We start from the raw sequence: 282,327 nt of genomic DNA, 5'->3' as shown, positions 1-282,327 counted from the left end.
GTTTGCCTCTATCTATATTAGGTATAATTACTTTTTCAAATCTATGAATCTAACTAGCGAATACTTTACTTCTTTGAATCTATCATTGGTTTCTTGTTATCAAACTTTAAATAATCAAACAATAAGCGTAGCATCCACCTTTGATGCCCAGCTATATGTAGACGAATTGTTGATAACTCTAAGCGGATCATGACAATATGCCAACTGCTGAAAGTAACCCACACAATGCCAATTCACCCACGTTCAACCACCTGACCCACCCTAGCGAGACTTCAGTCTAACCTCTGATCCCCGCTGACCCCCTACCAACAACAATCTGATATCTCTCTCACACACTGTCGTTGAGTATAATAGAGAATTTCAGCTTAACGTTTTATGCTCTCGAGAATGCTTGGCCAGCTGAAGGTTACATGTTGGACCAACTGTTTGTTCTTCATTCATATTACATCAAATGTAAATGCAAAGAGAATTCAGCTCCCACTTGACAGTTGTTGTTTCTTTAGCTATTCCACTGAAATATGTGCGAGTTTTATTCAGAATTTTTTATATATAGATTCTATCGAAGTACAACTGAACAAAAAGAAGTGAGCATACTTTAGTCGAGTGGGTCTGACTAGAAGATACCCTGAACTGTCCATTCAAATGAGTGTTCAAGGCAGATATTGAAGATATAATACGAAACAACTAAAGTTTCATATCTGATTTAATTAGTTTTATAGAAATTCACAGAGCTCTCAATGAGTGAAACCGCGAAGCGCCATCTATGTGCTATAGGCGGAACTAAGAGATCAAAGCTCTAGCTCTTGTAGGTTCAGGATTGCAGACAGACGGCAGGTCGGGTTGAGGGATTAGACAGACGACTGAGCTCGTTGCCTTAAACAGCCACGCCTCCTGCCATAGCCAACATTTAGCCGACAGCCAACTCCATTTAGAGCTGCCAAAGTGAAGCAGAAGTAAGGCTGCAGTGGCTCATATCACGATGGTATTCAATCAGAGTAGTTAGTCTCAACGACAACAATCTTAGTCGACTTTGTGGGCTCTACAGCAGCTCCACAGGCCGCCAAGCTGAAGGCATAGAAAAGGCAGCAAAAAACATTAACTTCATATAGTCAAAAATTTTCTGAGTCCCAAAGAAGCGTTTAATCGGCATTAAATCAATTCAGAAAGTGTCAAATTTAAAAACTAAAAATGTACAATTTGTGGACAGAGAAATGTTGCCACATGCCACATTTTTTTTCCAGGCCTAAGCCTTAGTCAAATCAATACAAAGTGTTACACATTAATGTATATAGTCTATATATATACATATACATATATATATATATATATATATATATATATATATATATATATATATATATATATATATATATATATATATGTGTATATATATGTATTCACTATACTTTTTTTAAATCTCTAAAATTTTAAAAGCTGTTAAAATCAAATTTTACAAACTTAAAAGAACAAAAGGAAAATTCGTCTCTCAACCAACCGATGGATTACACAAATGTGAGCAAAAGCAAATCTCGTTTTAGAGAGTTTTCGTTAGCATTTTCAGTTTTTTCTGCTGTTGCACAACAAGCGACAACAACAATAGAACTGGAAACAAACATGGTACCAAAATGTAAGGAACAAAAACAGAAACCACAAACAATTAAAAACTTTAATAAATGTATATTTTTTTTGGCTTTGTGAATTACTAAAGAATAACTAAGAATAGAGTGCAAACAAAAATATACATACATGTCATAGCATTAGATTAAGTACGATTAATTGTATTCAATATTTCAGTGTGACTTAAAAAAAGAAAAATTCCAAAAAAAAAAAGAGCGGAAAAACTCATTAGTTTAAATATATAAATATTTATAATATGCGGAAGTGCGTGGCTCTCTGTTAAAGTATGAAATATGATATATCAAAAAACTAATTGTTATCAAACCCAAAGGAACGAGAAAACACACACAGACAGACAGACACACATACACACACAGACACAGACACAAGATATTGCAAAACGATGTAGTCTTTTATCAAAACGATTCAAATTGATATTATCGAGAACGGAAATTAATAAAAATAGAAGCAAATAAGAAAAACGTAAAGAAGTATTATGAACGTATATCAAATGTAACTTTCTTCTTCAAGGCAAACAGGAAACGATCTGAAAACCAAGAACTACAAACGAGTTCAACTGCAAATCGATAATTACGAATATACTCTAGTTGTAATTGCATAGCTGATCTTTTTGGTGTATTTTGAAACGAACAACTTTCCAAGAAACGAAAACTCCTTTCAAACTAAAAACCCAATTGTTCAAATCCAACAACAAACGCAAATAAAATGTCACAAAACAAGTGGAAAGTAAACAAATATTTAATTAAAGCATAATAAAAACCAAAAAAAAAAAAAACACACACACACAAACACAGAAAAGAACACGAAAAACACATTTTTTTTTTGTAAAGTTAAAAATATGCATATATAAAAAGAGTGTATGAAAAATAAATGCGTAATAAAATTATGAATTTAATGTGAGTTTTTTTGTTTGAAATATAGAAGCTTAAATGTAATATATATATATATATATATATATATATATATATATATATATATATATATATATATATATATATATATATATATATATATATATATATATATATATATATAAATGTTTCATAAATTAAAATGGAATGCTTAAAAAATATTTTATATATACATATATATATATGAAATATTTTAAGAACTATATGTGTCGCGAGCTATATAGTTAACACGAAACAGTAGCAAAAATAGTTAAGCAACATAAATATATTCTTAATTAGGAACAAGAGCCGAGTTGAGTTAGCCCTGTCTGGCTTTGTGTCTCCCTCAAAAGTATCAACCTTTAGTTTGCTTTTGCCGAAGACACGAAATCGACTCGAAACTATATTGACCTTTAGTGCTTAACTAACATCTCTTAACAAATTTAGTATATAGACTAATGTCAAGTATTTATAGTTCACATTTTGGATTTTCACAGCTTGATATTCAGCAGCTCGGCAGTGTATCTCCCGGCCGGACACGCCTGACTGGCGCACATTTATTTGCTTTTCTATAAAGAAGAAAAAAAAATAAAAACAAAAACAATGTTCAGGCAAACAATATCATTTTTCTGGTCAAATAGTCAGCGGAAACCCGACAGTGTCTGTAATCCGTGCTCGCATCGTATTGAAAATTGCAACACGCAGACAGCTCTGATTGCTGGAATTGTTGTGGAAAAGCTGATTGCATTTTCCAAAGCGTTTGCCGACTACAATAATTTCAACGTAATGCGCTTAAATGTGCCTATTAGTGGGGCAGGGAGAGCGGGCGCCACGAGACAGACCCACAGCTGCTGGCCCACGGCCCAGGGGGCTTCAATGCGAATGCGAATGCGAATGCAAATGCTGTTTGCCAGCTAACGTCACATTGTGCACTTTCAAATGGCTGAAAGCGACACAAAGTTGGCCCCAAACTTAAACTGCATGTAAACTAGCCGAATGCAAACGGCGCAGCAAATGAGCCAGAAGCTCGAGGGCGAAACGCAGCCCCAACCGAATGAGCTGCAGTTTCAATGCTCTGCAATATATAAATTCATATAGAAATATATATATAAATATATTTATATATATATATTTTTTTTTATATATTTATATATAAATATATATGGTCAGGAATTGAAGAAAGCATTAAGAATTGTTACAGCTTCTATAGTTGGCCTTGAGCTCTTGGCCTACTCGTCCTAAGCTAAGCCCTTACCTTGGCCAAAGCAATCTAAGGATTAAGCAGAGCTCACTGTGGGTAGACTAAGTTGCCAAATTGCTCATTTCAAGCTTAGCAACACACGATATTTTTGCACTTTTAACAGGCATTAATGGCAAAATGGTATCACACCTGCTCTGCCAGCATATTCCTATATGGCAGCACCTTTATGCCATGCTAGGTCTCTATAGTTAAGAAATTGAATTCAAAAACTATGTTATATGTCACATATGAGGCATAAATGGAAATGGACATTTGGAATAAGGGAGGATATACTAAATATTTTTGAATATAATTTAATTGGCTTTTAATTTTGTTTTACAGATTTTTTATAAATACTTTTATATAAAAAGAGGACATATTAACTATTGTTTTTATTTTTTTATTTTATTTTCTTATTTTTTTTATATTGCCTTTAAATCTTGTTTTTATATATATTTAAAGTACTTGTAAAATCTAAACCTATATAGAGTCCAGATATTATTCTTGAGCATAGCTGATTAGTTTTTATATATAACAAAATTATTTCATGCATTCTTGAAACCCGTGAAAGAAATCAAGCCTCTTTAAGTGAGGCTCACTGTAAGCAGATGCAAGCACCCTTTGTCAAATTTATTTGACATGTATATAGATTAATGAAACATAATATATATTAATGAATTTCTCTATTTCAATATAGCAATTAGGATCGCAGTGGCAAACGTGTCACACTTGCCGCAATTCGCTCTGATGTATTTTGATTATGTTCACATTTGTGGCACAACTGGCCACAGAGTTGCCGCCACAATGGGTGCGTGTCAGCTGATGATCTGCTGTGGCATTCGCCCGACCGGAGAGTGGCCCAGTGACCAAACACGTTTCACATGCATCCAATTTAATGCGGTTAAATACATGCCGAGCTAGAGATTTCCATTTCCATTTCCGTTTCTATTTAGCTGGCTGGCACGCAAAGCACACACACGTGGCGACACGTACCAGAGCGAGATGGAGACAGACACAGAGAGAGAGAGAGAGAGAGAGAGAGAGAGAGGGTGGGAGGGGGCTAGGGTGTAAAAGAAAAAGTTTTGTAAGAATTGGCAATTCGATAAGCAGTTGCCTGTTAGACCAAGAGCGCCAGGGCAACTCACTTAATTGGCTCGTGAGTTGCCCCAAAAGCTGGACGAGCAGAACGGCCTGCTTAACTCTGCTTACGCTAATCGTTAATTAAATCACGTTGTGGTAAAAATTAAGTTATTGACAGTATAAGTGCCGCCTGCTCCTAGCATCAGCCCAGCCCATCGACACTTTTAATGCGAAACGTGGCTAATTGTGAGATTGTAAGTGTGTGTGTCTGTGTGTGCCTGTGTGTGTGTGTATGAGTGTGCACGTTGCTTGGCACATCGGCGTCACACTACAGCAGACAGTGCCACATGTATCTACACATGAAGAACAAGCAGAGCAGCAGCCAGAGCCCAGCCGCATGGCGACAACAACGCCAGCGATGCGAAAAACCGCAGAGCAGCCTCCGCCTGAGGCGTGGTGGGGCGATACGGACAAAGGTTGCCAAAGGATTTAACCAGAAACAGAAACGTGACAGTGGCCAATGCGGTCACAGTTGAGCAAGGCTGTTGCAATCGGCTAGCATAGACTGCCCAATACTCGCTCACAGCCCGAATGTAAGTATATTTCAGATATATATATCCAAGTTACAGATGTAGATAGGCTATAAATCCATTAGCAATCGCAAACTTGAATAAACTAAAATTGTCAAGTTATTGTCTAACGACTAATATGCCCCTTTTTGCGTAGCGGTCGCGCATATATTTGCTTGCTCTCTATTCTAAGCCGAATTTTCTTTACACTTACAAGGGCTTCGACAAGAAAACAAGTAAGAGAGCTATAGACGGGTATGCCAGACTAGCAAGTACTGTAAATGTCTAACAGACAGAAGCACACACATACGCGAATAATGATATAACTGAGCTGCTTCTTCTTTCAAAACTCTATGTATATGGGAATGAAATGAGGAAGAACATTACAAAATTTGGGTTTTTTTTTAAGTATATTTAGCAAAAATTTATATACCAAACAAGCGCTAAGATATGCTAAAATCAGTCATGCTTGATATCGATTATAATCGATTTAATGCAAAAAGTTATCGATATCAGTCAAGTTTGATATTATAATCGATTTAATGCAAAAAGTTATCGATATCAGTCAAATTTGATATCGATTATTATCGATTTTATGAAAAGTTATCGATATCAGTCAAGTTTGATATCGATTGTTATCGATTTTATGAAAAAATTATCGATATCAGTCAAGTTTGATATCGATTTTTATCGATTTTATGAAAAAGTTATCGCTCTGCGACTCAATCTTTCAGTCTCGAGACACGAACTAAAGTATAGGCACACGTACGGACAAGACAGAGACTATATCGACTCGACTGCTTGGTTATTTCGATGGGCTAAAGATATGTTTTCAATAGTCAATAGGTTTTTCGTATTAAAGATTGACTCCGTTGCAGACATATAACATAAAGAGTGCTTGACCTCTAAGAGACTTAGCAAGGAATATCTCTTAAATATAATTGAATACGACTTTGCATGCTTTCGTCTTTATTGCACGCTGGCCAAGATACAAGCTGCAAGGAATCGAACAAACAGCGTGCATACATACATTTATTTTCCTTTCGTTCGGATTGCAATCAGGGAAAATGTAAAAAAAAATGAAGGAGGAAAGTTGATCCGCTTGGACTTTGCGGCGCACAGTTCATTTCATCTGCATGCCAATGGAGCGGACTTAATCTGTTTGCAGCCTTTAATAGTGCTGAACATCCTTTGGGGTGGCATTCGGATTGTCATCGGCTGCATTTGCTAGCATCCGCCCACGGCCAATGCCCCCAGTGCTTTTGGTCAAATGTGCATAAATATTTATGGGGCTTAACTAACTGTTGGCGCAAATATTTAGGCGATTAAAGTAGATTGTTTTGCTTTGCGCACTTAAATCAATTTGTTATCCACAGAAAGCCATAATATATCTAAGCTATTAAAGGCTGCAGCATGGTCACAGATGCAGCTCGCTTGCAACTTGTTTTGCGAGGAGAGAAGTACATGAAACTTATAGAAAGATGTTTTCTGACTTCAATGCTTTTAGTTAAAACTCTAGAGAGAGAGCCTGGCAGACCTGCAGCTGTCTTACACACAATAGATAACAATAAAGTCTTGGCTAAAATGTGATGCAATGCAGTTTGGAGCAGGTTAACAGTGTTTCGGACACCTGAGGCCATGTCAGCATAATTGCATTTTGTGTCTCTGAGTTGCTTCACTTGGCCTGGCCGATAAAAAGTGTTCGATTACAGCAAAACGAATTGAATTTTGGTTGCTGCTGCAAGTCGAACGGACTCAAAGTGCGTGGCGAGATACGCTCGTATCGGCTTACAGCTGACAAAAATTCGATTCGGTGAAATCAATAAGTCTATGTGACACTTGTGTCACATTTGTGTCGAAATTTGTGGCGTTAATGCCTTCAGTTTATGGCTTATGTCGGGGCTGTTGTTGCTGGCATAAAGTGTGTATTTATTACGTATACGTAACATTGCTTATGTCTAAAAGGGCATTTGTGTTAAATAGATACAGACATTTGCGCCGTTCACTTTGATTTGCGACGACTGCCAGAAATGAAGACATAAAAACTTATGAAATCTTCGCCCCAAGCAGCAACAAGCGACTGTCATCAGTTTGGCTCGGTTTTTCTATTGGCAGTCGCCAAGCCAGACCCAGAAGAAGTAAGGAAAAGCCAAACAGATTGGCATCGAAGCAAATGGAAGTGGACAAAACTATGCGAGAACTCGAATATTTGTTATATATTTTAGCTGAAGTGAAATTCTGGCCAGCCATTGCTAGCCAACATTGCCCAATAGTTTTTCAGTTACTTTCGCTTCGCTGACAACTTGCAAATAGCTTGGCTGAGAGCCTGAACATACTCTCGATATAAATCAATTTTTTTGCAGTTCTTTGTTTTCAAATTATTGTCAAAATTTCTGCAAGCAATGAAAATAATAATGGGAGATTATTTAACCGTTGATGCATAAGCCCCTTTAAAGTTGAGCAACTTTTGGCCCTAATCAGCAAGGCTTGGCCATGGCGATGCCATAATGCCAGCCAGCTCCTGTCCGCTGTTCGCAGTAAGCGCATTAAAGACAGCAAATAAGCCAAGTTGGTCTGTGATCTGTGCTGTGTTTGCTCAAATCTGCATAATGTTGGGTGGCAGAGCATTATGCGCCATGGGCGGTATACGCCCACATCCTGCCATTTAGCGGTGTGGCCACCCTTGAAGCGCGGTTGCTGCTGCTGCTGCGGCTGCTGCTGTTGCAGCTGAGCAACTTTTGCTATTCTTTTTAATCACTTAATAAAACGCGGCAACATCATCAACAGCAAATTCATTTGGGTTTTTCAGCTAGCTGAGGCTTTTGTTTATGCCAGCGACAACATCAACAACAACAACAACAATAACAACAATTGCACTGAGAGGACAAGCAACGCGTAGCAACAATTAAGTCGCATTTGTGCAAAACTTTTGGATTACGAAAATATGTTAAGACTTTTGTTCAACTTGTCCGGCTGCAAAAGTTCTACACCCAAATCCCGCCTTGCCACTCCCACTCCCTCAGCGCGCTGCTGTCGCAAAATGGCTTTATCATGCCGCACAGCACAGACACTGGCATAGCAGTGGCAGCATCAGGGTTAGTGCTGGGAGGTAATTTGTGGCTGCGCGCTGCAGTTGCATTTCATTTGCCACACAGCAGCCGCCCCCAATGGTTGCCCTCAATAAAGTTGTCCATATGAATTTAGCGAATTTCGCCCAACATGCGCCCAGAGCACTGAGTCAACATTTATGACATTTCTTATGAATCCACACACCCTACGCACACACACACACACACACATGTATAGTATAGCTGCTTTTGTGAAACTTTTCAATTGCATTTAAACTTTGTCTAGCGTAATTTGGCCACGCCCACGCCCTCAGCCACCCCGGCACAACACGCCCATGCCTCTGGGCTATGTCCTGTTTATGCATTATCCTTGCGTTCGCCTTTCACTTGGTTGCGTGGCTACGCTTCATACACGCTGCGCTTTTGCCTTTGTTTCGGGCTTGTCTGCTTCTGCTTTTTATGATTATTAAATTTGTCAGTTCTTATGTGTGTGTGTGTGTGTGTGTGCTCTTGCAGTGGTTATTATAGAGTAGCAATGAAGCCCTATATTCCTGATCTATATCAGCAGACAAGAGCTGCAATAGCTATTTCTTAAGTGCAATAGAAATACCTAAGTTTCAGCTGAAGAGAGCTGTTCTAGATATCCACACTGTCTTATCAGATTATATTCTAAAGAAGGTTAACTGAGCAATAGTCGAGCTAGACTTGCCCAAGAGAGCATTGAGTCTTCGCTTCAATCAGAACTGAGCAGCTCAACAAAGTTGAATGTGGGAAATAGAATGTAACTACTTTGTAAGCTAGCATATTGCTTATGATTTAAGATTTTGCAGCTGCAGCTGCAAATTGAAATAGCAAAATGTCAAATTGCAGCCAATAATTATGTTTAATAACGCGACGATGATGATAATGAGTTGGACGTGACCAGTCGCAGGCAAAGAGGGGCAGCAGCGAATCACAGCCTTGGGCGACAACAAAGAATGTGGCCGACTGAGGCTGAGGATTGCAGCTACAATTCCAATTGCATTGTCTGTCCGCTTGTGGACGTGGCAGAGTGTCGTTAGCGCTGTTGGCTTCGGCTTTGCGGCTTGGGTAGGCAGGCAATGACTAACGACCCTGCGACTCTTCACCTGGCAGCGACACCGGCGCCCGACGACCGGCCCGGCGCACAGGAAACACAGCGCCATAATAGCTACAACTACGGCAGCCGCGCACAATGGAACGGAAGTTAGGCTCGGCGAGCAGTCAGCGGATTCATAGCCGTTGTCATAATCAGGAGTCACGCCTCGACTCGACTATCGGTGCCAAAGCACATTCGAACACAGCAACGGGGCGACACAAGGACACAGAAATGTTGCAACTGATTTAACTGAACAATTTGGTATTAAATGCGCCGTGCCACATTCAATGCAGATTGATCTCGTTAGCTACGCTTTTGTATCATTAAATACACTGTGCAGCAAAAGCAGCGAACGGGGCGCTTGATTATGAGTGAATGAACACTTGAATGCATGAAGTTGCAGACATTTATATATATATATATATATATATATTCAATCAGAAATTGTTATTTATAAAGTTGACAGCATTGGTGTCAGGGTACTTGCTAGTCAGGCATTCCTCTTCATTCTGTCTTCTTCATTTATTCTGTAGAAATTTTCTAACTTGGGCAGATGCAAAGATGTTGGGCTAAAAATAGCCGGAAAGCTTGAAAGTTAAAAGAAGCTTTTTCAGTGAGCTTTCAAGCGCACTCAAAGCACCTAGCTAAACTTTTCTATAAATCTAATTTTGGTCATATCATAAGAGCTTATATGAATTTTTCTGAAAAACTCTTGAATTATATTTGAAATTTATTGACTGTATTAGTAGTTTGGTAATACATAAGATGCCTTTAAATTTAATGCTTAGTGTTATCAGCGTGTGCTTAATAGACGTTAAGAGCCATTCATTTAGCAGCTAAACGTATAATTATGCCACATTATCCAGGCGACTAGTGGACACATGAGAGCTAAATAATTTGTGTGACAAAAGCACGCTGGACATACTATCTATCCCTCTTCCACTCTCCCACTCTCCCACTCTACCTCTCTGTTTGTCTTTCTTACGCTCAGCCAGAGTCCGTGTATCCAGTTGAAATTTATGCGCATATGTTAAGCATAACTCACAACTCATAACTTACAAAAATATGCAATCAAAATACATTAAAGCAGCTTAATAGACGTGCCACATGGGCTCGGGCCGGGCACAGCCCGGACAGGTTGATTCATGGGCCTGGCCTAGCTGGCCCAAAGGATAACTGTACTTTTAATACAAACGCAATTTCCGTATTGCCTGACGAAAATTATCTCGTTGCAGAGCTCGCCTATCGCCATGTTCCAGTTAAGTTTTTCATTTATTAGCCAGCAAACAAATGCTGTCCACAAATGTGAATAACACACATTATAAAGCAGCAGCGAGTGTGTGTGTGCGTGTGCGTGGGGAGTGTCCGACTAGCAGATACACCCAGCCACCGAGCAGAGCTGTGGTTTTAATTATTCTACATTTGTTTATAGAAATATCTAAATTGTAACAGATGCTGAACTAGATCGAGTTATATGATCTGGCTAAGAATTCTGAGTTTGTATTAAACTCGTAGTGTGTGTGTGTGTTTGTGTGTGCATATTTATAACATGTTTCAATAACATAACACGTAGGGCTTGGAATGTCATAGAACCCCTAGGCCCATGGGCCCCAAATGCCGCTCAAGAAGACAAAAACTGGGCTGGCTAAACGTGACAAAATACGACACACCTACAAAAAGCGCTCGACCACGCACACACACACACACACACGCACACACATGTGCATATTTGAACACAGATACGCGCACTGAAGGGTACACATAGAAAATGCGAACAACAGCAACAACAACAATGACAAAATAACAATATTATTGTACGGCAGCAAAGCAAAAAATTCACTTAGCCGGGGCTAATAAATGTCAACGATAATGTTAGACATTATATATGTATGTATGCACACACACACACACACCAGCATAGATTTGCTGGTGTGTATGAGGAAACAATATACAATCCACAATAATATACACTAGAATAAAATAACAAGAAGAAGCAAAAGTTTTATTCGAAGTGGATTTTATTATCCATTCACTTGATATTATATATAGGTCCTATCCATAAATAGTTATTTCTATCTCTAAGATATAGCATTTATTTATATATATACTTACAAAATATTACATTATTAGCCGATTATCTTTACAAATAATTTACTTAAAAGTTTTAGAAAAGTTGATATAGATATAGTCACTGAGATAAAAATTCTTGAACTTCTGCTAACACAAATTTACAAATATTTAAAAACATATTTAATAAATAATTTCTATGAACTTAAGAAAAGAAGCTGCTTTAAGCTTAGATACGGCGAAAAAGTAATAAATATTTCATAATTTTATTATAATTTTAGATAAATATGTAGAGATATTCTAAAGATAAAATTTATATTTTATTTTTAATTTTTAATAATATACAATAATAAATTGTTATAATAATACTAATAAAATTGTTTATAATAATGTACAAAAATATATAATAATACTGATAAATATTTAAAAAAAAATGCATCAAAAATAAACTTCGCGCAGTGTACCCATAGCAGGAGCATATATATATATATATATATATATATGTATATATATAGATATAGACATATATATAGATATAGATATAGAGTATAAATATATATAGTGTGACACTCAAAGATATGCTTACATATGAACGACCTTGTCATGGGTTTTTGTTGTTGTTTTACTATAGTTTTTTATTGCTATTATTGCAAATAGAGCGCCTTCCGGCTTAGCCCTTTGGTAAGTTAATTTTACTGGACGATTTTTGGCTCGGCTCGGATCGAGGCGACTCGTCTCGACTCTAATTTAATTAATTACACTTGCCGTAGTGGAAGATAACACATGTAAAACGGGCCAAACGAGCGCGCAATAAACTGATGTTGGCATATAATCAAAAACTGAAGCCGACCAACAGCTGTGTGCATGGACGTGGCCGTAGAGGGGCGGAGGGAAGTGGGGTTGGCGCACGTGCTGTTTGCTATGTGACTGTGACTGTGACTAGTTTATGACAGGGCCAGGGGCTCGGGCTGGGCCAGTTGGTTGGCTTAGCAGCAAACTCATCAATCTAATCCTCAGTTATTTCCGTGACATTTTCTTTGTTAACGCTGACGCAGTCGGAGACAAGCGTAGAGCGTAACATCCGCACCCATTTAACTCTTACGGTCTTAGGAGCCAACGTGAAACACATTGAAACAGTTTCATTTACATTTCAGTTTAACGTCTGGACAGCAGAAGCCTCGGACCGTTGCCCGTTGCCCGCTGCCACAGTTGCCGCAACGTTTCCGGTTTTATGTTACCACCTTGTAACGCCATAAAAAAGGGAGAAAAAAATATGTCCACACTGTGGCCATGGGGCGCAAGCTGAGCCAAAGTCTCCGGGCAACCATCTCAGGACAATGCGAACATGCCGTCGCTTGTCAGCGCCAGCAGGATGTGCAGCCGCAGGCTCCAACACCGACCCGTTAGGTTAGCTTAGGCTCCTCTGCCGGGGGTAGGGAGAAAGGGCAGTGGCCACAAGTGGAATACCTGATTGCCTGACGTTGCTGTTGTTATTATGAGCCCCAAAACGAACGCTCAGAATTGCCTCTTACTGTTTTTTCTTTTTTTTGTTATTTTTTATTTTTTATTTTTTGTTAATCCAATTAAATTATCGCCTTATCACGATACCCAGCAGTTTGCCAAGCCTAGGGTAACTTGATTTCTATATACAACTCTATTATGTCAAGCCAACCCATTGCAACATCTGTAGAGAGTTTTCGAGTTCGCTCAAAGTCAACAGCTCTGTCCTGGACCTCTACGATTTAATAATTTTATAGCTGCATAAAGTGGATTATGTTTTGGAATAACATTATGACAATAGCATTAGCATAACTTATCTCTCCAAGCATTCGGCAAACTACAGGCCTAATAACATCTATTGATTACCTAATTATTTGCCCGCCTCCTATAATTAGGGTAATTAGCAAACGAGCATTAAGTATGTCTATATATATCTATATATATATCTATATTTATAAATATATATATATATATATATATATATATATATATATATATAAACATACTTAATATATTGCTTTTAGTGTGCGGCAAACATGCTGGATTTATGCACACGTCAGCCATAGACCATGGAGCGTATACGCAACGCTGGCCAGGCGCTTCAGCTGCTTCAGCTGGTCAGCCATATCCGGCCTCAACAGCAGCTGATGCCATTTTCTTTTGAAAGCTAATGCTTGACACACACTTTTAACGCTCCAACAATTTTTGCTGTCATGCTTTCTACAATTTCCTGCTATTTTTTTTTCAATACCCTTACAGCGGGTATAACAACTTGATTGATTAGTTTGCCAAGCGAGAGCCATAAAAAATGTAAAGTGAGTAAATCTCTCTAATATAACAATATATAGATACGTAAACAGATTGATCAAATCGTCACACGCTCTCTCTCTCTCTCTCTCATACTATATCATTAATCTCTTAACTCTTAAATTTTATTTTTCTATATAAAATCTATTTTGTTTAGTAAGTTTTTTGGAATGTTAAAAAAAATATATAAAAAATATATAAAAATATTTGATATGCTTTCTATACCAACAAGCTATAACTCTCATATATGCATCTATATCTATATTCAATATCTATATATATATCAATATCCAACAAATAATAGTGCTTTCGTACGCTGCCTCTATGGAGTTTCCTTTTTCTGTTTTTTTTTTTTTTCGTATGCTGTTTTTTCCTTTATTTTTTTTTTATTTTTCTACTAAGCTTGTAGGCCGCAGGGGCTGGGCCAAGTTGGTTGACGCCTGTGTGAGGCTTAAAAGCAAAGTTATGTCAGGCTCAACTCAAATGCATTGCATCAATTAAGTGCGGTGCGCACATGTAGACAGTAAAAAGTCATCGACTGGCAAATGGTCAATGGGACAATATTGGCACACCGCACCCAAGCGCACATAGGCTGGGAGCGAGAGCGAGACGCACAGCTTGGGCCTAAGCTGTAGCTTAAGCTGGACAGGATTATAAGCACACGCCACTCAGCCACTCAGCCACTCAATGCAATTGAATTGAAATCGAAATCTGGTCGTATGGAGGTAAGTTAAGAGGCGCAACTATAGGCTAAGCTGGTTAGGTTTCGGTTTCGGTCTCGGTCGCGGTCTCCGTTTCGGTTACAGTTACAGTTACGGTTTCGAGTTTGGGCCTCGGGGCTCCATTGGCAATTTATATGGCAGACCCAACAAAATAGTGCGGTCGCAATCAGCAAATGGTCCAAGCGAGCTGCTATAATTTTGTGGCCAAGTGAACACGAAAACAAAGCACGTGCGAACCGTATCGAACGACCCGAACGTCCAGGTTCATTTGGGCGCCTTCAATCTACTGATAAATAATCGTAGCAGCCTAGCAGGCTGGTCAGCTATGTATACCGAATGATTGGGTCAAAGTCAATCAAAAATGTTAATTAATGTCTTAGGCAATTTATGCAGATTGCAAAATATTGATAATTCACAGTTAAACCGAATGGAGAGAAAAAGGATGTGACAAGCATTTAAGCTGTCAGCGGAACACAGAAAACAGGAGAGACAAGGAGAGGGAGAACGAGAGAGAGCAGACAGGTGAGTGTCACTAAGCTGGCAGCCTTCACATGAACTCGTGTATGTGACCAAAATTCAGAACCACAACCATCGCAACCACAACGACAGCCGCAGTCACAGTCAGCACCACAGTTACAACCACAGGCGATGACGACTGATCTCCCTGGTGGCATTTGACTGAAGTGCGGCATTTTGCCATTTACAGTTACAATAAAAACGAATTGTTAGAGGCCCACGCCGAATCGGGCAAAACGGAAATGCATTTACTAATGTGCATGTGTGAGTATATGTGTGTACGTGTATGTGTGCTTATATGTGTCAGCAGCAATTCAATGTTATAGAGGAGACTCTTAGTTTAGTGGAGTCTGTAATTTTATTAACTACTTCAAAAGGTATAACGATTTTAGTATACCCATTAAAAGTGAAAGTGCAGGGTATATTGGTTTTGTGCAGAGGGAGGAATGACAGCAGGCATTTGGTATATATACTCTTCTATGAAGTTATGCTCGTCTTGTCTCTATACTATAAAAGTTGAGTTGAGATCAAAATGCAGCAATGCAGCAAAATGCAGTTCAAGGTATCCCCCCGTCGAACACATCCCACTATAATGCTCTTAGTTGCTTATTATGAGCTGACAGATTAAAGACTCCTTTATATCACTCATCATCTATCACAAGTATTCCCTAGAAATGATATAAGTAAAATATTCTACTCTACGAGTTCTTACCCCATTTTTGTGTCAATAAAGTAGATCCAGTTCTGGCAATACTGAAGGTTACTTTAAATGATTTTCACAGCGCATCTTTGACATCAAATATATGAGTTTGCTCGACTAGTTTGGCAAATGGATGGAGTTGATTTCAAGCGCTGCTATCAGCTGTGTCCACTTGACGCCATCTGGATTGTCCCTGACCCCAAATGCAAATGTAACGATTTATCACTTTATCTATGGATGTTTGTATATGTATGTGTGTTGTATCTCTGTTTTTTGCGTACGGCTTAAACTTGGGGCTGACGCTTGAGTAGCTTTCAAGTTCGTGTTCTGTGCTGCTGTTCCAAAAATTTTCAAAAGTTTTGTCGCTTAACGCAATTTCCACTGGGCACACAAAACTCTCACACACACACATACATACCCTCAGAGATACACAGAGCAACTGCAAAGCAACTGTGCTCTTGTCGTGCTATGTGTTCGTGTGTGTCCGTGTTCTTTGCTGTTGGCGCGTGCTGTTGCCTCAATGCGCTTACCGCTGATCTAAATGTTTGGTAAAGTTGTCTGCATTTGTCTGCTGCCGTGTGGATAAAGTTTTAATAGTATAATTTGCCATATATATGTATATGTATATGTATATATATATTTATACATATACTAAATTCCCACATATACATACGTGTACATTCATGCTTGTGTATTTGTGTAATCGTGCCCGGTCCCAGCTACAAATAATTCTGGCCACAAATGAAACAAATAAAAAATTTACGAAAATTGTCCCAACTATTTGGACCATTTGTATGTTTCTGCGCTCGTTTGTGTATGTAATCGTACCGTTTGTTTGGGATATCCTCGACAATTACACTTTAAGACCTCTGACCTGACATCTTAATCAAAAGCATTTACAAACATTAAAGTTATACTCTTTATCATAGTTTGCTGACCAAGCGAACTACAAGCTGACCAAGCGAGCTACATATAAATGAGAATGTTGGACTAGGAAATACTCCGTACTCAACTTATCCCAATTAGCAACACTTTAAGCTTTCAAATATATGTATATGTAAATATAAACATATATCAATAGATCAATACTTACTTTAAACACAAGAATTTGGTCATCTTTTTAATAGTTTTTTACCACTGTACATAAGATTGCACAAAATGAAATAAAGAAAACAAGTCCAAAGACCAAGGAAAAAGTGTATGTCTATTTATAAATATCCGTTGCGAACGATTGAAACCAGATGCCAGGCAAGAAGGATATATAAAGACGAACAAAAAGCAAGTAAGCAGCAACAGCAAAACGCATAAAATGAAATTCATAAAAACCATAACTGTTAATTACTGACAAAAAAAAGACTCGTTCGCATACAGGATATTTGCTAGTCAAGCGCTCGTGTTCAACCGGTTTGTTCATTTCTATGCTTCCTCCATTCGTCAGCAGGGAGTTGTAGTTGTAAATAAGTACTATAGTTGTAAATATGTCTGTATGTGTGTACATATACAAGTACTTGTTTAGGTGCGTTGGTGTGTTGAGCGCGGCGAACTTTAGCCTTGCCTATAGGGTACATGGCAATTCCCAAACTACAGTTGGGAGCGTTTAAAAGCGCCAGCTGGTCAATTCTGGTTGAAGTCTAAAAACAATTCTTGCGGGGCCGTTGCCAGCAATTTAGTTATCCGTCCGACCGGCGCGTGCGTCCCCTTGGCAAATGGCCAATCTACGGTATCCATCAGTCACTCCCTTTCGGTTATATATTTTCATTTGTTCATTATTCAAATTCTGCGTGTCTTTTTCTTCGTTTTCTTCTGTCTTTTTTGGGCAACAACTCATTTAGGGCACTTGTCATTCTTCCCCATTACCATGCCATTTGCATTTGATGCCATTCCCCACTGATTTGTTTTCCGTTACGCTTAATAAATTTTATCTCACTTGTTCGCTTCGTCCGTCGTTATTTATTAACGCTTTCGTCCTCGTTGATTTGTCCGTTTTTCTAAACTCAATTTGTGAATGACGGTCAAATTTCAAATACGTTTGCTGCACACTTAAGTTATTTATTCCGTTTCACTGGATCACTAACCACCAGACCGAGCACACAAATGAAAAGTCTAGAACAAACTGTCGCAACATACGAAATTCTTGCTCAACTTCGAATTGCTTTTCCCACTTTAAGATTTTTGTATAATATTTTTGGCGAAAGGGCATCGAAGTGTTGTAAGTGTAACTTTATCAGATTGACCATCCTCACACACACACTTATAAGCCTTTGTCTATGTATATGCAATTGTAAAGACTTACATGAAGATTAGTGCTAAAAATGTACTTTAAAGCAACTACTGCATAGTTTATATTCATAAATGCACGCAATTAACGGCGCTAATTAAATATTGATGAATTAACTTTAAAAGTGACTTTGTGTGTGTGTTGTTTATTTTCATGATTTGGCATTTCTCTAGTTTATTTTATGCAATTTGCCTATGTAAATTATATTTGCGTAATTTCGCAAAGTATTGTCCCACCTCTGCCATGGAATACAAGTGACTAAATTTGTATATAATTGTGTGAGAGTGTGTGCACTGTATGTGTGCGTGTGTGTGTGGCTATCTGGTTGTATGCGCGAAATTATGCGCCATGCCGTGCATACAATTAAAATTGTGGTGTATTTATTCAGGCGTTTGCCTACTCGCTCTACTCTCTCTTATGTGTGTGTGCGTATGTTAGAGATGGTATCTGTCTGTATGTGTGTGTGTGTGTGTTTGTGAGACTGTGCGAGTCTGCCTGCAGCATAATGAATTCCACTTTATATTTCACGAGCAAGCATGTCTGCATGTATATATACTTACATTTTTTTTTAATAAAAATAAAATTTTTACAGATATTATTACATGCGTTAACAGTAAATTTTCTAGAACTGACATTGGCTAGGCGAGTATGAGTATAGAATTTATGGAATAGTGTGTAGCTTTAACTTATCATAGACAACCGAAATAGATCTGCTATTTATATATGTGCAAATTGGTTGTTATTGAATTTTTACTTAATCTTTTAGATTCGATTTCCGTTATTGCAGAAGCTTCACTGTACAACGAGTACGTGTCATTTGATAGCAATTAAACGTTTCGAGTAGATTTCAAAATGCAATTCTTGCCAATCGACAGCATAAAGTAACAGAGGACAGCCAAATGCTCCAAATGCCCCCACTACATGGCTATGAACATTCTTTAAACGTCTTTCCAGGTCAGATGACAAGTGCTCAGCATTGTATACCATATACAGTCAACCGAACCAACGCCCAGCGCCCAACGCCTACAGCACCAGCTGGCGCAATGTCACGTATGGAATAATGTTGATTTTTACCCAATGTGCAGGCCAAAGCGCAATGGCAAAAGGCAACGGCAACGGCAACGGCAACGTCGACGGCAACGGCAAATGGACGTCGCGTCGTCTGCTGGGCCACTCGCAAAACTACCTCAAAGTATTTTAGACCAAAATTGAAAAACTGCCAGCAGTAGCTATAAAGAAATAACGTGGCACATTTTCAAATTCCTCAACTGCTACATTTTGCCACAGACTGTACCCTTTAAGAGACACAGCGAGCCAGCAGAAGAGAGAGAGAGAGAGAGGGCGACAGTGACAGTGAGCAGAGACAGTTGTATGGTAAATACTAATGGGCTTGTGTGAGTTACGGAATCAGGGCTGGGCTTGTGTGCTGTGAGGCTTAGGTGTTGCAGCCTCGGACACTGTCGACAGCTGAAACATTTGTCAATGACAATCAACCAGCCTCCAGGCACAGTGGTTAACTAACCGAAACTAGTGTAAACATAAGAAACATTAAATTGTGGTGTGAATAGATTATGAATAATATATTTTATTATATAGATCTATAAATATTTTATTTTTGCATGCATATTCTATAAGGTCTATTGAGATGTTGTCTACCCCAGTGCCGTGTTACTGTTAGCTTATTATATATAAATGTCATGAAACTTAGTAAACTTAATACTTATTAACTTATTATAGTATATACATAGCAATTTTGAATAACAATACTCTGATATTACAGGAAAATTATTGAATAGACCTTTATGCACAGTTCTAATAGCAGCTTTCCCTTTCGAGACACAGTGCCCAGCCGCAGGCTCAATGCGCTCCAGCAACAATACGAACATCTACATACAATCCTGCCCACCCTTACACCCACGCAGAATTGACAAAGTCAGATGTGGTCAACACCCGCTGAGATGCTCACCTTTCAGGTGTTTCAAGCGAGCCAACAGATTTGCTGCACTCTGTGCAGTCATGGAATTTGAAGTCGTTATGCGTTTGACAAAAGCAAGAGCGAAAAATCCTCCTCCAGCGTCTTCTTCTGCTGCTGCTGCTGCCCGTCGAGCCGGAGGCACTCAATCACAAGCCAAGTCCATATTGGCTGACAAAGGCGCTCAATTGTTGCAATTAGGACCGAATGTCAATTGCTGATTGCCACTTGCCACGCGCGTCGACTTGAACCGACCCGACCCGACCCAGCCCAACTCGAGCCCCTCCAAAGGCAGAGACAACGAGCAAGGCACAGAACCAAGAGGCATTTGGTAAAACGGGCATTGTCAACATTGTATCAAGTAGCCCAGACCTGAATTTTATTTCAAAAGTATTCCGATATCTGCATTGGATTGGGCCTTGCGTGGCATGTGGCTTGTTGCACGTGCATCTTAGGCTGGAATATTAATTTTTGATCTTTGCTTTATTTATTAAAACAACTTTGCTTAAATATGTATTTAACACTAACATAGTTATGCAGGATATGAAGTTTATGCTTATCGATCTAGCCGGATTATAAAGATCTCTCTATATAAACATATCGAATACGTTGGCTACATAGGTAGTTCTCTTACCTTGCATGATAAGCCGTCATGTTCTTTATCGATACTTAAGTTCTTATCTTTATAATCGATAATTATCGATATTTCAGATATTTCTTATATTTAAAAACTTATTTAAATATAAGTCGTAGACTGTCTAAGCTAGAAATATTTAATTAGTTCCCAAGCTTTCCTTGATCTATATTTCCGAGCTTAGCTTCCTCCTTCAATTCATGAAAAAAAAATAACTCGAATAAGAGCGATTTTTGATATGAACACATAAGAGTCAATAACCGATTTCCCAAAGCGAAAACTATGCCTGCGCACAAGACGTCTATAAGTGTTTGCAGAGTTCAGGGTATATGCAAGTCGTTCACTCCCTACAACAACAATCTTACTTGTTAATTTCTGTAGTTCTGTTGTTGAAGCTGAGGTGAGGTCAAACGAAAAAGTTATTTAAATTCCAATTTGTTTTTTTTTTATTTATTATTTGTTTGTTGTTGGCCAAATGCATATTTGATACGTTCTTCAATTTACAGATGGCCAAGTTCTGAGTGCAGTTGCCGAAGGGCTCAATGCCAGATTTAAGGCTGGCTTTGCTGCTGGCTCTCGGTGCGTATACGTACTTTACGGTCGGCTGCCCACTAATTTGTTCAATAACACAAAAACAACAAGAACCAGAACTCAAGTGGGCTGCGTTTGCTTCGCATGATTTGAGCCCAAACGCAAAGTCATTTATTTGCCTTCAATCATACGTGAAATTGTGTTTAGTGCATTAAGCGCCACACTCACGAAGTCATAGCCCCCCTCCTTAAATCGTAGCCCCAAAACACACAGCACTAAATCAAGCCACCGCCAGAGCAGCGTAGACGCCCTCCTCCACATAACTTCATCAAATATTGACGTTCAAACTCAACTACATAGTAACTCAAAATCAATTACATTCGATTAGGAATACCAAAAAATAATAAATAACTGCCAATATTTCGAAACACATTCGATTTAACCGCAATTAATTACTTAGCGCTGCTAGGGAAACCCCTCAAAGCCCGCGATTTGCCGCTAGATATTACCAGCTTGGCTTATCGAATGTACCAAGTTTTTAATATAACGGTGCGTTCAACAACATGGAATTGATTAGGAACACAGACCAACAGGCTTGCATAACCAAAAAATAATTGACTCATATAACTTTCAGTAAGGCCCCTGATGATGGGAAATTTGTCAATTACATTTGGAAAATATCTCGCTTGTGTTAAGGGATATGAAAAGTGAGCAGTTGCAAATCTGAAATTCTTGCCTAACATTGCAAGAAAATCGTTCATCAAAAGAAAATGTTAAATCCAAAAATATCATCAGGATATCTAAAAGTATCACTCGTTCCTGATTGTGTATACATAATGCCTTACAGCGCTATCTCTCTTCTCACTGCCTCTCTTTTAACTCTAGCTTTCTCTCTTACTCTGTCTATCGCTGTAACTCCTTCTCCATTTAACGCCTTCCTCTATTTATCTCTTTCTCTCTATCGTCTTTCTCTCACTCTCGCTGTTCCCCTCTCTCTCTCTCTTTCTCTGTCTCTCTCTATCCTCCCTCTCTTTCTCTCTGTTTTTCTCTCTGTCACTCTAGCTTTCTCTTCTAACCTCTCTTTCCTTCTCACACTCTCTCTCTCTCTCTCTCTCTCTCTCTTTCTCTCTCTCTCTCTCTCTCTCTCTCTCTCTCTCTCCTTCTGCCTCTTTCTGGCTACTGACCCTTGTTGGCCTGTGTAGTAATTATAATTATTAGGCAGCAACTTAAGCACTTCTCTAGGCGGGTGTGTGTATGTGTGTCTGTGTGTGTGCGTGTGTGTGAGTGTATGCATGCATTTAGATACTTCTATTTCCTTTACTAAATACAGACAAAATTTAATTTAATGTTCTCCATTTACTCAAATTCAAGAAACCTTACGCTTTGATTTGAAGTGTTATGTTAAAGTAAGCCTATTAAATGGTATTGATATATATCAATAAGTACATATATATATATATATATATATATATATATATATAAATATTCATTGTTCATCTGTATGTGAAACGGGTTAAATTACAACTTGATCATGCAAGAATTTCAATAATTTGCTTTGATTGAATGCCTGACATTGGGAAACAGTATTTGATTAGCATAGTAAACGAGAAATGTATATTATGGCAATTAAATAATTATAATTCTACAATTATTAACATGTTTACTCAGAACAAAACGGGAAAATAGAAAGCGCAAAGCGCATTTAATTTATTTGGAAATTAAACGGATTTTATTAGATTCTGTGTGAAATATTTGTGAAATTGAGCGAAGTCGACATAAAGCCAGCGGGGGCCGTTCGGCCAGCTCATATATCAAGCCTAAGAAGCGTTAAACAACAAATGCAACAACAACAACAACAACAACAACAACGAGGCCGACAGATGAAGAAGCAGAAGCAGATGAAAGGCCATTACAATTACGCAGAGTCAAGTGCGTGGGCGGGCAAACCAAACTGGCTGACTCGATGAAAATTCGATGACAATTAATCACAGTTAGGCGCGAGGCGTGAAAATGGCTAGGAAAACAGCAAGAGCAACAGCAACAGCAACAGCAACAGCAGCGGCAGCGGCAGCAGCAGCCGCCGCAGAGAAAACTGAGTCAACAACAACGACGTGGCTTGAGTGGGCGGCATAAATACATAAGCGTCAGCAAATTATAAATTAATTCAAACGCATTTAATGAAGAAAAACGCCAGAACGAGAGCAAACAAACCAAGGGACAGACACGAGACAGGAGACAGGGGACAGGAGACACGCAAAAATGCAAATGCGACGCGAACTAAACGCTCAGACCGTGGCAGACATTTGAATTAAATAAATGAAATACATAAATAAAAACAGATGAGCCGAGCCCAGAGCTGTGAGCCGTGAGCCGTGAGCTGAAAGTTGGAAGTTGGCAGCTTCGAGCAACCGCAAGGCCAGACGCCAAGCTCAGACCCAACAGCCGCAGCCAAAACCAAAACAGGAAGCAAAAAAAAAACAGCCGAAAAAGCACATTAAACAACAACACCCCAGCAATTAATCAGTGAAATTGCAAAAGAGCTGAAGGCGACAGCGATGACAGCCGGACAGCCGGACAGCCAGACAGTCAGACAGCCAGACGGGCGGCCAGAAGGAAGCCAAAGCCAGCCAAGCCAATGCGACCATTGGCGGCCTTTAAAAGGCGTTAAAGCCAATCGAAATTAGGCAGCGCCAACTGCCGAATATTAATTAAACAATTTTCCATATGACCAAATCACCTAGGGAAACAATTTAAACGTTAAATGCGTACGAGTCGAGCCTTTCACTTGATCCAGCAACAGCTCGGACCCAGCTGCCTGAAAGCAGCGGCAAGCTTGACTTGGAGATACCTCATACTTTCGACTCTAAAAATATTATTTTAAACACATTTTATATAAATAATATTTTATTTATATACATTTTTTTCATTCACTTATTTTTTATATTTTTCTTTTCATTTCGTCTAATAAATTAGGAAATTGATTTGCATTTTTGATGGCATGTTTGAATACAAAAGCAAATGTTGCCCAACTTTAATAGCTCATTTTAGAATCATTTTGCATTTGAAAGCTAATTACAAAGGAAATAACATAAATTTCTTATGGTAAAAGCTCAGCGCAGGAGTTGAGAGTGCACGACTCACAGATATCCTATATAAGATAGGACTTACATGAAGTTAAGTGTAAAGTTTGAATTAAAGGAAACAAATTGTTATTATACATAAATTTATTTTTTTTTAATAAATATTTATAATTTTAATTAATGAAATTTGAAATTCTTAGGCTTTGTCTAAAGCACTCCAAATATTTAAAAAAAGTTTTTTGGCAAAGCTCAACTCCATTAAATATAAATATATATATTCATCTCAGCTTACATTCATAGTCGATCATGGCCTATTCATCGACACATCTGTGTGTACAGGGTAGCAAAACAATTTTGGGGCTTTCGAAATGAATTGCAAGAATTCAACAATTTGGCAATAACAGAAAGTTTCGTTGGGCAAATCAAAATGCTGACGCTGAGTATATAAACCGAAAGCACAATTCAAATGGAAATGATAATGGAAAGCGAAAAGTATATCGGTATATAGGCGAGCATAACTGTATTTGTGGCATTTAGGCGAGATAAAATAACGCGTTTTGTTTCAGTCATAAATCTGTAGCTGCAAACATTTTACTGATTGGGCGGAGAACCGGGCACTAGGAACTGGGGGTGGTGATGGCGCTCGTGCTCAGTCCTTGAATTTATGATGCGAAAATCCCGTTGCCATATTTTGTGAGCCAAAAATTTGCTGTCTGCATGTCGCTGGCAGGCACGTTTTGTGCCTGGTTTGCTGTCAGCTCAGTTCTGTTATGCCAAACACTTCGCTGCAAAGAATTTCTCGACCAACTCAACTCAGCAGAGCCCCGAGCCACGCGTCCGGTCTTCGGTATATTTCAGCATGAACGCGTTTTTGCCTAGGCCACAGTTTCGCATTGACGTGCAAATGCCACAAGTCGTTGCCACATACTGCCACCCCAGACTCCCATCCGCTTACCCCACAGTCTTAATTGCCAAACCGATAAAAAGTAAAAAAATGAGCCAAGCGCATAAATTGAATAGCTCACATTAATCAACGTTCTTTCCCACTCCAAGCCCAATTTGCGACTGCCGCAAGCAATTTGCTTGCATGAATTGCATTATGGCCTCATAACTGTCCAGCAAACAATAAGGCGCATCTGTCCACTCAGGTGTAAAGCATGAAAACATTCAACCTTCCCTCCACACGCCCTCGTGCCATGGGCCAAACCAATTAATTTCCGCATCGATTCAAGCTTCTCAATGCAATTTTAAAACAAATTAAAAACAATAAAGAACTTTATTTCAGACTAGCCGAGCACTGAATACCCTTATGAATACGAAAATCATATTATTAAGTAAATAGCTCCATGCGATATGGCACTACAGGGTTAGGGATATGGTGACTAAGGGACGTGCGATAAAGACATGATATGACATGATATGATATGATATATGATATATGATATATGATATATGATATATGATATATGATATATGATATATGATATATATGATATATGATATATGATATATGATATATGATATATGATATATGATATATGATATATGATATATGATATATGATATATGATATATGATATATGATATATGATATATGATATATGATATATGATATATGATATATGATATATGATATATGATATATGATATATGATATATGATATATGATATATGATATATGATATATGATATATGATATATGATATATGATATATGATATATGATATATGATATATGATATATGATATATGATATATGATATATGATATATGATATATGATATATGATATATGATATATGATATATGATATATGATATATGATATATGATATATGATATATACATAGGTCTGGACGCCAGCCTCTGACGTTATTTAATTATAACAAAATATTTGCAAATTATTGTCGTTGAGAGCAAATTAAAGTAAGACCAAATTTTGGCAGACGACAAGGCAAGGGCAGATGATAGGAATAATAAATGGAATCAATTAAAATAATAACGTGAAGCTATCGTCGGCGTGCAGCAGGTTGAGTATCCTTGTTATTCTATTATATAAATTGCTCTCATGTGATTTATATTGAGCTTCCCCAGCTTACATATACACACACACACTCGCACACTCACTTATCTATCGAAACAGTGCCTTATGTATGTATCTAGCAGCACGCATAATGAGCTTAAGTCTCTTTGTTACCACTAAAGATAAAACTCTTGAAGTTTGCAATATGATGATACTGAAGAGTGATTCTTACTATAATTAATATACTCAAATAGCTGCTACTGAAGATGATGAGGATCTGATGCAATTCTGATGACATTGATGGAAATAATGAGTGATAATAACTATAATTATTGTGCAAATGATGATGATGATGATGCTGATGATACTGACGACAATGCTAATGATCTGACGCTGCTCCAGGGAAACCAATATGTCTTAGTTAGCATTAATTCTAGATCCAACTGACGCACGCATTTCTTCTATGCGTCGCTCTCTTTGCTTGAACTACTTCATCAGACTTCTTCAGACTCTACAGCAAGCAGTCTGAGTGTTAAGCTATGGGCACTATGTCGACGGTATGTTGAGATCGCTCTAGCTGCTATCAGCTCCAATTTCTAAGTCTCCGTGTTCTCCAAAAGACTCTTTACTCCTAAGGCAAAGAACTGAAATCCTGCCTGCTCGATCTTCGCTGAGCAGTGAAGCTCTACAATACTGATGATAACAATGATTATAATAAATGATAGTAATGATTGAGCCAAAGGCACTACATTAATCTTAAAGCACAACAACAATAGAGTTTTTCTCAGGCTTTTAAAAATGTTTTGTTCTGTTTTTGTCGACATTTTTGCTTGGCAGCTTTAGTCATGAAGGGAGCTCTAAAATGAGTTTGGGTCTATTAGCTGAAAGTGCTTTTGTCGTCTGGCTTTGAACACTTGGGGACCTTGTTCACTTGCCCTCTCTCTCTCTCTCTCTCTCTCACTCTCTCTCCAACTGTCTCTCGCTCTGTCATCACGACTGTCATTGTAGTCGCTGTTGATGTTGTTGTCGTACGAGTCGTTGTCGTTGTCGTTGCTGCTAAGTTCGGCAATACCACTAATTTATGCGCATTCAGTTCAGTTTAAATTGCAAATGCGTGCATTGTGGGCGACACTTGGACAGATGGGGGCTGCCTTGTCCACGCCTCAACTGACGTTGACCAATTTTGGGCATTTTGGGCATTTTGTGCAGCGTGGCGCAATGGCCAGAGCCAGGAGTTCGAGCTACCAATTGGGGCCTGTTGTCTGCAATCACGTACACACACACACACACACGCACACAGACTGTGGGGCATGTATGCCAAAATACATTTCTCTCTTCCTCTGTCTGCGTCTCTCTCCCTCTCTCCATCTGCGCTCATTTAAATGCAAATGCAAATGCAATGCACATGTTTTGGCAACACACTGCATTTTGTTTTTCATAGAATATTAGTGTTGTTTTCTTGTTGTGTATTTTTCGACGTTCTCTTTCCCTTCAAGCACTGAGCCGTTCGTAATTACACGAACTAATTGTTTTCTCTGCTTGTTGTCCATGTCCTTGTCCAGGCAATTTTTAAGGGTTTTTCTCTGCTCTTGGCCCATGGAGCTGCCAAATGATGGCTTAAAGTCGTGACTAGAAATTCGCTTTTAATATGTCTACAAGATATTTTACTTGCTTCTGTGTGTGTGTGTGTGTGTGTGTGTGTGAGTGATTGATGTGTCACATATGCTGTGGCAGACGCACATAGCTCTCAGCCGAAGCTGGCTGCCGCATAGACAACATATGCTGCCAGACGACAAGCAAGCTGCACTTTTCGCCTCAATCGGCAGCACACACACTCACACACACACACACAGAGAGAAAGTAAAGTAACCTGTTTTTTGTTTGCACAAGTGCAGCATATGCAAATGTGCTAACCAAACAAGCTCGCTCGCTCGCTCGTCAATTTGTCAAGCCGAACAGCATTGAGAGGAGAGAAAAAAGCGTAGCCTGCTTTGCAGCAACGTCTTCATTGACGCCGTCGCCGCCATATGCGCTCTTAATGAGCATATTAGCTTGGCAGTGACATAACCAGGCCACAATAAGCCTCATCGTCAGCACATGCCCGCCTGCCACTGGACTGGACTAGTTGACTATCAGAATTAACATTTTCAATGAGATGCAGTCGCAGGCAGCGACAGGCGCTTGGCCCGAGCGCTTGGCATTACTAATAAACGTGATCATCATAATTGTTCAGTATGGAGTTTAGATTAAGCTAAGCTAAAAATGTTGGGTAATCTCGAAGCGTTGACTCTGACGATTTCTATTTGCGCAGGTGTCAAGCAGAAAGTTTTTGGCAAGTTTCGCAAGACATTTGCTAGTTCTCATATTATTTGGCAAAACTTTGACAATGCTTAAAGCTGCAGAGCGAAAATTTAACCAGCTGTGGCAGCAGCAGTGCAAAGTTACTGACAGCCTGTGCATAATTGTCTGCATTATCGTTAATGGAACGCCAGCAGGACACACAGTCAGGCAGATAGGCAGATAGGACGGGTGGACGGCTTTGAAGAAGCAACTCTGAAAAATGGCAAATCAAATGCGGCACATCAGATGTGGCACGGCCACTAACCAACCAAGCAGCCATCAAAGTAAGCATCTATCGACCGGATCATATTTCAGCCAAAGCAATCTCAACTTTTCGCAGCCAATTTCAAATTGAATGCCAGTTCGGGCAGGCAGTTAACATAAATTCTTGGCTTCTGTTTTTCGGCTACCCAGCGCCGGCCGAGCAGCCGCAGCGCAATCAAATTCGTGGTGGCTGCTCGTCGCCCCTCAGATTTGATTAATAGCTGCACATAAATCTGTGACACCCAGGTAAGTAACTTGCATAAGTTACCTTTGCTAACAGCGGCCGGCCCACCGGTCGGCTACACGCTAATGAGCGCTGGGTGCCCGTTCGTGCTCTGTCTGCCTGCTATGCGATCACACTTGTCAATTTTTCCGCTCTGTTTTTTTTTTTTTGTATTTTTGCTTCATCATCCAACAAATGGCACTAATAAGTCTAAGCCTGCGGCCCAACCCTGCCGCCCTTATAACAAATTTTCCAATTACCACGAAAATTCTGTGCGCTCGATAAAAGTCAATTAAAATTGACTTATGCTATTGTTATGGTACGCCATTCACTTGTTCCATCGGGCAGCACTTTACATGGCCAACACGACCCTCTCGGCATACGGCCCATAAATTGCCACTCCTACATGGGGGCTTAAGCGCCGGCTGAGCCCAGCGACAATGCGAATGTCGTAGCGTTAGCCAGACTAACGACTTTACTCGGGATTAAAAATTAAATTGCTTTAAATATAGCCTTAAATCAGTTTTCAAAAATTTCCTCTTTGCTCTATACATATAGTATAATATATATCAAGTGTATACAGTGTATATAGCAGAGTTTCAATTCAGCTAAACAGAGCCCTACTTACGCTTACTTCAGTTGATATTGTAATGCTTTGCAAACATGAGAATCACAAAGAGAGGCATCCAAGGAAAATATATAAATATATAAACTATTTATTTATATGACATCAGAAAAATTCTATAAGAAAAAAATATTTAATATATTTTATACAATTATACTCTAAATTAAAACTTATGTAAGCAAATTAAGTATATTAAATATTAACTAAGAAATATTTTTAATATAAATAAAATTTATAAAATTTTGATATATTATTTATTTACATGAACTCAATAAACTCTTATAAAAAAAAACAATATCATTTTTTATATGTTTTATTTTACATATTTTAATTTATATATTATATTTACTTAAGTATATTTATAAAAGAAATGAACTATATTTTATATTTCTAATTTTTATATACTATGTTTTATATTATATATTTTCTTATGTACGTTTTTACACACATAAATTGCATGTATATTTTTAAAAAAATATATAAGGCATATTAAAAATTATTTTAAAATTTTTTTAGACGTATCTTATTTAATTTATATGTATGCAAATCTATGAAATCGAAAAGACGAGAAATTTGTAATATATATATAAAAAAATTATTAAATCATATTTTAACTTCAAAAATATTTTTTAAAATTTTTTTGTTTAATACATTTTAATTGAAATTTATTTTCTTAGCTTTTTTTATTTATATATATTAGTTAATAAGATTTTTAGTTGTTAAATTTCGCATGTCCAGATTTAAAGCTTCCATAACTCATTTGAAAGCATTTGTGCGCGTATCCTTACGCCGGACTCCACTTCGTACTTGGGCACATTCTAGTTGGAAACAAGTCGCACCTGACTGCAATTACGCGCAGCTGACGCCAATGATATGTGACTGTAGTCATAAAAAAAGTTCCTGTTTTTATACCCTGTTTTTGTTGTTGTTTCTATTTGTTTTTACCTATTATATTGCACACATAGAATTTATGATGGGGGCTTTTCATTTTATTATATTACTTTCCTCTTCCTCCACTTCTTCCCTTCCTCTTATTTTTTTCGTGCGCTTCTCTTTCGACCGTGGCAAATGCAATCAAATGCAAATGTTTATAGTGCTGCACTCTGGCCCTGCCTCATAAGCTTTACTTTATGCATTTTCATTTTCCATTTTCCATTTTCCATTAACGTTGACTTTTATGCATCTATATTCAGGTTGCTCTCAGATTTATTAAATATTTCTTAACTCTGAAATGATTATGTTTCTGTTCCCTGGCAATTGGTGTAGTAATTTATACAAGGAATATCCCTAATGCAGCTTTAGACATTTATTTAACTTTAATTCATTGAGGATTACAAAACTATATCGAAGCCAAAAGTTTCAATAAATCTTGGGAATTCTCTAAATATTTGCTCTCCGTCAATATATGACTGAGCTTACAAATGAACACTTTTTATAGGGCATCTGTGAGTATATCATTACCGAAAATATAGATGTATGTACCTCAAATATGACTTAATATTTCGATTAATATCGTATACCTATCTATTGAGAGTGAAAAGTTGAAGAAAAAAAGATAGATTGGATACAAAGATACAAAGATACGAAGATAGGAATATTTCGTTTCAATGAACAATTGAAAACTTCATCGACTGTTGCAAATTATTTGTGCTGACTGCGAATGCAATTAAAGTGTTCACTTTATTTTAGTGGCGATTCGAAATTAATTGCTGTGCGCGATATCATTTAAGTGTTGCTTGAAACTTGATATTGTCCGATGACCAAAAGTCGGTCGATAACAACATTAATTATCTATGTAATTTTGTTTTTTTTTTTTTATTTTTGCCAATTAGCTGGCATCAATGGCGTCCATCTGTGTGGCTGGCATTTGGCAGGCGACTCACTCGCTGAATATCCTGTTGCTGCTGCATTTAATGCGCATTAATTGCGCATAATTAAATTTCTACAATTTTATTATGCACTTTACAGCCTGACGCGCTTCGATGCTCAGCATTAAAATCAGATTACGCTGCCCATGCTTAACATATTAAAACATGGCCGAAAAGGCGCCCAACCCAGCTGGGCGTCCCCCCTCTACTAGAGCTTTGGCAGGGCACTCAGATGGGCGTAACTTCAAGTCAGGGGTAACAACAGCAACACAGTCTAACATCATTGGACGAAGCTAAGCAACAGAGCATAGGACTCTAAATGTATCTAGGCATTAGCTGCTCAATCTTAATTTAATACTGGATTATTAAGCAGGTTGCCCAGCTATGAGATCAATGAGATCCGTCAAGCACCTTCCTCTACCAATGCTGAGATAACCCTTGAGCTATTTGTTGAGTATGCTAGGCAGATGCCCTCGTTCTCTCTCTTTCTATATATCTCTCTCTCTCTTTTTATATTATTGCCTCTCTCTTTCTATATCTTTTTCTCATGCTCTTATTGTCCTCTCCCTTCTCTCTTACTTCTGACTCTCTTTCTTCTCATTCTGTCTCTCTCCCTGACTTTTCTCTCTCAGTTCGCTCGCTCTCTCTCTCTCAATCTCTCTCTCTTTTTCTCATTCACTCTCACTTTCTCTCTTCCTCTCTCTGTCTCTCTTTGTCTCTTCCTCTCTCTCTCTCTCTCTCTCTCTCTCTCTCTCTCTTCTCCTATTTTCCCTCTCACTCTCATCTTTCTCCCTTCTCTCTCTCACTTCTCTCTCTCTCTTTTCTCGCTCGCTCTCCTCTCCTTCTCCCTTATGCTTCTCTTTCTACTCCAGTTTCAACCCATCGATAACCATTAGAAAATGATTATCTAATTTCTGGTTACTTAACTCTGTTGGCCAGTGTAATTGATTCGAGTAAACATTGGAGGGCAGCGTCAATGCTATTTAAAGTTAATGCGCTTTTGGCATCTTAACGTTTTCATATTTATATTTTAATTGGATTATTCATCACTCGCCCACACCTGCTACAAGCCCTGCCCTGCCCCGCCCCAGCCACCTGCCTCCACCCTGGGGGCCATTGTGACTTCCGCCCGCCATTTTGTATTGCCAGCCATTTTTTATCTGTCATTTAACAGCAATGCGTCAGTTTGTCAGTTTTTGTTGTCATTCGCCTTTGTTGCTCTTTGCAGTTAAACACTGTATGAATATTTAATTTGATTTGAATGCTGTTTAAATGCCATAACTGCCAAAGCTCACTCACACACACGCACACGCATGACAATTTAAATATACTATTTAAGCATATTTTTCCCCTTCTGTAATTAGTAAAACGCTTCAATCGCTTTATTAACTTCAGCATGGGCCATTAGCTAACTAAATGGCAAAGATCACTGTATAATTAAATGATAGGATTTTGGGATGCGTGTCTATCCGCTTGTTAGATACCCTGTACTGAGTTGCTTTTTGAGTATATTGGCAAAGACTTTGTGCTGAGTGAGCTCGTGTAAAAATGGGATACGAAAAATTATTAAAATTAAGTTGATAAAATCTTATTGGGGTAAGTTTTTGGTATATGTAATTAAGGGATATATTAAATATATAGAATATATAGGACATATAGAATATATGGAATATATAGAATATATAGAAGATGTAAGATATAAAATTCAGCTTACGGTATGATTAGATAATTTGAAAATAATTTTCAAAAGTTTTTTAAATTATATCATATATATACATAGTGATATATCAAGTTGATTGCTAAATATATGTATCTATAAAACCTAAATATAGTTTTTAAAATTATAGTTTTTAAAATTTCCAAATTAATTTAACTAAGGATCACACAACCTCAGATCTGCATAGAGCCATGGCAAGGCGCCTCAACATACATATATCAAGCAAAGCAAAGCAAGTTATAGCATGCGATAAATAAATTACCCTTTGGGAAATTTTCTCTTCTGTACGCAGCAGTAAAAAGTACCGGGCACAAAATGTTTGTCGTCTTGAGCATATGGCCATAAAGGAAGCGAGAAAAAGACGCACACAAAGTGGGCAAGCGAGGGAGGAAGGATGGCAGGGAGATAGCGAGGGAAGCAACACAGATGGTGAGAGTGAGAGAAACGCTAATAGGTCCAATGGAGAAGGACGCCAGCTTCCCGGGTATTCTGCTCTTTATACGCATTTTTGTTTTCGTGTCTTTTTTTCCCATCTTATTTTGGCGCCGGTAAAAAGTTCGTTATCAAATATTGCTGGACTGCGGGGGCAGCCAGTGCGCTTGGCTTTTGGATTTGACTTTTTGGCTGAACTACAGAACTGTCACACACACACACGCACAAGAACGATTCATTTATAGTCACATAGTTGTCTCTGTGTGTGTGTGTGAGTGTGTAGATTGCATGGCTAATTAGGCATTAGGCAATTATTAATACATTTCAAGTGAAACGCACAGGGCTTAAGCAAACATGGCTCAGATGCTGTTAGCTCTATACCAACCCCCACCCCTAGTCACAGCGAGTCAGGCAGCCAGGCAGCCAGCCAGCCCCGTTGCCAAGTGGGCCAACGCCTTCAAAGTGTTTACAGCTGCGTCATTAAAAGCGCCCGTCGCCATTTATTTTCATTTTTCGTATGGAACGAGAGCTGCGTGGCACTGGGCGGCAGTCGAGCAGCGGGTGACTGCTGCTGTCTCAGTGCCCAGGTGGGTGGCGTGGCTGGCATGGCTGGCATGGATGGTGTGCAAGTGGGTGCTACCGCGTTGGCGATGACGGCTTCTCACTTTTGTTTTATTTTTATCACATTCTTATTTGTTACTGCCGCTGTTTTAATTGCTCTTGTTGCTGTTGCTGTTGCTTTTGCTGATGTTGCTGTAAATCTCTTTCTCTTAGTCAACGAGGCGCACGCGGATCCTTGCCGTCTGCCTGCCCACAATACTGACGCCAGCTGCCAGCCCTTTCAGCCGCACCAATCGCGTATCCATTTCCGTATTTGCCACACGCAAAAGCATTTCGGCTTTGCGACGCCACAAAGTTTCCCAGAAACTCAAATGCTACCAACACCCAAATTTATACACTCACACAGAGAGAGAAAGAGAGGACGAAAGGGCGGGCCCCATAAAACTAGCTTTGACTTACCAGCATTACTCCAAAGAATTCCTTCTCTTTGTTATTCTCATTAAATGAAACTTTACAGAAATTAAATTCGTACATAAAGAGTGGATTGAGAATGCGCTGTAATTAATTAGTTATTTAAGCACAAGTGATTATTATTATCGTTGATAATGATTTGCGAAGATGAACGATACTATTATATATCATTGTCATTGTCATAGCCATAGTCATAGTCATAGTCATAGTCATAGCCATAGCCATAGCCATAGTCATAGTCATAGTCATAGGCATAGGCATAGGCATTGCTGTTGTCATTGTCATTGTCATTGTCATTGTCATTGTCATTGTCATTGTCATTGTCATTGTCATTGTCATTGTCATTGTCATTGTCATTGTCATTGTCATTGTCATTGTCATTGTCATTGTCATTGTCATTGTCATTGTCATTGTCATTGTCATTGTCATTGTCATTCATTGTCATTGTCATTGTCATTGTCATTGTCATTGTCATTGTCATTGTCATTGTCATTGTCATTGTCATTGTCATTGTCATTGTCATTGTCATTGTCATTGTCATTGTCATTGTCATTGTCATTGTCATTGTCATTGTCATTGTCATTAATATTATGATTATGATTATCATTAGTATTAAGATAATCACTATCAGAACTTAAAATCAGCCCGACTATATGTTAAATCTCAATTTCTATTTTACATTTAAGGGTTATTTCGGGAATTGCGAATCAGTTTTATTGCCAAGCACTTGCTCATTTTGGCTGGTCACCAGGAAAGCTCAGAAAAAGAGGGAAAAATTCCAGCACTGGACACACCTACAGCTAAAGTCGGTTTAGCGAGTGCCTAATCAAGCCTAAAGCCCGCTAATGTAGCAGAGGGGCTGGCGGGGGAGTAGGGGCTGTCGTAAAGCAAAGCCACAAAGGGCACTGAAGGCCACGGCAAGGACCTCATAGGACACACTGCTGCCTACCGTCCATGGGACAGCTCTTTTTTTGTCAAATGTGTGTCACGACCTTACGCACACATGACCAGCACTAAAACCTCGCAGATGGAGGCTATACCCAAACCAGTTCTCTAAATGACGCACTTAGGCTAAATGCGGAAATATATATATATCTTTATAAAATTAAAATCTAATTCTGGAATTCTGAAAATAATTCTTAAATATATCTAATGGTATATGAAATGCGAAGCCCCACAATAGTTTGGATAAGAAAAAAGACTAAGACAAGAGGATCTAAAATTGTAAAGAGAAGAAATATTTAAAAATGTAATAAAAATTAGAAAATTAAAAAAAATATATTAAGAAAACAATCAATTAACAATCAATTAAAAGACAGTTAACAATAATTATAGATAGTCATTTTTAAAGTTAGAATGGGAACTCTTTAAGTGGAAGGCATAAGAAAAATTGAATTCAAATTTTATAAATTTGAAAACTTTAAATACATTTTATAAATGTGAATAACTCTTGTCTAATCACTCATCTTCATAATTTGACTACAAAGTAGAGTCAAGACAGTGAAGGGCACACACACACACACACAGAGAGAGAGAGAGACAAACATATGTGTGTGTGTGTGGGAGTGGGAAATACAATCAAATATTCAAATATGCTTCTTGCCAATCATTCACCCATGTTTTCAACCGCAAACTAAGACGCACTCGCGCTCAACTCCTGACAGACTGACTGAATGACAGCCTAGGGACAGACAGACACACACACACACACACACACACACACACACATACATCAAAAAAGTATGCTATAGATATTCAGGCAAATGTTAATCCAATCGCATTGCGGTCTTTTTGTAGTGCGTCGACTATTTCAATGCCGCCAGTTGAGAGCATGTGTTGATTTTCTGTTTCTGTTTTTGTTGTTGTTGTTTCATGAAAATGTCGGAAAATGAGCTCGTGCCACGCCCACTGGCAACCTTTGCGCAAATTCGTATATATTTACGGCTGCGTTGCTAATGAAATAGTTGCCCAAGAATATAATGCGAGTGTGTGTGCTCTCTCTGCCTCTTCCCCTCTCTCTCTTAGTCGGTCTGCATCTGGCGAGCAGCCAAAGCGGGTAAGGGATAAAAGGGTTACGACTGTTGCTTTGCGCCTTTGCCGTACTGCCCATTAAAATTCAAAATACGTTCGCCAAAAAAAAAAAAAAATAAAGGCAAAAGCCAATTTCAGCCTTCGCTGGCTGGCAACACTCAGTTGACGCAGACCTCGTCGATGACTCCGTTTATGTGGCAGGCCAATCGTTGCGTAAACTCTCCGCCCAGCTCTAGTCGGGCTCATGCATAGTCAAGCGATGCGCTCGCTGCCATCAGTGGCTCAGAACTCGACTTTCAGACTTTTGTCCCACAAATTGTTTGCTGCGTTTAGTTTGACATTCGTTAGTCTGCTTCCAGCACAAAGAGTAAGAAAACAAAAAAAAAAAAAAATTGCACGCATCAATAAGAGCAGCAGCAACGGCACAACTGAGGCCAAATCAGCCAGAACTAAACAAAAAAAAAATTAAACCCATTTATGTATCTCCCTCTCTCTGTGTGGTTTATCTGACATTTACGCATTGCAAAAATTTTTATGCTTCATGAAGTTCTGTCATCAATATTCTGCTGTGTGTGTGTGTGTGTGTGTATGGGTCGAAGTCCAGTTATGTGCGCTTTGAACACGTAGTGACAATAAATTTCGCCATACTGCGTTATTGAACCTTTGAACCTTATAAAAACCTTATCAAAAAAACAAAAAAAAAGCAGAAGCAGAAAAAAAAAACAAATGAACAAAAATCAACGAATTTGAAAAATTCAGTCAACTTGTGAAGGTCAGTGCACAAATGAAAACAGCTCGCAAAACTCATAAACCTCAGCCCAATGGCCCATCGACACACATAAAAAGCAACCTATATTCATGCCTGCTCTGCTCCATAGGGTATATACAGCCTTTGTATTTCGGCAACAATTTATTCGACTTACTTCCGCCAGTTGCCGGACTTTAACTTCAACCTGAAGGCGTACTTAGCCTAAAAATGTTAATGGAACTTTTCTATAAATAAGAAATGGGAATATCTGCAGCAAGGAATTAATCAACAGCTTCATACTCTGCAGTTATACATACATAAACATACATATAGGGTATATTAGCTGTAAGCGTTTGGTGTGAAAACTACCAACTCAGTTTGTATAAGACAAGACAAGCGTTTGTATAAGAGCTCTGTGCCTAGGGGTACATTACTTTAGCTGTTAGTTAAGTTTGTATATAATTTATAATTTGTATATGATCAATAATTTGTAAAAGATATTCTATAATCTGTTCTTGAAGTATCCAGAGGTATATTACTTTATAATCTATAATTTGTATAAGAACAAGGGCTATATTTATAAGATCAATTGTGTGTATAAGGTCCTCTATAATTTTTTCCTGAAGTATCCAGGGGGTATATTAGCTAAGCCGTCAATTAACTTGCATACAATCTATAATTTATAAAGGATCAATGTTTGTATAAGACTTTCCTTCAGTTCCTAAAGTTTCAAAGGGCATATTAGTACAAAGGGCATATAGTTCTGTCAGTTCAGTTCGCATAACAATTGTAGTTCATATAAGATCTTAAATACTCTGTGCCTAAAGTGTCAAGTGGTATATTAGTTTGGCTGGCAGCTCAGCTTGTATAAGTTCTCTCGTTGTTCATCAAAGGATCTGATTTGTTTGAGAACAGAGTATTGTGTAGTCATACATATTTTTCCTCTAACTGCTATCTTCAATATTAGTCAGAGGCCAAAATCAATAGTGGAACAAACGTCAACTCATACGAAACGACTGTTATATTCCAGTTAATCAACGATTCTCCAAGTAGAAAGAGCAGAAGTCGAATCATTTCAATTATTATATTCTTATTCGTTAGTAAATCATATTAGCCCATTAAGATCTGCAGCATGAGCTCACTGCGTGTAGAGTATGAGAGTGCGAATGGCAGCAATGACGCGCAAGTTTTGCTGTTAAACATAATAGAAAAAACTTCTTCGTTTCAATTAATTTCAAAATTAGTTTAGCTTACGGCGGGCTCTGGCAGCGAGCAAGACAGTTAAAAGCTTTTGCAGCAGCCATAAATAGCAGAAAACTCAGTTTGCTGCAAGAGCAAAAGCAAAAAATTAACAAAAAAAAATGCGAATAGAATGAGGAAATTCAGCGAGCAACGCCGAAGAAGAAATGCTCTCACATGCCAAGCCTTTGACGTTGTGGAAACATGATTGGAATCTAAGTTACTCGTAATATAGGCAGATTGCTAGACCAGACAGGAAAACTATCTGCTAAGATAGATAGATTGAGCCGACTCTAACAACTCAGAGAGGCAGAGTAAGTGATAAGATAAATAGGTAGACTACTCCTACTCTAGATCAAGTCAGAATAAGCAGCTTAAAGATGTAGAGTATCTGATGAGATAGAAAGACAGCTCTTGCCCTATATAAGATGAAGTCCCTACATAACAAAAAAAAGGAGAGTAATAAATAAGATAGATAGCTCGATCTTAGTCTACGTTAGATCAAGTTAAAGAGACAGAGTAACTGATACGATAGAAGGATAGAGCTGACTCTATACAGCTTAAAATTGAAGAAAAGTTGCTGATCAGATTGATGAAGCCACTCCTAAGAGATGAACCCTATCTGATGAGATACATAGATCTTGCTCTTTATAAGATCAAGCCGTTCCGCAGCTGGCAGAACACTAGCAACTGCTAAGATATAAAGATAGTTATTAAACTTCATTAGATCAAGCTACTCCACAGCTGTACACATAGACAATGGCAACTCCAATTGACTCAGGAGCTTCTTTCGCTGTCAGCTTCAAAGCCATTGACGCCAACTGCTGCTCTTGGAGCTGCCTTTTCATCTCAGATTCGACTTAAATTTGAAAAGATTAAATTCATTGTTAACACAAGCAAACTGAACTGAAATTGTATAAACACAACTTGAAACATATGCAATAAAGTACAACAAAGAAAGCAGTATAAATGGCAATGAAACTTGTCCTAGCAGCATAGAGATCTTTGGGGAAAAAACTGAAAGGTTTTATAAAAGTTTATAAACTATTTTCTGATCAGCTTCTATGGCCTAAGCCTGGGCGCAGTATATGCAATACTTGCAATCATCAAACAGGCGTATGGAAAGAGTATCCAAAAACCCGAGCAGAGTAACTAAGCCTAGACGAGAGCAGCGAACATATTGCGCTGTGAGGCGCTGGCACAGCTGCAGTTGCAGCGGCAGCTGCCACTTGAATGCGCAAACACAAAGATTCGCATATGAGAGACCCAGACCCAGGCCCAGTTAGAACATGCACAGGCTCGTAAACTTGAACATAATTCGCCTGCGTTATCCTTGACGGAATCCTCTTTAATGCTAAGCTGGCTGAGTAGACAGATGGACGGCTAGTCGGCCAGTTAGAGCCAGACCAGCTGTTTATACAGCTCATGCTTTATACACTGAACACACACACACACGCTCACACCTCACCGACTTACTGCAGTCAAAAAGCGAATATTTAAGAAGCACAATACTACACACATAGAGTCGAGTCTTCTGCTTCCACTTCTTTTGGCAACTTATTTCTCGGCCCAACGCCCAAAAACCTAATCCACGTCCAAGTCCAAATATGAGCCTGGGTCAGCCTCGCTTGGCCATGCTTCCTGCAAATGGCTTGGGCGGCAACAAAAAAGTAGCGTGAGTTGATATATTCAGTCGAGTGCTGCCGACTGGCCAATGCCCGTTTGGAGCACGTTAAGGAACTTCCATGGACTAATCAACTTTAGCGCTTCATTGAAGTCGTCTTCCATAATTATTAAATGCAGAATTTTATTTGCACTGTATATATATGCAAATAAAGCTAATATACCCGCTTCGTATGACTAAACCTGCTGCCCAAACTCACTGAAGTGAAGAATTTCTAAACGTTCAGTCAAATAAAACCAAATGCGCAAAGAGAAAAAAGAAAAGAAAAGAATATTTATATAAAATATAAAATATAATTTAAAAAGGCACTTAAATACCCTTCACTAACAGTGACAATGGAAAGTTGCAAAATTTATTAATAAAACAAATACTTAAAGTTTAAATTTAAAAAAAAAAAAAACAATTTAAAAAAATTAATTAAATTAATATAATTTATTTTTTATCTAGCAAAATAGTTGTGCTACTATTTCGTATAGGATATATGCATGCAACTATCTAGAATTGCCTTGCCATGTCTCGGGTAAGCCCATAAGCCATGTGTAAGGGACTGGCTTCAGCCTTGCGACAGCTGGACCAGAACCAGGCTCATATCAAATAAACTGGCCAATGCGTTGTGGTAAGCCAGAAACGCAACTCCTTAGCGCCTGCTTTAAGCCGTCTTAGTTCGCTTGAACTGAAAAAGAATAAAATAATTGGAATTAGAATTAGGAATTTATTTCTTTAATCGTTTAACATTGGAAATGTACAAAGGAAATTTATATGTGAGCTTGAATCGTTAGCTTAAACAAATAGAAAAATTTTAAGAGCATTCATGAACAGCTCGACAAATAACTGAATGCTTAATACTCGTATATACCCGCCCCAAAAGGCAGCTCGTATTATTCATAAATCTGTTGCGTGGATCATTTCTTATACTAGCTCTAGGACTGTGGCAGCTTTGCTAAGATCAGTTCGCTTAGATCTATGGTAAATGTATAGTTTATGGGCGCCATAGCTCCAATGAGCGTATCCAAGGAAATCATAAGGCCTTCTAAGACGGCATGAATATGCGAGGCGTGTTCAAAGAGTATCGCGAATTTTGTGTTTTTTTTTTAAATATTTATTTTTGAATATATATTTCTTGAGATGCAAGACGACCAATGCACAAAGACTCTCTTAAGTCTTCGGACCAGTATTGCAACAATAAAGTCAAAAGACTTCATAAGAAAATTGGAAGTTCGTTGCAGTTCCATGAACTTGCCTCAAGCACTAAGTAATTGATAAGCGTTATCAAGATGTGAAATATATATATACATAGATATGGCCAAGTACACACTTGTCATAGATATATGTACGTACTGCGAATGGATATTGACAATGTCAGCTTGTACTTGGCATAGCTTTTAGCCGTTTGACGTTTTGGCCCAAGTGCTAGCAATTGACATAAAGCGCCCAAAGTCAACTGCCAGCTCAGACGACAATGCCGGAACGAACACACACACGGACGGACGGACGGACGGACGGACGGACAGACAGAGAGACAGGCACAGGCACATAGAGATGAGCATTTACAAATAGTGAGAGAGCATTGTGGCCAAATCGGTTTAGGCCAACTGAAATAACAGCCCAACAAAGCTAGGCACTAGAAAAAAGAACTGATGCTAAAGCGACTTCAATCCAATCTAGCACCAACACAATTGAATTTATGTAAGTTGCTGAGCCCAGTTGCTGCAGGCGAATGATAGACTGAGAGTTACCCAGCAAAAGGTCGAGCAAGATGCAGCTTTGCCCACATCGAAATCATTGGCCATTCAGTTGGGCTTCTTCAGCAAAGGCAAGTCCGGGCACAGCCAGCTCGCAGCTTGATTTATAGGGTATAACAAATCACAATTGTTAACTATGACACTGGGAGCCGGTGCTGGGGCTTTCGGTAATTATTTTGCCACTAGTTCAAGTGCTCTCAACACTTTCGGCCAACTATCGGCAATGCCGACTCTCCACGGACTCGGGCCAAATTTATTTGGCGGATGGGCCACGGCGAGAGAGGGCAGGGTGGGGTAGGTAGGTTAGCGAGCGGCAAGGCCCAGGGGCAACATAATGCGATTGCCACGTTTTGGGCCCGCCTCGGCCCCGTCCTTCATCAACTCAAATGCAACTGCTAACATATTTCAAAGTCCCCCAGCCAGCTGAAAATCCCGTTCTTTTGGCCATGGCATGCGTTTGTTTGCCAACTTGATGAACTATGTGCAGGATGCTCCATGCTGATTTTCTCTTCTTAGCTGCCGCTCGGCTGGCTTTGGCATAGTTCAGCTACCAGCACTCAGCAATGAGCACAAACATTTTCTATATAAATACATATATATATATGTATATATATATCCACGTTCTGCACTGCACAGAAGTGGCCCTGGGTCAGATCATAAAAAATTAAAGCATTTGTTCACACACACACAGCTCTTAAACTTACGTCCACCTTGGCCCTTGAGCGTCTCAAATCAGAATAATGTAGAAGCATTGTGCTCTGATTGGGTCGTTACGACCCATGCCACTAACTGACTATATAGAATGAACGCCCCACTCATAGCATAAAATATGTAGAAATACTGTAAAAAACCTGAAATAATACAATAAAATAATAAACAAAAGGAAACGCAATTTCTGTCCTTCAGCTAGCCGAAGCTTTAACACTCTAGCAGATATGTTAGATGCCACTTATATTGCCTATGCAACAGTCTTATACTAACTCATATCGATATGGCCATATCAGCTCCACAGCTCATGCAGAACATATCTATGTATATACATCTGTATTTGTGGAGTGGTCATATTTCGATGAAACACAAATTATCCTATAAAACTTTCTACGAGCGTATAAGTACTCAATCATTTGGATATTCTTTAGGCCAGGCCCATTTCAAAGTGAGAATAATAGACAAGAAAAAGTAGGAAACATTAATCAAAGCAGCATTTTGTGGCAGGCAGCAGCATGGGCCTGCCACGCGGCCTACTTATTATTAAAATTTCTAGTATATAAAGTTACTAATTTCAAAGTCCTCAAATACTCCAATTGTAGAGTGCAAATATGAGACTTTGAGTATAAGACTATAAATATATGAACGTAAATATTAGACTACAAATATAAGACTACAGATATAAAAGAAAGAAAATATAAGACTGTAAATACAAAGCTGCAAATGAAAGACCTCAAATATGAGACTCTTAGTATAAGACAATAAGTATATAACTATATAAATTAAATTACAAATATAAGACTGAAAGTATAAGATATACAATAATAAAAGTATAAGACTGCAAAAATATATATAAATATATAAGATTGAAAATATTAGACTGTAAATATATAAGATAGAAAATATAAGACTGAAAGTATAAGACCGACAATATATGACTCTAAGTATAAAGCTATAAATATTAAACTGCAAGTATAAGACAGTTAATATAAGACTGCAATTATATAATAAAAAATATAAGATAAAAAATATAAGACTACATATAAAAGACAGAATATATAAGACTAAATATAGACAGAATATATAAGACTGCAAACATAAGACTGTAAACATAAAACTGCAAGTATAAGACGGCAAATATAAGATTGCACGTATAAGTCTGCAAATATAAGACATCAAATATTAGACTGTATAAACAAGACTTTAAATATAAGACTGCAGTTAAAAGACTGCTATATAAGACTGTGCATATAAGATTGCCTGCAAATATAAGAGTTAAATTCCAGGCAGAAAGTACACATCTGATTACGGTTTACAGTTTACAGGGTATTAAGTAGCACAAGACGCAGTGCGAAATTAACTTTCAGCTCGTGCTGTTTATTTATAAGCATCGCTAGTTAACGCGATATCATTTAATCTTTGCAATTCAGCGAATTCTTGTTCCACTTTTTATGATTTTGTTTCGCATTGTTTTTTCTTTTTATTTTTTATTTTGATGACAATAATTTTTTATGGTTTGTTGGGGGTCTGATTTACTAAGAGCGACAGCGTCGAGGACAGGCAATTTAACTAGAACAGCCTGGCTGCAGCAGCGCCAAGGACAACAACATCAGCAACATGAACATGAACATGGACATGAGCATGGACGTGGACGTGGACGTGGACGTGGTCGTGGATATGGGCAGGGAAACTGCGTCTGACAGTCATCCGTCTCTCTAGACACAGACTCGGGCGCCCCATTAGGCGTGTGCATAGCTTTTGTCTTTGCTGTCTTTATCAACACTGCCAACGTTTTCCTCTTCTTCTAAGTGTATGGGTGTGCGTGTGTGTGTGTGTGTGTATACTTTCTCTTCTTGTCTTGTTTTGTTACTTATTTTGCTTTCGCCTTCATTTCCACTCAGTTCAAGTGTTTTGCATTTCATGCTTTTCACAAGATAAAAGACAACGTTTTCCCTCCTCCTCCTCCTCCTGCTTCGCCTGCTCCTCCTGCTCCTCCTGTTGTTGTTGTCAGCGTTGCCTTCGTCTTCGTCATTATCATCTGCGCTGCATCATGACAGTTGGCGTCCTTTTAAAAAATTAACACAGTAGCCAGCCCGGCAACAACAATTCAAGAGAAGCGAACATTGAGTAGCAAGAAGAAAGCAAAAACTCGGCTCGACTTTTAGATATCCTGTAATGGAATAGGCCATTTTACTTATGAGCCTAAGCTACATAGCACGACTCTGTACTTTTTCTAACATACAAAGGTATATGAAAGCCCAAGAAATTTAACAGCATTTTGATCTGTTACATACGCTCTTAGTGTTTCAATATACCCCTGTCTTTTCATTTGCTTAGCTATAGGGTATCAGAGTCTGTCATTTATAGCCTTATGAAAACGGTGTGCTAAATACTTAACGTGGAATGACCCGAATTAGGCGCAAGCAAAACCCTTTCACGCCAGTCCGGACAGCCTCAGATTTCAGTGTGACCATATTTGGCCAAGTCTGGCTCTAAGCGTAGGGCATTTGGCAATGGTAAAGCATACATCGAATTGAACATATTTCATGTGAGTTGCTCTGTGCTCGGCCGCTAAGTCCAATGTCTACAATTGGAACTGGCTGCAGCTGCTGCTGAGCCTGCCTTTACACAAGAGTCAGAAGCCTCAGTCAATATGAACTTTGGACGGCATCCGCTCTTCGCTTGACAAATATTTGAACTTACGCCCCGACAATACACTCAATGAGCACACACACCCACCCACACACACACTCACACATACTTGTGCATTGACAGAAGTAGCTTTCTAGGTAATCCCTTTGGCAGGGTCAGCAGCAATAGCTGCAGTAAATGCATCAGCCTCTTGACAATGACAATTGCAAATATTGCCTAGTCAACTAAAGCATACGCTATTGTTAACATGCTCAGCCCAAAGTACTTGAATATGGCCTTCAAATGCCACTTGAAACCGTTCAGCTATCTTGTTAAAGAAATAATAAGCACGCAAGCATCAGCACAAAAGGAAGATGCATAATTAAGCGACGATATGAGAATCGCATGGAGAGGCAAAGGACAAAAGATAGACAGACGATTAGCCATCGCTGGCAACCATGAGAATTGCATAGAGAAGGTACTCAAAGCGTAGCTGGAAACTATGAGAATTGCATAGAGAGGTTATGCAAAGCAAAGGACAAAACGCTTAGCCAACGCTGGCAACTATGAGTATTGCATTAAGAGGCTATTCAAAGCATAGCTGAGAGCTATGAGAGAGGTTATGCTAAGCAAAGTTATAGAAAATATATCGATGAGTAGCCAACGCTGGCAACTATGAGAATTGCATAGGGAGGTTATGCAAAGCAAAAGTACAAAAAATAGACAGATTATTAGCCATCGCTGGCAGCTATGAGAATTGCATAGAGAGGCTATTCAAAGAAAAAGTACATAAGATATACAGATTATTAGTCATCGCTGGCAACTATGAGAATTGCATAGGGAGGTTATGTAAAGCAAAAGTATAGCGGATGAGCAAATTATTAGCCATCGCTGGCAACTGTGAGAATTGCATAGAGAGGCTATTCAAAGAAAAAGTACATAAAATATACAAATTATTAGCCATCGCTGGCAACTGTGAGAATTGCATAGAGAGGTTATGCAAAGCCAAAGTATAGCGGATGAGCAAATGATTAGCCATCGCTGGCAACTGTGAGAATTGCATAGAGAGGCTATTCAAAGAAAAAGTACATAAAATATACAGATTATTAGTCATCGCTGGCAACTGTGAGAATTGCATAGAGAGGCTATTCAAAGAAAAAGTACATAAAATATACAGATTATTAGTCATCGCTGGCAGCTATGAGAATTGTACAGAGAGACTATTCAAAGCCTGTCTCAAAACTAGGGGATTTACATTAAGAGATTTCTCAAAGCAAAAATAATATATATAAAGAGTGATACACAAATTGCCGGAAGTTAATATATGCCACAAAATAATATGTAAGTAAAATGATATAAGAATTGCCGGAAGTTAAAAAGTATCAAACATTAGGTCACTGACTTTATTACAGCCTTTCTTGATAGCTGGAGAGCAGCAATCTTAGCCTAAAGTTAAACGACTTACGAACTATAATTATCTGCTAGTGCAGCTAACAGCATATGGTTATAGTTGAGCAGGTGAATGAACAACTTGTTAGAGCATCTAAGCTTTGAGTCGCATTAGACATGTTAATCGACTCTGAGTCAATTGTATATAAATATATATACAAATATATACCATATAATGAAAAAACGATCATTCATTAACTTATTCGAATATAGAGATTCTTTACTTCTATAATAATAAGCTTCCATCTGATGATTTCATTAATTTTCTAGAGGCGAATGGCAGACAATAAACACATTTGTAGCCCCTACAATACCTTTGACTATTGAGTCGGGTCAACAGGCAGAGAGGCAAGTGTCAAGTGATATGCATGTGCCCACAGTCGAGACTCAATTTAATTGAGCAGTTCTCGATGAGCATCAAGTCAACAGCTCGCAACGTAAGCCAACACTCGCTGTTTATCAATAAGCGCGACGAAGATTTTGATTGAGTTTGATAAGCGAACGGAAACGCGCAGGTGAAGACGAAGTCGAACGCGCACGCAAACCCACGCCCAGTAGCTGCACGCAAAGCGGTTACAAGTCGAACAATAGACTGACTAGCAGAGCGGCGATCTGTGATCGAACAACTATATAAGGCATCGGCTGCCAGCCGGAGAGGCTCAGAGCAACTTGAGCTATCTGTGCCAGCATGGAACGTTGGCAGAATCGTGTCGCTGTTGTGACGGGCACCAGCTCGGGCATTGGCTCGGCCATTGCCATGGATCTGGTCAATGCTGGTGTCATTGTCGTTGGGCTGGCGCGTCGCGTGGACCGAGTCAAGGAACTGCAGAAGTCATTGCCGGCCGAGCGCAGGGACCGGCTCATACCCATGCACTGTGACGTGGGCAGCGAGAGCTCGGTGAAGCAGGCATTCGATGCGATCGAAAACAAGCTGGGCGCCATCGATATACTGGTGAACAATGCGGGCACCCTGCAAAATGGCCGACTGGTGGACATGCCCATTGCGCTGGCCCAGCAGACGGTGCAGACGAACATCATGGGCATCATAAATTGCACGCAGCGCGCCTTCCGCTCGATGCAGCAGCGCAGCTTCGATGGCCACATCATTCTGATCAATAGCATCTTGGGCCACAAGCTGTTTGCTCCGCCGGCAACTGGTGCGCCGGAAATCAATGTATATCCGCCCAGCAAGCATGCGGTTACCGCTCTCGCCGAAATGTATCGTCAGGAGTTCATAGGCTTGGGTACGCGTATCAAGATAACGGTATGCCCGACTACTCTATACCCCATATACATGTGCATATATATTGATTGTTTGTCTATCAACTCTTTGATTGAAATACTATTCAATCATTCATTCACAGAGCATTAGCCCCGGCGTTACGGATACGGAAATTCTGCCGGATTGCATTCGTACTGCGTGCAGGAAGACAATGCTAAATTCTGAGGATATTTCTTCGGCCGTGCTGTTTACCCTTGCCACGCCGCCGCATATGCAGATCCACGAGATGATTATCAAGCCAGTGGGCGAGATTCTATAAGCCTTCTTAATACACAATATAACTCTGTGCATGCTTCTACCTTATTCCAGTTTTATTTTTATTTGAGCACCTTGCAATAAATTGGATTTCAAAGCACATCAATCAACCGGTTTATTTTTAATTATCATATAGAAACGAGTTTTAATAGGACTAAGCATGTGTCTACCCATTAGATATGCTGTCAAGATGCATGTTTATATAGCACAAAATTTATTAAATATCGTTTGACAGCTAGCCTGGTGGAACTAGGCATATAGAAATAGAAGAAATATTTAAAAGAAATATTAAAAATAACATCTAAAAATACTCTTTAAATTGTTATACCCCTTATCTGTCTCACTTCTACCACCTTTTAATTAAACTTCCTCTCTTACAGCCTGTGCTGTAGTATCTATCAAGCTTCTCTCTCTCACACTATCTCTCTCTCTTCTCTCTCCCGATCTCTCTCTCTGTCTCTCTCTACTCTCTACCGCCCTTTCAACCTCTATCTCCCTCATTTTTATTCCCACTACTTGCGTCATGCAGGTTCCGTCATTCACCCACTTTTTGCTTTCTCTTTCTTGCCCTCTCTCTCTAAGGACAGACTTTTCCAAGGACCGCATTTGCTCCTATCTAAAGTTACATTTACCAAATTATGAACGAAGCAGTTTGTGGTGGAGATGCCTCGCAAATATAGCGCAATTTGGCGGAGCAAGCAACATCATTCAAGCCGTCCGTTGGGGAATTAGCTGGACGCCAACCAAGCTCGTCGCAGTGTTCATTGTTCTTGTAATTGTCGGGATTATTGACGGTCCAAACGTTTATGTCCATTGGCTTGCCAGTAGCGAGCCACACATGTGATCCCTCCGAGCCCAGATCTGTGCCTGAGGTCCAATACCTATTTGTGTCCTTGATAGTCCTTCGATAGTCCATAATTAAAGACCATTCCTCTACAGTCTCGAAGCTAATCAGCTGGGCACTCATCTGACGGCAACTGGCAAATGCTTCGAACCAGTTCTTCGTTGTGTTCTCGAAGTAGTAAAAGCCAGTGCCGATCTTCAGGAACGGAGCAGTTGTAACATCCGTGTAGCTGGGCAAGCCTGAAGCGCACAGACCCTAAATTAACACAATCTACTTTTAATTTCATCCACCTACCTTCCTGGACGTAGGGTGTTATAGTATATGCCCAGGAGCATACACATAGCAATCCCGAAGTCAGAAATAAACGTGTTGAATATCTTAGCATTTTCAGTGCTCTGCATTGCGATTTGGGCTGCAAAGGGGCTTATATATGGGTCAGATTCGCAAAAGCTTGCATGTGGGGGAGATAAGAATGGTATTTACTGCTCAAATATTGAATTATTTAATTTCATTTAAGTAAGCAGAGTGCTCAACACACATTACGATGCTACGCTCGACCGCCTTCCACCACGTACTTAAAGAATTCTGTTGACAGCTTAACATAATTAGCGGCAAACTCTGATGGTCCATATATGTTATTAATTTGGACTTATTGCAAAACTCGTGTCAAAACTATTCCCCAAATACGCAATTATGCTGTGCAATAAATTGAATTTCTAGATATAATGACAGCCTAATTGCTGTTTGCGACAGCCGAGAATATGGATTGTGATTGAGAATGAGAGTGGAACGTAGAAAAAGTTTGCCCTCGGCAAAAGCTGGGCCGTCAAAACAACTTTGATGGCACACAGAGCACAGCTGGAGTGGGGCAAACACAAGACAGACAGACAGGCAGACAGATATAAGCATATACAAACATTGATAGATAGGCCAAAATGAATGGACAAAAGCCCAGACAAAAAAGCTCCATTCAAGACGAGATGCCCCAAAGCGAACCCATTTTAGCTCAAGTATCAATACCGAACAAATGCGATAAGAAAGACAACCAAAGGGTGACTCTACAGAACGAGGCGTGTCAGAATAAATCATTTTACTGTGGAACAAGCAAACACATAATGTTGTAAAGCATGCAGAATTAAGTCGACCTCTGATATCCTGCACTGAATGACGCTTAAAGGGCAATGACAATGACAATGACAATGACAATGACAATGACAATGACAATGACAATGACAATGACAATGACAATGACAATGACAATGACAATGACAATGACAATGACAATGACAATGAAAATGACAATGACAATGACAATGACAATGACAATGACAATGACAATGACAATGACAATGACAATGACAATGACAATGACAATGACAATGACAATGACAATGACAATGACAATGACAATGACAATGACAATGACAATGACAATGACAATGACAATGACAATGACAATGACAATGACAATGACAATGACAATGACAATGACAATGACAATGACAATGACAATGACAATGACAATGACAATGACAATGACAATGACAATGACAATGACAATGACAATGACAATGACAATGACAATGACAATGACAATGACAATGACAATGACAATGACAATGACAATGACAATGACAATGACAATGACAATGACAATGACAATGACAATGACAATGACAATGACAATGACAATGACAATGACAATGACAATGACAATGACAATGACAATGACAATGACAATGACAATGACAATGACAATGACAATGACAATGACAATGACAATGACAATGACAATGACAATGACAATGACAATGACAATGACAATGACAATGACAATGACAATGACAATGACAATGACAATGACAATGACAATGACAATGACAATGACAATGACAATGACAATGACAATGACAATGACAATGACAATGACAATGACAATGACAATGACAATGACAATGACAATGACAATGACAATGACAATGACAATGACAATGACAATGACAATGACAATGACAATGACAATGACAATGACAATGACAATGACAATGACAATGACAATGACAATGACAATGACAATGACAATGACAATGACAATGACAATGACAATGACAATGACAATGACAATGACAATGACAATAACAATGACAATGACAATGACAAGTAATGATTAAGTAGAGCTAATAGTATATATGTATATGCTGATATCATTATGCTGACATCATTGTTCATGACTTTCTTAATGGATAAATAATCCATTTATCTGTCCAATTAGAGTTGGCATTTTAGAGTTTCCATTGTGCCCGCATAGCATTCTACAAATGGCTTAAATAATTTTCTGTCTCTAATGACTTTAATTGACCATTTTTTTTGTTTGGCCGTCTTGCCAACGGAAATGTCAAAGGCACAACTGCAAATGACCGGATCCGACAACAATAAAGGCAAGAGCAAGACAATTGGAAAGCAACACAGAAAAGGCAGCTGAAAATAAAATTGCAATGGTCGAAAAGTGTCCTTAGGCAATGGGACGAGCCACTAAGACGTTAAGGCAAACGGTTGGCAATTACTTTCTATGGCCAATGCGAATGTCTGTTTGTGACCAAAACCGAGTGCAGCTCACATATCACAAGTGCCACATTTTATGCTCGAATTAAGTAAGTGAATAATATATATATATGTATATAGACATATATATGTGTGTCTGAGTGTGCGGTCTATGTGGCAACTCCATTTGTTGAGCAATTGTGGTGGCAGAGCAGCATGCTGATGCCTCAGCGTGGTCAGACGCCAGCAGGTGCCACTTCTGCATTTGATAATTTGCCTTTTGTACTCTTCAAATTTAATTCCAATTAAATTCAACAGCAATAAATTGCCTAGAAAACCTATTTATATCAATTATGCTAGAGTGTATACGTATCATATAGTATATGTATATCAGATCAGTTAAATAATATGCCCAGTCTGTGTAGGGTATTGCTTAATATGGCCGCCCTACGACAACAAATTTATGCAAATTTAATTAGATCGATTAATTTCCATAAAGCATACTGTAGCTGGTCTAACTCATTAATGTAAGTTGTGAATATATAAATATATGTATATAGTTTATATATACTATATATGTTTATATATATATATTATATTTTATACATATATCTGCCAAATATTTTGTGGTCGAAATTAACCGCAAAAATTTTATTTGAATTTATTTTTTACATGAATTATTTTCGCATTAACATTATTGTTGTGTGGTATATGCGGTGGTATGTCTGTGTGTGTGCGTGTGTATGTGTGTGCATCGTCTGTATTATCTATCAGAGCTATACACAGCTGTGTATAAACATCAACTAAATGGAAACGCAGTTTGTCTGTCGGTTTGGATATCGAAATTGATGCATATGAAAAATAGATTTTGTTTTTTTTTTTCTAAATCTGATTAATTGTTGTAAATTACTTTATTGCTCAGAAAAAATGGAATTTATTATTCATTATTAATTGCCCAATTAAATGATCCAAGTTTGAAACGTGCGTGTGCGAAACTTTAAGTAATTATTAGCTTTCGGCAAACAAATGCAATTAAATTACCAAATTGATAGATCGATTATGAATGACATCACAAATGAGGTATTGGATATTGCCCATTGTATTATTAGCTGTGAAGTTCATATAGGAATTTCGCTTGGCTCCCAACTGGCTTCACGCACTTCAAGCACTGCACGAGTTTTAGCCTTTCTATGCACTTCTCATAATTTCCCAGTCTCGTCATCTCTTCACTCTGTCTCTGTCTCTCTCTCTTTTTCTCTATTCTCTCTCTGCCTCTGTCTGTCTCTCTCTCTCTCTTCTGTTCTTCGCTTTCTCTAGCTCTAGTTGCGAGCAGCTAAAGCAATTAGAGAGAAAATCTGAATGATTAATGCCCCGATCGAAAAAATATATATTTTAAGGCAATATTTTATGTTGAAGAATATATCTATTAAGATAATTTAATGGTATTCAGTGGAGCAACCAAATGCACAAAACCAAACAGACACAGATACACATAAATATGCAAGAGCACACTCTGTTTGTGTGTGTGTGTGGTCCATGCAGCAGAACATCAAATCAAAATCAATGTCAATATTGAGCCAAGTTCGAACTGGCAAGTGGCAAAGCTCGGCATAGCTGGCAATAAGCGAGATGAGCACGTAGCAAGCGGCTGCCGTCTTTCAGGATTAAGCACGGGACACTGCAGCAGGAAGCGAGCGAAGCAGCAGCAACACACAATTTCACAACATTCAAAAAGCGCAAGCAAGGCTGTGAGCTGAAACAATAAGAGTATCAGAACTAAGTGGCAGACGCAGACGATCAGGAGAGCAGAGGCATTGGGGCAATGGGGGAGAGGCGGTGGCGATGGCGGTGGCGGTGGCAACGGCGTCATCATTTATCAAGTGCGCGCACACACAAAGGTCAAGTAAAGTGTTATCCTTGCAGCTATCAAGGCAAACATGGCCCAGCTAAACATCTGGCAGCTGTTCCTTTGACGCCAGGCGTTTTCTTTCTTTTCATATTTCCTGCCTGCCAAGCCAGGCCTTGAACGCACACACATGTATGCCGCTTGACGTTTTGTGAAAATCATTATCGAAATGAAAATATCAATGATGTGAAAATGTTATGGCCTGCCGCTGCCTTTGAAACTGGATAATCATTGGCAGCGGCAGGCACGCTGACAGCAACTGGAACATCATTAATAAAAGCCTCCACATCAAAGCCATCGCCAGCCCTTGCCAACAGCTAACAGCTCTCCCTACAAAGCGATGGGCACAATTTTCGACTCTTGTATTTCCATTTCCATTTAGCCATCTACATTTCATTCTTAGCTATAGTCAAATTCGCGCTTATTAATTGATTTTCACTTGTGCGAAGAAAAAAGTTAAGTCAATTGTATAATCACAATGGGAATATGCGAGGTCTGCGCGAAAAGTAACGCGAATTTGAAAACAAAAAAATATATTAATGATGCCGCTAACTCCGTAGTCCCTAGACCTAGTTCCCTGTGACGTTTGCTTGTTATCGAAACTGAAGAGGCCCATCAAGGAGATAAAGACGACATCGAAAGAGCAGCTGAAACAAAACTATAAAAAATATATTTTGAAGTGCTTAAAGAATTTGAATACTTTGCAGGCGACAAAATAGATTTTAATAAGAAAAAAGAACACAAAATACATACTACTTTTCAAACAGACCTTGTATAATCTACCTACGTTTTCATCATAATATCCTTTAAAGAAATTTCAAATACTATTATTATAATTGTTATAAAAATATGCCTACGATTTTATATATAAATTTAAGAACTTTATAAGAAACAATAAAAAATAAAAAATCATAAATAGAATATATTTTATATATATATAAGAAAATGAACATATTATATATATATATATATATATATATATATATATAAATATTTATATTTGGAGAGATCAGAAAAAGAACACATTTCATACATATATATTTTTTTCCGATTCTGATATATAGCAACAATTTTGGCTCTTAGGGCACCTACAAAAATAGGACACAAAATAAAAAAAATGTATTTAGACTTGGTTTTGTTTCGATGATTTAATTCCGTTCAAAAAATTAACAAACATAAAAATTTCCAAAAATTTAGCTCAACTACGAAACAAACTTGAATTGCATCTTTTAGACGCAAGCTTTTGTGGGCGGCTGCTGCACGAGTCGCCTGTCCTCCCAGAATGCAACCCTGACATGGATGGAATCAAAGATATATGTGTATGGATGATTATGGAACCAGTACGGAAGCCTTGGAATCTGTAAATGAAATAATGCTTAGAGAACATAAGCGAAAAATACATGCGTGTCTGTCTATGGAATGATAATGAATGATAAGAAAGCGACATTTCTCTCTGATAAAAATACATTTGTTGTTTTTTTAATCTGTTATAAACTCACTAGCAAATAGTTTATGCATATATTTTTAATATATATTTTTTATTTCTTTTCTTTTTGTAAATTTTTTAATTAAATTTGAAATATTTTCAATGCTGCTGTTATTGCATTTGATACTTTTTTTTTGTATATATTTAAATGTATAAATTAACATTAGATTTCGTTCGGGATGCACATAAATAGTTTTTGTTGTTGTTGTAGTCAGTGTACTTCTGAATTTATTGCAGAATAAATACAATATATGTGTGTGTATGTATGTATATATTCAGTTTATACTCAATTGAAATGTATGTGTGTTGCACAATAATTCGTAATACAATAGTTTTTTTATAAGCAATAATTTTGTTTATACAAAAAATTAGATTCTGTAGCAACAATTTATGTTAAGGATATCGTGTTTTACAATTATCATTCTTGTCGCTTCTATTGAGACGCACAGCATAGAGCGAGAGGCATACAGCAAGCTGTGTAAAAGTGACAAAGATATCAAATGCTGGGGCAGAGCCAGCGGTCGAGTCAAGGCATATGGCAAAGTGTTTGAGTTTAAATTGGAAACGATTTGATTGGGATTGTTGTTAGCGAGGCTGAAGCTTTTATTCTGGCCTAATTTACAAAAGTACAAACGTCATCCCCACTCGCTCTGTTAACTGTTACAATTTTTGATAATGTTTTTACACATTTCGATACTTGCGGTTAAAAATAAAATACAATCAATAACCAATTTCGCTGAGTAAGTGTTAATTGATCAATGAATGTATATCGTCTTTCTTTATAATGTGCAATTGTATATATATACGTTATATACATATTTATATATATATATTTGCATATTTGTATATAGTTTCTACAATGTTATTGAACATCGGGCCGGGCGTATTGTGGCGATGGCTCTTGAGTACATTATTTCGCTTGACTTTCAACATAAAAAGGATTTTCCGCAAAGTTCATTTTGTTGTTTAAAACTGCTTAGTAAAATTAATTCACAATATTAAATATCTTCTTTTTTTCTCGTTTTTGTTTTAGTATTTGTTTTAGTTTCATTTTTTTTTTACTGTTATTTACTCTCATTACTCGATATTAATTAAACGCGTGTGGCTTTGAGCGAGAAAAAAAAAATAATCAGACTATATTAAAATCAAAAGTTTTTGTTTTAAATAATTACAAAGAAAAACACAAGGCGCAACATTCGGGGCTTATCTCCTGTTCATTTAAATACTTATTTAAATTAGCTTATGCTTGTTTTTCATGTTGCGTTTTCTGCTGTTCCTCTTCGCCTTATTTTGTTGCTGAAGGAAGCTCAACAATAAAATCTCCGTAACAAATACTACATAAAGCCAGTGTGTGTGTGTAATTAATTAATATAATTAAAAAGTACATACAAGCTATCAACTACAGTTAGTTGTGTGTGTGTGTGTGGGTTTAGGTGTGTATAAGCAGTTGCCAAGCCTTTTGGGCGCTTTGGGCATTGGACTTTTTGAATCTCTCAGCGCACAACAGAGTTTCACAATTGTCGCATTTTTAAATACATTTTCAAAATTACAAAGTTTAAATAATTTAAATATACACACATGTGGCCCCAGACTATGCTTAAACACAGATGAAAAAAATATCAATATATATATATAATTATATATATATCTGCGTATGTGTATATAAATTTATAGAATAAGCACATACATGCCGAAGTGGAGAAGCATGTCGAGGAAGCGCTGTCCCCTCTCGAAATGTTTACACTTACTCGCTTAGCTAAACTCTTTTCTTCATTGTTTTTTCTCTTTTGTCTTATTTATATTTGCTGTTTTTTCTTTTTGTTTTGTTTTTATAATATTTGTTTGTAATGCGTAATCTACATATTACCCAGCTCACGTAAGAAATACCAACATACAGCGAACGATACACATTCAATGCAAAACACAACTTATTAACAAATCATTTAAACATTTGATGTCTGTGGAATTCAAGCGAAATATGTTTTTTTTTTTCGTTTTTAATTTGACTTCGGCATGGCCCAAACAGCTGGCCAACATCATTTAGCTCATTGTATGTGCTGCAGAAGTTTGCCCAGATGTTTAGTTATCTTAATAGCCATGGAAGAGTTCTGATCTGCAGGGTATGTAAAGTCCTCTAGTTTTATTTACGAGTCTGTGCACATGAGTTCCCTTCCGATTTATATTGTTGTGTATGTGTTGCTGACACTACCCTGTTGATGCGCAGTTGCTGTTGTTGTTTATTTTTGTGATTGTTGTTGATGTCGTTGTTGCTGCTGCTGTTGATGTTTTTATTGTTGTTGTTGTTGTAGTTTTTATAGTTGTAGTTTTTATAGTTGTTGTTGTTGCTTCTACTGATGTTGCTTGCATGGTAACTACGCCTTCAACACTCACTTTGGGACAGATCAATATCCTTTTTAACGCTGCGCGCCAAACGATCCAGCTCAGCGGCCGCATCGGATCGAACCGATATCTTCTCGGCCGTCAAAAGAGAATCGGTGCCATTGGAGGTACGTGGCGTGCCTACGCCGCCACCAGGACTGGCTGCGCCCGCCGGTCCACCAGCTGGTCCGCCCGACTTTTTATGCAACAACGAATTAAAGAAGTTGGCCAGCACACCTTCGCCGCCGGGCGTAGCAGGCGTTAGCTTGGGATCAATCTGCAATTCCGAATAGGCAAATATGATGAGGAATGTCTGATTGATTAGCACATCGCTAAACACTCACCTTTTTGGGCGAACTTTGACCGGCGCTGCCGGGTGTGCGTGGTCCGCTTTTGTTGGCGCCAGCGCTAGCGCCCTGCGATCGCAATGGCGACTCGCCACGCACCTGGCCGCCTTGCTTGAGTATCTCCTGCTGGCGTGCCAGGAAGGCCTGCTCGTCCTCGGTCTGCACCTCCGCTTCGCGATTGGAAACGGCCTGCCACAACAAATAGAGACGAATATTAATATAAGCTAAGAATTATACAGTTTATAGTCTAGAATTACCTTTCGTGTGGGCGGCGCCTTGATTATATCTGTGTAATGATTCTCGGCCTTGACCGCATGCATGTTCTCATATAGAATACTTATTTTCTTCAGGCTATCCCAACCCGCCGGACTATAAAATGAATATCAAATGATGATCTAAGCATAATGAAGATATCAAGAATGGGATCCTTACATGAGCACCGCATCCTTTTCAACGACTAGCGCTGGCGTACGGAATGGTAAGCCATAAATTCGATGCGTTAGATATTTATAAAGGAGATCACAGTTTTTGTCCTCTTTCACGCTCGTGTAAAAGAGCGAAGTGCCGTGCCGCAGACAGAAGTTTCGTATCCATTGCTGTATGAAATCGAAATGCTCGTCGCGGTACTCATACTCCTTCTCCAGTGTTGACATGTAGTCCGTCTGTGCGGGGAATACATACATTAAGAGTTTAAGCAAATGGCTGATCTATGTGTGAGTTCATTGACGCACCTTTGTGACCACAACAACAATGTCCAGGCCCAGATTTGTAATTAGTGCGTCCTCTGTCAGCGGCAACAGATCATCCTCATCGATCGAATTGTTGTGCATGGTGCGTTTAACAGGTGAGCCGGGATCCAAGTCATCTCCCACCTCACAGTAGCTTTGCCACGTCGTTGCTAAGCGCTGGCGTGCCGCCTCCTTCTCTTTGGGATCTAATTGCAGGCTCTCAATGTGCTGGGCAAGCACCTTGATCCATTGATTGAGCTGCTCGAGCCAGCCCCATGGCTGTGTCATCGAGACTGTTAATATGACGAGGGTGTGTGCATAGTTCGTTTCGTTTAGCGCATAATGCAGCAGATTTGTGTGTCCTGGATCGCCATCCAGTACCCAAACGCTGAGGCGCGTCATATCTGCAATCGAAGCAACAATTATCAATTAACTTTCTTATTCAAATTAAGCTAATACCCACATACCGTCTCTGTACTCATCCTTGACATCAATGTAGGCATACTCCAGGCCAGAACCCTTCTTCGGATCCTCGACGCCCTGCAGCTTCGCAATGAGCGTCGTCTTACCAGTGGCATTATCGCCTAATACTAGTACAGATTTATTTGATGGTAGTTTTGTGCTGCCTTGTGTTTGTACTTCATTCAATATCGCTGACCTGTAACGAGCAAATGAAATTGGGTCATTATTCCGTTGGCTATCAAATTTCTGCAATCTACATTAATGCCGTTTCAATTTTGTGTCACCAGCAGCTAGGGTCAATCCGTAACCATAGCCCCTAGCCCATGTCAATGCCCATGCCCTTAGCCGTATCCGTAGACCAGCAGCTATAAACCACAATTCTCAATACTGTGCCATGCCACGCAATCAAACTAATTGCATACCTTTGCTATTTATGAGGTCGACGTTGTTCCTTTGTATATGCACACACACACACACATATACACACACATGCACACACTCATATATTCTAGTTTTTCAACAGAAAATTTCCGCAATTCAATTAAATTGAATTAAATATTCCAATTGAAAATTGTCCTTTGCTAACTGAGTCACCAAGTGGTGGGTGATTTGCTGGCCAACTTAATGATCAAATGGCCAACTAACTGACTGACTGTCTGACTAGCTGTTTGACATGCAAATGACGGTAACTCAATTGGCTAAACTGGACGTTGGCGCCTTCGTGCCAAAAATTGCGTACTGCGAATATCGATTGCCCGATTTCTCACTTTTAGCTTTATTACATTCGTTTCTATTGAATTTTCAAAGGTGTTGCACAGTGCACAGTGCTCGAAAACCTATAGAATATGCTTTAACTGAAGTTTGCTTTATGTTTGAAATCTATTTGGATAGGATTCTGAAATTTGCATATGATTCCTTTGATTATTGAATTAAGTCCTTAGAAAATAGATAAAAGAAGAAAAAAAACAAATTTTTTATCTTTAATTCTTTTTGGAAAGAGAGTTTTGTCTCACTGTGTCTTAGCTGTCATTTGACTAGCGAGGGCAGCGGTGGCTCAAGCGGGGGTTGGCTAGCTCACTCGCTTCGCACAGTCGACATGCAAACAACCCGGCAGCAGTGCCCACCCCTCGGCTGTGCCCAGTCTAGTTCCAGCCTGGTTGGCATGGTGCACGAAAGGCCCAAACGAAAAATATTTTCCAAGCTTTCAAAGTTCGCCTGAATGGCTGACTGGCAGGCCAATAGGCCAGGCAGGAGGCAAGACGTTTGGCATTAGCTTCGCGCACTTTGGCCGCGCCACGCGTAAAAACTGGACCACAAATATATTGAACCGGGCAACAGTCCGCAAATCGAAAGATTCAAGCGCTCCAATTCTGTCTAGCATAGAAATTGTTATTCATTGCCAGAATGAGTTTGCTGCTGAAGCGACGGTCGCGCAGCGAGACGCGTGCTCAGCCAACACCAGCGGCGGCGGCAGCAGCAACAGAAGCGCCAACAAACAAACAAGAGACAACAAGAAAGGAACAACAACAAAAGGACAAAGAACCTACCATACAACACCTGGGTCTGGGCATGGGAATGGGCAGACGCAAGACATCCGCTGAGCTCATCAGCGAAGCCAAACTATATCTGGGCGACCTGTCCACGGCAACGGCAGCAGCAGCGGCCCCAATGACAGCAGCCGGCGGTGCCCGCTTGGTCAGCACAAGGCGTCCCATAACGCCACGCGAGCCCGGCCGTGTGCTCTACGGCAAGGTGGCATTGGCCGGCCGTCCGCCCAGCGCCTTCTCGTAAGTATATCAAACAACCTCTCGCTCTCTCAATCGACAAGTTTCTACTCTTTACGCAGCATGCGATATCTGCAGAATGAGAATCATAAGCCCTTGACGCCGCCAACACCAGCTGCCGGCACGGAGCTCTTATTGAATCGTCGCAATGTGGATGCCAAGCCACGTCAATTGCCCGCATTGCCGGGCGCTGCGGCAGACACCGCCAGACCACCCACGCGCAATGGCGCTCTGTTGGGCCAGTGCAGCTCCGAGATGCTCATCGAGATGCTGAAGCAGCATGCCGGTCTCAAGGATTGCAGTGACGAGACAGTGCAGCACATCAATGCGGTAAATGAAGTCAGCAGCGCTGAAGCAAAGCTCACGATACTCAACTCTTTTGCTGTCTCTCTCCCTCTCTTTCTCTCCCTCACGCTCTCTGTCTGTCGCACTGCTGGCTCCAGATTTTGCTAGAGCTGTATACGCGTGTGCATAAGCAGGAGCGCAACTTCAAGCGTGCCTTCATCCTGGGCGGACTCTATGGCCTGGTCGAGTGCACGTCGCCACGAATTCTGCTGGCTGTGGCACGTGTTGTCCTGGCGGTAAGTGTGTGTCAGCCGTTTATCGATAAACGATAAATGCCGCAGCGATAATCAATGTTCTCTCTCGAATTAAATCTTCTCCTTTTTTGTACAGTTACGCGTCACGGGCAGCAATTTGACAGGCGCCTGCAAGCTCATCTTTAAGGTAGCTCGCCACGAGCAGCACGACGTTCTGTTCCACGAGAACGATGTGCTGGAGCTGCTGATCGATGGCCTGGGCCACGCTTCGCCGTTGGACGATCCGGAGGCCTGCATTTATGCCTATGGCTGCATACGATTTCTCACCGCCAGCAATGCCCAGGAGCGCGACGATGCGCTCAATCGCAATTGGGCCGCTGGCCTCGAGGAGCTAACGTCGCCGCCGACGCACGCAGCTATAGCAGCAGCGACAGCATTGAGCACATCGAGTGCGCCCGACACGCGCAAGCTAAATGGCCAACAGACGCTGGTTTCCCGCCTGGCACGCCATGGCGCTGTCGAACTTATGATTCTGCATCTGCAGATGCTGAACGAGGCGGGCGCCACGCGTCGCCTCAGCGGTCCGCCGCTGCACACGCTCTATCAGTTGTCGGCGGCACTGCGCGCTCTCGCCGATGTGGCCCAGCAGCAGCAGCGGCTCCAGCTGCAGCTGCAGCTGGCCTGTCCGCATTTAATACGCGCCGCCGAGGTCTCCATGGGCGAGCTGGAGGTGCAAGCGAACGTGGTGCGCACGCTGAGGTAAGCAAACGGCTCATTGCTGTAAATTTCAATCCCATTGATTTCCGCCTTTCCCTCTGTCTCGGTCAGCGTATTATCCGAGGATGTGGAGTGCTGTGAGACGCTGCTTAACTATGCAGCTCGCATTGGTCTGCTACTCGGTCCCTACTCCAAGGGCGGCAAGTGCAGCGAGCGTCTGCTGGCCGTGCTCAGTCGCCTCGGCTACATGTTGGGCAACATTTTGGCCAAGCACGAATCGGCGCGCGTCCAGGTCTGTGTTCAACACCTCTATAACATATGTAGATCAATATATATGTGATCATAATTCTTTGCCTTTGCAGTACTATCACAACGATGTGGCCATGGAGTATCTGTTGAATGTGCTGCAAGAGCTAAGCGAACGACCGCTGGCCAGCGAAGCCCTGCTGGATGCCCAAATCAAGCTGATCCGTGTCGTGGCCAATATGAGCGTCAATGCGGATGTTGGCGCTGGTCTGGGCAATGTTCACGCTCTGGGGGCTGTTCTTTTCCGGCTGCTGCAGAATACAACGGTTGCCCTGGATACCAAATCCACTGAATCCGCACAGCCTGCCGAGCTGCTGGAGCTGTTGCATGCCACGCTTGGCGCCTTACACAATCTGTGTTTCTATCAGGACAACCAAACGACAACGCCAGCAGCAGCAACGACGGCGACTCCAGTTCCAACTCCAACGCCGGCGGCCGGCTCGCTGCAGAGTCTCATCGCTGAGCTGTCGACCGCTTTGGCAGCTACTCTGAAACGCTGTCAGTCTCAATATGTGCCCACCAAGGTGGAGCTGGCCCGTGTCCTAGGCAATCTGACACGCAACGAGCTGGCGCGTCGCTGTTTCTGTGCCGCTGGCGGCTTGCCACTGATTGTGCAGCAGCTAACGCGGCAGGCGAACGGCCGGGACTATGAGCTGCGCACCTGCGCCATTGGAGTGCTGGTCAATCTGCTGGGCGATGGCGAGCAGCGGGCGCCTTTTTTGCAATTGCGCGGCGCCGAGCTGCTGGCGCTGCTGTTGCGCGGCGCACTGGAGCAGGAGGATTGGTTTCTGGCCAACATCGTGTGTCAGGCGATGTGGAATCTACTCATCGATGCCCAATGCGCGACAGCCCTGTGTCATAGTGGCAGCATTCTCGACGAGGTCAGCGATCTGTTGGCTGACTATTTGGATGAGGAGCGTTTGACAACTGGCGACGAAGCCAACGACGATGATCCGGAACAGGAACAGCAACCAGGAAAGGAGCGTCAACCAGAACCGGATACAGATTTAGAGCCGGAGGCGGCTCCAGATGCCTTATGGGAGGATTTTGCGCTGGTTGCTACCGATTTGCTGGAGAGAATTCAAAACAATTTCGACAAACAGCAACGGCAAGCGACACACATCGATAACGATGACAACGACAACGATAACGACGATGTCTTTATCGATAAAATGTAAAACAATATCTCAAATTAACAAATATATACAAATATCGATAAATATCGATTCGAAAACTAGATGGTCGACTTTAAAATATAGATAAATAACGATTTGAAGCTGTCAATAGCTATAAATAGGACCACTACTGCTGCAATATATCAGATGTCTATTAACTATCGATTCTCATCGATTACAGACACACATATATACTATAAACTATTTAAGAAATATGTTTAATTCACATTTGTATATTCTTAGAAAATTAACAATAATCGATTGATATCGATCTTGTAGCATTATTAATGATCACTACCAAATTTTCAATTATATATCAATGGATGATTAAATTTTATTATAATTCTAAGCTAACCCAGTGTAATAGCCTTTGAAATTCAATAACTCTAGACATTAGTAAGGAATATGATACGAGTTTAGTAAAATAAATAAAAATAAACCTACTTCGATAAGTGCAATATGTTTATGCAAGCCAAATGTAAGCAGCAACCACACATTAAGAAAACCATTAATTCTTTAATCTACAAAATTGCATTGATAGCGGACATTTCTCGAAATAAATTGCATGTTTTACTCATTTCTCGTTAATGTAAATAGAGTTTTACACATGTTTTGCGAAGCTTTCGAAATCGATCTGCGCCAAAAGGTGTTTTGCACATGCGCGCCCCCTAACGGCTGGCTAGCAACGTACATATGTACGTATTTAAACGATGACAACATCATCACCACACATAAGCACGCACACGCACAGAGTCGACTTAAAGCAAGTCTTCGCTCATTGGGCAATGCAAATTCCAATTGGATTGTCAACAGTCTAAATGGAGTCGAACTATCGATAGCTCGGCTTATGGCTGTATGCTTACGCGTGTGTGTGTGCCTTGCCTATTAGACATAACACAAATTGATAAAGCAAAAGGTGCGCGCTGTCGACTGCGCAGCCGGCGGCGCTGCCCTCGATTTGGCTGCTTTATGAATCATTCGCTAGTTCACGCTCACCCTCTCTCACTCCCGCACTCTGTCGCACTCTTTCACACACACACACATACGCATCGAGCTTTTGTTTTTAGCATTTAGTTTGTGTTTATGCCACAAATCTATTAAAAATTTGGCACAAGAGAAAATTGCCAAAATACAAACATATATATATATATATGTATATATATATAATGCGCATGTGCGTACAGGTGTGTGTGCGTGTGTGTATGTGTGAGCCAAACGTGGTTTGAGGTTAGGCGAATCAAGGTACAAAATGACAACATGCACTAAATTTAAGAGCGGCATAAAATCAGCTGCTTTATTTGCCTCGCCATCCCATAACAATTGTTGTGGGTGTGGCAGGTGGCAATTGTAGCCGGCTCCCACACACACCGATACCGAGCACAAGCGAGATAACAGTTGCCAAAAGAAATATTGCAAACGTCAGCTAAAGAAAGTCAAAAAAAAAAGTAGATAGCCAATAGCAGCTGTTTTGCCAAGAGCAATTTGCTTGTCATATGTTAAATGTCTGAATCCGCACAGACGCACACTCAGTCACATATATATGGATTCTTATTGAGCCCAACTCACCAGAGGTTCTCCTTGTCGGCAGCGGCATCCTTCTTCTTCGTCGTAAAGGATGATGTCAGCGCATTGCTGCCCGTCATCGTTTGCGTGACGCTATCCAATGCCATTGCAGTTGTTTGATTATTAACTGCGCTCCTGGCGACCTCTTGGCCTCTCGATTGCTATTGCCTGTTCCTTGGGTCAGTCAGTGGGCAGCTGCTGCAGGATGCACGGAAAACGTTAGACCAGCACACACACGCACACACACACAACAGCAATGACAACAAAAACAAAAAACTGCAACCGAGTTGCATTGAACTTGAAAGACAACGGGCAACGGACAGCCGACAACGACTGCAGTTGCAAGGTGTCTGTCAGAAACGCCTACGCCAGCAGCGACGCTTCCGCTACTCCGTTTTGTTTGCGTTTATGGTTACGTTACAGCAGAACAACATCAGCACCAGCAACAGCAGCAGCAGCAGCGACAGCAACAGTAGCAGCAGCAGCTGCTGCGACGTCGACGTCGACTTCGCGATTTGAGTGAATGACAAACGCGCAGATTATGTCTATTTAAATATTTTATTGTTGCAGCTAGTTTTATGTACGGACTTATTACGCAGCTACTGACGATGCTGCTGCTGCTGGCACCGTCTGGCTAGCTGGCTGACTGACCGTCTCTCTGTCTCTATGAACAATTCGCAAAATTTCTTTACGTTGCTTTGTTGTTTTTTTTTTACTCTTTTTTTCCTACGTACTGCAGCTTTTACTAGAGTTATTTTTGTGCACTCCGCTAGTAGATGTGATCCGTGGCACTAAATTTGCTGTTTAGCGTCTGAGTTGCTGCATCTGACGTTAGTTACTTTGTTTTGAGTTTTTATTGAATAAAAAATAACAACAAAAAATATACGCCCGATATTAAGATGATGAATTTTTCGCTGAAATAATACAACGAAACTAGACACAGTGTGTACACACAGCGCTGTAATAGGAAAATCGTTTCCAGTGTTGCCAAACTATAAGATGATATTAGGTCTGGCAACTCCAAAAGCACTGTTGCATTTTCTGCCCGACATATTTTGTGCTAAGTGGCAAGCCTTCAGTTTTCATTCAGCAACAACAACAACAAATATACAAAACTTACTCTCACTTAACGCCTTATATATATGCAATTCGAATACTCATTAAGTTTAAGCTCGTTTCAAAAATGCAACCATCTGTGTTCATTCTAACTGTGATATTTGCTCTGATCGCCAGCAATGTTCCCCAAATAAACGGTAAGTCTGATCAATGCAAGTTTGCTATTAAAGTCTTTTGTTCGACATACGCACGCACTTGCATATATATGGCTAATGTAACTCTAACTGCGCATGTGTACGTGATGGTGCGTAATGCACTGCAAGAAAAAGAAAAGACTAAATTCTCTATATATGTCTCGCTCGCTCTCTTCCAATTGGCAGCTCTTCTGCGTCGGTGCTATCAATGTCGCTCCCGGGGTGAACTGGGCAGCTGCAAGGATCCATTTACCTTTAATGCCACGGACGTGGACAGCGAGCCAGGCCTCTCAGCTATACCCTGTGCCAGCGGCTGGTGTGGCAAGGTGATTGAGGGCGGCGGACCCTATGCTATAGATGGTAACACCTACACATTTACATTTATCATTAAACATAATAAAACTTTTAAATTGTTATCTAGACTACGACCGAGCTATACAGCGCATGTGCGTGCAGCGTGGACCCGATGACAATATGGATCGTTGCGCGGACACAATATACAACTACAACAAGGTGTATATGTGCTTCTGTCAAGGTGATCTGTGCAATGGCTCCAATGACCGCTGGCAGCATCATCAGCTGCTGCCTCTTCTGTCGCTCTCCATTTTGGTCAGCACAATTTGCAATAAAGTGCATATGTATTTGTAATATCTAGGCATTAATTGTTAACAAAGATGGTAATAAACATTTATCAATCGCCTGCATCCAGCAACTCAGCATTGGGATTTCTAATTGAGTTGCGTGTACAGGACGGGCACAGACGGTGTGGCTTTCGTCTGCCTTGATCGGCATGGCACTCCTGATGGAACTGCTGGCGGCAACGGGTGCACGGATACTCGACGCCCTCGCACAGATAGCATTCGTTGCAGCGTAGCGCTGAGAAGGAGAGGCGAGAGAGTTCAAATCGTTGCGGCAAATCCATTAGCCAGCGAATCATCTTGTGCAGCGGCTCCTCGCGCGGTTCCTGCATTGCCTCGCGCTCTCTGACCAGCGTTCTCTCCATTCTATCCTGCACTTGCACAACACACTACAGAAACAGGCCAGCTATTTGGAATTTAAAACCCAGATTAACCAATTCACTTACGCTATGCAGCATGCCATAGGGATTAACCCTGTCCTCGCGTAACGCACGCCTTTTTTGTCGGGAGCTCAGGCTGCGACTGCTGCTGCTGGTACTTTGCGTTTCCGATTTGCTTGATTGTTTACTCAGGCCCAAATTGGCCATGAACAGCTCCTTGGTCAATGGCCCCGGCAGATCATTAGTGATGTCTTTCATATACTCAAAATTGTGCAACGTTTCCAGTGGCTCCTCCTCCTCCTTCCCCATTGTGAAGTTCTCATTACAATTTAGGCTCATGTTCAACTGGCATGTAGACACTGAGACTAAGGTAGTTCCCTTAAGCAATGAAAAGGGCTGCTTCGACTCAAAAATGGTTGGCAAACAAAATTCGCCGGAAAAAAACAAACCTCTTTCGTCCAAATTTAATAAATCAAATTAATTGAACGTTTGGCCAACGGATCATTGAATTTTAGCGGTCTAACGTGCTAGAGTTGCCAGGTCATCGAAAACATACGACTTATTAGGTGTGGCCACACTTACATTCATTTTTATACTGTATCGTTGATAATTTTACTGTTAAGAATTACAGTTCCTGGCATCAGTTAAGATTGATAATTAAACTACGGCGAATTCAATTATAAGTTAACTAAATTAAATGATATACAATTTGTTTTAATTAAATCGCCTACTTGTTTTACATTACAGTAATTTTAAATCAATGTTTGGAACAACATTTGAGGTTAGACAATACTCAAAAATAAATGTCAATTGAATAGAACGAACGCTGGATCACACAACCAAAAATATATGATTATGTTATACCAATTTATTTATTATTTATTAACTATTTGGAATTTATTATTTTAATTTAACGAACATTTATTCTTATCGATATTTAAACGTTGATAGATATCGATTGAAAACGTTTTTCGTTAACTTTTTGATTAACCGATAAAAAGGACGATGCTCTGCAATCCTTGTTCGATTTCAATGTACTCAATTAGTTAACGGTTAATAATTTCCTACTAAAACGTAAACAATTTCATAGATTACATGTTATTTTATTAAACAAGACAGCATAATATGTAGATATATGCACGAATGCACATAAATCTCGTTTTCACTGTCATATTGAAACAATTTCTGCACATGAACATACACATTTACTCAATTCATTCGAAAATGAACACTCGTATATAATATATTTTAAATTCATGTATGAATATGAAAATAAACAAGATAAAAGCAAAAAAAAAGTGTGTATATATACATGTTCATATATATATATATGAATATACATATATGTACAAACATAGTTTAGGATTCAACGGTCAGGATACACTGTACAACAAAAGGCCAGAATGCTCACAGTGGAGCGAAAACAACAAATATTAGCACTAGGACGAAGCAACTCCCTTTACCCTGCCTGACAAGCTCCAATCCCGCCAGCACTGCGGACAACGATTGCTCAACTGCGCCTGCGACATCGTCAACGTCGACTGCGTCTTTCCTTTGGCATCCTCATGACAATCCAGATGATAAACACCATGGCAACTCTGACAGCTCTGCAGACTTTCTATAAGTAAAAATATGGAATAAGGAACATAATTAGTCAAGCTTTAACACAGCACAGATCTGAACTCAATCTTACCACCACGTTTTTTGCATTCCTTGCATTTCTGTTTGCCGACATCCGGCTGACTGTTGCCCAACAAATCTTCCAGCTTTTCAGGCGTTTTACTTTTACTCTTGCGGTTGGCTGTAGCTGCTGCCGCAGCATTGGCCTTGTGTGCCTTTTTGGCTTGCAACCGCTTATCCTTGGGCGACAAGAGAAACTCCGGCTTATCCTTGAGCTTCTTTTGACGCACCGTGTCGAAGGCGGCCAAATTCTGGCCGTAATGAAAGACAACGCCGCTTGCGTTTTGAACGGTTCGGCGCTTGCGTTTCGAGTGGCGCTGGCACAGCTTCTTGACCATCTCGTGCGTGTAGAGACCAAACAGGCCAAGGAAATGCTCCCGCCCGTATTCAGAGGGCATTACACGGGTTTCGCGTGGCTCATCGCGCCACTGCGCCGCTGAGGCGCATAGACGCTGCTGCTCCAGCTCCAACTCCTGATGCGAATCATCCGAGGAACCCGACGAACCCGTTGATGCTCCAGCTGCTGCTGCCGCCGGCTGCTGCACCGCTACCACCGGCATTGGAGGAGTCGTCGCCTGCTTACGGCCAACTCCATGCGCATTGCGCGTCTTATACTGTTTGCCGGAAGCCTGCGGCGCTGACTTCTTGCTTGCTGTTCCTGTGGCTGGGACAGCTGCGGCAGTTGCTTCTATCGCCTTGCCCAATTTTGATTTGGGAGGCGCAGCGCTGGATTGCTGTGAGCTCTCCGTCAGTTTGTCAACGGGCAGCTCTATGACGTCCTCTTCATCGAACTGACGCGGTTGTTGTTTGGTTTTGCGAGCGCGTCGTAGCGCCTGGCGCAAATTCATTCGACTCTGGGCGACGACCTCGAAGTCTGTTCCGATCGTTGCCTTGGTAATGGGCGCTAGCGGCGGCGGCGATGTCTGCACGCGTTTGATCGCCTGCTTTGCATCCGCCCGTGACGCACGTTGTTTAGCAGCGACCAGTGGTGGGGGCGGTGGTGGTGGTGGCGGCGGCGGCGGTGGTGACGACGACGATGACTCGGTTGACTTCTCAGTCTGTTCCTCAGGTGTTTGTGAGCTGCGCGGTATGAGTAGCGAACGATGATCCTCCTTTTTGGACACTACAGGCGATAGCGGCGGCTCCGTCTGCATTTCCGTTGGCGATGGCGATGGCGATAGCGATGGCGATGACTTCATCAAGCTGTCACCCGATTCGTCCTTCTCATCCAGCATCTTCGCTTCGCAGGCCTTGTCGCTAGTGGAGGCCTTGACACTTCCAGTGGCAGTGGCAGTTAGTGCATTCACAAGCAACAGAGGTACATTGTCGTCCAGTTCGCTAAGCTTGAGCGGCTCAATGCCACCGTCGTCGTCCTGTGAGATTAGGAAATGCTTGCGTATGAGCATCTCTTCGCTGTCGCGACTCAACACAGATTGCGGATAGATTTTATAGTTGGCATCGCCAATGAAAGGCACTATCAGGCTGGAGATATACTCGCTGCCCGTCTCAGGTAAAATTCGTATATTGTTCTCTTCCAGCTTCTTGTAGAAGGTGTCCAGTTGATGGTCCAAGCGCAGCATTAGCCATTGCTGCTCAGCATTGATCTCGTACACCTCTGCTTCCAGTTCGTCGAGGATGCGCCGCATCTGCACCGGATCCTGCAAAATGTGATTATTCAATATACATTTTTTTTAACAACCTTCAATGCTATTGCCAATCCACACATGACTAAGTGCCATAAAACAACAACAACAACAAAGAAATACAGAGTTGAACGTCGTGTCGTGCTGTCAACGTCGCACGTGCCTCAAATTCTCGTTTCACGACAAATAAATTAATAGAAAATCGAATCGAGTTACGCAAATGGCATATGAAAATGAATGTATTTAAATAAAAAAGGAGCTTTAAATTAAATATTAGATACAGGGTATCAGCCTTGGCATACATATACATACTCTTACTTTACTTTACATATATGCATACACACGTACACACCTACACACACCCATGCATACAGATACATTCCGTAGCGCACTTTAAGCGGCAGCAACTTCTTCCTGCCCCGCTTTGTGCATACTTTTTCTTGGAAAACTTTTGTTTGCTCAGCGATCAGCTAAATTCAGCAAAAATCGGGGATATACACATTCCCAATTTTTGCATGCAACAAATATATTATATGGGGAACAAAAAAAGAAAAATAATACTTTCTAAATACAGACATAGATATGAAAATTAACCTATCTAAATAATAATTATATCAATGCTATGGACACGCGCCCATCTCTAATCAAATGAAACGGTGCATTGTAAAATAGTAAATGAAGTAAGAAAGCAAGCATTAACTAGCAACAGCATTTGGGTTACGGGGGCTACTTGGACAAGTGCGATGTGTGGACTGATTAAAGGTGGCAACACTGTCTCTATATGCGATACCTTTTATTCTTTTTCATTGCACATTATTATGTTACTCCAAACAAAGAAAATATACATACCTACGCATATATACATATATATATATATATATATATATATATATATATATATATATATACATATATATACATATAAATACATATATATAAATACTATATGGTGTGCGTAATGCAGGACTGTTATGGAATTGGGCAACTTACCGCATCGGCCTGCTCCTTGAACACATCGGACACCAGCTGCAATCCAATGGAGTTGGAATTGAAGATATCGGAACAGAACAGAAGTGGAAGTTAGCCAACGGTCACACAGGTTGGTTCACGTATTCATTGTTTCATTTTCTTAGTCTTTTGCTTTTTTGCTTTCTTGATTTTAGATTTTGCTGTTACTCACCCCGTGCACTTTGAGAAAGTCGCGCATTGCACGCTGGCAGTAGATAATGTCATTCTTAAGCTCCAACGGCAGTACATCAAAATATTCTATGTATGACTTGACCAATGAGATGTCCTCGGACACATTGTCATTGCTATTGGCGCTCATCTTGGCAGAGCCTCGGAGCGAAACGAACTTGATCGAGATTCGCTATTTGGGATGCACGTTAGGAATATACATATATGTGGAAATGTATTGTTTTTTTTTTTTTTTTTTTTGTATTCTTTTTTTCCCTAGTTTTCAAGCAGCGTGAACGGAGCGATTTCAAAATTCGCGACCTGCTCACAATTCAGTCGGCGCAGGCAGCAACAACAACGCGACAAAGCAACAACAGGCAGCAGGAAGCTGCAAAATATACCAATTAACTGCAATTTTACTTATCGATATATCGATACTTTTTTAATATTTAAAAGTACGGTCTGGCAACTTTTCCGTGGCATCGTGGCATCGATACTTACGCTTTTGCCTCTTGGACTCTCGTGTTTCGGGCCAAAGCCAAACATTATCATTTTCATTTTCCTCATCAATAAATAAAAATAGAAACTAAATAGAGCAAAATTAACAGTCCACAGTAGTTGCTTGCACTGTACACAATAACAAAAAAATAATTGAGTAACAAATTTAAGTAAAAAGTGTAAAGTGCAGTGTAAAAGCAGTCAAGCGCCAACCAATTATCAACGCTAAAAAAAAACTCCCACAATGTGTAAGTGCAATGAGTGAATTATCAAAACTATAATAATTTGTAAAAAAAAATTATAAAATAATTGCCTACAGCAGCAGCAGTGCAAGATATAACAAGAGACCAAGAAAAATGTTGCTATCATTGTAGTTGCTATTGGTTCTGGTGCAGGCAACGGCATCACTCAACAATTCCGTTCCCCCCGTTTCGCTTTGTGCGGAAGCGAGCAAGAAACAGCTTGCTGACGCCCCAATACGGCAGCAACGACAACGACAACGAAAGTAAAATTTCACCCAAATTTGTTTGTTTTTGCTGGTTTGCTCTTTGCCTTTGTACCCCCACACATACACACAGTCGTACACCACTTGACGTACTCTTACAAAAGCTGAGTAAAAACAAGTTTTTGCTTTTGCTGCTGCTGACTGCTGCTTATTTTTTAACCCTTTCTGTTGGTTTGTTTAGATTTATTGGCAGCAGCGAGCAGCATGCCGGCTTGCGCGAAAGTTTAAAACGGCATTTTGCCCTCCTTAGGCTGCCTTCAGTTCCCTAACAGCTGTACGTATGTGTGTGTGTGTGTGCATCTATGTGTTTGTGTATGTGCCGTTAAACTGGTTTAATTGCACTCTGCATCTTCGCTTCATCCGTAGCTGCGGTTAGCGCTGTTGCTCAACTCTGAGTCAAGATAAAAACAGTTTTCGAATATTTTCTGCAATTAAGTTTAATACGTTTATTGCTCAGACTCCCATAAACATACGTATGTATGTTATTCTTATCAGAAGTCAAAACAGATTGTCTTTCACGCTATTTACTCAATTTTCAAGTCTGTTTTTTTTTGCCCGCACACATATACATGCATATGCACCCGCATGAAAATATATGGCATTAACTACGGAATAGGGGAGCAATATTTTGCGCAGCTTTTCTGACAACAGAAAGTGTGCACTCATTGTCTCGAAGTGCACCACAAATATGCACTTACACACACGCCAACACTTATGCACACTAATATAGTCATAGGTAATGAGCTCCAGCAGCTGGCACTGCGCGTAATTCAATTTTGACTTATGCGCAGCACGCAACTGCTTTGTTTAGCTGACCACGCCCACCAGACCCGTTGCCACAGTGCACAAAAGAATGCATCGCTGTTGCCGATCGGTTTTTCTAATTTACACACATGCATATATAAAGATATACATATATATATATTCGTGTGTGTAAGTGTATATGTGTTGCATAAGTACGTGCGTTGAAATGATCTACTAAAAGAGCACGAATGATAAACGAAACATTGTTAACATATCGATGAATCGAATTTGGTATAACAATTAAAATAACGATACTTTTGTTTGGGAATATTTAATTGCGATATTTTTGACGAAATTGGGCATGAAATTTTAGTTTGACTTTTGAACTTAGTCAACAATATAAATAAAAACTTTCTCTAATAAGAATTATAGATTCAATACTTAACTGCATGGAATGAACATGAACATGAATTATCAAGAAAAAATCACTTTCCTTGAGGGTCTTCATAGTAAAGGAAAAGAAGATGAGGCGCATGGAATATCTGATTTTTCATTCAACACAAACCCAAATTAACTAACTGCTTGTAATTCATTCGCGATTTGTATTGAAAAATAAATAAAAATAAATACTCTGTTAAAATTAAAACAAAAATCAGTATCACTTAAATATTTATCATGTCAATATGAAATAATTGGAATTAAGGGAATACCACCGATGAACATATACCACGAACAGACCAAAAGGAGGTTATCGAACTATTATGTTTTCACCGATAGCATTCTAATATATAAATAAATATATATATATATATATAATTTTATGAGTTATTTTATTTTGTTTCCTACAAAAAAGCTAGCTGTGATAGGTTGGACCCACAGATCCTAGAAATATGTACAAGCGTATGTAATTGACTGCTTCATAATAATTGTTAAATATGTGACAGAAGTTTTTTATTGTATCAGAGTATAACAAATTTGTGGTGTATCGGCTTGCTCGCGCAATGAAGCTCTCGCAGGCGGCAAATGCAGCTGCAACTGCCACTGCAGCGCAAAATATAGAATCAGTTGCATTGTATTCCACAAGCACTACCAGTCCCAATATACTTGCAGCTAACGATATCATCCAAGGTGGCGGCAATGGCAGCAACAACAACACCACCGATGGCAAGATGTTCGGGGCCACGGATGAGAATCAGAGTGCCATTACGCCGGATCTGTTAACCAAGTGGCGGGAGAACTTCTACAGTGAACCGAAAAATTTGCTGGCCCAGAACGTTTGCTCCCGGGTAGATCCGTTTGATGTGTGCCTGTCCCGCAAGACACTCGAGACGACCAATCATGTGTTCAACTATAAGGTGGAGACGGAAGGCAAGCCGGTTACCAATCAGCGGAGCTCTGGACGCTGCTGGCTATTTGCAGCACTCAATTGTATACGCCTGCCCTTCATGAAGAACTACAATTTGGATGAATTTGAATTCTCGCAGGCGTTCCTCTTCTACTGGGATAAAATTGAGCGTTGCAACTACTTTCTTAACAACATCGTGAAGACGGCGAAGCGCGGCGAGAAAGTCGATGGCCGACTCGTTTCGTTTCTGCTGCTCGATCCCACCTCTGATGGCGGCCAGTGGCATATGCTGGTCAATCTGATAACCAAACATGGTCTGATGCCAAAGAAATGCTTTCCGGAGAGCTTTAGCTGCGAGTCCAGCATACGAATGAATGCCATACTGAAGAGCAAGGTAAGCCGAAAGCAATTTGATTCGTTAATCCAGATAAAACAGATTAAAAAATGACTTCCTACCTTGAATGCAGCTGCGCGAATATGCGCGACATTTGCGGGCTCTGCTGGAAAAGGATCCCAGTGATGAGGAGATCGCCTGCAAGATTCAAGAACAAATGTCGACGATCTACAAAGTGGTTGGCATTTGCTTGGGCATACCCGCCGAGACATTCACCTGGGAGTACTATGACAAATCAAAGAACTATCAATCAATTGGACCGATCAGTTCGTTGGAGTTCTACGAACGCTATGTGAAGCCGCATTTCAATGTCGAGGACAAGGTGTGCCTGGTCACCGACCCACGTCCAACTAGCAGCTACGATCAAGTCTATACGGTCGATTGCTTGGGCAATGTTGTTGGTGGCCGTCCGGTTCTCTACAACAATCAAAATGTCGATCTCTTACTAGCCATGGTAACGAAATCGCTTAAAGCTGGTGAAGCTGTTTGGTTTGGTTGCGAAGTTAGCAAGCGTTTCGCCTCCAAGCAGGGCATTGAGGATGTAGATGTGTAAGTGTGTCAAATATCTTTAAGCATTGCCATACACTACAGCTGTCTCTTTCTCGCATGTGTCGCTCTCGCCCGCCTTTGCCGTCTCTTTCGTTTCGATGGGAGCAGCCACGATTTTAAGTTAGTTTTCGATATTGACATACAAACAACATTCTCTAAGGCGGATCGCCTCATCTATGGGGAATCAGCCATGACCCACGCCATGGTCTTCACAGCCGTCTCTGTGGACGTAAGTGCCTTGAATTTCCTTTTATCGTTATGTTTGTAATGGTTTTGATTCTGTTGCAGAAAAATGGAGTTGCTCAGAAGCTGCGCGTGGAAAACTCTTGGGGCGAGGATCGTGGGGAGAAAGGATACCTGGTCATGTGTGCCGATTGGTTTAGGGAGTTTGGCTTTGAGGTGGTCGTCGATAAGAAATATGTACCCGACGATGTAATGCGCGTATTCGATATGGATCCCATTGTGCTGCCCGCCTGGGATCCCATGGGCACATTGGCGCAATAAGTCAAATGGAAAGCTTTAGAGGGACAACAACGGAAATAACAATAACAACCAGTTGGCACTGCAAGCAATAACCACACAAACTTTAAATTCTATGTTCAGTTACGGCGATAATCTATCTTAAAACCTTAGCCAGATTTCTATATATATTTTTTTTATTATCTATAATATGTATGTGTATATAGCACATGCATATACGCTTCTCTCGGCTGATATTCATTTAGCGGCTTACATTAGATCAAACTTATATACAAACATAATCACACAGGCAGATACACACCTACACCTACATCTACACACACACACACCCACACCAACACACATGTGACGTCAATTGTTTTTGGTAGCGTATTATTCTACATATATAATCCTAGCACACGCATAGAAAAAAAACTGTGTAGTTGTAAGTAAAAAATGAAGATGTTTTAAAATGAAGGCGAAGAGAAAAGTTTAGCGTGAATTGGTGCCGGCCAAGCGCTGTTGGAATGTTAAAACGCATTTTATACGTACATATACATACATACAAATAAAGAATTATATACATATGTATATAGTTATATATACATATAAAAATACAAACACATATATATATATATATATATATCTAATATAGAATATGTAAATAGTATATTTTGTATCTTACAACTAACAGTAAACCATGCTTTCATTTTATGCTTAGCCTTTTAACAAAATCTCTTCACGAGTTATGAGTTACACTTTACAGTTAATCGCCGCTTCTTTCGCTCCTCGTACTCATAGCGCAAGCGCAGCCAAATACCCAAGCACATACGCACCAGCCGGTGATCGTGCTCCTCATGCTGTTTCGCAAATTGATATTGGGCGCGTATCATTTGCTTGGCCTGGCGGAGTTGGCCTCGCTGGATTAGGGAAATGCTGTAGTATAGTTTACATCGCGCTTGCAAAAATGGATCACCTACTCGGAGACCAATCGTTAGCTGCTGCAGTGAAATCTTTCCCGCTGTCTGAGCCTGTAATTTGCATAGTTTGACCATCGATTGTGTTCATTCTGTTGTTGGACATTTCTGCACTTACGCATCGTTCGAATTGTTCACCCAGTGCTGAGAAGCCGCCGCCTAGCGTCGATAGCCAAGACATTAAGTGCTCCATCTCGATGTGCTCCCATATTGTGTGCGCCAGCATATCCGCGAACTTATAGTCGATGGTGTCGCGTTCTGGCGGATGAAACGACAGCCATAGTATCTGCACTTTATGCTCTGCCTGCAGTTGATCGCGCAGCACCTTTTGCTGAAGTAGCTCGCGCAACCAGTAGTTGCCAGTGATGGCATCTAGCTGTAACAGCAGCCGGCGAACAGCTTTTTTCTGGCTCTTGTCAGTGTCGCCAGCCGGTTGAATGGGCAGACGATTGTAGTAATGGCGGCGTTGCCAGTAGTCGGAGACGCACAATATCAGTGTCATGCTGTGTCCGACGTCCTTGTTGCAATTTCAACTAATCCAGTTTCAGTTGAACTCATTAATCCAATATAAGCGTTTGCGCAAATGCAATCCTTTTATTCCAATATACATACGTCCCATCTACCGTCTGATTCCATATGTTTCTTCAGATTATGTGGCAGCTCTATACAATTTCCAGTTCGATGTATCGATAGTTAGGGCACAGGCCGGAGAAATCTTAATAAAATGTAGAGTAATACCGTTAATATTTCAGTTATAGAAATTTACCTATTTAAAGACTACCTAAAACTTAATCAAATTTCTCGGCCATACCTTACCTATATTTAATTAAATTTTTGCTGAAAATTCATGTATGTATTTTGTTCAGTTTCTAGTCGAAACTTGTCGATACATTTTAAGGGTATCGAATTCAAACAGCTTTTGTCTGCATGGATTTTGATTATAACAAAGTATATTCAAAATTTGTGCTGTAACTGTAACTAATTGCAATCCATAATGAGCAGCTGTTGTATTCTCGAAATGAATTATTAAATTAAAAATTATAAATTAAGTTTTACTTTTTTTTACATGACTGCATATTTTACAGCTGATTAACGACTGTTAAGTGATCGCAGATGATCGAGTTACGAAGTATTATCGAATAGCGCGCAGAAAGCTACGCACTACTCTCATATCTAACCGTCCACGACAAGTGTGTTTTAATTGTTGTGTTGCCCGTTAGAATAGCGGTTAGTTTGTTTTAAGACTTCAGAGCAAACGTGTCAAGTGCAGTGCCGCCGATATCGACTCGATCCTATATATATTAATATTAATTTATAGCAAATAATTGTGTTAAAGTTAAATACTCAATATGAAGTTCTATTTGCTGGTCATCGCTTCAATCGCATTTTTGGCTTACGTTCATTGTGGTAAAGACGGCTAACATTCTTATTTTTCTTCTATTTTGTATACCTAAATATCAATCAATGATTATTAATAAGTGGAAGTGTCTTATGTAAGATTTTGTGACTAAGTTTTTTTTTTATTATATTATTACATATGCATATGCATATATATATTTTATATATATATATATATATATATATATATATATATATATATATATATATATATATATCTTTATATATATATATATATATATATATATCTTTATATATATATATTGATAGATAACATATGTTTTACAAGTTTACGTACTAATATGCTGCATATGTATGCAATTGTGAAATCAGTTTACATAGAATGTGTATAGCCGGCAAACACTTCATATATATACCTAGTCATATATATCTGCTGTTGGCTCGTCCAAGGAACCAACGATCTTATCTGTTTTTTGTTGGTGCAAATGAATCATAAGGTCGTTTTTTCATTTCCTCTTCAACAAGTGTAAACGCATCAAGAAAATCTTCTACATAAACAAATATATATATATATATATATATATATATATATATATATATATGTATATACAAATATAAACATATATATATTTTACACTCTATATTGAACGGTAGCTAGTAGCTATGCACACATATGCACATACATACTCACAATCAGCTTATCTAGAGCTATGTCTGTCTTGGAAACGGAGAAAAGGTTATTATATGTGTACATGTTAGCGAAGGCTAACCTATATTTTTTTAATACATTGAAAATGAAGCAGTATCGCAGAATTCACATAAAAATATATATTTATATCTAGATGTGCTTAGGTGTGGACAAATAAATTATATTTATAATCGATTTACATGCTCTTAAATAAATAGCTTATCTTGATTTACAAAAACGAACAATATATCTCAGTCGCTTATCTGTTATAGGTACACATAAATAGCCGTACGTATTTACACATGATAAGAGAAAATAAACTGAACGAAGGTATTTCGGCCGTTAATTAGATCACAGCTTATTTTAATGCATTCGAGTCGCGCATATCTGGCAACGCCAAAAATTTAGGAAGAGGAGCTGGCAATCGAGAGCTGAAAAGGACTTACAGTTATATTTTGTTGTAGTCCGCCATATTGCCAAGCGCTTAAGTTGGCGCAAATGTCGATAAATTAACATGAGAGAATTAAAAACTTAAACAAATTCTAATTTGTATACATTTTTTATTTCTTTACACTTGTTCCCCTTTATAGAGGCCTGCGTGCAATGCCATTCAAAGTCTGATGAGCGCTGCGCCACCAATCCGTTAAGCATCATGGCCAAGGATTGCCCCACTAATAACACCCTTTGCTATACACGCGTCTTGAGTATGTGGCCACAGCAATGAATAATTAATTAGTCAATTAATAGTTAGTAACAATTGACTTCGCCGTACTGTTACAGGTGGATACACAATTCGTGGCTGCACCAGCGAATTGGACAACAACACATTGAAATCGTGCAACAATGAGCTGGAGTGTCTGACCTGCTCATCGAACGAGGGCTGCAACCGTCTGATTTTCCCCCAATACCGTCCCAAGTGTCTGCAGTGCACCGGCAACTCGACCAATTCGAGCTGCGCACTCGAGAATCATGCATATAGCAAGGTCTGCCCAATTTACAAACTGGGCGACAAGTGCTTCATTCGCAACAGCGGACGCACGGCTGACGGCTCGTTCAAGCGCGGCTGCCTCACCACTGCCCAGGTCAACAAACAGTGCATCATCGATGGCAACTGCTACACCTGCGAAGGACACGGCTGCAACGCCCTGCTGGCCAACGACACGCTTATACCGACAGCACGCGATGGTGCCATAACTGTCATGCTCTCGCTGGGTCTGCTCCTGGCCTGCGCTCTGTTCAATCTGATGCTGTAGATTGCAATCAGCTGCCAATTAACAATTGTATTTCCATTTCAAAACGTATTTGTAAACCTCTGACATTTTGCACAATATTGTATGTTTGTTTTTTTTTTTTTTAATAAAATAGAAAGTTAATACAAAGATCGCAACGAACTGTTGGAAATCATTTGAACTCTTTGAGCTGCAACAACAAAGATTTCCTCTGACAGTTCCAGCATTAGATATATGTGTATTTTGTTGCTTTTATGGGGTGCCATTGATGTGGCTGCTTGTCTAAGGACTGGCTGCCGCATTCACTTCCAGTGCTTCAATGGTTGACACACACACACACACACGCACACACATTAGAACCGGAAGCGCTGCCAATGCATAAATTTATCAACGCCTTCAGAACAAACGCAGTATTTCAATTGAGTTACTATGAGACAAAATGCGGAAGCAGTGCTTGAGAGTGGGAGAGAGAGATTGAGATAGAGAGAGAGAGACATTATAAAGATAAAGAAAGACATAGAAAGAGTTAGATAGAGAGAAGAAGAGAGATAGGTAGAGAGAGAGAGAGGGAAAGAGATAGAGAGAGAGAGGAAAAGAGATAGAAAAAGAAAGAGATAGATAAATACATAGAGAGGATTAAGAGAGAGAGAAAAAAAATTAAAGAGAGAGAAAGAGAGAGCATTCATCACACCTGCTCACATGAAATGTAAAATATTCAAGTATATTTAGTCTAATTCTAATCCTAATACGTAAGATAAAATTAAAACATTTGCGAAAGCTGAAGGAACTGTTAGAAAGTTCGAAAAGCTCGTCGCTTGATTGGATTTCACTGTTAATGTTCTCATTTTAGCACAAAAAAAAAAAAAAAAAAAAAAAAAAAAAAAAACACAGCAGATGCTTTGAGTTTTATTTCGTTTAAGAAAACAACCAGATTAAAGGCAAACACACAATTTTAATTTAAAAATTACATTAAATAGCAAACGCAGCTGCATAAATCATTTCTACGTGGACTGTCCGACAAACTCTATCCAGTTTAGATGCACATTCCAGTTGCCATTTGTAAGATGCGTAAATTGCAGATCCAAGTACTGACCCGCGACGGCCGCAAGAACATCTATGAGACCGATCGTTCTCGCAATGTGGCCGATTTGAAGAAGCGCATCGGACGCACCATGAACGTGCCAATGGCATTTAGCCGGCTGACATACAAGGGACGCCTGCTGACCAACGACAGCATTTTGGAGGATGAGGGCGTGAAGCGCATGTCTACGTTGGAGCTATATTGGCAGCCATTGGTGCTCACACCCAAGCAGTATCGCGAAAAGGAATTGGAGCTGGACAAGCTCGACCAGAAGCAGCGACATGTCTCACGCATTGCCGAGAACTATGAGCAGACGGTCAAGAAGGGCGGACACGAGAGGACGCCCAGCGGACTACGACGTACGCGGGACCATTTGCGGGTGAAACGTTCATTGAGCGCTGATGACATGAAACTGTCCACAAACAGTTTCATTCGACAACCGGAGCGGAAGATCGACGAATGCGTCCAAGAGGAGGAACTGATCAGCTCATCATCCTCCGACGAGCTCGACTTTCTGGCCTCCTATTGGTGCTGCTCGAAGAACATCGTTAAAAAGAGCCGCAAGTCATTGGAATCCAATGTGCTCAAATATGTCGATGTCGACATCGATGCTGATGCTGATGTCGATGGTGATGCTGATGCTGATGCTGATGCTAATTATGCTGATGATGCTTTAAAACTGGATGCTGGCAATGAACTGAAGATCACCGCATCTGGCACTGACTTTCCAACCTCAAACACACTCAAGGACGACGATGAACTTGAGGAGCTATTGGATCAGCGCTGCCTGAACTGCAAGCATCAGCCGTTCCGCAGCGGACTGCGCCTGGCTGCCGGCCGCATGTCTCGCAGCATCATATCCAATATCAGGAAGAATCAAAAGAATTGCAAGAAATAAAGAAAGCCACGCGGCTACCAGAAACTGGCCCACAGTTTGGATCGGGAATTGGGCACTTGTTTACTTTACTATATATGTGTACATACATACAATATATATATATATATATATAATCATGTGTATATATATATATATATTTTTTTTGCTATTTTAGTTACCAACACCTTTTCTCTCTTTGACTTGATTTTGCTTTGATTTTGATTGACCAAATTTTTAATATGCATTTGATGCCTGCCAGCAACGGCGGCAGATCGAAAAACTCAAATTTCAATTTTCCAGCTAATTCCAAATTATTGTCATATTATTGTCCAAAGAGAATGCATGCTAAGCGAAATATGTGCTAACAAATACAGATATATATATATATATATATATATATACATATATATACATAGAAAATATAGGAATCAAGCTTATTTTGAGCTTATCTTGATGGAGTAAATATTAGGGCAAAATGTACTTAATTAGGTATTGGACGTGATCTGATATCAGTGCAATCAGTTCGAAAAAAACATAAAATATTTATTAAATATATTAAAATATATCTATATATATACAAATATCTATATATCTATATATAAATATATATATACATATAAGGTATGCAAATGCCCAAGCTCAAGTTGTTGATTAAATTGTGGCCAAAAATGGATGAAAGTATTCAAAAAGAGAAATGTGTTAGAAATATCTAATCTGTGTTTTCATTATGCATCGATATTTATCGATAATAAGTAAACTGAGCGAGCTATCGAATTTCTCTACTTTTAGAATATAGATATATATATATATATCTATATCTATGCGCTTCTCGCCACGCCTTAGCTTTGCAAATTGGCTTTAAATGTTTACGATTGGCGATCTTGGCAGAAATGATTAATAAATTATGGCAATTAAAAGGTAATAGCAACATGTCATAACTCAAGAGAAATGAATGCTTTATTATATAGTCGTCGCCGTGTAGTATTTATATAGAGTAATGTTTAGATCGATGCGGATTGGGAGTCTGGTTCGCTGCTTATTGTTTGGGACGGAGGCAAACCACTTAATCGAAAATAATTGTAAACAGCGCATAGAGAAACAACAGAGCACCGAATGCTGCCCGAGCGGGCAATCTGAATCCTGGACGTAACTGGATGTTAAGATTTATAATGGAATCGCTTGAAAATAACAATGCCATATAAATATAGACTAAGGTAAGCCTCCTCTATATATATATATATATATGTGTGTGTGCAACAAAAATGCAAAGGTAAACAAACGTAGTCGGAGGGGGTGGGGGCACAGGTAATACAACCAGATGCTAAGTGGGGGCAATTCTAATGGAAATTTAAGCGTTTTGCAGCAGCGATGGCGGCCTGCATTTACCGTTAATTGAATGAGTGTGGGTGATGAAAAGCAGACACCAACAAGCAAAAGCCGACCACAAAAAAAAAAAAAACAAGCATAGAATCCACATCCATTTGCTGTTGCCTGCTCCAAAAAAATAAAAAAATAAAAACCCGCCGAACAGCCGCAATTGCTTTGATCGGCTCAGCCGCTGGGCGCAGCGCCCATAGCTGGCCAACACGCTAATGCTAATGGCTAACAGACGCCATTTTGTGCTGCTTTTCCTTTTTATACCCTGATCCCATTAAAAATGGGAAATCAGGGTATAATGGTTTTGTGCAAATGTATGTAACAGGCAGAAGGAGGCGTGGCAGACCCCATAAAGTATATATATTCTTGATCAGGACGACAAGCCGAGTCGATTGAGCCCTGTCCGTCTGTCTGTCCGTCCGTCTGTCCGTCTGTCCGTCTGTCCGTCTGTCCGTCTGTCCGTATGTGTGAACGCGTGGATCTCAGCATCTATAAGAGCTAGAGACTTGAAATTTTTTTTGTAGGTCCGTGTATAGCACGCGCAGGTCAAGTTTGTTTCAAATATTCGATAACTATTCGCATTTAATTGTTATCGAATAAAAACATTATTGAAATGCAGTAAATAAATTATATCTCGAACGTCTTAAGAGCTAGAGCCTCCAAATTTTGTATTTAGTCTTATATATATTTTATGCAATTTTGATTTTTGTTGGATTTTGGATACCGGCTCCAAATTCCCCCAAATTCTTAGAATTTAAGTTTAGTTGGAAATAGGGCCATTATGTGAAGGCGTTTGCATCTCAACCAAGCCAATAGGATATGTAGATCATATGCTGAAAATTTCATTAAAATCCATTAAGTAAAACAGAAGTTATTAAACAAAACGTTTGGCCAATTTCCAAAAGCACATGTCAGCAGCGCCACGCGCACGCATTTTTCCTATGCGTGTGCACACATACATTCAAATGCGTGTATTCTTTTCTATTCCAAGAATTGAAATTGCGATTGAATTGTGCTGAATTATTAGCTGCTACTTATGTTCAAATTTGCAACAGCCCGTGCAAGAAGGACAGTGGCTGCGTTGGTAGAGGCCCCGCTCGTATGCAGCTTGGTCCGGGTTCGAGACCGGAGGAGATGAAATGTTTTTTACTGTTTTATTTTTTTTTTTTTTAGTTATGAAGTGGCGGTGTTGGTAGAGTTTGTGCACGTTGCGCAAATAATCCGGGTTCGAATCCTGGTCTCGCAATGTCGATTTTTATTTGTTTTCTCTTTTTTTTTAATACTCGATACAAACTACGGAAAATATTACAAAACTCAAAGGACTGGGATCAGGGTATCTCCTAGTCGGGCACCCCGACTAGAGCTTTCTTACTTGTTTCTCTTCTGTTTTATGAGCCAAAATGTTAATGCCCCGCCGTAGCTGCCGTAGTTCCCGTAGCCGCCGGTGCTCGTCGAGTTCAGATCATCTAGGGCCGCTCTTTACGGTTTATTTAGTGTCGAGGTTATGGCGCAATTTGTATTTATGGCTTCGGCTATAGCCACAGCACCACCGCCAGCAAGCCACCATGTGGCAGCAGTCCAATTACAAGCATTTTCCAAATGAGGGCCATGTGAAGCCAGTTCACATCCAATGAGTCAGCACGCCCACTCGCCACTCAAGCAACGTTTGGAGCATCGCGCTCGACCAGTTAAGAGACGGCGGGCGTGGTCTCGCGCCCAGCGAAAGATCACAGAACGTGCGCATTGGGCTAGAGCGCAACTAAAGAGCGGCAGCATATATCGCATATGGAACACACAGTCTGCACTGACTACAAGGAACGGCGTGAACTGAATGAAACTTAACAGCATTTGTCTATACATATGTAATATAAACTTGAGTCTTCAGCGGATTTCAAATGGGAGATAATTAAAACTTGTTCTGCTTATATATATCGGTTCATATTTATTTTGAAATTTGTTGTCTTTTTCTAGTTTCATTAGTTAAAAGGCTGCATATATTTAGTGCTCACTGTAGCTATTGCTTCAGATATATTTATGCCCTACAGCATATATGTCGAGCATTTACAGTTCGTAAGTGTTATACAAAATAGTAAAACTGTTCGAAGCAGTTGAATGCCCTACACTTTATGGCAGAGCTTATGCACAGCTAAGACTACCACTTGCATAGTCTGCTTATAGGATATAAACTATGTATAGAAGGTATACCACAAATGTGTATAACAATGGGTATTTCATACAGAGTATTTCATATGTGGTATACCACACATAGGGTATTTCATATAGGTTATGTACATATACGGTATTTCATATAGAGGACAAAGGGTATACCATACAAGTATACAGGGTATTTCATATAAAGTATCTGATATATGTGCAACCTTAACTTCAACATGAAATTTATTTTTAATGTAGCTCATCTGATATTCGCCAATGCCCGACGAACTCGCTCGTCTACGATCAGTGCGAAGCTTCGCTGCCATTGGCCAATCGATGCGCAGCTACACACAGGCGCATACAGTTAGGTGCGCGCGCGCACACACAGACACACACATACACACGCACACATGGGCGATGCTAAATTTGGATGCTGATGCGACTGTTGAACGGCTCGAGTGGCGCAGCGATTGGTGAGCATTGCCTGGGTGATCCCAGCATCCATTGGACGGGCAAACGATGCGTCTGGCTCATTCCGCGGCCAAACTCTTGACAATACGGATGCGAGCGCGTGTGCAGCAGCAGCAGCAGAAGCAGCAACGGCAAATTTTCATTTTGAGTTCGAGTCAAGTGTGCAGACGGGGCAGCGCGGCATTGCGGTTCAACGGTTCACGGAACACGGATAACGGTTCGACAGCAAATCAGTTCGCACTTAGCCGGAAGGTGGCAATTGAGACACCTTTCAGCGGTTTAAATTCGCAACTGAACAGCAATAACAAAGGAGGAATCAAACGATCGGCCGAGTAAATCATTCAATCAATCAATCGTTCGCTCAATCAATTTGTTCGGTGTCAGGCAGAGCGGCCAGAGAAATTGGCAGTCAACGCGTTCGGACCATAAAACGCCAAACTCTAAAAAAGAAAAAAAATCGATTCGAACGGGAAATCGAACAAATTCTTGGGAAAATCGGTGAAAATATTTGAAAATTGCGTCGAGGTGTTGAAGCGATTGCAATTTTTCCCCACAAATTCGTTTCTTTATATATTTTTTTTCTGTGCGTTTGTGTGGTGCTTATTGTTGTTGTTGTTGTTGTTCTGATTGACACGCTGACAACTTGAACGGCGGCTACCTACATTTTTTCAACACATACGCGAGCACACCGAGTGTGCCTAACTGTGTGTGCGTGCGTGTGTGTGCGTGTGTAATAATCAAATTTGACAACTGCGCGAAAAACTTTTGAAGTCAAAACAAAACCAAGAACTGAATGACCTAAGCCAAAACAATATCAATTATTCACTAGTTTTTCAAAATTTTCGTGTTTATTATTTTGTTTCTCTCGGATTTTGGATATTTTTTTCAAATATCATTTATATGGGTTAATTGGACGCTGACATAGAGTATATACAGAGCAGACACACACAGCGCAGCGCGTTAAGATATCGTTTCAAAAGTTTTCGAACTCAAATCGGAAACATGACACACATGCTCGGCCCCACGGAATGCGCCAGCGCCATGGTGGCCACGATGCCTGGGTTCCTGGACAATGGCCTCAACAGCAATCTGGCGGACTATGGCTTCTATGCGAATGACTATTGGACCTCGGCGTATACAACGGCCGGACTGAGTCCCATGAAGCAGATCGAAGGTGAGTCAAGTCAATACAAAAGCGATCTTGAAAGTACATTTCGTTTATGGTTTGTATAAAACTACAAAAGAAATAGAGCTTACTATAGGAAATGTCTTTGCCTAAGATTGTATTTGTAGAGTCAAAACTTCTTTATTACTCTTAAATATATTTAAACATATTTCATCACGACGCAAAGTATTTATGAGATGTTTGTATTCTGCTCTTTATTAATATATTTATTGATGTACACAAAAAAATATTAATAAAGCACGCTTAACTGGCTTTAGTGAGCGAGTAACCGACACAAAGGCGCTTAGTCTTTGAATATTAATATGAATCTAGTCAAAGTTCTTAGTTAATAGGTTTATCTAAGTATATCTGCAAGAATATATAAATATTTGATTAAAAATTAAAAAAAAGAGTTAAAATTATTATTGTTAAGACTTAGAAAAAGACAAAGTAAACTTTTATAAATAAAATATTTTACATATATATATAATATATACGAAAATTGTGTTAAAAGTATTAGTATTAAAAATAGTAAGTTTGTATTTATATTTTTAACATAAATATTTAAAAAGATTAATGAATACGAAAGTCTTATTTTTATTTTGAATATTAATATTTTTACTTGTATTTCTATTTTTAATATTAATATTTTAATAGAATTAATTAATTAAAAGAGTTATTTTTTTTAAATTTTTTTTTCAACACTATTATTTTTTACTAAGATAAAAAAATAGAAAATTATGAAAGTATATATTTTTTAAAAGTATTTATTTTTTAACAGTTTGTTTTTGCTTAAATTGATTTGTTTTTTTTTTTAACATTTCGCTTCAATTTTTAAATAAATATTTCTATAATTATATATCTCTTTTTATTTATATATTTTCTATGTTTATATATCTATACGTAATATCTCTGTACCAGCTTATCATAGTTTGTTTCACACTCTAGCTGCTGCCTGAGTTTTCAGCTCGTGCAGCTGATTTATTGAATATATTCAGCCTTGGTTAATCACAATAGTGTTTCGACTAAGAGTTTTTATAAAAGACTTTGACTTAGGAAAAAAGTATTTTAAATGAAATAAATAATTTGTAAAGAATGTTTGTCTCTGTACCAATGCGCATCTGAATCTAAGTCCCAAAAAAGAATTATGAAATATAATTATAGCTTAGAACTTGGACTAAGACTTGATCGTACAATTCTCTTCATTAATTCTTATACGATTATAATAAATGCTCAATTATTATTCAATATTTGAGCATTTGATGGAAAAAAAAACTTTGGTCTATACATATCGTTATGTAGTTCATATAAAAATCAATCATTATCAAGTCATCCGCCCAAAACAGATTTTGTCAAATAATAATAAAAATAATAGAAAGTAAAAAAATGCAATTTAACTTGTGAGTTATTGAGCTCATGGCTGACTCAAAATAAAACTTGGACATGAAAGTTTCTTAATAAGGTTTAGAGGCTCCATAAGCTTCAGCTCGAAGCTCATTGGCTATAGTCTATACTATTTTATATGGTACCAGAGCCAGAGCTCAAGCTCAAGCTCATTAAAGCTTCCTCCCTTGCCTTAGGGCCTGATAAAAGCAGCATCTGTACTGCGACCTGGCACAGTCGAAAAGTTGAATTACTGAAAATACTTTGAGCGCGAATAACTATATAAACAAAGGCTGGCAATTAGCGTGAAACTTCTTTAAATGCTCGAGTCGCAAGCAATAAAATAAAATTGCGATTGACATTATTTTCTTTTGTTTTTGTTTTGGTTTTTATTTATATAGTTGTTGTTGTTGTTTTCTTTTTGATGTTTGGGTTGGCGTGACAGAAAAACGATTATTTGTGCCAAACGCTAATTGATTTTAGAATTCATTCGTGAAGCGGCTGCCGACTAAACCAAACAAAAAAAAACACGTCTCATTAAGCGACAATTGATGTTGGAGCGTGCGACGCCTTTGGCGACCTGTCATGGGTCATTGGCGGCGACTCCAACAGCAAACGGCGACGGAATGCCATTGCAATTGCAACGCGCTAGGCTGGCAACACTTGCAACATGCGGCAATTAATTGCAAGATTTGCTGTGAGGCGCCTGTTGCCTTGTCCTACAACCCTACACCCACCACCCCCCTGCCTGCCCCACTCTGCTCACTCTCTCTCCCTTCCTCTGCCTCTCTGTGTGCAAAGGGCCGACGCATTGCGTTAAATTTAGCTGGCAACTCAATCAACAGCCGCTGGCTCTGACGACTTTTATAATTGGATTGCCGCTATTCTTGCTGTTCATTATACTCGCCCGATCCAATTTGTCGTGCATATATACACATATATCCTCAGTGCTCCTCGGTGCCATTAGCTTGCGCCTGCGCGACCTTCTCCAGCGCCAGCGCCCGAGCCGTTTGATGTCGCACTTTAAATCATATAAATCATATTCTATATATATATCTGATTATGATATTTGCTAGCCTATATCAGAGCTGTTGACTTATATTTCCAGCTTCCACACACACGTATACATATAAAAATCTGATTTGATTTATGTGCGCAACTTTTTCGCTCATTTGTCTTTGCATCGCATCGCACCTGCAAAAATATTATCAAAAATACCTTAATAAATCACAAATTGTTTTTATTTGATTTATACAGAAATTCTATAGATTTTATAGATTTTTAACGTACAATTTGAATTTATATTTAATTTGTTTCCTTTTTTTTTTGTGTTTTTCCTTTTTGATTTTTAATTAAGTCTTTAAATTTATATAAATAAATTGTTAAAAATAACAAAATCAGGAAAATTTTAATTTTAAACATAGCTCGTAGACGGATTTTATGTTTGCTTAACAAAAAAAGGACAAAATACTATAAAGTAAAAAAGGAAAATCTCACATATAAAGCATCAGTTCTTAAGCAATACAAAGAGGTTTTATATAAAATGTAGTCTATCTAAAGTAAACTGCTAATTCGCTTTCATTGCCTCACTTGCAGCTTGCATACAGACGGCGGGCAAGGATCGCACCTCGTACAAGCCGCTGGAACAGATCGATGCTAAGCTGGCGGACATTGATGCGCAGAGCACAGGCAGCAATAGCACCAGCAGCAACAGCAGCAGCAGCAGCAGCCACTCAACTGGCGCTGCCAATTGCCAGGAGCAGAGTGTGACGGACTATGCTGCTGGCAACAGCGGCAGCAGCAGCAGCAACAACAATGAAGCAGCGACGGCAACGGCGACGGCAACAGCAACTGCAGCAGCAACGGCAACGGCCAACAAAAAGTATAAAAACAGCCACAAAAAAGACAACAACAGCAGCAGCGGCGGCACAGCCAGCAGCAACACGTCAAACATCAGCAACAAAAACAACAGCAACAGCAACAATAACAAAGGTGTAAGTACTTAACTAAGCTTAGCTGATAGATGTATATAAATATAAATATATATATTTATATATATTATATATATATAAATATAGAATATATTTAAAGCAAAAAGTAAACGAGTCGCAAGCAAAATGCCATCAGTCAAGCGGTTGTCAAAGTACCATGCTCGTGTCAAAGTTCCTGTTAGTTGGCAAATGCAAATGCAATTGCTATGAACATTTGTTGTCGACAACATGTTGAAATCCTGTTTCTAATTTGAAATAAAACAAAAGAAATCATATTTGCTACCGATCGTTGACAATTTTCAGTCCAAGTTCAAAAGTACTTGACGGCTGCACCAATTGTCTAGTCAAATTTGACAAGCACTTGCATTGTCTAAAATGCAAATTTGATAGCCCATAAATATTTGCTGCACATTCAAAATGCATATGAAAAGTAGGCGTTATATATATATATATATATATATATATATATATATATATATATATATATATATATATATATATATATATATATATATATATATATAGGAATATATAGAACTATCAAAAGTTCTACTATTTTGGGTATTTAATTAGATTAATTAATAATTAAGCAGCAGAAAGATTAATTTTAAGATTAATTTTTTTTTTCTTTTTTTCGAGATCTGTGTGATTAGAATGATTCTAAAAACATATTTTTAGTTTATAAAGTTATCTCAAGTAAAGGTTATCGGATACAATTGTCTAAATTTTAGGGTTTTTAAACAGTTGATCAACTTTTACTACATAAGATACATATATATATATATATATATATATATATATATATATATATATATATATATATATATGTACAAAAAGCCAAGTCAGTCAGAAGAGCGAACAGACTGAAAAGACTATACTAAGACACCTCTTTGCCTATATCAGGAACATATATACATATATAAGGATCTGACCTATTTGTCTGTATTAACCCAAAACATACTCTAAATAACCTTGAAAAACTATTAACTCTATATTTCATATTTCATATTTCATAGCCAAAATGTGGTTCGTATAGAAGCATTATAGCATTATACCTTGCATTAGCTTATCAATCATAAGTTGAAGACGTTAGAAGTTAGAGACTAAGGCGATTCGGATCATGAATAAATGAACTGTAGAAAGGGGTCAGGGTATCTCCTAGTCTATCACTTCCAGCTAGAGCACTCTCACTGCTATCATATGCTGCTTGCTAATATATATGTTTTTATACATTAAGCCTATGAATATATGTTTTCTGCACCTTCTATAACTTAACATCCCAATGCTAACACCTATAATCTGACCTTTGTTCAGGAGCCGGAGCCAGTGCATCCGTCGCTGGCGCAGGCGATTGTTGTGTTGGAGACAAAGGCGCTGTGGGATCAGTTCCATGCGCAGGGCACCGAGATGATCATCACGAAGACGGGCCGCCGCATGTTTCCCACGTTTCAGGTGCGAATCGGCGGCCTCGATCCGCATGCCACCTACATCTGCATGATGGACTTCGTGCCAATGGACGATAAACGTTATCGCTACGCGTTTCACAAGTAACTATTGAGTGAACCGAGTGCCGCCTCGTTCAATCTCACCTCATCTCATCTGATCTCGTCTGTGTCTTCTGCAGCTCGTGCTGGGTGGTCGCTGGCAAAGCGGATGCCATATCGCCGCCGAGAATTCACGTGCATCCAGACTCACCGGCGGCGGGCGCCAATTGGATGAAGCAAATTGTGTCCTTCGACAAGCTGAAGCTGACCAACAATCAGCTGGATGAGAACGGTCATGTGAGTATGGGCATTTGATAGGGTCATAAATTCATGCTTGGCTTTGTTTATGCGGGGCATAAAACATTTGGTTGCTGCCACCGCACCGAACAACAACAACCAATGATTATTATTATTTGTTGTTGTTGTTGTTGTGTTTGGAAAGCGCCAAACAAAAGCTGGCAGCCGCCATCCGAAAGCACTCTGCCTTCATGCAACATATGTCGTGCTCTCTGGGCCCTCGCTCACGCTGTCTCTTCATGGCAAACCACAATTACCATTCCACAGATCATATTGAACTCGATGCATCGCTACCAGCCGCGCTTCCACTTGGTCTATTTGCCGCCAAAGAATGCCTCGCTGGATGAGAATGAGCATTCGAGTCACTTTCGCACATTCATATTCCCGGAGACCAGTTTTACGGCCGTAACAGCATATCAGAACCAGCGCGTGAGTATGAGGCGATGGGCATTGCCAAAGGCATGGGAACGGGGTGTTTGAGAGGGGTGCGGGCCCCACTTGACCCACTTGTCAGCGTACCCACTTGTAAATGACAAGCGCCAACGCTTTTCAGTTTTTAGTCAAATTAACATTTGTGTAACATTTGTGGTCGACAAGAATTTTGATCCTCCTGCCACCCCCAGCTACGCCCAGCTCCTCCAGCTTCCCTTGCATATAGATAATACTTCTGCCAATTTGGCCTCGATTGTTAAATGTTTTTAATTTCTTGTTTTCTTTATGCTTATTAAAGTTACAAATTCGATTCTAACTCAAAGCAAATATTCCACATTTCGCATGACTAACGACCGACAGATACACTATAATTAAACAAAAATGTATCTATAAAAAATAAAATTAACAAATTGCTTTTTGTTTAGTATCTAAACAGCCTTATTTATAGCGCATGTTAATTATAAATAAATTTACTAACAAATTTCAAATATTTGTATGAATTCCATTGAAAATTTTACAGACGTGTCTATATAAAATAAAAAAAAGAATTTTAATATGAACTTTATTTAAATTTACATTGGAATTTTATTAATATAAAAAACTTTTTTAATATAGAATAAATTATAAACAAATATTTTTATTAATTTAAAAAATATATAATTTCAACCATACAATTAAATTTAAAAAACGTAATAATTTAATGATAAATTTTAATAACAATTTTTTTATTTAATAAAAATTATATCTATAAATTTATCAAAATATATATTTTTAAATAATATGAATACAGAAATAATTATTATTATTTAAAAGAAAAAATATTAATTTCCAAAATTGTAAAAAAAAGCAGTTTAAATTATTTTAAAAATATTAATTTCAATGATACCTAAAATTTATTTAAAAAATTATAATTTTAATGATAACTTAAAAAATATATAAAAAAATATAAATATAAATCAAAAGAAAAGAAATGCAAATAAATAATAATAATTTTGTTTCAGTAAAAAATAAAAGAAAATAAGCTACAATTTTTATTTAGTAAAGAAAATATTGATATAAATTTAAATAACAAAATAAAATTATTTTTATTTTAATTTAAAATTAAGTTTTAGTTCAAGAAAATATATTCAAGTTAAATTAAATTTAGTCAAACTGCATCACATAGCTTAAACACGCCATTTAGCTAGAGAGCAAAAATTCATATTCATAATTCTCCAAGAACTAAAATAAGGAAAAGAAAAAACACATATATTTATATATATATATATATATATATATATATATATATATATATATGTGTGTGTATGTGTGTTTAAAAATATTTGTGGTATTTTATTTTTAGCGCCATTTTAACGAAAGTATTTAAATTATTTATGCGCTCGACGTGGGTGTTAACACTTTTCGTTCCACAATTTATTGCAAATAAATTTTGTGTTTGTTGTCGTTGTTGTTGTTGTTGTCGTTGCTTATGTAGTTTGCTGTTTGCGTTTAATGCTTTGTAAACATTTTCTAATTTGTTGCATTTATATTGTAATAAAAACAACAGCGGCGCAATGAATATTATTAACATAATTGGGGCCAAAACAATTCTTGAAGAATTTTTAACAATTAACAATTTTTATATAATATTATAAATATTTCTGTGCGCAGGTGACACAACTGAAAATATCGAGCAATCCATTTGCCAAAGGATTTCGAGATGATGGCACCAACGATGTGTAAGTAGGCCAATATATGTATCTCTTTATCTATAAGTCTGACAGAGCTTACCTAATATATATTTGTATATATATTTAATATGGTAAACGATACAAAAAAACAAGCAAATCTTGTTTGAGCCTCGACAAAATACGACAAAAACTTAAGCCTTAGGCATTATTTATATAAAAGAAACATCAAAATGCAGCTAGACGACGCACGAATACCCTGCAAAGTAGTGAGCATATGCAAAAGATATATTCGTATAATATATATTTACATGAAATCCAATGTTGTATATAGCTTAGTCTGTTTTTTTTGTATCTGAAGCTTAATAGAGGGTTGCAGTATAATTTGTTATGAAGTTGACCCACTTAGAGGCAATGCCCAAATTTATTGTTAAACACAATTCAAATCCAAGTGGCCCGCCAGACAGTCCGTCGACTGGCTGATGCTACTGCTGCTGCCGCTGAAGTCATTCCGGGAATTGCCGACGCGTCGCATCTACAAAAATAAAACACACACATGAAACAATAACTCAAAATGGGTGCGAGAACTTCAACTTAGAATGTGGAGCATAAGCATCTCCGGCTGGCAATGATGGGCCAGCTGACAGACGTGCCAGCCAGCCAGCCAGCCGTGGCGCTGCTATAAACAAATTATTTTTTTCTTTCGCCTTTTTCATATTTCGGCCGAGGGTCGATTGTAAACAAAAAAAAAAAACAAGAAAAAAAACATAAAGAGCAAAGCGTTTTCGAATGTTTATCAAAAATTTGAAATTTTGAATTTGAAATTTTAATTGCAGCACCAGCGGCAGCCTGGGCATGTCCAGCATGAGCCATGAGAGTCAAGCGCGCATGAAGCAGCAGCAACAGCAACAGCAGCAGCAGCAACAGCAGCAGCAACAACAGCAGCAACTGCAACTGCAGCAGCAGCATTTAAAGTCAAAGGATCGAACGCCGCCAAACAGCTTCAGCTTGTCCTGCACCGAGCTTGTGGAACAGCAAACAGCAGCGGCAGCAGCAGCTGCAGCCGCAGCAGCAACAACCACTCAATTGGGCATGCAACTGCCAGCCACGCCCTCAAGCAGCTCAACATCGGGAAACTCACCGGACTTGTTGGCGTTTCAGTTGGAGGCGACGCCATTGCAGCAACAGCAACAACAACAGCAACAGCAGCAGCAACAGCATTTGCATCAGCAACAATTGCAGCCAGCGTCGCAGCACTTACATCAGCAGCAGCAGCAACAACAGCATCAACAGCAACAACAACAACATCAGCAGCAGCATCAGCAGCAGCAACAGCAGAGCCTTCATCAAATGTCCAGCAGCTATGGCGGCAGCTATCATCATCCCTATCAGCATCATCAGCATCAGCATACGGCAACTCCATTGACGCCGCTTTCAGCCAGTTCGGCATCGCCGCCAGCACCTGGTGCTGCTGCCGCAGCTGCAGCCACACAGGTGATGGCAGCGGCCAATATATACTCGTCCATTGGACAGCCGTATGCGGGGGAACAGAGTAACTTTGGGGCCATCTATCATCACAATGCGGCGCACTATCATAGCCACGGCTATGGTAGTCCGTACGACAAGCTCAAGGTCTCGCCGGGTCACATGCGCCAGGCGGCAGCCGCAGCATACGGCATGAGCAGCTATCAGAGCTTCTACGGCAGCGCAGCGGCCGCCCATCAAATGATGCGGCCCAACAGCTACATCGACTTGGGGCCACGCTGATAGGCGTTGGGTCGCACTATGTCAAGTATTATACATATAGTCAGCCCGGGGCCTGCACTCAAGTATTACAAGTATTTTCAACTAATCCAAAACTCAAACTCAAAACTCAACTAAACACAATTAATTATTATTATTATTTAATATAATTATCACTCACTTTTTTTTGTTAGTATTAAGCGACAGTTTTGTGTCTAGTTCAAGAATATGCCAAAAATGTATCGTAATTGTAAACAAATTCTAGCATGTAACAACTTTTTTTTTACAAATCTTTCATACCAAATGCGTTCGCATTGTCTTTAAATTGTTATTAAACTGTAATATTGTGTAAGTTTGCTTAGTGTTCTACTTCATTCGTCTCTCTGTATCTCTCACTCTCTATTTGTCTTTCTCATTTCCTTATTGTTCTATGTACATACAAACATTTAAATGCTGCAAACAGTTTCAACAATAAAAGCCAAATCTAAATTAACAAGAAAGCAAAAACGAATATTTTCTTAGCTAACGGTTAAATGCGCGAGCCAACAAAATGGCCGCCAATATGCAGCAATTGGTGCTTCTATCCTTTGTTTACGTTCACTCTCTCGCCATCTCTCACCCTCTCTCTCTCACACTCATGGTTTCTCGCACGAGCCGTTTCGCTCGTGTGTAAACAAAAAGTGCCATTGTTTTAATTACAGTTAACCAACGAAAGAGTGTGTACACACTTACACACAGGCACACCTTACCCATTGAGCCTTGCAATGCGTGCGTGCGTGTGCAACAGCATTGAAATCAATTTGGTTTTTTTTGTTGCTATCGCCCCACCTCCACAGACAAGCGCACACACTCATGCTGACATGCACGAGTACAGCTGATTTTCCCCTAATTCGATAAACTGACAGATAAAAGTCAATAGTTCGTCATAGCTAAACAATTTGCAAGCAAGTGTCTAACACCTGCATATTTTACCTAAGCTTATCTATGCTTCAAATATTTCTTTCAAAGTATTTTTATATACAAAAAAATTGTTTGTCATAGACTCGTTTCATTGCTTCAATCCCTTCTAATTTCTATGAAAGTCAACTCGAACAATTGATTTTTGTTTAACATAACTTGGAAAGTACAAGAGCTAGATGTATCAAATTTGGTATATAGGTTTTCATAAAGTATATACATATTATATATATACATTTTTTCGATATTCAAACTGAATCAAAAAGTGATTTTAGAAACTGGAGAAGCATAATTGATCTATTCAAATAGCGCCAATCATGCAGCTTTATAGGCTTACCTATTTATAGTATAGTTTCGCTATATGATTAATAAATTCGTGAAAAATATATTAGTCAAGAATACAATACTGACCACACCTGAAAATGGCATAAATACATAGCCATATCTGGGTACAGTCATACGAACTAATCTAATCAATGAATTGTTAGCTCGATTATCGAATGCCAACAACAGTATTTGTGTGGAATCACGGATATGGTGGGGACTATGTACGAGGGCTACAACTATATGGATTCATTATAACATATATTTATATATATATATTCTATATTCTATGTACTATGTACTATGTGTGGCGAGGCACCCTTCGGCGTTGAAGCATGCTCCATGTGGTGCCGTTATCATTAGTAACGGCACAATATGTGACGTTTGTATGTCGGACTACAGATGCAGATACAAATACACATATATATGTGTGTATATGTAGGTGTGTTACCTATATAAACTGAGATTAGAACTACGCCTCGTTCATCTATGCGATTTCACACGTTGTCATAGCTGCGTCTAGCAAGCAAACAGACAAAATCTACCAAGTGACAAGACGTCAAAACGCGACATTCATTAGTCACAATGCAAAGCCATAAAAAAACAGAATTGGATATATGTATATATATATAGAAATAGCTAAAAAGTGACGTATAGTCTGTGGGTAGCAACCTGGTAACGGGAGATTGATTATTTAGCGCTATTGAACTTTGGCCGTGTCAAACATCCTAAATGTTCCGGGCAATTTCGAATGGATGATCATCAAAGAGCTGTCACACGTACGTCATACTCACACGGGGTCCGTTTATCCAAGTTTTTCGCAGCGTCTAAAATTTAATACCGCCATTCGCTGCTGCTGCTGCTGCGGCTGTTGTTGTTGGCTCCATAAATAAAAGCAAATTGGCATGCATTTGGGCATTCAGTTGAGACACGAACTCGAACTGCGAGCACATTAATTTCTCAACACTTGCATAAAAATTCATAAAAGCAAAAAAAAACAATAACACAAAAAAAACAAAAAGAAGAAGAAGCAGCAGAGGCTGATTAAAGCAGATGTATCGCTGAGGGGCAGTATAGCAACTGAAACGTGTGGACTAGAGCTGAGGGTATTACGTATAACAACTGCATCTAGAACATGGACTCGACTCTAGTCCACACAACAACTGAGTCTTTCAAGCTGCTATTTGCTAAGCTCTGAAATTCTATGTATGAATGAGGCATGAAATTTATTAAAATTTATCATAATTTTTTTAAATCTGTATATCGTTTGTTGCTTATGCTAATTCAAGTTTGCTATCGATCTCAATTGATTTCAAGCCATTTGCAACAAGTTATCAATCATTTGAGATAAAGCTTCTGCCAAATATATTAAAAACTATATATTAAAAAAATTTGAAAAAATATATATATTAAAAAATTTTTAAAATATATATTATTATTGCTAGGTTTTTTTGAAAGCCTTTTTTTAAATTGTTTAAAAATATTTAATGAATTAATACAGAGCCGAAATTTAATTTATGTTAAAAAGAGTAAAATAGAGTAGCAGAGAAAAAAAATTGTAGAATTTATAGTCGAATTATATAGAAAATATACAACATTAACGCAGGCCCTGAAGCGTGCGACGTGTCGCTAATAGAAACGTTATAGAAGCAATGCAGAGCTTATCAAAAATATGATTACATAATTGTAATATATATATACATAATAGCTTAAAGTTAGCAACAAGTTAAGAGGTGAAAAATAAACAGAAATTTAGTTAAAGCAAATAATATTAATTAATATAAATATAACATAAATATATACATATATGTATGTGTCTTATCTTATGTAGTCATAAATAGATAAAAGAAACTTTTAGCAACTTTTAAAGAGTCAGTAAAATGTCTTAAGATCAGTCATGAAATTGTGGTTAAAATGTTTTTCCTCTTCTTGATTTCCTCATTGTGCTTGTGAGTGGACTACTCTGTTGTGGGCACCTGCCCGTATGCATCACCTGATGAGTAATTAGAGAGCTGTGGAATGTGATTCATGACGGCAAATGTGACGCAACGGGACACCGATTTCCACATCGAACTGCATGAGAAAGTTGTATATATATATCAGCTCAGATAAGACTATATGCTCTATACATGGCCTAAGCTTAGCGCTGCCTCAACCATGTGGCTTCAGTCGGCGGTAAAGCTGCTAATCAAGGCGGGCGGGCGGGCGGTCGTCTTTACTTTACTTTTTACGAATGGTTGATAAGCCTTATCAGCGCATGACGTTGAAGTCAGCTGTATCATGTATTGGCCTAGGATTGCAAGGCCAAGTCCGATATGACGACGATGATGATGATAATGGAGTGGACAGACGCCAGGCACTTAAGCTGGCTCTGCCCAGACCCTTTGAAAGATGACTTCGGGATGCCACTGTAAAATGAATATCGGCATTCAATATTTGAATATTTATGGCCGACGTGCACTGCGGTAGGTCGCACAACAACACACACATGTGTGTGGGTGTGTGTGTGTGTCTGAGTGTGTGTGACACTGTTGTAGGTGTGCGGTGTGTCGCCTGGTCGATCGATATTTGCGTTCGTTCGTACGCTCGCTCGTCTGTTGGTGTCAAATGGCTGCAAGGTTTTCAAGTGGCAACAACAACAGCAACTGCAACAATAACAACAACTGCAACTGCAACTGCGACTGCGACTGCGACTGCGACTGTGTCTGTTATTCTTATCAACTTTGCTCTGTTGCTATGAGCAAACGTTGCTGCTGCCGTTGTTGTTGTTGTTGTTGTTGCTGTTGCTGCCGTTGTTGTTGCTACATTTTCCGCACAAGTTCAAGGCGCGTCCATAGCTAATCGCTTTGAAAGTGAAACCGTGTTTATATTTTGCTTTAATTTTTTTTCCCGCCGCTTTTCCATTGACACTTGAACCTTTGTTTATGCGCGCCTCGCGTCTGTTTGGTATTCCACGTTGCTCATGTCTCCTCGCTTCTATCTGATCCTAAATACTCTGCAGCAGATGTGCTCCAGTTTACGCAAAGACCTGACTTGAAGCCAGCTAACCTTGGCACAAGTGGGTTCAGGGTTCGAGTTGAGTTGCCTTTGACTTGGGTTTTCGTTAAGACTCAAGACTTGATTTCATTAAGCTATTTCAATGATTGTGTATTCTTATAGAGAAGCTGTTAGATATATAGCCAAAACTTTACTTATACCCGTTCACTGAGTCAAAGGAGTGTATTGGTTTATGTCTCTTTTCCTATAAAGTGTTAGAAGGCGTGACTAAGCGGGAAATGCTTTATCTGGCTTAACAGCAACTTGAGATTTGGCATAGTTATAGTAGATATATAAATATGATATATATAGTAGATATATTTACGCCTATTGAAGACATGCTAAATCTTTCAGTGCTCTAAAGCTTCTCTACAGATTGTCAAAAAAACATTATATTTTGATGTTTAGAGCTCCAAAATGTCTGAACTTACTGCAGACTCTAACTACAGATTTACCAAAAATTATTTAAATATTTTGGAATCGCGACATGCTTAGCTGTCTTTTTTAACGTCTTAAAAATCTAGAAATAAATTCTTTATATAAAGGTCTAGCTATATATGAGTAGTTAACACCAAAAAAAAAAATTTTATATTAATTTTCATATTAAGCAAATTGCATTAAAGAAGTTTTTTTTTATTATTTTATTTTTTTCTGCAGCTAAATAATATCAAATTTACTATCAGTAACAATTATTGTTAGGCAGGGCTCAGTAGAAGATTTTCCCCTACGATTGAGCAGGGTATGCTCTAGTCGCTTGAACTAAGTTGTATATACATATATATATATATACATATATATACATATATATATATATATATATATATATATATATATAGATTTATATGAAGTGCTGCAATCCTTTTTTTGTGGCTACCTTTTCCGGGCATTTGGGGCGCACGCATGCGCGACTCTCGAGTGGATATTGACATATTGCTGACACGCCCACAAACAAATCTGTGCAGCATGCCCACATGACAAGCCCCTGCTCCAGGCGGCTCGACTGCCATGCCAGACGCACGTGCCCGCAGAGAGGCGACGACGACGATTCGAGTGTAATAAAAAAAAAGGAAAACACAGCTCAACGGGAGGAGCTGGGGAGGGGCGAGCAGCCAGATGGAGAACGGGCGCTGGCAGTAGAACAAAGCTGACTGGCAACAAAGTAGTTGTTGCGTTTATGAGCCGTGAAAATGATGAAATAAAAGCGAAAAGTGCATCGACTGCGAGCGGCTGGTGGGCAAATATGTATTTGCAAATTATATTTTGATGGCTGTCGCGGCGAGCTAATTAATATTACACAATATTGCAACGGGCCATCAATTAACGTGGCATGCTGCAGCCGCAGTCGCAGTCGTTGCAGTGGCAGTTGCTTTGAGCGTCGCTCGTTGATTCAACGGAAATTGAGCGAGTAATTCAAGCAAATGTTGCTCGGAAATGTCGTGCCATAAAAATCGGCTTGCCACAGCGTGTTGAAAAGTGTCTCCTCAGCTTCTTAGGCCCGTTGCCCAAGCTGCCATCCTGCCGGCGCGCACTTACCAAAATTAATGCGATCGATGACAACGCCTCTGCCGCTGCAACAATAAAAGGCAAAGGCCCAAAAATAGCTAGCATACATACGTACATACCATGCCATGCATACGTACATACATCCATAGAGCATCTAGAGCATTATGCTGCCTGCCGAAAAGGGACAAAGCAGCCAGTGAAATTATGACACGATGTTTTCTTCTGCTGCACAATTATTGCCAACTGTTAACAGATTTGTTGGCCATGCCGACAAACTGCAAAAGGGGAGCAGCAGCAGCAGCAGCAGCAGCAGCATCCTCTATGTCTGCTGCAGCATTTGTTTGATAATGATAATGGCATGTTGATGTCGATGGCATTTTCCATTGGAAAATTGAGTCATTTTCAGTGGAATTATTGCCATTCTTATTGTGAAAAGATCGAGCAAATCGAAAACACAAGTTAAGCATTATATAAATTATAATGCAGATACCAACAGGCAAAGCAGAAGGAGCTGAGTTGGAGATGCTGTAGCAGCTAGCCAGATACTATAGCCAGAGTTTATGCAGATGAGCTGAAGCTAACTAAAACCATGTAGATAGCTACAGCTGATGATCGAGAGCTATTAGAGAGCTGTGGATCTACTTCAGACCACAGCTAATCATATAATCAAGCCTTCGTAAGACATTTGCTTGAAAATATATATGTATGTAGTTCTTAATTCTGATTCTGATTCTGATGAGTAAGCTTAAGAATAAATATTTGCTTAGCTAAGTAACAGTTAAGCTCATTCACAAGACATACATCAATTCCTGATGTATAATGTGACCCTTATAGGCATCAATTTAGACTGAGATCAGATCAGCTTACATCCGATTACATTAGGTGACATCAAATAAGTCTAGATCGGATCAGCTTGCATCAGAGTACATCAAATCAGGCTAAAATAACTCCACTTACATCAGGTATGATTACATCGGATTACATCAAATTACTCTACGTCAAATCAGCTTACATCGATTGAGATTTACATCAATCAGTCTCCATTTACATCAGATATGATTACATCGGATTACATCAAATCAGTCTACATCAAATCAGCTTACATCGATTCAGACGTACATTAAATCAGTCTAAAATAGATAGACAACAGATCAATCAGCCTACATCTATTTAGCCTGCATCAACTTACATCAACTTAGCTTACATCAGATTACATCAAATCAGTCTGCAACTGAAACATATAAAATCAGTTTCAAGGACTAAATTTTGCCGTTTTACAGGCATTAAGAAAAGTTTAATTTGCTGCTGGCCTTGCGAAGCGTTAACAAAGTTTTTATTTAAAACGAATACGAAGTAAAATTGGAGTTTAACAAAAATATACGAATCGCAAAAGTCTCAACGGGAACAGCCTCAACAGTTCCATCCCCATCAAACTGTCAGTCTGAACTTGTAAGAGGTGTTAATTGGTAGCTAAGCTTAATCGTAATCCAAACGCTGCACACCCTGTAGACGCAAATTGGGCCACGAAGCCACCTGGAAATTAGTTGGAGTGTATCTTGATCTTAGCCTTGGTCTTGGTCGTAGTTCCTCGTCATCGAAGTCATCATTGAAATCAGCAATCATGCGTGCGATCGGAGACAGCCTCTCGCCATTCCAAAAGTTGACGACATGACGACAGTTGGGGCAGTTATTGTTACGTTCGAGCCACTTGCGCAAGCAAATCTTGTGGAACCAGTGACTGCATGGCAGTCGATAGACAGCAGACAAGCCGCCATCCTTGGTGGTTTCCAAGCAGATTGTGCAAGTGGTAGTGTATGGTAGACGGCGAAAGTCCCATTCTAGCATTTTGTAAGCCATATATCCTTTGAAACGGTACAGCGACATAGCGACAATCAATATGGCCGGAATGAAAATTGCAACAAATAGAAACATAATAAGAATATCGTCAAGGTACTCCATAGTGTAGCTGTCTTGATATTTTCCGTTTTCTTATATTGATACTGCTCTATTGAGTAGGAGATTGAATTGTAAATTTGCAATGCAAACTGATTCCTACTAGGCTATTATAATTTCTGTGTTGCTATGATTAGTTACATATTTTCAACAATTTTAAATATAAAAAAAACGTTACTAAAACGTATATGATAGAGGGAATGCCCATAATATTTTACATGGGTATCGATATTTAAAAAGAAGGTGCGATAGTTTTGCAGCAGTATGGCAACCCTCTGGTTGTTATCAAACAGATGTTTTTCCGCTGACAAAACATCGATAATTAAATATCGATAGTATGGAATGTACCGTCGTAATTTATAATACGACTTAATTGACAAACACAAAACTTAGCTTAAGTCTTAAAAAAGTAGTTTGCTAAGCTGTATATTTTGGAAGCCTTTAAGTCCTTACCATATTTAAATTTTGGAAATTTAACAAAGTATTCAATCGATACATCGTTTGCAGGCAAAATGGAAAACCATCGATATACTCGATGAAACCATTTCTAATTTGGCAGCTTTAGTTAGTTTGTTTAATACGTGCTTCCTTTTTTAATTAAAGCCGTGTACTAACAATATTGTGTACTGTGTTCGGTACAATGACTGATACACCGAAAACACCCAACACTCCTGGCAGTCGGGCCATGGAAGTTGCCAAAGTGCAGGACCGTGAACTAGCGCAATTTAAAATGCCATTGCCAAGCAGTGGGGACGGACGCAAACATAAGCCAAAGATCCTGACGGAGGAGCGCTACATTGAGGAGATGTCCAAGATTATACAGCGTGATTTCTTCCCTGACTTGGAACGGCTGCGAGCACAAAACGACTACCTCGATGCAGAGTCGCGTCGCGATTTCCTGCAAATGGCTGAAATACGTGCGCGTTACAGTTTGGGTCGTGCCTCCGGCACTGGTAACAGACGCAATAGCCGCAACAATGGTAAGTTGTTACGATTTTTGGCGAAGAAGTTCGTTAACAAATTACTTTACTGCATTGCAGCGATGTCACCAGCAACATTTGAGACGCCATTGAGTACAGCTAACGCAGGTTCAACTCCGCTTCCAAACACACCGCACTCCACCGCCAGCAGCCAAAAGAGCAGTGCCAGTAAAAACAGTGCTGAAGGTGGCTGCCAGGATGCCATTGGGCGTAAAATGTCGCTGGACAGCTTTCTACATAACTACACAAGCGAGGACAATCAAAGCTTTCAGGAAATCATCGAGACAGCCGAGATGAAACTGCGCCAGAAGTATGCAGTTCTCTACAATCATGAGCAGCTGTCCACTGAGCAGCTGCAGCGAGCGTTACTGCTGCCCAGCCTTGAGCAGCAATTCGATACACCCGATCCACTGCGCAAAATTGAGACCTGGAAGTACACCAATAAGAACTCTGTTATGTACGTGCCGGATGGCGTCGAAATGTCCGAGCAAGAAAATGTTAAGCACCAAGAACGCAAACCCACTATTCGACACGATGCTACAAGACTGCCAACAACGTGCGATACGGAGACGCAAGCCAGCCATCCAGACGCCAATGCCAACCGGAACGCAACTGGCGAAGAGGCCAGCACAAGCACGCCTCGAATTCGGGGATTTGATTTGTTGCGTTCACCGTCGCCACGACCCGGCAAAGCGTTCTCTCCGATCATGACCTGGGGCGAGATTGATGGCACGCCCTTTCGTCTCGATGGCGGCGACACGCCGCTGCGCAACATGCCTGGACCCTCGTTTCACATCAATGAGAACTCACGCAGGGAGAACATTGCCATTGCGCTCGCCGAAAAGGTTAGCGAAAAGATGCGCAACCAGAAGCAGCAGGCTCTCAACACAGCTCGTCGCAACATCGGATCACCTTTCGTACGCTCCAGCATAGAGCGTTTAGCGAGCATGTCGCCAGCCGCTCGACGCCTTGCCACTGGCAAGCTGGGGCTACGCAATCACACTCCGCTGCTGACGCCTTCGCCAGCGACGCGCAAGCGCAAGGCGCCCAGTGTGGTGCGCACAATGCCACCAATGACTAACAGCAAACATATTCCTGGCAAGGGTACGCCCAGCAACGCTCCCACGCCCATAGATACGGGCTCCACTCTCACAGATGACCTGCTCAAAATTCCAGCGAAAAGACGCAGCGCTGCAGCAGATTTCTTTTGAATTATTCGAATTGTTTCATTAACGAGCTTTTTTTATTGGTATTTAGTTGACATAGCGTAATATAATTTCAATGAACCAGATTAACATGCATTTGTATTTATATTTATATTGGTATTATATTTATATTTATATATGTATGTGTTTAGATATTTGTCCTCCTAATCCCGGTAGTCCACATGATCCCCCGACTTAAACTTCTTTGACTGCAGCACCTGCACGAATTTGAGCACTGTTTGCTGTGGTGTTAGCATTGTCTTAGATTCGCGCTGTTCCTTGAATGCGGCCGCCAAGCCCGGATCATGCGACTCCCTTTGCACCTGAAGGGTCATCTGGGTATCGATGACGCCGGGCGCATAGTTGAGCACCAAAGTCTTGGCCGAGGACTCCTCCAGTGCCAGCACACGGAAGTACATCTCACGTGCGGCCTTAACCGTACAATAGTATGCCATTGAGGGGAATGGCTCCAGAGCTGCCAATGTACTGAGATTCACCACCAATTTGGGAATGGCGGCAAAGATGCGCATAAATTCAGCGTTCAATGCCAGAGTCGAGAACAAATTGATGTGATAATACTGCTCCAGTACCTTGGTGTCGCCCATCTCTCGGGCATGCTGCGACGTGTCGCCCAATGTGCCCGCATTGTGCACCACAATGGCACGCTCAAACTCCTTGCAATCTTTGCCCTCCAGCGTCTCGCCCAGAATGCGCGCAAAGTCTGCGCCATCGGCTGTGGCTAGCTCCAGTGTATATGTGTGCACGACCACCTCTGGTCGATCAGCCAGTATGGTTGATTTGGTCTCCTGCAACAAGGGTTCGTTGCGACCAAGCAATACGACCATCGATCCCGTTGCCTTTAATTGGCGCGCCAACTGCTGGGCAACCTCGCGACCAATGCCACGCGAGGCGCCTGTCACCAGCAAATAAGTGCGCTGCTCCAGATTCATGGTAAAAAGCAAGTTTTATTCCGACCCTCAAGCGCTGCGTCAACAGTTGGTTGCAGGTTTATAATGACTGTCTATCGAAGGCAGCTTTCAAGCAGCTTCCTCAAAAGCTTCGAAACGTGTATGTATCTGGATAGGCTTATACGTGCATCTATGTGTGTGTGCGCTGCAGCTGTCGGTTCTTCTATAGGTTATGACACTTGTTAGTTTAATGTTCGTGCCTAAGGCGCACTCCTATCAAGTGTCATAACTATATCGATAGTAAATAGAGCCTCTTTTTGTTGTGCTTTGTTCCCAACTTTCGCCTTTGGGAATTTTTATGAGCTTTTGCTTACACACATACGCGTAGAGACATATGTTTGTATGCATGCATGTATTTACGAGTTTTACTCAAGTTTTACTTTGTCCAATTTATACATAGTTGCTTAACCGCTTTGAGATTCGCTTGGCCTCACATCGGCATAAAAAGGTTATCGGCTCTACATGTTGCTCGCATTTAAATGATAATTGCTTATTAATTGTCACACTTAAGATCGCATAACAAGACCCGCAAATGAATTTAAACAGCAGCCGCTTATCAATCGCTCTCCAACCGCGCAGTGCGGAATGCTAGTGCAGTTTTTGCCAAGGTCAAAATAACTAAAATACTTAATGATTTGACTGAAACTTAACCAAAATTAAATAAGAGATTGCTAAAAGCTTTTCGCTTTTTTTTATTGAACATTGAAAATGTGTTGAGCAATGCTAAAAATTTTAATTTAAAAATGTGTTAGGTCTTAACATATTAGAAATTAGTACACTGAAAAAAAAGATCTAGCTTTAAGAGATATAATAATACTCCGATTTAGAGATTAACAAGATACACTGAAAACAAATTAGATATTTAAAAAAAATCCAAAAAGATAGATTGTAAGTTTTATATTAATACGACTTAAACATATTTTCCCTAATATTAAATTTTTTTTTCATGATTTTAATTCTTATTTGGAATACAACCAAATTTTTTCTTTGTGTATTTGTTTTTTTTTTTCATCTAATAAGTAGAGCTTTTTAGGCTTACAAAAACAAGCTAAGCTCAATAATCATAGTCGATTAACACACATAAATCTCATCCAATTAGCCAATGAAAAGTGCTTATTACTAACGATTTCATGATTAACAAACATTTTATTTTTGCGTCGAACATACATACATATATATGTATGTGTATATGTAAGCAGTGCAATTATTACGGCATGGTTCAGTTGCCCCGCTCATTACAGCAACATTGTTGCTGAGCCGGCGATTGTGATTGGGCCTTATCAGCGATAATGTTGCGTAGTTCTCGGAAGACTTGCGCTTTTTGTGAATGGTTAATCGAGCGCAGAGATAACATTTGAGTCATTCCCCTAGTATACCACAGCTGGGATAGATAGGCACACATAGCTTCATAGGAAGTCATTCCAATGATCAGACTGATCTTTTGCAGAATTTACATTCACGTGTTGCATATGTGTGCGTAAGCTTGATTTTAATTGAACTTAACGTAAAAAGTATCGATAACAAAATTGGTTGATGCCATACCTAGCAACAGGGTGACTTGAATACTTCAAGAAATTTTCAATTGATTTGGGCTTTTTTCGATTTAGGGAAATTTGAAAGCTGCCTACGTCAGCCATTGCATTATTATATAAATTGAATTTACATACAGTGTACAAGAATATATTTATTTTGTGAAATACCTGTCTTGATTTAAGAACTCATGTGTCTATGACCACGCCTACAACAGGCGTAACGGCCGGTGCCTTTGACTGTTGTCGAGACAATAATTAACTGGCCTCCTCGCCCACTCACAATAGTCAGATCTCATTATTGACATCTGTACTCTGAGAAACGTTCGAGCACTAAGCACTGCTTATATAATTCATTATCTGTATCAATACCCATATCAGCCCCTCGTTAAAACCCTCATTAAAAATAAATCAATAATAAAAATAGTCTTTTTTGTGTTTCGTTTTCGTGTGTTTCGTTAGCGTAGCACGCAAATTGTACCGTTAGTCGCACAAGGGTCAGCAGCCATATTTTATTCATATCCGCTTTCAATTGGACAAAATCTTGATCAATACCGTTAGCCATGTTAACATGCATGTCAGTGGCAGTGCGTGCCCGAGCAAGCCAATTGCAATAACCAAAAGCAATTGGATGCACAGACCACGACTGCATTGCTACTCATAAGAAGAAAGTGTCGTAATAGTCCACATCATGGCCGGAGACAAAGGCGGTCTTCTCCAGAATGTTGATCAGCTTGAGCGTGGAGTGCAGCGGCTCGACTCGCGGCAATTTCAGCTCCGGCGGCAGCTCGATCAGCTCTTCGGGAGTCAGAATATTGCCGTTCTCGTCGCAATGGGTGCGGTGCGTCTCGAGCAAGCCCGGCGCATAGCTCAGCACATGGACGTTGGCGCGCGCCTCCTCCGAGGCCATGGCACGGAAGTACATATCGCGCGCCCTCTTGCACGAGCAGAGCAGCGTGCTGTACACCAACGGGCGCACCTGCAGCGATGAGGTCACATTAATGGCCAGCTTCTCGACGCCCTTCAGTTGGATGGCGTTCAGCCAGCGTTGATTCAATGCCACCGGCGCGTACAGCTGGTGCTGCACATAGTCGAGCCAGCTCTGTGCCGTCTGCGGCTCCAGCAGCATATGCGTGGCAGTCTCGCCCTCGTTGTGCACAATGATGGTGCGCTGGAAGGGCACACAGCCGGCCAGCAGCAGGCTCTGCTCCAACAATTGCACGCCATTGTTGTGTTGCTCATTCCAGACGCCAGGGATTATGCGGACCGCATCGGATGTCAACTGCTGCTTCAAGTGCTGCAATTGCTCGCGACTTTCATCCAGGATGAGCGCCACCGAGCCGGCTGCCAAGCGGCCACATAGCTCCTGGGCCAGCGTCTGGCCAAGCGGATTCGAGCAGCCGCTCAGCACCAGAAACGTGCGCACACTTAGATCCATTCGCTTTGCTGCCATGACGACCTGCAACAGGATGTCGACTCTAGACTGACTGCTGTTCCGAACACTTTTGACTGTACAACTGTACTGAACGATCTGAGGCGCTCCAGGCCAACTGCTAGACTCTGCTTCGGCTGATAAGCGGGCTATGTACCACGTGTATTATATGGGGGGAATCTCAATTGAAAATGAGACTAAAGCTGATATTATGTCAACTCAACAGTCCTAATCTCGCTGACGCTGGTGCTGACGACTGGCTGGCAGGCAGGCTGGCTGTTTGTCTATCTATCTCCGTGTTCGCTACTCTGAGCTCATGATTCCGCGCGGTTTGCGCTTTTATACTTCGTCCGCTTGGTGATAAGGTGATCGAACTGTGCCTCCCTTGTTTTCTGTTTCGCTAGCTGTTGCCGTGCGCATCCATGGTGGGTGTCATGGCTATGGCCATTTGTAATTAACCAACTGGCTGAGTCGCATAATACACGCCCTCATCGCATGATCACATATCATTTGGGAGACAGAAAAAAGAAGAAGTACTGGATCAGCACATCCGGGACTGCCATAAAAAGTGAAGACTCCCAGTGGAAAAACAACCGCCAGACGACATTACAACTTCTTACTTTAAATGAAGCGAAAAGAGTATATTGCTTTCGCTGTCCCTATTCTTAAGCATTAAACTTCGTACGATAAAAATATATTGTATATAAAATACGCCTCTCTTGGGGCGTGGAAAATAAAAATATATATTAAAGCTTAACAAGTGAGTATTGCATTTTTTAATGAATTTCAAACGAGTATTATGCGGTTAAAACTAACTGTGTTCTAGCTGCTTCTACAACTATTCTATGGCTAAGAAAACGATTTTCACTTCCATCTCATGATCTTTAAATTTACTTGAAAATAAACTCTCAGACTGAAGAAAAATTCTCGTTTTACTCATATAGATTTCACTGTAGTTAAATAATTATCAGTGTTGAGACAAACGTCTATAGACAAATTGATTTTTTGAACTTTTAGCATGAGGATTAACCTTTTTGTTTTTAAAGCTTACAGATTTATACAACTCGTTACAGAACGTAATAAATTATATATAAATCATTAATTAAATTATACAGATTTATATACATATATACATATATTATATATTATAATATATTATTTGCAATATTTATAAGCTTTTCTCAAATTATATTTTGTTTCAATTTGCAAATTGATTAGCGCAAGGCATATTTGATTATATCGATTAATATCCTACGGCGCGTATCGATAAATAAAAAAGTGCAAGTATTGCAGGTAACTGTTCATTAAATATGTGAATATGTGCGTCGCATCCATAAGCAAATCAACATCGCATATTTTCAAACACGTCTACTACGTTATTTTTAAAAAGAATTAGGTCAATGGCCTAGTTTAGTTGCCACTGGACCAATGGAAATGGGGGACCCTGACGTTGACCGGGGAATTGGGACGCAGCGCTAATCGTTCGCAATGCTCTTGATTTTGCAAAACTTTCATTGTTAATTTATTGGCAGCGTCGACGTCAACGTCAACGTCAGCAGCGACTGAGACAGAGACAAGAGAGATTGAGAGAGTGAGGGAGAGAGAGAGAGACAGTGCAAGTAAAACGTTAGCGATATGAATTTCATGGAATTCGCCAAGTTTTGCGCGGTTTCGTTTATCACCGCATCCCACAACATCCACTTGTCGCTGTGCACTGGAAGTTAGGTCATTGGGCACGTGCTGTCGCCAAGCGAAAGCATCGATGCGCAGCTGAGCCCGCCCCAGAGCCTGAACTGTGACCCTGGCGCGTAGAAATGAGAAAGTGTCCCTGCAAGATGAAGCTGCGATGTTAAGTTTCATTTAAAGCGAATCGCAGACATCGTGCATATACAATAAGAATAGCAATAACAATACAAATAAGAATAGCATAGTGCACAACTGTAACAACAACAACAACAACGTGAGCTGAGCTTAAGATCTTGGGTATAAAACGTGTGGGTCGCTTCGATGTCAATTCAAACGCTTAACGAGCTCAGAGCAGCACGCGACCGATAAGACGAGCCCCTCAGTAACATCATCATATAATATATATTATAATCAACCATAGAACAATGCACGCCTGCAAAATAATGTTGTCTCTGCTGTTGACGCTGCTGTGCAGTCAGGGCGTAAGTAGCTCGAACTACCAATTAAAATTGGCAGTGGTCTAACAAACAAATCGTTATTTACAGCTGCTAGCGAGTTGTGTTTGCTCAGAGAAGGGTACCGATTTCTGTCAGAGCTGCCAGGGACCGACAATAGTGCGACCGAGGCCCCGCTACTATGAGCCTGCCGAGGTGAACTTGCCGCCCATTGGCGACAATTGCTGGTGCAGCAAGCAGCTGATCGAACCCGCCCAGCGGCCCAAGACCTGCGGCAAAGTACGTGAGCTCTTTCAATATGTGAACGCATTTAACAATCTGTTGAGCCGCCGCATGCTTGAGGGCGCCATCGAGGCCAAGACATTGGCGGCACAGCGTCTGGCCGAACGGCTGCAACGCTTGGAGCAAACCGATTGCAACCACAAGGGGCGTGGCGTTCAGATGATGCCACCGAGCTACGGCTATGGCCAATGACTAACCCAATAATGTGGCTTACAAACCTCATCTTAGAATTAGATCTAAACCCAGACTAGTATACACTCAATTCCAGTTTAAGCCCAGCACAATAACGCACACCTACGTACATACATACATACTTACATAGAAACGCACACATGCCCACATCCTCTGTAGTAGCTGTCAATGCTACGATCAACGTTTCCGCATGCAAGCGCTATCAGCGGCCAAATGTGCGCCGAAATAGGCCAACCATAACAACGTTGTGCTTGCATCAACATAATTATCAACGTCAGCAGCAGCAGCAAGAGCACTACAATAACATCATCATCATCATTATGATCATCATCGTAATGGACTTAGGCATCATTGGTCGCTCTGTCGTCATTATCATCCCGTACGTGCGCCAAGCATTAACAACATCAACAACCTGCTTGCCATGATAGAACTTATAGTCAATACGATACCGATACCCAAACTCTCGTCATTTCCACAGAAGACACCATGCAAACCCACCTGTGGCTGTCAGAAGAGCGGAGATATCAGCTACGGCAGCTCCAGCAGCAGCAGCTCTACTTATGATAAGTAAGTATTTAGTCGTTTGGTCTATGATTTACTGTTGCTATCAATGAAATCTACAATTCCTTTAGCATTGGCTATGCGGCCGAGAAGCCGAAGGACGATAGCGCACCTGCCGATCCCATTAGCGTCAGCCTGGCCGTTCAGGCAGGCAAGGCTATCAATGTACCCGAAGCGAAGCTGGCATATGGATTCGCTCAAAAGCCCGTCGATGGACAACAAAAAGTTTTCTTCTCCAACGTGCCCGAAGAAAATCTGTTTAAGCTGAAGAGTGATGTCATCACTCTGAAGAAACGCAACTATGTGGCCAAGGAGGAAGAGGAAGAGGAGTACATCGAGGAAGAGGATGAACAAGCCGCGGACAGTGACGAATCGACGCCTCAATTGACATACAAGCAGCTTGGCTATATAACCGAACAATTCAAGAATCCCAAATTCAAGAAAATTATCTCTGCCAAATCCAGCTACAGCTCCAGCACTAACAGCGATAGCTATGGCAAGGTGGGTGGCAAAGTTTCTGTCGACTGTGGCTTCAAGCCCGGTCGCGTTGCCCCCTATCGCAGTGCACGTCGCCAGGAGTTGGACAGCGGCAGCTACTATTAGGTAGTAATACCGCAATGTGTAAATAATTGTATATGAATAGGGAAGGATGACATGATGAATGATGAATGATGAATGATGAATGATGTATGATGTATATGTTTGTTTTAGTTAGCGTTTAAAGTTTATTTAAAATACACAATCCTTTTTAACAAATATTTTGAAGCATACTTTGTTTATCTAGCTACAAGAGTAGTGGCTGAAGGAGACGACATTGCTGCTTATAAAAAGTATTGATAACGTTGAAGTTCTGTTGAAACGGTTGGCTATCACAAGAAACTGGCCTGTAATGCTTTAATATGAAGAGCACGCTCATCATGCTTCTTTTTCTTTCATTTCGAATGTCAAGACAATCAGATAAAGAATACATAAAAAGAAAATTCCAAGTAAAAATGTTCGATAAGCAAAGAACACGATTAAGTGAACATTTTTATCAGTAGTTTTAAAATTTTTTTTGTTGCCCTAAAAGTATACAATACATAATGTTTATTGTGGGTCTCTGAAAAAAAATTCATTTTTAAACACAAAATGGAAATGCCCTTTAACGGTCGAAAGTTATGTCTGTAGCTTAGAGATGGCTGACTTTTTTAACATATCGATTAATCGATATATCAGCGTCATTACAATCGATGCACACAGCCGAAAGCAGTGCGAAGCAGTTGCAAATCAAACACATATGTAAATAAAGTTTTTCTGCCCCTAAGCCCAAGTGCAACACTTGATTCGGCACTGAAATCAGCGCATGCTGGAAACATGACTTTTGACAGAAAATATCGCAAGCGCACATTATTTGAAAAGGTCATCGTGAACAACAACTGCAACGCGAACAAGTTGCAACAGCAGTGAAAAGCAACAACAATCACAGAGAGAAAAAAAACATTGTTCAAGTTCAAGTTCAGTCGCAGTCGTCGCCGCCGCCGCTGGCCAGAACAGACAGCGCTCCAGACGTGGTCGTTGGTACTGCGTGAGAAATTGTACTGGATGGAGTCAAAACCGATATAAAGAATGCGACCAGCCAAGCTTGGGCTAGTTGCTAGAACGGCAGATACCTAAGCAGACGCCGTTTGATACCATTTGATAAATATATATCCATACTATGTTAAAGCTGCACTCGATCACGATGGCCCTACTGCCGATTGTAGTGCTGGCGCTGCTTAGCCATGTTGCAGCGGCTCCCACGCCCGTTCAGGTTGTCTACACGGGAGAGGATGGCTGCGCGTGTCCCACCCAATTGGGCTATCAACTGAATGTGCCCAATCCGAGCAAGCCCAAGAAGTACGAGGGCGGCCAGTATGGCTATCGTGTGGATAAGCCCGTTCAGACCAAGGCCAAGATAAGCTACAGCTTTGATTTTACCGTAGAAGAACCACGTACGCCTGCACCGCCCAAAAGCAAACCGGCCAAGCTTTATGCCAAGGTGGATCGTGTTACGGTCAACAAATCAGGTGGGTAGCATGGCAGAGATTCATATAATAATGGACGCGCCTTAACACATCTTTCGTCATGCAGATTGTCGCGCCCAGGACAAGTCCAGCTGTAGCTGCAGCAGCTGCTCCGCTGCTAAGCCAAGGTACGTAGCCCAGCAGTCCATTGCCAATAGCAATGCTATACGTCGTCGTCGTGATCTACGGTCGCATGGCTCGCTGCTGCGCAAACGCATAATGCGCCAGCAACAGTTACAGGAGCGTCCAGTGCGATATGTTAAGCTCTATCACAAGGATCTAACGCCACAGCAGCAACAAAAGATGCGCCTGTTTGGGCTGACGCCTGCTCAGGAGACGCCCGCAAAGACCAAGCGTAAGACGAAAAAGACGTCTGCTTTAAGCTCGCTGCATGGCAAGCGTTGGCTGGGCTTGGGTCGTCACTTGACCAAACGCGACATCAAGGGGGAGTATGATCTGCTGGAGCGGGATCGTGCCAATATTGATTTAACGGCTCCAGAGATCATACAATTCATGCCGGAGACACTGAATCCCAGTTTTAAGCGTGGTCAGTGTCACATGGGCTGCGGCGCCATTACGGCCAGTGGGCCAAACGATGTCGCAGAGGATGGCCAACAGATTACCAGCCCGGGCAGCACCGAACAGCCCGAGCTATCGGAGCGGAATACAGAGCAGCCCGATCTATCAGAGCAATCGGAAATGCCGCCAGCCCCATCACTGGTTAACTCGTTACCCGCCAAGCGCTCGGCGCTTAGCTATTTTCCACAGCAAATACCCTCGCCGCTGTCGGGCAGCTACGACGAGTACAGATTTGTGGACGACTCGCAGCTGAGATCGCTGCTGTCGACCACCTCGGTGCCAGATCCATTGGAGCAAAGCTCTACGCCGTTGCAGTTCGCTGGCGATCTGCAGTCGATAAGTCCGCGCGCATACTCAACGCCAGTGCTGGGCATCGCTGATGGCTATCCGGTGGAGCACATGGCGAACAATCAGCTGGACAGCATTATATCAGGCATTGTTTACAAGCATCCGGAATATGTTGATACCAGTTCACAGTATGGCGGCAGCTTGGTTGACCCCGAGCCCGAACAAAGAAAGCAAACAACAGACTTTCTCAAGAAGCTCATCGATGGCCGCCTCGGCGGCTGGGGCTTCGACACGTCCACTGAACCAGAGTCGGCGCTCAGAGCCGACTACTCGACGACGCCGTCGAAGACCTACGGCTACAATAGCCACAATCACGACGGCTACAGCTTGGATACGTACAATGTGCCGCCCATCACTGACTACCTGCGCGCCTGGTTCTAGGCACGACTCACCTAAGCACTTAACTAATTGTGCTGGCTGACAAATCATTGTATTATATAGTGCGGTTGTTTATAGGGATATCTGTGGTTTTACTTCTATGCTAGTTGCTTAGTTTATAATAAACTTAATACGAAAACAAACAAAACATAAAAAAACAATTACAAAATAAATGGAAAATTATTGGCGGCTTTTCTTTCTCACACTCTGATTCGATTCTCATTGCAGCTGCTACGGCGACGGCAACAGCAACGGCGACGGCAGCGGCAGCGGCAGCGGCTATGGCTACTAAAGAAGATGACCCAATGGGCCAGCGGGCCAAGTAGTTGGCCAAAAATTCTGCTGAGCCCGGCAAATCTTGGCGCGCATTTATTTGGGCCAGTGGAACAATGCCCGCTTCACTTGTACATTTTCTCTGTATATATATGTATCTATGTATATATGTTTTGTAAATTGTATATTATTTATTTCTCATATTGCACTTTCCATCGTTCTGTCCGCCCGTCCGTTCGTGTGTGGAGCGTTTTCTGTTTACGTTCACATTTCAACGTCAATTTCTGAATTATGCTCCAAATAAAAGTCTTTTGCCTTGTCTAACTATCTATATGTTCTTATTTACTAATATTTAATATCAATCATTAGAGTTAAACGTTTCATACTGAAGCTACCAAATGGGTGTCGGCAAGACGTGGACTGCCATTGATTATGTATTTACATGCAGTAATACAATAGTTAACAATTAATGTATTTGACCATACATATGTTCACTGCATACTCTCATATATGTAAATTCGTGCTCCTACCAAGGTTAACAGTTACTTTTACATGTTGTCTTGTTCATTCACGTTCTTGCTTCGGCTCGTTTAGTTGCCTTGTAATGCTTACAAATTTGAGCAGGAAGTCGTTAATAACTTATCGAAGCGTCAAGCTAGCCGATTATTTAGCTATCGATTACTTGTCGACTCGAAATGCGATAGTGAGATGCAATTAGATCTCTGCTATCTCTGATAGATTATGATTCTGCCTCACTTTGCTTTTTCTTTTTTGTACTTTTTAGCAGTTCGTTGATTTTCAACTATCTGTCAAGAATTTATCCACATACCATAAACATTCCAAGCGCATTTCATGATTTTTGCGTGCCAAATAATTGCAAATGTAAAAGAAAGTTCGAGTAGGAATTTCTCAGGCATAAATTTATGTCTGTGTACGTAGACAGATCTTGAAGACGTTTTAATCATTAATGACTTCACCGATATCAATGAACAATAATAACAACATGAACTTACCTTCAAAAGGTAAACAGCTTCGGCATTTAGAACTTACAGCAGCATTTGCTTTGCGGAAGTCGAAAGCTGCTCACAATACGCAAGTAAATAGTATTTCCATCCTCTGTCTTATTAGCCCGTTCACTCACTGGGTACAGTTGCCGTCACAAAACGTTAACAACCGGAAATGGCCGCCATGTTGGCCGCCATCAATGTCAAGTGCATTGCGTACCGAAGCCTCGTACGCGCCCATTGAGACGCCAGTGCTAACTATTATTGTTGACCCTGGGCCAGCTGACGCATCAAGATGAAGCAAGGTTGACAGCGATGATGCAGTTGATGATGCATCTGATATCTGGCCATAGATCACGTCTGTGCGCACTCTGCCCGCTTTAGCTAGTGCTCAAAAGCTCACGCAGCTGCAATCGACTATTTAAGTCCAGTTCGCTTGAAACGCTGAGTTCAGTTGGAGAGCCCGAGCACATCACACATCAAGCTAACGTAACAGAATGGGCGCCCCTGCCAACTCTGTTTGGCTGCCGCCGCTGCTAATGCTAATGGTAATGGCATTAGCACAGCTGGCAATAGGGCAGGTGAGTTCTTGAAAGACCCAAAGCATAACGAGCGTTAGTTAACTCAACAATCAACTGCAATTAGAACAATGACACGACCAGTACCAGCAGCAGCAGCAGCAGCAGTCCAAGCAGCGTCAGCAGCAGCAGCAGCACTACACTCCGTCCCAGCAGCAATGCTGATCTGGTAATTGGAGGTGATCTGAATAAAGCCGCTCGCGTAGAGCAGATGGACAAAGATCTGGAAACTGATTTGGACACCAACACGGTGACGCCGAAAAGTGCAGATGATGGCCACTACGATCTGATTGACGTCATGGCCGCCACTAGTGCTGGCGTCGGCAAGCCCAAGAGTGGCCAGACCACGCGCATCTATACCACCGGCGACGTGAATGATGATTTCTGGCTAAAGCACTTGGGCGATGACTTCAAGCATGCCATTCACCTGCAGGTGGGCGGCACAAACGAAGACTACAATCGCATCATCAATCAGACGAGCAATGGCATACATGAGGAAGTGCATCATGAGTATTTGCCGGGCGCCGAACGACCGCCAGAGGTGCAACGGCAGGAACAGCAACGGCAGCAGCAACAGTTGGGCAGATCTGCTGGTTATGGCCACCCTAATTTGGTCACCCAGCTGAGTCTCGACGGCGAGGCAATGTCGCTCAAAAATAACTATCTCAGACAGCAGGCAGAGCAGCAGCAGCAATACGCACGAGGCTATGCACTGCCCAGCATGCACTACAGCACACACACCGGCCATGCGCACACATATGCACGCACACAGCCACACACACACTCACACTCGCACTCACACACACACACACACAGCACACAGCACACACAACACACACACGCGCAGTCTGGCAAGGCACAAAGTGGTTTGCGCCATCGCTACAAATCGAACTCGGGAAACGCAGCTGCATCCGAGTCTCCGGCGCCCAGCTACATCAACTCCAGCGAGGACACCTTGGACGCCGCCCAATCCCAGGCCGCGCCCAGCTCTAGTGTCGTGCGATCGGAGGATTTGGATAGCCAGCTGCCCTTTAAGTCGGCCTTCAATGACTTCGGCAGTCGACCCACTCGCGATCTAACCTATTTGCTTTATAAGCGCGGACTCTGAGTGTCGTCTGACTAAATAAGTTTAGCATTTAATAACTTAATAAACGCCACAAAAACCAATAACAAACACGATGTATTACTCTTTGGAATGAGTGTAGATGCATATATATATATATATATATATGTCTGTAAAAATCTAAGTAATATATGTATATAGATAGATCGACAAAGTGAGCCGACACTTGCCAAAGAACGAATGTAGATGCATGTATATATATGTGTGTATAGATAGATAGATATATGGATATAGATAGATCGACTGAGTGAGCTGACACATCAGTGAGAACATCAATCTGAGCTATTGGCTTGCATGTGTATTGGTGTAGCTGTCTATGTATTAGTGCTCGCTGCCAGCCTCATGTGTGAGCTGCTGTAGCCGCTGCATCCGTGTGCCGCATAGCTGAAAACTTTGACTTTTGAGATGCAACTAAAGGAGGAATATGTAAAAATATAGTATTTTTATCAATTTTAGCTTAATTTTGATGAGTTTTACTAAACATTTCATATAACAAGAGCTCTTCAGCTCGTTGAGATAGCTGCCAAAAATAAGAATGAATTTGAAGCGACAATGAATTGTGCCACATCATTAGAGCCAAGCGAATGCAATGAAATTCCCAAATGTGATAGGTATTATATATATATAAATATATATATATATAAGTTAGATAGAGTTAGTTGAGATAAATTGCACTCGTTTGGGTTTCACTGTTGAAACTTGAGTTCCGCTTGCTACTTTAATCACAGATAGTTGAGCTAGATTTGTAGCTTACAGTTGTGTTGATAAGATATATTTGATAAGACTAGAAACAGGAAAATCACCTGCAGATCAATTTGTGCCAACTGTCAATGGTTAACTGTGTGTGTGTGTGTGTGTGTGTGTGTGTGTTGGTGTTGCAGCGAGTCCAAGCTGTCACAAAGAACTCAGCGTCAGAGCACGAGCTTGGCAGACAGCGACTGAGATCTTGGCCACTGGCCAAGCAGCAATGAGATGTACAACAAGAACAAGAGTCGAGTCGAGTCGAGTCGAGTCGAGCCAAGTCGAGTGCGAGTCGACTGCCAGCCAGCGAACTGTTGGTGGTGCGACAAAAATTTGAAATCGGAAATGTAAATCGTTGGGCAATGGCATCGCAAAGATCACGTAGTCGTTGCCATGATGGTGTTGGCAACGTGAGCGCGATATAAAAGCGCCACAGCGATGCCATAGGCCCGCTATAAAGACCAAGCACAGCTGCCAACCAACGAACAGTAGACATCTGAGCGCTGACACATATCACGCACCACACAACATGCAACTTGGTCTCTGGTTTGGGCTTTTTGCCGTCGCCGCCGCACCGGTATGTACAACCCACAAGAACTCCCGACTCACCCAACTTCCACTGCCATTTGCGACTCTCTAATTCGGTACTCGGAAAACACAACTAATCGGCATCAAACGCAATTTGCTTCATCTCTTTTAGCTGGTGAGCGCTAATTATGGTTTGTCAGGTCGTGGTGCCGGCGGTCAGATACAGTATCTGCCTGGAGGTCCATCGGCGGGCTTGGATGAGTATGTGAATGCTGCCACCGGCGGCTCGCAGCCGTCGTCGAATCAGCTGACAGCTCAGGCTGAGATCCAGCCATCGCCCGAGGAGGCTCGCCGCTTGGGTCGCGTCCAGGCTCAGCTGCATGCCCTGAACAACAATCCCACCTATCAGAAGCTGAAGAACTCTGAGGATATTGCCGAGTCACTGGCCGAGAACAACTTGGCCAGCAACATTCGCCAGGGCAAGATCAATGTGGTCTCACCCCAGTTTGTTGATCAGCATCTGTTCCGTTCCCTGTTGGTGCCATCGGGCCACAACAACCATCAGGTGATCGCCACACAGCCCCTGCCACCAATCATTGTGCACCAGCCCGGCGCACCACCCGCCCATGTGAACAGCGGCCCACCGACTGTGGTGCGCGGCAATCCCGTCATCTACAAGATCAAGCCATCGGTCATCTACCAGCAGGAGGTGATCAACAAGGTGCCCACACCACTGAGCCTCAACCCCGTCTACGTCAAGGTCTACAAGCCAGGCAAGAAGATCGAAGCACCTCTGGCCCCAGTGGTTGCCCCCGTCTACAACCAGCCTCAGTCCTACAGCCAGCCTCAGTCCTACAGCCAGCCTCAGTCCTACAACCAGGGACAGTCGTACGGCAATCCTGGTGCATCCGGCCCCAGCAGCTCCGGCTCCAGCTCCGACAGCTATGCCGCCGGCGCTGAGTCTCCACTCTATGCCAGCCCCGCTCCCTATGCTTCATCCAACTACTAAGCGAGCACCGCTGGCCACTTGCCGCTGCTGTCGCCTGCTGCACAGCGGTCGAGCAGTCCGCTGCCCTGCTGAAGGGTGTTTAATTTAACAAATTTGTTTTTTTTTCTAATGCAAATAAAAAAAGCCTAAAATACAAAAAAAAAACCCAAAAACTTCTTCTTTACTTCAGCAATACTTGCTCTATAAGCTACAGACTTCGAGCTATATGAACTTTGTGATTTCCTATTCATTTTGCAGGAAGAGAACACGATTTTAGTCCTTTGTTGTCCTAAGCAGAGACAGCAGATCTATAATGCCTCGGTCCTATAAAACAAACTGATTTTAACATGACTTCTCATGCCTTTTTGCAGCATCTAAAAATATTCCTTATGTTTCCATAACTTTTAAAACCTGAAACCTGACTTTAGCCTGAATTTGCATGCCTTTTTGCAGTGCTCCTCTGACATCCCAGCCATATTCTGAGTAAACAACAGACTTTTACAACACCTTACTATGTATGTTATTTCCAGATTTGTATTACTTATTTCGCATTCAGATAGTGCACTTAAATCGTATCGAAAACATAGACAACAAATGGGCCAAGATCGAAAAAGCGCTGAATACTTGAACACTTTTCTGATTTTTCAGCATTTTCTTTTTTGATTTTAGAAATTCTGCCGTCGTTGGCAGTTAATAAAATTGCGTTTATAAGAGTTATATATATATGTATATATATATTTATTTATATGTATACGTATTATATATGTATATATAGATAATTATACTTATGTGACGTTCTTTACTAGCATAGAATCATATCACATTCATAGCATATAATATGAATGTGGATATTTACATACATGTCATATCATATTCTATGATATATGATACTTTATCATGATATGTAGTCACTTTTATAACTGTAATATTTTATGGTCTACAATTACTATAATAATGATATGTTCTTTAGCTATAAAGCAGCTAAACTTAGCTGGAAATTAGCTTTCTTTAGCTTGCACAGATTTGCCAGCATATATATAGATACATCCATTATATATATATTATATATACATACATTTTATATAGATTGTCATAGCTAACTGCTCCAGAAAGTTGGCTTTAGCATTCTATATATATTTATTTGCCTTCATAATATGCTTATAAAAATATATAAATAATATACAGGTTCAACTTATATGCAGTATAAACATGCCTAAGGCCAACTGTACTACAACTTTTTTGCAGTGTATGCCAATGAAAATGGTTCAAAAACTTGCTCAACTGAGCTGTTAGCTGATCTTTAGCTAGGGTTCAAGATATATTATATAGCTCGATTGTTTGCAGTGTAGAAAGTTCAGTTTAACTGACATTTAAATATGCCCAAAGCCAGCTAAATGTACATCAACTATTTTTTGCAGTGTATTGCAGTGGCGCTCTCTCCTTTCTTCACTCCACTCCAACAATAGCTAGGAGTGTGAGGGTTGAGATTGGGAGGGAGTTGAGGACATGGGAACTTGGGGCATTGGCCACTCACTCACCCAGCTCCGATCAGCTGCAGTTGGCGCTGTTCACATATAATCGCTTGGAGCTTTCAATGCGGAACTGTTGAATTGCCATTTGGCAATCACAATCTTGGCTCAGACAGTCGGTTTTGTTCTGTGCTGTTATGGAAAACCTCGATATGGCTTATGTGTCAGGGCACGATGCACGAGATGGTGTTTGCGGATTGTTGACTGATGGCTTATGATGTTCTTGTTGTTGTTGCTCTGGCTGTTGTTATTGTTGATTTCGACGTAACACGCCGAGATATGCGCGACGAGATGCGTGCGAGCAATCAGCATTTGGCCATGTTCGCTAGCTGGCGTGGGCAACAACAACAACAATGGGCCAGAGCTGGAGCGGAACAGCGGCAACCGGCAGCAGCAACGGCTGCCGACCGGGTGAAATGTCACGTACCATAGGGCAAGCGTTCGATGGCAGCATATTTAAAGAAATCTCTGAGCAAGCTAAGGCAGCAGAAGACATCAGACGGTCGTACAACGAGCCACTCGAGTTCGAACCGCCAACTGGGACTGGAAACGATGAACAGACACAGCATCATATGGGCGCTAGCCGCCTGCTTAATTGTACGTAACCAATACGCCCAGTCGACCAGTCGACCAGTCGATGACCCACTTGCTCCACATCTCAGCTAAAAGCAAACGCACACGCGCAGTGATCGCATTATTCGCCATCTCATTCTCTCGCTGATTTGTTCTCTCGCTCTCTCTCTCTCTTTTTCTCTCCCAGGCATGTGCCAGCGCTAGCAGCTACGGCGTGCAACCGAACTACGGCTCTGGCGGCCAGGAGTCGTACGGCTCGGGCGGACAACAGAGCTACAGCTCCAGCTCCGACGGTGGCGATGCAGCAGCCGCTGCATCCGCTGGCGGTGCCGGTGAATTCGGCAATGGTGCCGGTGATGGCGCCTCCGCTGGCGCTTTGGCTGGCAATGCCGATGCCGCTGGCGTCGCCCAGGCCAGCCAGGGCAGCTATGGCTCTGACCAGAACATTCCATACAAGCCGGTGAACACCAAGGGCAACACCCTTACCTCCTCGATCACATACCCACAGAACAAGGGCGAGATTCTCATCCATCGTCCGGCACCCATCATTGTGCGTCGCCCACCCACCAAGGTGCTGGTGAACCATCCTCCATTGGTTGTCAAGCCCGCCCCAGTTGTGCTGCACAAGCCCCCAGCAATCGTGCTCCGCAAGGTCTACGTCAAGCACCACCCACGTCGCGTCAAGGTTGAGCCCGTCTTCGTCAACGTGGTGAAGCCCCCAGCAGAGAAATACTTTGTCAATGAGAACAAGCAAGGCTACGGCCAGGGCTCGCACGGCTCCGGACAGGGTCATGGACACCACATTCTGAACAGGCCCGGCCCCATTGTGTCCGGTCCACAACAGCATGGCCCCGGTGGCCAAGCCCTGCCCGCCTATGCCTCTGGCGCCGACAATGCCGCCGCCAGCGCCGGCTACCAGCTGCTTCAGGGCGGCAACCACGGTCTCTCCGCCCTGGCCAACATTGCTGGCGAGCGCGAGGGCAACTATGGCGGCCAGAGCTACGGCCCCAGCCAATCCGGCCCCAGCTACTCTAGCTCATCGTACTAAGCGCCCAGCGCTTACGATGCCCAGCGACAATCTCATTGTCGCTGCCTCCAGCTGCCAGCTACCAGCAACTGGTCTTAACTGGTCTTAGTTACTATGTTTTTTACACAGCTTGGACGCTCACAAGGCGGGCGCGCAGGTTTCTTTGCAAACAAATAAAAAAAAATTTGAAAAAATTAAAAAAAAAAACATTGTTTAAATTGCTATCAACTAAAAACTTCTTCGAAATGGAGCAACAGATTCTGATGCCGTTTACGATTCAGCTAAGTTGGCTGCTGCTTTGCTTAGCCATAATAACTGCAATAACTTTTTCCAAATATTATAAATTTTGCATATTTTTCTGGGATATGTGATCTATAATCAAGTGAAATTTGAAAACGAAAATTTTCTTATTATAAGATAAAGACTTTAATTAAACTGAATTCAATTGTAATTGATGGCTTGAAGCTGAATCTGGCTCTATGTTTTAAGATTTCCATGAAATTATTAAAACCTCAAATTAAGTGACATAAGCTCTAAAAGTCTGAAGTCTATATCTAGACGAACCAGATATCTAATAAATTTAATCAGTAATCAGTAATCAGAGTTGAGATTATACAAAATTAAAGGGTAGAAACTCTATAACTAAGAGCTAGACATATTCATAGATGATCTACAGCTTTGCTTTGCTTAACTTAGTAACTAAATTATTAGCAAAAATTCTTTAGGCACTTCCAATCATTTCCTATGGCTCACTAGATTCTACAGACAATTTTGTGTATAGTCTAAGCCTTAAGCCTTATAGAGTATAATTCATATTTTGCGTGCATCAGTTGTCCTCCAAGTGCAGCGCGAGAGGTCAGTCGCAGCGATTGTTGTTTTCCAGTTCTTTGTATTTGGCGAGTCGTCACACACCTCCTAATGCGAATCATAGCAATTGACGTTTAGCTCCCATGCATTAGCTTGCTTAAGCACAATAATCGAATTCCAGTTTAAGGTTTGGAATCTAGGTCGCCTGTGTCGGTGCCGATGCTGCCGCCCATTTGTTGAACTGAGAGATCAGCATAAAAATGCGACACTTTTGCGAAACGTTTTCAGTTTGTAAGCATAAATAGTCGAGCACAAAAATAAAACAGCCGAGCGCATCCAAAAAATCTAAAAAAAAAGAGACAAACAAAAAAATATAATTAAATAAAAATAAAAACTGTTACAAGTTCAGCGCGTGCTAAAGATAAAACAGAAACATAAAAACCTAAGCTGAAGATGCGATTCTTCTCGTTGCATCTGCATCTACTACTGCTGCTGCTACTGCTCCTTGGCCAGGGTTATGCTCGGAATATTGTGAGTCTGACAGAGAACCAAGTCCCAAAGATTCCATATCTCTTAAAATCTCAAAATTTATTTATGCAACTTAGCCCGTTCGTTTGCGGGAGCAGCGCCTGGGCGCAGGTCGAGCGTTCTCAAGCTTTATCCAACTGATCGTCAATGTCATGGGCAACATACATTAAACAATAATCATAATTTTATCTAATTAGAATTTAAATTATAACTACTAGGTGACAATTTTTTTTGATTTATTTATTGTACTTGATCTGGCAAAGTTTCTTACGAATTATTATGACTTATTTAAACGCTCTAATATTTTCTTTGGGCCATCTCAAAATACACAAAATGTTGCAGCTGAGCTTCCGAAATACCACGTACAAACGAGCCGTTGGCCAAATGTCTTTCAATCAGTCGCATTTCCGTACAGTTTTCGACTTTTTCGTTCGGTTTTGTGTTTGTGTCTTGAGCGTTTTTATTGGTTTATTATAAGGTTACATTTTTTCGTATATATATATATATATTTTGTTGTTTTTTGTTATAAATTGTTAGTTTGTTTGCTTGAGGAGTTTTATACATTATTTCTTTGTTAAAAAAAATATGCAGAAACAAGCAGATTTTAAAGTTTAGTTATATAGTCTACTTTAGCGAATAAGTTTTAATAAAATGTATAAATAAATTGTTTGTAAATGTGTTTCTTGATGTTTGCTTCGAAATTTGTAGGTTGTGGGCTAATAAAATCGCATAAAATTGCATAAATTACATATTTAAAATTATTGTTGCGATCATTTTACGGATTTACTATAACTGATTAGATTATGTGTTGTGAATTTGTTCAAAATGTTCTTTAAAAAAATTAAATTTAAAACAAATTTAAAACGGCATATAGTTATTTGTTGTTTTTTTTTCTTTGCGAAGCGATTCTAAAAAGTCGTTGATGTTGTGCAAATCTAAAGTTAAACTGTTTGTTGTACACAAAATGTGAATATAAGATGTTATATGTAGTATAAGTATATGGAGAATAAAGTGATATGGAGTCGATGCTCTAATGACGTGGTGGTCCGTAGACAACTGGCGGAGATTGCTGTGCATTAACTCCGCTTGCTTCCATGGTATAGTTGTTGATCCTCTCGTACGGCATAGCCACCGGAGGCGGCGCCATACCCCAAGTAAATGGACTCTGCACAGAGATAAATATTGTTCAATACAATTCGTTGTTCGTATTCTAGGATAGTTTACCTGTCCACCCTTGTGTGGGGCAAAAAAAATTGGTGGTGGCAACGGTGGCGGCGGCAGTGCTTGCTGGCCTGGCGGAGCATGCAGTGTGGGATAAAAGTTAAACTGATTGCCATTGGTGTTGGGCGACGGCGTCGGCGTTGGCAACAGCATGGCATGCGATAGATGGGGATCTTTGTTCAAATCAGACAGTTGTTCCGGCCGCTTGGAGCGCATTTTGTTAAAGGCGCCACGTTTAGTACGAGCGCGATTTTTGTCTGCGTTTGCCTCCGTACCGAAGGCACTTGGAGAGTTGACAGCAGTTGCTGCTATAGGCGAAGGCGGCGGGGTGGAGTTCGCTACCAGAGCAACTGAGTCGTCGTTGTTTTCCTTTTGTGGTTGGTCCGTGTTGTTGTGGTTTTGATTGACATTCGTGCTGCTGTGCATTCTCATCTGCTCTTCGGGCGGCACCATGTGAGACCAGCGCATATGCATATCGACACCCATGTTGTAGAAATAGCGCAAGGTGCCCAAATCTGCGGGCAAATCCTCACCATTTGCATGCATCGAGCGTCGGGGCTCTAACTGGTCTTCGCTGCTGCTACGCATTGCAATTTTGCTAGTTGTTGTTGCTGTGGTGCTCATGTTGCAGCTGTTGCTACTGCTGTTGCATGTGCCGAGCGGCGGCAGCATCACCGAAGCTGCCGGCGGTGGCAGCGGTGGTGGTTGTGGGGCAAACATATATGGTGTTGCTCCAAATGGCGGCGGCGGTGGCTGCAGCGATATGGGCGGCGGTGGTGCATAGCCACCAAAATGCATAAACATACAGCCATCCGCAGGCAATGGAGGTCCTGGATAGATTCCAGCCTGAAATTCGTCTGGCATAGGCTGTGATGAGCCTCGCCATTGCTGTGGCAATTGCCCAGCGCGCCCAGCCATTGGCATATAGTTGACAAACTGGGCCGTCGGCACTTTTGCCGGGTGCGGGGTCATTGGCGGCACCGTCGTTGCTCCAATAACAGGAGCCGCTGCTTGTTGTTTTTGCTGCGGCTGCTGAAGTGGCGAAGGCTTGTCGCGTGGCTGGAAACGCTGCTCTCGCGGTTGCTGTTCTTGCTCTAATTCGATCGCTTCATTATGTTCGACTTGTTGCTGCGTTTGCCGTTGTTGCGGCTGCGGCGGCGGCTGCTGCTGCTGCTGTTGCTGTTGCAACGTTCCATGCTCATTGAACACCGGCGGACAGTCGTGCCAAGCATCTAGCTGCAGATACTGCACACTGCTGGCCTCAAAGTAATTGGTTACATCGTACAGCTTGGTCTTTTTCCACCTGGGCTTGGCCTTCTGGGTTAGTTTGGCCAAGTGCATGCGCTGCATTTGACGCTGATAGCGAAACGGCACCGCCCACGGCCGAAACTCGTCCGGTGGTACCGGATGCAATGCCTCGTAGGGTACCTGTTACATGAGCATAAGAAAAAAGACAAGGAAAATGATAACAATTAAAGCTGTTAACTTGTATACTAATGAAGGTACAGAGATTATGTGGGCGGGGCGGCGTACCAAAAATTTCTTTCCAAACTGCTCAACATAGACAACCGAGTAGGATTTGTCTGCTGCTATCTTTTGAATGTGGCATGTGTATAGCTGTCTTTCGGCATCGGTCAGCAACTCTACGCGGCACTTGGCGCCCACCTGGAAATGATTGTCAGCAGTCAGGATTCTGTGCATTAAATGGGGAATGGATACATGACATATGGCGGCTATACTACCTTGAAATTGTAATCATTAGCATATACATTGTAGCGCTTGGCCTCCTTGCGTAGATCGTTCCAGCTATCAAACTCAATATTCCGATACATGTAAGGATCCAGAGACTTAGCCACCTTATAGGGAAATGGGGTGATGCCTGTGCATAGATAAATTTCATATCATTTTACAACCAACATATTTTCAATTTGCAAACTGTTTACCATCATCGAGCAGTTGACGCACACAAGAATTCATGGGATTAGGACACATGTGCAGCATCTCTGCACTCTCACTGGCCACTAAAGTGTTTAGTGGCAAATCCAGGCTCAGCTTAAGGTCGCGCCTAGAACTAGGCTCCGGCCCGGATGACACAGATACCTTTTTCAACTGCTTGCGATTGTTGTGGAAATTACACAGCTTATAGTTCTCTAGTATACATTTTGTATTCTCAGGCAAATCTAGCGAAAAGAAGCGTCCATCGCTACAAACAATACGCACAAAGTAGCCCCTCGGATCGAGCTCAACCTCGTAGTTGCCCCAATCGAATGTTTGCGGATGCAGCATTGACTCGACCGCAAAATTCACATCAGGCAGTTTAAACAGCATCTTGTAAAGAAGCTTAAAGCTTATTGCTAAAATATATATTCAAATTCAGTCAGTAAATGGGTTTTCTTTTGAACCTGGCTTTAACTAACATTGGCTTATCGCTGCTGTTTCAATATAGTCCAATTGGTAGACAGAATCAAAATGAAATTCATTCGTGTAGAACACACGAAAGTTATCCAGGTAGCTTTCGTTATAGGTGACAGATGTGCCCAGATTGAATGGCTCAAACAAGATGACATTGCGGCTAAAATCAATTGAATCAATTCGCTAATCAATCATCTTTGGTTCACAGTCGGCTAACTCACCGATACATGCAGCACAGAGCACGCAGCTCCAGCATAGTACCGTATGTCTTAGGCTTGGCCATGTCCAGCATATAACTATCGAAATCGCCACGTACATGCTAACGAAAATGATCATATATAGTTGAGTATATCTAGTATACATATACTTTGAAAGTTACCTGTTCGAAAATGCGACGTTTTCGCGTCATAAATCTCACACACTCCAAACGCACCTCGTAGTGGAGCATTTGGGTGTCGTACATCTGCTCGGCTATAACACGGAACAGGCAAGATGCGTCCCTGGCCGTGTGCTTACGATACATGCAGCGGCTTTCCAGGAATTGGTCGTACGGATCTGGTGCCTGCCGGCTACCGGAGGTGATTGGACGCCTCAACATCATGGTAATGTGCCGTCGAGCAACCTTTAATAAGTGCTACAGAGCCGTTTAAAAGTTATTTCTTTGAATTATATTAAGCTCACTAGTAAAAACGACTGTCCTAAGGAAGTAACTAAAAATTAATTCTACAGTAGAAAACAAAATCAAGTAGTCTTATTTATGAAATGAATATACTAAAGAAAATTAAATTAATTATATAATTCATTTCTTAAAAACTAATAGTTGGTATTCGACCATCGTCTGTGGTGGCGTAAATATTCACGCTCCCATCTCTGGTGGCCGTTCTTATTTATTTTCTTATTCCTGTCACTTTATAGTTTTTTTCTCAAATTGGTGAAGAGGCGGCCATTTTTAAATTTGTTGGTCGTTCACTTTGGGCGCCTATTTATTGTTTCTTCTCGATTCGCAGCCGTGTCAGCGCGGCTAGTGCAACGAACGCTCAGACAGAAAACACCGTTACTTTTTGACGTTCGCGTTCATCGCCTTTTCTTGTGTACACATGCATATATATATATATATATTTGCCTGTGGCAGTTTTTAATGCGAAAGCAGAAAATCTCAAAATTTGTATATATGTATGTATGTAATGTACATGTATCTTCAAATTTACTTATATTTTTATGAAAACAATAAATCATTCAGCATGAGGGCTATACAAATGACAATTAGAAAAAAGCTTACTTACCCAGAAACGTAGAAGTAAATTGGTTTTTAATTCGAAAACGTTTGAAAAAACACAAAATTTCCAATTGTTCAGTAGCCAGCAAAATCAAATGCGGCGGGGACCTGGGGCAACACACACGTACAGTATAGATGGAGCAAAATATATGTACATGTGTACACAGATATTTAAAAAACGAAGAAAATATTAAAAAACAAGACAAACGAGTGCTTTTCTTTGCTGTTATCCCTTGCCCGGCATTTAATACACTGTGCACTAATTGCGAACTAAAACAATTCTAGTCTTCTTTTTGAATCAAGACTACACTCTGCGCATTGCTGGCTGCTATGATGATCAAGTGAGTATCGATTTGATAAAGATATCTTATCGATAAATTACAGTGACAAGGATGCCAGAATCTTTAAGGAATCTTCGTAGAGGCGATGTTTGTTAAGAAATAGTGACGGATGATCGAAATAGAGCGAACTACAAACTTCTTACCGGTTTTTTTTATAAATCCTTCATTATGGTTTTTAGTTGGGTTTATAGTTTGAGCAGAAACTTTGCTATTGATTTGTTATTTTTTTTTTTCAAATAACACACATTTCAATATCCTCATTAATCGTAGGTTGTGTAGCAATTTGAATATTATCATCGATATGTTTACCTATCGATAGGCTGTCGTGCTTTATGTATCGCCACTGAAAGCGCCTTTTTGATTTTGCATATTGTTCTTGTTGTTGTCCCTTGTATGCAGAATGGGGTGGAAAGTGTCACCGACGTCGCTGCCGTCTACGCTTTTCATCGTTGTTGTTGGTGCTTCAGTTTGAAATTGTAAGTCAATGAAGCGAGTAAACTTCGAGTTCGCGCTGTTACCGCGACTAAAGTTGTCTGGAAGAGATGTGAGTGCTCTTTTCAAATTGTTAAATGTTGTTATTTTTGTTGATTTCTTTATCTAGTAAGTGTACTTTTTGTTTGGTGTTCAAGTGTCTCTCTATCTCTCAATGTCTCACTGTGTTGCCATTTCTCCATGCACACATTAAACGGCAATACTTTTGTTTCTTTGTTTTTTTGTGTAGACAAGTTCGAAAAACCTAACATAACCAACAAAAACAACCAAAACAACAACAGTCAATTGCAAGAAATCATCCTATAATTCTGTCATTACTACACGTGCCACTGCTACCAATAATAATTGTTTACATGTATTAAACTACCCGGGTGCGTCCAAATCTCGTGAGCAGATGGTTGCATTTCACTTGATTATGAAATTCTGGAGAAAAAAGCGGTGCGCTGCCCCCACAACTTCATCGCGTTGTCAGCTGCAGTGTGCAGCTATTTTCCCACGTTCCTTTTCACCTTGCATTCGCCTCCTGTTGGTAAAAATCAATATAAAACAACGCAAATACATCAGACAGGGGCTTCTGCAACTTACACGTGTTGTGCCACAGTGTGTGTTTGACATTTGTCAAATAAATGAACAGTTAACCAAATGAGGCAGACAGACAGCGAATCCTCAGCCCCATTTTGGAGTTTACTTTGTTTAAACGGTGTCGACGGCGGCAGCTTTATAGATGGTGCACGTGTATGTGTACGCGCCATGTGCTCACACATGCATGAACAATCTGAGCGGCATTCGTTGTGCTTTATTTTTGCAATGAATGAAATTGGAATTCGCTTGCTCTCTTTCTCTCTCATGCTCTCTCTCTGGTGAGCAATGTTCCTTTTTATTGTTTCTGTTTTCTTTATTTTTCTTTTGTCTTGCTAACATTTGTATGTATTAAAGTACACTGTGTAAGTGCCTATCGTCAATTGGGTCAAGTTCAGAAAAATTTCATCAGTGTTTGTATATATACATGTGTTATCAAAGTGGTTATCATAAGGTGTTAAGGTCATCTGACTGTGTCAATGCCATGGACTTATTCTAGCGATTTCGCCAGTTACCAAAGCCTTACGTCCGCACACACACTCCCACGCGCATATGATGCAGATAGCTTAAGACTCTCTTACTCTTTCTCTTATCCCTCTATTTCTTTGCCATTCATTCTTGGTTGGCGCGACTGCAAAATCTCGGCAAAAGTTAATTGATTAAACAAAATCATATTTGCCCTTATCAACAAATGCCCATGCTTGTCCTGCACTCGTGCATATAAATATATAGTATAGGTACATATATGTGTATATATCTATCTTATCTGTCTGTTAGCGCTATGATAAGTTAATTTTAGCAATACGTCCTATATACACCTCTCGCCTTGTCATTCAGGCGGGAATTAAAATTCGTTGGGGTCGCTGGTACTGGTTCTGGTTCTGGTTCTGCTTCTGGTTTTGGTTTGGTGGTTTCATGCTTTCGCTCTTTTCCTCGCTCTTAAGATAAATTTCCGTTCAATTTTGCATTTGTTATTGTCTCTTATGAGTTTGTTGGTGCTGCTGCTGTGTTCTTAGCTCTTTGCCGATCGACATGAGAATTTGTCTTTAGTTTTCAGTTAGCGTTCAACATTGAAACTTGTCGCGTCAGCAGGAAAGGTAAAGTTTGTTCAATATGAATGAAAATACCTAAATATATATTAGAGCTACAACAGTTGGCGTCGCTGCCGCTGTCGCCGTTGGGTTAACCGGTTTAAATGTATTTTTGGCAATTGTCATGCACAATTTGTTTAGCTAACAGTGCGCGGCGAAAATATTAGGCCTTGTTGCTTGTGTGCAAATACTCTTACGCTTTTACCGATTCATGTTCGAGCAATTGTGCAAGTGTGCGTAATCTTTGTAGCCTTTACACTATGACTACGAAATAGGCTTTGTCTTAGTTTTGTTTTGGAATTACAATACACATACATACATTTCTTTATTTTCTTTTGGTTCTCTTTCTATCACATATTATCTTTGCAAAATTTACGCCCACTTGTTGTCAGTTGGCATCGTCCACAACGTACACCCGAGGGCAAAATGAAGTCGATTAACAGCAATATGAACAGTGGCGGCGAGAATAGTGCGTCCAGAATGCGTCGCAGGCCCATACGTAAGCTATTTATATCACCGTTATATTATTTTGCTATCCTTTTTATTTATAGACATGTATTTAGCTTATAGTTTTTAATTACATTTGCCACAAGTACTAAATATACAAATAATTGCATTTCATTTAGTTGTAATTTAATTTACTCTGCTTCGCCATTTATTTGTTTTATTTTTAATGCATGCTATTTAAAACATTTTACACTCATTTACACATTTATAATTGTTTAATTTGTTATTTTTACTTATCTATAATGCTGGTAATTGTATTTATTTATTTATTTTTTTTTCGAATGGTTTACCGTTTGGCCTAGTAACATTTGTTATTATTATCATCGTTGTTATTATTGTTGGCGGCCCCCTCCAATCATTGCCATTGTCGGCTATTGGCTTGGCTGTCGCTGCCGCCGTCGCTGTCGGCGCACCGGCGCATAACGGTCACTAGCACAGCTGTTCAAGTGGTTGGCGACTCGGAAAGAGAGTGGGTGAGAAAGAGAGAGAGAGGAGTTTGCCTCAAGTGCTCTTCTGTCACCTGCGTCATTGTATTGTGTTTACAATTTTCTAGCTGATTTAAGTGCACAGCCAAGCAGCGCGGACACCGTTTGATTCATTTTGACTCCAGCTCTCTCAAGGGCTTGCACGCGCGCGCGTGTTTCTCGCATGGAAACATTATGAAAGACAAAAAATCACGCAAAAAATTGAGAAAAATACGACCCGCTCATTAATTGCTTAACCATTTGTTTTGCCTTCTTCTTCTTTGTATTATCACATTCTCACTTCTAGTGACGTCAAATAAGTGACAGGTGTATCAATATTTACCACACCGGATCTATTCACAGTGCGACGCGTTAATTGAGCTTGAAATATGATTATATGACACCTGTAATGCGAATATGTTGGTTTAAACTTACACAAAGGCTAAACATTTTATTTATTATTACATAATTATACTAATTAAGAAATCTTAAGGGCTTGCGCATAGAAATCTGTAATAATTATGCAAAACATTTATTTATTTAACATTTATCCCTGTGCGCAGCCAGAGTGAAACATTATGGAATTGGAACAAGCGAATTCGGTTCTAACATGCTGATGTGCTTGCTCCCATTAACAGCTATTCTCGGCTATTGCCTTTCACCTTCTGTTAAGTCAAACGGCTGTGTCGCTTGACTGAATGTTAAGCCTCTTGGATGCTCCAAAGTTGACATTTTGACAGAGCAATTTGACTTGTGACGCTCAGCTGTTGACAGTTGTTAGCCGGTTTGCATAAATATTTGTGATAACATGTGAAATGTATGCGAAAATATTGTGAGGCGTAGATTGTGTGTGCGTGTGTCTATGTGTGTGTGAGAGTGCTTTTACTTGTGTGTGTGTTTGTTTGTTTGTATGTATGCATTCATTTAAGAAGCAGATTAAACAGTAGCTGTCCAACAGTAACATTTTTTTTTTATTGCTGAGGCGGCAGCAACAGCCAGAGCCAGAGCCACAGCCACAGCAGCCGCAGTCGACAGCAAATTAGCGCAGATAGCGCCACATGGACAGCGTTAGCGGATGAATAAACTTTGTGGATGATTGTTGGCTGCTCCGTTTGCTGTTTGCCGTTTCGACTGAAATGTCGTAATAATATTCAAGTCGTGGCTGTTATTTCGAAACAAGTCGAAACTCGTAGTTTCCCAACCTTCCGCCCGCACCGCTATCCCAAATGGAGAAGCTGCGGCAGTGCGAGGCGCTGTTGCTGGGCGGCCGGGGTCGCGGTCGTGGTCACAGTCGCAGTCGCAGTCGCAGTCGCAATCGTGGGCGCGACACAAAATGCGGCTATGCCCCGCTGCTGAATAGCGATGATGATAATGCCAGCAGCTCTGATGAGCGGAATGCAGGTATGTTCCAAAACATTCCAACAGCTTGCAGCATCCAGTCGAGAGAATCGCATTCCAGCTCTTAGTGAATGTGATCGAGAGCAAGTTCTCAATAAGAATTGTTTTTTTTTTTCAAGGAAAAGTTTTGCTAGAATGATAATTGAAGGCTTGCTTCATAAACGTAGTTAGTCTTAGCGTATGCTTACTCTTGTTTTTTACTGTAAAAGGTAAAAACACCTGTATTGCTGATAACGCTGATATCTGCCAGCATCTAAGATAAGTCCATGCTAAGCGGAAGCACCTTCAAGCTGTCCAAACTAGATATAGATATGTACATAGATCTATCTGTGTAGGTATATGAAGACATGTGTTTTCACATATATAACTGTAGTTTTTGTTATTATTATCATTACTATTGTTATTATAGAAAATTTGATACAAACATTTATAAAAAATACTACGACTACTACATAGATCTATTAGCCCGGTATTCATATCATCATATTTTATAATCTATATAGTATTTCATTTCATTTTGAAAACAATCTTAGGCAGGCTGTACTGTATTATATATCAACTAACCCTATGCTATATGATAAGGGGTTTGCGGTTACTTAAACCCGTTTCTTTGACCTTTCAGCATATCTAGAATTGATCAAATGCAGGCGAATGAGGATGGCGAATATGACTAATCCAGTTTTTTGCCTGATTATAAGATTTCAAATATATAAATTTCATTTGCTCTTCTGCTAAATATGCGAGAGCATACTTTTGGGCATATCAAAATTGGGCAGTCGAAAATTTTGACGGAGTTACTCCATTAAACGACAAAAATATTTAAATACTTTAACTATATGCTACAGAAGCTTAAAATGTAAATCAAATAGAATTTATAGGGTATGTGAGCTTCGTCTATCATCTAATTTCTATTCACGGGGTATATAAACTATGCGTGTGCATTGATACTTCGCAATTTAAAAAGAAATTTATGCAGATTTTAAATATGTTTCAAATTTTAATGTCGAGTTCAGATATGTTCAAAATTTAATTGGATGGGTATATGCAATAAGCTAGGGTATGTGAGCCTTGACTAGCATCTTCTGAATGGGATTACCCTATACACAGTGGATACATATGCTATGTAATATGATTTGGCCATAGATATATGATATTAATAGCAAAGTTATGGCATGCAGGTGTTCGGTTTGCATGGAATATGTCAAGCTCTCCTACTACTCTAGGCATTCGTATAAGATCTAAAGAGAAAAGATTTATCTTTGAATATAATGAAAATTTCCTTTCAATTTTTTAAGCCAGGAGTATTTAAGCTTCGGCTACTGCTTAACTTGTTAATTTAAGGTATAATAAATAGAGATATTTGAGCTCTCGTTGTGAACACTTTTAAATCATTTAAGCAAGGGTATTAGAGCCTCGGCTTGCATCTAATAGTTGATTTCTGGCCGTTTTATGGGGCACCTATTATCAACGTAAATATATTATTATTATTTTAATGATCTAATTTATGGTTAATTTTCATTGTTTTGCTGCACGGCGCCAACTGTTCGTATAATTTGGCTGTGCTCAACTGCGCACTCTTCGCGTTTTATTTTTTCTAAACGGGCAGACCGTTAGCCGCCCAACCGAATTTACGCCGGAATTATGAGTTATCAGGTGACGGCACCAACAACAACAACCACAACGACGAAGGCGAGTCATCGACTGCGGCAGCAATTCGCCGCGCTAGAAATTGTTTAAAAAAATAAATAACAAAAAAAAACAAATAAAATTTTCCTTGAAACTCATTTCATTGGCAAAATGTCGTCCCACCCGTCCAAAGCCTACGCCTCTGATAACTGCCCTAAACCCAACTAAACTTCCTCGGAAGAACACGTTCGAGGCGCAATACGCTTTTGTCTTACAATTTAAAAAGACTTTATCTATATACGATATATATGATATGGACACATAGTCTATATATCTTAATATCTTTAGTACGAAGACATTTTGCTTGTTAATTAATCATCAAATTGTTGTTCGTTTGAAATTTGAATTGGATTATAGCGCTGTAAAGATTGGCCGAGCAGAACGTCTTAGATCTTTTTAGGGTTCATTTAGTAACTTTCATATATACTAGATAAATATATTATTATTATTATTATATATATAATTATTATTATATTATTATATATTTTATATATAATACATATATATAATTTTTATTAGTTCTATCTTCTATCTTCACTTCTTAAAGTCAGAAGTCTTAATTTACTTGAGACCATCCTCTAAGTCTTTAAAATTTTGATTATTTGATATCTGAGAAGTAGACCAACTTTGGCTAATTGAAACCTATTTTTTATAGGCTTCAAAATAAGGAAACTTGGCTCAAATCCAGCCAATTTTTCACTAAAGTGAACCAACATTTCAAATAGGTTTTATCTTAGACAAAGTTCTCACAAATTTTGGGTTTATTTAATAACCAATGAAGGCGAATTCCTGGTTCGAACCGATTCGATTCGCTGTGCATAACTGTTACTGGAGCAATAATTAGTGTCTATAGGAAGTCTTATATGGAAGTTGAGCATTACCTATTAATAGAGCCGTAGTTAGCGCCAATTTTAATTATCATTGCGTATGGGCGACAACTCGCCCTAGCTGAAGGCTCAGGGGCAAGGTCGCCGTTACGTGTTAGCTATCAATTCATTGTATCCAAAGCAAGTATTACCAAATACTCGTATGCCATATGATACATATATAGCTCTATATCTATATCTATATATATACATGCTTCGGAACTGAGGAGTTCATGCCTTGCATACTAATCAAGCCAAATGACGCGTGTCGATAGCTTTTATAATATGCGAGTACGCAGAGCTGAATGTAATATGATTATTAACTGGCTTATACGAGCCGACAGTGAAAAGTGATGAACGTACAGTTACCCTATGTTGAATATATCAAAAAACAATAGATATGTAGCTCAGTTATCCTGTTAGTCATATTTGTAAAGGCAAATATGGAACGGCTTATGAATATTAAAATTTGATAGAAGATTAGATACCGTGTACTAAATATTTAGCTATAAAAATGGGAATAGCAGAGCTTTCTATCTATCAGACTTTGCATCACACTTGGCTTACATGATTTCTATATAAAGATGATGGACGCTTAGATACCCTATACTAATAAAAATATACCTGTAATTATATATATCTATGAATAGCAGAGTTATATCATTTACTATGTTCGTGAATATTTCATGGCTCATAAGGAGTAAAATTAAAATGTGATTAACGCATAGATACCCTATACTAAAAATATAGATATATCAGAGCTATTTTATTTATCATGAATAGACCCATTAAAATATATGTATATATATATATATATATGTATATATCGAATATATAAAGTTGGTCATTAACTGATAGAAAAGAATTAAAAGTATAAAACTGATAGACGCATGGATACCCTATATACGCACATATACTACATAATACAGACCTTAAAATACTCTCATAACTGAACCATCCTACACACATCACTCACATACGCAAAGTATATCTGCCTTTACCCAATTGTCTTGCTATAGGGAATTACCGAAAACCCTATTGACGTGATAAGAATCACGTTCAATTTTTCAGAAGCTTGGGCTGAGAAGTAGCATATGGGGCTCTCCAAATGGGATCTCGACAATGAATTGCTTTGATAAATATTTTTTCTTTTGGCCTAAACGTCCGATAAGGCTATTTCTTTATTTTTTAAATCATTTACTTTTATATAATTATTTAAACTTTTTTTTTGCTGTAAATGTGCACTTCAAGGCTTTGGCCGTGTACTGTAGGTGTACACATAAGTGGGCTCATATCTTTCATCTACTTCACATCAAGATCGCACTTTTCACAAAATACCGGTCGAAACGAGTTCGAGATACCCTTTAATTGATTTATATACGTTAATATGTATGAATTTCTGAAACGCAATCAAATTGAAAAGTTCTTCAATTCTCTATTAACATATATAAATATATATATATATGTGCGATTTGTTATAGATAGCATAGTATATTTAAGTTGGGAATAAAATTTGATTTGCGCACTTGAGTCGCGAGCAGATTGAGGGCTTTTGGTACTCGTAATCTATGCACGTAATACATTTATCTGCTGTAGTATCTCAAGTGAGTTCGGCACACTGATTGGAAAGCGCAAAAAACACAAATACCAGGCAAGTATAGAGTTAACTGACTTTGGATCTGGTTTCATTTTGCGTCAGCATCGCCCGCAACGCCCGCACTTCACATTTTCAATTCACAATCGATTCGATTCGATTCGATTTGATTCAACTTAATTAATGTCTGCTGACAATAGCGTGTTTTGGCACAAAGGCACTAACAGTACAAGACGTTCTGGCCAAGTAGCCTCCGCTGCTGATAGCCATTATCGCAAATCTATTTTCGTTTATACACATCTGCCACGTTCGCTCCAGCCCCTGAGTAATCTTGTTGACAACTCTGGACGATTCTAAGAAAATGCCACTCCCAGTTCGAGCAGCGAAAACATCTGTAGCAAGTGCTTCAGTTTCCTAAGGTTCAATATGACTCTTTATAACTATTGCTGAATGCATTCCATATGCTCGTTCATGAAGCCATGAAGACAAGAACTGAACGTGAAGCCTGCGAAGCTAAGAGCTGCTTGTTTAGTTTTCATATATATTCATTTCTACTCTCATCTGATAACTAGTCAAAATTTGTTGAGTTACGATTACTATAGCAAAACTTTGCTTCCATCCACACACCTAAGATATTTGACAGGTGTTATTTCTGTTGATCTACTCTACAGATAAACTCCATAGATATTAATATAAATATTTATGCAGTTGTGTTCATAAAAATAGTAGTGCCGCTCTACACAAAACATAAACCAAGTGAAAAGGTAATTTACCTGTTTGATTACAAAGAAAAAATCCCGTTACTTTCCGGGAGCATTACAAAGCTTTGCTAGCAATTTAAAGTTTAGTAATTTGCACTTTTAGAGCTGCGCTACAAAAAGTCTACAAAAACCGCCCATTGGGGCGCGGCACAATTTAAAATAAGTACATATGAAACAATTTATATATTATCAACTTGAATACCTCAAATCTATAAATCTGCTTTAAGGAAATTTTCTGCTCAAAGGCAAAAGTTAATTACGAAATGCAAATAAGAAGCAGAAAAAACGTTTTAAATTCTCAGCTAGAAGCGTAAATCTTTAGAGAATATATGGAATGATAACAAATTGTAGTTACTTTGTTGCTGCTGGCACATATAGACGAAGTCTTACAGTATATATTTTTCGATTTGTGGGAACTTTCCAACATGAGAAGCAAAGATTTTGCCGTGATACAAACAGAGCTACATAGGTAGACAAATAGTTGGAATTAAAGATATTGAAAGGCGATTAGATTGCCGGAATAGAAAGTGACAGGCGCGACGCTGATTGCCACTTGAGTGTTATTTTTTGTTCTTCTTCTGGAGTGATAGGGCCCATTGAATGGCATTGAAAATTCCTTGGTCGATGCCACACGATTGCCTCGGACCTTCGAGCGTATGAGCCGCTGATATGATGATAATGATGATTTAAACATATTTCAAATAGTCACGGTTCTGTTTTGCGAAATGCAATTAAGCGCATTACATGTGTCTAATTGCCATGGTTTGTGGGCGGCTGGATGGGCTGAGGTGTAGTTTGCTACAGTGCATGTAGCAATTGCACCTGCTAATTTTCGATAGCGTGTGCATAAGACACTCAGAGGCACACCGATACATATATACATTTATCTGGAGGGAGGTGGAGATCGCATCAACAATATTACTTGCTTATAATTTAAGCAACAGTTGCGAGTTCAAGTTCAAGTTTAGGGTATGCCTCTTCCCCCCCGCCCCTCTATCTCAATAAAAATTGATCGCTGATAGACATTGGATCGACGCGGCATCAAAAAGCAATCGGCAATTGCTGGCAGTTGATTGACCATTATCCAACAATTTGATTGAACACCCGCTACGCCCGCCCCCGCTCTCGTCGCCCCCGGCAATAGTCAATTGTCTGTCGATAAGCAAATACGACTAACTACAAGTCGCTCGAGTAAAACACTTTAAAAATTGCCATAGCATTCGCACACGTACCGCGTGTAAGTCCCCGCCCCAGCGAGGCTTCTGTTTCTTATGAGACGCGACCCCGCCCCTGCGGCCCCCGCTCAGCTGGCTGATAAGCGCTAATGTATGTAAGTACACGCAAGTTGCCTTTGTGCATTTCCCAACTGTTTCCGCAATCGCCCAGACCCCAACTCCCTCTAGAGCTATTAAGAAAGTACATAAGTGTCGGGCCGCGTATCCATTATCTGTGCAACGTCTGAAACGAAAAGTTCCCCACTCGGGTTAATTTCGCAATCACAATCACACTCACAAACGTGATATAGTCTCTATCCTTACCAATCAGCCAGTCAGCCAGCCAGTCATGACTCACACGTAACATATCCATTTGCGCATCTTCATTCTGTTCGTCCCCCCGCGTCTATAGCATTCTGGACTTCACTTAAATGTTTTTCCCAAACACAAAACTTTTTCGTATTCTCATCTATTCGGTTCTAGCATCATCGAACTGTCACCAGACATTGATTATTATCAATTGCACACTTAGTATATGCACTTAATATTTAATGAAGGGCATAAAAGTGTGTCCGGCTAGGAAATACCTGAGAAGCCTCAGACAACACTTTGATAGGGGAAGTTATGGGCTGCCTAAGCTCCGAGATATGCGCAAACAACTTATCGTTGATATCGATTTGCGTAAATGTTATCGATAATCTGCAGACAGTTAAAGCTAGATCGTTTTGGCTTTTATTAATAATAAAACCTTTTTGTAATGCGGGGCGTATACGTAATATTTCTAGTAAATCTCTTCAAATTGTTTTAAGTCCACGTCTACATCTAGGTTTATATATATGGGTATTTTAATTATACGAGCAAACAGCACTGGTTACCATAGCCTTCTACGCCCCTAGCCCAGCGCAAACATAGTTTAAGCCAAGTTTCGTACCCGGAACCCTGCGCGAATTGTTCATGTTTTGCTTACTGATTAACGCGGATTCTCTTAATGTTTACATTTTGTGCTTTTTTTATACACGTTAAACACTTTTTAATGACTAAACTTAAATATGTGTTATATATATATATATATATATATATATATATATATATGTATATAGCCTTCCTTATGTATATCTATATATAAGGATGTCTATGGCTTGCACTCAAATTTTCAGCGTCTGTTCGTCTCCTAGACGAAGGCAAATGAATTCAGCTTAAAATATAATTTGAATACTTAAGAGTTCGAAATAGATCGAAGCTATATAACATATATGTATGTATAGTAAATAATATATATATTATGATATTAATAAACTTCGTTTTATAATGATTTGCAGCAATATTTTTGGGTTGTTTATGAATTTTGTTTGTTTTTTTTTTGTTTTTTTGACTTGCCATAATTAGAAACAATTGTTTGATCATTTGTTAGCTGTTGATCTTGTTGATTGCCTTATTATCTTAACATTTATTTATAAATATTTATTTATGGGTCTACCTACGACTTGTTTGGCCACTTCATAATTTAGCTCGAGTGTGTTCCCATTCAATTTGGCACAAACTCTTCAGTCTACATCCTGCAGCAAGCCATTCTTAAGATGTTTTCAAATTGGGGAAAAATATAAAAATAATTGTATAGGTATATATATATATATAGATTTATATGAAGTGCCACGGGGTGTTCGGTGTGCAAACGAGATGGCTAGAGAAATGGGCGATCATCGTCAGCATTTTTATATCAATTATCCGGATGCGGATAAACCTGTTTATTTGTTGGTTTCTCTCTCTCTCTCTCTCTCTTTCTCTTTTCTTTACCTATTTTTCTTTTGGCAACGAACATGATGTCGATTACGCACGTCTCTACATATATATATATATATATATATATATATATATATATATATATATATATATATATATATATATATATATATATATATATATATATATATATATATATATATATATATATATATATATATATATATATATATATATATATATATATATATATCGATGGCATTATGCTCAGTCCAATTGTCGAACGCATAGAGTGTTCCTCAGTCGTAGTGCGTCATTTCGTTATTTTTTTGTAGGTAATTTGCTTGGCTCAGACCCGAAAGCTAAAATGCTTTTCATGTTTTTTATCTCCAGCGAAACTTGCCATTGATCTGCGGACTTACCTATATATATATATAAACCTGGTTTGTTTTGTTTAGGTTTTTATTTTTTCATTTTTGCGCGTGGAATATTTAAGAAAAAAAATTTATTACTAACAAAATTTGAATTGCAGTTTGAACAGTTTTAATTGTATTCCAAATGCATGAATCGTGTCAAATCGGCATGTTCGTTAAAGCTGACGCAACGTCCTCACAGCAAACGGGCCTGAGCTGCCGCCCATCCTGACCAAAACCAATTTTAAAAAAAATTAAAAAAAGATAAATGCGCCCAAGAATTGGGGGCCTTACGAAATGGGGTCGTAAAACAAAATCTGAAAATCTATTTGTATTTATGCAGTTGTAAATAACGTGGCTTTGCCATAGTATAAGTATAACGGGCCTGGTGGCCGTAACTCTTTCGCATCAGCCATACGTTCCGTGCGCCGGCCCACTCAAGCTGACAATTAATAATGAGTAATGAGCCAACTAACTGTCAAAGTACTGATGTTTGTCACAGCCGAGAAGCCATGCTAAGCCAAGCCGAGACGAATTGCACCGCACCGAGGCGAGCCGAGCCGCGCCGAGCCCAGCCGAGTTGAGCTGAGTTGAACTAAGCCGAGCCGAGCCCAGCCCAGCCCAGCCGAGTCGTGCCCTGGCGAGCCGAGCAGCTGGCATAAAGCGTGCGTTCTAACGGTGTGTGTGCGTCGCTGCTGCTACCGCTGCCGCTGTCGCTGCCAACACTGGCAGCATTTTCATTCATTGATCTTAGACAGTTGAGTTTTTGCTTTTGTTTTTGTTTGGACTACTTTGCCCGGGTTTTGGCTTTGGCTTTGGCTTTGGCTATCGACAAATGAACTTGATTTCAATTGATAACAAAAGTAGCTCGCAACGATGATGACGAAGACGACTACGACGACGACGACGTTATCGCTGCTGAGAGCGCGTCGTAGCTGGCTTATCAACAGGCTCCGACGGCGTTGTTAACGCCTCTGGCTGGGAGGCTCGAAGTTTAGCCAGCTGGGTCGCGGAGCTGTCGAACGTTTAGTCGCTCGCTTGGCTTATTGATTCGGCCAGATCGCGGCGTTGTTCAGCAGCTAAGCGCACGCTCTGTTGCCGTCGTCGTCGTCGTTGTTGTCGCTGCCTCTGTTAGCGTCGCTGCGACGCTTAATGAAACGCTTTGACGCGTTATAATAACAAGTGTTTGCCGTCTTTGGACATTCAGTGTACAATATCCCGGCGTACGGTGCAGACGACGTCGCCAAAAAAGAAAAAAACAGAGTCCAATTAAATACTAAAAAAAAAAACAATTAAAAAAAAAACAGAACTTAAATAGCTACGGAAGCAGCGCGGCAGACCCTTTTGTTACGACTTTTTTGTTGTTTTTGTTTGTGCAAAAAAAAAAAAAAAAAAGTAAAAGAAAAGGAATAAAAATAAATAAATAGTTAAATAAATCAAGAAAGCTAAAAAAAAAAAATTTGAAACGCTTCAAAAGTTAACTAAAAATCCAATTGTCATAAATTACAAAAAAAAAAAAGCGTTTATTTTTAAATTTAGTGCCGAAAAATAATAACGTAAAAGTGTAAGCTAAGTGCCACTGTGAAGTTATAAGTAAGCCTTGCAAATATACTAAAAATGAAAAGAAAAAAATTAAAAAAAAGAAGAAAAATGCTACAGTTAAAGATAGCTGCAGGAATGAATTAGGCTGGCAGTAGAAAGGCAGGCGGAAATCAATTGAAAAACTATATCTTTGTATATATAGTATATGACTGATATAGGGGCTAATGTAAATATAATTGCTCCGTTTAACTGCAGCACCTGTGTTGGCAGCAAAAGAATGGGAATATTTTAAAATAGAACTGGAGACTAATTGTATTTATAACTAGAGAATCGTTTAATCTTGCCTTCTGATACCTGTCGAGTTTTGTATTTATTTTTTTTTTTGTGTTGCTCTGCCCGCTCCACTTACCTTCGATGTTCACCACATGACCTTAAGCAAACTGCAACTTGAACTTGTAAAAATTATAAGAAATAAGCAACAAATAAATACAATTCTTATAAATTCTATAAATAATAAATGTAAATTCGCATGCAATAAAATGGAAACAATAAGAAACGCAGCAGCGAAAAAAGCAATTAAATTATCTGCTGGCAAAACATTTAACATAATGCACTGCAAACAATTCGCTGTTGGTTAACAACAACTGAAAACAGTTATTAATTAATAAATTTTAAAAAAAAATTAAGTTTTTTTTTGTAATGGTTCGACGCGGTTTCGGAACCAAAGCCAAAGCCAAGCGAATCGAAAGGCAGACAAAAAAAATCAAGAAAAAAATTTAAAAAAAAAATATACACAACAAAAGCATTTAATTAATGCATAGTTAATATTAATTTGCCAAAGACAAAAAAAATAAAAAAATAGAAAAAAACATTGTTCAATACAATATACAAATAATAATAATTAATTTATGTTGCTGGCATTTCGTTTTCACGGCCAAATTGCATTCGTGTTTGTTAGCTGTTGCTTGTTGCTTGTCGTTTGTTGCCCTACAGACAATGCGTTGCCATAGTCACAATCAATTGGCCATTGTGAATGGCCTGCAAGGGTCACAATTTGCAATTGTTGAACTGAATTCAAATATAACTAAATATATCTCAATATTTTTTCGCACAGCTCGTGTCCTTGCTCTGCTTTACAGGGTATTTAGCTAGTCGACATGTGGCTCTTTGGCCTGCACAATTCGGTCATGGAATCAAAATTGTCATCAGTCTCGCTAAGTGAACTGTTTCAGCCCAACTAAAACAAAAACAATAAATCACAAAAGCAAAAGCAAAAATCAAAAGCAAAAAGACAAAATCTAACCTCAGCTGTTAGCTTTAGTGTGCAAACTTCTCATTATTTTATTTTTTCTTTGTTGAACTGATGCGTGCTGCTAATGAGGCTGTCCCCAGACTTCAACTGAGATTCTGTCTCATATTCAGGTCTCAGTTTTAGTCTTATATCGCTGTCACACAACTGAATCTATTTGGCAGTATTGCCTTTCTCTCTTCGTCTTTCTCTGCCCTTGTATGCCCCGAAGACCTTAACAATCTGGCTAACAGCCAGAAAGAGACGTGATCGTTTCCATAAAATTAATATATACCCCTGCTGAGTCAATACAGAAGTTGATCCAGAACTCTTTCATTGATGCTCACATATCTCGATCACGTTTGCTTGGTTAAGTTTTCCATCCTTGAGGTTCGCTACGATCTTTGATCTTGCTTCGCATCTGATTCAATTATATTTTCAATATTTTTTTGTTATATCCAACATTTTTCAAGAGAATGTTTTTGCTGAAATTTTCGGTTCGGTTTTTGATTTGTTCGGAGATCCGGCTTAAAATCGGCACAGCTAGCAATTTTCATACTTTCTATCTACATCAAGTAGATGCCAATGACTTGATCTTTAACAATGTTGAGATAATTTCTTGGCTTATATAGAAAGCTGGACTAGATATAGAATTATTACTCTGGATTTATTGAAAAAAGTGAGAGTTTCAGGTTTTTACATATGTATTAGATTAAACTTTATTGTTTTTTCCCAACTGGCTGATCATTAAAAAAAGATATTACTGTAAAGTTTTCGAAGTCGTAATATTTATGATAAATGTGACGAACCTTGATGGATTGATGACCCTTTACAATGTGTGCTTATATATAGATATATATATATATATATATATATATATATATATATATATATATATATATATATATATATATATATATATATATATATATATATATATATATATATATATATATATATATATATATATATATATATATATATGTGTGTGTATGTATTTTATATAGATATATATATGTGCATCGACTGTGCATACAGGCGTGAACTTTTTGTCTTATGACTGTTTTTTCTTCTCCTCTTTTAGTCAAGTTGAATGACATTTGCTACAGTTCCAGTTCGGTTTTATTTTTTAATCAAATTTCTGTGAATACAGATATGCACACATACATCTTTATGTATATATATATATATATATGTATATACGAGTATACATATGTATATTTGTATAGGCTTACGTATTTTGATGCATTTAACACTTTTCTCAGGCCGATGACGTCGTTAATGCCAAATACTTTAGAGCCAACAAAATTGTTGTTGGCTTATTGTATTTTATTTTTTTCGTAACCAAGTCGGCTTCCTCTTGTCGCTTCATTCATTAAAAAATAAAAATTTGTCATAAATTAATCAAACTGAATATATATAATGAAAATAAAAAATAAATAGCAATCAATGTCTCAGAATCTCCTACGGTTTCACCTGCGTCAGTCGTCATCCCACAAAGATTGACGTCTTTGCTAGCTGAAAAGGAGTATATTGGCTTTCTAAACAGTTCATAGATATATTACACATTTCTTTGATATGAACAATGGAGTATATGGGCAATCTATATAGATGACTTCTTTGTTATATGAAATGGAATATGTTGGCTATTTCAGCTGTGGTTAAATGAGTTCATTGTTATAACGAATGGAGCATATTGGCAGTATATAGACTTTCTGCATAGATTACTTCTTTGCTATATCAAACGGAGTTTATTGGCTTCTTATATAACAAAATTTCAGCTAACAAAATTCTGTGTTAACTTGGAGCAAGACAAAGCCAAACTCTGCCTGACTATTGCTCAACTCATTTAAATAAGCGACTGAGCCACGCCCACAGCCGCCTTTACAAATAGCAAAAATGATTTAAACTCTTGACAGCTTCACAGCCACAACAATATATAGACTTAGTTTTATAGTTGGCAAACAAAGTTTGAAAAATGAATTCCATTTCCATTGCTAATTACAACTGCAAACAGAGTATTAGTAAGTCGTTTGGACCCGGTTGCTACTCAGGCTTTTATGTTTTTTTGGCTGTCATATAGTAAGTAAATAGAAGCTAGCTGTCAAAAACTTGTTGTCAAATAAATTGCAATAAAGTTAAGTGAATATGAAATGAAATAACCAAACAGAATTGCCGAAAAAATGCTAATTTCAATAGAAATGCTTTTTGTGCGGCAGGCGTCAAATGTAATATAAGCATGAGATATATATATTTATATATATATTTATTATGTAAATATGTATATTTGCAATTAGCACATCGCCCATATCGGACTGCGAATCAATTATGAACTATTACGATCAGATTTAGTTGTGACTGCATTAAAAAGTTCGTTTACATCGAAAAAACAAAATCTGGAAATGCAAATTTCTGTATACAAATTGTCACTCTGTACGACTGGCCCACTGAGCGGGAGAGCGAGCGAGAGAGAGAGAGAGAGAGTGAGTGAGTGAGTGAGTGAGTGTCTGTGGAAGGGAGACAGTCGCACACGTGCTGGGGGCCTCTTCAATTTGCATATATGCAGGTCTGAATCAATGAACAAATTACGTAGCCGTCATGTTGGCCACACGTTTTTTAATAGCTAAGCTCATGAGCGACAGCGGCAAAGTTAATTACATGTAAATTATGTAGATAACGATTCGCCTACCTAACGGCTGTTCTATGTCACTTTTCAATTACTTCATTCGCATTATCAATTAATGAATTAATCGTTTCAAATGTCGAGCATCATTCATAAATATTCAGCATTAGCTGCAGATCGATTTGTATTAACAATTCGCAATTAGCAACACTTAGCTGGCTATGCAGCGTGAGAGCTCAAGATACTATTGTTGTTCTGTACTCATGACTCATTGGATTAGTTAACCATTCCTTTTATCACAGCATGTGAAATAGATCACTGAGCAAACTTATGCATATATATAGAGGCACTAATGAATTTTGAATTGTATTCCTTATGTTGTATACGGAAACGTTTCACTGGCTACGATTTAGTTACTTTTAAATATTCCTTTTTCTTTACTCGCTCGCTGGGGGAGAACGGGAGTTTAACTTGAATTCTCTTTAATTCTCTTTAGCTGAGTACCGAAACGTTTCACTGGCTTCACAGAGTACTTCGTTTTCTCTTTCTATCACTCTCTTTTTCTCTCTCTATACCTGTTTCTATCCATTCCTCTCTCGCTATCTTTCTCTTTCTTTTTATCTCTCTCCTTTTTTCGTTCTCTCTCGCTACTTCTCTTTTTCTGTTACTCTCGTTCCATCAACTTATTCCACCCTCTCTCAAGCCATCATAAGGGAAGCTTAGCTTACATTATATCATCCCTTATAAGAGTTAGAGTATCTGCTAGTTGGGCATTTACCATTTACAAATCCCTTTTGCATCGTTTATTTGTACAAAGTAAAGAACGTTAAAACCTGGTAGCTAAGCGCCTATACAATATAGGAATTTTTAAACATATATACATATATATATATTTATGTATGTATGCATATGTATGCATATATAGTGCGACTTTAGGTTGACGACAGTGCTGCAGCTTAATCACAATAAATGAAAATAAATAGAAATTAACAGACGGCGCATATTTAGCTCACGTTTTGCAAATTCATTTCAGGCACCGAGACTACGGTATTTTTTTAAGCGGATTGCTGATCGCACGGTCCGGGCCACGGGGCCATTAGACGGCAACGACGACGACGACAGATGCTACATATCATATCATAGCATGAAACTAACGAGGGTCGTCTTAAATGTTTGACTCAATAAGTGCGCTCTGATTTGTCAATTTCATTTGATTTTGAGCTGCAATTTCCTCATTTGATGCGAATCTCATTTCCTGCTTCATTTCGGAACAAAGAAGTGCGAGCGACTGAGCTGGCCAAAACTTGAGAATACTCTAAATAAGACAGCGATTTGTTATGACTTTCGAGTAGCTTTTGGACAGTCCATCAGTTGTGTTTATATGAAATCGATTTCCAATATAAAAAATTGCCATTGCTTCGGCTTGAATCATGTTGAAAACTAATTTCTGATCAAAGTATTGTAATTCCTTAATTATTGTAATTCAAGTAACTGCTGTGTCCACCCACGCCACAGCAGTTACTTGTGTATGCTAAAAAAAGTGGAAAAAAACAAAGAACCTATAAAATATTTTTGCAAATTGCTGAAATTTTGATTTTTTGTTCATTTCCATATGCTTTATCATTCAGATTGTCAGATCTGGTGGGGTTCCTATTAGCCATTTGCGAATATTTGCAAGTGTCGCTGTTGATGCCAGCTGAATTTTTTATTGGTAGTTAAAAGTTTTTGTAGCCTCTTTGATTGACGTGCCAGAACTGATAAAATGTGTTCATCTAATGTACCATTAGCCAGCGATACGAAGTGCAATTGATGATGATCAATCAATCATCACAGCACAATGAGTAGCTGCTTTTAAGAGATACTTATAAATGCAGCTTCTTTGAGTTCATAATGCCAAGCGACAGAGCTGGCTGAAAACGTGCTGAGCTAAAATCCAGTTGTGCTATTCCCAAACTGCTGACAGCAGTCAAACCCCAACTGCAGCATGTCTAGCGTCGACTGGGACTCAGTTGAGCTGAGGAACAGGCAAGATAGAAATTGTTACAGCTAACTAATGTGGATATATAGCTGCCAATAGTGTATGGACACAGGGAAACAGTTATACAATTTACGTACTAGTCATCGCCAGAGTTCCGCATTTAAAATCGAATCGGAACGAATTGAATTGAAATTATGTGCCAGTTCAATTGAGCAAGCGAACACAAAGAAGAAATCAATTTGACAATAAACTAAAACGACAACAAGAACAACAAAAGAATAATATAAACAAAAAAACAACTGCCGCGTTTTGTTTGATTTTACGGCTTAGTTTGTAGTTTTTACTGCAATTTAGCAGCTAGTCAGCTTTTCAAGTAATTAGGTTCGTCAGTCCGTCCGTCTCACCGTCTCTCCGGCGGCTTTGAACTTGACTGTGGCAGCGGCTGTGGCTGTGACAGTCACTGTGACTGTGACTCTGACTCTGACTGTGGCTGTGGCTGTGGCTGTGTTCATTAAGCTAAATTGCTCTCGTCTCAGTTGTCTTCAGAAATATTTCAACGTACAGCGGGTCGTATGCGCAATGCGAACTTTGCATAACAATTATTGCTGAAATCAACATAATCCTATTACCTTATTGTCAGCCTTAACGGCTATAAAAAATACTGCCATCGACTACTTTGTCCCCTCGTAGTCAGGTGCTTGATAAGAAAGTCAATCGATTTCAACATTAAACCAAATGATAAACGCATTCAAAAGTCACAAATTGAAATATTATCGCTTTCGAGTGCCAAAAACATTACACACACATACATATATATATAAATATATATATATATATATATATATTTATATATATGTCTACACCTACACCAAATTTTGGATTCGATTTCGGATTAGATTAGTTTGTTTTTCTATTTTTCTTTGTAGCTTTGTTTCCTTTGTGTGAATCATGCAGCATCCAAGGGTATATTTGCTTATCGCTTAGTTAATCGATAAGAGGGCAGATTGACAAATATAGCCGCACATACACTTGCGCAGTTTCTAGATAAAGCAACTCATAATAGTTGATTTTTGCTTACTCAAAAGTAATTCCTTCTTTAGTTACGCTTCAGGCATTGTTATCGTTATCGATAAATTCGTAAAGTCGGCTAACACATATTCTAAATGCAGGTGCTTGTCTTTCAATTTAAGTCGACTTCTATATGTATACAGATACAGCGCTATTGTTTATCGATAAATTAGTTATCGAAAACTCAAATTCTTGCTAAACATATAACTAAATCTTTCAGTTGAGTCCTTATAAAGTATTTATTAATAGTTTCTGTTAGCCGATCGATAATTTCTTAGAGATGAAATCGATACTGAAAATTACTTTTAGATATCTGAATATTTTGTTGTGATCTCTATGCAGTCGATGTTCTACTTCTGTTTGCCTTTCAGTGTCTCTATTTGATTTCTTTTAGTGTTATCGTCTATCGATACTTCCTAATTGTTGACGTACGCTATATGCGAGGAAATGTGCTATATAATTTGAAGTGCATCACTGCTGTAAATAATCTCAATGCCACGTGCTGACACTTTCCAGTGAATTTGGCCCATAGTATTTTGCCATTTGGTATTTGTCATAAGCCAAGCAATTCCAAATGAGCTTTACACTGATTAGATTATGCTACTTTTCGGAAATTGTATCTGAAATTGTTTTTTTTTCTTTTTTATTATTTATTTACACATGCTGACACACGCATACATTGAACTGCTTTTGAATGTGTTTGATTGCGATCTGTAGAGCTCTAAGTAGCTATCATTAATTTTCCATATACTTTAATTGAGGTGCATAAAATATAATGAATATTATCTACAATCTAGACAAGTGATATAAAATCTAGACAGCTGTCATATGTTTCTAACAGAAATGAGTTGACAACAAATTGGCTAAACTTTTTTCAATTTTCAAATTCGAAAGTTAAATGTGTTTTTTATTTATTTTGTTTTTAGAAATTTTCGTTAGACTATATAAAAATACTAATCATTTCCGGTAAAAATCCATTCAGAAAATGGCTTATTGGCGAGAGCGAAAAGCTATCGGCAATGGATGATAGCTTCATGACAAATAAACATATTCAAGAAATTATAAAAAGATTTTTTTTTAACAGTATTTCTTTAAAAATAATTTTTACAGCACATCAAAGCTAGCCGAAAAAAACCTAAGTTTAAAGTAACTTGGAAATCTGAATATATTAGAGCTTTACTTCAGATTTAGTTTTAGCAAATCTGATGCTTGGCCATAAAATTTCATTACAATTTTTATAAAGGCCTTTGATTATCAGAATTTGATAATTTTAGCCTTATCAATTGTTGCTGCCAATTCTAATATATATAATGTTTTTAAATATATATATACGGGCTTGATTGGATTTACGACAAGCTTTCCTCACGTGACCATGTTACGGTTTGACTTTTGTGCATCTTTTCGCTGGGCGTCGTTGTCGCTGCAACAACAACAAAAACAATCGCTTCGAAATCTAATCAAATAACCTGTCAAATGTCCATAAACTTGAAAAGCCTCAAATGATCAAAGCCTGCCCAATAGACGCCAGTGCGATTGGCTTGGATTATTTGGCATCGCTTGGCAACCACTTGTTGCTTGAGTTGTTTGGCGGCTGTTGCTGCTGTTGCTGCAGCAGCTGCATGTTTTTCACTTTAACATACATTCGGATGACCCAAACTGGTTGCTTTTCTGTCCGCTGCTTAAATGTTTTCATTAATGCAAATGCAAAATGTGTGGGCCGCCAAACACGCTTCGAATGGAAACAGGTCCCTAACTTCCCAGCAGTCAGCAAAAAATATTTGAAAAATACAAAAACACCAAAAATATATATATATAAATATTCAAATACCTATATCAAAAGAAACAAATGAGTCGTTGACTGACCATAGCAACAGAAACAAAAACAAAACCGACTAACAAATTAATGATAAGTTTTCATACCCGCTCAGTGGTTTGAGACGAGCATATTGGTTTGGTTTGCAGTGCCAAGCTAGTGTGTGCAACTGGAATTTGATACTCGAATCGAAAATTATTTAAATTTTCGATACATATAAACTCAACTCCGTATCATCAACACCGTATTTTGCTGCCAAACTTCTCTACAGTTCGAACTAATCATATATATATATATATTCCTTATATATCTGGCTTGGCATGACTATAAAATGTTCAGCTATTTATAATTTTTTATATTTTAAGCTCTATTTTAAGTCTTGAAATGCATATGACATGTTCAGGATTAGACAGGCGTCTCTATAAACCTGATCCCAGTGGGTGAACGAGTATTATGCAGTCGGTTGCATTCGTCGGCAAGGTTCTTGCTCACTTTTCGAAAAGTCTGTGTATGAAATATTTGCTGCTAATTAACGAAGCCCTGCACAAGGCTGCGTCCAGCCGGCTTTAACTAGCTGCATCAACATGAACAGTGTTGCAGGTGTGGCTTGAACACGGAAATTGTTGTTGCTCGTGCGGAAGTGCAACACGTTGGGGCAGCACAAAAGTCTTAAAGTAAAAGTATTGCCGTCAACTGATTTCATTTACAGCCTTAAGTTTAGTTTCGTGACTTGATTTCCGGCAGTGTGGCATTTTTGTTTCTTGAGTTGTTATTGTTTTTCTTTTCATTTTATTGTTTTTTAAATATTCTACAAATAACATACTACAACCATAGAACACAGCAATATATATGTGAACGTTATATATTGTTGCTTGCAGCCATATCAACGGTCCGGTGACTAAAGCTCTGTCCTGTCTCCGCCCAACAAAGATATAGTACCCGCCACGCCTACACCCACACACCCGCCTCGAAGAACTGGACGCACAACAACGAACTGGACGCAGCACACACACAGGACGCAATACACAACACACACACACAACACACATACACAACACACACACAAACACACACTCAGACACACACAATGTAAACCAAATGGCTTTGGTTTTTTTCAATAAAATTTTTTATTCAATTTATATTTCTTAAAAATTTTCCAAAAAAAAATACATATATAAAAATATATATATCAAATAGACTCGCAATTCATTTATAATTTATTAATTTATTTATTTCATGTATATGTATATTGTATATATCGATATATGTGTGAGGGAAAGTCAATAAAATTGTTGTGATATTTCGATTTTGTTTAGTGATAGTTCCAATCGAGAACCTTTAAGGCAGAAGACAAAACTTTTGCACAATGCCAGCCACAAGACATTGAAGCCGCTTAAGTTAAAATAAATAAATAAATAAATAGCAGAAACAAAGCAAATCCTTAATAGTTACATAACGGCCTATATAGTTTGGTTTTAGTTTCAATTGTAGTTAAACTTAATGTATTTCCATAGCGCAACTACTGCAAATACTCACAGCAACAATAAGAATAATTTAGCGCACGCTTAAAGCCCAAGCAACACACACACACACGCACACACAGACAGACACACCAATGCAAAGATGTCGCAACCTAACGAACATCAGACAACACACGCGCAACACAATCAAAACACAACACCAACAACAACAGGCAACACAGACTCTAGCACAGACAGCAACCACACAGCAGCCCATAGCCCGGCAACACCTGTGCCCAATGAGCTGAAGCAGAGGCAGAAACCTGTGCTCTCGCCGTTGAATGTGCGGCGGCTTTCCACATATGCAGCGCACAATGATGCCGCTGAGTTTGGCGACGATGAGGGCGTGGCGCCGGCGCCAGCGCCGCCTTTATCCACAACCATCAATATCAATGCAATTAGCAACAACAACAACAACAACAACACCAACAATAACAACAACTACAATAACAACAACAACAACACATCATCAACAACGTCTTCATCATATGCCACGCCCCCAATATACCAGCAACAGTTGTCAACAATGACAACGACAACGCCGCTCGATTCGGCCATCGACGATAAATATAAATTATTTGCCATCTACAATGGAAACGGTGAGTGAAGACGCAAGCAGAAGAAGAAGATTCGCAGCAGCAGCAGCAGCAGCCGCTGCCGCAGCAACTCTCATTGTACATAGTCTCGTAAAGATCTATCCACTATGCCCGCGTAGGATAACGCACGCATTAGCGATAACGATAACGATAACGATTACGGTCACGATTATGCTGCTGCCTCCAAAGTGTGCTGCTCTACTCGATAAACTACTATTTGTGCCCGTTTCTACTACTTCTACTCCCGACTTTTCGTAGTTTCCTTTGATCTCTTTTATTTATTCGTATTTCTTAGCTCTCTCTCTGCCTCCCTTTTGCTATTTCCTATATCCCTGTCTTATTCTTGCTTACCTTTTATTATCGTAATTGCATAGTTATTATGATTATGATTATTATTACAACTTTTCAGAGTATTAAGTATTGATTTGATTCATTGTCCGATTGTCCATTATGTATATATATGTCTTATATAGGTTATATATGGGATAAAGCTTGAATATATTGTATTATATCAATATTACGATTGACATATTTTTATTAATTTAAATGCTTTTTTGAACATGTGCGCTTCAGACTTGAGAGGGAAACCTTAGTCGTTCACAAAAATAGTAGCGGCTACCTTTAGCTATTAGCTAGTGCCGCACTACTATTTTTCTGAACACAGCTGTTTATCTCGGGATAAAGCACATATGATATCACATATAACATACATAGTGTATATAAATAAATAAAATAGATATCTATATATATTTCGGTTATTAGATTTCGGCTTAAAAGACAAATAAGACGAAAAGTTAGTTTAGATTCCTGAGAACTTAGTTATATTCTTTTTGTTTTATAAACTGAATTTGTTGACTTTAAGTTGAATGAAATGAATCTGGCTCAAATTTCTTTTTTAATATATTTTTAGAAAAGTAATTAAAAAACAATAGAAACCAAACACAAATAATAAATAAATGAAAAGAAGATAGAAATAAAAAAAAAATAAACAACAAAAATAATTTAAAAAAAATATAAAAGCAAAATAAAAATAAAATAAGTGTAAAAATTGTTTTTTGATAGATTTTTATTTTTTTTTATTTTGATGATTTATAGTTACTAAATATGATTAGATTCATGGAAAGTTTTCATACTCAACGCTCTTCAAATTGTATGGGGCTAAGACTGGGGCTCCCATTCGACGTGGTATATGTGAGTGGTAGCTTAATATGTGTTAGATGCTAGTATTAGAAACGAAGAGTTCAGAAGTTCTATGCTGATATAGATCTAGTCTATAGGGTCATTTGAACTGAGACTTAGCTGAGGTATACTCTGTAAGGTTATGCAAAGCCTCGGTCATATCGACGCTATATTAATTCCTTTTATAAACTTATATGCCTAATATTCAGCTGTAATTTTTAAATTATGCTCAAACTGATTTGAAAGCATAGGAAATACACACACACACAGAGTGTTACACTAACTAACATTGTATGATAACGCGATAAAGAGCAACAAATTCAAATTCAAATTCAAATTCATGTCAGACTCTTTTTATTTTTATTATATTTATTCTTATTTTATAAGCGCACAATCGCAGATCGTATGCATGTTTATAATGAATGATAAACCACATAAAAATCTTTATTAATTATTGCATGCTATTTGTTGCTGTCGTTGTTGTTGTTGCTGCCGTTGTTTGTTTGTTTGTTTTGTTGTCTGCGCCTTTTATGGACGAACGATTTGTAATTTATTAGCACAAACACAAAAAAAATATATATATAAAAAACCAGCAACAATAATTGTTCTAAACCCGTTTGGGCCAGCAGACGAAAAAGTTAACAACAACAACAACAATGACAACTGCTACAAACACCATTTTTTGTATATATAGAGTAAGGGTAGAGAATAGTGCTGAGACTACACAAATCTTTTATTGTAATGGTAATTAATGGTCTTGCTAATTGCACAACGCTCTTGACTATAGTTGCATGCCACCCACACACAGACACGCCCACCCACACACCCACACACGCACACACACAGAGAAATTGTAGCTTTAGTTTTGCCCTTACTAACTGCATCTCTTTCTCTCCCTATCTCTGTTTCTTTCCACTTGTCAATTGTCATCCACGCACTGCACAGACCCCGACAATGAGAAGTTGTCCGGCCTTCCACATTCAACAACTGGTTCACTAAGCTCAATCATCACGACGTCCATAGCATCTTCCGAACCGGATCCAGGTGCGGCGGGCGGCGGCAGCGGTGGAGGCGGAGCTGGCGGCGGTGGTGGTGGTGGCGGCGGCGGTGGCGGCGGCATCGGTTCTGGTGCCCTGGCAGCTGACGCATCCAGCATTGCGGGCATCAATGGCAGCTCCGAGGAGAAGTTGGCACTCAATCGACCTGGCATCAAGCAAGAGAAGTGGACCACCATATTGCTGCAGGTCTCCATACCGTTCTTTCTGGCAGGCATCGGCACCATCGGAGCGGGCATTGTACTGGGACGCGTCGAGGTAACTATAAATTTTGATTGATCCATTAAATTGACACTTTAGCCAAATTGCGGCACGGAGTGTTACGGTCGCTCCAAATGCGATTTCGACTTCTTTTTTTTTTCGGTTCGTTGATTGGTTAATGCGCGGGCAGCCACATAAAGCTCTCGCCTGTCCCTTTCTCAAACTGTCTGTCTCTGTCGCTGCCGCTGCCTAGCTGTGAGTTTGATAAATCTCATAAATTGCCCCATTGGCATTGCGCAAGTGGCAAGATGTCGTTAGATAAAAGAGGTGCGCACAATTAAAATGACACGCAAATTAAATTGTAAAATCTAATGACAGACTGTTCTCTCAGTCACTCCGTCCGTCCGCCTGTGCGTCTCTCCGTCGCTCGACTCATTAAAATTACAGATAACAAAGCTAAGCCAAGCCAAGCATCGAAATGGGCTGTTATTTTTATGTTCGCTTACCCACGCTGAGAAAAGTTGTCAAATAGCACACGAAAGCAGCTGTTCTAAGTGAACAACAATTCCATTTGCCGTAATTGCCAACTAAATGTATTCTTTCAAAATAACAATTTAACATTTAGTTGCCTTAAAACGCTTTCGCTGCTTTAAATGTTGTCTCATTGCCTCTGCCTCTTCCTTTTTGTTTGATCGAACAACTTTATTTATAGCCCACGCGAAAGCTGTGTGCATAGAACAAACGATTGTTGATTGAAGTACGAATCGAAGATGATTAAGTCTATTTATTTTGGTTTTCTATATGATCGATTATGTCCGATCTCCTCCATCTCCGTATAGATCTATCAATATGAGAAAGTTCAATGAATTTATAGAGGAAATTTGTTAACAATCAGATCTATCATGCTAAGTGGCTATGGTGGGTAGAGACTAGAGATATTGGGTTGGGTATTTCTACTACTATTTTTAAGAACTATTATTGCCACAGTTTTAAACAAAGAGATCTACAAATTCAGGTGCTAAGATCTGCCTATAAGATCGATCTATCGATGCTGCTGCTTATATCCGATCTACTCCGTTTGTATATTATATTATATATCCATATACATCTATCTATATGACAAATTGGAGTATATAGGTTTTGTGCTAGACACTTGAAATGTGGAATTTATAGTCGTTGCTATCCTCTTCTGATAAAATGCTAAGATCTTTTCCTTCAGAGGCGTGATAAATCAGGAAATCCAGCACTTGAAATTTGGAATGATTACTCATGTAGACAATTCATGATTAGTAATATATAGTACATATATCAACGCTCATTGTGGGCGTGGTTAATCGAAAGAAATCGTAGCTTCCAAAGTTTTACAACTTTAATTGGTTTATTCCAACAACTATATGTTCTATATATAACAGCTACCTTAGAATTTTGGGATATGCCCTCTTTTTACGTCGTAAATTCATTCACTTGATAACAGAATATATATATTATTTGTATACCCTATACAAGCGAGCTCTATATGAGACGTGGAGAACTCGGACTATAACGATTTTTGATATGCTGATTTTTAGCATTGCAGTCAGCAGGAGGCATGATTGACAATATAAAGTATATATATTCTTGATCAGCATTAAGAGTCCTATAAAGCTTAGTCCTTTTAGCGCAGAAAAATTAAATAAAAATTAGAAATATTGTTGCCTCGAAAAATCTCTTAAAATCTACAAATTAGGCTTAAGGATTCCCTAACTAGCTGTTCACTTTCTCTCTAGCAGAAAAGTCAGAGCATTTGTGAGTCGAGCAGTGCCGACTGGTGCCATTATCTTGACATCCAAGCGAGTGCTCATAGCTCAAATCCTACGTCATCATATATAAATACATGCGCCTTTCGATTTAAGTTAGCAATGAATAGCTGTTAAGAGCCAAAAGTTTTGGGCAGGCAAATAAATATTTATTGGGCTGCTAATTAGTCTGAAAATTCTGGTAATAATTTAACGCTGCTCCAGTTACGGGCAGCAGCTGCCTGTTATAGCCAAATCGAAACCAAAATGATAAAAGACGAACCATCGAACCACAGTTAGGAAATCAAAACCAAAACCAAAACCAAAACCAAGACCAAAACCGAAATCAAATCAATTAATAAACAATATAATATATAGCCTAGCCTTGTTCGATTCGACAATGACGTCACTAATACACGCAGATTTCAATCGCAATTTATGAACAGCCATAAATCTCTCCCAATACTACATATCTATTTATTTGTATATATAGCAATAATAACTAATTTTTATGATTGCGCTTTGTGATCGCAGAAATGGTATGTCTTCAAGAACGTCAGTGAGCTGTTTATTTTGGTGCCGGCGCTGCTAGGGCTGAAGGGTAATCTGGACATGTGCCTCGCCTCGCGTCTCTCCACGCAGGTGAATCTGGGCAATATGACGGCCCGTTCGAATGTGGTGCGCATGATTGTGGGGAATATAGCGCTCGTGCAGGTCCAGGCAACTGTCGCCTCCTTTCTGGTGGCCATGTTCGCGACGAGTGTGGGCGCGGCAATGACAGGCAATTTCTACTTTGAGAATGTGATGCTCTTGACCGCATCGGCCATGTTTACGGCCACCTCATCGTGCTTTGTGCTGGGTAAGTGTTAACTAACTAGCAGATCTATAGACTATAGACTATATATACTATATATACTTTTCAGATTTTGTGCTAGTCGCTGTGATCCTCTTCTCGCAAAAGTATCGCCTGAATCCGGATAATTTGGCTACGCCGCTGGCTGCTTCCATTGGTGATGTCGTCTCCATCAGTTTGCTGTCTTTCATTGCCTCGCTGCTCTACGAGAACATAAGTAAGTGTTCCGTTCACCTTTTTCTTTCCACTCCCCTCTAATGACCCGCATTCACGTCTTTGCAGAGACCCATCTCTGGATCACTTTCATTGTGGTTACCTGCTATCTGGTGCTGCTGCCCATGTGGGTTGTCATTGTGCTGAAGAACGAGTATACGCGGCCGGTGTTGAAAAGCGGCTGGGTTCCAGTGCTCTCAGCGCTCTGCATCAGCGGGTAAGATCCAACTTACAACTCAAAGCTCCCAATCTCTTCAAGCAGCTGGCGCCTGAATTGGAACGTGACAAGCACAAATTGTGCTTCTATTGCAAGAGTTAAATTTTTTATGTTTCGGTTTTTTTTTTTTTAATTTTGCCATTTCATGTTCATGTTAAGTGTGCTAAATTTGGCAACGTTTTTTGATTGATCGATTTTTTGGTTTTATTATTATTTGCTTCTATTATTTATTTAAGGCGGCGAGGCACAAACAACAATTGGACAGCTTAGCCGCTGCTAGTTGCCATTGTTGTTGGTCGTCCTTGACTCGCACTGTGAGGGTCAATGCGGCACAGTTATTGGCATGACTTAATATATTTATAGACTGCATGGATATTAATATAGCTGTTGGCATTAATATCCATTTAATTAGGTTTAATAGGTTTAATGCCTTTTGTGCCACTTGAGGCTAAGTCTAATCGGCTTTGTGCATGGCAGGGAAGTCAAGTAGCAAATATTTGTTAGATAGATATAGATAAATATGTGTAAATACCATGTCTAACATCATTTATCAAGATTAGCCTTTAAATACCTTTATACAATATGTGTTTACAAATGGCTTTTGTCTCTATTCCTATGCAGGCTCGGCGGTCTCGTGCTGGATGCCGCAGTGGAGGTCTTCAATGGTTTTGTGGTCTTTCAGCCAATCATTAATGGCATCGGCGGCAACCTGGTGTCCGTGCAGGCAAGCAAAATATCAACGATGCTGCACCAGAGCTCAATTATTGGCATAATACCACCGCACACGAAGATTGTCGAGTGGCCATGGCGAGCACTGTTCAAGGGCGGTAAGTTAGAGCGGTGCAACAACTGCATTAATAATAATTTGTTTATTGATTTTGATGCTAAACTTTCTTCTCATTTATTTGATGCAGTGCCTTATGCGAAGACGGCTCGCATTCTCATTGCCATGTCCATACCTGGCAACATACTGTTCATCTTTGCGGCCGATTATATAAACATGAGCACAACTACTGTAACGTGGGTGTTTATGCTCTCCTATCTAATTGCCAGTTTGCTACAGGTAAGCTAGAAGTTGATCTACTCTGCAAGAGTTCAATTAACACATTCATCGACATTCATAGGTAATGTTGCTGTTGTACATTGCGCACATCATTGTGCATGCCATGTGGAAGTGGAAAATCGATCCGGATAACTCGGCCATACCATATCTGACGGCGCTGGGCGATCTGTTGGGTAGCAGTTTGCTGGCTGTGGCTTGGCTCTTTACGATGTCTGTGAACAAACAATACGGCTCCAATTTGGACACACTAAATGCGCCCAACTAGCGACAGACACAACCACACACACATACACACACAAACGAAAAAAGCCTACATACATAATTTAGCTGTGGGGGTCGCAACATCGTTTTCGATTAGCTCGCCCAGTTTCTTAGTTAGCACACAATAGGATAATGCAAATTGAGAAAGATATGAAATTGCAGCAACATAATACAAAGAACTGTAATGTACCTAAATTTTAACATAGAAACTGAAACCGTATATATGTACATGTATGCATACACTAAGATTGACACCAAATCCACACACACACACACACAAAACAAAAGCAAAACGAAAACAGCACTCATTGAAAAAAAGGATAGAAAAAAGCAAAACTAATAGACAAAAGACCCATGCAAATATTTTAAAAAGATATTTCGAATGTTTAAACTGTGGATGAACTCCTTCATCGTTTTTTTTTTGTTTTTGTAGCTTTCACATGGCTTTTGCTTGTGTTCCTTTGCTCTACCAAGATATTATGTACCGAGTATATTGTAAATTTTGAAGATGTGCCCAGTGCTTGGCTTGGTTGGGCATTGGGCACGGATGCTGCGTAATATTTTTTAAGGCTTTTAGGACAATATTATACATATACAAATAAGCTTCTCCCGAACACCACGAGTGTTGTAGCTAAAGTGCATACAATGTGTAAAACTTCAAACCAAACAATATAGAATAGAAATTTCAAATTTGTTGTTTGTGTTCGGATGGTGCGCAAGATTCTTTAAGCAGCTAAAAACTATATTTAAACAAAATGTACACTAAATTAGTCGTAAAATATGGCCTACTTAATTTTTATATATTACAATTTATAGTATTATCGCAGATTTGATTTTGCAAATCTGGCTTTATTGTTTTAAATATGATTTTTTTTGCCCCCGCCCCCTAATATAAGCAACAATTTTTTTGCTAGGCGCACCTCTTCATAGCAACAATAAACCATATTTATTATTGCCCCTGTTGAGAAAAGTAAATGTAAAATTTTTTTTTATGTAAAATATAATTTAAGTTGAGCATATTTGTGTATTTGTATGCATTCAAGAATGTAAAATTATAATGTATCTAATTATTATATTGTTTGTGCGTTATATGAAGCGAACAGGGAAAGAGACGTTCTGCAAGGAAATGTGATCGATATTTAATTATAATATAATAATAATAAAAATTAAAAATTAATGTAATTCATAAACATAGCATGATTATTGTGTAACAAATGAAACAATAATTACAATTATTTAATATGTTGGAATAAACGAAAGAAGTTCATAAACAGAAATTGTTCATTTTATAATTTATATGAAAAAAAAAACAAAAACAATAATTTGAAAGCGCGCTCAAATTAAAGACTCGATATTTTGTGTTGCCTATTATATCGACACTGCAGCCCTGTAGATCAACGCAATCGAAGGCCTGTTATCGATATATCGATAATGCGCTGCTATGTGGAAGCTATACTCGCGTCGTTTCAACTAACGCGCTAAACGGTACAAAAATTCGGTTTGTTTACAGTTTTGCATGTTTTGTATTTTTCCAATTGAGTTTTTCGTATGCTTTCCAACAATAATATTTGAGAATGTATCGCCCACGACGTACCTCAGAGTTCCATGATGACGGCCGAGATGAAAGTGGCGTTATTAACAAACGACAAACAAGGCAAGTCCAGACAGGAATAATGGGAAGTGAATTTAAGTTAAGTTAATTTTCTTATGGCTTCCTTGCTGTCCCTAGGTCGCAATTGCGAACTACAACATCATCTTCAATTAGCAAGCCAATTCACAGAGACTGGCAGCAGCAGTCGCGGATTGCCCAGTACAATCAGGATCGTGACCGTGGCACGCCCCACCGCACGGCTCTGCCGCCAACAATGAAACGTAGCCTGGCCAATGGGAATGCGATGACGCCGTTGCGGCATCGGCAGGCTTCGTCAACGGAGCGACCTGTCGTATTTCACACGGACAAGAAGTGGGTGCAGGAGCAGGCGCAGATGATTGCCGAATATCTGGATGAAATGGTGCAGATTTATGCGCTACCAAATTTTCCCAGTGATTTTTTCAGCCGAGGTGCTGCGGCACTGCGTCAAATGACTATGAAACAGTTTGTGGGCATTGTGAATTTCTTTTTGCACTTCATTTGGCCGAATCGCACCACCGTAGGCACCAACCACGTAGAGGATATCACGAGCGCATTGCACAAGCTCAACTATCCATATCAGGTCAATAAGTCCTGGCTAATGACGCCTACCACACAGCACTCGTTTGGTCATGTCATTGTAATGCTCGACTTTATCAAGGATTTTGCGCCGCCTTCACAGCAGAAGCAGCACGAGTCTGGCCAATACGAGGAGTTTCCCTTTATGGAAACTAGCGAGCAGTCCAGCTATGTGCATAACACACATGATTCAATGGCCCTGTCTAACACACAATTGAGCAGCGTGATACTCAACGAAGAGACGACTCAGTTGCTGTTCACTAAATCGGCGGAGTGCTTCGCTGTGTGGGACAAGCAGAAGGTGGATGAGTATGCGGTGCTCAAGCGCAATGTTAGCGATCGAATTGTAAAAAGCATTTGTGACTTGCCCGATACTGTAGCTCTGGAAGCGGATATAGTTCAACAGCAAAACGAGTTGCAGCAGCTAGAGGAGCAGCTCCAACAACCACGCAACAACAATCACGAAGAGCTGGAGCAGTTGACCGCCCAGAATCAGCAACTAGAGCATAGACTGCTGTCCATACAAGCCAACATGCAGGAGCATCGCGAGAAGATCGAACAGATCGATGCAACCGCTGCACAGAATGTAGACACTATGAAAGCATTGCGAAAGGAGCGACAGCAATTGCATCGCGAATTGGGTCAGCAAAAGTGCAGCGCCGAACAGTTTCAGGCCAAGAAGGTGGTGCTAAATGATCTGGAGAACAAGGAGAAATTCTACAACAGACAATTGCGTGAATTCACTGAGCGCGGCTACGATCAGCAGGTGCGATTCTCGCGTGCCAAGAAACAGTTGCTGGACAAGGTGGAGAAATTCAATACGCATGCGCAAAACATTGGCCTCGACTCGGACATATGCAGTGCCAGCGAGAAGGATAAGTTGGATTTGGTGTTGTCGCTGCCGTTACAGCTGGGCGACATTCAGGCGCGCAACTGCCGGCTGACCAAACTGAGTGCAATGCTAGAGCAGCGCGGTGCTCAGCACAAGGAACGTATGCGGCATCTGGAGCAGCAAATCAACGAGCTGACGAAGCAAAATAGAAATATCGATGGGGTTAACAAACAATTGAGTATCCAGATTCAGTCAGTTGAGCAGCAAATTGAGCAACTGCATCACAACTACAAGATCAAAGACGCCATGTGGTCGCAGCATCAACAGCAGCTGGAAGAGCGCAAGTGTGAGCTCAATGAGAAGCTTGAGCAATTGCAGCTCGAACAGACCGATCTCATTGAGCAATTGGATAACAAGCGAAAAGAGAACGAAGCAGTTCTCAGCAGTGCCGAGCGCCGACATGCGGAGATCATGCGCGAGCGAGAAGACTTCTGCAAGAAATACAAACAGGAGCTGGACCACGGCGAAGAACACCTCAAGGAGATTGATGCGATAATTGCGCAAAACGAAGCCAGGATAGCCAATATCGAAAAGAAGCTCGAGGACAGCAAACTGCCACCGTTTGAAGACGTGCTGGATACTGTGTTTAGAAAGCTGATAAATAATTAATTTATATATATATATATATGTAATTATATATTGTTTAAAATGTTGAACTTAGTGTAATGCGATTACGAATGTAAATGAAGTGATAAAATAAATGCAGTTTAGAGAGCCGAAATCTTGTTAGTCACCCGTGAAATTTAGAGATATGTCGAGCTATGTATAGATTTAGTATGTCACATATAGGAATTTTCATCATTTATTAAATTCAATAACTTTTTAATTTGCATGAGAAAACGTACAAATGAAGTAATTACATATCGAGTATATTTATTATTAGATGAATGTTTAAATTCTTATTCAGATTAATTTCAAGTCAAGAAGCTTGTCTCAACGGCTTTCATTTCAATTGTACACACAGGTACACTTATAGTTGTGCTGATTGCAATGCCGACTGCAAAATACTCTACAAAGTATGAATGTGAAAGAGAGAGAGATAGGGTGAGCTACATGCGCTTGCTTTGGATTCTCGCCTAGTTATTGCCATTGCCATGCATATTAATCATTTGGGTTACATTGTTATAAATTGCACTTGGTACGTTTTAGGTTTAGGTTTAGGTTTAGCTTTACATTGTACTGTCACATATATACGAGCACGTCGTGACTTGTGTGGGCGGGGCTTACATACATACGAATACACATACATAATATAACATAATTTTTGGCCAATTTGAGTAATGGGAAACGGAGAGAACGCACTGAAACAATGTTTTCTTCTAATAAATAAGTATGTATATAGCTTAGGTAAATTTATACAGAGGTGTGTGTGTGTGTGTTTTTTTGTTGTTATTTGTTGCTGACGCTTGCTGTTCAAACAATAAAAACATCACCATTATTATGGTCCACAGTAGACGATGCAACGTTTGAGAGAGCTAGGTCACTGCCACACCCAGATCGCAGTGACTGAGATTGAGTTTGCGCTTGGGTAGTTGTTGTCGTTGCAGGCTCCCCATGGCTGACCTTGTCCAGCAGCTCCGCCTCTCTGCCAATTTCGACAATGCCCTGAGACTTTTGCGGCGATTCGTGCGCTTCCTCCAGACTATCCTCGCATATCTGACTAGCCATGTGTATGCTCACGCCAGCCACATCAAGCTCCGCTTCGTCCTTATGGTTTTGGAATGTAACTGAGATCTCCTGCGGCTGTTGCGACGGTCCAGCGCCATCAATGCTGTCTTCAATATTACTAAGACTATGGTTTTGACTGCTGTCGCTGCCAGCACCAGAAACAGACGCAACGCCGCCCGTGCTATTAGCCGGCGCAGTCGTTATAGAGGACCACCAGCTCGAGAAGGCGCCTTTGGCCTGCGAGATGGCACCGCCAACAGCTCGGCTAGTGTTATTAACAGCCTGATTAATCTTACGTCCACTTTCGCTATTCTGCATGGTTCTAAACAAGTAAGTCAATATATAAACTATGTTTTTCGATCAATCAGTTCTAGTTTTGCACTTACTGCGCCAGCTTCAGCTTCATGTCCGCCACGGATAGGGTGCCCGCAAATGGATGGCCAGCAGGCAGCGCATCAAAAAATTCGGGATCGGGCCGCACATCGAACCACTCCTGGTAGCATTGTGTACGCTTGAAGGCGTTCATGAAGTGCGGATTAAAGTGATCATTGTCCTTGATATCTAAGCAAACATAACAGATTAATCCGATGCAGCTTACTGCATAAAATCACATTGCTACTTACCAGGTGCGACCGCTGTGCGTAGTAGCGCCAATATATAACCCTGGAACTGCTCACGTATCCAATATTCGCTACCCTCGGCATCCTCTTTGGGCGTTTGTACATGCTTCAGTATGTAGTCCATGAAGCGCAGGTCCTCTGTGCTGAGCACTAGCTGACGCCGCAACTCCGGATCGTGCGCATCCAAATTAGCTGCTTCGATATCAACGAGGACATCAGCCAGCTGGCGCTTTTGTTGGAACAGCACATTGGAGGTGCCAATAATGTAGGAGAGCACCATTGGATCGCTGAGCAGGTCCATGTACGGTAGCGACAAGTAGGGCAGGCACAGATTTCCACTGGCAAAAATGCTGACAGGAGCGCGATATTCGTCAGGATTTATGGCGCACAGTGCGGCAAGATTAGCTAACATAAAGAAGATTTGGATAAGGAAAGTTTACTAGATAAGACGATTACACTTACAGGCCAATGTGTCGACGCTTGCCTCGCGAGTCAATGAGCTACTACGTCCACTCCGTTTGCCACCTCCACCCGCGCTGGTGCCGCTTTCCGTTGAGTCGATGCGCTGCAACTCGTTGTGCGTCGGCGTTGTGGTTGGGCAGCTGGAGTCGTGTGACTGTGAGTTTGGAGTTGTATGCGGCGAGGTATTGCCGCTGCTGTTGCAGCACTGTGAGCCAGCAGAGGCTGCTGACGAGACCACCGTTAGATCTTCCGCTTCTGCAACGACATCGGTTTCAGCGTCGGCTTCAGCAACGGCCTCCGCCTCACGTTGCAGCGAGTCGGTAAAGTCGGGCATGGGCGACAGCGGCCGCGAAGTGCGCACACAGGCTACCTCCTGGAATCCCTTCTCCAGCAATCGCGGTATCAGAGAAGCCATACCAAGTATAAGCACACACATGCCGCGCACTGGAGAGCCGAAGCATACCACACGTCTTTGCAGCAGCAACAACTTGAACAACATCAGGCTCTTGTGACGCCAGTGTAGCACAATCTCGCGCAGCGAGAGACCCACATGGAAGTGACGCAATGGGCGGTGCGTCTCCTCGTCCAACAGGCAGGCATTCAGCTGTTGATATGCCTTGACAAGAAGCTCGGTGCAGCTAAAGTCGCCCTGGTCAAAGAATGCGTCGGCGATTAGCGCTAGTTTTACCTCAATGTAACCATAGATGGGCAGGCGTGCCAATATGCACACTGACTTTTGTACGGTGCTGCGCGTCACGTCTGCTGTGCGTATTTTAAGTTTCTCTACGGGAATTTGGCGATAGCAAGATACGCCGTAAATACTTGCAGCTGGCTCAAACAAACTGGGCAAATTGAAGAACACTGTGTCCTCCATGAAGTTGTGCGAGCCATCTGGCAGTGCCAAAGTGGGTAAGTATTTCCAGCCGGAGGGACATTCGTTGCGGCCACTTGAACCGGCGATTAACGGCGGATGCGAGAACTCCACCTGACAGCCAAGCTTATGATGGAAGCCAACTACCAAAATGTGTAATATGGGCGGTTTGTTTTCTGGCTCGCTGGCCATCTTTACCCTTGGACCTGACGCAAACGTAGTACAATTTTTACGACAGATGCGTCAGTCAGACAGGAACAACAGCAACAACGGATGCTGGTGGTCGGGGGAAACGAAGGTGCGCCTTGCAGCGTCACTGTGAAAAAACAGAAGGCGAGAATCACAAATACAGCAACGAATCAAACAAAAACGTCAAATTACACATACATATGAGTATATATGCTTGTATTTAGATATCTTATTTCGTTGTTCTTCAAAATTTGCAAATAGAACTGCACAGCTATCGACAAAAGGGTTGTGGTGGCTGGCCGATAAAATAAAACAATCGTAATAGAATTATTGACTGCGATATGTTGATAAATTACGATTAGCCGATATTTGAGTGCCAATTATCGAATATACTTAACAATAATGTTGGCAGGCCGTTACAATTGCTTCCCCCTTGACGATCGGCCTACTTTATGCACATGTTAAATAAACTGCATATGCAAGTATATGTACTAATGCTTTAATACAGACTAGAGCGCTTGTTGTATGTTTCATATAGTTATAGTTGAGTTTAGCTGTGATTGCCTCACATGTGGGTCAAGTATCTTCATACTATTATGTAGGCTACTACTACACTTTATGTGTCCTGTGTCTAATGCTATTATTATTACTACAACTACCATTAGTACTGCTGTTATGACTTACTTAACTCTAATTTCTAACATTTTCCCCCATCCTGCTTGGTGTCTATAATTTAATTCTCAAGCGCTTTACTTTTTTGTTGCTTTGAAATTAAATTTATTTTTAAAACGAACGTCGTACGTATATATTCTAATTTTGGCACTCAACGGATTGTTGTTCGTTACAAAATATGTTTGCTATTCCGAAAGCCCATTCAAATCTATGAAATAAAACGAATTCTATATGAAATATTTGTGAAGTGTTAATAAGTGGGTATTCAAAATTTGATAAATCTTAAATACATTAGATCAGCTAGTAAAGAGTTCGAGCCACAATTCTTTAAATTTGGAGTAAATATATAGATATTCAAATATATATAAAAAAAACTACACATAAAAAATATAATACATATAAAAAAAAACTAATAAATTCAGAAGTCGGTTGTGGGGCTTTCAAGCTGTGGAAATAAAAGATTTTCACAATAATATATATATATATATAATAGTATATAGTATATAGTATATAGTATATAGTATATAGTATATAGTATATAGTATATAGTATATAGTATATAGTATATAGTATATAGTATATAGTATGTAGTATATAGTATATAGTACATAGTATATAGTATATAGTATATATATATTTAAAACGTATATATAATAAATATTGTTCATTCATTTAGTATATAGGACGATGCACTTTTATCTATATCAATATATAATAGACTTTGAAATAAATATTAATGGGTTTTGATCACAAATATTAAAAATGTTGAATTTAACAATAACCTTTTTTGTATTAGGATCGAATTGGGATATCAAATGGATTTGGATAAAAAGTATCTGCTTTATAAACATGCAAAGTTCAAATTAATTATTTTCGGAATTAGGCCTACATTTTTTATTAAAATTTAAATATAGCCTCAAACTATTGCTGAAAATTAGCGTTTTTTAAAGAATACGCAATTAAAAGTTTAACTGATTAACTTTTTGTACATTTTGTACGAGCTTAAAAAATGATGAAAGTTTTTAACGTAAATAGAAACTTTGAAAAATCAATAAACATGAATTAATGACAATATTTGTAAGATATAAACAGATTTACAGACTGACACGAAGTGAGACAAATATGAACTCAGTAAAAATCAATTTTGTTGATAGTACCGATTGATACCTTGTATTTACCCCTTTATTCTTTGTATGAAATATTAGTATAATTATGAAAGTACGAAGTCGTAATTCCCTGTTCTGAAAATGATTTTTGGATTCATTCATTAAGCCATGCAAATGCTAAAAATGGAAATATTTGATCAGATCTTGTTTGATTCAAAAGTAATATGCAATTCATTGAATAGTTCAATGGTATGTAAAAAGATTGAATAAACGAGATACATAGTACGTAGTACGCTCGGAATGTTTATGCTTAAAGATTTGTGCATCCGTTTCGGCTTGCAGTAGAAAGCGGCGACCAAAGATAGAAATTGAAACAGTTTGTCGTAGAATCCATATAAGCTACGCACATATGCATATGCATAAGTTTGCACGATCTGAAATGTGGATAGGTATGGGAAAAAGCCGAGCAGAGCCGAAGGCTAGCCGAAGCACATCTTCGCCCACACAAGAGACCCAAAAATAGCTCAAATACCCGAAAACATTGCTATTTGTTTTCCTTGATTTTTGTTGATGTTGAAGATGATGCGAATTGAAATTTAGTTGAAGGCAACTAAGATAAATATATATGCATATATACAATGTATATATATGATTATGTACATATTGTTTCTGACATACATAGTATATGCCAAACAGATTGTTGAAATATTTGGCTTGCTCTCGACTAAGTTCAAAGTTAGAAATATTGGCAGATGGCAAATGAAATGTACGTTTACATATCTGAAATTGATATATGCATTTTCCCGATTGGGCTGTACCTAAATGGGTCAAGCTAGAGCTCAAATTGGAACTTTATAATATTCAATTATTTAATTATGCAATAGAGTTAGTTTAGTAGGTCACTTTGAAGCTGGTGAAATTTTCAATTCTCTGATTCGATTCGACGGGGTTTCTACGAAAATCCCTTTGCTCAGTGTTCAGAGTCCCGCGTGCCGTCTATATCTGCATATATCTATGCGACTTGCATACTATGCTACATATGTATTTATAAATCCAACACCAATATCTGGCTGTGTGTAGATTGTACGCGCTCAGCTACAGATATTCACACACACACACACTCAAGCAGTTCTATATTTAAGAAACAAGCATATACTTTTACCCAGTGCCACGAAATGCGAAACAAAACAACAAAAACGAAAGCAAAAAAAGATACAAAAAAATGAAATAGATTCGAATAAGAGAACACGATTTATATGATGGGAATAATTATTCACAATTATTTAACTTTATATATGTAACGTTTTTGAAAGTTTGGAAAATATTTATTAATTATTTACATAATTATTTTTATTGTTATTATATTTTATTCAGATACTAGCATACATTTTGCACCTATTAAAAATTATTTGGTCTTAATTGAAATATATAATAATAATTTGTTAATAATTAATCATGAATTATTATTATTAACAATTATTGAATTTTAATATAAGACAACCTTAGACAAATTTATTTATTAGAAAAAGTATTACTTATATATATATACTTTATATATATATATATAAATATATATATATATATATTTTTTTTTTTTTAATATTAAGTAAACAAATAATTATAAATTATGTACAACAAAAAAATATATATTTTTTTGTAATTTTTTCTTTTTATAATTAATATTTAGTTATTTTTCTTAATATGTTTATTTATTATATTTGTTTTTAAGACTTTTATCAATAGTTTTCTAGACAATTAAACTCTTCTGTAGCCTTGTTTGTACATTGTACGCCCATTATGGATGTCAATTTGCCACACCCAAAAAACTCTAACTACAGTTTGATATCCAAGAATCTTAGCTTAAGGACTTGCTAATCTAAAAAAATCTGCTCCCCACTTTTAAGGCTATAATTTATTTCTTAGTTTGACAGTTAGATTTCTATTGGCTTTCTCTATAGATAGATCTACAAGGGATACGGTCAGTTACCATAATATACGCAATTGAGCTGTGGACGAGATATGATAAATAATTTACATTTGGCTGCGACGGAACTCGGAAAAGATATATCTTTTAAAATTGTAGAGCTGGAATCAGTCCTGTGATATCTCCATTTTATCTACGAATTTGAGCGTTTCCAATTGGGAATCCTTTAGTTTAAACACACTTTCTAATAATTCAAACCTTGATTGAGTATTATGTAGTTCACAGTTGGTTAAAAATGCAATATGGGAAAGATAGATCGAGAAAAGTCTTTGACAAAATCTCTTCTAATTAGATTTTTTTCTGTGTATTTTTATAATGTCTAGTGGAATTTCTTAAAATTAAAAACATATGTATAAGAAATATTAAAGCATATTATGTATATATACAATTTGATAAATAAATGTGTTATATTATATACTCATTCACGATTTCACAGTCTAAATCGGATAGGTTGGGTATGCTAAAGAAAATCAAAAGCAGAACAATGACGAATAGATCGAACTTATAGATAGATAGACAGATGGACGGACGGACAGACGGACAGTCGGACGGATGGCCGGACTAACGGTCGCTGTGCACTAAGGCCGGCTATTTGGCAGCCAGCATCGACGTCAGCGTATACACAATATACATACATATATATATATCTAACAATTTCTATACATACACATATAACAAATAAATAAATAAATAAATGTATTCATGATTGTCTCGAGTTAAGATATGTGGGCTTTAAGGGCATCATGCACTGTGCTGCCGAGATGTCGCAAGATGTTGCAACGCTGCTTTCATTTCAGACTTTGCCACTTTTGAAATCATTTTACATATGCGTAATATGTATATGAAAACTATATATATATATATATACATGGATTTGATCTAAATGTTATTCTCTGCACAAGACTCTGCGCTAGTTGTGTGCGCCTGAATATGTTTACATACATACACAATTAAATGGGTGTGAAATTTATGTTCAACGATATTTGATTCCAAAAACAACTCAAACGCCAACGCATAAATGCGCTAGATGCCAGTCTATATTCGCTATATACATGCCTGATCCGCATACATGCTCATATATATATATATATATATATAGATCATAGCCAATTGGAAGTATTCGTTTTGGAAATCTCTGTTTCACTTACCTTGTGTATGTGTGTGTGCATTTTGTTTATTCAACAAGTTTATGTTTCAGTCGAGCAGCTAGCGGCGCGACGCCTCGAACGGATGTGGGCGGGTGTGCGTTGGCAGCAGCAGCAGCAGCAGCAGCCCACCTGAAATTGTTACTGCTATCAGGCTGCCATACACACACACGCAAACTCACACGCACACAGCTGCCGCACGCCCACGCCTTGCCGCCACGTCCCCGATCCATGCAGAGCTATGCGCTCCTGCGCCTTGGCTGCCAAGCATTGCGTAGTCTTGCGTTGCCTGTATTGGTGTCCGCCTCTGCACACCGCCCATCGCCACTTGTTGGCCAACGCGCCGGCATATAGCGCGCCTTTTCGCACCCGTTCGCTTGGCTACAGTCTGCCAATAGCTATATTCGAGCGTGTGTAGAGACCTTTGTAGCGGTGCGCTGTGTGTATATAGCGAGCGCGCCGCTGTCTCTGTAGTGGTGGGAAATGCTTTTCATTTTCCGCAAGCTGAACAAAAATTCTTTAACATAACGTGTAGCATCGCTTTGGATCGTCAGTCTGTTTAGTCGAACCGCAGCATTCGCTCCTACGACGTCAGCTGCTCGGACTTTAGTTGAGAGTTCAATTTGTTTCTTTTTCCCTAAGTAAGTTGGCCAAGTGTTTAGACCAAAAGCCACAAAAGAAAAGAAAAACTAAAAAATATTCACAAAGTTATCGAAGCAGACAAAAAAAACTTATGAAAATCTCTATCGAACTTAAACTGAAATCCTTGCGCGTTGAACTTACAAAGAACGCCCAAGAAAATTAATAAGAAAAAAAGCAAAAAAAAAAAATAAAAATGCATAAAGATTGTTCTTACATAATCCTGTGTGCGCAAATGGCTGAAAACTATATTTTTTTTCCAATTTTTTTTCTTACAATCATTTTTTTTCCAAGTGAAACAACTCACGCAGTGTGTTAAACAATTCAATTCAAATAAAAACAAAAATTAATTAACTAAAAACTAAAATTTCAAAAAAAAAAAACAGCTAAGATTTTCAAATTGCATTTTGAATATCAGACGAATAAATTTTTTTTCTGTTCTGCAACTTTTTTTTCGTACACCTTTTTTTTGTTCAATGCCTGAGAAAGACTATAAATAATTGCCCTAGGGCGCATAACAACAACCACGACAACAACAACAATAACAACGACAACTTTAACGGCAGCAGCAGCAACAGCAACCAGCAACAGCAGCAGCAACCAGCAACAGCAACAACAGCAGCAACATCAAGCAGGAATACGAACAATTGCGACAGATTTTCGATTGAGAGCGCCTAGAGAGCCAAGTGTTATATGATCTCACAGATATAAACCCAAAGAATTCTATTCTTTTTTTTGGGATTCTTTTTTTTTTGCTTTAAAAATTTTTAAAAATAAGCTTCGTGCTTATGTGTGTGTGTGTGTGTGCCTGGCAGCTCGTGTTTTTACCTTGGCAAAATGGCCAACAAAGATAGATTCACACACAAACACACACACACAGATTCCGTTTATAGTGCGCAGGCGTCTATAGACACCCACACACAGACACACACATATAGAACTTATATACACTTCTGCTCTCGCACTGATATCTGGCATATCCAAATCGGTGCTGGAAAATATTTCTATATTTAGCGCGCACAGCACGACAACGTAATATTCTATTTATTATTTTCCCATCTCAAACTTAGCCAATTGCTGTGCTCTAGTTTCAACATATTTTCTATATTCACACACACACACACACATATATGTGATATATAAAGATGAATGCAAAAGCTTTGAGCTCACAGATCAAGTTGAAGTTGTCAAAGGTTGGAACAACAAATTGAGATACAATAAGCAAGATAGAAAGATATTAGATTGAGTTAGCTATAAAAAATGTACATATATTTATAATATACATAAATCTATATCAATATTTCGAGTAACTGCGACGACTTCGAGCTGCAGCTTAAAAGTTTGCATATTAAGTATACGCACTGTTCTCTGGCAAAAGTTGCTTAGCTGCTGCAAAAGCGTTAGTAAATATATATATTTACATATCCATAAATATATATATATATTTATATATAAATGTATTTTTCTAGGCAATCAAAATTTGCGACCCAATTTCAGATGCATAAATCTATAGAAACTTTGTAATTATGAAATCGTAGATAGCAAAGCGCACCCACACACACATACAGAGACCCCAATTACAGACCCCAATCACAGTCCAATCACACCCATTACACACTCTGTCAAGCATATTTCAGCTGAGCATTTTGACAATTGCATTTAGAATTTTGACATTTGATTGTCAGTCAGAGTTTAGCTTTGGCTCTTTGGCTGCCTTTTGGTTGCCTTTGATTTAGTGCCAAGGTAAAAATCAGAACGTTTCCCGATCGAAAGTCAGCTCGTGAAAGCTCTTCAAGCGCTTCGTGCCGTTTCGGCACAGAAATTCAATACGCGCATCTATTTTTAACAGTCAGCTAGAAAGCCAAAAGCATTTCACACACACAGAGTGCGAGAGAGAGAGAAATATGCTCTTTATATATATATATATATATATGCACACATATGTGCTATAGAAATATATAGACATGGCGAGTATATAAAATTAAATAACCAAAATTTTGTAAGAGCCGCACAAATTATGATCGGATACAATATTGTCGCCGGCTATATAAAAATAAAGATGGCTACATGCCTCTGTGTGTGTGTGTGTGTGAGACTCTTATGATAGCATAGAGACATAGATATATTATATACATACATATATATATATATATATATTTATATATATGAATACGCATACATAGGTGGATACAGACACAGATACTGGCCCGCATAAACATTTGGTGTCTAAATATAGAGCGATATCAAGGCGAAAACAACAATGACAACAACAACAACAACAACAATAGCAGGAGGAGGCTGTTGCTATTTTAGTTTTAGCCATTGTTGTTGTTGTGGTGGCTGCTGCTGCTGCTGCTGCTGCTGCTGCTGCTGTTGCCACTGCTGCTGCTACTGCAGCATTTGACAATTGGCAGTAAGCGACAATAACAGTGAAGTGTGAACCAGCTAGCGACTGTGACTGCGACTGTGACTGTGACTGCGAGAGTAACGTTAATTGCTTGAGCCCACATACATGGCCTTAACTAATATGGCAATTTCTGTTCTGTTCTCTTACCTTTCTAGGTTTTTTCAACCCTAAACCGTAACCATGTCCGACGATGAGGAATACACGTAAGTACAGTGACCCGCAAGCAGGCAACAGCAAGCGTATTAAGTATGCGCCACGTGCGTCACGGCACGACACGTATCTGTTACTATTATTATTATTAAATCATACTTCAGTTCAGTTGAGATCAGCTCAGTCGTAAGTTCAAGCGTATCAGTAACGAGGGTCAACTATCGTATTTAACTAACTTGAGAACTTGCCAAGCTACAGATCAATACAGAATCAATGTGTAAATATCTCTAAAGTGTTGTTATTTTAATTGAATCTGACATTTGATTAACAGACTGCACACATACACATACACGCCCACATACCCACACACATACATATATAAAGTACTTTTTTGTTAGTCGTGTGTTGCGTGTTTCAATCACTGGGTTTTTGTCCTCTTTTTTATGGCACATGTTTGATTTGTATTCCTTTTTTACACACTTTCTACTTTCATCACAATCCCCATTATGGAACCCACCAACCACCCATCCACATGCCGGCAATTTGTGACTGTGTGACTTCATAACAACCACAATCCCCCCTCCAACAAATGTCTTAATCAATCAACTGCTAATGTTGTCGTTTCGTTTCTCTCGAAATCAATAACAAACAACTTGACAACAAAAATCAACAAAAATCAACAACATCAACTACAACAACAACAACAACAACAATTTTGCATACACACGAACCAACCAACCAACCAACCAAATCGAACCAAAATGCACCTGTGATATTGTTTTTTGCACAAAACCATAAACCACACATCGTTTAATTACGAACTCGCCAGCAGTTCCGAAGAGGAGGAGGTTGTCGAGGAGACCAGAGAGGAGACGTAAGTAGTTTTTGTGGCCAAAACTGAGCAGCTAAAGACTCGATTGGTGTTTTCTCTCTCTCTTGTTTTTTAAATAACAAATTATGATTTGATTTTAATTTCCAAATTTTCTATATGTGTGTATTTGTATATGTCCTTTTGTATTTGTATTTGTATTTGTATTTGTTATGCAAAAAAAAAAACAAAAAAAAAAAAAACCAAAAAAAAAAAATCTTAATGTGCAAACGCCGAAATTATCCCACGCAATTTTTTTCTGTTTTGTGTCTTTGTCTTCTAATTAATTTAATTTATTTCTCATTTCTCTTTATCATTTTGTAAATTTGTTAATTTTTTGTTTGTTTCTATTTTCCCCCTCTCTCAATGTTGTTGTACGTCCTATGCCCTATAAATATCTATATTTGATCAATTTGAGCGAAACTCTTGTACAAAATGTACTAACTCATCTATCCACACACACATCTATCCACACACACAAGCAATGAAATCATATCTTTGTCTAGAAACCAAAAGAAAAATAAGAAATCCAAAAAAAAAAACACATTCACACACATTTTCCCGAACCGCACCCCAATCTGAGTAAATTCCAAATTCCAAACAACAAAATTGGCAAACGTTATGTAAATATATTTATATATATCAAGCTATATGTGTATTACCCAGCTATACCTACCTACCCACACCCACCACCAACACCACCACTTCCAGTAATCCAACCCTGTCAAAATCCAATATATCTATATATATATGTGCTACATCCACACACACGTATATATATATATATGTATAAATAAATGTATTCGTATTTGTAATCGTAGTTCGTAACATGTCTATCCCTATTTTCCCTCCAAAATTTTGAAAAAAATGAAATTTCTGAGAAACAAAATTTCAAAAAAAAAAAAAAACGCAAAAGTAAATTTCGCCTATCGCTGGCCTGGCTTCTTTCTGTTCAATCAATTAAGACTTTAAGACATGGAAAATTCTAAATCACATTTGTTTTCTCTCTCCCTCTCTCTCTTTCTCCCCGTTTCTTTCTTATTACAGGAAGTAAGTAATTGCGTTACCAAAGAAATAAATCAATATTCGCATTTGTTCAAAAAGTAATCGAAACGAAACAATTGCAATCAAATATTTGAGCATGAGTGATATATATATATATATATATATATTTATAAATATATATGTATATTTGTATATATACATATATAAATATATATGTATTTATATATATATATATATATATATATATATATGTACTCAATATGCAATGGAGCAGCTCGGTAGCTGCTACTACGATTCAGATTTATCTCGGTGTTCTTAGTTTGTGTTTGCATAATATCTATGAAAAAACTATATATATACATATAGCGATGGAAATGTGTGGCGATCCGACAAAGAATTTCAATTATAGAAGGAAAAAAAAAATTCAAAAATTCAAAAATTTGAAAATTTGAAAATTCGCCTGGTCAAAATTTAGTTCAGTTCGTTGCTCGAATTTCATTTCCAAAAACAAAAAAAAAAATCAAAATAAAAACCTGTTCATATTGACTTTGTACAAAGCACAAGCAACATTTTCTTTATTTTTGATCATACAAGACCAGCTCCAGTTCCAGTTCCAGCTCCAGCTCCAGCTCCAGTTCCAGTTTCAGTTTTGAGTTTTGAGTTTTTTGAGAGTTTGTACAAATAGCTTACAGTTCGTTGCTTGGAATTTAGTTTTAGAATTTACAAACTTTACAACATGCCAGAAAACAACAACAACAACAAACAAACAAACAACAAACAAACAAATAAACAAACAAACAACAAATACGTACTTACATTTAATTTATTGTTTTTCAATTATTTTCGTTTCGTTGCAACAAACAATAATTTTTTCTCCAATAATTTTTTTTTAAACAAAAAATGTTTTTCTCTTTCTTTTCAACGATTTTTTTTGTTTGTAAAATAAAAAAAACTATAAATATTTTTGTTACATATGAAAAAAAAAAAAACAAAAACAAAAACAAAACAAATCTCTCAACCCAACACGTGTTTTTGTGTACTTCATCGTGAATTTGTGCCAATCTATAAATAAACAAAATAAAAACCAACCAATTTTTTGAAACACAAAACCACCAAATATCTATCTCAAAACCACCTCCATGTTTGCCTCACGTATAGAAAACCACCTCAGACACCAGCCGAGTAAGTTGATGCCATACGAAATGTGTACAAAAAAACAAAAATGAAATATGTAAATGAAAGTCTAATCCATACTAAATTCTTAGTGATATGTTAAGGCGAGCCATTCATTAGCTAGTTTACGTAATGCTAACCAAATGTTCAAACTCTGCCTGGCTAAAACGAATACTCACCAAACTCACCATAGCAGTACCCTACCCCCACTAGTTGTAGCTTATGTACGTTCTGTATATAGTCAACTCATTCACAATATGTGCAATATATCTTGACATACCATCATTATCTAGATAATAGATTATAAATATATATATACTGTTTTTGGCCTGTTCTTGCCTTCATTTTTGATCTAGTTTAGACACTATGTATATTGGCGGCTCTGGGCCCGCCTTGTAGCTGATATTACTGACAATTTTGTGGATCTAATGCTTTATGAGATAGTCACTAATGGTTAACAAGTTCATCTTCTTCTGACACCATGCACATATTTGACTTAAGCAGACATTACAAATTAATCAATTTGGACTTCAATGTAATATTAATTGTAGGCCTAAATTGATACATACTCTAGTTTAGCTATCGGCTTAATTAGTTACGATGATTTTGCATTTGATCGATGACTATTACTAATTGTTAATTCTGTTTGATGTATGTGTGTGCGTCGCGCCGTGCAGAGGTGAGGGCGATCCAGAGTTCATCAAGCGTCAGGATCAGAAGCGCTCCGATCTCGATGAACAGCTGAAAGAATACATCAGCGAATGGCGCAAACAGAGAGCCAAGGAGGAGGATGAGCTGAAGAAACTGAAGGAGAAGCAGGCCAAGCGCAAGATCTCGCGTGCCGAGGAGGAGCAAAAGATGGCCCAGCGCAAAAAGGAGGAGGAGGAGCGTCGCGTCCGCGAGGCCGAAGAGAAGAAGCAGCGCGAAATCGAAGAGAAGCGCATGCGTCTCGAGGAGGCCGAAAAGAAGCGCCAAGCCATGTTGCAGGCCATGAAGGACAAGGACAAGAAGGGCCCCAACTTCACCATTGCCAAGAAGGAGACAGGCGTGGTAATTATATGAAATTCCATCAATGCAGCCTACTGATACACTTCCCCACACCATTCTCGTATTTTGTCGTTTCTACCTTCTACTCTCTCTCTCTCTCTGTTGTATATTTCGTTCGTGTCGTTATCTCTTTTTTTTTTGTCTCTTTCCGACTCGTATCCGTTCGTTGCCATACTTAAATTATATAATCTCATTTTACACAACAAACCCACACACATCCACACACACAATTTTGCTAATCTATCATTTGAAATCCATGTCTTTTACTCTAAACCGTACCTGTTCCGCACGTACCACCGTAACCCGCAACCAAACCCAAACAAATTGTTGTTGTCACCAAAAAAAAACCAAAAACCTATAAAAAAAACACGAAAAAACCAAACCACATAAAACACACAACGAAATGTGTCAATTAAAAATGGAAAAAAATCGAAAATTGCACGCATATAGTTGGGACTGTCGTCCGCCGCCATGGAACGTAACAAGACTAAGGAACAATTGGAGGAGGAGAAGAAGATCTCGTTGTCGTTCCGCATCAAGCCCCTCGCTATCGAAGGCTTTGGCGAGCAGAAGCTACGTGAGAAGGCCCAGGAACTGTGGGAGCTCATCGTCAAATTGGAAACTGAGAAGTATGACTTGGAAGAAAGGCAGAAACGTCAGGACTACGATGTGAGTATCTATCCATATATGTATATAAAGCTGCAGACAGTGCCTACAATAAATAAACATACGCCTGCAGTTGAAAGAGCTGAAGGAAAGACAGAAGCAACAGCTCAGGCACAAAGCCTTGAAGAAGGGTCTCGACCCAGAAGCTTTGACTGGCAAATACCCGGTAAGTGCCGCTATCTCTTCCTTGTCTAGTCCAGCTATTGACCACATAACTTCGATTTGATTACAGCCCAAGATTCAAGTCGCCTCCAAATATGAGAGACGTGTGGATACCCGCTCATATGACGACAAGAAGAAGCTCTTCGAGGGTGTAAGTATTCGGCTAGCCAGTGCAGACCATTGGCATTGGTCGTGGGTTTTATACCAAGAACGTCTAGTACAACCGCAACTACGGGTTCTTTTTGCACTCTTCTCTCTATGTTATTATCCAATATAGGGCTATAATACGGTGTATGCGGAAAACTTAGAAAAGTCATGGCAAGAGAAACAGGAAAGGTTTACTCAGCGCACAAAATGTAAGCGCGCAAAAGTACAAACTGTTGAGAACTCACTCTCTCTCTCTCTGTCTCACTGTCTCTCTCTTTGTACAAAATCTCAATGTTTATATATATTTGTTTGAAATCTGTTTACGTCTTTGTCCTTTGTACTGTTCTGTACTATTCGTACCTGCATACATACTATATTCAATGTTTTGCCAAGGGCACCGCCAAAGTGACCTGAAATCGACAATAACAATACAATCATTAGACAGTCAATCAGTCAATCAATCAGTCAGTCAGTCAGTCATTTAGCCAGTTAGATAGCCAATCAATATAGATGAACAATCTCCGGGGTTACGATATACACAGGACATTTAGCTATCAGCGATATCACACTTAACGTCTGCTCTTTCTCTCTTTTATCTCTTTCTATGTTCTGTACACTATATTTTATAATTGTTGTCAACTGTACTTGTGTGTTCCGTACACTACATGCTATAAACACACACATACGCAACACAAACACACACACCTTTGGGAGACAGGGCTGGGATGAGATCAGCAAGGATGTGAACGAGAAGATCTGGAACGAGAAGAAGGAACAATACACCGGCCGTCAAAAATGTATGTACAGCAATTGCCCAGTCCACCTGGCACACTTGGCACACTTGGCACTGTACTGCACCTAGTACTATATAGTCTGGTACTACTGTACCGCAGGGAAAACACTTTTAACCTGTCATCAATTTGTTCATTGTCGTGCCATGTTTTCCATGTCTCCATTCGCTGTCTTCGTATACCTTGATAATATTGGTTTCTATTTTAACTTTCTCTCGATATAGCCAAACTGCCAAAGTGGTTCGGCGAACGACCAGGCAAGAAGGCAGGTGAGCCCGAGACACCCGAGGGTGAGGAGGATGCCAAGGCCGACGAGGATATCGTTGAGGATGAGGATGAAGTCGAGGAGGAGGTCGTCGAGGAGGAGGACGAGGAAGCCGAGGAAGATGAAGAGGAGGAGGAAGAGGAAGAGGAGGAAGAGGAAGAGGAGGAAGAAGAGGAGGAGGAAGAAGAAGAGGAGGAAGAGGAATAAATAAATAAATACAATTTTTTCGTAAAACTACATTTAAACAAAAACCAAAGAAGAAAAGAAACCAAAGCCATCAATTTTAATAAAAGTAAAAGAATGAACTAAATACTCACTGTTAGCTTATTCGAACTACTCAAGAACAAGCAAAACATGAAAAGTACCACTTTTTTTATTGAACAAGAAATGTACATTTCTTCCAAATAAAACATCAACACCAACTAAAAGAAAAAGAAAAAAAAAACAAAAACAAGAAATTAAAGTGTTATACCATCATATCTATGAACAATTTTTTTTTTTTGATTGAATTATCTGTGCTGGGCTGTGGATAGACGATCTTTAGCGATAGCTAGTTGGGCAATTGGGAGTAGTGAAAGCGGTGGCTACTTCTGTAGATACTACTTTGAAATCTCAAGGACCAAATGCCACACAATTGATTCACAGTCAGATAATATTGGCTTATGTTGCCGCTGTGCTTCAGGTGAATGTTGTAAACTGGAAATATTTTGGCATAGCTGGCAGACTCTAATTTGGTCTATGGAATATTGCGAAATGCGAGGTGTGTTCGAAAAGTGTTGAATTTAGACAAGTTCGGCATTTTTAAGCATATATTTTCTTATGGCGTTACGCTGCTACTCATAGCTTTAGCAGATTCAAGTATCTCGATTCAGTTTTGATGCAATTTTAATTAACATTGATAACTTTAAGCGACAAACTCGAGTCTCAGATTTGAGTGTGCAAAACTTGAGTCAACTTTGAGAAAGCTACAACAGTTTCAAGTAGCAGTTTGGGCTGCTTTACAATTGTTTTTAAAGGTCGTAAGAATCCTTAAATTAAAGCTTAAAAAATCGCAAAAATAATCACGAACATGTTTTCTTGAATTTTTAACTGTTATTATTTATTTGTATTTTGTTTTTGAATTTTTAGAATATATTTAATATATTTTATTTAATTTATGCTTTCCATCTTCTGGCTGTTGTTGCTGTTGTGGTTGTTTGTCTTGTTGTTGTTTTCAATAAATATTGTACAATTCGCTTAGCTTAATCTATTATTCTGCATGTGTGCTATCTATGTATGCTTTGTTTCATGTGTTTCTTATTGATTTAATGACAGTTCTCTGTGTATTGCATCTGTAATTCTATTTTCATGAATTCCCATTGGATCTGGCAGCGTGTGCACGCGAACAGCTTAGTTACAATTTTGAGATAAATACATCAATTTAAATTTGCTAAACATTCATTTAGATTCATTTAGTTATATATTTTTTTCTTTTTTTTTTTTGGTTTTCTTTTAAGTATCTTTGAGCTTTGATTGTCTGTCAGCTGCAAGCACGCTGCTTCCCCTCACACCCACAATTATTTTTTATGTTATGACATTCACTTATATACATACGTAGTCGTAGCTTTTTAGTGCCTAGATTAATCATATATAGATATATATCGATTTGCAGCAACTGCCTATGGGATTTTTTTTTGGGTAAATATTTAAAACATAGTTTCCCCCTTAAGAAGCTAACAAAAATAGTTTACAGTTGAATTCACAATTGATTTACACACACACACACATACATGCATGCATGTGTGTGTATATATTTGTATATGCACTTAAAAACTGTGCGCCACGAGCATGAGGCAAACAGCAAATATTTGACAATATTGTTTTATTATTTTTTTTTTTTATGTTTTTCTGCTGTTTTGTTAATTTGTTTATTTTTTGCGTATTTCTTTTTCATTTATTGTCAGCAATTATTTTTTTATATTTTTTAACAATGCGCAAAAACGTAAATATAAACAAAAAGTTGCTATAGACTTAAGCTAACGGTAAGTACATGCTTGCTATCTCTTTCGCACACATACACACACACAGAGACGCACGCATACACCACGCACACACGCGTGGGGACGGAGAGCAGCGCCATCGGCTGTGCGTGCGTACCACAGTGCCTGCTAAACAAAAACATACGAAAGACACTATGAAAAAAAAAAACACATTCCCCAGAGTTTATTTTAATTAGAACTAAGCCCTATAAACATCAACAGCTCTTACATTTAAGGCCTAGGCGCGTTCGTAGTCCTGTTTTCAGTTTAGTTATAAATACATTCGTCTTTCCTTCTTTATTTCTTATGTCACACATATACATGCACACACTGTACGACACTTGTAACTTTTACTTTAATTAACATTAGACATTTATATGCGTATGTGTATAAGTGTATATGTATGTAGTATGCACATCATATATACATATACATATAGATATACATATATATATATATATATGCAGATGCTACATTCAGTCAATTTATTGCAACAAAAAAAAAAATCGTTTATTTAAAAAAAATTGTTTATATGTATATATATATATATAATTATATTATGCTATGCTTAAAATTGTTTAAGCTTCTGTTTAACTATAATTTTGTATAAATATATGCACACATGTTTTGTTAATGTATTTCAAATATCGTTATTAAAAGCTCTTTAAAATGTTCTTTCTTCCTCTTTTTTATTTTTTGTTTTATTTGAGATTCAGAAAAAAATGTGTATAAATTTATTAGAAAAAAAGTTAAATGAAAACTTGTTTCACCTCGCAAACTGTACAAAATTAAATTACAAAAGATATGATAAAAAAAAAAAAAAAAAAAAACAATATTAAAAGTGTCGAAAAAACGTTTATAAAAGTCCTCTTAAAAATTGGCCAAAGGCTGTATAAAAATTAAATATATATATATATTTATATTTAAATGTACAATTTACGCATCTTTTGTTTTTTAACAGTATTGTGGGAATAGTACATAAAAGAGGAGCTTAGCAGTGAGCGCGCCCTGCAACGATTTCTATTTTTATTTATTATTATTATAATTTGTTTGTTTACGTTTTCTATTTGTTTTTGGTGGTATTTACTAAACATCTTTAACTTATGTTTACATCAATATTAAGTATATGTATAAAATGGTGTCTTCAATGCGGTAAATGTGTCTTTAAAGTGATTAAACGTATAACACACACACGCGCATGAGCAACTGTGGCAAGCATGTATCATATATCTAGATATCTAGATATCTAGATATATATATCTAGATATATATATGTATATATATCAGCATATGCATATGCGTTTACCAAAGCATAATACAATTTGAAATTGGTTTGCCAACATTTGATGCTTGTCTGTTGCCATGCGCATTGTTGCTGCTGTTGTTGTTGTTGTTGTTGTTGTTGTTGCTGGTGTCAGTGTGTGTTGTCATCGTCGTCTCAATGTTTGCCGCGTGGCAATCTTATGGGTATATGCGGATATCATGTGTCCTCCAATGCACCGACATATTGCTTGCCATTGTTGTTATTGTTGTTGCTGTTAAAGTTTGACGGCATCTGCTTTATCGTGATGACATCCTTTGGCTTCTGTTGTTGATGCTGCTGCAGTAGCAGTTGTGATTGCTCCTGCTCCAACTCTTGCTCCTGTTGCAGTTCCTGATCCGCCTGCAACAGTTGCTGTTGCTCTGTCATTATTTTATTGTTAATATTCTCATCATTGTTGTGGTTGTTGTTGTTGTTGTTGCTGATGCTGTTGATGTTGTTGTTGATGTTGATGTTGTTATTGTTGTTATTATCATCTGATTTGGAGTCCATCTGCAGAACTTGCTTGGCTTTACTTTCCCATAGCATTCGATTGGCTTTTAGCTACATCGAAGGTAGTGGAAGAAGAAGAAAATATGCATAACATGAATACGAATACGACTTATAAACACCATCCCCACACACACCACTAGAGCCATGCATACATACATACACACATATTGACATATGCAAATGTACAGAAATATGCATATTTTTATTTGAACATTATTTCTGTTTGATACACAGCGCAGTCGAGAGCTGCAGCTGCAGCTGCTCGGATTATTTATAGTCTGTCATTTATGCATTGTTGCTGTTATTGTCAATATGTTGTTATTGCTGCTGCTGCTGCGGCTGCTGCAAAGCACATTAATGGGGCTTAGTCTAGCCTTAACGAGCAGCCACGGAGCAAAGGATTATGCAGCCCCAAGGTAAGTGCTGCAGTCTTTAAAGCAAATTAATCTTCAATCATAGTCAATTATTAAATCAATACCATTCAACTAAATATATATATATATTGAATGGAGTTGAGCGAATTAATTGAGCATGGTAAATGGTTTTATGCTCTGGCACGCCGCACGTCGGCTGTCATTTAATATGTTTGTTCCATTCATTTTTAATTTAATTTTTCATTTTTTTCCACAAATGAAACAAATTTTGATAATACATCCGCCCGCTTTATTGCTGGCGATAAAAATGCAATTTCCTTTTTTTTTCTGTTTTTTAAATTCGCAATTAACATAAATTACGCACATAAAATATAATTGGCGGCCTTTCAATTGATTATAATTGCAGTTGACGCCTTTAACAGAGCGACAAACTGATATATGTATTTGTATTTGTATTTATATTGTGTGTGTGTGTGTTGCACATAGTAAACTGGCATTGCTAGCATCTCTGTTGCTGGCATCTACCGCACAGGTTGCTGCCTGCAGCTTAAATTGGCATTTATGCCGAAGCATCCCAACCACCGGAACCACTCGACCACCGTCAAGCGTTTCATCTGCGAAAATGCAGATATTCGTGCTGTGATAGCTGCAGCGGCTGTTGCAGCAGCAGCGTAAAAATCAAAGCTGCAGCCGAAATCATTTCAAATGCAACGCTTTCAACCGCAATGGCAACTGCAACTGCAAGTGCAGCTGGCGCAACTGCGACACGTGCAACACCTGCAGCTGGCAGGTAAATCAAGCGGCCAAGCGTAAGAGGCAATTCATGCTACAGCCGCTGCCGCTGCCGCTGCCACTGCCACTGCCGCTTGTGTGTCAGTTGCTTGCAAATTTTAATTTATGAGCAGTCCTCGAGCAAATGTCGTTCTCAGTTTTCAGTTGCAGTTGTCAAGCCTCAAGTGCATCGCAACCAAGTAACAAGCGGCAGGCAGCAGGCGGCAGGCGGCACTCAGAGACTCAACAAAGCTGCTCTAATTAATTAGCCGCTAATTTAACGCGTCTGTGGCAAGCAGCTGCGCAGGACTCTCAACTGAACAGGATATGCCTCTAGGTTGCCACCGTTGCCCGCACAGTGGCAAAAGCAACGGCAGCAGCAGCAGTTGCATGTAATTTATTATTTGGTTCATAATGGAAAATTCTTTTGGCTTCCCAGCCTCGACAGCTAAATTGCAACAAGAACTATTTAATGCGCTGCGCATATATAGCTATAAATATTTCAATTTATATCCATGTATATATATATATATATAATATGTATATAGCTGCATGTGTATATGATTATGTAAATCTGGATCCAGTGCTTGCTGCATTAGCTGCATTAATCAAAAATGCAAAAACATTTGGTTACTGGCTGCAAATTTGCATATTTTGGCATACTCTCTATATTTGATATAAAGTTTGCTTGTGAAATGTGGATTCTGTGGATTCATGACTATAGCTTCGTATACTACATGAACACACTATGGGTAAATTTCTTAATGGATTGTATAGAGTGAGCAATTCTTGAGCCGATTTACAAAGTTCTGTATATATATATAATTTATATACATATATATATATACAGATAATACATTAAATATGAAGTTAAACTAATGTTAAATAATTTTTTTTTCTCCTTTCTCAGCCACTACTATTTTTATGAACAAGTTGCATTCTAAGTATATATAAGAAAAATGTTAATCCACTTAATACTCGTTTTAAAAATATTGTGTTTATCACTACATTTTGTTGCCCATCTGTGCTCATTCGCACTACAATTTTAATGAACGCAGCTGTATATAAATATATGCATATATATAAATTGGCTAAGTGTGCCCTGAAGTCATGTATCTGATTCAACAATAGGCAAACGTCATTATTATCATGGCTATCGATATGGCAACACAATATGCATATGCAGATGGCATATGTGTGCGTGTGTGCGTGTGTTTGTGCCCCCAGGAAGCGGAGCTTCAAAGACCACAGCAACAACAATGGCGACAATAGCAGCAGCAATGCATGTTTAAGTGCCTGGAATAAATAAAAATACAACAAAACAAAACAAAAAATAAAAGAAAAATATAAAAATGAAAGAAAAAAAATTTCACAAGTGCAAAAAAGGCGAGTGCAAGAAACAAACAAACAAACAAACCAACAAAATAAAATAAAACAACACAAAAAATATATAAAATCGTGTGTAACAAGCTATAAGGCTCTTCTCTCGCTCTCTGTCGAGTTGACCAAATTAGCCGATGCTCTGCAAAGAGCGACATTCGTCGAATATATTTAAGATTTGTTGCTGCCTGCTGCAGTTGGGCAGGTTCGAGAAGTTTTACATGCAGATGTCAACAGTTGTCCTTAAATTCATTTAGGCCAAATTCATTTAAGCGCGCTCTCTGTAGCAGCATAAGTGGCTGCATCATAGTAAAGCCGCTTTGGTGATAGTCAACAGAGCTTTAGTTTAACAGAGCTTTTGCGCAAAAGAATGAGGAAAGCTCAACGACACGTTATCTGCGAATATGGCCAACAATGCTAAAATCGCTGCCACAAAGCAAGAGTGCAAAATATGGCAATGACAGAAGCCAATGGGAGCGACAAAGAGCCCAACAACTGCAACACACCAACAACAACAACCACAACAACAACAACTATGGAGACACAAAAAATGTGGAGAGGAAAAAAAGATGACAATGAAGATGGCAACACAAAATGTTAACTGGAACGACAACAAAAAGGATGGCCGCCATGTTGAATGCTTTGGGGATATCCGCATCCGGACATGGCTGATCGGGGTGGCAGGCGAGAGCGTGAATGGAAATGAAAATGGAAATGGAATTGGGTAATGGTCGAGAGGTTGATGAAGTCGTCGTCGTCGTCGTCGTCGTCGTTGTGTGTGTGTGCGTGTGTGCGTGTGCGCCGTGCACCATGCCGGACCGATTGACTAACACATCTGACTGACGCTGCGACTGTCTGCCTGTCTGATTGTTTGTTGCACATACCTTAGATGTATTGTCCTGCACCCATGCATCTGGCTTACCGTAGTCCGGCGGATTCGCATACGGATCGTAACCCAGCACGGAGAGCATGGGCGCAATGTCAGCCATATCGCGCACCACATCGCCGGGTATATGGCCCACCCACTTGGAGAGCGCCTCCAGATTGACTGGCTTGATGACCTGGTCCGATGACCGCTCCACTCTAACAAATGCCGCATCAACAAAACAAAAAAGTTGAAAACGTTGCACAATTGCAATTAGCTGCTGGGGCAGCCAAATGTTGCAGCTACTCACTTGGACAGCGGCACACCGTTCGGCTTGTTGATGAACTCCTCGTGATGCAGCACCGCACTGTTCCACGGCACGTCCAAGAACTTCAAAATATTGCGCATCCATTCCTCCGGATGCAGCACCAGCTGCTCATAGTAAACCTAAAAGGAGGAAATGGAAAACTAATTAAGTAATTCAAATAAATAATTATGGCACTTCGTGTATTTAGTTACTAATATTAAATGTTTTTAGTGGCTTAATAAAATATATTAAAATTATTCCGTTTAATTTTGTAATTACTTTTGGTACTTAGCTCACTCCTAATTACGATTGAAAGTAATTAACTGCCTTAACAGCAATGAGCACGGTCATAAATTTCAATATGCTTAACGAGATTTTCAATTATTGCGGCCGTAACTAACAATTACAAAACACAAATCAATGCAAAGCGCAGCCTCCGAGCGGCGCACATAAATTATGCTAATGATAATAATTAAATGATGTAATTATAATTAAACAACAAATATAGATAAGGGTGGAGTCCAACTCTTTCCGATAATTACAGATTCCAGCAGCTGCACAGTTATCGATAACATATTTAAAGCACTGTGAAAATTTATAATGAATTGCCTATGAGTAAATCAATTTATTACAATTATTTTGATGAAAGCGCGAATTTGTCAGCGCTTAAATATTTTTCAATTGTTTTCTCTCTCAAAATCTCAGCTCAAGTTCTGAGTTTCGGTTAACAAGACATAAGACCAGAAGGCCAACACAGGCACATATTGAGAAGAGCTCTTAAGCTAAAACAAAATGATATATTGAAGAAATGTAAACACTTTAACATATGTTATTCTAGCATCTATTAATAATTAACTCAAGTGAGAATGAAAAAATTCTTTTCTGCCTTGTGTCTCTTTGTTTGTGCCAAGCGTCCGATTGGCAATTGGCAACTGTCAACTGTCAACTGTCAAGTGTCAACGTTGAACAGTGAGCTGCCAACTGCCAGCCGACACCTGGCTGCTACTCACCATCATGCATCGATCCTTGCCAATGTCGCGGCACTGCTCGTGCATTAGCTCGATGGCGTGATTCCATTTCTGCATGCACTGGCGATAGCTGCTCAGATCGAAGCCGGTGATTGTCACCTTGCGGGATATAATCGAATGCACCGTTGCACGTCCGTCCCGCACCATGAATAGAAACTTTGCCTAAACATATAGAAACGAGAGAGTACATACAAATACTTTCACATCGTCGTGTAGCAGTCGAGTGTGCTGGTTGCTTACATTGGGAAATAGCTCGATTACATAGGAGCCCATTTTGAGAGTCAGCGGATCCTTGTTACATAGGCGTGGCGCCGGTTCGCCATGTTTCGCAATGATTTCCAAGCAGAATTGCGCTATGGCACTGTTCATGACCTCCTTGGTGATGCCCGCCTCCTGCAGGCGCAGCGATTCCTTTTCGGACTTTAGCCAGTGCGAGCGCAGCTGCAAAATGCGCGGAATGACGCGCGTCTCCTGCCCGCAGCTAAATGGATGAGACATACAAAAGCGAATAAGCAAGAACAGTGCAATGCAGCACAGCAGTCCGGAACGATAAATGAAAGGTAAAAGATGTGTGTGGGAGGGGGAATGGGAATGGACCATGTTACAAAACAGCGAAACAACAATGATGTTTGATATCGCTAGCATAGCTGGGCTTTTAAACGAAGCGCGCTCTATGCCCGCATCACGCCTCAAAACAATCCAGCTTTGGGCTTTTGCTAATGCAATCGACTAAATGTTAGCGCTCACTTGACTCGCCTCGCCTCGCCTCGCCTCGCCTTGCCTTGCCTCGCCTCGATTCTGGCGCACTCAACATTCAACATTGAAGCGTTAAATTGCAACATTTTCGACCCAACAAGAAGCAGCTGCCCGCCCTGCGCTTGGCCTGAAACTTCTTTTCGCCTTTCGCCCTTTTAATGCGCAAATTAACAGCATCCAATCAGCAGTTGAGCTGCCACTTGGCAACAATTTGAGGCAGTGTTGAGCTGCTCTAAAGCATGTTGTCTAGCCGCAACCACTAAAATTTGCGCAAAATCAATTAGGCTGCGTGCGTCCAGGTCAGTTTATGTTGAATATTTTAATTACATTCCCTGGATGCAATAATTATGAATTGCTTGTCTGCAATAAGCGAGAAACCAGCCGGCCTGCATGTGCATGCGAGAGACTAACTGAATTTCAGTTAAAGCAATTAAGCCCGTTACGGGCTTGGCTAATAATTGTTGCATACTTTTCAGAGGCCTCCGATGGGGCTTTTGCATAAATATTGATATCAAACAAGCAACTGTAAAAGCAGAAATATTTTATCTCATCAATGCTTTGGCTGCAATAACAAAACATAACAACAAATTTGTTGGCAGGCTAAAATTGGTTTGATTAAAATGCCAAAGTCAGATTCCTAAAACTGATTTCGAACGACAAAATTTGATTAGAAATGAAAGCAATTTATGTTAATAAATATTTTAAATTTAAATTTAAAGCATTCAAATATCTCACTGACAGTCCACATTTCCTTTTATTGTTTTTCATTTTCATTAATTAATTTTTTTATTTATTCCGATGTGCCAAAATGCCTTGCAAACGGACGGACAGCAATTAAACATTGCATTACTCAGAACTAATATGCGCTATTCACTTTGTGAACGAGTATGAAGAGCAGCAAATTCTGCGATCTGTAGACAGAATAAATGTGAAGCTTTACGCAGAGTTCGGGCAAAGCTTTTCGTAGCCAATCTACATAGACTTTATATGTGTGAATACATTCAGTGATCTGCAGATATAAGGAAACTCTTAATGACTTCAACATAGACTTTTGTTATCATCTGCCATATATATCTTACATATTCAGTCAGTTAGCTATGATCGGTAGACAGCAGGTTTGCTCCTTCTGATAGGCCAATCCTACAACTTTGGCTACTTTTACATACCCTTTATATTAGCTATCACATATTTAAAATATTAAGCGAGCTGTGATAGGCAAACCAATTTCAGCTAGTAAGATCTGTAGAACAGTCAGGAAAAATCTCTTTCTATCATCAATATCATATCTCGTTCACAATTCATTTGCTTTCATATGAATTCCTCGTTAAATTCTCTTTTTACGCCGCTTGAATCCGTGCCAGAGACTATCGCATCGTATTTTAAATGACTTTATTGCTTTGCGGATTCCATTTGGTCGTTACTCACTGAGGGCCATTTAAGCGAGTTGCGCAAGCAAAAGCCAACTGTGGACATTTCTTGGCGTTCATTGGGTTTCGGGTGCCATGAGTCACTGGGAAATTCCACAATTTTCTAACTCGAGTTAGACAAAGCCCCGGCAAAGCTCTACAAATATATATAATCTTGGAGCAATTACATGCGCGTGGCTTATATGCAAATCGGACGAACAAAAGCTAACGAGGCCAGCGCAAAAACATTGGATTCATCCCTACAGACACATACACACACACACACACATACACACACATGGATGCTCGTATCTGTATCTGTACATGCAGGCGTATCTGTATCTGCGCTGGCACAAATTTAACTAAAGGCGTCCCTGGCTCTTGCGGGGCGGAAGTAAGTTTTTAAATAGCGGAAATTGTGCTGTGCAGCCATCAGAAAAAGTGGCGCTGACTGCTGTCAGCAGCCAGGAGCCAGCAGCTCAGCAGGCCAATAGCCCAGTAGCCCAGAAGTCAGAAGTCGGAGAGAGAGCGCGAGCGAAAGAGAATGAGGAAGTAGCGTAAAATGCAAATTGTTAATAAAATAAGCAGGCAAAAGTCGACACCTAACAGACCCCATCGCCTTTTGATGTCCTTTGTATCGTCGTAATGCAGTCTCTCTCTTCGCTACGGACCCTTTAGCCTGCCACATGTAGCTGGCTGGCTGGTGTCGGGCTTAGTGCACAAAGGACGTTAGCAGCGAAAAAATTCGTGGCTAATTACTCATGCGTAAACTTAAACTTAACAATCTAATTCATGCTGCGATGCCAACTGCATAGACATAAGTCTGAAGCCCCCACACTGCCAACTGGACAGCAATTTTTAGCCATCTATCATTTCAGAGTCCCCAGTGGCACGCCAGTGCTATCTATCGCTTCGCTATGTAATACATATATAAAAGATAACATTTTGATATAGTTGAAAAATAAATAAACACCTGCCACGCCGATTACGTGCTGCACACAGTTATTTTGTGTGCAGTGCTTTCGCTTCGACTATCATTTCCATAATGCCAGCAATGCCAACAAATTCCTGTTTGTCTTTATAAGGTAATTATTTGTAAGAGGATTAATTTGGCTCAGAAATGCGTAAATTGTTCGACGAGAAATTGGAAAATGATTTGATTACAGTTTTTGGAACTACTATTTGTCATAATAGTTTGTTAATTATATTATACATAGAAACTCTGCAAATCTTCTCTTTGCTAGTTGGGGCAACTGCTATACCAAGGCAACTGATTTGCCAAGTGTAAAAGCGCTTTTCGGTTGTCATGCCAGGCGTGTCTGACCTGTTGCCTTTGTTAGTTGTGCATTGTGTGCCGAAGAAGCCATTCGGATGGGGTTGCGTGGACAGAAGTGTTCTGAGCTCTCAGTTCTAAGTGCTGATTGTGGGTCGGTTTTCAAGCATGTGTTGATGAGGCGCCAGGGCGTTGGAGCGTTGGGGAGTTGGGGAGCTGGGGAGTTGGACAGCCAGGGAGCAATGTAGGCTGCTTTTGGTGTAAACTTACCGCACATCGGGATGAGCATCCAACATGGCGCGCATTAATGTCGTGCCAGACCTGGGCACGCCACCTATGAATATTAATGGCATCTCACGGTTGTATGAATAGGAGCGTTGATTGTCATCTGTGACGTATTTCTAGATGGCGCAAAAACGGGACGAGAAAATATAATCAAAAAAAGTGGCAAGCAAAAAAATTAAATTAGAGAAAAGTTGCAGGCAAAAATTACGTGTGTCTCCACGACGATAATGATGATAATTATGAGAAGGAGCAGCTGTTGGCAGCGTGCCTGAAGGATAGCGACGATGTCGCCAAGGTGCCTAAGGCAGCTGTCAACTGAATTTGCGTTGCCCACACTCACTCACACACACCCACACCTATCCTTATATACGTGAGTGTCTGTGTGTAGGTATTGGTAACAGCAGCCCGTTAACCTTTGGCGTGCCTGTCGCATTAATGTCAATTTAAAGGATTTTCGTGCGCATCTAAAAAATGCTTGGGCCGAGGCGTTCTACTCAGGAATCTAAGCCCATAATACGAGCCGCCGCTTTAACAACTTACTCATTGCGAACAAAATATGCGTGAAATTATGTTAAGGAGAAGTGAAAATATATAAAAAAAAATTGTCGAACTTTCAATACTCTAAGCAGAGACATTAGAAGCTGCAGAAATGTTCTAATGGAAATATCTGTTGATTATATCGACTAATTAATGGATATATATCCGGCTGTATATCGCATAGAAGTTAAAGTCTGTTAAGGGAAACATTTGATTTATATATAAATATATAAATAAATATATATATATATATATAAATATATATATATATATAAACATAGAAGCTTATCTATTACATAAGTCGCAGCTGTTGCTGCTGCACAATTCATGGGAAATGTCGACTGCCCGGGCGAGAGTGTATAACAACATATTTTGTTGTTTGCTGAGAGATTCGGCAATTGGTTAACACTGTGGTTTCTCCCACCCAGTTTGGGCGCTGTTAGTCAGCAGTTTTAATCGATGCGATAAGGCGAAACTCTAGCCCGTCCGTCCGTCCTTATCGGCAGACTGCTTTGATGAGATAAGAATGCGACAAGCGCAAACAGAATGTGCCCCAAGACTGAATTATTGATCTGAACAATTTGATTGAATTGGGGGCAAGCACACAGTCCGGGTCAAAAGGCTTAAGTGCCTCAATAAGAGTGCAACTTAAATTCAATTAAATAACTAACAAAGGAAAGCCCTGTTCTCCAGCGTTCCAGCTGCAAGTCTAAAAGTTGCAAATTTGGCTGAAAATGCAGTCGGAATTGGTCTCGCCCACTCATAGAGTATAGCGCGTGTGTGTGCACGCTTTCCACCTGATCGGCTTCCAGCTGAAGTGTGCAGCAGTAAATCAAGCACGGCAGGAACGATTGGGCAAAAATCGCAGCTATTGTTGCCATTTGGTCAACTAATGTTTACAAAATGGTGCTCGGCCAACCGATAACCAGCAAATCCCCCAATGACTTTGCATCGCTTGCGGTTAGGGTCAGCGTGTGCAGTCAACATGAAATTAGTTGTACAGTCCTTTGAGGTCCAAGATGGGAGCGACACATCCATAGCTATCGATGCTTTCACTTTGCTGGCCACAATTTGATTTATCATTGGCAATCTTTGGCGTTGGTTTAATACCAATGTATGTGTTCTTAAGTGTAAATAAACTGTGTGTGTGTGTGTGAGTATATAGTGTGTATATACATCAGTTATATAGATATATATATATACATATATATGCTTACCTCCATACGCATCATTTGTGATGGCAAATCGTTTGTGGCATCCAGCTTGAATAGACAGGTGGGACGCAGCTCGGTGAATTTGAATAGGAACATTGTGACGACAATTATGCCAAATAGCACCCAAAGGGTGACTTTCTTATTGCGATATGGCAGCCGCATTCTATCCAGCTGCTGGCGGCCAACTGAGGTGTGAAGCTAAATGCTTTTTTGATTTCGATCCAGCAACGGGCAGCAGCTTCACTGACTGCACTTGACCCGTCTATTTGTATTGCCTTATTGATTCAAATGACTGACTGACTGACTGACTGGCGGCCCGATTGTCAGCAGTTGGCTTCTGGCTGGGCTGCCGGACGCTACAAGCTTAAATATGTAAATTGGTTTCTTTAGCTGTTGCTTACAAGTTTTCGTTTGCTTTCTTCGAGAGTTGCTGCTTCTATTTGCACTTGGCTGCCTTTCAGCTGCTGCTGCTGCTGCTGCTGCTGCTGCTGCTGCTGTTGTTGTTCCGGTTAAAATTACTGCCGTTTGTTGTGCTTAGTGTTGTTGCTGTTGGTCTTAGATACCACGGCTATGATTGCGTCTTTGGCATTCGCCTTGCTTTAGCTTCAGCTTGAGCTCCTGTTTCTGTTCCTTTGTCCGCTGCTGCTGCTGTTTATGATGTTGATTGCTTTGCATTTCCTCGACTGTGCCTCAGCGTCTCAGGAACTCTCTGTGCGGTCAGCGTGGACCAACAGCCGGCAGTGGCAGTGGCTGTGGCGCTGGCTGTAGCATCAACTAAATCTGTGATTTCAATATTCTACACTCGACTACAAATTTCTAACAGCTGGCGCCTGGGTTCTGTTATTTTTGCTCTTTTCCGTTTCTTTTTTTTCCGGTTAATTTTGTTATTTATATCGTTTACGTTGCTTTCATGCTCTGTGCTCTGCGCTAACTGCGCTATTTTTATTGAATTTAAACATATTTACTTAGGCAAATTATGTTTTATATACTCCCACGGCTTGTGCAAAGGACATGCGCTTAAGGATCTCTAGCTTCCACAGCGTAAACTCTTTCACCCTTTCACTCACTCACTCTCTCTCTCTCTTCCTCTTTCTCTATCTATCTCTGTCTATTTGTATTTACTTTTCGTTTTAATACTTTTTATATGCCCAGCGTGTCCCCCGGATGGTTCCTTTTCAGTGAGCGTAGCTGCAAGTGAAAAACTTCAGTCATAAGCATATTTAAATAGTTTTCAAATTATTTGCAACCGACTTTGTGTATGGATGCAACGACTGCCTGGCCCGGCCTCGCCTGGCTCTCTGCCTAGAGCTCAAAATTGGGCTACGCCTGCAGTATTCAGTGTTCAGAGCACTACTCTTCGCTCCTTTACGCGCACTCAACGACTTTCGACTGACAGCGGCGACTGCCTTCAAGTGACTACGCACCTTTTAGAACAGCAGTTTCCAACTTCGGCTTCAGCTCGAAACTCTCAACTGCAATTCCAATTTCAATTGTGATTATGACTCTTCTGTTGGCTGTTGGCTGCTGGCTGCTGACTGCTGTCTGCTCGCTGTTGGCTGCTGTCTGTAGTCTGGCAAGTGTTTTTTTAGTTATCGTTCTTGTTGTTGGCTGTATGTTGGCTATTTGCTCAGTTGTTCACAAATAGCTGCCAGCCCAAAAACTTAATGAGCTGAAATGCCAAATAGACTGGAACCAATGTTAGTGATATATACACATAATAGCTCCAATTGCCGGTTATTTCCTCCGTCATAGCTGTCAATGAAGAGAAAAAGAAGGACTACTATTAAAACAATTGTCAAAATGCAAACACTCAAACAAACTAAATAGAAAAGATACTTTGATGACAGCCACAAGACACAGAGCACCCAACCAAACGAAACGACCAGAGCAAACACAGTTCGATGGAACGGCAAACAAAGCCAAACAACAATGATATATTGTATCATACGTATGTCTATCTGTCTGTATACACACATAAGTAAAGACAGAACGTATGTGCCACACATAATGTCTGTGTAAATAACAGAAGATATCTATATAAATATTCAGTCTGTCTGTCCGGTTGTCTGTCTGTCTGTGTGTCTGCTGAGTATATTTGATTAGAAACATTTATAAATTCCTACAACATACATACAATGCAATATGTTATATGACACATGAGCGTGACTTGTGACATGCATTCCATCGAGCACCTAAGCTGCTTACAGTTGCCCTACACCCAACACCCAACAGCCGACGCTCAACCCTCGATCCCAATTCCAATCCGAATCCCAATTCCAATCCCCAAAGCTAGCGCACTGCCAAGTGATAGCAGCTGAGCAGTTGAGCAGTCGGTTGCCATTCAAGTGCTCAAGTGTCGACCTTATAGTGGCCATATACTTAGTTGAGTACATGATGCCAGCTTGACATCCGTCACAGCATCCAACGCCCGCCAGGGCAATGGCTGCCACTTGAAGCTAACCAGACCCAGTCGCCTGTGCCTTTGCCTTTGCCTTTGCTTTCGCCCTTGCTGTAGCTCAGTTCCAGCTTCAGCTTCTGGACCGCCCAAGTAGCTCTTATTTAACGAGTTAGAATTATATGCTGAAGAGCACTTAAATGCATATCTTATCAATTTTAGCAAAAAGCAAAGCTCAAATGAGTTCGCAATTGATTCAGTAGAATTTTTCGATTGATTTCATAGTAGAACTTTTATAGACAGTCAGAACTTTGTGTTCTATGAGGTCAACTCAATCAATTCTAAATAATTTAATACTGCCAAGCGAAGCTTCGACATAAGGCAACAAGTCTCAAATATTACATGAAAATATTGGTGCCATAAAATGACTTAATATACGAACTAGGCTCAAGCCCAAAGCGAAACTCAAGCCAAATAATATGGCTAATCATATATGCATTAGAGACTAGATTTTAAATTTGCTAAAGAGCCAAATATATATATTTTTAAAATTATAATATATTTAATAAATTTTATATAATTTATTTTTTAAATATATTTTTTAAAAATATTTTTAATTATATTTGTTTTATTTTTATTTTTATTTTATTTATTATTTATTTTTATTTTTTATAATGCATTTACTTTTATATTCTTTATTTACTTAATTATTCTTATATAACTGCTTAATTTTCTTAATATTTGACTTGAGATCTGCTTTAAATTTAGGGCGTACAGCTTTAATCTTGCGACCGCACGCTTAGTCAACTTGTCTGTATTATCTTTTAATTAGCATTTAAGTGCTCGAACGTTTCACTGAACGCTTAACTGCGAAACTTGCGTAATTTTCATCTTATATACACTTTCGACAACTTCCACCTGCGGTCGACGCATCACTTTTAGTTTCCTTTAGGTTTTTCTCTAACCATTTTCTGTGCAAACTGTTTTTCAAACTAAGCGTATTTGAAAAGCAAGCAAATTGCTTAGTTTTCTACTGCCACCTTGCTTTATTCTATTCACCTTATCGTTATTTTTCCACCCTCTGCTACTTCTTGCGCCTCTAAAGTCGACTACACATACGCTATGACGACGTGTGTGCTGCTACGAGTTCCGTCTACTTGTTGGACAGTTCCTAAGCAGCTCTCGGCCAGTCAGGATGCCAACTGGAAACGGATAAGAACTCCCGGACAAACCTCAAGTATGCGGCGAGTCGTGCACCGCCTTTTTGATGTTATGAGGCATGTGTGTGTATGTGTGTGTGTGTGTGTGTGTGTGTGTGTTTACACACATGACAGGCAGGACCGTTGTTTATATACTTTCTCGCTTGTGTTCCCTCTTACTGTGCCTGAAATACGTTTCAAAATAGAGAAAAATGTTGCTCTTGCCATATTTTGCATAGTAAAACTGACTGAGCTTATATATTTACATGTAAACCCAAAATGCTGCAATAGCTTTAGTAACCGAGCTGAGGCTATTCGCACACAGTTCTTCCTCCCCCTCTGCCTCTCACGCCCTGCTCATTCCGCAGTTAAGAGCAACGCCCACAGGCCCCGAAACTTTTCAGAGTAAAATGACGCCCCAACTGAGCCCCTTGCCACTCATCCCATTGCAGCACTCGCCTTTGTGTCCGCTCTAGCTGCTAGCGCAAAGAAAAACAACAAAAAAATGTATATATGGAAAAAAATTATAAACCAACAACAAAATATAAGTTGAAAATTTTGTTTGAAGAGGTGCCCAGCGCCGCACCGCCCGCACCACCGCATCCATACGCCTTCTCATGATCACCAAGCACCACTATTTCTCGGTGTGTGCTTGTGGGTGAATGGTAAACATGCTGGAGCCTTAGAAAACGCAGCGCCAAGTGTTGTTGTTGTTGTTTTTCGCTGCTGTTGTTCATCGCTCATGTTGCTAGCGGTTTGCTCAAGTGTCGGACAAAGTCTTGTAAAAATTAATAAGCGTGTAAATTTTATTGTATTGCCAAATACCAGTCCAGTCGCACTCACACACACAGCCACATATGGGCCACAAAACAACATAGTACATACATACACACACACACACACACATTAAGTGTTGTGCATGTGAAGAGTTTTGCTTTATTTGATGGTTTTTCGTTTAGCAGTTTTCCTTTCTTATTTTTTGTTTTTTTTTTTTATATATATTTTTTCCCAACTTAAGCTTAATGGCATCGCATTTTGCTTGGCTCTTTGAACAGTGTCCACAAATGCGCATGCAATAAAAAATAACGCCTTCTAAGAAATTGTCAAGTTCTTAAGTTCATAAGAGCATATAATACGTGTTGTCAGCACGCTTCTAAATTGAGCAAGAAAATTACTTGAATTTTATAAATTTGATCTGGAAATGTCATAAAGTCTACAGAGTATTAAGTTCCTAATTATTATCAAAAAAACTGTGCAATGATATCATATAGAAAGAGATGGAGACACATAGAGAGAGAGAGAGAGAGATTGGGGGATAAAGACAAATGAAGAGAGAGATAGAGTGAAATATATATATATATAGAGAGAGGGAGATATAAAGTGAAATATATGAGAGAGAGGAAACGAAAGAGAGGAGGTGAAAGAGAGAGATATAGATAAATATAGAGAGAGATAGTTTGAATTACATAGAGAGGGTGAGAGGGAGAAAGAGAGAAAGAGAGAGAGAGAGAGAGAGAGAGAGAGAGAGAGCGAGAAAGATAGAGTAGTTCTCTCAATAGAGCTCCTACACCTGCATAAGTTAAATTTCAGTTAAAACATTTTCATTCACATAGTTTCAATTAAGCAGATTTATGTTCTTAATTTTTGTTGTTGCTTTCAAGATTTCGTTCAGATTGTTTTAATGACTTTTTTAACGTCTCTTGCACCACTGTGGCGTCAATGGCTGGCGCTAGTTCTCACGCTTGTTGCGCTCGGTGCGTTGATGGGGACGTTTGCGACAGTTTAAGTTGGAAGCTTTTGTTTAAAAAAAAAACAAAAAAATTACAAAAAAAAAACGCAGAAAAAAATCTGCATAAATAATGTTGCGCTACGCTTGGGGGCTGCTGCAGCCGGGAAGTGTTGATGATTTGATGGCGAATACGGAATGCTGAGCCGGAACGTAAAGTGCCTTAATGGCAGTCTAAAGACCTTGTTCTAAATTGCAGTTAGAGCGCTTTGAAGGCTTCCAGCGACGCAGCGAAGCGAATCGGGACGACGATCTGGGTCGTCATGCCGCCACTCCGAAACTTCCAATTTGACAAATACACGCTCGTCCATCATAAGTCAGGCAAGTTTTGTTCTCATTTTGCTTTTCGATATCTCCTTTCGCTCTCGCTTTTCCTCTCTTTCCCACTCTTTCTCTTCCTCCCTCTCTCTCTCTCTCTCTCTCTCTCTGTGACGACCTAAAACGTACGGCATACGGGTACAGGGTATCTCCTTGTTAGGCACCTCCTACTAAAGCTCTGTTTGTTTGTTTTTCCGGTTAGGAGAGTGTAACTAAACGCGACTGACTGGCTGGTTAATATTTAGCAACTGGCGCAACGACAGCTCATTTATCAGCACGTCGCTCATATTATAAATTACTTGGACAGTATGCACGACGTGCAGCAGCTGTTGCCTGACTCCGAGTGCTATCTGGTGTGGCCAGACCACTGGGGAGTCGCCCTTCGATACGCAGTGGAGCGCAGAGAGCGCTCCAAGCTCACATAGCTTTGAATCCGCAGAGCCCACTCTGGCTCCAGCCTCAGCTCCGTTTGCACAGTGAAGCGTGCCGTGTTTTTAAAGTAATTGAGTCGAAAGTTCGAGGCAGCAATGTGTTAATTAAAACTGAACGTTTCAGCGCATTCAGCGATGCCACGAACAAGAATACGACCAGTAAAATGCTAGACTTATTCAATTGGTTATGTCAACCATGGTTCAAATTAAGGCTTCATTCACCATCAGTTCAACGATCGATATTGATTAAGCTATCAAATTTGACAGTGCATTGAACTCGACCAGGTAGGGCGAACACAGTTGTGAATAAGATGGAAATGAGACAGACAGAGAGAGAGAGAAGCTGTTAGAAATGTAAAGAAATTATGGAATATACAAAGATGTGGTTAGAGGAAAGGATGCGAATGGAAATGGGTATGAGAAAAAGAGCAATCCGGAAAGATGAACGCATAGTAATATATAGATAGTGTAGATATATAGATAGAGGGAGAGAAATAGAGATGAGGAGAGATAGAGATACAGATAGAAATGGAGATGGAGATAGAGAGAGAGAGAGAGATAGAGATAGAGATAGATATAGAGATAGAGATAGAGATAGAGATAGAGATAGAGCCACAGAGAAAATTAAATGAATATGGAGAGATAGAGAAACAGAGAGAGAGAAAGAGAAAGGGAGAGAAAGAGAGATAAACATATGGAGAATAAGACACAAATTGAGTAGGCCTAACTAATATACCCTCTTGGAAAGGTTTACACTGAATCATTCAGTGCACAGCTTGGTTTAAGAACAGAACAACAGAACAAGGAAATTAAAATGTTTTTCAGTTTTTAATACGTTTACATAAAGGATTCGACGGACTTTAAAGAGCAAATAAAATGTTGTGCTGCTAACGGTTACAAATTTATGAGCAATATTACATTATGCGCTTAAAGTTATTGTTTTCGCTGTTATTTTTGTTTGTTGTTTGTTGTTTGCTTTGCGATTCATCGATGAATTGACAATTAAAACAAAAAGTAATTAACACTCTGGTGCTGGCAGCAGGCGAAGCCTGTAGCAACAGAAACAGACACCAACAACTGTGGCAGCACCAAAGCGTTGAAAATAACATGAAAAAAACAAATGTTCAAAGTCAATGAACCCCGGCGACTGGCATTTTAACAACCACAACAACAGCAACAGCAACTGAAACAAAGAACAACCGGGATGGCACAACTGTTGGATGTGTATCGATCAAAACGATTGGCGGCGTCGATGTCAGTGCCAGTGCCAGTGCCAAGCGCCAGCTATTTTATTCCACATAAATGCATGGGGCCCCATCAGCCAATACAATACTCCACAAAAACATGACTTTCAAATTGTGCAATAAAACCAAATAAACAACAAAGATAGCAACAAAATGTAAATATGGATCGTAAGTGCAAAATGTATAGCAAAACACTGTACGTAGGCGTTGAAGGGCACTCTCAGATACCCTGTAACTAAGAACGAAATGCACTTTGCAACTTCTTGGATTCGAATTGTAATACAAAGTCTGCAAATACATTTCAAATACCTTAAGTTATCTTAGGGAAAGTCCTTGAGCTGGCAAGTCAAGGCGTTGCTAGCTTTACTCAAACTTAACTATGCTAAAAAGATTTGCTTGATCCCGCTCAGAACTTTGTCTCACATCAATCGATAAACGTATATCTAGGCACAAGTGAATGCATGTCAAGTTAGACTATCTTCGATAGCAAGTGGCACATGGACACTGAAAGCCAATATACTCGCAATCACTTAAGTGTAGTTTTACACAATGCTGAAGCCAATCTGCAAACTGCATTGTATGCAAATTGGGAACAAACTTTTCGCTGGCAATCATCGGCGTGGATAGCGAGAGTGAGTGAGGGAGTGAGATAGAGAGAGAGAGAGAGTGAGAAGTGGAAAGTGGGGACGGATGAGGGGTCAACGGGCTGAGCGGCTTAAATTGATAAGCGTGCTAGATTTTGATTTAATTTGAATTTTCGCGTATGTGCGCCGTTTGAATGGTTGCGCCCGCTTATCATAAAGCAACCCATCATCATCATCATCATCATCATCATCATCATCATCATCATCATCATCATCATCATCATCATCATCATCATCATCATCATCATCATCATCATCATCATCATCATCATCATCATCATCATCACCGCCATCGCCATGATTATTACCATCGCTTCATGCTTTTGGACACTGACAGTCGGCTTTAATGGCATCAACATGTTGAAGGTCTACGTGGCCCATTTTAATGGCAAATGCGCGATACCATGGTAGCTCCATTAAACGTTTGGGGTAGGCACAGGTCCTGCGGCTAAAAGTCACCAACCAGCCAGACAGCCAGCCAGCCAGTCAACCAGGCTCGCTGCTATTCGAAATGAATTTCAACAATTTGCCCAAATCGATGCACGGTGCTAGCTGCTACTCATATAGGCAACGAAATTGCTGCCCAGTTCTTTGACACACTCGCCGCGTATCACGTATTTCCACTAAGAAGCAATTTGTCCATTGGCCAATTGAAGTTCGCCGGCCCAACGACAACAAATGAGGCTTCACCAGGCCGATGGCTTTTGCAATGTCTTAATTATTTTCGGGGGGCCGCGCTTAAGACCATTGCCGCAAAACTGCTGATGATACTATATATAAAAATATCTATATATATAAATGTATATATATATGGAGTATATGTATGATACATGTGCAGACATATGTCAATGAATGGAAATGCAAAATACTATAAATTTCGTGGCTCTCTTTGCGTAGCTGTCAGTATGTTGACCCAGTTTCAATCTGATACACGTTCGACAGTTGAAAAGGGAGTATTGGTATTAACGTGATATGTTCAATTAGTAACGCGACAGTTGAGTTTCCGCTAGTCACTCAGCGCACTCGTGTCCTTGCTCATTAAATTTTGGGACAGCTGTTTTCCCTCGCCTTCGACTTTTGGCTCTACCAATAGATGGACCAAAGAATCCGTCTTAAATATTTGGCCAAAAACAAGTCACTAATGACCTAGAGCTGCTCGCTTGTAAGTTTTTCTTGTGCGCGAAACTGAAGAGGGCCATCAAAGCACGACGCTGCGCTACGATGGAGCAGATAAAGAAGGCATCGAAAAAGGAGCTAAAGAAGAGCACAAAGAAAGATTTCTTTGAAGTGCTTCGAGAATAAAAAAAAGCATTGCTGATGGATATTATCTGATAACAATTACTTTAAAGGCGACAAAATAGACATAAATACTTGTCGAACTGACCTCGCACTGTTATATTGCGAGCGACTTGACATTTAGCATTTGCGTCGAGGTATCTCGTGCTCAGCTTGGGGATATGGCGTAGTTTTGGAGGGCGTGGCATATCGAAAATATTAACGATATTTACCAAACTAGAATCACCCAGTTGATTTCCTCTACAGCATGAATTATACGGTCAGTCCAGTGGAACGTGAACGAGTATTAAGCTGTCAGTGCGCTCGACTGCAACGTTCTCAGTTCGCCTTTTTTTGTTTTGTTGTCCGAAATTCAATAATAATTATATATCTGACGGCGATGTCGTTAACAATATAATGAAGGCACTGGCCATATATGAATTACGATTGTTAAGTTATTCATTTTTGTATTATTTTTTTTTTTTATTTATTGCTTTAGTTTCTATTTTCTTATTTTGAATCAGCAAATTGAAAAATTGGTATCAAGCTTTGACCTACAGCAAACTTTGCAAAATTAACATGAACTTTGACATGCACATGCCCCGCTTGAATCAGTTGATTAGAGAGTAGAATTTAGTTTACTTTTGTCAACAGTCCGTTTAATAGATTGACTCCATTAAGTGTTGCCAGTCCGTCGAGTTGTGCTGCGAATTTGGCTTTTTAATTGGTTTACCAATCAGTTAAGCCATCCCAACTTAATTTATCTTAGCCCTGACTCTTTTTTATAAGTAAAACACAAAGTTTGAAAAACAGAGTGAGTTCTGGCAGCGACTTTGTTAATTGCTAATTTGAATTTTCCATTTGAAAAAGCGTAAATATTTGAAGCGCTTTGTTATCTTTGCTTGCGAAATTTTCTTTTTCCAGCCAAGAAAAGGGTAAAACGCAGCAAATATTTTAATTGCTCAGTCAAGCGGGCTTAGCTTTGAATCGATAGAATAGAAAAAACATTGTATCGCACAGGCTGCATACATATATATTTAATTAAACTTGTAAAACAGGGCAAAGTTTTAAAACGAAAATTGATAAATTCTATGTGGCACAGGTTCAGGAGTAGCCAAGTTTATATGGCAAGACCGCAAGACATGATTATGGTTCGAATTACTACAAATTCAATAGTTGGGACCAGGTAGATGAAGTCGAATAACTAGCTCTGCTGCTGAGCATGCTTAAGCGTAAGCAAAAGTATATATATAGGTATATAAAATATGTATTTTTGGACTTTAAGACTGAAGATTGATATCAATTCTTTATCGATTCTATGGAAATGAACGATAACTTAAAAGAAACATTTCATGTAGTTCGGTGCGGCTGTTGATTCTGATCAACATAGGCTCTATGAGATCAGCCACGCCTCAGTCTTTTGTTATATACAGCTGTTATATATATTTGGCAACTTTTTGCTAGGTAATTATAGATGATATAAGTCGAGGGAGTGAGGTCGTAAATCGTGCTGATTAATACCAACAATATATATACATGATCTACAATATACATACATATTAATATATATATATATATATAATCATAAATGAATTACGTTCAAGTCTAAATAGAGAACTGAAAAGAGTTGACTCATAATCTATACGTAATACCTGTGAAAGTTTCTAGACGTGTTGGCTAGAACGTGTTTTTCACAAGTTAACTATTCTAGAGTAGAAAGAAAAGTAATTACGATTTAAGCGCGTACTTAAATGAAAATCCAATTCTAAATAGTAGGTGCACAACACGCAAGGCAATACAGTGAAGCCTCAACATGCTGATAGCTTCCTTCATTTGACTATTTAAATACAACGAACGAGCATATAACAGCTTTGCGGACTCTGTTTATTGACATGTTTATGCGAGCTTATAGCCTCGCAAATACCCTATTATTGATAACGATCTAGGAGGCTATTTAAATATAGTTCTTAATTATTTTTTGTTATTTTCACCACAATGTCATAGCAGGACGACGGCGAGTGACCGCTGTGGGCAGTGCTCACTGTATGTGGTTGTAACACTGTCGTGCAGTTGGACATTCAATTTGCATGGCAATGAGCTAACTTATTGAGTTATTCAGTTATTCAGTGCGAAGCAACTCTCAGCTGTCAGCGCAGAGCTGCAGTCTAATTTCATTTGGGAAATGGCGAATGTTTGTTCGTTCGTTCGGCTGTTCAAAGATGAAGATGAAGTGACGTTGCATATGCCGTATGAAGCATGCCACATGCCGCATGCCGCATGCCACATGCCACATGCTACCGAGTATAAATATAACAAGTGCCAAGTGAATTATGTACATAAATAAAACAACTTCGCTGCAATCTGCCGACTGTTGAAATACTCTGTCGTGACTCTCAAACAGTAACTGTAAAATATAAATGGTCCTTAAACTGTATTATTGGCAAGATATTCTTGGGAAGTTTGTTGGCGAAAGAAATCAACAGCAATTTGAAGGGCTGATATACCCGTTTTGACTATTGACTTTGCCAACAGAGTAGAGCACGCAAGGCAACTGTTGTGCAGACGACGGTCGGACATGAAGGCGCGGCATGTAGATGTTGTGGCAAATGCACTTGCAACTTGGCGCTAAAGCTTGAAGTTCACGTCGTATAGCTGCAACATGGAAAGCTTTTGTCTGTTTTCGGTGCGACTAATTGTTGCTGCACGTTGACAGGCATCGCTGTGTGGCATCTGGCGCGGCAGCTAGCTATTGAAGAGCTCCACTGGAGCTGACGTTGACAGCCTGCGTCGCCTGAGCAACAACAGTAGCCGCTCTGATGCGACCCATCTGACTATATTGTGCGCCAGCGAAAAGTGCAATAAACTTTGACAAAATAAGGCGAAACTATTGCCGCGGGCAACGGCTGGGGCGATGGGGCGATGGGGCGGGGGCACAGGAACAAATGGAGCGCCAGCAAACTCTTCAGATTGTCACACATACACACACATCGCAGGTTTTGTATAAAAAATAAGTAAAAGTGAGCTCGTAGGGAGTGCTTGACTAAGACATACCCAAAGCGGGTATTTAAATTGCTAATATGTCAAATTTGAAATATGTTGAATATGACAATGCTATAGCAGAGTTTACAGAACAAATTATGGTGTGCCTTGCGCTTAAAATCTTTGAGGTATTTACAAAAAAAAATAAAATAAAATATAGAAGATATCGAGTCTTATATATTTCACTGGAAGCTTAATTGAAACGAAAACTATCTGCTTCTGTATTAAGAGGATCATAGTTCTACATTTTACTAGTTCATACTAGTTCTTGTGAGCGGATCGAAACTAAAAGGCCTTAGCCTGACATTAGGGAAATAAAAAAAAACTTTTATACCTATTTTTTTTTAGATATTTAAAACATGTTAAAAAATAAGGAAAATAATTTTTAAATATTATTTTTTTTAGTCGCACACTCTTTAAACTAACCTCGTAAGCTTGCACAAAATAGTAAGTAAACATAAAACATAAAACAAAAATAAAAATCACGTTTGTATATAATATAACTAGCTAAGTTAGCAACGTTTTGAACCACCCTCTTATACACATATGGAGTCAAGCAATGCATTTGTCCTTCTACCTGTTTACACACATGTGCATATAGCCAATATACCCACTTTACACATGTCTAATAGGCGAAGGGTATAAAAAGCCGCAGCTGAAGACGACATCAATAACAGCAGCGGCAACAGCAACAGCGGCAGCAGCTAAAGCGGCAACAGCGGCGGAGAGAACTTCTTGATTAGAATTCGTTTCGTTTGCGCTGACGTTGCCTTGCGAATAGCCGCCGCTGTGTCGTTGTTGGTCTATGGGTCTATGTGGTATGTCCAACACTGCATGTGACAGAGCCAGCGTTAGATGTTTAGAAATATTCCCGTATGTTGGGTGACTTTAAGTTAAATTTAATTCGTATGTTAATATTTATGGTAATGCGGCGTTTGCCGCGTTTCTTGTTAATGTTATTGCCAATAGACAGATAAGCGGAATAGAACAGTGTCCAAATGCTACAAATTGATATCAAAATAATACTTACTCGTGCGGGTTGTTGTCTCATTAGATTATAATTCGTTCGCTGGCTATGGATCTTCCTTGGTCAGGCAGCAGCAATAATAACAACAGTTGAGTTGTGTTTTGTTTTGTGTTGTCGTGTCACAGGCGGCGAGAGAGGAGTTCAATCAGTTGCGCTAAAGAAGCGTTGTTGTTGTTTCTGTTTCTATTTCAGCTTTAGTTGTTATTGTTGTTGTGTGTTGTTCACTTGTAGTTGTTGCTGTCGGTCTTTGCTATTGGTCCTCAATCGCACTTAGTAACAACGAATACAGTTGCATTCGCATTCATTGCACGCTCACTTATAAACAAATGCAGTACACGTATTTAATGTTGGCAAGTGTTTGCATTTACAAAAAAAATAAAATAAATAACCACGAACACGTCCGACTTTTGGAGCCGCAAAAAATCTACTGAATTAATACGCACTCTATCGATAGCATGCAAAATGTGTGACGGCAGTCGATCAACTATCGACTACTTGTTAGCACCAACAGCTGATTGCTGCTTGCTGTCGGGTGGCAACCTCGTGCTGTTATTGTTGCCCAATAGCTCAGCAGCTTAAAAATATATATGATTTTTTTCTTTTTAATATGGTTAGGTAATAGTTATTGTTTTCTGTTTTATCAGTAAAAGTTAGCTTTACGCCCTCATTAATTATGCGCGCTGACAATTCGAAATCAGCTGTGATCATGAAAACTATCGAAAAAAGTAAGGGAAGAGCGTTGCCACTGCCATATGTTGGTAGCTCTGCAGTATACATAACATAGATGGCGCTGCAGTTGTAGTTCTCAGAACTGTCAACAGGTGGCATAGTTATATTTAAAATTGACTTACGTGCAAAATTATTGAGAACAAATTCCATTAAAATTTTTGTCGGCGGGCACATTAAAATGATTAATTTATGAATATTATACGTGCACGCTTGAACCATATTATGGCGCATGACTCAGAAAGTTAAAATTATCAGACAATTGCCTAGCTTATGTCAGACATTTCCCATTGCGTATACGCCCATAAAGCCAACCAATAGGTCTTATCAAAATTAGCAATTAAGTGCAGTCAGCTAATAGTTTCCATGGCAATTTATGGAGCTCCAGACAAATAGGTGTCGATAAGCTAAAATCCATTGAAACAGAGGTTATATGTATGTCACGCAATGTCTAATAATTATCTAGACTTCAATAATTTATTTACACATGTCATAAAGATGTGCTGTAACTAAGACCGCACGAGAACTTCGTAGTGCTCCAGCTTGACCTCCTCCCCACCAAAGGGTATATAGATGCAGCCATGCGAGGGATGAATCTTGCCAACGGTTAGACTCTCACAGTAGTGGGCTCTGCCCACGTATAGCGTTTCGCCATCCACATTGGGCCCGGAGGCCACTGCATTGGGCACCACATTGCCGTTTGAGGCTGGTACCCACTGGAATCCATCACCGACCAGCACTTGGACTTCGGTGACCTCGTGCTCGGCCTGTGCATAGGCAGCATAGGCAGTGCCCTTCGACGGCACCACCTTGGCGGGCAGCAGATCGCCATTGCGGAAGACGCGACCCACATAGATGACATCGCCGTTGGAGTCGTGCCCGCCCACCACAGCGCCATTGGGCACATCTGAGGCGGTCGTGTCAATCCAGCGCTCTGGCTGCGAGAGCACCTCATAAGCAAAGACCTTCACCTCGTCGGAATCGTAGGGTATGTAGAGGCAGCCGTGCGAGGGATGAACCTTGCCCATGGTCAGGCTGCCAGCGTGATAGCCACGACCTGCATACAGATCCTCCCCATCGACATTGCGACCCACTTTGACAGCTCCCACGGGCACAGCGCCGTTCTCAGCGGGCAACCACTCATAGTTGTAGCCGCTGAGCACCTCGTAGCTATCGAGCTCCACCTCCTCACGCGCATAGGCTACATAGGCCTTGCCCTTGTTCGGTATCACCTTGGCTGGCAACATATCATTGCAGTAGAAGGCGCGTCCCACATAAATGCTATCTCCATCCGAGTCATGGCCAGCGATCACGGCATTTGGGGGCACGCTGCCATGGCTGCAATGCTGCCATCTGTGTTCTGTGTAAGCGACGTCTTTAGATACCAATGCTCCCTGAATGCGCATCAGGACTTACCTGCCATTCTGTGCAAGCTCTGGCGCTGCTCAACTTAGACTAACCAACAGCCCAGCCCAACCATTTGCCCATACCCTCTTGAGTAACTGGGCGCGTTCTTATCAAAGAATGCCACACAGATAACGCTGACCCAGCCCCATGGCCAAATACAACTCCACCTACAGCTCTTCACTATAAAATGAGCTGCTGTTTATTTGGTTTCACGCGAAAAGTGGCTTAAAGTGGGCTAAGCGCGCTAAGAGCATCGCGGCAGCTAGGGAAACGCCATGCAGCGGCTTTGAAGACACTTGAATCTCCTGCACAGCAGGAGCTTGCGGCATTGTAGTTGATTGCCTCACATATCATGAGTGCGTAGAAGAGCGAGATAGAGAGAGTGAGGGAAATTCACATGAATGCAATGATGTGGAAAATTAGATTCATAATCTAAAGATTTCTGTTATGCGATTACGTTACAATTTGCAGAAAATGCGACTTGTTAATACCCTCAAATTGGGCGTCAGTTAAAAATTGAAACTAAGAATTATTTTCGCTAACATTTTTTCATAATTTTATAGTGCCATATTTAGCAATATAATAAGCAATATAATTGTTAGAGCTGCCTATGTTATTCTAACTCTAGAGCTGTGATAGATGTGATTTTTTTGTAGATAGTAAAGATCATGTATTTATTTATTATTATTTATTTAGTTATAAATTAAATGTATGACGACCAACTGCTAATGCCATCAAGTGGACTGCAGATGGACATTGGTATACCTACGATTACTCCCTACGTCAACACGATCGAGCATAGAGTCATACGAAAGAACAATTCTGATCTCATAGATCATATTGGGAAAGCATGTCAAATATTTAAGTTATTATTTAAGACTTTTAAGTAAAAGGAGCGACAATTAGTTCGGCATAGATCGCTGCTCTCAAATAACCCCAAGTTATATGATTTAGTGCTCTGATTTTATATTTTTTCTTTTATTTGTGCTGTCTGCAAAAGTATCTCTACATATCTCTACATATTGGCTATAAATATACATTGAGTTTTGTGATATTTTCTCACTTTAAGATGCGAAAGAACAACAATTGACAACTTGTTGCAACTTCTAATGCAGCAGTCACAGCATAACCCAGACTGAGCCACCTGTGAGATTTTCCTGTTTCTGCAGCTGAAGAGGCTCTTGAAAGGATTTCGATAAGGAAGGCATCATAGGAACAGCTGAACAAGATCACAAAGAACTATTTCTTGCAGTGCCACGAGGGTTGCAAATAATGTTCTCACAAAATATATATTCAGGTAAAATATTATATTTGGACAATTCAATTTTATCTTTTGTCACGTCCTCTTAGCAGCTTAAAGCAATCTGTAGCTATCCAACTGAAAATATATAGATACAATTATTGAAACAATTGCTTTAAATTTATTCAAATTATTTGATTTTCATTTTCAAATTTAATTTTATTTTGCAACGCTTATTGCATTCTCCTTGCACAGTCTGATATGCCCGTCTGCACTGTTTTGTTTACTTATTTTTTGGCAGTCAAAATACGGAACGGGCTGCACTTGGAGCCATGTTAATCCTTTATTTGCTTGCAGCTAGCTTCTCGGCCATGGGACTTATTCCCGTATCCTCTGTACACGTGCCTCACTTATTTAGTGGTCGCTGCGTATGCGTTGGCTGCGCTGCCAGTCCATTGATTTTCGATACCCTGTAATAGCGGCGCATGAAATGAGTTTAGTTTCTTAGGTCAGATGTGTAACTGAAGCGGAGCTTATTTGGCAGAGATTTTAACGACTAGAAGAGACTATGAATGTGGTTGCGAGGTCTGCTCAAAAAGTATAGTTACGTAGGTAGATATAATATTATATAAATATAGTTTTTTTTTTTTAATTTTATATAATTAATAAATTGTGTATATTTTCTCTTTTTTAAATGTAAAATATTTTAATAAATAAACAGCTATATATGTAATCAGCTATAAATATATTTTTTAGAGCTTTACAGCTTACTTTATATGACAACGCATTCAATAGCTAATATTTATTTAATATTGAATTTGATTTGTCATTTTGTTATAGATAGATTTACAGCAGAGCAATATTTTCAAATTGTTCAAACTTTTATCAAAATAATGGTTCTGTTCGTCAATCTCATCCATTTTAATCAAATCATATAAATAAATATAAATATATAAATTTAATTTTATTTATATTAAAAATATATTTATTTGTTTTATTACAATTCATTCTTGTGTAACTCTAAAAAAATACTTATGTACTAAAATATATACACATAAACAGAATACAGGGTATTGTGCAGTCGCGCACTCACGGCTGAAACATTTAAACTTTTTCAATTTATTTGTTGCTTTTAACAATCGCAGTTTTTGTTTGCGATTTCGACAATTTACAACTATTTGGGGCAACGTTTGCTTCCCATGGGCCAGAGGTGGCATACAGTGGAGCACATGTGTCCATCTGCATGTGGTGTTCACTGTTGCCAGCAGCAGCTGCTGCAGGTTTATCAAGGTGTTGCACGTCCATAAAGAAGCTGGGCGAAAAACTGTTCAACAAATCCAAGCTTAGCTAAGAAATGTTGAGTTTTTTATTCAAGAAAATGTTCCACTGTCACACACACACACACACACATACACAAAGAGTATACGTGTCTGCCTGTGTGTGTGTAGCTGGACTACCTGTGACGCTTTCCGCTCTCAATTCACATCCGTTGACTGTTTGGAGCGAATCGCGGTTACCCTTTGGCCACACAATGCGGCAGTTTTGGTGGTGCCTGGGGCATGGTCAGCTCTGTAGATGTATGTGTGTGGTGGGTGGGTGGTTGCTGTGGCGGCTGACTATTGTTTTTCCAGTTGGCAGGGACTAGCGCGCAGTCAATCTAGCAACACTGCCATTTACGGGGTCAGTCACATTGCTCTGTGGCTGCTGCAGCCGTATGGCATAGCTGCTAATGGATGCAGGAGCTGTAGCAGCAGCAGCTCCTTCTGCTGCAGCTGTAATACAAACAAATGAAGGCAGGCAGGCAGCCAGCCAGCCAAGAGCATTCGAACGAATTAATGACGCGTTCAGCGAATCGGCACCACTTAAAGATGCCTCTGTGGGGCAGCGTTAAATCCTGATTGGGTGGTGCGGGTGGCCTGGGTGGTTGCTTTTAAGTGGCAGTCAGCGCTTAAAGCGTAATTATGTCTCAGAACAGTGTGCAGCTGCACAGCTGCTTTAGACGTTGTCTTTAATGCGTGTTCAATTGTTGTCGCTGCCACAATTTGTTGCAAGCGCGGTCATTTCATGCCATTGCCTAGCAACCTGGCAACCTGGCAACCTGGCAACTTGGCATGCTGCAAGTGCACTGCAGCAACGCAAGCACTCTCAATGATATTGTTAAGCTGTCTCAGCTAGTTCCCTCAACTCTCATAAACACTAATTGATAAAAGCGCCTTACGTCGGTTTTTGAATATTGCTGTGGGGCCATGCTACAGCCGGATGAGCTCCACTCACGCCCCCTGGCAGCTGGCAGCTGCTTTTTGGCGTCATTTTTCACCTTCGAATATATATACTATATATGTATAAATATATATGTATATATATATATATATATATATATATATAAATGGCAAAGGCAAAGTTTATTTTCTTTGACACAAATCGCAAGAATTTAAGTTCTTTAGAGCTTGAAAACTTTTCAATCGTCTTTTTCATTTCATAAAGTACTTTTTACATTTATACATATATATATATATATATATATATATATATATACATATATAACTTTTATTTCACTCACATGATTAAATGGAAACTGTTGATATCTAAAGCGAACTACGTCGAATACAATTCCCCACTCATTGTTCGTATATTAGGTTTCTTGCAGTCTACCTGTCCATGTGGGAAGTCTTGAAAAATTATGTTAATTCAATCTTCTGAGTTGTATGCGAGCGTAGAGCACCTGCTAAGAGCGGGAGCTGCGTGGGGAAGAGCTATGAGTGAGAGCCATGTAGAACTGAGCAGTAGCTAAGAGCCTGAGCTATATTGGAGAGAGTATTCGATAAGAGACTGAACCATATATGAAAGAGTAGCTGCCAAGGGTGTGAGCTAAGAGTTAAGAGTTAATATATATAGGAAAGAGCATCAGCTCATAGTCTAAGCCACATAGGAAATGGCATTAACTAAGAGTGTGAACTATTGATGGTAGGGTATCTATTAGGCATGAGTATCTCATAAGGGGGAGTCTCATATATGTATCGCTAAGAGTCTAAGCCACATAGGAAGGAGTCTAATCCAGAAAGCGTGTTAGCTTGGAGTGTGACCTATGGAAGGTCCCTACCTTCCAGACATGTGAACTATATGGGGTAGAGTAGAGTAGAGAGAGTCTCATATATAGCTACAATTGTAATCCATAAAAGCAGGAGTCTAAGCCAGGTCTAAGGTTGATTAACTCATAAGAAAGTATCTCATATATGGCCAAGTGTATTAGCTTAGACTGTGAACTACATTAGAGTAGAGTATCTGCTGTGAGTGTGATACAGATTCTCAAAAGAGAACGTCTCATATATAGCTTCAGTTCTATTCATTCAATTCATCCATTAAGGAACTAGTATTAACTGAATCTTGATTATCCCATCTTATCTATCTTATATATGGCTAAGAGTCTAAGCCACATAGCACAGCGTATGCCATTGGCAGCAGTTTTCCCATAACGTATTTCTTTTCAGTTTCCTTGGCTAAACGTTTGCCTGAAACTGTGGATGTGGCCTCAAAAGCAAATCGTCATTTTGTCAACTGTTGCGCAACGGCTGGCAATTTGCATTTCGAGAGGCATCCTGTCAAATTGTTTGCTGCAAAAGTTGTCATCATTGTCGGGTTTGTCGGCGCCTCGTTGCTTCCGCCTCGAGTCGAGTCGAAGTTGGCAATTGCAATTGCAGCTTGATTTCCATTTGCCATCCGCAAATTGAGAGCATTGGGGAAATGTTTTTCCTGTGGCACATTTGGCATGCCGCATCCAACTTGTTGCACAATGTGAGAATTCCAGCATCTTTCTGCGCCAAGATGCGGATGGAAAACAGCAAATTAGGAAGTTCAATTATTGAAATTAAATTGCTGCCAGTCAGCCCTCAGCGTGGCAGCCACAAGAATTTCCAATTAGAGTCCTGAAACCACTTGTAATCAGTGCGGCAAAACTTGCCATGAATCGAATATGAAATTTCATCGGAATTGCTAACTAGAAATACCTTCAATAGGTCGAACTCAATGCATTGCCAAACGAGACTCGGATGCAGTTTATTTCAAAATATTTAAGATTAGGAAAAAAAAAAGTAGCTATGCATATGAATGGGCAGATTGATACCCTAGATTCCTAGAGCTCAAAGTCGGTACTGGGCGCCGAGCTGTCCACCTCGGCCTTGATCGTATAGTTGGCCTGATTAATGCTGTAGCGAATGTTCAGATAGTGCCCCGTTTGGAAGGGCAGCGCATAGTAGCCCAGCTGGCTGCTGGCGACCTGGTCGTTGCGATGGTAGATCACGTGTCCGTTGCTCAGCACCAAGTGCAGCTCCTGGCTGCCGTTCTCGTTGTGGCGGACGTTCTGCTTGAGGATCTGCACGAGGCTCTGTGCATCTGGCTGTCGCAGCGGCAGCGAGATCAGCGGCTCGCAGCGGCAGCTGAGCTTCTGGCTTAGTGGACAGGTCTGTGCCGGTGAGCCGAGATCGCCACCCGGTGGCTTGGCAGGCGGCCCAAAGCCGGGCAGATTGCCCAGCTGGCCGAAGTTACCAAAATTACCAAGACTACCCAGTTGGCCCAGTTGACCCAGTTGGCCCAGATTGAGGCCGGTGAGCAGGTTTTGCAGCGGCAAGTTGGTCAACAGCGTGCCCACAATGGGCAGATTCTGCGGGAAGCCGGGCGTCTGCAGACTCACTGGCGCGACCACTGCTACAGGCTGCACTGGCTTCAGTGGCTCCACTGGCGGATTCGGATTGAAGTTGTCAAAGTAAACGGGTATACCAATGCCAGCGTTACCCTGTTTCAATGAACTTATAGTCAGGCAATCTGCAATTGGCTGCGTATGAGCACTTACCAGCTGACGTTTGTTTCTCTGATCTGGCTTTGCAGTGGTTGTTGTTGTTGGTGTTGTTGTTGTTGTTGGTGTTGTTGTTGTTGGTGTTGTTGTTGTTGTTGTTGTTGTTACAATCTTATCGGATACTTCTGCAGCCGCCGCAGCGCCGATTAGCAGTACGAAACCCAGATAGCTTCTCATGTTTGATGCTCGGCCCGTTCTGTGTCCGACTGCCCACCGTGCCAAGTCTTTTATATGGCAAGTGAACGGTTCCGTGCAGGTCTTAAGCAGTCTTAACTTAAGTTCTTTATGGGCCTGGAACCAGTTGTAATTATATTGTTATGGGCGCAAAGTGTGTCAACTCGAACAGGCAAGATCTTTCGGTATTTGGTGGCATAAGAATACATTATCGATGCCGATCAGACTACAGTCTAAAATGCTTGATTATATATAGTATAAGCTGACCAAATAGGTACACACTCTTATGATTATATTTACATTGTTCTCTTTTCCTTAGTTGCCATCTAACAATCTCAATCTGGTCGGCTAAAGATAGAAAAGATTTGCTGAAACTTTTCATCTTAGCGCTGAACTGCCTGTTGCACACTGTCACTTAAGCTAATTAAGCTTGCTAGTATATGTAATGAATTTAAATACAAGTCAAATGGCAAGCATTAAAATTATTTTCACATTTAAATATTATCGCTAACTTAAACAGCTGCTGAAATATAGCTATGCAAAATAGTATCACACTAAACGGGTCACCCTTCAAGCTGCCAAATGCAGAGATGAACACCTGATTTATCAGCAGTTAGCGAGCTGAGCAGCATATTGGCAGTACACGCACACACATACACACACACACACACACACATATGCTTGCCTGTTGAGCCAGCTGTCGCTCATTGAACAGCAATTGCTTTGAGTGTCTCGTATAATAGAAGACCAACAAAATTGTATCGAGTGTAGCAGACTTGAGCTGAAATTTAATTTCATTTCAATTAAATTGAAATATGTAAATGGAATTAAGTGTTCAATGATTTCCATGTTAAGGCCTTTGAGGCTATTCGGCAGCTGTGGCAAGTCGCCAGCGGTCGCACGATGAAAGTGCCCGGCTTTGGAGCTTCAAATTAGATTAAGCAAAAATCGTGTGACTGCCCAGAAGCAAAAAAAAAAAAGAAAAAAAAACCCCCCTTAAGAGCCAAATGTCCATGTCCACGGCGAGAAATTGTCAGTGGTTTCGCGCTCCCAGTCCCAAGCTCCACCACTCGAAAAAAATGGAAAAAATCGAAAATCCAGTTGCCATGGACGTAAACATGAACAAATTTTGTGGGTGAGGCTTCAATTTGTTGCGCTTTAAAGTTCGCTTTGAACGATTAGCAGGACAGGAGTGTGGCCACTCGAATCAGGGCGGGTGGCACGTGGGCGCGGCTTGCTAGTAGGTGAACCACGGGGACTCTCGCACGGAATTTCGCATGTGGACTGGGCGCAAGTTTGTTAAACATGTTCCTGTTGTTGTTTCTGGTTTGTTTGACAGTTTTGGCGACTGTTGTTGTTGCTGCTGCTGCTCAGCTCATAAATCAAATAAGTTTTGACAAATTGCACATTAAAGACACGTTTTGTGTTTTGTTTCTGCTGGAAATTAAATTTGTATGCACAAATATTATGTGTAACATTTGCTCCAATTGAATATGCGCAAGCAGATTCAATTATTTATATATGTATGCAAACTAAGGAATGTTTTTCAGTCACACACACAGAACACACTCAGAAATGTTTGCAGTTACCTAAATTGGCATAAGACTTGAGTTTAAAAATAATTTTCTACATAAAATATATTTTATGGCATATGACAACAGTGGAGGCAATACTGCAACAACAACAACAACAAAACTATACTGAGAAATGCAATAACAATAAAAAGGAAGCTAAGCGACGCGTTCTGCTGGCAGCACAGTGGAGTCGATTCAAAAACTTTAAATAATTATTTTCATATATATTTTAATTTTTTTGTAAAATTTTAATTAAATTAATAAATATTTATTTTAATTGCATTAATAACAATTTTTTCAGTTTGTTATAATATAATAATAAATAAATAAAATTTATTTAATAAGTATTTAATTAATTGCTTATAGTTTTTAATTTAATCAAATTTCATAAATAAAAATTCAAAACATTTTAATTTGAATTAAAAATATTTCATCAGTTTTGATTTAATTTATCATAATTTATTCTATTTTTTATGTGTTGGTCACACGGTGCGTTGTCGGCAGCAGCAGCTTCATTAAAAAAGTGCAAAAAGAAATGCAATAACAATAACAAAAGCTAAGCGACGCAACAGAGGCAACGTCAACGACGCGTCGTCAACAGCAGCGTTTCGACGACAGTGCCGCAGTCGCAGTCGCAGTCGCAGTCGCAGTCGCAGTCGCCTTCGCCGTCGCAGTCGCCATTGCCGTCGCCTTTGCCAGTGCTGTTCTTGAGCTGGCTGTCCGGCATGAAAATCTTATTATAAATGATGTTGTCCAAATGACCCAAAGAATGTTAAAGAATGGCAAGTGCAAGCCAACAGGAAGATGACGAGAACGAAAGAGACAGTAAGAGAGAGGAGAGAGTGAGAGGGAAAGAGCTATATTGTAATATTAAGATCACTCAAATGAATGACAGCTAAACCAACCTGCGCTGCATAGCTATAGCGCAGCTTAAGCTTCAGCGAGTGCTCGGGCTGCCAGAGCATGACTTGCTAGTTATATAAGAGATTATTTGGCTAAAGCGAATGTAAATATATAAATGTTATATATACATAAATATATATATATATATATATTCTTTATGTGTAAACTTCAAAATGCTTAACGTAGCATAATTAATGACTTATAGCCCATTGAAGTGTCTTAACAAATAAGCCTGAGTTTTAGAAACTTCTATATAATTTTTATTGTATATATCTTAGTATATATTATATATTAGCATTATATTTTTATTAAATTTCCTTTAATATATATTTTATAAGATTTTTTTAAATGCTTTAAAATTTATTAATTTTTGTATTAGTTTATTTGAGCTCAGGTTACTCAACTTCTTATTTCAAGCGTATTGTTTAAAAGTTTTCTAAGAATCTTTTTTACTGCTTTGTTTTTTTTTTTTTTGAGTATCCGTAAAACTCTTATGTCTCAGAGCTGAATATGTTATTTTTGAATATTTTTATGAGTTTGTTGTTGAAAAGTGTTGATACACAATGTCGTAAGATTGAGACGAAGTACTTAATGAAAAAAATGTATATAGACTTTTGCAATCGATATACATATGTTGAAAATTGGCTGTCTTTATTTATTTATCTTTTCTTTAAGTATTAAATTTTCACTTATAATTCTTCTCATTTTATTCTAGTTCCTTTTCCCTTTAGAGAGAGAGTTTCCATTGCTTTTTCTTGAATTGACTTCATTCTGGCTCACAATTTGCTGTTTCGAGTCAAAGCCCAAGAGTTCCTGCTGCTTGTCCCATTCTTATCTTGAGCTTTTCGTTTATCTGCGTCATCGCCTGTTGCCCTTTGCCAGCTTTGCATTTATGGCTGGTTGCGGCGCCTTTTGCTTGGCCAGCTTTATCGTGTTTTCATTTAACTGATTGTTGGTTGCTGCTGCTGCTCTTAACGCATAACGGTAAAGAGTGTTTGGCCGTTGATTAAGTCGACGCTGACGCCGCCGTCGCCGTCGCCGACGCTGTCACTGCCGTTGTCAATGGCAACGAATCGAAACTCTGAGTATAAATATAAGAAGCAGCTCGGGCCGAGGAGCAACAACAGAGCGTGAATCGAACTGTGCCCAATTCCTTGTGCCAGTCCCCAACGCAATTTCAGCCCGAAATGACAACATATAGTATGTGGCGATGTGGCGCTGTGCCGCTGTCGCTAATCCTCGTGCTGGTCGTGATTTGTGCACGGGCCACGCCACTGCCAGCGGCAGCAGGCGCAGCGGAGCTGACCGGCAGCAGTGAAACGACACTCGAGGACCAGCAGCTGCAGCAGTCGCATCGCATTGACTGCAAATTGACTTTCGATGCTACAATGGAATCGTTAGAGCAAGAGCGCCACAATGGCTGCAACGTGCTGCAGCCAGCAACCAGCAGCACTAATAAGCCAGCGGATGCGAGCAACGACCACGAGGACGACCACGAACAGGCGCAGGACGGCCAGCCGGAGTCGGCGAATGTCCCGCGGACCTCAATGTCTGGCAGTCAGCCCCTTTATGAATTACAAGTGGTTGTTTGGCCAGCTGATGTTGGGGCTGTTGATGACATTGCCACAACTGCAACAACAGCAATGGGAACAACAACACCAGCAGCAGCAGCAGCTAGTACCACAATGAAAACAACAACAGCAGATGGAACACCTACAATGTTGCCTTTATATGAGGATCAATTGGTCGTATTTCCGCAAATGGAATTTGATGAGCAAAATTTTGATTATTTCTTTGATGAGCTGCAACCGGGGGCCGCATCCACAACTACATCCACATCCACAACCACGCCAAAGTCCACCCCAAAACCCGACCCACCGCAGCAAGTTTATGTGCTGGAAAACTATCGCATCAAACACGCCAACGGCACCGAGGAGTATAAGTAAGGCAGCACAGTCCCTCGACTATCGGCCACCTCAAATCTCAATTTTCGCATTCATTCGCATCCACAGACTGGTGCTCAGCAACGGCATGGCCAACTACATGAAACTGTATCGGAAAACTGTTGGCGAGCGGCTGATCAATGTGCAGGAGGGCTATCATTCGGTGCCTGTAGCTGGGCAGAAGCCGCGGATCCAGACGATTTACTACATTGCCGACGAGCGTGGCTACAACGTCTACAAAAGTGAGTTTTTAGTTTGCAACATAAATTATCATTACCTTTATCGTCATCATCGTAATGATTATCATTGGCCATTTCTTCGCCCCAACAGTTGAGCACAGCCCCCATTGACGGTGCGTCAGAAGGCCACGAAATCACCAGAGCCTAAGCCAAATATATGAGTGTGGAGAAATCACGTTTTCGCACAGTGGGACGCAGCTACTAAGGGAATTTTTTCACCTAAGTTAATCTCTTTTTTATTATAAAAAATTTAAAAAAAAGAAACTAATAATTTTTAAGTATTTTAAATTATTAAAATATTTTAATAATATTTTTTTTCTTTTGTAAAATTTAAACAATTTTTTTTTACTATTTTTACAATGTTTGCTTAATATTTATATTTTTTTATTTAAATAATATTAAGTTAAATAAAAACAAGCGAATGAATTTGGCATCGATCTTTCACTCATTTTATATTAAAAAAAACTCTGCCCTAATCTTATAATTATTTTTAAAATAATGTAACATAATATTATATATTAATAATAATATTTTTTTGACATGAAAAGAATTAAAACAATTGCAAAGCTATTTTCGCTTATACAAATATTAGCTATGATCAAAGCTAAGAAAATTATATCAGCTAAAGAGATTGAAATAAGTTTTGTATATAAAAAAGCTGTTGAAAACTGTTTATAACATTTAACATTTAACTTTTAAAATATCTATATATATTATGGTTTATTTTTCTTAAACATATGCTCATTTTATGCCCCGTTCAAGCACTGTGAACCACTGTGCGACGCGTGGCAACCATTTTGGTCTTCCGGTTTCAACTTTGGCCTGGATGCTGGCTGAGATGCCAAATAAAATGTAACGCCCGCAAAATGATTTGCACTTTTTGTGCTGTTTTTGTTTTTGTTTTGTTTATTTTCATTTTTGTTTTTATTTTATTTTATTTCTGTTTGCCAGCTCCGTTTGTGACTACGAACTACGAACTACAGACTACGGACTACGATTCCGGATTGCGCCTTTGTTTGTCTCTCAATCGCACGCTTCTTGATTGCTTTCCTAGTTGTGGATCCTTGTTGTTGTCGTTGTTGTAGTTGTGCTTCCTCTTCATCGTCTTCCTGATGTTCCTTGTCGCCGCATTTGGCGCCCTAGTCAATGCTGATGATGCCATTTAGATGCATATCAAAGTGTTTCACTTTTGGCCAATCCTTTCGCAATTTTTGCATATGTATGAATGTATTGTAGATATTTATTTATTTATATTTTCTTTCTCTTTTTTTGCCATTTTATTTATTCTATTTTCTATTTCTTTTTTGTTTCCTAGGGATTCCACTGTTGTCTTCTTCGATTGTAGTTTATGGCTTCTGACCTCCCCAGCCCCGACCGTTCCCATGCTGGGACTAAATCTTGGGGTCCTCTCGTCTTTTGTTGTTTGTGCCAGAGCTGAAAAGTTTTGCTTGCTCGTCAGCCTGTGGCAGCTGGCACCAATCGAAAGTTTCGTCCTGGTATTATTATTATTTAAGGCATTTCGCTAGCCAGATATTGTGTAGATAATATTTCTATTGGCTCAGTTAAAGTGCTTTTTGATGCGACTTGTCGTTAAAGCTAAGCATACGCATTTCCCTTAACTTTTACGACACCAACTTCAAATGTTATGTATCTAATCTATTATCTAATCTTTTGTCAAGTAATGTCTCTATCTTGCTCCTAGATGCCCATGCTGAGAAAGATTTCTTAAAGAGAAACTTATTTTCTTAGAGAAATAATTAAAATTAACTCTGAATATGCAATGCAAGCGAGCTTAAGGAATTAAGCTTGAAATATCAGAAGCTAAAGTCTCACCTTAGATTGGACCACGCTTACGTCTGAGTTGCTACCTGCATAAAGCTATGGATGTAGCTTCTAGAAAACATTTAATAGAAACGTGATAACCTGTTGCTCCTCTTTGCTCACCTTGTATATTCTCTGCTATTCAAAAGCCAATGGCATACTAAGATGGCTTCAATTTGCCTGTCAAGCGTTGAGCTTAAAGTTGAAGGGGAAAAACTTAACTTCTATGCGAAACTCTATATTTTATTGAATTTTATTCACTTAAAAATCGAAATGCATTGAGTAGAAAAAAAAACTACTCAAGCTCTTAATATTATGTATGTATTTTACATTTATTATTTATTAATCCATGCACAAAATGCCGCAACAATCAGTTAATAAAAATAGTTGATAAATGTGCTCAATTATATATATGCGTGTATATTATATACAGATAAAAGCATAAGTAATGGTGGCAAAAGTGTAATTTACATGTGTCTGTGTGTGTGTGTGTGGGGGGGGGTCTCTCTATAAATTTTTAACGTAAATCCACTAAGAGCTTTAGCAGCCATTGGCCCATTTTGGAACGAACTTTGCCGATGGCCGTTTGTTTGCCAGCCTGGTTAAGTCAAAAAGGGTGGGCGGCGGTGTGTGGGCGTGTCGTATTGGTTGGTGCATGTAATGAAATCCGCAAAGCATCAGGCAAATTTTTATAAAATCGACATAAAGCTGGGGCAATGAATTTCATTACAGCACGGCAGCCCCACACAGACACCGGTTGCAGTCGGCTCGATTTTGACAGTGCTCTTCACACAGGCGCAGATACATACATATATGCACATATATATACATATATATATATATATATATGTGTAAGCCACATTGAACATTACGAGCCAATGTTTCGCGGTGGCCAACTGTTCCTGTGTGTGCTGTGCGCTGTGTGCTGTGTGTGCTCTGTGCACTGGGCGTTTGTTTGAGTATGCTAAATACATATACGCAGTGATAAACACATTACAAGATATTTTGCATATTTTATGTACCGTGGCCCATGCGAATCGAACCAAATTGAACAGAGCCGTGCAGAGGTGAACAGAGACAACAAGTACATCTGCACATGCACCCATACACATATGTACTCATGCATGTCGCGCTGCTGCTGCTGGGGCGTTGTTAAAATCTGTTTTTATGATTAATCGACCCGTGGTGCGAAAGCGGAATAAAGCGAACAAAATGCTGTTGGCACTTTTGTGTTTTTGCTTTTGTTTTAATTTTTTGTCAATATGCCGGCAAATTTCATTTGGAAACCATTTCGAATGACTGCCATTCGGGGCAGGTTAAATAATCAGGCTTGACTCCGACCTTACACTTATTCACTTTGCAGCATAGTCAAAGCTGTCAACTCAAAAAACCACACAAATTGTGACCATAAAAAGGTGAGCGAATCGTTTATTGGATATTGCCAGTGCAGAAAAACCAAACTGAATGATATATAAATATATATATATATAAATATGTATACATCTATACATATGCATATATGGATGTTATCTGAATATATTCAGCTATCAATTAGTAAGTAAAATGGCCAATAAGTCAGCGAGGCAGTCTGCCTGCACAAGCTCTTTAAAGTAAAGAAGTATTTCTATGACAGTCAGTCAACCAAACAGTTTGTCAGTCAGGCACAAATTCAGTGAGTCAGTCAATCAGCCATTCTACCAGTTAATGAGTCAGTCAATCAATCATTCGTTAATCAATCAATCACGCGTCAATCAGTTAATCAATTAGTCATAGTCAGGCAATCCGTCAATAAGTCTGAATCAGTCAGTCAATAAGTCAATCCATCAGTCAGTCAGAGTCAGTTAATCAGGCAGGCAATCAATCAATTAGTCAATAAGCAGTCAATCAGTCAATAAATCAGACTCAGTCAGTCAGTCAGTCAGTCAGTCAGTCAAGCAGTCAATCAGTCATTCATTCAGTCAATCAGTCAATCAGTAGTCAATCAATCAGCCATAGTCAGTCAATCAGTTAAAATCCGTCAATCCGTTAGCCAGTCAATCAGTCAATCACTCGTTAAGCAGTCAGTTAATTGGTTAGTCAATCCATCAGTCAGCGTCATTCAGTCAGTCAGCCAGTTTGTGATTTATACACAGACCAATCATCACATCCAAAAAACACAAACCATTTTTTTTAGTAAAAATACATTTTTACAGTTATTCCAGGTCTTAAAAAAAACAAATTATTTTTAATATAAATTTGATTCAAAACTTTATAGAAACATTTGCTAAAATTTATTTTGCTATCAGATTTAATATTTCAGATGCTACTCAACTATTTAAAGTGCCGACCTGATTATGTTGGCGATGGTGCATAATAGCTTTGGCCTTGTAAATGGATTCTTTGTTTGAGTTAACGATGAAGGACTTTACGGTTTCTTTCTTTACTTTTACGGCGAAGTAATTTGTGTTGTTGTCATACTCGTTCACGAACTGAGAAGAGTATATTAGATTTAATATTCGTCATAGATACAGGCAGGTAAAAATATATAACACTTTCAATGTTTTAGAATCTGTACAATGGAACCACAAAAATATATATTGAAAGAACACTCAGTTGGTGAGCTGCTCTATATGACAGATAGATCTGGTAATTGATTAATTTTAGCTGCTTTTTGGGTGCCCTGAACAGGCATCATGCAGTCGGTTGCGCGCGACCACAACTTTCTTATTTGTGTCTTCCTCCTTCGGGCAACCAAATTCAGGTGTTCTTGAGCTATTTACCTGTCGTATTTTCTGTTTGTTTTGTGTTGTTGAAAATTTGCGCGTTTATCTTGCGCTAGTTTTGTGCACATTCGTATCACATTACTTTGTGTGTTGGTCGTGGTGGTGCAGGTTGCAGCTTTCGAGTTGCGACTTGCAACGTGCAACCTGCCACTTGGTGTGCTCGGCACGTGCTCACTAATTTTATTCCTTAATAAAAACCCAGGCACCGTCAGCAGCAACGACGAAGTAATAGTTGGCGCACGTAGTAGCTCAGCGGGGGAAGGAGGGGAGGGGGTGTCGGCCAAAGGATTCGCATCCGCAAGGACAACACACCGGGCTATTCGGATCGAACGGGCGGCCGTCACCTCGTCTCGTGCGCCATTGTGCGCCTTCTTGGGCGTCATCAAAATAGCAAAGTTCATTAAAGCGATAATTACCAGGGCCATAAAAAGGCAGCACAAACGGAAAATACGAGACGACGATGTCGGATAGATTGCATACATATGTATGTTATATATATATATATATATATAGATATATATAAATTTGTTGCATGCAAGGCGCTAAGGTTATCGATTATAAATATCCATATTAAGTTGGAATATTTGACTAGCTTTGCATATATTATAAATCTCTTCAGCTTGTGGGTTAGTTTTGTTAAAGTTAAATATTGCTTGAATGTGGAGCAAGAAAGCAAAAGCAATAATCAAATAAAGAAAACTAATATTAATAAAAATATCAATCAAATTTTCATATTTCAGTTGAAGTCAGCAGGCGGTGAAGTTATGAATGTCCATTTGGTCAACATCAAATCAATGCAGAGCTCACTGAAAAAAGGGGTATACAGGGTATACTGGTTTTGTTAGAATGTATGAAACAGGCAGTGGGAGGTGTGGCCGAACCAATAAACTATATATATAAATATTTCATCAGCATTAATTGAAGAGTCAATTTAGCCATAGTCGTTCGTCTTTTTGTTCGCCCGTATGTTTGGACTCAAATATTCATATTAGACTTCAGTTTTATTGTCTATCTCGCAGCTTCCAAGAGCTATAGATTCTATTGAAGTACACATATGTTGCAAGCAAGTCTTAGAGCACTGATTAGTGCATGCGACAGACTATTGAGTATCGTCTAGTCGGCCACGTGTGCACTTGAGCATTTCCATTAGCCTTGTCCGAGAACTCTACATGTTGTTCGCCTAAAAACGCGTCAAAGTGAGTCGGACAATTCAGCAAGCTGACAATAAGCTAGCCACGACTGAAGGTTCAGAAACTGGAATGTTTAATAAAAACGTGCAAAGCATAAGATTTATGTAATTTGATTTATTATTCACCTGCTGTGCCGTGCTGCAAATTCAAATACGAATGACAAACTGGACAGAGCTAAGTTTCTGTCCGAGTGTGAACAAATAAAACCCACCCGCCACAAATAAAACCCACACAAGTGGCGCCTTGACAACCTGTAGTCATGAAGGTGAGCAGTCAAATTAAAGCTGAAAGTTGTTTGGCTGCATAAACTAAATTATTTTTCCTTTTCTTCTATTTTTGCCAAAGATCTATTTATGGTTAACAAACACTAGCAACACCGATTCAATTAGCCTCTGTAAGCCATGGACATTTGGATATCAAGCTGTGCAGGTGAGGCTGTAGCTCGTACTTATCAAGTATGTATTTATATATTATTTAAAGAGGGAGCACGAAACAAGAAATTGCTTTATGAATAATAAAGGCGCGCTGTGCTTCTAGTTAAATGTAGAGATATTTTGCCAGCAAGCTCCGAAGCACTGAGGTGTGAAAATATTTATATTGACTCATTTCTATTCAATTACAAATTTAAAGTGTGATTTTTTATAGCTCTTGTAGCTGGCTGAGATTCTATATGAATGAATAGTCAACATTAGGTTCATTATCAATTTATTAGCTAAATTGTTAGGGCATACTAGCTCTCTCTCTCTCTTTGACTTTCTCTCACTCACTCACTCATTCGCTCCCTCTCTCACTCTATATGCAGAAATGTTGGAAATGCATTGCATAATTTGCGTAGCTCACGTAAAATAATTAATTTCCGCTTCCGTAAACAAAGTGAGTTACTCTGTTAGTTAGCCGGAGTTAGCCCAGTTGGCCTCTTTAGTTTTTGGAGTAGATGTCGCCAGCTCCGATGCTTTCAGCTTTGGACTGCCAACTGTCAAGCAGCTCACCAGGCTGGCATGCAGGGGGGGTTGGGGCGTGCGTTGGTTTCTGCGGCAACGAGCCGCATTTGGGAAGCGCAGCTTAGCTGCGACTTAGGGCAACTTTGGATTGCAAATTTCATTACAAGTTGTCAGTTGCTGGGGCAAAGGGCAGCGAGGCAGCGGGGCAATGGGGCAAACGCAACGCCAGCGCAGCTTGCGGCTCAGCCCGGCTCGTTTCCTATGCGGCTGCGGCTTGGCGGAACTCGCGGCAGGGCAACTCTCATTGTAGAGGCACGTGTTACTCGCGCCTTGCTTTCGCGTGGACTGCACACTGATTTTTCCAGGGCTGACGCACAGTCAACCTACAAATTGTTAGCTGACTGTGAGCCGCAAGCGACTGCTCTGATTGCAATTGCTTCCGATCAGATGCTACTTGACATGGTCTGCTTCTGATTGGTGCAGAAATAGCTATTTTTTTTATTATTTTTCAGCTTTGCATTGTCAACTTAAAGGTCTTGAAGCAACCATTTAGAAGAACTTGAACTAAGTTTGATTTGAGTATATGTAAATGTTAGTTGTAAATATATTTTCATATATAATTTTAATATTATATATTTTTTGCTTTATTTCTATCTTATTTTTTTATTTGCACTTTTTTAAATTTTTCTTTTATTAATTATTGTGGTAATTATTATTTGTTATTATTTATATTATTATTATAAAAATTTATAATTTTGTATATATTTATTATTATTTTATTTTCTTAAGTTTAGTTTTTATTTTTTTTTTTTCAATTTTAATTTATTTTTTTAGTTTTACTTGATTTACATTTTTTCTTATTTTTTATGCTTTTTATTCTTAATGGAAAATCTTTTCTTAATTATTGATTTATTTATTTCTGAAATGTGCAAATTATTTAAAAATATTTTTATCTTGTATATATTTTTTTATTATATATTTTTAATCTTATATTAATATAACATATTTCGAACGGATCCGATTTTTTGCTTTATTTTTTATTTTTATTCACTTAGTTTTTAATAATTAAATTTCCATTATAATGCATATTGCTTGATCTGGAAAAAGTCTCCTTTATGCAGGTAGCCCTGCAATTTTTTGATGGCTACTGCTCAGTTTGCTTTCATACTTTTGCGTTTGGTATTTTATTTTATAGCCGTTGCCTTTTGCTGCGGTCGCTGATGAAGTGTATACACAAACACAGGCCAGCGCACACCCACACAGCAGTACACTCAAACACACACTCACACAAAGTGGTTCAGGCATGCCGTCACAGTGGCAACAGCGATGTCCTTTTAGCACATTCTGCCGCGTTTGCGGGGGCACGCCCCCAAACACAGGAGGCCAGAGACAACCCTCTCCAGTGGCCAAAAAAAAAATGGAGCAAGGGGCAGACAGCAGTAAACGCGGCTTTCGCTGCTTAAAAGCCATTTTTGCATTTTATATTTAATTTTTTTCTATATATATATATATATGTATATGTATGTAGACGTATATGTGTAGGTGTATGTGTGTAAGTGTGTGTGTGTTCACACCCACCAGTCGACAGCGCCCAGTGCCACGCGCCTCGCATTTTTGTGCGCCTTGTTTATTCTTTATCCTTTGGCACTGGTTTCTAGATTTTTTTCTCACTTTTTAGCTGTCGCGTTACCTCAGCATGCAAACATTTTGTAGCCATTTCCTGGCGTTGCTTTTTTTGTTTTTCGTGGATTTGGTTTTGGGTCCTGTTTCACTTTCATGGGCTTTGGCCGCCTCAGAGTCGGGGGAGGGGGGCTCATGCTGTCCATGTTCAACTTTTGGCTACTTTGTCGCATTTGCAATATTTATTGCGTTTTGATTATACAAACGAAAAGCAAAATTTAAAATGTTCAAGTTTTGGTGGTTTCTTTTACATTTATTTACTTAATTTTTTTGGCTATTTTTAACCGTGTGCCTTTTACACCTGCTCGACGTCTGTTGATGGACATTTAATGAGAATAGTGGCCAGGGCCATGGCATGGGATCGGCAATATTTACTAAAGGCCGGGCCTAAGTTCTTAATTGTATGCCCAAAGTTCAAGTTCGTCCTTTTGCTCAGCTGCTCGTTAGTTCTTGTCATTCGCCGCCCGAACTCTTGAGTGGTGTGCGTGTGTGTGTTTAGCCTCGGCTTGGCTCTGGCTTTAATGGGGGGCAAAGTTAACAAACTACAACTACAGCAACTGCATCTTTGCAACTTTGTTAACTTTGCTCAGCTCATTGGCGCTGAATCATTTGAGCAGTTGCTGGCTCTGCCGGTGCCACTTGCCACTTGCCAGTTGCCACTTACTTGCCATGGCATTCAGCTTTTGGTCCGCACTCGGAGTTTCAATTCTTTTTGTGCCCCGTGCCGTGATTGTAAACTTTCATTGATAATTTTAACTACTCCATGTAGCCATCCGGCTGTCCAGCGTGCCTCGGCTGGTGCTAAGCTCAAAAGACGCTTTTAGCACTTTACCAAGTTGCTCTTAGAGCATGGCTTTTCTTTAAATACCCTGGCACGTGGCCACGGCAGCGAGCATACCAGATTATACTGCTGCAACTGCCAACTGCTGCATCCACAACTAGAGCTGGAGTATCTGAGTGCCGATCATTTGGGCCAACTTTGATTAGTTTTTCATTAGAACTGCAGGATGGTATTGGGCAAAGTCTTGGCTTTGACTATCCGGCAAACCAATATTCCGTCTCCTTCCGATGCCCAACCAGTTTCCTGCATCAAGTGTTGCTTTTATGGCGGCAGCTTCACGAAGTTTACTTTTTCTTCTGCGTTTTTGTCTGGTTGTGCTTTTGCTACTTTTTGAATTTAATTTTTTTGATTAGCTACATTTTATGCCGTTGTTTTATGATTACTTTTCCCACTCTTATTTTAGGTTATTTTCACAGTTTTGTCTTTCGCTGCAGACGGCGACAATTTTTGTTCATTTTGTGTGCGAAAAGTTTTTGGCTTGATATCGTACGCGAAAACAAACTGCAACGCAGTCAAACAGACCGAAGCCCCCCTGCTATCCCCTCTCTACTTCCACTTCAGCGAAGTTAGAGATGCCAAGCGAGAGGAGCATCTGCCCTGGACCATTTCATTTCTTAATTTTATTGTGGCATTTACATGCAGCCCTTTACGAGCCTCAACATGCTTTACCCACTGACAAAGCGATTTTTAATGGAGCATACGAGCAACTAAATTTCCACAATTTACTCACTTAAATCTTAATTTAAATGAAGTCCCATTCACTCGGAGCTGTAATTTTAATTGCCCTTGTGAAGTGCATGCAACATTTAATTCTGAATTACATTTTATCCCTAAGATAAATATGTAGCCAGACGTCTGTTGACTTCGTGAATGAATTTATTCACAGTTTGAGAGCAGCTTAAAGATTTATGAAGTGCAAATAAAATGCCATAGTCTATGGAAAAGTCTCTTCCAGAGGGCACTGTTCGTGTGGGCATTTGAAGAGGATATTTCCTTATAGATATTATTTCTAGAGGGTATTTCTATAAAGAAGATACCTCTTTATAGAGGATATTTGTAGAGTGTAGCTCTGCGGAGAGGGGGTACTTCATTATAGAAGAGATAAAATCTATATATATTGAAGGTAAGGTTTTTAAACAGAGCATTTGATGAGGGTATCTCCTTATAGAGGACATTTTTTTGCAAAATTGTTTTCTCTTAAGAAACTATATGAAGAGGTCAATTTATTTTTTGAAGGTATTTATAGTAGATATTTCTTTATGGAAGGGTAAGCAAGAGACTAGTTGGGGAAGAGATTTTTGTGTAGAGGGTTTTCTGCAGGGTCCATAGAATTTAATCTAATTTCGTGGCAAAATATTTCACACAGAAAAATATCTTACTTTAAAGCAGTGCGAATACTGTTAAATGTTTAATATTTAATGATTATTTAATTAAATCTTTAAGTGAATTATCTTCCTATTGGCACAAATCTTCAAAGATTTTGCATCACTCAATCCAATCAGATTACTCTAATCGCCTATTCGGCGCAGAGCCACATTTCAGAGATATTTCCACTGCTATAATTGCCAAGCATTAGCATTAAATATAACATTAGTCATCTGCTATAGGAAATGCTTCCCTAACGAAAACAAAGCAAGCACCTTAAGTGAATTCAGTGAATAATTTAAGGCGGGAGCCTCATTCGTTGACTTTGATTCATATCGGTGCGATATCACGTTTTCGTGTAAATGTTCGCACACAGAGACATCAATTAAAGAGTTTGTAATCCGATTTGATAGTCGGATTTAACGAGTGCTCAACTGCTCGTTTATCTGAGTGCAAATTTCTGATTGCAATTAAACAGGCAATCGCAATATGAATCTCTTTGCATTAAAGTGCTCATAATTTTACTTTACGATTTTACATCGACTGAGCCGAGATCTTTTTGGGATAAGGAAAGAGCAGCAGCGGCAACATAGCTGCTTGCCACACTGCCACATCGTTGTGGCAGGGTCGAGGCTAACCAATTGGCGACCGTCTGCACTTGTAGATTTATGACGGACCTTCAGCCTGGCCGGGCAAACAGCAACAGCAACAGCAACTGAAACTGAAACTGTATTTGGTGCCGCTTGAATTTACTAGCAATTTGCGTTGCACATGCATATACGTATATATATATATAGACATATATATGAGTATTTATATATACACGCCATCGATATTGCCACTCACACACAGCAGTCAGATTTTTTGCACTTGTACGCGTATGTTTTATTGCCAGAGCCGCTTTGCGGTGAATTTATTGCCAAATTGTCGGCGGCTTTCGAAATATCGCGAATAATCGCGACTCGGACCCGCCCTGCCTCCTGGACCCAGTGGCTATAAAAAAGCCAAAAAAGAACTAAAAAAAGGAGATTACAGCAGCAACAACGTCGTCAATAATAAATTCATAATTTTCGCTTTTGCCTTAATAAATTTTTATTATTTTTTAATTCCTTTGCAAAAAATTGTACATAAAAATATGAAAAAAAAAATAAATAAAAAATAAAAATTGAAAATCACCTTTTAAAGCATAATAATACAATATAAGTAGTCACAAAAACTGAGAGCCTGTAATTACGCCAACCAGCAATCTCAGAAGCGGCCCCGGCGAGTTGGCAACGACGTCGCTTTGGGCAAGGAGCTGACGTAGTTGCCGCTGTTGCTGTAGGTGCTGGAGGTGCTTGAGGTGGAGCTGGGCTGTCGGAATGGCGGCTGCGCTGTCGTCTGCTGTCGCACCTCGTTTGACTCCTTCAGCATGGGCACCTCAATGGAACGCGGCAAATTGGGATAGACCTCAGGTGTGATGGCTGTTTTGGCGGCAAATTATAAGCGACAGAGCATGAGAGAGAGAAAAGACAAGCCTTTAGCTTTGACGCAAATACTTTTTATTTTTAATGTCTTTGCTGTTAAACAAATCAAATTGTATTCTGGCTTTAAGCTCTGACTAGAAGGCTAACATGTGAGTTCCCAAAAGCAATAAGCAGCAGAAATTCAATGTTTGACCATAAAAATATTGTTGCTTGTATAAAGTTGTGAAACCTTTCTAGCTATATTTTTATAGGTTTTTTTTTTGTATAGATCGATTGGCGTCAACTCTATCTTAAGAGCTATGACTCAAGTGCTCTATGCTCTCAAGCAAACCTAGTCATAATTCGTCTGTGTGACAAACTTGCTATGAAATCAGATTACAAAACTAGCTAAGTTTTTATAAGTTATAAAAATATATAAAAAAACATTAATGTCTCTTTAACACTAGTCAACAAAATTTGTTGAAATTTACTTATCAAGAATTTGGTATTGCCTTAGGCAATAGAGAATATGTTAATATTTGTATTAAGTCCAAGTAGTGTAAGACTAACGTTCTTCGAGCCTTCAATTTAGTACTTGAGGATGACAATCTAACCAAGACCCATAACAAAAAGTCATCCGATCTACGCTAAGTTTAAGATATAGCCAACTCAACTGAATATAAATTGTGTTGCATTTGCAGACTAAGAAACCACTTGAAGTTGATCACAAAACATCTACTGTTCGCTCAGCTGGCAAGGGCAACATTCTGGGATATCCATCTTTGCATTGCTTGACTTGACTACTTACATTGATTCTGCCTGTAGCCAAACTGATCCGCATTGTAGAAGACGGTGATGTAGCGGCCATCGGGCATGCGATAGGAGTAGTAGCCGACGACCATCAGCGTCTTCACCTCGTTGATGACGGCGAAGTAGCCGCGCTCGTAGCGTGCCGTGCCATCGTCCAGCTCGAAGCGGAACTCGTAGCTGCCGTCCGGATAGCGATGATTGAAGTGGTCGAGAAGACGGGCGCCTCTAGTCTCCGGCTCGTGGTATGCACCCAGAGCTGGCGCGGCTCTGCTCCGATCCACGAGCATGACAAGCAGCGCGAGCAGAAACATTTGGTATCTAGAGTCCTGGGCCATTGCGCGTGAGTGTGTGGGAGAGGAGAAGGTGTGAGTTGGCTGGTGGTTGGTGGTTGGCGGTTGGTGGCTGTGTTGTTGGTGTACGTGGTCTGCTGTCGCGTTGTTGTGTTAACTGTTTAATTCGGAAACTGCGTAACATTGCCTTTTTATAGCCGCTGCGACGATGCCAACTTCTGCGGCTGCGACGTCTGCGATGTCTGCTGCCTGCGTCGGCGAGCGCGGCAACAATTTACCAGCAGGGACGCGACTGCGGCCCAATTGGGATGATAGCGTCAGCTGCTGTTGCCGTTGCCGTTGCCGTTGCCGTTGGCGTCGAATCAAAGCAGAGCCGGCGACAGCGACGGCAACGTCAAAAATTCTCAACGCTTAATCAAAAAAATACGTAAGAAAAAAATCTTAATTTCATCTACTTGCACACGTGTGTGTTTGTGTGTGAGTGTTGCTGCTGCCCATGTTGCTGTCATGGGCGGAGCTGGGGGCGGTGCGGCGGAGCATCAGCAGGTTGCTAACTGGGCAATTAGGCTGCGCCCCTCTCTTGCCATGTTTGCTTTGCAATCCATTCGCGCCGCTGACAAATCGCCGTCGAAATTCATCCAACTACGCACACTGGATGCTTAAGCCAAATAATGTCAGTGCAAGATCTTTCATTTATATAGATTAAGATCTGTCAAGCTTAGGCAACGAACTCTATGCAGGATGTGAGCTTTCTACAGATCATTTTAGCTAATCAAATGGAAATCTGCTTTCAGAGCTGTTGAAATATTTATTTACTTAAGAAAATATTTTTCTTAGTTGTAAATATGAATTTAAAAAAAAAATAAACTAAAAAAAAATATTTTATATATATATTTTTTGTATTCAAAGAAGATATAAAAAAGAAATTAAATATATTTTTTTAAGAAAATTATTTATTAGTTATTAAATGATTTCTTTTTATTTAATAATATTTTTTATTATTATATGATAATTTTTTAACTTTTCCATTATAAATTATTTAAACTGAATTTAATATTAAAATATATATTTATATAAAATTAAGTAATTATATTAAATTTAATGATATAATTTATTTAATTAATGTAATTTTCTGACACAACAATTTCTAGCTTTGCCTTTGATAAAGTAATTTATGGAATTTATTAAAAATAAAACAACAATCGGCACCATTCGCTTTGAATGGGTGAATAAATTGATAATGAGTTCCACTGTTGCCGGGACGGTAGCTAAAAATACACCCTACAGTACACCCTACAATTTGTGCAACCTGTTCGAGTACGTGCCGTCGGCTGTGGCACAGCAGGACAGCGATGCAGCATCGGCAGACGCTTTAGGCTCAGGTTCATCTTCGCCTCCTATGGCCAATTAGGGCTAATTTATGATTTCAATCATTTCTTAATTGCATTTAATGTGCAACGATTTAGCCAACACAGCCAGCTATCAGCAGCAGGATGCATTTGCACTTGGTCACTCGGCCAAAGTTAATGAGGTTGGTCAGCACTTGGCCTGCACGCCCCTCATTTAGATACGATACATCAACAGGGTCTTATCGGCGATGAATTAATTTGCACACACGCACACACACACACACATACACTCATGCGCTTGAGGTCACAGCTTGGACAGCGACAGGCAGGGTCGTTGTGTGCTCTAAAAAAATGGCAGTGCAATTGTTGCCGTTGTCAGTGGGAGAAAATTTATAACGCTTCAAGTTCACTGTTAGTGTGACAGAGTCGCAGTCGCAGTCGCAGTCGCAGTCACAGTCACAGTCACAGTCACAGTTCACCAATTCGTTGACAGCGTCAGTAGCAGTCGTGACAGTGGCAGTGACAGCAACAGTGACAATGACAATGACAGTGACAGCAAACACCGGCAGCATGCAGTCAGTCAGTCACTCAGTCACTCAGTCATTCAGTCACTCAGTTAGTCAGTCAGCGAGTCAGCAAGTCACTACACTGGGTGTGGGTGAGAGTCGAAAGTGGTAACTGGCGTCGACATCCTGGCCAAGGCAATGACATGCTAAAAAAAAACTGATTTATTTATAAACGCAATTTATCGCTGACTCTGGCAAAAGATTTCGCTTTGCATTTGAACAAAGCCAAATGACCAAAGAGCCAAAAAGCCAACACAAATTAAAATACAAAGCGCAAAATGTTTGCCAAACTTGTTGCCTCGACAGCAGCAGCAGCAGCAGCAGCAGCCCATTGCTGACAACTGCGCCTGGCAAGGTCATTTGTTTCGTATGTCGATGACAAAGACAACGACCAACAAATCACAATGCGCCCCACTCTCCAGCAGCAGAAAAGATGTAAGAAACGACACGAAACGCGAGCAGCAGGCGACAGGGCAGATGTTGCTGATGTCGCACTGTTGGCGGCGTGACAGGAAGTGTTTCTTGGTACTGTGTCGATTGTTGTTGGAGCGCAGTTTGTCATTACCTGCATTCGGCGTTTATTTTTGGGCTCGCTGCTGCTGCTGCTGTTGCTCGGGTTAGCTGTGCGCTGCCTGCGTGTTTAGCCCAGTAGCCGCAGCCACATTGGCTTTGTAGGTGTTGTCCTTGTTCTTGTCAACGGCATCAGCGGCGTTTGCATTAAGCGCGTTACGTGCCCCAGCCTAGGACTGCACGCTATGCACAGTGTCTCAAAAACGCCAAAGTCCTGCACAAACTTGCAGTGTCGAACGTTAAGTTAGAAACCTTAAGGCCTCAAATTGATTTTTATGACACACTCAATTTACCTGCTCAAATACAAGGTATATATAATTAGAACACGCCGTTTGCACCTGCATATTCTGATTGGTGCAACGAATGCGCATGAAATTTCACATCACCTATTGAATTTGTATTTGTGGCCAACGCAATCGCATACATCATGCTGTCAGAAAGCCAAATACTCAACGTATCTCGTGTCAATGTGCGCACCAAAGAGCTTCAGTCAAAAAAAGGGGGAAAGCCCAAACTTAAAGATACCCTGTATAACAATATCCAGGCAGCTCTGGGAGGCATAACTAGTATAGCTAATATAACACTCGATTAAGCATGATTGAAAAAACTTTGGCGTCACATATTGCCTCGCCTAGTGTAACCTTCTGCTGGAGGCGCACTCAATAAGTACAGGGTATAGGAACGCGTAAAAAAGTTAACTCACAGATACACGTAAAGGCAGAAAGGCAGCTACAGATACAGATAGAGATTCGCAAACAGCAGAGATACAAAGACACGGAACACGGACGGACAGACAGACAGACGGACAGACGGACGGACGGACAGGCAGACGAATGGGCAAAGTTACACACAAATAATGCATAAAAGTAGCTTATAAAACAAAATTTGTATGAATGGTCCATGTAGCGCAGCTACGTGACATGACGTCTCGAGATTTAACTTGTTGTTTGCTCCAGCCAAAGTTGGCTCCGACGTCTGCGAATAACCAAGCAGCAGCAGAGCCGTCAGTGCCACTGCCACCACCGTAACCACCGACTGCGGCTGAGGCTGTTGCCGACTTTTTGTGGCTTTTGCCAGCTGCCTGTTGCCATCGTCTGTTTTTGGGTTTTTGGTCTCTGGGTCTGGGCACGGAAAATAATTCCCATCAAATCACGTCGCTCTTGCGGAACTCTTCAAAACTGATTCAGATTTCTGGCCGCCCTCAACAGCCGCAGTCCATTTATGTGCGAGAGCTTCATTTTTTATGATATGCCGAGCATCTCAAAACAATTTGCAAGACTTACGGTCGAGTTTCGTTTTTGGTGTCTTGCATAAATTATAAATGCCGCAAGCTCTGTAAGCACAAAATTCTTGTGCTGGCAAAAGGGGCTGCAGCCGAAACACCGAATGGCTATAATCTATATATGTTAGGTGTTTGCAGAGATTTATTGAGTAGACCGAAACACAATTGCCAATTGGCAATTATCAAAATGTGGTCAATTTGCTCCAACATGGCCACAGTCAATGTAGTCGGACGCATCTTTGAGATACAAGTGTTTGTACATGGCTGGTCGGGCATCGCACTTCATTAGGTCTCTGCACAGAAGCCAACCACTTACCACTCACCCACTCACCCACTCACCCACCCTCACACAAACACACACACAGCCACTTAGAGCATTGCAAACTAATCCAAGTCAATAAAATTTCTAACTATAAAAGCCTTTTGCTGCCGGGCACGGTCCGAGCTGGTTTTTAGACTCGCTGCGAAAGGGCTTTGGCCATAGCCAATTGCAGCTGAGGCTCCGGTTTTACATTCATTAAATGTACATTTTGTGGCTGCTTTTTGGGCGGCCAAAACCAAAAACACCTTGATTGCCAGCTCTGTGGTGTGTGCGGCGTCCAGCCATTTGCCAGCAATTGAAATTTACAAAAAGCCACATTATTAATCTCAAGATTAGATTGAGTGCGCTTCTGATAAGCGGCAGAAATGTTTATGATTCACTCGTAGTTCTACAGCTATCTAGGACGTGTCTGTTGGCCATCTGCTTAAAGCTCTAGCCACACAGCCAGAGAGATTCGTAAGTCAGGCACAAATTTATTTATTATGTACCTAAAATGTTTTTATTTTTGTTTTCTCTCAATTTCATTTCAAGTTCACGCCAGCTCAACTCGGAGCCGATTAAAAGATAATCACATTCATTCTAAATAACATTTCTAAATTCTACTCAAATACTTGAGATTGAAATATAAATAGAAATTTATGAGTTCTTACTATGTTCAAGAGTGTAACACTCTCTGCTATCTTTGATGTCTATGAAACGCCAACTTAAGCCAAAGCCGTAGCCATTACATAGACGTTTTATGTACTGAGATTAAGGCCCAAAACTGAGGCACATATTTAACAGTCAAGTCAGCTGACGCTGATCGCTTGACTGATTCAAGTTTTCTCATAAAGGGTTTAAATATATTTGGTAGAGTTTGCAGGCAGAAGGGATCGATTAGCGCATGTAGCTAAGAAGGTCTTTGGTATTCGATATATCGTATAGCACAAATATGTTTAGCAAGTTGAATGTGAAAGTAAAAGATAAAGTTTGTATTAAAATCAAGTATAACATAAAGATAAATCAAGCTTATTAAACATATCATACAGATATATCAAGCCGGGTATATTGAAGTCAGTCATGCCTGGCACCGTAAGTACATATATCAAATATATCATGCAGATATACCATGTCGGGTATGTTCAAGTCAGGCATGCCTGCCTCGAGAAAATCCCACGTACGCAGCACTGACGATGTCTGAATCTAAATCTAATCTCTGTTTGGCTGCATAGCTTTGGTAGGGGTATAGAGCAGCTGGGCATCATTTGATTTGGACACGTCAATTAAAGCTATTACTCAATTTATTATTTATTTGTGGGCCAATGGGCCATTCGTTTATGGACTTCTCCAATGCGGCTCGCTTTCTCTATCCCTGGGCAAGTTCAATGTGGCGCTGGGGAATCGAATCCACACGGATATTGACAACGAAAAAAAAAAGGAAAAATAAAAAATTGAATTCATTGTGAATGCTTCCTGCATTATATTGAAGCCTTGTTGAGCCACCATGAAGATAGATTAATGATGGGGCTAAGCATTCAACTGGAAATGGATTTCAGCATGTGCTTATGCATATGTCTGTTAGTGACCCACACAGACCCACAGACTCGCACACACACACTGGCTCTCATTAATCGCCCGAATCCCCTAGCTGTAACCAACCCAAATCACAATGCGACTTGACTTGGTCCGATCCTTTGCGACCCTATCACATTTATAAATAGCAACAAGTGCTCGCCCCTCGCCAAGTATTTAAATCATATACAAATGTTTTGTTGACTCGTCTGCCGGGTTTATTGAACCCCAAATGGGTTTCCATCTATTCCATTGTTGACTCTTTGCTTGATACAACAAACGGGTTTTTATATTTAGATTTGCCTTTGAGCAGAGCTAATTGGCATAATTATAGCGCTGGATAGAGACATTCTTATATGAATATGTAACAATTGTTGCTATAAATCTGTATATATACATATATATATACGAATGCTGTATAACTTCTAAGGAACTTTTAATTTTTCACATACTTTGGGCGCTTCACTAACTCCTGAACCTAATACGAAAATGCCATTTTCCCCTAACAAACTTACTTTAAATAGTTTTCCAGCTTTTAAAGGGAATTTCACACTCCAAACTGGGTGTGCGTGTGGATTCAGTCTCACTGGGCATATATGTCTGTCTGTCTGGAAGCGGCAAGGGACTACAATGGGCATGCACTGCATCATTATCATCTTAATTATCAGCATCGTTATAAGGGCGTGTATAGCTCGTATTGTCACCATCTGCCAGAGCCAGCATGTGACTACTTGTCTGCACTTAGAAACTTTTTAGCCACACGCACACACACAAGGCAAATGTCAAACATTAAAAGTTGTTGATCGACTAGTAAATACTATGTAATCATAAGCTGCTCAGGGCCGAAGGGCCATGCTCCAAGTAGAGTATATGTTGCATATATATGTGCTATACAATCTGCCTCGAGTTAGATATTTGTTGCAGCTATTCCGTAACCAAATATAGATTAGCTAATTGTCTTGCCTGCAGCATGGCCTGCTGCAAGGCGTTTGCTGTGTTGCAACAGATTGACATGGCTGCCACAAAGACAACAAGAAATTGCACATCAACGCCATTCGCATCGCAAATCGTTTGAGTTTAGCAAGCATTTCTCATAATTTTACCACATTCTGCATCCGTTCGTAATTTGTAGCGCTTTGTGAGGAGGCAAACAGCTTGAATGCAGACATACATACATGTATTTGGATATGTTCGTAGGTGGGTGGAGTGTGTTTTGGGCAAAGCCCGCACCTTGAATTCCCGCCTGGTGCCTGACAACTTTGAAGACTGCGGCTGTGGCAGCAGCAGCAGCGGCTTCATTTGTGCAATTAGAATTCAAACCGTATAAAGAACAAACTGCGCTTTTTATGCCACCCAAAAAAGGCAGTTGCATAAAAGCCAAAAGACGCCTTGGGCCACATGCATTCATGTATTCATTCATTCAGTCACTCAGTCAGTCAGTCACTCAGTCACTCAGTCATTCACACTCGTTGTGTCGCCAGCGCCGGTTTCAGTTTCAGGCTGTGCTCATTCATTAGATGGCCATGGAGGCCGACTCGTAAATAAAACTGTATCCCGCATCGGATTAGTAGCTGAAATGAATAGCTGCAACTGCAGCCGCAGCTGCAGCCTCAGCCTCAGCCTCAGCCTCAGCCTCAGCTTTTGCTTACAGGTTTTTGGGCAGAGCCTTTGCTGTTATAGCTTCGTGTGCATTTTACGAGCAGCCCCAATCTCCAAAGGCTGCTCGACATAAAAACTATGACAAAGGTGGGCGGCGAGCTCTGACTGTCACAGATACTGCTGCTGCTGCTGCTGCTGCTGCTCCTTTTGCTTGTTAGCTTCTCAGTCAGTTTTATGAATGCTCACCGATTTGCTGCTGACAATCTGTCCGCTGGCGTTGTCTTTCAACAAAGCCGACAGTAGAGACCGGCGAACTATTCTCACAGCGCTGGCATTTGAATGCTCCAAAGTAAGTATGGCAGATGGTCTTTGTCTGTCGTGTTTAGGCCAGCAAATGATGTTATTAAGGCATCCCTTAATTGAATAGTGTGGTCGACAAATTTCTGTTTGGCTTTGATTGTGGTCCCAAACGGACTGCGTTTGCAACAGCCAGATCGAGTTGCTGTCTCCTCCGCCTCCTCCTCCACTGCCTTTTATCCCAACAACTACCACATGCCACATGCTCCATGCTAATTATATTCATTTGGGGCCAAGTCAAGTCATCTCTAGCCAAAAAATGCAGTTAGGCCAACGACAAAGCAGCTACGGATTGTGATACGAATGCAACTAATATAACATATGCAATGCCAGATGTCCACATGAATGACCTAGTTTATATGAAGTTAGTTTGTTTACCTGCAGAAATGGGCTGCCTTTGTTATTTGATTATAATTATGCCGCTTCAGCACAACTCAACCTACACCATTAAGACAACAGCAGGATATTCAATTTGCCATAATAATATTATTTCAAGTCAATGAACTTCAAGCCACCTGACGTGGGCTTGTCGGGATACTCGAGAAATAACGGCATAAATTCATTAGCTTAAATATAATATTATGTAATTTAACAACTATTCATCTAGTCTCTAGTCTCTAGTCTCTAGTCTCTAGTCTCTAGTCTCTAGTCTCTAGTCTCTAGTCTCTAGTCTCTAGTCTCTAGTCTCTAGTCTCTAGTCTCTAGTCTCTAGTCTCTAGTCTCTAGTCTCTAGTCTCTAGTCTCTAGTCTCTAGTCTCTAGTCTCTAGTCTCTAGTCTCTAGTCTCTAGTCTCTAGTCTCTAGTCTCTAGTCTCTAGTCTCTATTCTCTAGTCTCTAGTCTCTAGTCTCTAGTCTCTAGTCTCTAGTCTCTAGTCTCTAGTCTCTAGTCTCTAGTCTCTAGTCTCTAGTCTCTAGTCTCTAGTCTCTCTCTAGTTTTTCTCACTAGTCTCTTTCAAAATCAATTTAAGAACTTTTGAATAATTGAATTGAAAAATTGTGTAAATAAAGAAAACGAAGGAAAACACATATTGAATGTGCATGGGCAAAATGGAAATATTTGAAATAATTTTTATTATATTTATTTCGCTTAAATCGAATTTGAAGTCTGTCTAAGCTGATGCTGATGCTGATGCTGATGCTGATGCAGATGTCGCTGTTGATGCGGGCGTAATGTGAGCAATTGATGATGTGTATCGTTGTTGACTTGGTTTCTTATATTTGTTATTGTTGTTGTTGTATGCTGAGTCTGAGTTTCGGTTGCTGGTCCTGATGTCTTTCGATCTCTCGGTCTGGTAAATTGTGTTACGGAGCAGCCCAGCCAAAAATGATTGTGAGCAGAGGCAGGTCAGCTGTAGCTCTATGAGCAGCATTCAATGATGTCTCGATGCTGCGGCAATTGTTACAATTTGATTTGGAGCAACTGAAGCCTGGCGGTGGAGCGCTGCAAAGCGAAATGCCCCCCGAGTCTGTGGCAACTGCCACTGGAGCGGATCCAGCTGCACACGTGCAGCTATTTGTTGTCACTTTGCCATGCCACGCAGACGACCAAGTTGCCACTGCTCCTCCTTCGTTCTTCTCAACATCCGCATCCTCTTCATTCTCCTGCTCATACTCATCCTTATATGCGTTCACATTTACGCCCTCGTTTTCAGCTAGCATTCAGTTTGCATTGATGCTACTGGCTGCGACATCATCAGCAGCATCATCATCATCATTGGCATTGTCATCATCATCAGCTGCTGCTGTGCCAACTTTAGCTGTGGCCATAGCTGAGGGCTTGGCTTGGCTTTGGCTGTGGCTCTGCAATTGTAACATATTTTTTTTTTTTTCGGTTTACAGTAAAGGAAACGACAGTGGTTGAACCACCGTGGCGGCCACTTACCGTTGCCGGCAGGCGGACATCAGTTACTGTTTGACCTTTGGCTGTGCCAACGCTGCTGCCGTTGCTGCTGCTGAACATGAACATGGCCTCAGCATCTGGATGCTGCTCGAGCTGCTCATCGTTACGCTCTGGCACGCTTATTGAATTTCGCTTAGCTGCTGGCGTTGACTTCATGCCTGCCACATCATGGGGCACATCGAGGCTGCGTGGCAGCAATGGCTGCTCGCCGGATAATGTGTCTGCGTTTTGGGCATAAAATTTTACACTCTGTCGCACAGGAAAGCGCCAATCCGACCCACAGCCTGCAGCCAGCCACATTACTTACGCATATCCACATGGTAGCCCCGATCATCGGCACTGTAAAAGACGGTCGAGTACTGTGCGTTGGGCAGCGGCACCGAGTAGTAGCCCCGACGCGCCAGCACATGGCCCTTGCCCACGGGCAGCCAATAAGTGCGCTCATAGCGTGTGTCCCCGTTGCCCAGCTGGTATCTGCGAGAGTCTATGCTAATTAAATGGGCAGCTACAGTTGGCCAACGTCAATAACCTGTACTCGTGCTCGCCATTCAAAGAGCGTTGATCGAAGCTCTCAATTAAGCCTTCGATATCCGGGGCGAACTGTTCCGGTTGCAGGGCAACCAATGGCGGCTGATGTCGGTCAATCGTTGACATTGCTGTGGTCCTGGTGCCCCTGGTGGTCCTGGTGCTCCTGGTGGTGGTGGTGCGTCTCGGCTGTATTGTCCAGCGTGCCTCGCCAGCGCACAGACTGATACCCAGCAGCAGCAGCAGCTGCAGGCACTTTTCGATCGTTGGGGCACGCAACATTCTCGCTCAATAATTGATTACTTGGCCAGACGGCTGTCGGCCTTTTATACCACTCGAGAGCGAAGCCTTTCTTTTCCTTTTGGCCAAATGTGCTGAAGAAGAAGCAGAGCAAAACATAATAAACTCGCACGTCAGTGCCAATGACTTGCCACTCAACCCCCGCAGCTTTAATCCCCCAAATCTCTCCCTCCAAGTATCGTGATATTGACAGTGCCCTGGACTTTGTGATTTTGATTTTTGCTCCAAAACCGAATCTGAATCTGAATCCGAATCCGAATTGTGCTGCACTGTGTGTGTGTGTGTTTTTTTATTTCTTATGCCGTCGCCACTGGCTGTGGTAGGTGTCAGGCACAGCCACAGCTTCACCAGGACCCACGGTTCATTGACCAGGCCAACAGCTGCCGCTGTCCGTTAACTGTGCCCAACCGATGTGGGCGTCCGTTTCTTTCACTTCTTTTACTTCGTCATTCATTTCTTCAATGTTCTGTTTAACACTTGCCCATGTCCTTGACAATGGGCAGAGCGGCTCGGCTGTTGCCTGATAAATGTCTGGCAGCCGCAGCACTTAATGTTGCCTCAATCATCTCCATTGGTCTTGTTATCGATGGCCATTGTATTTAATCGTTGACTGCACAAAAAACGGCGTTTGCAAGTAAATGATTTTTTCCTTTACTTTTTGTTTTCTTTTGGCTTTCCAATTCAAATGTGGGCAGAGCTAACTATATGATTATATAGGATGTCTGAATTTTATTGATGCCTCTCTTCGTGTAATTAAAATGAATTTTTAATAAATAAAATAGATAAAATCATATTTAAATATTAATGTCACTAAATTTACTATCAACTGAAGCTCGTTTCATGGATATTAAAAATACTTTTGTATATAATATTATAATTTAAACATGTAAGGCTCTAAAAAAAACTTGCAATAAATTTATTTTCTTATAAATCAAAAAATTACTGAAACTAGTTGAAAATTATTGCATTGCATAATTGAAGGCTTGACTTAATAGCATCTGTCTCTCCAAGCATGCTCTCAAGTGGCTTATTTCTCAATTTGAGTCACTGAAATTGATTTAATTGAGCCTTAATTGTTTCGGCTAAGTGGCTTTCGTCATAAATAATTGATTGACATAATTAGGCCAAAGGAACGTTCAAAATATATTTACAGCTTAAATGTTGTAAATAAATGGAGCAGTGCGTGTCGCCTTCGCCTGCCACTAACTCCCACTCTCTCTCTCCCTCTGCCTCCCTCTCTGCGCGTAGGTGTCAAGTGGAACAGTTCTCGGGCTGAGCCGCTGGCCATTAAGCGACTGCAATTAGCAGCCAACAGCAGTCGACAGTCGGACACTTGGCCAGATTAAAGTCCGCTTGTCAAACTGAAAGCGCAATTAATAAATTTAAGCGTTTATTCCGTTGAATTTTGACAGCCCGCTGTCCCGTTAGCTCGCCAAGATGAAGCACTCAGTTAGGGCTTTTAATGCGGCACACTTGACCAGAACAGAGCAGCGTAACAGCCAACAACAACAACAGCTGAGAACACTGCAGTTGGCAGCTAGCGACTGCCTGATACTCGCTCACGCAGCATCTAAACTACAGCAGATCAGCTGGGATCCAAATGAGCTTAGCTCTGCAAAAGGAAGGTATATACATTTGGAGACGTGTTTAATTGACCACGCCTGCAAGAGACGTAATTACATAATTATTGATTATACTTTAGACGGCCTTAACAGTTACTCAATGCGTCATCTTTCGAACTGCAGAACTGTAGAAAGTATAGTTTAAGTTGTTATAGCATTATCTATAGAGTTTGTTCAGGAGAGAGATATATATTTCTAATTCCTGGTTGCTCAGAAGATATAATAAAGGACAAAGGACTCATACAAACAAATCTTAATACTTTACAGAGATATATAATATATTAGCTATATCAGGTCTCTCTACAGACGGATAGACAGAAAACTAATAGACTCGTCTCAGATCGTGAGCGAGTATTACAACTTTCGCGCAACTGCAAATGCAGTGCAATAAAAAATGAATTCAAATGGCGATGCGGCCGCCAACTGCAGCTGCAAATCCGTTGTCAACACACACACACACACACACAGTGCCACCCACACACACACTCACCACACACACTTCTACGCAAAACAACAAACTAATAAATATTTTTACCCATATAAGCATAAAATATTGTTTCAAGTTTACTGTGCGGCCGTATACATAGGAGATCCATAGCTGGGACAGCTGCCTAGCACCCCATACACACACTCTTGCTCTGCCTCTCTCTTTCTAGTGGCCAGACCGAAATGGAAACTCAGCTTGTTTGTGCTCTGGCATTTTGTACAATATTTCATTTGCCAGCATTTCCGTGCAGCGTTCCCAACTGCCAAGCAGCGCGACCTAAACCTAACCTAAAAAAAAAAAACAACGAGAACCTCGAACCCAACGCAATGGCACACTTCGGGCTGGGCAGCCCCACGTTGGCATGTGCAAGTGTCTGAGCCATGAATTTATATTGGTCGATTTCGATTTGAAAGTATTTCGGTTACATAATCTCAGCATTTTTATCGCATTCCATGCCATGTCGACACACTGTTTGATCCTGCAGCGCCACAACAAAGTCCAAAAGTTGTCGACTCGGGTCAGCAGTCCGACTAAACATATTAAGAGTCATGCCACTGCATGGCTCTCTATACAATATATGCCTCGTCCTGGCGCCGCCTCCTGCTGCCTTGTGCGGCCATGTCTTGGTGTAAATTGCTCAATTATAGGCCAAGCGACGCATCTGCGCGTTTGCTTCACTCTGTCTAACTGCCTGTCTAACTGTCTGTCCATCTGTCTGTTTGTCTGTCTCTTTGTCTGTTTGTTTGCCTGAAAGTTTGTTGCAAAATTCGCATCAACTTGATTACTGCATGATTCCCACTGCAAAGTTGGATGACAACTTGAGTTATTTACTTGTTTGCGTAAAAATTTGCGCATCAGTCAAACACTTTTTAGTCAAACAAAAAAAAACAGAGCAACAACAACGACGACATTTGATACTCTACATGGAGTAGAGACTCTAGATGGTATAAATGTTTCGCATTTAGCCCAAAACCCGGACAGGGACATGGCCATGAGTTGTCAGTTGACAATTGCCTCGACACCAGACAGCAGCAAGAGAGGCACACACAGACACAGAAACAGAGACAGAGAGAGAGAGAGAGACAGAGAGAGAGATTACTAAGCTTCAGTCAATGCATTTCAATTTGGGTCTTCGGAAACAACTGAAATCAACACGTGGAATTACTTAGCAGCTTCGTTTCTTTTGCTATGCAAGAGCCAATGGGAGTCAATAAAGCCGTATACTCTGCTTACATTGATAGATCTGCTTAGAGTTTCTATTGTATAGATGAATTTAAGAGTCACTCGCTCTCTCTCACTATGAAGGTGGGAACTAAACTTTGAAGTTGACAAGTTTCAACAAATATCGATTTTTGCTGGTGTTCAGAATTCAGAATTAGGCTAGCAGAGCTGGGGCATGAATCGTGAAGCATCTTCGATTTGGCTTAATCAATTGACGCATTAACGAGTCGATTATGTGTAATGCAGCTGTGCATGATATAGTGAAACGTGATACAGATCTATTTATTTATTTATATCTCATTATTGTATTTATTTGTTTCTCTCTTTCACTCTGTCTTTCTCTGTATGTATCTCCTCTTCTTCTTCCAATCTCCCTCTTTTTCTCTCTCCTTCTCTCTATGTGTCTTTCTTCTGTGTCTTCCCTTTCTTTCCTTCTATTTCCCTCTCTTACTCTCCCTCTCACACTCTTGTAATCTCTCCCTCTCTCACTGTCCATTTCTACTCTCTCTATCTCTTACACCCTCTCTCTCGCTCTTCCTCTTTCTCTCTCATTTTCACGCATTATCTTAATCTCACCTCTATTTTTCTCTCTCTATCTCTCTCCCTTTATTTCTCTTTCTCTTATTTCTATCTCTCTCTCGCTTTTTCTCTCTCTATCTCACTCTCTCTCTCTCGCTCTTCGTCTTGCTCTCTAAATATCTTCCATCCTCTCTCTAGCTCTACTTCTTTCTCTTGCTCTCGCTCTCTCACTTTCACTCTTCTTCTCTCTCTCTCCCTCTCTATTTCCCATTCACTCTTTTGATGAGATATTTTTGACAGCACCTTATATATATATATATATATATAGCCGGAAAACGTGAGCCAAGTGAACCAGTTTTCTTTTATTGTTTTGTGTGTGTTTGACTGTTTATCTGCGGGACGGCCCCACGCGCGATACATGCAAACAGACGACAATGGGATGCTGTTACTTGTGAAATAAACAAAACTTGCGGCGATACTCGCCACAAAACTTGACGCTCGTCTGTTGATTTAGGCAAATTTATATTTAAACAACAACAATAACAAGCAGGAATAGCAAGAGCCAAAGCGAGAGCGAGAGCAACAACAATATTGACAATAGAATAGCGGATGTGACTTCCCCCTTGCGCCGAAAGACAATTGCTTAAAATTTTTGGAGTCGACAGCGGATTCGGTTGCGGGCCCAACAAAAGGCGCCTCATCAACGCAACCAGCAACAATGACAGCTAACAAACCGTTAAGTGCCGCAACAAATCGCCAAAAATTGAAAACTGTGGGAATACACACGACGCCAGACGCCGGCCTCAACGCAGCCCAGCACAGTGAGAGACACCAAGCGCGGCGACGCACCCACACAAAGGCAGATAGAAATCTCGGGCTCCCAAAACAAAACACAATAAAAAACAAGAAACCAAAAAACAAAAAAACAAACTCAAAAAATAAAATTAAAGAACATACAATCTACAGTCACCAGAAGGCAATAAAAACAAATAAAAAGTATTTTAAAATGCCATTTGAATTAAACTGGAAACAGCTCCAGAGGACGGGACGCCAGGCGACGAGGAAGCCAAGTCTAGAGTTTGCAAATTGCATTTCCCTGCATGAGTAAAACGTAAGCTTATAAAAATAAATATAAATAAATACAATTCTGTAATTTGACTAGCTAATAAACATGCTTACAAGCTAAGCTGGCCATGTTCCGTCAGAGCACTTTCAGCTGTTCGCTGTTTGCTAGCAGCTCTAAATAATAATGGCTAAGCTAAAGTTTTAAATGAAAAACAAGTGAGAATAAGAGTCGTGAGGGAAGTATCCGACTAGAAGATAGCCTGACACCTAACAAAGAGCTGCTAGGAAGATCATGAAAGACTTTCTTTTAGACGTACGGAAAGAGATGGTGAGAGAGACAGAAGGAGGAACAGAAAGAACAAGAGAAAGAGGGAGAGAGAAAGAGAGAGAGATAGAAAGAGAGAGAGATAAAGTGATAGGTAAGGGAGAGAGAGACTACCAACAACATTCAGCTAGGAAGAGAGAGAGAGAGAGAGAGAGATATCTGAGAGAGAGTGGAGATAGAAAGGAGTCAGATCACTTAAGGCGCGACTCGAATGAAATATGCCACCAAACTATCTAGATATATTAAAATAAATATATTAAGCTTTTCAATACATTCTTCATCTATATAAAACTCAGCTCAGCTCAGAATAGATAGTGTCAGAATGCTTAAGAACAAAACTGCTCAATAAGTGTCCTTTACAGGTGTTTCATTTTATTACGTGCACAAAAAAAGGTAGAGCAGAGCTCGTTATACATTGATAGCTAATGTTACTCTCTGATCGATATTCTTGTTATCGATCATTATCGACTCAAGTTCAAGCAGCTCACATTGGGCAGCTCATAGCGACGCACTCGTGGCGGCTGCTGTAGATACTCCACTGCATGAAAGAAGATAAATAGAAAATTAAAAGTATATATATAGAAGAGATATATATGTTATAGGGTAACACACCTGCCAGCGGGTGATAACCATGGGCATCGGCGCGATAGCAGCGCAGCTCGTACTGTATGCTGTGACCGTAGTGCCGTGGCTGGGCGTAGAAGCCTTCGACCACCAGACCATGGTGCTGTTGCTCTGAGAAGAAGCCGCGCTCCCAGCGGCGTACGCCATTTGGCAGCGAGTAGCTGTTGGAAGTGGTTGGCAGTGGTTTAGAGCGGTTGCGGGTGGTGCCTTGGCTGCTGACTCACCCAAAAACGTAGCTGCCATCCTCGTTGCGGTCGTTGAAGTTGTCGCGATATGGATTGTAGTCCTGCTGCGGCACCTGCTGTGCCACCTGCTGTGGCACCTGCTGCGGCACCTGCTCTGGTTCCTGTGCTGGGCCCGTGTCTGTGTCCGTATCTGTGTCCGCATCTGTGTCCGTATCTGTGTCCGCATCTGTGTCCGCATCTGTATTTGTATCCGGGTCGTTGTCTGTCTCTTCGCTGTCCTCTCCGCTGAATTCGTCAGATTCAGCTGAGTCAGCGAAGAGCTGGGCAGCATCCGTGGCGGATCTTGGCGCCACAATGCCCGGCTGTCGGCGGCTCAGCACGGCGAGTGGTGCAGCTGTCAGTGGCGCCACAGCGTTGGTCAGCTGCTGTCCCAGCAGCTGCCTTAGCTGCTCGCCTGTGCCGGCATCGTCTTCGTCCGCCTCGTTGCCATCGAATGTCTCGAAGCTCTCGGCAAAGCGCAGGCTGGGCGCTAGCAGCTGCCGCGTGGGCAGCGTCAAGCTCTGAGCGAATGTGGCTGCTATGCAGCCAAAGCTGATGAACAGCAGCAGCAGCAACGGCGGCTGCCCGGACATAGTGCTGAGCTCTATGGAAGAATAGGATGTGGGCAGGCGGAAGCGTAAGTGTCTAGTCCAGTGGTGCGGTCAGCGTTGAATGCGCTTGCCCACAACCAGTTGCAACACATTTATATGAAGCCATCAGTGAGCTCGAGGCGTTTTGCAATCTGCAACAAATCAGCGGAGCAAATGCATAAATTTCTATTGGTCCGCTGCCAGGTGACATGAGATGTGAGTTTAATTAGCAGCCGCATTGAAATCGACTGGGGTCGAGTGAAACACACAGAGCGAGTCATCGATGACGTCTATGGCACAGTTGACATATCTCAGCCGCAAAGTTTGCCAAATTGAAATGCCGAGAAATTATGCGACTGGTTTTTGATGCCGAGCTGGACGTAAAGGCTGCGCCTCGCAGTGGCCGTCGATAAACATTCTCAAGCATTGAGCGTTGGCTAATTAGGTCAGCTAACCGACCGGTTCTTCACTTGCCCGTTGCTCAGGTGCGGCACTTAATCAGTTCATTAAGTCTACTTTGCGGCAGCGCAGCCGTTGCTCGAATTATGTTGCATAGTTTTAGACATGCTACGGATCTGGCAGTTTCTCTCCATTTAAGCCTGGCCACTGCGACTAAGCTTCTTGCTTGGAGAGCCTCAGTGTAGCCTGGCAGCTTGGCAGGCATATTTCCCATTAAGATTTGCTTAAATTCATATTTTAGTACACATATTGTGAGTTGATTTCCATTTGCCTAATTGCATTTGACTTGTAGACGGAGTCAGATATCAAATTGGCGCTTTCCATCTGGCCAGAAAGCATTTTGCACTTTCGCATACCATTTGCTGACCCATTAGAGGTGAGCGTAATAAAAACGACGTATACGTAATTTGGTTGTGTGTGGCGGGTGTGGCTTTACTTTATCTCAATTTACATTTAACCGTTTGCAATTATTAGAGTGAAGGCAGGCGAGACAGTGTGTGTGTGTGGGTGTGCGTGTGTGAGCAGGGAAGATGACGCTGATTGTCGGTTTATACAAGGACTGGCACGTTTGCCCGCAGCGATTTGTCATGCATCATTCATACGCTTGCCGTGTTAATTATGCTGAAATACGGTCTGTTAAAGTTTCAGCAGCCACGGCTGGTTGGCATCCTCAACCACTTATGCCGCATGAGTCCCTGCGACCCGCCTCCTGCCAGAGCAATCACCTACTGCGACTGCGACTGTTGCTGCTGTGGTAAAACGTAATTAATGAAGGCGCACTTAAATCATTTTTGTGCGTGGGCGGTTTCCACTAACACGAAACGCGACAAAAGCATCCGCAACAACAACAGCAAAAAGGGACTTAAAAAAATACAATTAGTTAACTAACAAGTGGGAATGGAACCAACAGACATCACATAAAAACAAAACAACAAAAAATTTCATACAAGGACAGAGCTCTGAATTGCTAAATGATCAGCCCACAGATGCCCTGCATGCTGCATATAGCTGAATACCCTGTAAATGAGGGTCAAGTGTGAACAAGGCTGCACATGAAACTGGAATCGAAATTACATTTAGGACAAATTGACGAGTTTATAAGAAATTACTAAATTAAATTCAATAAAATAAAAATATGCATAAAATTCAATTTAAAATTCATTCAAAAGGCATACAAATAAATAAATATTTTTTTACTGAATGAATATTTCAATAAAAATGCGAAACAAATTAAATATTTATAATAAAAACAAATAAAATAATAGCACAAGTTAAAAAGAATTATCAGTAATTTAATAAAGAAAATATAGTCTAAAAATATGAATTATATATATATAAATATTTTAATAAAAAAAGTTGAAATAAAATATAAAATTGAATATATAAAATCTATTAAAATATAAATAAAATAAATATGTAATAAAACTATATGAAAAATAAATCAAGAATTAAATGAAGAAAACAAAGTATAAAAATATAAATCATTATTTAAAAAAAAAGATTATTTAATTATTCTTTAATTTGCATTGAAAAGTTAGAAATTAGCTGGGCATACCCGCTGCATGCGTTAAGGCGCAGGGTATGAAAGGGAACAAATCCGGCAAAGGGCCACCAGGCTGCGCGCTAAAACGTTTCAATTTTTCATAAATATTCAAAAAGGTAGCTAACACTGGCAACAACAACAGCAACAACAATGTGACAACAACAGCTGCTGCTGCTGCTGCTGCTATTGCTGATGTTGCAGAAGCTCCGTTTTTGGCTGTTGCTGCTATTCAGAGCAATGTGGAGTAGCTTCGCTTAGAAGGCACAGGATTTCCCCATTCAGTTTAGCTCAGTTCGGTTCAGTTATTGCCTTCGCACACACACATATATCTATTTATATATATATATAAAAGAAGAAAAACTTTTTCGATTTAAGCAATTTGTATATATTTAGGTATATAACATAGAGTGCTGGTATGCTAACACTGTCTGCCAATACTAGAGTCGAGCGAGAGACAGAGCGACAGAGAGAGAAAGAGAGAGCGCTCTGCTCTCTGAATACCGCTCAGTCCAAGTTCTAAAACAACAAAATGAAAGGACGGCCGAACAAAAGGGAGCAGCGTAGCAAAGAGCGTTCAAAATAAATGCAAATTTATATCGTGGAAAAGTTTTCAATTTGTTTTTACATTTTCTTTCATTCGTCGTCGTCGTCGTCATCGCCGGCAACAACCTGCAATGAGCGCGTCCGGCCACGCCCCCATCCGATGCCAGATACCGCCGCCCGCTAAGCATTTTGTATTTTGCCAGCACACAATTTGGGCCATTTTTGTGCCATAATTAACGTGCCGCCAGCGCCCGCGGCCACGGCCGCCACATTTGCCATCACATCCTTAAGGAGAGGGAGAGGCCGTTGACGCTGCCGGTCCAAGGACGCTCACATTCTCCCAGCTACACTATCTATCCAAAAATAATCTATAAAGATGCTAGCGAGCACTGTGAAAAATATTTACCTATACAAAAAGCAAAAGCCATCCATCATAAAAGAAATCTTGAGTGGGCATCTAGCAGCATCAATCAATTGATTAGCAATATTTTCTAATAATAAAACTTTAGAATGTAATAAAAAATATTTCTATTTTAATAAATTTATTTATTCATACATTTAGAATTTATATTCAGCAAATTCAAACCATTTTTTTTTTTATAAAAATTTTTTGAAAAATATGTAAAATATATTTTTAATGGTTTTCAAGTAAGATAATATTTAAACACAAAAAAGTTTTGGACTTTTTCTCTATGTTATTCTAGAACCTCCTGCTTCAATCATCAGCCGACTTCGCCTAGAATTACTCATTTAACTATAGCCAGCTGTTTAGGAAAACCCTAAATTTCATTAATAAATAAATAGTTAACTTATGTATTTGCTATATTATTCCGAAAAAGGTCTATATTGTAATATATTCTTTATTGATTATTTATTTTTATTAAAAATATTTTCCTAATTCTAAAATAATATTTTCTGTTTAATAATATTTTATATTGCTTAAAATATATTTAGTCAATGCTGACACTATTTTTTATATTATTCTATTTCATATTTTTCAAAAAAATATTTTCTTTATACTTACATTTTAAATTCCTTCTAAAATAATTTTCTAAAAATATTTACACTTTTTTGACTTTTTTTGCAGTGTTTTGTCTAGAGTCGCCAATTTTTTTCTCTGAGTGAATGTTAAGGCCAACAGTGGCAGTGGCAGTGGCAGCTGAGCAGGAGCCACGCCAACCAAATGCCGCAATCAAGTTATTATTAAGTTTTTCTATTTATCCAACATAATTCATAATTTGTTTACAAAGCGTATAATAATATTAACGTCTTGTCCTGGCTGGGCCAGAACTTCGCTTGAACATTCCTTTAGCCGTTAGATATACTTGCTATTGTTCATATTTTCCGTTACCGATGCTCTGCTTCTTCTACTTCTTTTGCTTCTTCTTCTTTGCTGTTGCTGTTGCTGTCGTTGTTCTTCTTGAATTTTTAGCTGTCAACGTGGCCAGATAATCAGCAACACAGTCGAGACTAGCCTGGACTTTTGCAGTTGCTGTTGCGGCTGCTGGTGCTACTGGTGCTGCTGCTACTTCTTCTTCTTCGACTTCCACTTTTTTCTTCTCGTTCTTCTTCTTCTTCGTGTTGTCGCTGACAGCATCGTAATCCCATTAGAGCGCTACACGGCGCTACGGCGGCACAGCCAACGGCTCGTTAACTGGAAGTTGGAGCCGAGCCTGCTTAACTGGCGGCCGTTGTCTAAAATCGCATTAGCCAAACGAACGCATTTTCCATAGTGACAGCGTTTAATATTATTTCTTACGTTTTTCTAGCTTTTTTCTTGTTCTTCTCTTCTTTTTTTTCTTGCGTGCATTTTTTATTTATGCGGCTTGAATTTCCGGCAGCTAATTTTTTTTAGGTCTGTTCGCTGAGCACTTTTCCGCTTCCACTTTACATTTGACACTTTGGCTAAAGTGCACACGGTTGAGTAGTTTACGCGGCTGAGCTGTAAAATCCGTTGAGCAAACAAACAAACATACATATATATATATTTGTATATATATATAATACATAATATATATATAAAAATACATGAGCAATGCGTTGGGCCAAATGAGCAACAGCATCCAGCTTCCCTGGAACCCCGCAACCCCGCAGCCGTCATCCAGTTTATGCAAAAGGGAATTAAGTTAATTGAGAGACGGCAAGGCGAGGCAGCCAGGCAACGACTACGGCCGTAGACGGAGCCGTGCTATAATTGCGCATAAAAATGAAGCGATTTATATGCGCGTATTTTTAATGTTTCATAATTGGGTAAGCTCACTAGAATGGGGTCTAGCTAGGTGGCTCGATAAGGACCCCACGGAGGTCGGCCAGGGTCTATAGCTTATGGGGTTACAGTTCACAGTTCGCAGTTCGCAGCTAGCAGCTCACAGCTCGCAGTTCGCAGTTCACGGTTCACAGTTCTTACGGCTATGCGAACTGCTCAGCGGATGCCTCTGCGGTTGTCTCTGCGTCACATTTCCCTCTGAGTGCACACCAAGATAAGCCAACAAAGTCGCCAGCAACGACAACAGCAACAACAACAACAACAACAAGCTCTGCTCATCATTTTGTAATTATCACTTGCTTGTTGTACGCAATTTCATTCAGCTGTTTGAGTACAATTTATAAGTCCTTAACAGATCACATCCATAACTTTTCTCTTCAGCCAAGTTCTGTTTGCAATTCATGAATTTATAAATTTCTTTCCTTAATGTTTTATAACAAGTTTATTGAGCGTGCACGCGTAATAGAAACCAGCGCTGAGTTCAGAATGTTGTTTGACTAACAAATACCGTATATACAAACAGAATCATGTAATGAGTGGGCACTGACCGACTTGCAGATACCCTGGAGTCAGCTCAGAGTCAGAACTTCTGTCTGCAACATCCAAGCTTGTTCTTAAATAACTACGGCTTAAGCTATACGAACTCAATTTCCATATTTTAAGCTCTATGGCTTGAAATGTTTAGGGCAAAGGTATCTAATTAATGGGGAAAGGTATCCCAGATTGGAACTATATGTGTATCTACAGCTCTGCTGGTGTCGTTATACTTTACAGTTTGCTTGAGAAAAGCATATTGAAAAATCGATAAATATCGATATTTTGACTTGGTTATAACTTGCAGAAACATATATATATCCATATTTTAATATCTAATTTTTGTGATTCGTGGGATCGCTGTGCTCATACGATTATACAGACAGGCAAACAGACAGTTTAAAGTAAACATATCAAGTATAAATTATATGGTTTCCAGTCCTGTGGTGACTGAAAGTTAGGTTGAGAGGCGACTGTGCCTCTTATTGCTGGCCTCGGGCTCAGACAATGAAATAAGCCATTTAACGAGCAAATGACGGAGTGAATATTTATTTAAGCGGTTTACTGGAAGAACGCTTTTTAACCCTGCTTTTAATTGTTCTTTTTTGAATAATCGAAACAGTTAATTTTATTGGTTTTTCTTATTATATTCACTATTTTTAGTTTTACTTATATGACACCAATTTTTAGCATGTCCTATCAGTACGAGTTAAAACACGAGACTGATCTATATTTTTACAAATCATAGCCTCACCGGCGTAAGTAGAGTTGCCCTTGCCAGGGCTGTTCCTTAACTTGTCTAGCACCCGATAATAAGTGTTGAATAATACCTAACATTAAGTGTTATAAGCTAACTAAGTGTTATAAGTTAACTACCCCCCCCTCAAGTGTAAGGTCGTCCTCGACCGACCCAATTCCAGCGACGACTCCTCGCAAGTGCTTCGCGGACTTCTTTGCGTCGATGATCCACCAAAGAGTGAGGCCAATGCAGATTAAAGCACAGCATATGGCTCCTCTTTCGGAGTGCCGTACAACGACACATCATCAAAGTGCACCATTTCGGTTCCTTGGTCGCATATTAGCAGCGGTGACCAGCGAGTCGGTGCAGGTGTTCTCGAATGAAATCCGCAAGTCGTTCTCATTCACATTCAATACGGAGCAGTATGAGCAGCGTACTGATTCTTCGCTATCGCCGTTCAGCAGGCGCTTACTAAGCTTGCTCTTGCGCCTACGTATGTGGCGTCTGTTGAAGCTGTTGGTGCACAACGTGGACGTGGGCCTTGGCATCGGATGATGCACACCAAAGTTGTGCAGCTGCAGCGACTTGAGTGTGGCTGGCGCCGTCGATGACTGGCCGTGCACGTGCCCGTGATGGCCGTGATGACTGTGTCCCACCACTCCAGCGATGCTATGAGCCGTTACTGGACGAGTGATGTGTGTAGTCTGTCGGCGCGCTCAGCTGGCGATTGAATTCGGCCTTGCGGCGCGTCAAGTCCGTCAGGCAGTATTTGTTCAGATGGCCGTTGCTGGAGACAGGGCTCTTGGGCGATGATGCCAGATGCTGCGTATAGGCCGAAGGAGTTGCTGCTCACGCTTAGCTTATTGCCGGCGTTGTGCAGCAGATTGTTACAGTTCTTGCCGCTGATCTTGGCCGACTTTTGCCCGTCGTCGGTATCGTGTTGCTGCTGCTGCTAGCCGCCCTGTACTCCTTGTCGTCGCTCTCGCTGCGCACCGATGCTCGATACGCAGGAAATGTCTTCGTCTTGCTCTTCAGAGAGCCGTTCAGCAGTAGCTGCTGTTGCCGTGCGGCAACTGCCGACAATGCCGGCAGCTGCAGTTGACGTGACGCCGCTGCCGATGAGGATGAGGATGAGCCGGCAGCCGTGGCAGGTGTCGACAGAGATGGGCAGCGGTTGGAGCAACCTGTGGCTGTGAAACTTCTTGAATTAATGCAGTTGGCGGTGTTTTGGGGATTTCTTGACTTGGTTCTAGTATGGATGAAGAGTCGCTTGGCTCTGCCGCCGCGAAGAGTTCGTTAGTTGTTGCTGGCTGATGAGCTTCTACTGTTGGTGGTGGTGCCGTGAACAAGGGGGTTTCCTCAACGATTCCGCTTGTAGATTTGCATGCTGTGGTTCTGGCTTAGCATCCAACTATGGGGCGAATAGAGCTGTTGCTGGTTCTTGTGGACGACAGGATAAATCGTAATTTTTCTGCAGGCTTTTTTAATTTTTGGGAATTTGGTTATAAAATGTATAGTGTTGATGGATTCCTCTAGCCAAATTGATTTTAAATCTGAGGAGTCCAAAATGTTTGGGCTAACAATGAGCCTTCGCGAGAGTAATAGCAAGCATTAAACTTTGCAACTAGATCGTCCGCATTCTGTTTCTGGACAGTGTTTCAGTGTTTCAAATAAATAAATCAATTTGTGAGTTTTGGCTATCCCGAGAACTCCATTGACAGCAAATGTTAACTGGTTAAGCTGGTCTTGAACCTCAGTGTTTACTTCTATCCGTCTACTGTTGGCATTCATTAGTCGCATTTCAGTGGACCTAATCTACTCTAAATGACCGGCATCGGGTGTACCCGCCACCAAATTGTTTTATAAAAATTATGCCAAGTGGCTAAAGGTAAATTGAAAAACTATATCTAACTTATTCTAAATTGCCTAGCGGCTTATAATAAAAGGTGTAATAAAAAAACAAGGGAGTCATCTTAGGTTGTCCTTGTGGACCACCCTTCCTTTAATGAGGACCTCGGTCCCCAGGTCTGCTTCCACGGCCTTCTCGACACATAAAGGTGTGAGTTTGTTTCCGAGCCGTCGGTTGGACTTGACCAAATCCTTGTCACCAACATCGAAGACTCTATCCTGCCGCTTTGCGTTCTCCCTAGCTCTGAGCGTCGTCTGAGCGTTTCTGATCTTTTCTTCTATCTTTTCTTGTGGCTCTTGTTTTTTGGGGTGTCTATCATACTTAGCCCTAGCACATGTTTTGCAGTTTTGTACTATTTCCTTGGCAATTTTTGCCATCCGTGGAAAGTAGTACTCCGAGAGTACCTGCTTAACATTTTCCTGTGCAGACCTATGGGCCCTATTATGCTCGACTGTGAGGATTTCCCTTCCTTCTCCAACCGCAAATATGTCCACTACGCGATTTTTGCAATGCCAGAACTTTGTGGCTGGGTATCTTCGCACCAATGCATCTTGTATCATTGCAAGCGTGTGTAAATTACAGTGGAGAGCATTTACGCATTTGGGTGAGACTACATCTTCGAGCTCGTCTAGCAGCGATTCGACGCATGTATAGCTGATCAAGTAGCGTTTCTTATTTCCAAAAAGAATAAAACTTCGTTTTAAGGGGAAACGCGCCTCTTCTAGCACTATCTGGTTTTGAAAACAGTTCAAGGGTTTGTCTGTCGTCTCAATGGTGTTGGTGAGAGATACCTCACTGTGGATCGTTGCTGCGCAGGACTCAATTTCTTGCTCATTTATAGCGTTGAGCTGCTGTCTTGACAAGGCATCCGCAACCAGATTGTCCTTGCCAGGTTTATAGAAGATACGTGCATTAGACTCGTCAATGCGCGCTTTCCACCTTTTGATTTTCGCATTTGGATTAGATTCCGAAACTGCGAAGGTCAAGGGTTGATGGTCAGTGAAGATATTAATGTCTTTCACCCCATACAAATAGTGCCTTAATTTGGCAAGTGACCATACAATGGCCAATAACTCTCTCTCATTGGTTGCATAGTTAACCTCACTGTCCTTCAATGTTCTTGAAATCATTGTTATAGGACGACCCTCTTGAGACAAAACTGCACCTATGCCGTGAGCCGAAGCATCGGTCGTTAGATCGAATGGCTTCTTAAAATCGGGGTACCTGAGCATTACATTCTCGGATGACAAAATATCGCGCAACTTCTGAAATGCCCTCTGCTGCACTTCAGAGAATTGAACCTTTATATTTCTGGACCTATGCTTACTGACTGTTCCATTTTCACCCTTCAGGATATTCGAGATGGGTCTTGCTATTGCGGCGAAGTCCCTAATGAAACATCTGTAATAACTTGCGAGGCCTAGAAATGATCTAACCTCGAACAGCGTTTTTGGTTCTGGATACTCCTGTATTGCCCTAACCTTTTCAGGATCCGTCGTGGTGCCAGTGCTGGTGACTACGAAACCAAGAAAGTTCACGCTTTTCTTAAAAAAACGTGACTTTTTGACGGAGACCCTCATGTTTGCTTTGTATAAGCTTTTTAGGACCCGATCCACGTGTTTAATGTGGGATTCCTCATCTTCTGAAAAGATGATTACGTCATTGACATCAACATAGCAAAATTTGCCAATCTGCTCTCGCAGTATGTCGTCGATGGTTCTTTGAAAAATGCTTGCTGCATTCTTTAATCCAAAGGGGAGTCTTTTGAACTCGTATTTCCCCCCGTTCACAGAGAAAGAGGTTTTTTCACGGTCGCGTTCAGCGAGTATGATCTGGTGATAACCAGACTTGAGGTCTAATGTTGAAAAGAATTTGGCTCTCCCCAAATTCCCCAATATCATTGATATATTTGGCATAGGGTATTTGTCCGGCACGGTTTTTTCGTTAAGTTTACGAAAGTCCATTACCAACCTCATTTTCCTATTGCCCGCTTCATAAGTGCCCTTCTTGTCTACTACCCATATTGGGTTATTGTAGGGAGAGACGGACTTTTGAATTATATCATTCTTTAGTAGATCTTTGATTTCTTTATTAACGAAATCAGCCGCTCCCATTGGATATGGGTAAAGCTTGGTATAGATCGGTTGCTCATCTATGGTCCTAATGGTAGCCACGACTGATGTGTTATACGGCAACGTCTCGTCTGGGTCTGCAAAGGCCTTTTGTCTGGTCTTCAGCATTTTCAAAAAAGAACTTCTAACTAATGGGGATGCATCTGCTATTTGTTCAGCTAACTCATTAATTCTTTGAGTCAATGCATGCTCCCTCTGCTGGTTTACAGCAGCCTGTTCGGCTAAAGCTTTGCTGATAGCCGTCCTTATTACTTCCGTAAGCTGATCTACATCCATTCTACCTGATGGTGGGAGAACTGCACAGTCGGAATCTGAGTCGCTAGACTGCCTGCGAGGGTTTCTCTATTGGTTGAACCGAGACATGCGCAGGTCAGTGGTCGCGAAAAATAAAACGGGCCGTCAGAAGATGGGTCGAATTACGTCGCAGTTCTGAACTACGAGAACTGCATGCACAACTTCAGACACACAGAAAGTAACACAATGTAATTTTATTGACGATCTGAATGATCAATTGCTGCCACTAAAATTCCCAAAGTAGTCACTCTCACTTGGTTCTGATCATTAATTTTTTTTTTTTTTTTACATGCAATTGCAATATAAAATACTCGCTAGTCCTAGCTATTTTTTTATAAAATAAATTTTAACACTTTTTGTGTTTGAAGAAAAATTTTGGCTAGAGTATCCACTTACAAGATTCAACTAACACAAAACAAAAAAAAAAATCCCTTTATAAGATCTGTCAATTGCAGCTCCCGCGCTGCTGTCTTAATTGTTGTTGGTTGTGGAGTCCGACCACTAGTTGGGCGCCAATTATATGGTTTCCAGTCCTGTGGTGACTGAAAGTTAGGTTGAGAGGCGACTGTGCCTCTTATTGCTGGCCTCGGGCTCAGACAATGAAATAAGCCATTTAACGAGCAAATGACGGAGTGAATATTTATTTAAGCGGTTTACTGGAAGAACGCTTTTTAACCCTGCTTTTAATTGTTCTTTTTTGAATAATCGAAACAGTTAATTTTATTGGTTTTTCTTATTATATTCACTATTTTTAGTTTTACTTATATGACACCAATTTTTAGCATGTCCTATCAGTACGAGTTAAAACACGAGACTGATCTATATTTTTACAAATCATAGCCTCACCGGCGTAAGTAGAGTTGCCCTTGCCAGGGCTGTTCCTTAACTTGTCTAGCACCCGATAATAAGTGTTGAATAATACCTAACATTAAGTGTTATAAGCTAACTAAGTGTTATAAGTTAACTTATACACATATATACCTCGTATTAATATATATGTAAGCCACGCCTTCTTCTGCCTGTTACACACAGCTGAACAAATCATTCTACCCACTTTTGAGTTCTTTTTCCTTTCAATGAGTCCAAAAAGTTTCCGTTTGAGCACTGAAGCAACGCCTGTTTTTGCTGTGTGCCTTGAGAGAAATCATTGGTCATTGGTCAAAATCTTCTCTTTATAAAAGACTTTTTCTTGCGAAAATAACTATAAATAATTTTCGCAAACGTTGCCTGGCAATTGTATGTGAGAACTAATTCCTAGACGAGCCTCAAGGTTTCTCTGCTATTTTAAGCATTGAAAATATCTTGTTACACAGCTTCGCATTGAAGCGCAGCATAGATTCATGAAATGCAAAGCTATCGAAGTCATCAGTTAAGAAATAGTTGAAAACTGTTAACTGCACATCAACAAAAGTTATTCGTTACAAACTGAGTCTGAGCCAGCTCGAACTGCAGTTTATTATTAAGTGAAGAGGGTATATTGTTTTCTTTAGGCAGTTTCGAAGTTTCATTTATCTCTTAAGACTCTCGTCTTATGAAGTGTACAAATTGGATATTTTTTTATATTATACTATATATTATTATACTAGATAGATAGATTCAATAAAAATTATATGAGGTGTTTCTTTTTAGAGTTGCACAACTTTGAGTTGTCAACATTGCTTTATTTAGCTATTTATTTAACAATTTATCTTTGTTTTGTATTATGTTTAATTTGACATTTTTTTGAATAGATTAATACCAGAGAACTTTATGGTTTGGCAGAGTCATTGATTCATGTTATTAAAAATGATAATAGCCTTGGTCAAAATCATATTCAAACACTAATGTCAAAAGTCATTCTATTCAATTAAGCTCATTTTATTGATACACAAAATATATTAATTTACTTTATTGTGATTTAAACTTATGTTACTCTAAAAAAGTCACCTTGCCTTGGTCGCATCTTAAAGGGATTAAATTTAGCACTTAGCAGAGCATTATTCAGTATGCTTAACTTAGGGAAATCGTTTGAATAGACGAGTTTTAATTGAAGTTATTATTGTCGTGAAGGGTAGGAGTCGTCATCGAATATGTTTATTTTGGCGTTTGCAATGGTCTCGTGCACTCGCTATGACCTCATTAAACAAATGACAGAGTGATTAAATCTCAGCTCGCATTACATACAAACAATTTGCAGTTGACGAGCTGATAAGAATGATTATTACCATAAAGCACAAAGTTTGCGCCGTGCTGCCAATAATAATGATAATAATAGCCGTAAGTAGTAAGCGATAAATAATGTGAAATTCATTTGTGAATGCTGCATTTAAGCTGCTCGTGGGTGGTTTGGTGGTGCCGTGTGGTGAGCTGGTGTGGCATTAACTATTTGTATTCGTTTACCCAGGCCACCAAAAGTATTCATTAATACACGTTGAGCTGAGCGGGGCGAGGCGGGTCGCAGCTGGCTCACTGTGGGTCGAGGAGCGGAGCGGGGTGGGAGTCGTCATCATTAAAATTGAAAAATGCCACTTTAATGAATTTATTTGCGACACTTAACGCAAGTGAAAGCAAACAGAGAAAAATGATGTTCATTAACATAAAAATTGCGCTTTTCGTTGTTTGCCGCGGCCCGACTGGCTATTGACATTGGCGGCAGCAGTAGACGTCGCTGTGGCAGCCATTGTGCCACTCGCTGCGGCAATGGTAATGGCAATGGAAATAGTCGTTGATGGTTTGGGTGGCTCTCAGCAATTGTCATTATCATTACCATTTTGACTTGTCGCCGTTCTTAGTCTCAAGTTGATGAGTCAATATGTCAGCTGCTCGACAGGTCACGTAGCTGCCACGCCCTGCATCAACCCCACCCCGCCCACCACGGCTCTACTGCTCACTCAGCGTTCCCTAAATGAGCTGCTTAGCATATTTCGACATCTCAACAGCCATTTGACAGTCTCCTCTAGCTATATTTAATCTCTCAATAAAAAACTATAAATACGTTCTATTTGACTCTTTCGAATTGGAAATTTCTTCATCATTTTTCCCTTTTCTTTCCCCCTTCTTTAATCTCTCTTCTACCCTTTGTACTCTCCTTTGTCTCTTCACATTTCTCGCTACTCTTCTTCTCCTTGGTTTTTCACACACCTCTCTCTCTTGCCACTTCACACTTTTCCCTTTTCATTTCTGCCTTCTCTTTTTTTTCTTTCTCTCTCTTGTCACTTCTCAGTTCACACTTATCTTTTCTCCCTTCTCTTTTCTCCATTTCCCTTCGTCTCTTCTCTCTTGACCCACACTCATTTGTGCTCACACTTCTCACTGTTTTTATCGCTCTTTTCGCCTTTGCTGACATCACTTCAGCCGCTTTCCACTTTTCAGTTCTATTTTCTCTCTTCTCATTTCCCCTACTCCTTTTTCCCTTTTTTTTCTCTTTGTCACTTCTCCCCTCTCCTTTCTTCCCCACTCAACTCACTTCTCTCGCCTTTCCCCTCTCGGCACTTGCCTCAGCTCTCTTCCCATTAAACTTTCACTTTATTCTCTGTTTAATGCCTCTTCTCTGACTTTCTCTTAGGCTGTTCAAGAACCTACGGCATCATTAGCAGACTTTGTTTTCGATTTCATAGTTTCATAGTTCCTTCCTCTTATCTATAATCCCAGGTAATAGCATTTCACTTTGTATTGACGTCAGTTCCCAGGTCTCACTTGACTAGTTTCTGGCTTGAACTAGTGAAAGTTGGTAAAATAAAAACTAGCAAAAGGGTAAAGATTAGACTTAACTCTTTGATTTAGCCATTCGAAATACCTCAAGGGACTTGAGTTGCAGTGATATTTAGATGATTGGATGCCTAATTGAAACAGACTCAAGTAAGCGAATGCAGAAATCTATTGTTTCTCAGCCTGGCAAGTGGCAAGCGTGGCTAGAGAGAGAAAAACTGTTGTTCTCTGAGTCACACTGACTTAGCAAAGAGACCAATTAGAAATCGAGTCTATGTCGCCTATGTCGCCTATGTTTGCTCTGACTGTTTAGCAGAAGCAATGCTAATTAAGTTGATGCACATCGCATATTTGGCTGGTCAAAGGCCGGCCAGAAGCCAAAAACCAGATTGTTGAGTGTCAGCTTTGGTCAGGTCAGATCAGGTCAGGTCAGCCTGGCAGGTGGGTGGGTATTGCACTAACATACGTTGCACCTATCGAATAGCACGTCAAGTTGCATTGGTTTTGATGCTGACGCCTTGGCTGCTGTTGCTGTTTGTTTTTGGAGCTAATTCGATTGTTTAAGTTCAAGTAATGAACAGCATTTGTGGCATACAGAGACACACGCACACACACATCATGTCATGTGTGGTTGTGTGTGTGTGTGTGTGTGTGTGTTGGCGGTCAGCTCTAGACCGAGCCCGTTTCAAAGCCCGTCTGGTCCTTTTGCGGTTAATTTGCGCCTATGGAGACCAAAGTCAACAAGCGCTCATGCAGCTGCCTCTGCTGCATCATCGTCATCATCAGCGCCAGCATCAACATCATTATGGTCATCATCACAGGCACTAGTTGTCGGCACTTTGTAACTTTGTTTGCCCAGCCAAGCCGGAGCGAACAATGGCGCAGCTAAACGAATCCTCGGCTGCCTCCAGCTAGTGGCCCACGGGGCAGCTGCTAGCTATAGCTACAGCTACAGCTGAGCACTTTGTCTGCTATGCTGTGGCCATTTTAATGCGCTTTGCATTGAAGCGAGTGCGCAGCCCATGCTGCTTGCCACACGCCACATGCCACACGCCACATGCCACTTGCCACATGCCACTTGCCACATGCCACATGCCACTTGGCAGTAGGCACATGCCAATTTTCATGCCGCATAATTTTGCTAAATATTAATTGCCATTTGCCATGCTAAAAATTAAATACGATCAGCTCCAAGCGAATTGGCACCAAACTGTGCCCCAAATCGTTGCCAAGTACTGCCCGGGCGGCAAGTTGAACCTTTCCCGCCTAAGCGCTCAACAGGACTAAAGCGCTTTGCAGCGCTTGACATACACTAAGCCAATTTTCAAATTAAAGCCTTTAAGCCTTTATTTAACACTTGCATGACTAGAATTGGCTTTGTTCGCCACGTTTTTTCTTTAGACAGACCTCCAGCTCCCTCTCCACCCCATGGCGGGTAATTGATTGTATAACTAAGGATCAAGTGCTCAGAATGAGAACGGCACACAATAAAAATTTATAAAAAATGAATAATAGGTTTAGAATAAAATCTATTCATAATATAATGGCAAATAAAACTAAAGAAAAATCAACCATCAGCTATTGTATAAGTTATTAAACCAAGCAACGTTGCCAACTCAAAGTTGGTAAGCTCTAAGAAAAACACTCTATATTATCAGCATTCAGTCGAAAGCCAAGATATAGAAACCTTTTAAGCAGTTAAACCTTGTATCGGCAAGTGTTGAGCCCAGGTCCACGACAGCTCTTGGCCAATAAGTTTTCGCTTAGCCACTTAATTGCGGCGTTTATGGAGCTCATAATGTTTATTAAGTAACTACTTTTTGAGCTTATCCGGATTAAGATGATTTTTGTTGTGCTTTGCGAACGTTTGTTTGACTTTGTTTCGTTCTCATCGAACTTATCATATAAATGTTTAATTTTTAACCAATTGTGCAGTCATTTATTCATACTCTATCGCATTGATACATACATGGATAAAGCCAGCTGGCAGCTAGGGCCTATAGCTGTTTGGGTTTTGTGGAACGGTAATTGGATCTGGCTTCGGGGCAAACAGTGGGCTTGGCTTGCTGTTGACAAAACTTATCAACTTTGACAGTATGTCAATGGCAATGATTACCGCGCCAGCTTAGCTGAGCGATGTGTGGGGGGCTGGGAGGTGGAAGGTGGCTGGTTCCCAGCTACCTGTTTGCAACTTCAAAGACAAGTGTCACGTGTCCCCCAAGTGTCGGCAGGTGAGCTCGATGATAATATGATGGGCGGGGGGAGATTGCAATTGGAAGGCAGCGAATGAATTGTAGGCGAAGTTAACTCTATGCTGCGTGTCTCTGCACACTAATTGATCTCAACGGTCGGATTAGCAGCGCAAGTAAATTGATAGCCTTAACGGAAAAGTTTCATGTCAAAGTGAGAGCAAACTCTCCCGAAATACACACACCCACAGGCTGGTTGTAAGTCTGCCAAAAGTTATAACTAGTACAGTGCCAGCCAGCGGGTCACAGACGCAGTCGAATGGGGATAGGACAACAAGTTCGGCGCGTGGAGACAAGGATTTCCACTTTTGATTATCTACGACTTCAGGTCAGCAATTACCAAACGAGCCAAGGCGACAGCAGCAGCAACCGCAAACACAACGAAACAAAAACAAGTCAAACACTTGCGCGCAGCCGAGGCTGAGTCGAAGGCAAATCCGTCTGGGAATCAGACAAATGACTTAATTACTTTTCAAGTCAGTTAATTAGTGCGCGCAGCAGCAAACTCAATGTTGCAGTCTCTGGCTAGCCAGCGAAAACTATATACACAGCAGCAAACAGTTAAGCTGACAAACAAACAGCCAGCCAGCCAGACAGCCAGGCAGACGGGCAGACAAGCAGACAGACAGCTGGTCAGGGTCCAGTCAGAGCTCCTGCTTGGCCTCTGTTGTCGAGGGCAACCGCAAAGTTTAACATAAATTACAAGCAATACAACATGGCAATAGAATAGCCTCGTTTCAGTGCAATGGCAAAACTTCGATCCTTCGGCTCGACGTGCCCACGCCTTACTTTTTTAATAAATGTCTCAAGGTTCGCTGTTTAGCGGAGCTTTGGCCCGAGCTCGAGCCCTTTTTGTTACAGGTCAAGCGGGTCAAGCGGTTGGTTGCCGGGTTGTTAGGGGCTTTCGTTCAATATGTTAGTCTAATTATATAATTACGAGCCAATAAACTTCATTGTTATTAATTGTTCATTATAATATCAGAGACTTTTCATTATATTGACGAAGGAAAAAATAATTTAAGTGTTGTCCAGGCGACATATTAAGGCTTCGAGTTCGATTTGTTTCTATTTTGTTGTTGTGTTTACTTTATTATAATTTTATATTTATATATACTTCAGGTCATATCTTAGGGCATATTATTTTTATTACAAGCCATGCAACAGACAGCAGCAAACGTGAGTGACTTCAGGCCATGAAATCGATTATTCTACACTTTAAGCTGCCTTTATCTGAGCATAACTCTGACATTTATTGTGCTAGCTTCATTTAATTCGGCATTTGATTGCGCATTTAGTAAATACAATTTTGATTTATTTCCTATTTTGAATGCCAGCTGCCAATGCTATAAAATCTATTAAAGAAAATTTCAATTTGCTATTTTGTTTGTACTTTAAAAAGTTGCACAAAGCAGCTCTCATTGAATCTGGAGAGATAGCACTAAATGAATAGCATTTTAACTAAATATTGATTTAAGTTGTCTATGCTGGCTTACAAGCCCACTCACTAGCTAAGGCATAGAGCTAAGTGCTCAATAGAGATTAAGATCAAGACTAAGCTGCCACAAATTGAGTTGACTAAACTATAAAAAATATATATATTTCTAAAAGTTATTAGGCTATTTTTGGAGTATCTGCTACATTGTAATTCTATAAATAGAATCATAAACTCAGCTGCTCTACTCTAGCATTTGCTTTGGTGCCAGGCAAAAGACGGGTTGAGACGAGAAGTGAAACAAGAACTGATTATGGAGACTCGAGTTTGAATCCTGAAAGTGTCAGTTTTTCCTTATAAGCATATGCATATTTATAGTATTTTTTAACATTTATTAATCAGATTATGTATTGATAAGCCAACATAGACAGCAGCTGAGCGCGTGCCTTAGAGCATTTTCTAGTGTGTTAGTTTCGACTAGCGCTGTCTCTCTCTCTCTCTCGGTCTCTTGCTCACTTATTATTAATAATTTCACAATTTAAATCAACGTGTTTTTTTGTTGACATTGCAATTTGGTTACAAGTCAGTTCGATTGTATTTGATTTAAACGCATTCATCAATATTTAATGCAAGTTGACAATAATTTAAATTAAATTTGCATTTTAATGCAATTCAACTTGAATCAAAGTGAATTTTCAAATTACTTATGAATGCTTTCAAATCGATTATTTGCAATGTTTGTCGTGAGTGTGTGTGTGTGTGATGCAACAATGTGGCATTGTTGCTGATGTGCGCACATTTAGCTGATACTGCAACATCGATGCCAATTGTCAGTTCGAATGCATAAATTGTGAAATTAATTGTATTTGATATTAATACTCGAGCTGACAAGCAGAGGAGTATATCTAGGTGGTGTGATGTGCGCTCCGAGCTTCGAGCTGCATAAGAAATGAATTAAGTAGCAGTCGCCTCTTGCATCTGTAGGCCTAAGCACTCTTAGCCTGCTCTCTGAACGAGTATTATGGAGCTGCTTACAGCCGACTGCAATGTTCTTAACTGTTTTCATTTGCATTCGAGTGGCTTGCATGTGGTCAAGTATACATAATCTGCAGGCGTTGTTTGCGGATTTGAGAACTTATTAACCTCTCTCGTTATTATATCCTTCAGTATCATTGTCGACTTTACAGAGTCTATGAAATGCTATGTTAAGTCTATAAATTGTGTTAATCTCTGCTCCAGCTGCAGCTGTGAAGCTTCAACTAAATTGTCTCTTATTATGATTGCAATGTAATTCATGAATATCAACCGGAGAATTGATAACGTTTGTGGCTAATACTCATAATCCATTTACCTATTAACACCTGTAATTGATTCTTAACACTTGTTAACTGGCTCACCTGTTAGTTGAACTCTTTTGATTTTCGAAGCGTGTAAAACTTGAGCAATTAGTAGTTTTTGGGATTCGATATATATCGATCTTGAAGGAAAGCCTTTTCAATATGTTCCTCAGTTTCTAAGCGAACATATCTTAAGATACTCTTAAATCATATAAAAATTTAAGCACCACTTTCATTGCATATGAATGAAAAACTGCCCAGGGTATTTGCTAGTCGGTCAACTGCATGTGTAGCCCGTTTTCTTGTTTGTTTGCGTCTTGTGTTTGTTTTCCTGATTGCTAATCCGCATTGATGCTGTGCTCTCTCTCTCTCTCGTGGCATGGCATTGCGTGCTTTATAATACAATTAAATGGTATGAAACGGAACGAAACGGAACGAGGCGAAACGAAACAGCGCCAAATTAATTGCGCGTAATGTCAAATTACTCATACGACCCGTTTGCCGTCGGCCAACTCAAGCCTGGAGCGCGGGCGAATAGTTTGGTGCGGGCTGCTTGCCCGGGAATATGAAATGAATTCGCAGCGCAGGGTTAGCCCTTCGCTTAATCGTAAGAATGCTTTATGCCCGCCATTTGTGTCATTTACAGGCGGCCAGGTGGCCAGGTGGCCAGGTGGCTAGGCGGTGCGCAGCGGAAGCGCGCACTCGTAAATTACTCGAATAATGAAAATTACAATATTTACTCTTTAACAGCAACGCGCTGGAACTGAGCTATTGTTGCGCTGCCAGCGCAATTTACATATGCCGAAGCTTCCAAAAACGCTTTCTTTACAATTTCAATAGCAGCAACATATATATATATATAAATATATATATATATATATATCTATTCAGGCAAAGGTTATACTTCATGAAAAATCGTTATGGAATATATTAAAAATTTAAAATACAAGCGAACTTGTTGGGCTCGTTTTTAAAATGCAGGCGAGAAATTTGAAAGTTTGGCCTTTGCTTTGACACTTTTTACACTTTTCACAGCCACAACAACAAGAACAACAAGAAGATCTAATTTTAATAAGCTACGTAAAAAGTATGACCCCAAAAAGTATGCTGCATAAATTTTGGGAATGCTGAAAATCGTTGGAGTCGAACAGACTTGGACCCTTGGCGATTTGGAGGTGTTAAACACACACCGGAACACTGGCCCGCCTGACTGAGTGTATCCAAGCTAATACACAGACGGCAAGAGAGTGAGTGTGTGTGTGAGAGAGTGGCTGGCGCACACTTTCTCTGACACATATATAATAAATGAGTTTCATTATGTGCGGCGCGTCTTTTGCGATTTAATTAAAGCGCAACTAGAGCGTGGCCAGCGGCGTGCGGCGTGCGGTGTGTGGGTAGCGCCTGATTGCCATTGCCTCGAAATGTTGTTCGACGGATTTTTCAACATTCAGAGCAAGCAGCATCATCGATGAATTGTCGTCGCTGTTCGCAGACAGCCAGCGTGCACGTAATTTCCGTTTCCGTTCAATGCGAGCGTAACCAGCCGGTGACACGCGACAGCTGTTTGCACATACTTCAGACTCACGCACTACAGCACACACACGCCCGCACGCACACACGCACACACGCACACAGCACACAGGCACACGCACCGAGGCAGACTGCAGTAGCTGAGGTTGAGATATACCATAGATTACACGTGTTGGCCATGTTATCCTGCCATTGACTGCGTATCGCAGCGTGAAGGCCAAAACAAGCAGCGAAAATTCAAATTCACTCAAGAATCAATATTTCAATTTTTGTATTTTTGTGTTTTTCTTTTCGTTTTTTCTTGCCGCAAATTCTAGGCAACAATGGCAACAAACCTAACGGGTAAAACATGACTGTCTGAATTGTGATGAAGTGTTTACGTTCGCCCACGTTGATAAGGCATCAGGCAGACAGACAGCTAGACAGCTAGACAGACATGTGACGAGCATTTCCAACGCTGTCTCTATTTAGCTTCGGCATTTTTGTCTTGAAAATCAGAAGAGGAACAAAAAACGTGAACGGAAATTTTGAAAATTCTGCGGTAATTTCACTGGGGCTTCATTTAATCAAAAGGGTGGAGTATTTGCAGCACTTCCTAAGAAAATAAGAAGAACATATAAAATGGTGGCATTATGAACTGCAAAATGAAATCATTTGCTATGCGCGCTCCGGCAGCTGATGATGCTCAGCAACAACATGACAAAGGTTACCAAGCGCTTCAAATTATTTCCCTTTTGTTTTTTCGCTCTGCATTTCGGGCTGTTTGTGGCACTATTTGGCCGGGGCAAGGTTGAATAAGCACTCTAATGAATTTCCATTCCTGACCTTTGTTTTCCCATAGAAAACTGCTGCAGACCAACTATATAAAGTTGTATTTGGTTTGGTAGCGAGAGAGGGATATATATATATATATATATATATATATATATACAGGGTGATCAAAATGTAGCAACAGCAATAGGAATTTACTCACTTTGTTGCCAGTGGCAAAGGTTGTTTTATTTAGAGTTTGCTAATTTTAAGTTGTCAAATCTACTTTAGTTGGCAACCCACTTAACAGCTAATCCCTGTTTTTTATTGAGTTTGACTCGACATTTTACTGTGAATGGATTCACAGCAGAGCAAGGCTTGCAAGTTGTTAAAATGTTTGATGAAAATAAATCATTTGCTCGTTAAACTTAGCCATTTTATGGGTAACGATGAGGCAATCATCCATAGAGCTCACTGAGCCAACCCATATTTTGCTAGAGTGAGTGGATCAAATGGTAAATCTTTGTGAACATTTCAACAGCTGAGCTTTATCGATAACTTATCGATATACAGTTGAGCTTGCAGCAATAATTTTAAGATTGCCAAGAGTTAAGTTCTAATAAAGTTCATGGGAATCGTAGAGAAATTTAAACATAGATTTAGATTTAGCTTCATTCATATATATACACTGCGCCTCATCAGTATAGCGCCGTCTTCGCGTTCTCAGTCACTGTTGAATATTTTCTATGTCATTCGAGCTTTAGTCCTGTAACTCTTTCCTTGTTTTGGTTCTGTGAAATTAAATTTACATTTTCTACTGTGCGAGCCCACAAAGTTGTTAAAATTTTTGTGGAAAATACGTATTATATTGAGAATTATAATTGGATAATGGAAATGTATGGAAAATAGCATATGTCTGGGAATGGGAACAGCGAACTGTGCTGCACTCAGATATGTGAGCCGCAATGCCATATGATAAACTGTTAGAGCAACAGCTAGTACTGAGCTGATTTGAGTATCTTACTAATTGTGGGGGCTGCTCAGAGCGGCCCGACTGACTAGATGAGACGCTTTGGCAGCAGCGATCTATACTGCACTCAGATGAGGCAGCTACAGCGATCGATGCTGATCTGCCTGTCGCTCCGACGGCATTTAGAATTCCTATTGAATCTATTAATATAATGAGATAATCAAACAATGCTACTGAGAATGGGAAGCGATGCCTGAAAGGTGTGTATCAGTGTGAGTTAATGTTTGTGTGAGTGTGCGAATGTGTGTTATTTTAACTACGATTACTGGAATTGTGACATAGCGAAAGTAAAACTCGCACAGAGAACAGCCAAGTGTTGCGGCTAAGGCAGCGCTCGTGTTGGTCTGGCAGATGTTTTCTACTACATCTGGCAGATGGTATATCTGACAGATATTATCTACCATATCACAAAGTATTTAATTTCCATATTGTACATCATATTAAATCTTTGCTAGTCCTTCGAGCTCCAGAGCTGCATATTCCCTTGGCTATATTGAAAGCGATTTCTCTCGATTTCGCTTCACATTGAGCGCTTTCAGTATGCAGCCATAGCTGTGGCATATTTATGAATTTAAATTTGGGTTCCAGTCTTAAGTTGTTGCATAATTTGGCAGATAACACAGCACAAAATGAAATAGAAAAGCTAAATCAAAAGCGTTGCTTTGCCATGCAAATGAATGTCGCTTGGCTTCGTCTGGCCTTCGCTCTGGCCCAGCCATTTGGACTTGCATATGTGTGCTTATTTCTGTTTCCAGTTGTCATGCGGCGTATTTCGATTATCAAAGCGGATATCGCAACATTCTGCGAGAGGCACCAATGCCGCACCACCGCACAACCGCACCACCTCAGGGCCCGTTTGCTGGTTTTCAATTTCTAGAAATGTTTATGGCAAGTGCATGCCTCGTGCTGGCAGGCTCAAAGAGGTATATGCAACTAGTGAGTATAAACAGGGTATGCATATAGTCGTGCATAACATTTGCTCTTTTTCAGCTGCCTAAGTTGCCAAAGTTTCAGTGCGTATTTAAACTTTTAGCAAACACTGTAAAGCATTTTGCTCTTTCGCGTAATTGCTCAGAGCTTCGAAAGTTTTATGCATTGTTTGTGTACCCTGAGCTCGATAGGAAAGGCCTCAAAGGGTATGTTGAGTGGAAGCTAGAAACTCAGAGTGGACTCCTTTACTAGGCGGCTTATGTGTGACTCAACTAAGGCAGCTAGGATCAAGTATTCACTTTATCACATTAAGTAACTCTGTTGTCTACTATAGCTAACTTTAGAATATTTAAAGCCGAAACGGCCAGGGTATTTACTAGTCGTGCATGCTCCGCTCTTGTGCTTTTTTTCAGCTTTGCAACATTTTTTGTTGCTTGAAATGTTATTTAATGAAATCTTGTCGCTAATCTGTAGCAGCCACAGCCAAATATGCAAATAAACAATTACAAAGGCAACAACGTTCAGCTGCAGACAATCAACAGTCAGACGCAGGTGGCAAGCGCCCAAAAAGCCGCAGTTTCAGCCATTGTCATAATTTTCTCAGGCTTAACACACACAAACACACACAGCGCCACACACCCACTCACACAGAATGAGCTGCCTTAAGATGTTAAGCCCGTTTGGCATTTCTTTAATTTGTGCTGTAGGCGATGGGGTTGGGGCTGTGCGTGTGATGGTGTGTGTGTGTGTATGTGGGTGTACGTGTGTGTGGTTGAGGATGAGCAATGACAATGAGCGGCATCTGCAGCATCATGGCGTGCAAATAAAAGCAACATTTAGAGCAACAACAAGTGTGCACACTCACTACATGCGTAATTACGTAATCACACCGGCAAACAGCAGCAACAACAACAACAACAACATCACGCATTGTCATGCCTCGGAGTGGCGTGTTAAGCCCCAGCTCAGAGCTCAGCAGGAGCGGCGCGCGGTTGGGTGTATCTGAGCTTAGAGCCTCAGACTAACGTCTATTTGCGGCGGCTCCCAGGCCAAGTAATTAAATTTTGTCGCCATGCCAAAAAAAGGTCTTGGCTTGTAGCGATTAAATGACAATTGTTGCAATTGAAATGACGACATTGAATACTATTTACTCTCTCGCGCGCTCTCTTTCATCTATAGCCTAGAGTAGAGTTTATTCGTCATAAGTCAAGCCTTCTTACGTCTCGAGGCAATTCGTTAATTCCAAAAAAAGAATTTCACATAAATTTCGTTAGCTCTGATAACAGCTTGTTAGAAGATATCATGATGAAAACCTTTAGCTAATTCTAATTTAAAAAAAAAATATATATATATACAATATTTTATGTACGATTTTTGGCAAAAATATGTTATGTTAATTCGATTTGGAATAGAAAATTAAAACTGGATTCTACTTTTTTCTTTTTTCGATAGAAAAGTAATTTGTGAAAAAGTCTTAAAAATTCAAAATTTTAATTGACAAATTTCTTGAAAATGAAAACTCTTTCATATAATAAAAGAAAATAAGCAAGAGTGCGCTAGAATATACACTGAACCTGAGCCAAAGCCCTCAGCTGTCGACCTGATCAACAATATATATACTTTATGTGCGCTGCCACGCCTACTTCTGCTTGTTACATGCATTTCTTCAAGGTCAATTTATCCTGTATAACTTTGGAATATATACAGTGAATATTTACAGTAGATATGATAAGAATATTAAATATATTAAATATATATCTACATACGATCGTTAGTTTCTCATTATGCTCGAGCTACGAGCGTCAGCCGAACATGATCATGTCGATGCATGTATAGAATAGACAGAAACAGGCAATATAAATCTCTCATAAACCAAGTCTACTGGGCTAACTGCCGCTGTTTGACAACTTAATTTCTTAAACAACTTAAGCTACTTTTATTATAATTATACAGAATGGCAGGCATAGGCTTATGAACTGTGAAGCCGAAGCTGAAATCAGAATCGGCATTGAGTAGCTGAAAGTTAAGTGTGATGTCAGTTAAGCTTGTGATCTCTCAGTGGTATACAAAGATTGGAAGATTGCTGTTGATCTGGCAAAGCCTTATCCTTATTCCTGGCCAGGCTACGTATTTCGCTGTTAGGAACTTGGTTTTGCTCAAACAACCGAACATTGCAGCTCTTCTATCGCCAACAGTTAGAGATTTGCCTTCGTGTTCTATCAATTCAAATACTCGAAAATTTCATTCCTATTTTTATTTATATAAATTGTATTGGAAATTCGTTTGATTTTAATGGATCTTCGCAAATGTGCAGCTGTCAAACTTATCAATTTGAGTTTCGTTGAAATTCTAACATGTTGTCCGCTGTGCTATTTAATTGAATCGTATCACAAGGCGTATGAGCAACGCTTTGGAAATGAAATACCTGAAGAGTTGCCTCTGGCATGTGTCTTCTGTAATTGTTGGCGCAGGTGCTTGCGTTGCTATTGTGGGGTGCCTGGTAACGTTTGAGCGGTTATTCTAATTAGTGATCCAGAACGAGGTAGATACGGCTGCTTTCTGGCCAACATAATTGGCTATTGTCGGTGTCATTGTCATTATCATGACCGTCATTATTGTAGCTGGCAAGCCTTTGTTCGTTACCCACTTGCCGTTACCTGATAGCGCTGCCATCTCATGCATATTTCATCAACTCTCCTGGTGACAACAACAAGGAGCCGC

At 39.9% G+C, this 282,327-nt stretch overlaps 33 protein-coding genes and 1 long non-coding RNA gene across 54 annotated transcripts; 18 read left to right on the top strand and 16 right to left on the bottom strand.

Annotated features, from left to right (window-relative positions):
• The first annotated feature begins 47,806 nt into the window (after positions 1 to 47,806).
• LOC111600180 (farnesol dehydrogenase) lies at positions 47,807 to 48,820 on the top strand. The gene is made up of 2 exons (XM_023316182.2): positions 47,807 to 48,426; positions 48,527 to 48,820. The coding sequence occupies exons 1-2, from the start codon at positions 47,851 to 47,853 to the stop codon at positions 48,701 to 48,703; spliced, it is 753 nt and encodes a 250-aa protein (XP_023171950.2). The 5' UTR covers positions 47,807 to 47,850; the 3' UTR covers positions 48,704 to 48,820.
• Positions 48,821 to 49,026: 206 nt separating this feature from the next.
• Positions 49,027 to 49,928, bottom strand: LOC111600181 (C-type lectin 37Da-like). The gene is made up of 2 exons (XM_023316183.2): positions 49,838 to 49,928; positions 49,027 to 49,782 (listed from the first exon to the last, which is right to left on the bottom strand). The coding sequence occupies exons 1-2, from the start codon at positions 49,926 to 49,928 to the stop codon at positions 49,328 to 49,330; spliced, it is 546 nt and encodes a 181-aa protein (XP_023171951.1). The 3' UTR covers positions 49,027 to 49,327.
• A 7,833-nt stretch (positions 49,929 to 57,761) lies between these two features.
• On the bottom strand, positions 57,762 to 66,422 carry LOC111600174 (cytoplasmic dynein 1 light intermediate chain 1). Of its 2 annotated transcripts, none has more exons than XM_023316168.2 (8): positions 66,211 to 66,422; positions 65,480 to 65,674; positions 59,398 to 59,588; positions 58,934 to 59,334; positions 58,635 to 58,864; positions 58,460 to 58,571; positions 58,200 to 58,391; positions 57,762 to 58,132 (listed from the first exon to the last, which is right to left on the bottom strand). In XM_023316168.2, the coding sequence occupies exons 2-8, from the start codon at positions 65,581 to 65,583 to the stop codon at positions 57,857 to 57,859; spliced, it is 1,506 nt and encodes a 501-aa protein (XP_023171936.1). In that variant the 5' UTR covers positions 65,584 to 65,674; positions 66,211 to 66,422; the 3' UTR covers positions 57,762 to 57,856. The 2 variants fall into 2 exon arrangements, with proteins under 2 accessions (XP_023171936.1, XP_023171937.1); XM_023316169.2 differs by having other exon boundaries at positions 65,480 to 65,671.
• On the top strand, positions 60,660 to 63,916 carry LOC111600177 (armadillo repeat-containing protein 2). Its single transcript, XM_023316172.2, has 6 exons — positions 60,660 to 61,179; positions 61,239 to 61,506; positions 61,620 to 61,757; positions 61,852 to 62,474; positions 62,544 to 62,724; positions 62,795 to 63,916. The coding sequence occupies exons 1-6, from the start codon at positions 60,797 to 60,799 to the stop codon at positions 63,914 to 63,916; spliced, it is 2,715 nt and encodes a 904-aa protein (XP_023171940.2). The 5' UTR covers positions 60,660 to 60,796.
• A 95-nt stretch (positions 66,423 to 66,517) lies between the features above and the next one.
• Positions 66,518 to 67,377, top strand: LOC111600176 (protein quiver). The gene is made up of 3 exons (XM_023316171.2): positions 66,518 to 66,729; positions 66,913 to 67,086; positions 67,148 to 67,377. Exons 1-3 carry the CDS (start codon positions 66,660 to 66,662, stop codon positions 67,372 to 67,374), a joined length of 471 nt encoding a protein of 156 aa, XP_023171939.1. The 5' UTR covers positions 66,518 to 66,659; the 3' UTR covers positions 67,375 to 67,377.
• A 35-nt stretch (positions 67,378 to 67,412) lies between these two features.
• Positions 67,413 to 68,310, bottom strand: LOC111600175. Its single transcript, XM_023316170.2, has 2 exons — positions 67,811 to 68,310; positions 67,413 to 67,753 (listed from the first exon to the last, which is right to left on the bottom strand). Exons 1-2 carry the CDS (start codon positions 68,081 to 68,083, stop codon positions 67,418 to 67,420), a joined length of 609 nt encoding a protein of 202 aa, XP_023171938.1. The 5' UTR covers positions 68,084 to 68,310; the 3' UTR covers positions 67,413 to 67,417.
• A 738-nt stretch (positions 68,311 to 69,048) lies between these two features.
• On the bottom strand, positions 69,049 to 72,824 carry LOC111600224 (angiomotin). The gene is made up of 5 exons (XM_023316250.2): positions 72,745 to 72,824; positions 72,248 to 72,631; positions 72,058 to 72,093; positions 69,438 to 71,082; positions 69,049 to 69,362 (listed from the first exon to the last, which is right to left on the bottom strand). Exons 2-5 carry the CDS (start codon positions 72,392 to 72,394, stop codon positions 69,184 to 69,186), a joined length of 2,007 nt encoding a protein of 668 aa, XP_023172018.1. The 5' UTR covers positions 72,395 to 72,631; positions 72,745 to 72,824; the 3' UTR covers positions 69,049 to 69,183.
• Positions 72,825 to 72,913: 89 nt separating this feature from the next.
• Positions 72,914 to 77,325, top strand: LOC111600225 (bleomycin hydrolase). Of its 2 annotated transcripts, XM_023316252.2 has the most exons (5): positions 72,914 to 72,989; positions 75,101 to 75,729; positions 75,803 to 76,278; positions 76,387 to 76,507; positions 76,567 to 77,325. In XM_023316252.2, exons 1-5 carry the CDS (start codon positions 72,986 to 72,988, stop codon positions 76,780 to 76,782), a joined length of 1,446 nt encoding a protein of 481 aa, XP_023172020.1. In that variant the 5' UTR covers positions 72,914 to 72,985; the 3' UTR covers positions 76,783 to 77,325. The 2 variants fall into 2 exon arrangements, with proteins under 2 accessions (XP_023172020.1, XP_023172019.1); XM_023316251.2 differs by lacking the exon at positions 72,914 to 72,989 and having other exon boundaries at positions 74,874 to 75,729.
• Positions 77,326 to 77,420: 95 nt separating this feature from the next.
• Positions 77,421 to 78,375, bottom strand: LOC111600228 (uncharacterized protein F58A4.6). The gene is made up of 2 exons (XM_023316254.2): positions 77,833 to 78,375; positions 77,421 to 77,768 (listed from the first exon to the last, which is right to left on the bottom strand). The coding sequence occupies exons 1-2, from the start codon at positions 78,214 to 78,216 to the stop codon at positions 77,484 to 77,486; spliced, it is 669 nt and encodes a 222-aa protein (XP_023172022.2). The 5' UTR covers positions 78,217 to 78,375; the 3' UTR covers positions 77,421 to 77,483.
• A 576-nt stretch (positions 78,376 to 78,951) lies between these two features.
• On the top strand, positions 78,952 to 81,132 carry LOC111600229. Its single transcript, XM_023316256.2, has 3 exons — positions 78,952 to 79,121; positions 80,352 to 80,465; positions 80,542 to 81,132. The coding sequence occupies exons 1-3, from the start codon at positions 79,064 to 79,066 to the stop codon at positions 81,012 to 81,014; spliced, it is 645 nt and encodes a 214-aa protein (XP_023172024.1). The 5' UTR covers positions 78,952 to 79,063; the 3' UTR covers positions 81,015 to 81,132.
• Positions 81,133 to 81,879: 747 nt separating this feature from the next.
• On the top strand, positions 81,880 to 83,042 carry LOC111600227. Its single transcript, XM_023316253.1, has one exon. It carries the CDS (start codon positions 82,028 to 82,030, stop codon positions 82,967 to 82,969), a length of 942 nt encoding a protein of 313 aa, XP_023172021.1. The 5' UTR covers positions 81,880 to 82,027; the 3' UTR covers positions 82,970 to 83,042.
• A 4,836-nt stretch (positions 83,043 to 87,878) lies between these two features.
• Positions 87,879 to 97,246, top strand: LOC111600191 (T-box transcription factor TBX1). The gene is made up of 7 exons (XM_023316200.2): positions 87,879 to 88,124; positions 91,095 to 91,492; positions 92,804 to 93,036; positions 93,114 to 93,270; positions 93,538 to 93,699; positions 95,353 to 95,420; positions 96,206 to 97,246. The coding sequence occupies exons 1-7, from the start codon at positions 87,953 to 87,955 to the stop codon at positions 97,134 to 97,136; spliced, it is 2,121 nt and encodes a 706-aa protein (XP_023171968.1). The 5' UTR covers positions 87,879 to 87,952; the 3' UTR covers positions 97,137 to 97,246.
• An 8,150-nt stretch (positions 97,247 to 105,396) lies between these two features.
• On the top strand, positions 105,397 to 107,093 carry LOC111600188 (splicing factor ESS-2 homolog). Its single transcript, XM_023316196.2, has 2 exons — positions 105,397 to 105,865; positions 105,926 to 107,093. The coding sequence occupies exons 1-2, from the start codon at positions 105,526 to 105,528 to the stop codon at positions 107,074 to 107,076; spliced, it is 1,491 nt and encodes a 496-aa protein (XP_023171964.2). The 5' UTR covers positions 105,397 to 105,525; the 3' UTR covers positions 107,077 to 107,093.
• Positions 107,094 to 107,168: 75 nt separating this feature from the next.
• Positions 107,169 to 108,267, bottom strand: LOC111600190 (sepiapterin reductase). The gene has a single exon (XM_023316199.2). The coding sequence runs from the start codon at positions 108,018 to 108,020 to the stop codon at positions 107,235 to 107,237; it is 786 nt and encodes a 261-aa protein (XP_023171967.2). The 5' UTR covers positions 108,021 to 108,267; the 3' UTR covers positions 107,169 to 107,234.
• A 1,729-nt stretch (positions 108,268 to 109,996) lies between these two features.
• LOC111600189 (sepiapterin reductase) lies at positions 109,997 to 111,329 on the bottom strand. The gene has a single exon (XM_023316198.2). It carries the CDS (start codon positions 111,018 to 111,020, stop codon positions 110,226 to 110,228), a length of 795 nt encoding a protein of 264 aa, XP_023171966.1. The 5' UTR covers positions 111,021 to 111,329; the 3' UTR covers positions 109,997 to 110,225.
• Positions 111,330 to 112,571: 1,242 nt separating this feature from the next.
• LOC111600197 lies at positions 112,572 to 114,818 on the top strand. Its single transcript, XM_023316212.2, has 4 exons — positions 112,572 to 113,167; positions 113,231 to 113,419; positions 114,093 to 114,181; positions 114,247 to 114,818. Exons 1-4 carry the CDS (start codon positions 113,111 to 113,113, stop codon positions 114,776 to 114,778), a joined length of 867 nt encoding a protein of 288 aa, XP_023171980.2. The 5' UTR covers positions 112,572 to 113,110; the 3' UTR covers positions 114,779 to 114,818.
• A 914-nt stretch (positions 114,819 to 115,732) lies between these two features.
• Positions 115,733 to 117,690, top strand: LOC111600186. Its single transcript, XM_023316192.2, has 2 exons — positions 115,733 to 116,220; positions 116,285 to 117,690. Exons 1-2 carry the CDS (start codon positions 115,872 to 115,874, stop codon positions 117,523 to 117,525), a joined length of 1,590 nt encoding a protein of 529 aa, XP_023171960.1. The 5' UTR covers positions 115,733 to 115,871; the 3' UTR covers positions 117,526 to 117,690.
• A 1,545-nt stretch (positions 117,691 to 119,235) lies between these two features.
• Positions 119,236 to 120,538, top strand: LOC111600198 (lateral signaling target protein 2 homolog). The gene is made up of 2 exons (XM_023316213.2): positions 119,236 to 119,380; positions 119,445 to 120,538. Exons 1-2 carry the CDS (start codon positions 119,297 to 119,299, stop codon positions 120,483 to 120,485), a joined length of 1,125 nt encoding a protein of 374 aa, XP_023171981.2. The 5' UTR covers positions 119,236 to 119,296; the 3' UTR covers positions 120,486 to 120,538.
• A 1,165-nt stretch (positions 120,539 to 121,703) lies between these two features.
• Positions 121,704 to 122,919, top strand: LOC111597482 (chorion protein S36). Its single transcript, XM_023312236.2, has 2 exons — positions 121,704 to 121,818; positions 121,942 to 122,919. The coding sequence occupies exons 1-2, from the start codon at positions 121,771 to 121,773 to the stop codon at positions 122,776 to 122,778; spliced, it is 885 nt and encodes a 294-aa protein (XP_023168004.2). The 5' UTR covers positions 121,704 to 121,770; the 3' UTR covers positions 122,779 to 122,919.
• A 1,841-nt stretch (positions 122,920 to 124,760) lies between these two features.
• LOC111597434 (chorion protein S38) lies at positions 124,761 to 126,078 on the top strand. Its single transcript, XM_023312142.1, has 2 exons — positions 124,761 to 124,883; positions 125,047 to 126,078. Exons 1-2 carry the CDS (start codon positions 124,839 to 124,841, stop codon positions 125,905 to 125,907), a joined length of 906 nt encoding a protein of 301 aa, XP_023167910.1. The 5' UTR covers positions 124,761 to 124,838; the 3' UTR covers positions 125,908 to 126,078.
• Positions 126,079 to 127,950: 1,872 nt separating this feature from the next.
• LOC111597524 (protein ovarian tumor locus) lies at positions 127,951 to 132,458 on the bottom strand. Its single transcript, XM_023312302.2, has 9 exons — positions 132,138 to 132,458; positions 131,234 to 131,488; positions 131,076 to 131,173; positions 130,860 to 131,014; positions 130,386 to 130,796; positions 130,185 to 130,321; positions 129,976 to 130,107; positions 128,446 to 129,870; positions 127,951 to 128,386 (listed from the first exon to the last, which is right to left on the bottom strand). Exons 2-9 carry the CDS (start codon positions 131,453 to 131,455, stop codon positions 128,252 to 128,254), a joined length of 2,715 nt encoding a protein of 904 aa, XP_023168070.2. The 5' UTR covers positions 131,456 to 131,488; positions 132,138 to 132,458; the 3' UTR covers positions 127,951 to 128,251.
• Positions 132,459 to 132,826: 368 nt separating this feature from the next.
• Positions 132,827 to 164,803, top strand: LOC111597532 (solute carrier family 41 member 2). 6 transcript variants are annotated; one of them, XM_023312326.2, is made up of 9 exons: positions 132,827 to 132,947; positions 135,026 to 135,132; positions 159,829 to 160,196; positions 162,449 to 162,773; positions 162,838 to 162,984; positions 163,050 to 163,197; positions 163,819 to 164,024; positions 164,112 to 164,260; positions 164,322 to 164,560. In XM_023312326.2, exons 1-9 carry the CDS (start codon positions 132,865 to 132,867, stop codon positions 164,523 to 164,525), a joined length of 1,737 nt encoding a protein of 578 aa, XP_023168094.1. In that variant the 5' UTR covers positions 132,827 to 132,864; the 3' UTR covers positions 164,526 to 164,560. The 6 variants fall into 6 exon arrangements, with proteins under 6 accessions (XP_023168094.1, XP_023168110.1, XP_023168118.1 ...); XM_023312342.2 differs by having other exon boundaries at positions 132,866 to 133,015; XM_023312350.2 differs by lacking the exon at positions 132,827 to 132,947 and adding an exon at positions 134,379 to 134,639.
• Positions 146,716 to 156,598, top strand: LOC111597559. The gene is made up of 2 exons (XR_002751330.2): positions 146,716 to 146,869; positions 156,467 to 156,598. It is a non-coding gene; the product is annotated as an uncharacterized LOC111597559 (long non-coding RNA).
• A 1,135-nt stretch (positions 164,804 to 165,938) lies between the features above and the next one.
• LOC111597472 (kinetochore protein NDC80 homolog) lies at positions 165,939 to 168,231 on the top strand. Its single transcript, XM_023312224.2, has 2 exons — positions 165,939 to 166,175; positions 166,251 to 168,231. The coding sequence occupies exons 1-2, from the start codon at positions 166,096 to 166,098 to the stop codon at positions 168,229 to 168,231; spliced, it is 2,061 nt and encodes a 686-aa protein (XP_023167992.1). The 5' UTR covers positions 165,939 to 166,095.
• A 302-nt stretch (positions 168,232 to 168,533) lies between these two features.
• On the bottom strand, positions 168,534 to 171,728 carry LOC111597453 (late secretory pathway protein AVL9 homolog). The gene is made up of 5 exons (XM_023312190.2): positions 171,631 to 171,728; positions 170,373 to 171,559; positions 169,914 to 170,315; positions 169,677 to 169,851; positions 168,534 to 169,612 (listed from the first exon to the last, which is right to left on the bottom strand). Exons 2-5 carry the CDS (start codon positions 171,433 to 171,435, stop codon positions 169,036 to 169,038), a joined length of 2,217 nt encoding a protein of 738 aa, XP_023167958.1. The 5' UTR covers positions 171,436 to 171,559; positions 171,631 to 171,728; the 3' UTR covers positions 168,534 to 169,035.
• A 5,148-nt stretch (positions 171,729 to 176,876) lies between these two features.
• LOC111597295 (troponin T, skeletal muscle) lies at positions 176,877 to 185,866 on the top strand. Of its 13 annotated transcripts, none has more exons than XM_023312006.1 (10): positions 176,877 to 176,980; positions 179,541 to 179,588; positions 180,368 to 180,409; positions 182,567 to 182,590; positions 183,259 to 183,628; positions 184,079 to 184,297; positions 184,368 to 184,460; positions 184,527 to 184,607; positions 185,322 to 185,400; positions 185,619 to 185,866. In XM_023312006.1, the coding sequence occupies exons 2-10, from the start codon at positions 179,566 to 179,568 to the stop codon at positions 185,864 to 185,866; spliced, it is 1,179 nt and encodes a 392-aa protein (XP_023167774.1). In that variant the 5' UTR covers positions 176,877 to 176,980; positions 179,541 to 179,565. The 13 variants fall into 13 exon arrangements, with proteins under 13 accessions (XP_023167774.1, XP_023167701.1, XP_023167783.1 ...); XM_023311933.2 differs by having other exon boundaries at positions 183,259 to 183,631; XM_023312015.1 differs by lacking the exon at positions 185,322 to 185,400 and adding an exon at positions 184,734 to 184,812 and having other exon boundaries at positions 183,259 to 183,631.
• Positions 185,867 to 188,625: 2,759 nt separating this feature from the next.
• Positions 188,626 to 200,153, bottom strand: LOC111597420 (protein-tyrosine sulfotransferase). 2 transcript variants are annotated; one of them, XM_030223504.1, is made up of 7 exons: positions 199,690 to 200,153; positions 197,921 to 198,051; positions 194,456 to 194,696; positions 194,198 to 194,377; positions 193,191 to 193,327; positions 192,900 to 193,098; positions 188,626 to 189,541 (listed from the first exon to the last, which is right to left on the bottom strand). In XM_030223504.1, the coding sequence occupies exons 1-7, from the start codon at positions 199,846 to 199,848 to the stop codon at positions 189,158 to 189,160; spliced, it is 1,431 nt and encodes a 476-aa protein (XP_030079364.1). In that variant the 5' UTR covers positions 199,849 to 200,153; the 3' UTR covers positions 188,626 to 189,157. The 2 variants fall into 2 exon arrangements, with proteins under 2 accessions (XP_030079364.1, XP_023167887.1); XM_023312119.2 differs by having other exon boundaries at positions 189,428 to 189,541; positions 192,938 to 193,098.
• An 88-nt stretch (positions 200,154 to 200,241) lies between these two features.
• On the bottom strand, positions 200,242 to 213,490 carry LOC111597430. The gene is made up of 3 exons (XM_023312132.2): positions 213,048 to 213,490; positions 200,938 to 201,438; positions 200,242 to 200,874 (listed from the first exon to the last, which is right to left on the bottom strand). Exon 2 carries the CDS (start codon positions 201,434 to 201,436, stop codon positions 201,314 to 201,316), a length of 123 nt encoding a protein of 40 aa, XP_023167900.1. The 5' UTR covers positions 201,437 to 201,438; positions 213,048 to 213,490; the 3' UTR covers positions 200,242 to 200,874; positions 200,938 to 201,313.
• A 720-nt stretch (positions 213,491 to 214,210) lies between these two features.
• Positions 214,211 to 215,256, bottom strand: LOC111597454. Its single transcript, XM_023312206.2, has 2 exons — positions 215,187 to 215,256; positions 214,211 to 215,130 (listed from the first exon to the last, which is right to left on the bottom strand). Exons 1-2 carry the CDS (start codon positions 215,191 to 215,193, stop codon positions 214,280 to 214,282), a joined length of 858 nt encoding a protein of 285 aa, XP_023167974.2. The 5' UTR covers positions 215,194 to 215,256; the 3' UTR covers positions 214,211 to 214,279.
• Positions 215,257 to 220,546: 5,290 nt separating this feature from the next.
• On the bottom strand, positions 220,547 to 223,979 carry LOC111597566. The gene is made up of 2 exons (XM_023312368.2): positions 223,920 to 223,979; positions 220,547 to 221,206 (listed from the first exon to the last, which is right to left on the bottom strand). The coding sequence occupies exons 1-2, from the start codon at positions 223,977 to 223,979 to the stop codon at positions 220,547 to 220,549; spliced, it is 720 nt and encodes a 239-aa protein (XP_023168136.2).
• A 1,326-nt stretch (positions 223,980 to 225,305) lies between these two features.
• LOC111597577 lies at positions 225,306 to 226,210 on the top strand. Its single transcript, XM_023312379.2, has 3 exons — positions 225,306 to 225,859; positions 225,930 to 226,102; positions 226,191 to 226,210. The coding sequence occupies exons 1-3, from the start codon at positions 225,306 to 225,308 to the stop codon at positions 226,208 to 226,210; spliced, it is 747 nt and encodes a 248-aa protein (XP_023168147.2).
• Positions 226,211 to 237,947: 11,737 nt separating this feature from the next.
• Positions 237,948 to 239,289, bottom strand: LOC111597588 (larval cuticle protein 16/17). The gene is made up of 2 exons (XM_023312391.2): positions 238,953 to 239,289; positions 237,948 to 238,162 (listed from the first exon to the last, which is right to left on the bottom strand). Exons 1-2 carry the CDS (start codon positions 239,287 to 239,289, stop codon positions 237,948 to 237,950), a joined length of 552 nt encoding a protein of 183 aa, XP_023168159.2.
• An 8,638-nt stretch (positions 239,290 to 247,927) lies between these two features.
• LOC111597599 lies at positions 247,928 to 249,394 on the bottom strand. Its single transcript, XM_023312403.2, has 4 exons — positions 249,270 to 249,394; positions 249,048 to 249,214; positions 248,723 to 248,961; positions 247,928 to 247,993 (listed from the first exon to the last, which is right to left on the bottom strand). Exons 1-4 carry the CDS (start codon positions 249,392 to 249,394, stop codon positions 247,928 to 247,930), a joined length of 597 nt encoding a protein of 198 aa, XP_023168171.2.
• Positions 249,395 to 255,265: 5,871 nt separating this feature from the next.
• On the bottom strand, positions 255,266 to 256,245 carry LOC111597610. The gene is made up of 3 exons (XM_023312412.2): positions 255,653 to 256,245; positions 255,417 to 255,589; positions 255,266 to 255,342 (listed from the first exon to the last, which is right to left on the bottom strand). Exons 1-3 carry the CDS (start codon positions 256,243 to 256,245, stop codon positions 255,266 to 255,268), a joined length of 843 nt encoding a protein of 280 aa, XP_023168180.2.
• Between the last annotated feature and the right edge of the window lie 26,082 nt (positions 256,246 to 282,327).

This window comes from Drosophila hydei, unplaced genomic scaffold (genome assembly GCF_003285905.1).
Source record: "Drosophila hydei strain 15085-1641.00,03,60 unplaced genomic scaffold, DhydRS2 tig00000232-arrow-arrow-pilon, whole genome shotgun sequence".
Taxonomy (NCBI): Eukaryota; Metazoa; Arthropoda; class Insecta; order Diptera; family Drosophilidae; genus Drosophila; species Drosophila hydei.
Note: the sequence above shows the minus strand (reverse complement) of the source record. Positions and strands in the feature narration are given on the sequence as shown.

What these genes read in the sequence shown, in the direction of transcription:
- LOC111600180 (XM_023316182.2), top strand. Translation starts at nt 47,851, where the DNA reads ATGGAACGTTGGCAGAATCGTGTCGCTGTTGTGACGGGCACCAGCTCG. An exon ending in GTACGCGTATCAAGATAACG is followed by an intron (nt 48,427 to 48,526) that starts GTATGCCCGACT and finishes ATTCATTCACAG; the next exon opens with AGCATTAGCCCCGGCGTTAC.
- LOC111600181 (XM_023316183.2), bottom strand. Translation starts at nt 49,928, where the DNA reads ATGCTAAGATATTCAACACGTTTATTTCTGACTTCGGGATTGCTATGT. An exon ending in AACACCCTACGTCCAGGAAG is followed by an intron (nt 49,783 to 49,837) that starts GTAGGTGGATGA and finishes TGTGCGCTTCAG; the next exon opens with GCTTGCCCAGCTACACGGAT.
- LOC111600177 (XM_023316172.2), top strand. Translation starts at nt 60,797, where the DNA reads ATGAGTTTGCTGCTGAAGCGACGGTCGCGCAGCGAGACGCGTGCTCAG. An exon ending in CGTCCGCCCAGCGCCTTCTC is followed by an intron (nt 61,180 to 61,238) that starts GTAAGTATATCA and finishes CTCTTTACGCAG; the next exon opens with CATGCGATATCTGCAGAATG. An exon ending in CAGTGCAGCACATCAATGCG is followed by an intron (nt 61,507 to 61,619) that starts GTAAATGAAGTC and finishes TGCTGGCTCCAG; the next exon opens with ATTTTGCTAGAGCTGTATAC.
- LOC111600174 (XM_023316168.2), bottom strand. Translation starts at nt 65,583, where the DNA reads ATGGCATTGGATAGCGTCACGCAAACGATGACGGGCAGCAATGCGCTG. An exon ending in GCCGACAAGGAGAACCTCTG is followed by an intron (nt 59,589 to 65,479) that starts GTGAGTTGGGCT and finishes TGCTCGTTACAG; the next exon opens with GTCAGCGATATTGAATGAAG. An exon ending in GTCAAAGTTCGCCCAAAAAG is followed by an intron (nt 58,133 to 58,199) that starts GTGAGTGTTTAG and finishes TCGGAATTGCAG; the next exon opens with ATTGATCCCAAGCTAACGCC.
- LOC111600176 (XM_023316171.2), top strand. Translation starts at nt 66,660, where the DNA reads ATGCAACCATCTGTGTTCATTCTAACTGTGATATTTGCTCTGATCGCC. An exon ending in CAATGTTCCCCAAATAAACG is followed by an intron (nt 66,730 to 66,912) that starts GTAAGTCTGATC and finishes TCCAATTGGCAG; the next exon opens with CTCTTCTGCGTCGGTGCTAT. An exon ending in CGGACCCTATGCTATAGATG is followed by an intron (nt 67,087 to 67,147) that starts GTAACACCTACA and finishes ATTGTTATCTAG; the next exon opens with ACTACGACCGAGCTATACAG.
- LOC111600175 (XM_023316170.2), bottom strand. Translation starts at nt 68,083, where the DNA reads ATGAGCCTAAATTGTAATGAGAACTTCACAATGGGGAAGGAGGAGGAG. An exon ending in CCTATGGCATGCTGCATAGC is followed by an intron (nt 67,754 to 67,810) that starts GTAAGTGAATTG and finishes CTGTTTCTGTAG; the next exon opens with TGTGTTGTGCAAGTGCAGGA.
- LOC111600224 (XM_023316250.2), bottom strand. Translation starts at nt 72,394, where the DNA reads ATGAGCGCCAATAGCAATGACAATGTGTCCGAGGACATCTCATTGGTC. An exon ending in ACTTTCTCAAAGTGCACGGG is followed by an intron (nt 72,094 to 72,247) that starts GTGAGTAACAGC and finishes ATTGGATTGCAG; the next exon opens with CTGGTGTCCGATGTGTTCAA. An exon ending in GGAATGCAAAAAACGTGGTG is followed by an intron (nt 69,363 to 69,437) that starts GTAAGATTGAGT and finishes TTTTACTTATAG; the next exon opens with AAAGTCTGCAGAGCTGTCAG.
- LOC111600225 (XM_023316251.2), top strand. Translation starts at nt 74,992, where the DNA reads ATGAAGCTCTCGCAGGCGGCAAATGCAGCTGCAACTGCCACTGCAGCG. An exon ending in GGCATTGAGGATGTAGATGT is followed by an intron (nt 76,279 to 76,386) that starts GTAAGTGTGTCA and finishes CGATGGGAGCAG; the next exon opens with CCACGATTTTAAGTTAGTTT. An exon ending in TCACAGCCGTCTCTGTGGAC is followed by an intron (nt 76,508 to 76,566) that starts GTAAGTGCCTTG and finishes ATTCTGTTGCAG; the next exon opens with AAAAATGGAGTTGCTCAGAA.
- LOC111600228 (XM_023316254.2), bottom strand. Translation starts at nt 78,216, where the DNA reads ATGACACTGATATTGTGCGTCTCCGACTACTGGCAACGCCGCCATTAC. An exon ending in GTGAACAATTCGAACGATGC is followed by an intron (nt 77,769 to 77,832) that starts GTAAGTGCAGAA and finishes TGCAAATTACAG; the next exon opens with GCTCAGACAGCGGGAAAGAT.
- LOC111600229 (XM_023316256.2), top strand. Translation starts at nt 79,064, where the DNA reads ATGAAGTTCTATTTGCTGGTCATCGCTTCAATCGCATTTTTGGCTTAC. An exon ending in TTTGGCTTACGTTCATTGTG is followed by an intron (nt 79,122 to 80,351) that starts GTAAAGACGGCT and finishes TCCCCTTTATAG; the next exon opens with AGGCCTGCGTGCAATGCCAT. An exon ending in TTGCTATACACGCGTCTTGA is followed by an intron (nt 80,466 to 80,541) that starts GTATGTGGCCAC and finishes GTACTGTTACAG; the next exon opens with GTGGATACACAATTCGTGGC.
- LOC111600227 (XM_023316253.1), top strand. Translation starts at nt 82,028, where the DNA reads ATGCACATTCCAGTTGCCATTTGTAAGATGCGTAAATTGCAGATCCAA.
- LOC111600191 (XM_023316200.2), top strand. Translation starts at nt 87,953, where the DNA reads ATGACACACATGCTCGGCCCCACGGAATGCGCCAGCGCCATGGTGGCC. An exon ending in ACAGCAACAATAACAAAGGT is followed by an intron (nt 91,493 to 92,803) that starts GTAAGTACTTAA and finishes ACCTTTGTTCAG; the next exon opens with GAGCCGGAGCCAGTGCATCC. An exon ending in GATGATGGCACCAACGATGT is followed by an intron (nt 95,421 to 96,205) that starts GTAAGTAGGCCA and finishes TTTTAATTGCAG; the next exon opens with CACCAGCGGCAGCCTGGGCA.
- LOC111600188 (XM_023316196.2), top strand. Translation starts at nt 105,526, where the DNA reads ATGACTGATACACCGAAAACACCCAACACTCCTGGCAGTCGGGCCATG. An exon ending in ACGCAATAGCCGCAACAATG is followed by an intron (nt 105,866 to 105,925) that starts GTAAGTTGTTAC and finishes ACTGCATTGCAG; the next exon opens with CGATGTCACCAGCAACATTT.
- LOC111600190 (XM_023316199.2), bottom strand. Translation starts at nt 108,020, where the DNA reads ATGAATCTGGAGCAGCGCACTTATTTGCTGGTGACAGGCGCCTCGCGT.
- LOC111600189 (XM_023316198.2), bottom strand. Translation starts at nt 111,020, where the DNA reads ATGGCAGCAAAGCGAATGGATCTAAGTGTGCGCACGTTTCTGGTGCTG.
- LOC111600197 (XM_023316212.2), top strand. Translation starts at nt 113,111, where the DNA reads ATGCACGCCTGCAAAATAATGTTGTCTCTGCTGTTGACGCTGCTGTGC. An exon ending in CGCTGCTGTGCAGTCAGGGC is followed by an intron (nt 113,168 to 113,230) that starts GTAAGTAGCTCG and finishes CGTTATTTACAG; the next exon opens with CTGCTAGCGAGTTGTGTTTG. An exon ending in AGCAGCTCTACTTATGATAA is followed by an intron (nt 114,182 to 114,246) that starts GTAAGTATTTAG and finishes CAATTCCTTTAG; the next exon opens with CATTGGCTATGCGGCCGAGA.
- LOC111600186 (XM_023316192.2), top strand. Translation starts at nt 115,872, where the DNA reads ATGTTAAAGCTGCACTCGATCACGATGGCCCTACTGCCGATTGTAGTG. An exon ending in TGTTACGGTCAACAAATCAG is followed by an intron (nt 116,221 to 116,284) that starts GTGGGTAGCATG and finishes TTCGTCATGCAG; the next exon opens with ATTGTCGCGCCCAGGACAAG.
- LOC111600198 (XM_023316213.2), top strand. Translation starts at nt 119,297, where the DNA reads ATGGGCGCCCCTGCCAACTCTGTTTGGCTGCCGCCGCTGCTAATGCTA. An exon ending in CACAGCTGGCAATAGGGCAG is followed by an intron (nt 119,381 to 119,444) that starts GTGAGTTCTTGA and finishes AACTGCAATTAG; the next exon opens with AACAATGACACGACCAGTAC.
- LOC111597482 (XM_023312236.2), top strand. Translation starts at nt 121,771, where the DNA reads ATGCAACTTGGTCTCTGGTTTGGGCTTTTTGCCGTCGCCGCCGCACCG. An exon ending in TTGCCGTCGCCGCCGCACCG is followed by an intron (nt 121,819 to 121,941) that starts GTATGTACAACC and finishes CATCTCTTTTAG; the next exon opens with CTGGTGAGCGCTAATTATGG.
- LOC111597434 (XM_023312142.1), top strand. Translation starts at nt 124,839, where the DNA reads ATGAACAGACACAGCATCATATGGGCGCTAGCCGCCTGCTTAATT. An exon ending in CGCTAGCCGCCTGCTTAATT is followed by an intron (nt 124,884 to 125,046) that starts GTACGTAACCAA and finishes TTTCTCTCCCAG; the next exon opens with GCATGTGCCAGCGCTAGCAG.
- LOC111597524 (XM_023312302.2), bottom strand. Translation starts at nt 131,455, where the DNA reads ATGATGTTGAGGCGTCCAATCACCTCCGGTAGCCGGCAGGCACCAGAT. An exon ending in GCGTCAACTGCTCGATGATG is followed by an intron (nt 130,322 to 130,385) that starts GTAAACAGTTTG and finishes ATCTATGCACAG; the next exon opens with GCATCACCCCATTTCCCTAT. An exon ending in CTAATGATTACAATTTCAAG is followed by an intron (nt 130,108 to 130,184) that starts GTAGTATAGCCG and finishes AATCATTTCCAG; the next exon opens with GTGGGCGCCAAGTGCCGCGT.
- LOC111597532 (XM_030223525.1), top strand. Translation starts at nt 157,212, where the DNA reads ATGTCGCAACCTAACGAACATCAGACAACACACGCGCAACACAATCAA. An exon ending in TTGTACTGGGACGCGTCGAG is followed by an intron (nt 160,197 to 162,448) that starts GTAACTATAAAT and finishes TTGTGATCGCAG; the next exon opens with AAATGGTATGTCTTCAAGAA. An exon ending in GCTGCTCTACGAGAACATAA is followed by an intron (nt 162,985 to 163,049) that starts GTAAGTGTTCCG and finishes ACGTCTTTGCAG; the next exon opens with AGACCCATCTCTGGATCACT.
- LOC111597472 (XM_023312224.2), top strand. Translation starts at nt 166,096, where the DNA reads ATGTATCGCCCACGACGTACCTCAGAGTTCCATGATGACGGCCGAGAT. An exon ending in ATTAACAAACGACAAACAAG is followed by an intron (nt 166,176 to 166,250) that starts GCAAGTCCAGAC and finishes TGCTGTCCCTAG; the next exon opens with GTCGCAATTGCGAACTACAA.
- LOC111597453 (XM_023312190.2), bottom strand. Translation starts at nt 171,435, where the DNA reads ATGGCCAGCGAGCCAGAAAACAAACCGCCCATATTACACATTTTGGTA. An exon ending in AAGCGTCGACACATTGGCCT is followed by an intron (nt 170,316 to 170,372) that starts GTAAGTGTAATC and finishes TCTTTATGTTAG; the next exon opens with CTAATCTTGCCGCACTGTGC. An exon ending in ACGCACAGCGGTCGCACCTG is followed by an intron (nt 169,852 to 169,913) that starts GTAAGTAGCAAT and finishes ATGTTTGCTTAG; the next exon opens with ATATCAAGGACAATGATCAC.
- LOC111597295 (XM_023311916.1), top strand. Translation starts at nt 179,566, where the DNA reads ATGTCCGACGATGAGGAATACAC. An exon ending in GAGGAGACCAGAGAGGAGAC is followed by an intron (nt 180,410 to 182,566) that starts GTAAGTAGTTTT and finishes CCTCACGTATAG; the next exon opens with AAAACCACCTCAGACACCAG. An exon ending in CTTTGACTGGCAAATACCCG is followed by an intron (nt 184,461 to 184,526) that starts GTAAGTGCCGCT and finishes ATTTGATTACAG; the next exon opens with CCCAAGATTCAAGTCGCCTC.
- LOC111597420 (XM_030223504.1), bottom strand. Translation starts at nt 199,848, where the DNA reads ATGCGGCTGCCATATCGCAATAAGAAAGTCACCCTTTGGGTGCTATTT. An exon ending in CACAAATGATGCGTATGGAG is followed by an intron (nt 198,052 to 199,689) that starts GTAAGCATATAT and finishes TGCGCCATCTAG; the next exon opens with AAATACGTCACAGATGACAA. An exon ending in TAATCGAGCTATTTCCCAAT is followed by an intron (nt 194,378 to 194,455) that starts GTAAGCAACCAG and finishes CTATATGTTTAG; the next exon opens with GCAAAGTTTCTATTCATGGT.
- LOC111597430 (XM_023312132.2), bottom strand. Translation starts at nt 201,436, where the DNA reads ATGACGGAGGAAATAACCGGCAATTGGAGCTATTATGTGTATATATCA.
- LOC111597566 (XM_023312368.2), bottom strand. Translation starts at nt 223,979, where the DNA reads ATGCTCTGGCAGCCCGAGCACTCGCTGAAGCTTAAGCTGCGCTATAGC. An exon ending in GCTATAGCTATGCAGCGCAG is followed by an intron (nt 221,207 to 223,919) that starts GTTGGTTTAGCT and finishes TCATTGAAACAG; the next exon opens with GGTAACGCTGGCATTGGTAT.
- LOC111597577 (XM_023312379.2), top strand. Translation starts at nt 225,306, where the DNA reads ATGGAATCGTTAGAGCAAGAGCGCCACAATGGCTGCAACGTGCTGCAG. An exon ending in AACGGCACCGAGGAGTATAA is followed by an intron (nt 225,860 to 225,929) that starts GTAAGGCAGCAC and finishes TCGCATCCACAG; the next exon opens with ACTGGTGCTCAGCAACGGCA. An exon ending in TGGCTACAACGTCTACAAAA is followed by an intron (nt 226,103 to 226,190) that starts GTGAGTTTTTAG and finishes TCGCCCCAACAG; the next exon opens with TTGAGCACAGCCCCCATTGA.
- LOC111597588 (XM_023312391.2), bottom strand. Translation starts at nt 239,289, where the DNA reads ATGGCCCAGGACTCTAGATACCAAATGTTTCTGCTCGCGCTGCTTGTC. An exon ending in TGGCTACAGGCAGAATCAAT is followed by an intron (nt 238,163 to 238,952) that starts GTAAGTAGTCAA and finishes CCGCCAAAACAG; the next exon opens with CCATCACACCTGAGGTCTAT.
- LOC111597599 (XM_023312403.2), bottom strand. Translation starts at nt 249,394, where the DNA reads ATGTCAACGATTGACCGACATCAGCCGCCATTGGTTGCCCTGCAACCG. An exon ending in GGGCTACCATGTGGATATGC is followed by an intron (nt 248,962 to 249,047) that starts GTAAGTAATGTG and finishes CCCAAAACGCAG; the next exon opens with ACACATTATCCGGCGAGCAG. An exon ending in ATGTCCGCCTGCCGGCAACG is followed by an intron (nt 247,994 to 248,722) that starts GTAAGTGGCCGC and finishes CCGCATCAACAG; the next exon opens with CGACATCTGCATCAGCATCA.
- LOC111597610 (XM_023312412.2), bottom strand. Translation starts at nt 256,245, where the DNA reads ATGTCCGGGCAGCCGCCGTTGCTGCTGCTGCTGTTCATCAGCTTTGGC. An exon ending in GATGGCAGCTACGTTTTTGG is followed by an intron (nt 255,590 to 255,652) that starts GTGAGTCAGCAG and finishes CACTTCCAACAG; the next exon opens with CTACTCGCTGCCAAATGGCG. An exon ending in TGGTTATCACCCGCTGGCAG is followed by an intron (nt 255,343 to 255,416) that starts GTGTGTTACCCT and finishes TCTTTCATGCAG; the next exon opens with TGGAGTATCTACAGCAGCCG.